A 249,075-nucleotide genomic window follows, 5' to 3' on the forward strand; every position below is an offset into this window, starting at 1 on the left:
CTTTAAAAAGTAAAATAAGATGATTTTTGACAGATAGCCTACTTAAGGAACTGCAGTCCATATAATGTAAAATATGGATAGCTGCCTGGTCTTATGGTATGCGCCTCGGACTGTCGTTACGATGGTTCGTGTTTGAACCCTTCCGCCGTACAGTAAATTTGACTATGGTGTAATTATTTCTGAAAAAAAATAAAAAAATCCGAAACTCGAAAGACAAAAAAGAAATTACAGTTTCTCCTATTGTTGTGTTTTGGACTTTGATTATATACCAGTAGGCTACAATACTAAAAAAAAAAAGTAATCGGATGGACTCTCTAAAATGAACACACAATGAACATTAAAAGCAGACCTAATTGATTTGATAAAATGTTACTTACAAGTTGATAGCAAAATCACTGAACCCAGAAAGGTCTTCATTTTCCAAATCATTTGCTGCTCTTATAGTCCTAAATGTGATAATGCGAAATAGGCTTGTAGACTTTCTTTCACGATATAAAGCTTAATATTTTCCAATACAGTAGAGTGCCTTTACGAAAGTTTTATTGCAATTTTCTGCTCAAAACTGATATTAAATTAGAAACTAGACAGTTTGTAGTTGCGTCCTTTGAAAAAGAAAAAAGGAATGTCCCAAAAGAAAACAAAATAGAATCGTCAATTTCACACATTAAAATTCACGTAAGCTGCTTCCGAGATTCTTTTGTTTGGTAATCCTATGCAAATCAGATTAAAGAACCTATTTTTTATATTCGCCACAGCACCCGTGCGACAAAAGTCAAAGGTCAGTATGATGAAGATGATCACTATGAGCTTGATGGTGAAATAAGACTTCGACAGAACTTTTCAATAAATCCCTATACTAATGACAAAATGAAAGCATATCAGTGTTACAAAACAAAGTCACGAAACTGTCACTAAAGAATATATAAAGCAATACAGTGGATTCTCTGCGATCACATCGAATGCAAGTTCCGTGAGTGCCCTCGTTTTTGTCACTGCTTTTTTTTTTGTCACCTGCCTGGCGCACGCTGAACAGTGCGAGTAGACCTAATTAAATCACAAATTGGTCGTCATTTAATGCAGTGAATCCCTGTCTCTCCCCCCCCCCCTTTCTCTCTCTCTCTCTCTCTTTAGATAGATAGATAGATAGATAGATAGATAGATAGATAGATAGATAGATAGATAGATAGATAGATAGATATAGATAGAAATAGGAAGATAGATAGATAGATAGATAGATAGATAGATAGATAGATAGATAGATAGATAGATAGATAGATATAGATATAGATAGATAGATAGATAGATAGATAGATAGATAGATAGATAGATAGATAGATAGATAGATAGATAGATAGATAGATAGATAGATAGATAGATAGCATGAGGCCTCGAAATGATAAGGCCCAATGTTTGTCTTCCTAGAAGTGAACAAAATCTGCTGTTCAACCAGTAACTGGCGTTCAACTAGTAACTCTGACGTTTAACCAGTAACTGCGTTCAACTAGTAACTCTGACGTTTAACTAGTAACTGCGTTCAACTAGTAACTCTGACGTTTAACTAGTAACTGGCGTACTGTTAATCCACAGCAAGACAGTGCGACGCAGGGAGTCCAGAGTGAAGTCAGTAAGGGCGTGACTTCCGTGACCCCTACATCGAAAGGTGTCGGTCCGGGACAGTCGAGACAGAGTCCAGTTCAAGTTGAGTACAACGGTAAAGGGTTAATTGTACAGTATTTGGTTGTAATATATTACATTCGTTAGAGCATAAAGCTATAGTATTAAAGTAGCCCCTTATTTGGAAATGGACCTCATTCACTAATCGTAAAGAAACAACATTTAGCCTCTCTATCTCTTCTATACAAATTACCCAATCCATAAAGGCTGTCATGTGATACGTTTTTTTTTTCCATTGTTTTATCAATATTATCACGTTGCTAAATGTTGTTTGTTTACGATTGGTGAATGAGGTCCAATGGAGTTGTCAAGTTCTTGAATTGTTTATGTCGGGTTAAGCACATGTGTTAAGCAAACGTGATGTCAAGTGATGGTTCAAACAAACACCATAGAGACTTTTCTAGCTTTAGTTTTCCCACGCGTTACTAAAAAAAAATAGAGAGCTAGATCGGGGACTACACAAGCCAACAGTCTTTGATTGAAAGAATAATATGCAATGCAGTGGCGTAGCAAGCGTGGGTCCGGGTTGAAGAACACGTTTGTGGGCCTCCACACAGAAATAAAAGTGTGTGACAAAGAAATCGAGTAGTCTGTATGTATGAGTACATTGAACAAAAGACATTCTAATACTAGTAATGCAACAATTTTGTAAGTAATTATTTTAAAGCCATGTATTTACTTTAGTTAGGACTTCGTGCAAGTAATAATGTCTTTAAAACTAAAAAAAATTGTGTAGACCTTCTTAACGTATCAATCGACTAAAAATGTTTTCAATTAACAAGAACAAGTTTTCGGCTGTTACGTCCGCCCCCTCCCCCATTCTACAAGTTTAATAACAATGTCCATGTCTTCTATTCCAAAGATTAAGGATGAGTCCAGTGTTTCACATGACTACGCAAATTCAGTTGCGACCTACATGTTTCTCCGCATCTCGTGCAGACAAAGCCGTTGTCCGCCGGCGGTCTATTTAAGCTTTCTTTCCGTCTTCTGCGCATCTCTTCAATAAGGGCTTTCTTTTGGGTCTCACATATGAATCCCGCATCCTTTGTGGGAGCTCTCCGTCTCTCACAGAGGCCATCTGCTGCCAGCTACTTTCCTCTATGCCATTGAGGGCGAAATGGCGCCTGAGTTGATCTTTATAGTGCTCAAGTCACCTTTTTTACGCAATCTTCCATTAAAATCACCAACGAAGATTCGGTACTCGGGGTGATTCGAGACCTCGAGACACACTACAAGGCATCCAGCCTGCACTGTCTATTTATAGTGGAATATGGAGTGCACAGATCAAAACCCATTCTTTATGTCAAATGTCGACCACAGTGGCTCAGTAGTCTGAGATAGCTGTAGACATCAAAAGGCTGTAGGCTTTATTTTAGAGTTTCTATCTCCTAGACTGGCTGCCGACCTAAAGCCCAGTCCGCCCCTCGACGCAAATCTAATCTACTCTCTTCATCGCCTTTGGCATGCGGTCGTCTGCGTTGCAATGGTTTCACAAGGAAGAAAAAATTTTTTTACAAATCTCCCAACCAGACCTATTATTTATTTATATTATATTAGACACGACTCCATCAGTGTTAATGAGTGGCTGACAGGTCAGATGTGCCACAGTGTGGACTATATGCAAAGCCTGGCCTATATTGCTGATCTAATGAGTCATTGGACTTTGTTGATAGTTTCAAAGCATCTCAGTTGTTAATGTCTGAATGTTGACTGTACAGCACGAAGAACAACATTTTGTTTTTATTTACATCCTAGCATAAACATCCAACGGGACTGTGGGGTTGGAGGTGGGTAGGGTTCGAACCTTGACCATCGAGGCGACAGTTTAAAGAGAATACCACATGACCAAGCAGACAACCAATACGAACAATTTCTGGCATTTCTTCCGTCCCTTTGACTATCGACGTAGGGTTGGACATGTCACTTCACCTAATCCCTTCCACTTCCCCGGATGTTCTTAGCACGATGTCAAGGCCGTTTACATAGTCCTGCCAACTTTTCTTTGGACGACCCGTTCTTTGTGCTCCCTTCAGTGTACCTTGAAGGATGACTTTTGACAGCCAACTACAATTGGATGGCTGCCTGGTCGTGCGGTTTGCGTGCTGGACTGTCGTTCGGATTTATCGACGGTCGAGGGTTCAAACTCTGCCCGCTTCCATCCCCCGTCGTCCTGCGGGAGGTTTGGACTAGGAAGTAAACTATCTTCAACTCTGAAGGAACATCCGAAACATGTAAAACAACAAACATTGAACCGAACTTGCTCAGCTTTCGTCTATTCACAGTATTGAGAAGTTCATCCTTTTTGCCAGCCAGACTAGTTAAAAAAACAAACTCATTTACTCTCAAAAGTTTGAACTCTTCTTTCGGCCTCAGCGTTCAGTGTCCAACTTTCACCACCATATGGGAGTACATAGATTACCATTTATATGTAACAATATATTACTGACCGGAGATGTCCAAACTACTAGTCATATCCAGCTCGTGACGTCATATCCAGCTCGTGACGTCATATCTGGCTCGTGACATGGTGCTATTCATCCTCTTGAAACGAATGTTACAATGTGTGTTGAAGACTCAATAAATTTTGTTGCTCATCCGGCCCATGACATGTGTTAGAAATTTACAAGACCTTCAAAAACTGGGCGTCACTTGTTACAATTAATCCGTCTTTAGCAGCAGTCGTTTTTATTTTGAGAGAACGAAGGTTTACCATTAAAAAAAAAAAAAACAGTACCGGTATCAATAACATTTTTAAAAAGGATATTTTGTTACAAATATTTTCTGAATTTAGAACAAATTTAAAGATGGTCAAATCTTGACTACACTGTTTTCTGTATTAGTTTTTATTACTTTTAGGACGCGTAGGATGTAATCATCTTCTTTTTTGGAGTAACGTCTGTATTATATAAGATAAGATTTACATACCTCTTCTTTATTCAAAGTTGTAACAAATTAAACTTACAGTTATCTGATAAATAACGTAGATACCAATAAGTATTTTAGCGGTTGTGTAGATTTGCTTGTATAAAAATGAGGTGTATTAACACAAGTGGAATCAAACGTTAAATGATAAAGGAAAACATATACTGGCCTTTAATTAGTATTGTACATTCATGTCGTACACATATTTTGTTTCATTAAATGTTGCGTAACATCATGTTTTATCATTACATTTTAAACTTTTTTTTCCTCTGCAGTCCACCTTTTATTATTGTAATTCTAAAAAAAAAGAAATTTAATGTCCAAAGACTATTATCTTATAGTACCAATGCACTAAGCCAAGAACTTGGAAAATGTAATAGGTCTTCAGGTAGCCAAAGTGTCACTAGTCTACTGAAAAGACATGCTTCAATTAAGAATCAAATATACAACTTTGTGTCATATTTCAATATTTTCTTTATTCTATATACTAAGTGTTCCAACAATAGTCTAACAGTAGGCTTTCTAAATAAATTTGTTTTAGAAGTATCATATTGTTACAAATGACAGTGATAGGTAGAGGTCAACGTATGACCCCGGCGAGATGACACAGCAGCGAGTGTTCTCTGGAATATACATGTACAAACAAAGACAGGATGTGACGTGCCCTCAAGTGTTGTTCCAGGGGACGAACTGATCTACGAAGGGGGGCAGTGTTACAAATGAACAGTGACAGTTAGAGGTCACTACGTGTGACCTCGGCGAGATGACACTGCAGCAGGTATTCTCTGGAATCGACATGTATAAACAACGACAGGATGTGATGTTTCCTCCCGTGTTGTTCCAGAGGATGCTAGCAGTGTTTTTGCAACTATGGACAAGCGATTAGGGACTCTATATAAGCCAGAGAGTTAATGTGAAAGTCAGTCGTATGGAGTCGTGAGTGAGCCGTTACAGTCGATACAGACGATGTAAGACTTGTGCGACTCTGTGGAAGAGAAATGTGTACGACTCGATGCAAGTTAACTAGGGTAGAGTTAACTGGAGTGGACTACTGTCGTTAAAGTCTATACAACGAACTACAGTGGACTTGAGCCGTTACAGTCGATACAGTCGATGTAAGACGTGTGCGGCTCTGATTCGGTAGACTTGAGTACGACTTGGTTCAGCTTTAGGAGACCTGGAGCGACACTGGGAAGTGTGTCGTTGGTCTGTTCTGCGGAATACGGCTCGATGCAAGTTAAGAAGAGATGAATTGCAACGAAGTATAGCTAACTGTAAACTGACAGATATTGTACAGTCTTCTCCGCTACATGTTACAGTAACGAATTGTTAGAGTTAATAGTCATTAAAGTTATATGAAACTGAAAGTTTAGTCGTCAAGTTCTTTGCTGTGTTTTTATTTGTGTGCCAACTAATACATCTAGCCAGAAGATTCAGAAATACGTAACAATATGTTCCTCCAGTAATCAACATTATAATGTCCTATCACATATTACAAAGCATTTACAAGCCACAGGGGAGGGAAGTGGACAGTGATGACAGTGCAAAGCATCTGCAAGCCACAGGGGAGGAAAGTGGGCAGTGATGACAGTGCAAAGCATTTACAAAACACAGGGAGGGAAGTGGGCAGTGATGACAGTGCAAAGCATTTACAAGCCACAGGGGAGGGAAGTGGACAGTGATGACAGTGCAAAGTATTTACAAGCCACAGGGGAGGGAAGTGGGCAGTGATGACAGTGCAAAGCATTTACAAGACACAGGGGAGGGAAGTGGGCAGTGATGACAGTGCAAAGCATTTACAAGCCACAGGGGAGGGAAGTGGACAGTGATGACAGTGTAAAGCATTTACAAGCCACAGGGGAGGGAAATGGGCAGTGATGACAGTGCAAAGCATCTGCAAGCCACAGGGGAGGGAAGTGGGCAGTGATGACAGTGCAAAGCATCTGCAAGCCACAGGGGAGGGAAGTGGGCAGTGATGACAGTGCAAAGTATTTACAAGACACAGGGGAGGGAAGTGGGCAGTGATGACAGTGCAAAGTATTTACAAGACACAGGGGAGGGAAGTGGGCAGTGATGACAGTGCAAAGCATTTACAAGACACAGAGGAGGGAAGTGGGCAGTGATGACAGTGCAAAGCATTTACAAGACACGGGGATTCAAGTGGGCAGTGATGACAGTGCAAAGCATTTACAAGACACGGGGATTCAAGTGGGCAGTGATGACAGTGCAAAGTATTTACAAGACACGGGGGAGGGAAGTGGACAGTGATGACAGTGTAAAGCATTTACAAGCCACAGGGGAGGGAAGTGGGCAGTGATGACAGTGCAAAGCATCTGCAAGCCACAGGGGAGGGAAGTGGGCAGTGATGACAGTGCAAAGCATCTGCAAGCCACAGGGGAGGGAAGTGGGCAGTGATGACAGTGCAAAGTATTTACAAGACACAGGGGAGGGAAGTGGGCAGTGATGACAGTGCAAAGCATTTACAAGACACAGGGGAGGGAAGTGGGCAGTGATGACAGTGCAAAGCATTTACAAGACACAGGGGAGGGAAGTGGGCAGTGATGACAGTGCAAAGCATTTACAAGACACAGGGAGGGAAGTGGGCAGTGATGACAGTGCAAAGCATTTACAAGCCACAGGGGAGGGAAGTGGACAGTGATGACAGTGCAAAGTATTTACAAGCCACAGGGGAGGGAAGTGGGCAGTGATGACAGTGCAAAGCATTTACAATACACAGGGGAGGGAAGTGGGCAGTGATGACAGTGCAAAGCATTTACAAGCCACAGGGGAGGGAAGTGGACAGTGATGACAGTGTAAAGCATTTACAAGCCACAGGGGAGGGAAATGGGCAGTGATGACAGTGCAAAGCATCTGCAAGCCACAGGGGAGGGAAGTGGGCAGTGATGACAGTGCAAAGCATCTGCAAGCCACAGGGGAGGGAAGTGGGCAGTGATGACAGTGCAAAGTATTTACAAGACACAGGGGAGGGAAGTGGGCAGTGATGACAGTGCAAAGCATTTACAAGACACAGGGAGGGAAGTGGGCAGTGATGACAGTGCAAAGCATTTACAAGCCACAGGGGAGGGAAGTGGACAGTGATGACAGTGCAAAGTATTTACAAGCCACAGGGGAGGGAAGTGGGCAGTGATGACAGTGCAAAGCATTTACAATACACAGGGGAGGGAAGTGGGCAGTGATGACAGTGCAAAGCATTTACAAGCCACGGGGGAGGGAAGTGGACAGTGATGACAGTGTAAAGCATTTACAAGCCACAGGGGAGGGAAATGGGCAGTGATGACAGTGCAAAGCATCTGCAAGCCACAGGGGAGGGAAGTGGGCAGTGATGACAGTGCAAAGCATCTGCAAGCCACAGGGGAGGGAAGTGGGCAGTGATGACAGTGCAAAGTATTTACAAGACACAGGGGAGGGAAGTGGGCAGTGATGACAGTGCAAAGCATTTACAAGACACAGGGGAGGCAAGTGGGCAGTGATGACAGTGCAAAGCATTTACAAGACACAGAGGAGGGAAGTGGGCAGTGATGACAGTGCAAAGTATTTACAAGCCACAGGGGAGGGAAGTGGGCAGTGATGACAGTGCAAAGCATTTACAAGACACGGGGGAGGGAAGTGGACAGTGATGACAGTGTAAAGCATTTACAAGCCACAGGGGAGGGAAGTGGGCAGTGATGACAGTGCAAAGCATCTGCAAGCCACAGGGGAGGGAAGTGGGCAGTGATGACAGTGCAAAGCATCTGCAAGCCACAGGGGAGGGAAGTGGGCAGTGATGACAGTGCAAAGCATCTGCAAGCCACAGGGGAGGGAAGTGGGCAGTGATGACAGTGCAAAGTATTTACAAGACACAGGGGAGGGAAGTGGGCAGTGATGACAGTGCAAAGCATTTACTAGACACAGGGGAGGCAAGTGGGCAGTGATGACAGTGCAAAGCATTTACAAGACACGGGGGAGGGAAGTGGGCAGTGATGACAGTGCAAAGCATTTACAAGCCACAGGGGAGGGAAGTGGGCAGTGATGACAGTGCAAAGCATTTACTAGACACAGGGGAGGCAAGTGGGCAGTGATGACAGTGCAAAGCATTTACAAGACACGGGGGAGGGAAGTGGGCAGTGATGACAGTGCAAAGCATTTACAAGCCACAGGGGAGGGAAGTGGGCAGTGATGACAGTGCAAAGCATCTGCAAGCCACAGGGGAGGGAAGTGGGCAGTGATGACAGTGCAAGGCATCTGCAAGCCACAAATTTCCTTAAGGATAATAAAGATTATTATTATTATTATTATTATATGAGTTAGGAAAAAGTAAAGGCGGCTGGTTATTGTGCTGACAACATGGCACCCTTGTTAACCACCATTACTGATGTCATCTCAGTTATAAGCATTCTTGGCTACCAAGTGAAATACATTTTGACACTAATAATGTTGCCAACCAATGTTCTAATATTCCTTACATGTTTCAAAAGGAATAAAAATTAAAATCCTCAAGTTTCTTTCTTTAGATCAGTAAAAAAAATCATACATATAAGCATAACACATTATATAAACTTCCATTTATTAATTTATAAAAACCACAAAACAAAAACAATTTACTGAATGACTCAATACTAAACCTAACAGTATACCATACATTCAAAACCTTGAATAAATACTTGTGTCGTTATGTGGCTTTCAGAAGAAAAAAAAAATATATAAGAATTACAAAATTAATTCAATTTGTTTTCTCAAAAGGGTCAAAGTTATCTTTAATCCTTTAAAGCAGCTTCTTTTTATGAATTGAGTATTCTTGATACATGTAGTTAACATAATTAAGTATTCATACATAAATCTGATTAAAAGTTTTACCAAAAAAATGTCACAGACTGTAAAGCTTGGTGAGGAGTTGAGCTAAAGTCACGCTTTATATATTGTCAAAACAGAGCTGAAAGAATAAATATTTGTTGATCAGATAATGTATAAATGCTAAGTCATAAACTGAATAAGTAAATTCTAAGCTATAAACTGAATGTATAAATGCTTAGCTATAGACTGAATGTATAAAGGCTAAGCTATAAACTGAATAAATAAATTATAAGCTATAAACAGAGCTGAAAGAATACATATTTGGTGATCAGATAATGTATAAATGTTAAGCTATAGACTGAATGTATAAAGGCTGAGCTATAAACTGAATAAATAAATTATAAGCTATAAACAGAGCTGAAAGAATAAATATTTGGTGATAAGATAATGTATAAATGTTAAGCTATAGACTGAATGTATAAAGGCTAAGCTATAAACTGAGTAAATAAATTCTAAGCCATAAACTGAATAAGTAAATTCTAAGCTATAAACTGAATGTATAAATGCTAAGCTATTAAATAAATGTATAAAGGCTTAGCTATAAACTGAATGTATAAATGCTTAGCTATAAAATAAATGTATAAAAGCTAAGCTTTAAACCAAATAAATAAATGCTAAGCTATAAACTGAATGTATAAATGCTAAGCTATAAACTGCTTGACTATCTAAGTGAGGAGAGCTTAAATTGAAATCACAATGTAAACTAGGTATTTTTAATGGATTTGATTTGCTTGCTGAGAGCCTAAAGGAAGGACTCACAGATATCCTCCCCCCCCCCACTTATGTTTACAAAAGATATTGACCCAGAATGCACTGTGCTTGCTATAGGAGCATGGAAGTTGTGCTTGCTAAGAACCTAAAGGAAGGACTCACAGATATCCTCCATATCCCCTCATATGTCAACAAAAGATATTGACCCAGAATGCACTGTGCTTGCTATAGGAGCATGGAAGTTGTGCTTGCTAAGAACCTAAAGGAAGGACTCACAGATATCCTCCCTCCCCCCCTCATATGTCAACAAAAGATATTGACCCAGAATGCACTGTGCTTGCTATAGGAGCATGGAAGTTATGCTAATCAAAAGCAATAATAATACCATCAATAATAAACAGCATGACTACTGGCCAGAGATGAAGGCTTCAATTCAGCTTTTATCACCAAATTTTGAAAAGCATGAACTAAAAATGTAAGTCATTCAGTGTTCACAGACATAAGCACTGTAATGAACATCTTCACAATCACTTGTTCCATAAGTTTGATGGATCACTGGGTCAACAAAGATGCTGCCCATCAAAGCTTTTCTGCTTTTCTCTTAGTGATAAATCTGAAATGTTGACAAATTACCTTTCTATGTTTCTCTGCTGGCTCAAAACCAAGGACTTTACCAAAAAAATAAAACTCTTCATCTAATGAGGTTTGTATGGTCTCTGCTTTTCGATAGCCATGTTGCTTCCCTAAAAATTCAAAATATTAAAAATTTCTTTAGAAAATGTTATGTTCTCTTGTTTTCACTATTTTTGTCTAACATATGCAATTAAAAGTAGCCTATAGCATAACTGACACGACCAGAGCGACAATTTAAAGTCAAAACTAGGAAAGTTTATATCATACAAAGCAAGATAGAAAAAGGTTGGTCATGGTCCACTAGCAGGTTACTAGAGACAGTTATCTATTTTAGAAATAATTTTTTTAGAGTGATTATATGTGTAACAAAAAAAATTTAAAAAAATATGTTTCATATCACATTAACAAACAGTTTGTGACACTGTTATGCATCAATGAAGTTGCAAGCATAAAAAAAGATACTTCTTCTATAATATACTAGCATTACCCTTGGTTCTTCCCCCTGATTTGTTCTCAGGCTATACATTGTTTATTTTGGCTAAAAACTTTTTTTTTTCTGCACTTCCAATAAAATTTCCTGCATTTTATTTTCAGCCCAAAAAGCCTAGTATCAATTACATTGAATTCATAAAGACACATACTTTTGGTGTTTGAATTCTAAGATCCCTTTTCTCCCCATCCTCAAACAAACAAAAATGGTACATACAATCTTCTTTCTTCTTCCTTGAGGAAAATCAGGGACAGTGACCCTTAGGTTTCACTTAGGAAGAATCTGCAATGCTGTTGATCACAAACTGTATCAGCATCTGACATTCCTTTAGACACATCATTTTCTTGAGATTATCTATAGATGATTCATGATTGAAGGCTATACTAAAGATATAATACAAAAATGTGTGATAAGTGTGATTTTCTTGACCATACTTTACTTCCATGGTTACCATAATACTCTGATTTTCAAAGGAACTTAACATACTTAAAAATGGTTCTCACAACAGAACATCTCAGTTATGGTTATATCATTGCACACATAATGATGCATAAAGCCAGAATGTGACAGATGAAACAAATGTCAATATGACTAAATAATGAAAGAGCTATTGGTTGCTTACATGCTACATCCTTTGATTTACATTTGATCTATTTATATCTATACAAATTTCCTTACGGACAATAAAGATTATTATTATTATTATCATATATCATAGGAATACTGTTTGTAATATAGAGTTACTCAGTAGATCTATACTGTGATGAAAGGAGATAAGCTGTAAAAAGGAACTTCACTGAATAAAAATGTTATAGTCATGAATATGTTTTAATGATTTTTTTTTAAGTTATCCAAGAAATAGTTGCCAACCAGGCAATTGATTTAACAATTTATATGAACAATTTTAACTGCCTCTGGTCTAACCCTAACACTAGGTATCTACTTTTGGCAATCCATGAAAACACTAGTCATTAAGTGTATATGTGTGTGAGGTAGAACTTACATGTTACATCTAGTCTTCTTGTGTCCCTTGCAATATAATTAGCAAGTATTATAGACCATATACTTGGGTCTTGCCTGAACCACTGTTCACCATAAGAAGTACCTAAAAAAACAAACATAAAAGTATCTATTTCAGTCACAGCAAATAAAAATCTTGTGAAAAGCAAGACTTAAGAAGAGATCCATGCAGAAGAATTTCAAGAATGGATGGCTAACACTGCAGGGGAGCCTTAAGATGGCAGGAGTATCAAAGAAATGAATAGAACTACTAAGCAGATCACTTGTGGTTATTAACAAACTACAAAATAAGTTTAGGTTTTGGCCAACTCATTTTTTCTCATTACAGTTAAAAAACAGTTCCTGGTCATTTCATCCCCTGGTCATTTCATCCCATTATTTTCATCATCTGACTATTTTATCTAACAAATAGTAATTGTAAAAATCATGAAATGAGCAATATTTATTTTTTATTTAAATGACAAAAAGTGTAGCACATTAGATAAGAATAAAATTAAACTTAAATGCCATTATATACTATAAAAATTCAACATGTATAAATATAGAGGTTATGTAAAAAAGTGTCGTCTTGATATGGGTGAAGTCCGCCTTTATTAGAAAAAAAAAATATTTCAAGGCTAAAAATGATGCGCCCAATTTCAAGAAAGAGAGATTGAAAAATAAAATAAAGTGAAACATGGTCGTACTTCCACCACACCTAGGCCTTTGATGATAAGTTATCAGTGGCTTGATCATAATTATTCTAATTGCACTTCTATCTCTCAAATGATTTTCACTACTTCCACCAAACCTTGGCCTTTGATCATTACATCATGTGCAGGATAATATTATAATATTACATCCCCCACATCCAAAAGAAGCACTATAGCTAAGTACACACCCAGATTTACAATATATTATAAGATTTCTCATCAAGAATGCAAAGTGGAAGAGGAAACACTATAAAAGCATTAGTAACTTGTCAAAAAATATAAAAAAGCATTCTGCATAATTATATTTATATATTAGATGAAATCAGGGCTTAAAGTCAAAGCCTTAACAGCACAATTAAACAATGAAAAAAGAAAAATATTTAATTGGGGATGAAATGACCGGGGGATGAAGTGACCAGGGGATGAAATGACCAGTCACCTAAACAACACACACAAAAAAGAATTTTTTTTTATTATTTTTACAAACAACAAAACAAACACTCCTGATCCCCATCATTTTTGCCATTGTAGATATTCTAATGAAATGGCTGTCCTCGAATTCTAAAAAAACATATTACATGTGCTACACTACTGTTGAAATAGTTGCTATATGTGTATATCCCCTTCAACACTTTTGAATCCATCAATAACAAAAGCCTGCATAACAATGCTACCCCACAACTAACACAATTTTCTAGCCCTCGGATTTATAAGTCACCTTTATTTTTTGTCTCTTTCATCGTTCAACCGAATGGCCTGAAAACCAATATTATGGAATATGCACAAACTCTTCTTAGGTTTATCATTAGTCGTCTTATTTACCTACATTCCAATGCCCCCAAACACACACACATTTAATATTTTTAAAGAAACTCCCTTTCCCTTAGCAATACACTTTTTGGCTTTTGTATATTCAGTGGAACAGCCAGTATTACAAAACTTTCTTTATTCACAACTTAGCCAACTCTTTACTTATTGATTTTTATTTTGTCAGTCACAACTTTAGAATAACCCATCTTTACAAACTGTCCTATATCCTCATCCTCCAAACACACACACACACACTTTTAATATATTCACTGTGGCAACTTTTAGGACTTTTAATTTTTGCTTTAGAATAAAGGATTACTTCTAGATCTAAATCTAGTCATTAAAAAATTGTGTTACACACACACATGCTTTCAAGAAAGTTATGTCAGCTCTCAAATAGATAAATTTGTACAAATTGCAACAATTAATTTAAAAAAATCATTTTTGGTAAATATAACTGCTGCTATTTCGATCTTGAAAATAGCTTAGTTGTCCTAGGCTTCAGTTTAGAAAGAATAGGTTAAAATCAGTTAAATATTTGTATTTTATTATCTACGGTAAGTGTGAGAATTGATGATTATGAGTGAATGCAAGAGTGGTCAGGACCATGAATTTTATATTGTAGACTGTAGATATATACCAAATACCACTTACTGACTCAAAACTAACTCATGAATTATAAAAACAAAATGAAATGTATGTAGTCCATTGTAGGGCTTTATATTTTTGTTACAGGTGGAGGTATGGGATACTAAAATTCATGGGCTGGGGAGGGGAGTATTAGGATGTATGGCAAGACATAAAAAAAAGGTTCTGAAAGAATCTATAAAATTGTTCAAGATATAAAGAATATTAGGCTTTGTGGGCCAAAAGTGGAGATTCCAAGCAAAAAAGCATTAAATATAGCCTATCAACTATTTCAAAATCAGTATCAGAAATATTATAATTAGCATAATTCACTATGCCAGAAAAGAATCTGGGACAATATATTTTATATTATATATTATATGGTGGTAAGATACAATCAATGCCCAATTCCAATCGACCATTGGATGAGTAAGTACTAGTAGGGTGCCAGGGCTTCAGCACTCAAATCACAGTACACACCTTGTATACATTTTTTACATGTTTCGGATGTTACTTGAGAGTTGAAGATAATTTACGTCCTATTACAAACCTCTCGCAGGTCGATTGTGGATAGAAGCGGGCACGGTATGAATTATTGAATGGCAATACGGTACTATAAATACTTAAAATAGGAATCCGAGACCATCTAGTTCATCTAGAAGTCCAGTCGACCAGTGTTATGAAGACTCTTTATTGCCTAGCCAAATACCGGTAGGCCTACATCAAAATCTAAAGGGTTGACTTCCACTAGAATCTTACCAGATGGATTGCACTGGTGTGCATGTAAGCGCGATATGAAGCTATTACTAGGTTCTAGATCTAACACTAACTAGTAACTAGACTCTAGATCTACTAACTAGATCTAGATCTAGACTAGTCAAGTGATCTTTTTGAAAAGAGACGCCTAAAGAATTATTTTGAAAGGGATTCGTCATTCAAATAAAAAATTGGGAGGTGTAATTGTTTATTATTTAATTGTTCACGTGAATGACCGCTAATTTCATTGTTGTTGTTTTTTTCTATTTCTACATATTTAATACTAAAATACTCAGAAAGATAAATGTACAAAAAGGACAAATATGTACAAATACTCCTTCTTCCCGAGTGCTATTAGAGCATGGAATGGGTTGCCTGAGCCAGTCAGGGAAAACAGTGACTTGGCAGAATTTAAGTCATTGGTTAACAAGCATGACTAGATGCATGACACATAGGACGTAATCATCTTCTTTTATGAAGTAACGTATATATTAAATAAGATAAGAAGATAATGAATCAGTCATTTTATAAAATCAAACGGGAGTTGTAACTATTTTCATAACATTTCGTAAGATCTCTAGATTAATTTTACGTTTTTTAAATGTAATATCAATATATTAAACCTTTTCAGACCTTGCGACCTATAGGACAAATGATCAAAAAGTCATCTGTTTCTGTGACTGACAGTTAATGAACTAGGATGTCATGTGGTCAGCACAACGACCAACTGCCTTTACTTTACCCATCTACTTTAAGTATCACATAATTCTAAATCATTTTTCATTGAGATTCGAACCCGATACCCCTCGGTTCAGAAATCAAGCGCTTTACTACTTGGCCACATCCACCCTAACCCCAACCCTTTATATCAATATATCTAAATTAAAATCTACTTAGTTAGGCCTATCTAATAATAGTTGTGATTAATTTAAGGTCTTATTTTAAAAAAGCAATAATTAAAAACCTTTATGCCCATTATGGCAATGAATTTGTCAAGGATGAATCATTTATTTAAAAAAAAACGAGAGTTAATCGCTTTCCCGGGAAGCATGCTACGAACCATCCCAAATATATGCCAATGAATGCTTATAGTTCAACGGCTACAATGGGCAATGCATATATTATCTTGTATATTACAGAAGTTAACTTTAAAAAAAAAAGAAGATAATTATATCCTACGCATCTCTTGTGTCAATCTAGTCATGCATGTTAATCAATGACTTAAACTCTGCCAAGTCGTTGGTTTTCCTGGCTGATTCAGGTAACCCATTCTATTCTTCAATGGCACAAGGAAAGAAGGAGCACTTTTACAAATTTGTTCTAGCATACGGAATAAGAAATGTGCCTCTATCTTTGTGTCTTTTTCTTTTCTATGTGTAAGTTCTGGTTTAGTGTTTTATGTATTATAGATACTTTACGTTTTATTCTTCTGTCCTGAAGTGTCCCTAAGTTTAGTGATTTTACTAATGGTGTTACTCTAATCAAACTAGAAGGGACGCAATACCAACTCATTCTCAAGGATGACCATTATGTGTAATCCGTTTTTGGTGGTCGGTGTTGATAGGTTGTCTGCTGTACAGGAGAAATTCAGAGGAATACTAGAGGTTAATCTCAGAAAGCTCCAGTACGATGATTCATTTAGTAACGGAAGCCAGCTAAAAATAATACCCCAGGACGTGACAGCCAAACCCAATAGAGACTGGTTTGATGAGAACAAGGTGGAAATTCAAGAGCTGCTAAAGAAAGAGCACAACTGCTATCGTTCTGTTCTTGCAAACCCTAATGACAATGCAGCCAGATCTCTCTATAAAGCTTCTTGTAACACTCTGCAGTTAAAGGTCCGGGAACTATAAAGTAAACCATTGCTTGAAGTTGTACTCTCTTCAAGCGTGCAGGGTTATGCTAACACTGGTGATACACGCTCTTTCTACGAGTCGCTTCTATGTGCCTATAGCTTCAAGACTACGTCTTGGTTAAAATCTTCCTTATGATTCCACTCTTATCTTATACATTGCAGACGTTTCGCTTACTACGCCTCTGACTTCCTCCAACATACTCCCATTGATATCTGTGTTTCTCGTGTCATGTTGCAGACATCTCTGTAGGTTAATCTTGGGTGGCCCTTGGGTCTGACTCCCTCCACATATATATCCATATATATCCCTCTTTTAGACCTTGCGATATATGTCGCATATATATATATGTCAAATAATAAAAAGGTCATCTGTTTTCCATGTCTGACGATTATCGAGGATGTCATGTTGCCAGCACAATGACCAACCGCTTTTACTTTACCAAACTTATGTAACTTATGTCAAGTACCATTTAGAGTTGAATGGACTTGGAAGTGACCTAAAAATCTTGACTTTTAAAATTCCTGTCTCCCCCGAGATGCAAACCCAAGACCATTTGTTATCTATGCAAATCATTTTACCACTCAGCCTTCCAACAAAAAAAAAACATATCAATTTATACTTTTAAAGTAATCTGAAATAATCATGCTCGAAATAACAGAACTCGTAGTCAAATACAGATTGATATTAAAGCCAAATAGACTGTAGTACAGATTTTGAGTCAGTGACCACAACAATCTGTGTTGCCTTTTTACTTTTCCTAACTAATTTTAAGCACCCATTACGGTTATGTAGACTCAGGGGCGTCCAAAGAATCCACGTAAAATGCATTTTTTTTCTGCTCTCTAAATGGTGTGTGTAGTTCTGATTATCTCCATCTCCCATTCAATTCATTACTCGTGAGTGAGTTTGTGTGATTAAAGCAGAAGATGACGGTATAATTTGGCTTTGTAGAATACAACAATTGAGATCCGGACATTTTCACATTTTAGACTAATGCTTGTCGGGCGAAGGACACGACCTGACGTCTTCTAACCATAACCATTATAAATCCCTGTGCCTGTTTCATGTCAGAGTGACCCATGGAGAAACGTAGAAAAAAAAGTTGCTGACAAGATTTGAATATATAGAAAGAGCTGCACATGTACAAGACCAAAATTTATTTTGTAGCTTGGAATATCAATACATCGTAGGCCTACTATATATAAAAAAATGCATAAAGTAAAATTTTAAAAAGTGGGGTACCCCTTTAAAAACTTGCGAATTTGAAATTATTTTAGAATAGATATCTTCTTCAATAACAGTGAAAGTAAATTTCCACTTTCAGACTTAGCGATCTATGTGGCAGATGATGTAAAAGTAATTTGTTTCTGTGACCCACGGTTAACGAGGGTGTCATATGGCAAGAACAATGACCAACTGCCTTTAATTTTCCCAAACTAACGTTAGAGCTGGACTCAGAGGCGCCCTCAATATCCTAAGACCTAAGTTAAAAATGAAATTCTTCAAAAGGATTGAAACGCTTTAACAATCAGCCACCGCGCCTATTTACTAGTAAAATATTTAAACTATTAACTCTTTCTCTCCTGACCGACGATACCAACGTTGATTGCATCAGAATGTGGTAAATAATTACGGAGAGAAAGAGTTAAACAACGGTGAAACATTTAAATAGCTGCAAAACATTCAAAATATCTGATAACAGTGAAACATTTCAATTAACTAATATAAGGCCAAATCATAAAACCTAATATTGAACCAAAACATTCAAAACCTAATAGCACTAATACAGTATGTGTAGCACTGATACAGCCTGACTGTATGAAGCTGATTCGATACAGTCTCACAGAGTAGTGCTGATACAGTCTAACATAGTAGCACTGATTCATTCTCAAAGAGTGCTGATGCAGTCTCACAGAGTACTGATACATTCTCACAGAATAGTGCTGATACAGTCTCACAGAGTACTGATACAGTCTCACAGAGTAGCATTGATACAGTCTCACAGAGTGCTGATACAGTCTCACAAAGTAGCGCTGAAACAGTCTCACAGAATAGCACTGATACATTCTCACAGAGTGCTGATACATTCTCACAGAGTGCTGATACAGTCTCACAGAGTGCTGATACAGTCTCACAGAGTGCTGATACAGTCTCACAGAGTGCTGATACAGTCTCACAGAGTGCTGATACAGTCTCACAGAGTGCTGATACAGTCTCACAGAGTGCTGATACAGTCTCACAGAGTAGTGCTGATACAGTCTCACAGAGTGCTGATACAGTCTCACAGAGTGCTGATACAGTCTCACAGAGTGCTGATACAGTCTCACAGAGTAGTGCTGATACAGTCTCACAGAGTAGTGCTGATACAGTCTCACAGAGTTCTGATACAGTCTCACAGAGTGCTGATACAGTCTCACAGAGTAGTGCTGATACAGTCTCACAGAGTGCTGATACAGTCTCACAGAGTGCTGATACAGTCTCACAGAGTAGTGCTGATACAGTCTCACAGAGTGTTGATACAGTCTCACAGAGTAGTGCTGATACAGTCTCACAGAGTGCTGATACAGTCTCACAGAGTTCTGATACAGTCTCACAGAGTGCTGATACAGTCTCACAGAGTAGTGCTGATACAGTCTCACAGAGTGCTGATACAGTCTCACAGAGTGCTGATACAGTCTCACAGAGTAGTGCTGATACAGTCTCACAGAGTAGCACTGATACAGTCTCACAGAGTAGTGCTGATACAGTCTCACAGAGTAGTGCTGATACAGTCTCACAGAGTAGCACTGATACAGTCTCACAGAGTAGTGCTGATACAGTCTCACAGAGTGCTGATACAGTCTCACAGAGTGTTGATACAGTCTCACAGAGTAGTGCTGATACAGTCTCACAGAGTGCTGATACAGTCTCACAGAGTAGTGCTGATACAGTCTCACAGAGTAGTGCTGATACAGTCTCACAGAGTGTTGATACAGTCTCACAGAGTAGTGCTGATACAGTCTCACAGAGTGTTGATACAGTCTCACAGAGTAGTGCTGATACAGTCTCTCAGAGTAGTGCTGATACAGTCTCACAGAGTAGTGCTGATAGAGTCTCACAGATTGCTGATACAGTCTCACAGAGTAGTGCTTATACAGTCTCACAGAGTAGTGCTGATACAGCCTCACAGAGTGCTGATACAGTCTCACAGAGTAGTGCTGATACAGTCTCACAGAGTAGAGCTGATACAGTCTCACAGAGTAGTGCTGATACAGTCTCACAGAGTAGCGGTGATACAGTCTCACAGAGTAGTGCTGATACAGTCTCACAGAGTAGAGCTGATACAGTCTCACAGAGTAGTGCTGATACAGTCTCACAGAGTGCTGATACAGTCTCACAGAGTAGTGCTGATACAGTCTCACAGAGTAGTGCTGATACAGTCTCACAGAGTAGTGCTGATACAGTCTCACAGAGTGCTGATACAGTCTCACAGAGTAGTGCTGATACAGTCTCACAGAGTGCTGATACAGTCTCACAGAGTAGAGCTGATACAGTCTCACAGAGTAGTGCTGACAGTCTCACAGAGTTCTGATACAGTCTCAAAGAGTGCTGATACAGTCTTCACAGCTATGAGGAGCATGCATGGGACCACCACTAGCAAAGTCCTGTCAATGAAGTTTCAACCATCACAGAGAATCTTTCTTTTAAATTGCTTGGGAGAATTAGTGGGAGTGACCACTGACGGTGCAACAGGTATGGTTGACAGCAAGAGTTATTAGCAAAGTTGTTTAGTAAAGTTCATTAAAGTTTCTGTGTATTGATCAAGTTGTTTAATTGTTTAATTCGATAATTACAGCGGAACATCAGAACACCTAGACGCCTCGAGAAGGTAGTTGTCAAAGAGTTATAATTAATATATAACAGGAAAGCTGTAACATATTTTGGGAATGTGATTGTTACTCAGATACGTGGCAGATTTCACGGACAGACACCCAGTCGCTTATGCCAGGTCTAACTTCAAGTGCAAACGACAAAGAGTTAGACTCCCTATAGTTCTAATGACCAGAATGAGGGTCATTTGATCTCTATGGTGAATGAAATTCTTTGAACAGGCGGTGGCCCAACGCATACTCCTCTGCCAGCTGTTCATCAATAGTAGCAGTAACGAACGGAAGGCGCGGTGGCTGAGCGGTAAAGTATTGGCTTCGGAACTGTGGGTCCCGGATCTTTGGGCGCCTCTGAGTCCACCCAGCTCTAATGGGTACCTGACATTAGTCGGGGAAAAGTAAAGGCGGTTGGTCGTTGTGCTGGCCACATGACACCTTCGTTAGCAGTTAGCCACAGAAACAGATGCCCTTTAAATTATCTGCCCCATAGATCGCGAAAGGGGAACTTAGATGCTATTGTATATGATGGTGAGCATAAAACATTTCCCTATCATGGGAAATTATTATGAGATAGGTCCCTATTGTTGTAGACGGTCGTTGACTTGTATCACCAAACTGCCAGTAGACAACTAAACCGTTGTTGTCGAATTTTATTTTAACTTGTAAAGCTTTAAATAACTTGAATAACTTCTTTTGTGGACTTTTGTTTTTAGAACTTTTACTACCATAAAAACAAATTGAACTCGAAATGTTGAAATGCATTAAATATATTAGACTCGAGTAATAATATACAATGATATTCTGAACAAAATTGAACTCACTACTCTTCCTTTCAGTGTTGCGTTCTGGAGTTGTCTGTGGCCACCCAAGACAGTTGACGACAATACTGCGCCTTATCTTGAATCATTCACCACTGCATAGCTAACCTCTTCCCACTGTCACCATAAAACACACACACACACATACATACACATACAGTACACATACAGTACACATACAGTACACATATAACAGGTATGACAGTGCCCGTACTGAAACTCCCATGTCATGTATTATCTTATATAATCCAGACGTTACTTCAAAAAAGAAGATGATTACGTCCTACGCGTCATGCATTTAGTCATGCATATTAACCAATGACTTAAATTCTGCCAAGTCACTGGTTTTCCTGGCTGGTTAAGGCAACCCATTCCATGCTCTAATAGCACTAGGGGAAAAGGAGCATTTGTACATGTTTCAGGGGTACCCCAATACGCTCTACTAAGCCTCAACGATTACCGTGAAAGTACACCACTCAACGTAGTTGACCACTTTACACATCACATTTCTGGGAAGCACGTTATTCAGTTTCAAGAGAAGTTGATGACCGTCTTCTTAAGGCTAGTAGCCTTTTGGACGCCTCCAAGCAGGGCCGGTCCTAACAATTGCGGGGCCCTATGCGAAACTGATTGCGAAACTGATTGCGCGGGGCCTAGTCTGGGTGGGAATAAGGATAATAAGTGAAAATTTTGTATAAGAAAAAAAAACGACTTTGAATTATATTCATTCTTTACTAAGTACAAAATTGCGATCAAATTAACTTTACTTTACAAACCTTGCAACCTATGACATATTTATATGCCAGTGACTATAAAAGTAAATAAAGTATTGGACCTTCCGATTAAGGTGAACATTCGCCCGATTATTACACGAAAGCTAACAATGCCTTTTTCTTTTAGCACGCGTAGGATTGGCGTTTTCCGCAATGAATGACACCCACACATGACAATTTTGTCTATTTTTCACGAAATTTTTATGAGTTTTAATGAGATTTTAATAAATTTAGGAGATTTCCAGGAATTTTTCGTATATATTTTGCAATTTAATAATTACACATAGAATTAGCGCTGGGCCTATGAAAGCGCGGGGCCCACTGCCACCGCATAGGTTGCAGTGGCCTAAGACCGGCCCTGCCTCCCAGCCAGAGTGAAGCGCAATAAATCGCTCCAGCTGCCTACAAAAATCAATGTTTACCAAACAGTGATTTTCAAATTTTTGTATTCTTCTGAGACCTGGGTGCTCTATGGAGGGCATCTAAAGATCGTTGAACGCTTCCACAAACTGTGCCTCCGCTTCAGAATGGGCATACGCTGACAGGACCACCTTACAAATAACTATGTTCTGCTGGAGGCTGGTGTGGACAGTACAGAATCACTATTTACACTTCGACAGCTGCGCTGGCTCGGATACATAACCCGCATGGAGGAAGACCGCATGACAAAAGTAACAGAGGTGACCCACGTAAGCGCTATAAAGGTCAACTAGGGCAGGGGTTCTCAACTTGTGGGTCGCGACCCACTTGGGGGTCGATTGACGATTTGCCAGGGGTCACCTAAGACCATCATAAATAAGGATTGTTATTGTCTATTCTTCTATTGCTGTGTGTGTCTATTGGGGGGGGGGGTCGCGGCAGATTGGTATATTGTAAAAAGGGGTCGCCGAGCTTAAAAGGTTGAGAACCGCTGAACTAGGACATCATTTTGCCTTAAACTGGCATAGACAGATGAAAGTAGCTGGCAGCAAATGGCCTCTGCAAGAGATGGAGAGCGCCCACGAAGGCCGCGGGACGCACAATTGAGACGCAGAGGAAAACCTTTGTAGAAGATAGGCGCATCAGTTGTAAAGAAAACTTAAATAGACCCCGGCAGACAACGGATGATTTTATGTGTGTTTACAAGAATATTAAACCAGAAGAACAGAAATACGTAATCTATTTATAAACAAACAAGTATAATGCCTTCTTACAGACAAGAATTAGGGAAAAACAATCCCTTTAATATTTTAAAAAAGTATTTGATTAACAAAAAGTTTTTTTTTTTTTTTTTTGGCTTTTATATAATTCAAACATATTTTAAAACAAGATTTAGGGGTAGGCAGTGTTAAGTTGTTTTTTACTAGTGCTGTACTGTGTACAGTTGTTTAAAGCTCCTTTAGACCCTTGGCCAAAGGAAACTGCTTCTTCCATAGGCCTTGTGTTAATAGAATAAAGAGCCTACATTCAGAGTAAAACAATAAGTGTAAGATTACACATTTATAACATTGAACGACCACATACACTTATGCACCTCAACATCCCATTTTCTTTTTTAAAAAAAAAACACAGATAAACATAAACAGCAAATCACACGATGAACATACAAACACAAAGAATGTGAAATGTGTGACATTTAAAAACAAACATAAAAGAGTTCAGTTGGGAACATGGTCACTGAATTTTATTTTCTAATTTATTGATCCAACAGAAACAGTCGAAAATAATTTAATTTCACATCGAGTCTACTTTTCTCCAAATGAATCTGTTCAAAATAGTGTTATTCTGTTTTTACAGTTCAAAGTCTGATCAAAATTGTTGCTGACTTGAGAGAGACACAAAATCTCTCCATGAATGGTTTGGGTTCTGTTTCCTTGACCTTTCAATATCTCGAATCAATTTGTCTGTGCTCCTGTAGGTCCACGAGCTGTTGTTTGTCCACCATTTTGAATTGATCCAGTGTGGATACTGACCTGTATAAGATGGATACTTTAGAGCTGTTGGAGACATATATAATGGTGACGTCTTTAACGATCTGTAATATTGCAAGGAAAAAAAACAAAGATTATGAAGCTGATTTAAACCATATTTTGAGAAAACATTTCAGTTTGTGGTCATCACTGTAATGTGTGATTAAACGCAGACAAAAGATTGGATACACCTAGTCCTAGAAGAAACGAGATATTTATTTAATAAACTATTGCCAGGGAAACGAATGTCTTGGTAGAATTTAAGATTGACCTGGGGACGCGCATGACTTTTTTTTTGAAGTAACGACTGTATTTTATAAGATAAGATGAGAAAATAGCATTACCCACCGGCTACGCCGAGTTATTTGTTCAGATATGTGACGTGGCAACGAGCTATTGGTCTAGACTTCCCACAGGGCAGGTCAATGTTCTGGCCTTCTCTAATGATTAGTCTTGTTTCATACCCTGCCAGCTGAAGTTGTGGAGTTGTCATGGATGAATGTGTGTATGTATGTATAATCTATTTTTACAATCTGCGCGAATGTGTGTTGTTTGTTAGAGAGAGACTAGCGTGTGTGATATGCAGTAAAGCTGATTAAAGTTTATGTGTTTGATCTAGTGGTTTCATTGTTTTATTTCGTTAACTAGAACAGAACCAGGGACACCTAGACGTATCGAGACCTAAGGTAGATTCTATCGAGTCATTATTATAAATATAATAGGAAAGCTGTGACAGTAGTGCTGCAGTGCATCCTGTATTAGGCAGTTTTTCGAAGAGCCTTTGTAGGTCTTAACTAAAGGTGGTCGTACCTACACAATTATACGAGGTAGTGCCACAAGATTTTGGGAAACTTTAAAATACTCGAGATTTATAAAAAAAAAAAAATCAAGCACCATCGAATGATTATTTCCAGTAGCATACATTAGAGCAGGGGTTCTCAACCTGTGGGTCGCGACCCCCTTGGGGGTCGATTGACGATTTGCCAGGGGTCGCCTAAGACCATCGAAAATATGGATTGTTATTGTCCATTTTTCTATTGCTGTAAGTGTGTGTGGAGGGGGGTCGCGTCAGAGTGGGGGATTGTAAAAAAGGGGTCGCCGAGCTTAAAAGGTTGAGAACCGCTGCATTAGAACGTACCTGACTTTGTGGGAGCACAGTTTGAACATTACAATCACCATTAAACTGACACATACAAATGCAAATACCAACGCAAGTGTGATTAAGATTATTGAGTTGTCTTCCATGTATGTTGATGAATTGGATACTAAAAAAAAAAAACAATAATAAATAAAAGTAAGACTATATCCTCCGTGTATAAACTAGAAACTAAAAATATCTTCATTAACACAAACACACACACACACACACACAATAAGATTGACGCCAACGCCTATAGCAGAGCAAGAGCTTTTCTATAGAGAAATATCTGCAGTTAATTCATTACTATAGTTTAGTGATGTATGGAATAAAATCGACATTAAGACGTTAGATTACACTTTTTTTAAATTGTAACTTAGATCTATATAGTAAGACCAAAGATGGGATGTGCTAGACCAGTGATGCCCAACATAAATCGACCTGCGGGCCATTTTAATTTCCGACACTGATGTCGCGGGCCAGGTAAAAGAAAAGTTAAAAAAACGAAATGAAATTGACCTGAAACTTTTTTTTTTATTAGAAACCAGTGGATCTAGTACTTTCATTAATGGGATATTATTATCTTTTTTTTTTTTCGTGCGTCAGAAAACGACTTCATTTCTTTACTAAAAATATGAGCAACAGTGTAAGCTAGCTTTACCAACGACTCATTTCCTTGTCTCTTTTTGGTAAATATTAACATTAATCTTCCAATCTCTAGACTTTATTTAACAATCTTTTTATTCGAAAGACGTCAAATTTGTTTTATAATGCCGTTTATGTGCGTTTCTTTTTTTTTTTTAAACAGCCACACTTTATTTACAACTCAAATATATTAGCTTATCATCATGTTCTACCAAAAAGTAAAGGTCCTTTCACTTTTTTTCTGGGGGGGGGGGGGGGTAAATTCTACATGAAGAGTCCAATTTCATAAACGCACAAATGTCAATGATAACAATCAATCGGAGAAAAATTGAGGCCACTAACGTAGGTAAATGACATTTTTTCAACCTTTTCTTTATGAGGGGGAAGTAGCGAATTTTCTACACTTCGTGCCGACATTTCGGCGGGCCGGATGGAACCCCTTCGCGGGCCAGATCTGGCCCGCGGGCCGGATTTTGGGCATCACTGTGCTAGACTAGATCTAGAGCAACGTCAGGTTAGGAAAATGTATTATAAGAAAAAAAACAACAAAGTGTCGGCTAACAATAGAATTTTTTTTTTACTGTGAAATCAAAACAGACATTTTCTCTACACCAGGGCCGGACTTAAGCATAGGCTAACTAGGCAGCCGCCTCAGACCTCTGATTGGTGGGGGCTCCGCACAGGAATGTGACAGGATTCTTTATGATCCTTTCGAGAGAAGAAATAGTGACACCTGTATCAATTTTATTGTTGGAGTACACTTTATCTTACCTTTACCTATTCCTTAGTTTGTTGGACCGTTGGGGCACCAGGCAAGATTTGTCGACCGTCTTTCTCCATTCCTCCCTTTTTTTTTTTTTGCCTTGTTTAGAACCTCTCTCAATGGCAGTACACTAGGCTTTTAATAAATTGCTCACTTTTATTCTTTTTTTTTCGCTATTTTTTTATTTTTTCTATTTCATTTGGGGCCACCAAATTCAATTTTCCTAGGGCCTCCAATCTTCTAAGGCCGGCCCTGTCTACACATATGTGTATTACTTTAATCAAGAAAAATTATCAAAATTGGAATGATAGTGTGTGTGAATGAGTTATCATTGCTCGCGTCAAATAGATTTACTTAAATTAGTCGGATGATTGAAAAAAAAAATTACTAATTGGTCATTTTAAATGTTTAGATAAGAAAATGGCAATGAAACTTGCCTAGGCTATAAGGCAGTGGTTCTCAACCTTTTAGGCTCGGCGACCCCTTTTTACACCCCCCCCAACACTCTGCCGCGACCCCCCCCCCCACCCTTTTCCGTATACACACACAGCAATAGAAGAATGGAGAGAAACAATTCATTTTTTCGATGGTCTTAGGCGACCCCTGGCAAATCGTCAATCGACCCCCAAAGGGGTCGCGACCCACAGGTTGAGAACCCCTGCTATAAGGACATCAAGGATGTACCATAAACGATGACTCATGTCTAAAGTAGTATTTTGGCTGATCTATCTGCTGTCATTTATCTATGTGAATATCTCGGGACTAAATCAAGTCTTGAAGTATCGCCTACAAGAACAATTAATTATTTTTAATATTTAAGATAAGAAGAAGACGGTATTTTGAAAAATGCATTTCCTATCAAAGTTTGTGGGCCACACGTATAGATATGCTTATAATAAATCTACGTTTCTAACAAGAAATAAAACTAAAAAATACTTTAAAAAAAAAAAAAAGCTTATACGAAATGTAATGATATCAATTAGGTTGGATCAGCCCTGTAATTAAATTTGTAATAGACCTAGAGTCTAGACTAACAACAATTAATTTGTGCGAATAATACTATTTTTACCAATTGTTTTTGTTTAGCGCTATTTCAAGCTTTTAGCTTTCTCAATACACTATGACCCTATCACTTGTCTGGACCAGTTGGGAAAATGGAGGGGCGGGGAGAGAAAGAAAATGATATCTGGGAAGAAAGACTTGAATTCGAACTCGCCTTCTCGGGCAGACGTACTAACCACTCTGCTAATGAGGTACTTATGATCAGAGAAGGCTGTATAGTTTTTTTATACATTGTTTATTACATTTTAGAGCGGCGACCTATAAAGGTAACTAACTCAACTTAATTAGTTAATTCACTAATTGGTAATTTTTTTTTAAATTGATTCTTGTGTTGTCAGGTAAAAGAAATAAGTATGCAAAATTTCAGCTTGATCCGAGATTGGATGTGGGAGAAATAATGTGAACAAACTTTTTACCAGACAGACAGACAGACTGAGTTGATATAAGCTTTGTAAAAATATATACATATGAAAAAAAAAGTACGTTTTAAAACAACCTGTAGTTATATCAGTCGTTTGAGAATCACTGACACACACTGGGACTTCTGGAAGCCATTTGCCATTGACACACGTCACCTGAGAGAAGTTTGAAACATATTGAGATTATAAATGTTATTACACAGCATGGAATATATTTATTTTACATCAAAAAGCTTACTCCTACGTAGTACATTAACATTTTAACATAGCTGAGTAACAACATTGGTAAGCGTGGGAAGCGTGGTCGAGAGGCTAAGTGCGCTTGAACTTGGCTTGTCTCGGCTACCTAGAATGAGATTCGACACCCGACTCGGGCAGAGTTGCGTTTACTGAGCGCCTGAAGGCAGCACGGAAAACCAACTCCTAGATACCCCCCCCCCAACTGGTCCACAAATGAGATTGTACCAAAGCGCTCTGAGTATGCTATAAGCATGAAAGTAGCGCTATATAAAAGCTATAATAATATAATAATAACTCACTCATCCTAGAGACTATTCAGGACAAAGTCTTAAAAAGTATAGTAGCAATAATACATAAAACAATAAGTCATAAGTAACACATACTAAATCATAATACACCTTTAAAGGCACATTCCTCGTCCCATTTGCTAGGACAAATTTTTACAAATACTCCTTCTTCCCTAGTGCTATTAGAGCATGGAATGGGTTGCCTGAGCTAGCCAGGAAAACCAGTGACTTGGCAGAATTTAAGTCATTGGTTAATATGCATGACGCGTAGGACGTAATCATCTTCTTTTTTAAATAAATAATAATAAATAATAAATAATGACACAATGACAGCTGTAAAGATATAGTATGTGCTTGTATTTTAGTGTATAGGATACACAGAAATGAAATCTTGAATCTTTCAATATCTTCTTATCTTATATAATACAGACGTTACTTCAAAAAAAGAAGATGATTACGTCCTACGCGTCATGCATATTAACCAATGACTTAAATTCAGCCAAGTCACTGGTTTTCCTGGCTAGCTCAGGCAACCCATTCCATGCTCTAATAGCGCTAGGGAAGAAGGAGTATTTGTACAAATTTGTCCTAGCATATGGGATGAGGAATGTGCCTTTATCTTTGTGTCTTTCAGAGTATTTTATTAAATGTCAACAATATTTAGATCCAAAACGTCCGTTGAAAAAAAAAAATAAGGACCACCATGTGAAAACGGCGTCACCAAAACGTCCTGCTTCGATTAACGTATCCCGAATCTCGCGACAACTAGCATAGGACACAAGAAAAACTGGTCGCTCCAGTCATCGATATGTGGATGCAATCAAGTGTAACCTCAAAGCAGTGGGCATCGGTGTTGTCGATGTCGACTACGAGGAAGGCATAGCCCTAGACCGCACTATGTCGAGACAGATGTTAATAAAGAACACAACGGGCATGAAAAAGCATAGGCCTCAGCTCTGAATGAAAAGTGAGCCAAACGAAACATGTGTTCATCTACCAGCAAAACAAATGCGACCTTTACCTGGCACTGTATTTGAATGCGAGTGTCTCTCCAAAAACCTGGCTATCAAGATAAAATGTCGAAATAACCATTTCCAACATAAGCCACTGTTTCGTCTTATCATCATGAGTAGCCTACGTAAAAAAGAAAAATGGTAGCAGTACTCCACAGGTTGAGAACCACGCAAATGTAAACTATTTACATGGCCAAGGGACTCTTTTCAGTGTTAACGCGTTTAGGAAAATTGGGCCGAAACGATGTGAGTTGTCTCCACAAAATCAATTTAGTCAATTTCAAAAAAACAATTCCAGACTCACGAGGAAATTATTTATAAACATTTTTGAAATGTGAATGTGTTGCGAGCCTGTGTGAGATTTCAACTTTAGGTTATTCCTTGAATCCCTTGTGTACATGGCCAGTGGTTAAGCGGTCAGTGTGTTAGTGTGTATGAGAGGGTAGAGACTTGGAGGTAGAGAGAGACAGAGAGGAGTTTTTGTTGTTAGAGACCCTCTAAAGCAGCGGTTCTCAACCTTTTATGCCTGGCGACCCCTTTCTACAATCCCCCACTCTGCCGCGACCCCCCCACCCCCAACACACACACATACAGCAATAGAAGAGTAGACAATAACAATCCATGTTTTCGATGGTCTTAGGCGACCCCTGGCAAATCGTCACTCGACCCCTAAGGGGGTCGCGACCCACAGGTTGAGAAACCCTGCTCTAAAGGTTGAATAAATTAATTCGTTGTTTAAAGACTACGACGCGTTAAACTGCAGTGGTTGTATGTTATGGAGTGTGTGTGTGTGTGTGTTTCTATGGTGACGGTGGGAAGAGGTTAACGATTGGTTGTGAATGATGCAAGATAAACGGCGTCGTCGTCAGCGGTCTTAGATATGACAGACGACTCTTGAACGCCAGACTGAAAAGGCGTGTGACTGTAGTGAGTTAGATTTTGTTCAGAATATCATTTTAGATTATGACTAAAGTCTACTATAGTTATTGCATTTCATCTCAAGTTGACTTTGTTTATATTGTAACTTTTGTTCCCCTGGCAATCAAATCATTAAATAAGAACAATCTGGTATAAACTTTGTCACATGTAAATTATGAGTGAGTCTGGTGTGAATGTACACTTTGGTTTCTTATAGTTATAATGTTTTTTGTTTGGTGTAATGCACAAATTGTAAGACAAATTTCATTACGGATAATAAAGATTATTATTAGTATTATTATTATTAATAATAAAAGTTATATTTAGGTATGTTCACAATGAAGTTATTCAAGTGGTTAAGTTGTCTACCAGCAGTTTGGTGCTACAAATCGACCATCCACACCTTTGTACCTTTGCGATCTATAGGGCAGATGATGTAAAGGGCATCTGTTTCTGTTGCCCAAGGCTAATGAGGGTGTCATGTGGCCAGCACAAAGACCAACCGCCTGTACTTTTCTCAAACTAATGCCAGGTACCCATTAGAGCTGGGTGGACTCAGATGTGCCCTAAAATTCCAAACGTGAATTTCCCCAGTCTTCACCAGGATTCGAACCCGGGGTCCCAGGTTCGGAAGCCAAGCGCTAAACCACTCAGCCTTCGCGCCGTTATTTAGGCCTAGTTTACAATAAATAAAGTAGTGTTGTAACCCTGCCTTGCACCAGTGCTTGAGGTGCGCGCTAGTGCGCACTAGTGAACGTAAACAGGAAGAGACTAGAATGGAGAGAAGAACAGTGCATCAGGGATTGTGAAGAGTCTGAATGTTTGGGAAACTAAGAGGCCAGCTTTTGTGCTTCCTGAAGGTTGTAGTAGGGACCTGGAGCGAAGCGGGGAAGGCTGTCGTTGGCCCACATTCGGGTTAAGTTGCAAAGGACTGGTATACTTAGTAGCAAGACTCTGAGGAAGCTGAAGGATGAATCGTCATGTTATGTGTTTACCCTAGTGAATAAACACAACTATTATTTCCTGTTAAACTGTGTTGAGTTGCATGCCTATTCGTTGAGTGCCTAGCCGAGAGTTGCAACAGTATATTTCTTTAGAAATAAACATATTTACCTTTGAAGGACCTTTTATTGTGTAACCTTTTGAATAACAAATAAGCGTGACCACTGTCCCCTCTTTGGTATCATACGTACTGGGAACTAACGAGTTCACATTTTCAGCTGTGACGATGTCCAACTGTTGTGAAGCCAACACAGAACACATCAATAGCGACTATATGAAAACAACACAACTCATCTGTGGAACATGTTTGTAGTTATTATAAAATACGCCGAGGTTAAGAATTTGTACGATAAACATACTGTCGATAAAGTAGAGCGTATATCACATATTCAATCTACTTCTCTGTGTCATAGAAGTTGATCTTGTTATTCATGTATCGATCAAAAATACAACCATCTGTTACATTTGTCTATTGAGTGATTTTCCTACTGTAAACATACTCAAAATTTGTTATCTTTAAATGAATGTTTTGATTGAATATTAACTTCGTGATAACATTAGTATTAGGGGAATACCCCATGGATCGGTTTCAATGATTTTCAGTTCCCTCTTACAGCGGTCTGAATCAGTGTAACAGTCGCAAGAGTGAGCACATGTGTAGTAAAGAATAAACTCAAAACAAGTACATGACTGAGGTCATTAAAATTGACATTTGGAACAATATGAACATGGAGAGTGTAGATTAACTTATCACCAACTGCCAAATTCCCCTTGTCCATTTAGTACGTAATCTTATAGAAATAACTCTAGTGTCTCTGTCTTTTGACTCAAAGGGTGTCTGTCTGCTGTGCAGACAGCTTAGGTTAAATTTGACCATGTTTGACTATGGAGTCAAGAAGCTTGCTGTAGCATTCTTACTCTCCCGCCTCGACTCCTACAATTTTGTGCCGGTGGGCACACCAGGTGGCGAATTCCAGCTACCCGTCGCCTCAGCGTGGCCCTCCGGTGGAAACGTCTAGTGGGTGGAAACTAGATAGACTTCCCTGGGTGAGCTGTTGTTGTTTTTTTTTCTCTCACTCGGGGTTGGGATGGAAAGAACGCCCGGAACCCAGTCCAAAAAGTCCGCCACGCCGTTCATCAGACCCGTGGCTGGAGTGGCTTTCCTTGCACGGAATTGTGGCGGTTACAGTATAGGAATATGAGACAAGCTCCCCGCAGTTAGCACTGTTCTCGGCCACTTGTAGCGAGTGGACCCAGGACCGGGGACGGTGCGCTGTGTACAGTCACGGCACAGTCAACCGATATGGCCGTCTACCGTTGGGAGCCCTCAGACAGGACAGGGGTGAAGAGCCCCATGTCCAGGCCTGGTGGTTGGATAAAAGCCTTTCTAACCATCAAAGGGATAATGGCGCCTACTGGACTTCACTGAAGGTTGCGAAGTCTCTAAGTTGTTCGGATTTAGAGATCAACAAATCTAGACGCTTCTATGTGAGTGTAAGAGAATCGATCCACACTTTTTAAAATCAGGGAATCTATAACAATCAAATGTGATAGTAATTTAGTGCACTGATCACGTCATATGTGTCTCAGGGGACTCTACTCTTCATAAACTTAGCACTTATGGTTGGGCCGAGTTTTTCTATCAAAAAAAAGACTGCGGCCCATTTCAGCACAAGGACTATGGATTGAAACTCGTTCCCCATTGAGCTCAGAAAACTTTCAGTCTTCAGTAAATTCAAGAATGATATAAAGACCCACATATTCAAAACTAATTTAGATTACTTTGCCATTTAAAAACTTTTTTTTTTATTTCTGCTATGTTCTCATTGGGTCTGGAGCCTATATTATGTTTGTTAACAGCACTTTATTATTAAATTATTTTATATACATCGATGTGCGAATTTATTTTAAAAAAGACACACACAAACATATATTTTTAAAAAAAATTATAGACTTTCCTTCATAAAAGAAAATTACGGTCTTTGCGTATCAAAGTGTTCATCTTGTGGTGCCATGCTAGAGACAAACTCTGCTAACCCTGTGAATAGAGTCTATGTAAAGAAAGTAGTTTCTTATACCACCCACAAACACAAAGCGCCAATATCAACTGAAGCTTAAAGAATTGTTTATTTAGTGATTACGTCAGAATCTCACGTGTTCAAGATCACGTGACAATGTATCTTTTGCTATTAATAGGTCTGGGTCTGAACTTTATTTGAGAACAATACTTGATTTCATATTCGTTCATTGTTTACTAATTGTTTTAAAGTTGTTGGCCTCCTTCAGTCGTAGAACGACTATGGTTCATCTCGAACACTTTTTCATGTGGCTGTGACACCCCCGTCTACAAATATCGCAGGTTAAGTCGGCTTTCACTTTGGTAATAGAGGAGCTGGCCTTTTTCCCTATGGCACGCTTTTCTTCAACAGCTGAGGCCCATTTTTTTTCGCCGTCCGTAACTTTCTTGGTCACTGTCTCTCTCCATCTAGTGCGGTCTAGAGCTATGTCCTCCCAATGGTCAGCATCGATGTTCACTGATTTGAGGTCCCGCTTTACTACATCCACGTAACGGAGGTGGGGGCGACCAGTTTTTCTAGAGCCAGTCGCGAGTTGTCCGTAGAGAATGACTTTCGGGATGATTTTAAAGTTATAGTTAGCCAATGGTTGCGTTTGATCGGTAGTGACTTTAGTCTGTTTACCACTGACCTCTAGTGTCTATTGGTCGCTAGCTGTTATTGTCTAATTGCCAATTGGTTTAGAGGTGGGTAACTTAGTTTAGTTTGAATTGTTTCGGTACTATTTGTGTGATCGTATACCTGCAGTAATGCCCAACGTAATTCCACCAGCGGGCCATTTTCGTTTCCGACACTCGTGTCGCGGGCCACATGACCGAAAATGTACCAAAAAAAAAAAAAACGAAATGAACTTGACCTGAAACAATTATATTGGATCTCTTTAATGGATATTTGAAGTTGATCTTTGGTTTTACGCGTCGGAAAATGGCTTCCCGTCTCTACTTCATATGTGAATATCAATTATCATTGTAGCTATTTTCCACCGTCTCATTTTCTGGTCTCTTTCTGGTAAATACTCCCATCGATCCTACAATCTCTAGGCGTAGCTTAACAATCTTTTATTCGCGGCTCAAAGCAAGAATGGCGTCATATTTGTTTATATAGCCGTATATAGGTTTACTTTTTTTTAAAACAACCACACTTTCTTTACAAATCAAATATTTAGGATTATTATCATTATTATCATGGCGGGCCGAATAGAACCACGTCGCGGGCCGGATCTGGCCCACGGGCCGTATTTTGAGCATCACTGGTATACCTTATAGTTCGTTCCGCAACTATTTAAACGCATGTATTCCATCAATTTATATTCTACAAATCTGTTAAGAGCTTAGAAAAAATATAGTAGAACTGAAGGAAAGGATATTTTCTCGTTTGAAAAGAAAGAAAATAAACTCAAAACAAGTGTTAGGCTTCAAACTGTATTCACGTATCAGATTATTTAATAAAAAAAAACCCAGTACAAATATTAAAAGTGTTCAAATACATATAGGTAAGTGAGAGTCAGTGTTGGTCAACGTTTAAGGGAGATCATTTTCATGTCAGACACACAGGAAATACAAAAGTTTCAAACAAAACTCATTCTAAAAGTTGTGTTTATATTATAGCATGGCTGTAGATATTATAGATGTATGTAGATAGAAAAAAACATGTACAAATGTAAACAGATTAGATCTGCTATTTACAATGAAAAAACAAAATATATTTTAAAGAATGGGAAAGTGATTAATAAAATAAAAAGTCGAATTGAAGAGTGCCAGGGTCAAAGTTTATAACGCTGGAGTGGATGTCATACAAACAACAGTGCAGCCCTTAATGAAATCCTGAAGATCACCAACACTGACTACTTCAAGTCACAGTGATGCACCAACAAGGAGTGCTGGAAGTCCTAGATCTACAATGAGCTTGGATTGGCTTGGGTCGTATTGGCCGCTGACTGATTGATATATTGCAGAAGTAAAATCCTAGCCGGCACCAGACGATCTTCTGGAATCTGACACCTGCTTCTTAAAACCTAGATTAATGGACACAATATAAACATTTCAAATATGATGAATCGATACTTTCTATCATGTTAAACCTAGGAAATCATTACAATAAAACATAGGAAATCATTACAATAAAACATAGGAAATCTTTACAATAAAACCTAGGACGTCCTAGGAAAGCATTAATATAAAAGCTAGGAAATCATAAGGCCTACAATAAAACATGTTAAAAGTAATCGACACAGCTACTATTGATCAGCTGTTAAAGTAATCAATTAGTTTAAAGAATTAGTTGTAGACGGCTTTAAAAAATAGTTGTTCAATTTTAATTAATTGTATATACTTTCGATCTCATTATCAACTAGGGCAGTACGAGTAGTGTCGTGAATTTGTTTATTTTGATTGTCACCCCTAGTGTTTGTTTACATTTGTTAGATTGTGTACTGACCTTTACTATGTGTGTAGTTATTTTCGTCATTCAGTGTAATAAAGCTTAAGATGTAACATGTTTTGTGTGTGTCTTATGTTAAAGTACGACAAGTATCCAATAATGTTAAATAATGTTAAAACGAAAACTTAAGGTTCCTTGACATTCCTAACATTAGCAGCCATCTTTATTTCGTTTGGAGGCGCTGTGGCTGAACGGTAAAGCGCTTGACTTCCGAACCTAAGTCACAGGTTCGAATCCCGGTGAAGACCATGATTTTTAATTCAGGATCTTTGGACGCCTCTGAATCCACCCAGCTCTAATGGGTACCTGACATTAGTTGGGGAAAAGTAAAGGCGGTTGGTCGTTGTGTTGGCCACATGATATCTTCGTTAACCGTGGGCCAAAAAAAAACAGATGACCTCTACATCATCTGCCCTATAGATCGCAAGGTCTGAAAGGGGAACTACTTTTTTTCGTTTCAAAGGCAATGTTTGTAAAATGTTTTACATGTTTCGGATGTTCCTTCAGAGTTGAAGATAGTTTACTTCCTAGTCCAAACCTCCCGCAGGACAACGGGGGATGGGAGCGGGCAGGGTTTGAACCCGTGACCATCGATAAATCCAAACAACAGTCCAGCGCGCAAACCGCACGACCAGGCAGCCATCCAAGGTCTCACCAGCCACATGTGTGTGTATGTGTGTGTGCATCTTTACACGCATGTGTGTTTTGTAAAGTGTGGTCAATAATTAATTTTGTACCTACGCGTATTGATACTGGATATATTATCTATAAATAGAAAAGTGGAGCTAACCTGAAGAACACTGTCAATGGTAACCATTCTGTTGTCTCCCTGAGGCAAAACAATTCTTCCCGTGTATCTGTTATAGATAGATCCAACATACAGCAGCCCTTCATTCTCGACTGCTTCAGTTACAGAATGGAAGACAGAACCTATGAACGAAGAAAATAGTAGAGTGTATTTCATAAATGAATTACTTCCCTCATTTACTGTAAGATTAACTCGGCCACAGTCTGCATAGTATTTGAGTCCATTGTTTTTAAGTCTCTATTAACCCTTTAAACGCGTGTGGTAGATTAGCCTCTACACATCAGAATTGTAATTCCATTTTGTATGCACTCATAGTTAAAACAGCTCATCACTTTAAGGGTTAAGGTGACCAGATATTTGGGGAGCGAAAGCGGGACAAATGTTGATCAAGGGACGTAAAAAAGAACAGGCTAAGATTTTGAGTAATATTTCAACAACATATAGAGACGTTATTGCAACACATCACAATGTACACACACACATTTTACACACAATGTAAGCCTTCTGCATGGAATATTGTTGCAATGCTGTGTAAAAACTGCAGTCACAATTCAGTTACACGGGTTTTCATAGAAGCTTTTGATTATGGTGGGGCACTCTCTTGTGAGAAGAGATACGATTTCAAAGCAGGATATAATTTAAATTTTAAATACTCTCTCCACCGAATGCTTCAGAACTAAACACTTGGTCTGTCCAAGACCTGAGTTCTGCTCTATTCTAAATCAAGTTTCATTTTTTTTTTTAAAGATTTCCAGCGTAGGGTGCCGCTAAGAATCGTATCAGGGGAAACAATTTCACTTTATTGTGAGCTCGAACGGCACCTTCGATATGGTCACGGCTCGGAGCATCTGCCAACGCTGTCAAAAACTGGACATCACTAACCTGCTTCTTTACTTTGTTCATTATATAGGGGCCAAACCTTTAGTATCGATTGCTTTACATTTGATTGAAAACTGTTATCATGGAAAACTGTAAGATAGACCGGCTGAGAATTGATCTATCTATTAAAGGGAAACTCCGATGGTCAAATTTGAGTTATTGACATATTTGAATTCTGCGTAAAAAAAATTGTAATAGTAAACATATTACCATTTTTTATTTAAATGCTTAGAAACATTTATATTTAATTAAATTAGACAGTAAATTCTTTATATCTCAAAAAAAAAAAACGGGGTGCTTTGAGATTTTGTTTTTAGGTTAGGCATACGTCACTTCCATCAACAATACTGAAAAGGAAACTAGATTTAAACCAATCGTATCGCTTCATTCTTACAGGCTCTTGGGCTTAGTGACGGCCTATTCAGAGCTATGGTACAGTTATAAATACATGTATAGGTAGATCTAAAGGCATTAGGATAACCAACTCGAGAAAAAAAGTAACATTTTCATCTAAGCCTCTCCTTTTCCCAAGAAGTAAATAGATCGAGTGTCTGACTGATTCGAACAAACTGGTCAGTGAAAGGCTAGTCGAGACTACGTGTAGTCGGTCATGACAAGACAACCAAGCGATAGTGTTTGTTGTGTGTTGAGTGGTCTGGCGAGAAAATACAGACTGCCGTGGTTAGTCAAGCATGTAGATCTACTTTAAACACGCATTTTTTTCTTTGATTACAAGATCCTAGATCTAACTGCATAAGACAAAAATATATTTCTTTTACGAGAATGTTAACTTTGCTGTATGGTCTCCCGTTATACAATAAATCAATATATTAAATTAGTAGGCTAGTGAGACGTCACACAGAAACCCGGTGAATGTCTGACTGTTTTGGATGCGCAGGAAAATTACGTCAGAAAAACATCAATTACAAAGTTATTATTGCAAATAAAAAAAAATATATTCATTATATGTAAATCAAAACACATATTATATCAAAAATTGTCAAAACTTTCGGAGTTTCCCTTTAAGTATTTAAATGTTGGAGAAGTACCTTAATGGAGGCTTATAAGATTAAGAAAGATTTTAAAACAAAAGCGTGACATAGAAATGAAACGAAAGTGAGACATTGGCTGTCCTGTCAGGACATTTTATGAAAAGCGTGACAGGACGCTTCAAAGCGGGAATGTCATGCCTAAGTTCGGGACGTTTGGTCACCTTATCTGTTCTATTTTTTATTAGACGTTTTAAAGTCTTTTATTTGTATTTGTTTCGTATTCAGGGGTTTTATTATTAGATGCTTTATTTTTAATTATTCTATCATTATTTGTTCCTGTCAGATGTTTATTGCTTACCATAGACATAAATAAATATAGACTGGCCGATTAAAGAGTTTTATGAAACGAAAATTTGTGACTTGCAATTTTGTGTACTTTATTATACAGCATTTATAAGCAGTATAAAAGTTAAGTATTTGTATCTATTTCAGCCACACACCTATATATATTGTAAATAAGGAGGCAGTGTAGTTTTGTTTAATCTCTAAGAATGAAGATCATGCAATTTTTCAGAATTCGGAAATCCGACAACAATAGATATACATGTTTTCAAGTTACATGAAGTTACTTCCTTCGGTCAGTCTATATTTATTTATGTCTATGTTGCTTACCTTATGTTTTTCATAAGATGTCTTAATGTCGGATGTTTTATTGTCTTATTTGTCTTCTCACCAAGCAGACTATTATAAAATATTTTCTAGCCTGTCATTTTTTTCGGAGTTAAATGACGTCTTACCTGTAGGATCATGCAGACTGCCGACAGGCTTCCCTTCACTATCGACTTCAATCGCCAAACCATATTTAGGGTAATAGGTCTTGATAGTGTTTTGATCAACTGACTTCAGACGAAAAAAAAACAGAAAACATGTCAATAATAAACACAAAATATTGCAAACAAAAATTAATTTCTGTGACGTTAGGGCGTAGCCATTTTGGCGCTAGAGGTTCTGGGGGTAATTTATAAAACAAATCTTTTTATAGTAAACATTGTTTTAAATATTTTTTTACTATTTCATGGACGCATATTGCCATGACTGGTCGTATAGAGTGAACTTGGGAAAGCCTCGATGGTCCCAGGCTCGATGGTCCCAGGCTCGATGGTCCCAGGCTCGATGGTCCCAGGCTCGATGGTCCCAGGCTCGATGGTCCCAGGCTCGGTGGTCCCAGGCTCGATGGTCCCAGCCTCGATGGTCCCAGGCTCGATGGTCCCAGGCTCGATGGTCCCAGCCTCGATGGTCCCAGGCTCGATGGTCCCAGCCTCGATGGTCCCAGCCTCGATGGTCCCAGGCTCGATGGTCCCAGCCTCGATGGTCCCAGGCTCGATGGTCCCAGCCTCGATGGTCCCAGCCTCGATGGTCCCAGCCTCGATGGTCCCAGGCTCGATGGTCCCAGGCTCGATGGTCCCAGCCTCGATGGTCCCAGCCTCGATGGTCCCAGGCTCGATGGTCCCAGGCTCGATGGTCCCAGCCTCGATGGTCCCAGCCTCGATGGTCCCAGGCTCGATGGTCCCAGGCTCGATGGTCCCAGGCTCGATGGTCCCAGGCTCGATGGTCCCAGCCTCGATGGTCCCAGCCTCGATGGTCCCAGCCTCGATGGTCCCAGGCTCGATGGTCCCAGCCTCGATGGTCCCAGGCTCGATGGTCCCAGGCTCGATGGTCCCAGGCTCGATGGTCCCAGCCTCGATGGTCCCAGGCTCGATGGTCCCAGGCTCGATGGTCCCAGCCTCGATGGTCCCAGCCTCGATGGTCCCAGGCTCGATGGTCCCAGGCTCGATGGTCCCAGGCTCGATGGTCCCAGGCTCGATGGTCCCAGCCTCGATGGTCCCAGGCTCGATGGTCCCAGGCTCGATGGTCCCAGGCTCGATGGTCCCAGGCTCGATGGTCCCAGCCTCGATGGTCCCAGCCTCGATGGTCCCAGGCTCGATGGTCCCAGGCTCGATGGTCCCAGGCTCGATGGTCCCAGGCTCGATGGTCCCAGCCTCGATGGTCCCAGGCTCGATGGTCCCAGGCTCGATGGTCCCAGCCTCGATGGTCCCAGGCTCGATGGTCCCAGGCTCGATGGTCCCAGGCTCGATGGTCCCAGCCTCGATGGTCCCAGGCTCGATGGTCCCAGGCTCGATGGTCCCAGCCTCGATGGTCCCAGCCTCGATGGTCCCAGGCTCGATGGTCCCAGGCTCGATGGTCCCAGGTTCGAGCTCTCAAGGCGAATTTATTTACCACATATACATCATAATGTTAGTAATATAACAACTCCACAACAAACGTAGAGATCAAATCTAATGGACAAACATAACTAGCGTTCTTTACATCAAATATGTTTAAACACAAACACACAAACCAAGATATTGTTGTAACTCTCTAAGGCAGGCACTCAACGAAAGACAGGTTGACAAGAGTAAATGATGTATTTATTTAGTATAACTAGATCTAGTATAAGCATCAACAAATAGTAATAGTTACTAGTTAGACTTGGACGTCTGTTATAAAGTCACAGGGAGTAATATGTCTTAAGTTCTAAGAGTCCTACTTCATACCAGGACACAGAACAGACCACCGACACACTTCCCAGTGTCGCTCCAGGTCTCCCACACAGTTTCCTAGCATCACACAGGACAGCACTCAGCACCAGACTGTTCAAACTCCCATGACTTCTAGCCGGCTCACAACAGTCCTTCTTCCTGTCTCTATATGTCTTTCACTAGTCGTGTTCAGTAGTGCTCAGATGCGCACCATTAGTGTAGCGCGGGAACGGGGTTACAACAATATGTATCATTCTTTGTCAGGATATAATAAAATCAACATGTATAATGTGACAAAGGCACTTGATGACGAAACAACAACGCCAAAACGTCCTTCGCAATATAAATGTACCTAAAAATTAATACGCATTTAACAAAGACTGCGATGCTTGATAAAGACAATAGCCATCAGAGATTAAATTATCTGTGACATGTATAAATAGATAGTTACGTCAAAGTTCAGATCACGACATTTTTATGACAACTGAAAGATTCTATAAATAGACTACCTTCTGTACGAGCTGACCTATTTTCTGAAAGTTTTAATTAAAAAGAAACAGGCATTTTGACCTCGAGGTGAATGTTTGCACAGAGTTTATAAAAGATATTCTGTTTTGAAGAATGGCTTCACACTTTCAATAAATATGATGGCCTATTGGCCTCTATAAACTTTTTAATGTTTTTTTTTTGTTATTGTAGAAATCTATTTCTTCGATCTTACATTTAGCATAGATTTAAACCCTAACTCTTACGCACGATAACTTGCTGAACACTGAAAATGAAAAGTTAAACTGTATGGCCACATCCAGTGGCGTAGCATCCATGGCGCGAAGGGGTTCAATGAACCCGGGTCCACGAGCAATAGGGGGCCCACAGATGTGGCGTAGCAACCATGGCGCGAAGGAGCTCATTACGCGTGGGCGTATGAATCAAGGCCAGTTGGAGCCCACATTAGAACTTGGGAAGAACATATGTTTGTTCATTTGAAACACTTTTAAGTAGTTTAACTCTGTTAAGAAGTTGTAAAAACATTGACTTTTAAGACACTATTAGCCTAACTTATATGGAGTCCTAACTGAATCAAACGTTATGACATAATTACTTTAAAAATAAAAGGTACGATCTTTACATTGCAATGTCTTTACATTTAGTTTACTCATTTTTTGTCACACACTAAATTTGTCTTATTGGCTGGAGAGGAGCCCATCAAGATGTTCTTGAACCCGGAGTGTGATATTTACTTGTGTAGCAGGCAGTGGTTACTTCCTATAATCCTCGCAGTACTGGTGTGATATTTACTTGTGTACCAGGCAGTGGTTACGTCCTATAGTCCTCGCAGTACTGGTGTGATATTTACTTGTGTACCAGACAGTGGTTACGTCCTATAGCCCTCGCAGTACTGGAGTGATATTTACTTGTGTAGCAGGTACTGGTTACGTCCTATAGTCATCGCAGTACTGGTGTGATATTTACTTGTGTAGCTGGTACTGGTTACATCCTATAGTCATCGCAGTAATGGTGTGATATTTACTTGTGTAGCAGGCAGTGGTTACGTCGTATACATCTACAGTCTCTGGCCATCACCTAAATTAAAATTTAACTTAACACAAATAGTCCAATATTTAAACTACATGCTTACATATTACTTCCTAATGTGTCTTAAAACGAATAGATATTAATTAATAATATCGTTTTATCCCGTGCTTTTAAGAATATGCGCTTAAATACTGTTTCTAATTCAGTCACAAGAAGCACTGGCACTTGATTTCCAACATCAATTCGGTCCAACACCAAGCCGTGTTTATGCCATCTCCCATTTAGCTCGAGCCTGTCACACAAGTCCTGGATTGGATCCCCATACTAAATGAAATATAGATGTTAAATGTTTTCTTGGAGGTTCAGCGAGTGCCTATTTAAATTATTCCGATAGCGGATTCCATGGTTGATTTTGAAACCAATACGATGCCAATGCCCCTACATTCTCATCGTATGACCTCAAAACCATCCATTCAAATTTAGTTTGTTTCTTTGTTTTCTTGCTGCGGTTGATTTTGAAACCAATACGATGCCAATGCCCCTACATTCTCATCGTATGACCTCAAAACCATCCATTCGAAGTTTGTTTGTTTCTTTGTTTTCTTGCGGTGGTTGATTTTGAAACCAATACGATTCAATGCCCACACATTCACATCGTATGACCTTAAAACCATCCATTCGCATAACTTATATATATATATATTTTAAAAAGTTACGATCTTTACATTGGAATGTCTTTGCATTTAGATTACTCGTTTTGTCTTATTGGCTGGTGGGGGCCCACCAAGATGTTCTTGAACCCTGGCCCACCAAAATGTTCTTGAACCCGGGCCCACGGGTACCTTGCTACGCCACTGGCCACATCACGAGTTTCTCAAGAGCTTCAAAGACCTTCAAGCTATAGACCTACCAGGAAAAAGAATAGCAGACGACATCATAGAATGAACGTGTCTGTCATTTAAAGGCAGAGAAATGGAGACAGACGATCGACACCTCACGTCGTGTCGTGCTCCAACAGACTAAGGGACATGTAAATGGTGAAGGTGAAAGATAGCTGCCTGGTGGTGCGGTATGCTCTCTGGACTGTCGTTCAGTTGTCTCGGTGGTCCAGGGTTCAAACCCTGCCCGCTACCATCCCCCGTCGTTCCGTGGGAGGTATGGATTAGGAAGCAGATTATCTTCAACATCCGAAACATGTAAAACATTTTTACAAACTAACCACGAAATTGGGCTGTTGCTGTTGGGGGTTGTTTTTTTTTTTTTGGGCTTATTTTGATAACAACTCTGTAAAATTCAGTTTTTCAAACTTGCTGTTAAAACGTGGTCTGGACTAGAACCCGTTCTTTTTTTATAGATGAAAATAATGTATATCTAGAAATAAAATCTTGATACAAGAATTATAATCTATAAAGTACTGATATTATAATATATTAATGTTCATTTAAATCTTGCACACATAGACACATACACATAAATAATAGTGGTTGTTTTTTTTATCCAAAAACTTACATAAGCAGTTCTGGCTCTAGCTGCTGGGTTCCCAGCATAAGTATCCATTGAATTTGGAATTCCCGAATGTCTGACATAAGAGATGCCAACCCAAAATGTGTTCCGGGAAGATCTTCGAATGTTTTCAGGTAAGCCAGGAAGGTTCTCGGAGAAGAGACTCAATTGTCGGAAAGTACTTGGCAAAAGACTTATTCTAAGGATGAAAAAAAAATCGAATTTTTTCTCACAGTGGCGTCACTAGGATGGGTGTCACCCGGTGCGGTAAGATAAGGGTGTCAAACCCCCCCCCCCCTGTTTGGTTGTTTTTGCGCTATAATACAGTTCGTTAATTGCTGTTACACAACATTAAAGTGTCGATATTATTTTCTAATTATTTTTTTTGTCTCTGACATTTCGTTAATTATTACATAGATCAACATCTAAGATTTTTAAATTAGAAGCAAATTAAACATCAACTGAACATGCTTTCTCTAGTAAACATTAAACAGCTCTTAATGGAAACCTTTTAACATTATAGTGGTAGTTTCCTGAGGTCGACTAATGAAAAAAATGCACTATATGCAAAGTATATTGATAGGTACAAAAACTTGAAATTTTTTTTATTTTTCTTAACATTTAAAAGTTTACAATAACCTTAGAAAATACAAATTTAAAGTTTCCTTTTCAGGATTTCAAATATTTTGTAAATTCGTTTTCAATGAAAAGAATTGCTTGATTTGAAATTCGTTTTTCAAAAGTGATTAGGCCTAATTGTTGTTAATTTTAGTTTTGAAAAGTTTCTTTCACATGACGCCATCTAGACACACCACGCATTAGGCGAGAAAAAGTTAAAGGCTTTAATCTAAGGCTGGTAAAGATTCGTTGACGTCCTTTAAAATGAACTTTACTGCCTGTAGATGTATTCTATGTACCGGTAGATATTGGTATGTTAGAGCGTTGTATAAATTTAGCTTGTACACTTTTGGTTAGCCAAATATTTCGTTAAGATATCAAATTATTATCATGTAAACGATTTTAAAAAAATATTTTTTAAACAAGGCTTATATTAAGTGTAACTTTAGCAATTAGTTTGGGATAATAATAGGCCAATAATAGAATATGCATCCTCCGTTTGGGACCCCTCAACTCAAGAAAACATTAAGAAACTGGAACAGACACAAAATAGAGCAGTGAGATTCATAACAAACGAATATTCACATTTGACTAGAGTAACACCTTTAGTAAAATCACTAAATTTAGAAAGGCATCAGGACAGAAGGCTCAAAAGTAAAGTAGCAATTATACATCAAACACTGAACCATAATCTTCAAATACAAAAACAAAATTTAATAAAATACTCTGAAAGACACAAAGGTAAAGGCACATTCCTCGTCCCATATGCTAGGACATGTAATTAGATTTGTAATAGATTTCAGCCGTGCAGGTATCCGCCATTGAAACGGCCGTTTGAGGAACGGCGTTTGATAGTGCCAAGTTTGATGGGGCTTTCTTCCATCCCCGCCAATGTAGTGGACTCGGTCTTTAGGCACCCCAGCGGGTGCAAAACCAAACAAAAGTATATATTACAAACAAACAAAAGTATATATTACAAACAAACAAAAGTATATATTACAAACAAACAAAAGTATATATTACAAACAAACAAAAGTATATATTACAAACAAACAAAAGTATATATTAAAAACAAACAAAAGTATACATGATTGAATTACCTGACTAGTCTAGCTCTGCCCATTTCAGAAACGAGAAGTTCTGTTTCATTCGCTGCTAGTTCCAAACCATTTGGATAAACGATACCGTCTTTAATGAATTCAGTGGTTTGCTTAGTATCAGGGCTGTACAATAGAATCCTGTAAATCGATATGCAATACTAATATGCAATAAACAACAGAGACATTTGTAAACCTGCTGAGACATTATGAGGTTTTATATATTTTACAGTTTAAACTAAAGGTGTGTTGTTTTTTTTTGTATTAAAATAGCTCAAATAGCTTTTTCTTTCGGTATGATTCAAAGTGAATAAATTGGCGTCGTTAACAGAGTTTTCTACATGTTTAAATACATGAGTATCTGTATCCTTAGAAGTTTTCCATGTGTTAAAAGACAAAGTTTTCCATGTGTTTAAAACAAGTTTTCCATGGTTTATAACTGTAGGACATTATTTTCCATAGTTTAGGACATAATTTTCCATCCATGGTCTTGGTTTAGGACAAAGTTTTAACAAGTGTTTAGGAAATATTTTTTTCGTGTGTTTAGGACATAGTTTTCCATATGTATAGAACATAGTTTTAAAATGTGTATAGAACATAGTTTTACATTTGTATAGACCAGCGGTTCTCAACCTTTTATGCTCGGCGACCCCTTTTTACAATCCCCAACTCTGCCCCGACCCCTCCCCCACCCCACACACACATGAAGAGTAGACAATTTTCAATGTCTTTAGGCGACCCCTGGCAAATCGTCATTCGACCCCCAAGGGGGTCGCGACCCACAGGTTGAGAACCCCTGGTATAGAATATAGTTTTACATGTGTATGGAACATAGTTTTACATGTTTCTAGAACACAGTTATCATGTGTATAGAACATAGTTTTTCATGAGTTTGGGACATATTTTCCATAGTTTAGGACATAGTTTTCCTTCCATGGTTTAGGACAAAGTTTTACGTCTGTTTAGGACATAGTTTTTTTTATGATTCAAGACATACTTTTCCATTGTTTAGGACATAGTTTTCCATGTTTTGGACATAGTTTACCATAGTTTAGGACATAGTTTTCCATAGTTTAGGACATAGTTTTCCATAGTTTAGGACATAGTTTTCCATAGTTTAGGACATAGTTTTCCATAGTTTAGGACATAGTTTTACATAGTTTAGGACATAGTTTTCCATGGTTTAGGACATAGTTTTTTATGATTCAAGACATAGTTTTCCATAGTTTAGGACATAGTTTTCTATGGTTTAGGACATAGTTTTCCATGGTTTGTGACATAGTTTTCCATAGTTTAGGACATAGTTTTCCATAGTTTAGGACATAGTTTTCCATAGTTTAAGACATAGTTTTCCATAGTTTAGGACATAGTTTTCCATAGTTTAGGACATAGTTTTCCATAGTTTAGGACATAGTTTTCCATAGTTTAGGACATAGTTTTCCATAGTTTAGGATATAGTTTTCCATAGTTTAGGACATAGTTTTCCATAGTTTAGGACATAGTTTTCCATAGTTTAGGACATAGTTTTCCATAGTTTAGGACATAGTTTTCCATAGTTTAGGACATAGTTTTACATAGTTTAGGACATAGTTTTCCATGGTTTAGGACATAGTTTTTTATGATTCAAGACATAGTTTTCCATAGTTTAGGACATAGTTTTCTATGGTTTAGGACATAGTTTTCCATGGTTTGTGACATAGTTTTCCATAGTTTAGGACATAGTTTTCCATAGTTTAGGACATAGTTTTCCATAGTTTAAGACATAGTTTTCCATAGTTTAGGACATAGTTTTCCATAGTTTAGGACATAGTTTTCCATAGTTTAGGACATAGTTTTCCATAGTTTAGGACATAGTTTTCCATAGTTTAGGATATAGTTTTCCATAGTTTAGGACATAGTTTTCCATAGTTTAGGACATAGTTTTCCATAGTTTAGGACATAGTTTTCCATAGTTTAGGACATAGTTTTCCATAGTTTAGGACATAGTTTTCCATAGTTTAGGACATAGTTTTCCATAGTTTAGGACATAGTTTTACATAGTTTAGGACATAGTTTTCCATGGTTTAGGACATAGTTTTCCATGGTTTAGGACATAGTTTTCCATAGTTTAGGACATAGTTTTCCATAGTTTAGGACATAGTTTTCCATAGTTTAGGACATAGTTTTCCATAGTTTAGGACATAGTTTTCCATAGTTTAGGACATAGTTTTCTATGGTTTAGGACATAGTTTTCCATAGTTTAGGACATAGTTTTCCATAGTTTAGGACATAGTTTTCTATGGTTTAGGACATAGTTTTCCATAGTTTAGGACATAGTTTTCCATAGTTTAGGACATAGTTTTCCATAGTTTAGGACATAGTTTTCCATAGTTTAGGACATAGTTTTCCATAGTTTAGGACATAGTTTTCCATGGTTTAGGACATAGTTTTCCATGGTTTAGGACATAGTTTTCCATTTGAAAGAAGTCGGTGTTCTTGTTTTTTTAAATAACAATATGATCGCTTTATTTTGTAATAACAATAAAAATGGCAATGTCTTCGATTCCGAAGATTTAGGTCAAGAGCAGTGTTTCTCGTGGGTACGCAAAACCCAGTAGCGACCTGCATATTTTTCCTACATCTAACGCAGGATTGCAGGATCAACTAAGTTTAAAAGTTCACAAAATAATTGACCTTTAGTAGGCCTATACCGGTATTGTATTCTTTCTCCAGCTCTTAAGACTAATTTTTTTTTTTTTGGGGAGGGGGTGTTTGAATTGAAATTTGTGTACCTATATGTTTAGTTCAAAGTATTACCTTCCACTCGGTCTTCCTTCCAAAATAATATACATGTCATTAGCTGCATCGTATTTATCACTTGAATCACTTATGAAAATGGTGCCGTCGGATTTGATAACAATATCGTTTAGATATTTTGGAGTGCGGCCACCAACTTGTACTGTGCTAGAGTATAATTGTTCTATGGCACCTGGAGGTTAGACAAACACAGAACTTAATAAACAACTTCATATATCATTGTGGGCCTATTGCTTAAATATAGTTACGGTTTTCTTATTCATGCAACAGTAAATGGCTGCATTCTTTTTACATACGCAGCCCATAAAATACAACCGGTGAATTGATAAAGATTTCCCCCATTATGAAATACTACATATTTTGCGGATGGACTTTATTCATTCCAGAGTATTAAAAAAAAGTATCAAGTTGATTGGGCTAGAAATTTTGTTGCTAGGGTTAGTGTTTATATATGTATATATATATAACGGAACCGTTGCCACAGACAGGAGCAGGGCAAAGGCGAGTAACTGGCGCCTAAAGCAGTAAGCTTCGGGCAGGAGGGGCTCGTTAGCCATGGCTGGCTACCCATCTAGGAGAAGGAAAACTCTGAATCCAAACCTCCGCTGCCCTGCGGCTATACCCAAACACGGGAAAGGCTTCGGGAGACAACCCTGAGGAAAAATCAGGAGCTGGTGACCCTTAGGCAGATTGTGGCACACCGTGCTACAGCCTGGCAGATCCTGCGGCGCTACTGATCCCAAACTGTATTGGATACTCCGTTCCTTTGATCACATCAGCTGCGCGGAGAGGGGGGAACTGCTGTGTGGGCGACATCGTTCCGACCATAAACAATGCCCAGGCTTTCATCTCACTTGCTCTGAGATGAACCATAGTCGTTCTACGACTGAAGGAGGCCAATGATGTATATACTATGGCTAGTCTTCGAGTCCGAAGATTAATGAGAAACGCAGTATTTCCCGTGGCTACGCAGCCCCAGCTGCTACTGGTGACTGAACATAATAACAACTAATGACCCAGGATAAACACATAAAGAGGTAATCCAATTTCCCAGGATGAAGAAAGAAGATACATATGCTATTCAATAATGCTATCAAGTAAACATCTTGATCTCACTCTGCAGATTATGATCTTGATTCAAATAAGAAAGCAAAAGCATTCCTTTTATTGAGTAAGTCTACCTCTACAGACATCCGCGTAGTTATCACCACAATTCTACATTATTTTAACTCTTTCTCTCCGTAATTATTTTTCCACGTTTCGAAGAAATTCTTCATTTTGCTCATTACTATTTCACTCACCTGTTATGATTGGGCTTCAATAACTTTTTCGTTTGTTATCAGAAAGTGTTTTAGTTGGACTAAAATTAAAGGGAATTGCATGCTCTTTTTTATACAACACAAAGTCAAGTTTATAAAATTAAACATGTTTATTTTAATGAGGTCAAAAACCAACGACGGTATCGTCTATCAGGAGAGAAAGAGTTAATGATCCTAGAAAATGATAATGCCTTTTGATTATTAGTAGGCCATTTTTTCTTGAAAATTATATTAGAGTGAGATGTGTGACCGAGAAGCTAAGTACGCTTGAACTTGGCCCTGGCTACCTATCTAGGTGGCTCGAGGTTAGACACCCGAATCGAGCAGAGGTGTGTTTACTGAGTGCCTAAAGGTAGCACGGAAAATATTCACCCAGATACTACCCTGCCCCCCCCCCCTCCCCCACTGGTCCACAAATAAGATTGGACCATAGCGTTCTGATAATGCAATTGCGCTTTATAGAAGCTATTAAAAATACTATACAGTTAATTAAGCCAGTTTTTTTTTTAAACGCAAATACTACAATGTAATGGAGTCAGTGTTTCTCATAGACTATATATTACAATATATAGTCTATGGTGTTTCTTTACTTAGTTGTTATTAGGCAAATAAAAAAGTCTGAAGTCAGAGAACACATCTAGACGGTACTTGTAACAATTTATAAATAGAACTGTTTACAAACAATGTCTCTATCCCTCGTTGTGAAGAACTCGGGGTCGTTTAATCCAGTCGGCCACACATTTTGAAATAATTAAAAAATGATTTGTCCAGCAGTTTATGATTAAAGTTTGCGAAGTTTTATCTCCAGACAAGACTATGTGAGGAATATTTATGTGATTTATTAACGGATTCAACAGTAGCCTACAGTGTAGCCTCGTTTTGTGTTACCACTGACTCGCTTCAGTTTCCTAGGGAAAACTCGAATTTGTTACAGGCAACGCAAATAAGAGAGACACACACACATTGCATAGAATAGACTAAAGTTATGTATAAATATCACAAATAAAAACACACACATCAAAAAGAACTGACTAAAGGTCTGAATAAAGATATATAAGGTAGACAAGCTTTTGAACTTTTACTGATCTCTAGTCAGTTAAGTTCCCAGCCTCAGAGCAATAGGACGAGAGACCATTGCCTTATATACATTTACCTAACAATTTTAATATGAACTACTGACCAGTCAGTGGGTCTACTCGGTAAAGTCCCTTGTATGCATCCAAGACTACTAGTTTACCATTGTTGTCTACCCGGATGCTTGTTAACATGCCACATTCAGCTATAGAACCTGCAAAGATAAACATAGCCCTTGATAAACTTATACTTTAACATTTACACCAATATTTAATCATATAATTCAAACATATGAGCTTATTCAACATACAGCTATGGATGTGGGCCAAACGGTCAAACTATTATAAATAATCTTCCTGATTGTTTCTTTATGCATCAAACTTTAATAGTTGCACGTGAAGAAAAAAAAGTAAAGTTCCCATTTCAGACCTTGCAATCTATAGGGCATATCTGTTTCTGTGGCCCACGGTTAACGAGGGTAGCATGTGTCCAGCACAAACGACCTACCGCCTTACTTTTACCCAACTAATGTCAGGTAGCCTACCCATTAGAGCTGGGTGGACCCAGAGGCACCCAAAGATCCCGATATTAAAATCCCAGTCTTCACCAGGATTCAAACCAGGACCCGGGTTCGGAAACCAAACGCCTTACCGCTTAGTCACCGCGCACGTGAAGAAAGTACATTCAAAAAAAAAATGTCATGGTATCCGTGTAAAGTGTGGCTGAGTGGCAAAAACCGCTTGGCTACCTATCAAGGGGGGCTCGACCTGAGTTTTGTTCGCTGAGCGCTGCCTAAACGCAGCAAGGAAACCTTCTCCCATATACCCACTTTCAATGGTCTACAAAGAGATTTCACCAAAGCGCACTGAGCATGTACATACATGTATATATATAATGACAATGTCTTCGATTCTAAGATTAAGGATGAGTGCAGTTTTTTACATGATAACACAAACCTAGTTGCAACCTGCAGATTTTTCTGCCTTTGATGCAGACAGAACCGTTATTACATTATATGTAGGCTATATACAATTCTGTTGATCCGCCTGTAGACTTTTTAGCCCTTCTATTCAATATCTTAATTTTATCTTTAAGAAACCTAGAAAAATATGAATTCCCTACGAAAGAAAAAAGAAGAATACGAAGCCTTGAATGATAATGATCTGTGGCAACCAAGATTTCGAATAACTTACTGATAATAAATTCATCAAATTGAACATCGACAGTAAGGTCACAACGTGTCAAAGTGACGAATCTTATATTGTAGCGGCTCATGTAGTACCAGCGGGTGTAGTTTGCACATCCCTACTAAAGATACTAGCTTTACATACACTCAATACTAGTCTTAACTAGGATACCAGTGTTCAGAATTAAAGATTGCTTATTTTATTTTTAAAAAATGCTTTTGAAAGTAGAAGCACTAACTGAACATTTACTTACGGCATCCCGATACAGCTAGAGTAGCAATCGTTGTTGGGTTACAGGTCGCTATGTTTACAATTCGTTTGTCAGCTGTTACTGTGTATACATTACCTAAAGATACAATCAATATTTATATATAGTCATATTACCTAAACACAAGATGCAATCAATCTGTACACATTACCTAAACACAAGATACAATCAATCTGTACACATTACCTAAACACAAGATACATTCAATCTGTACACATTGCCTAAACACAAGATACAATCAATCTTTACACCAAAATAAAAGATACCATCTTTCTTAAGGCCTACATATTACCTAAACACAAGATATAAGCAATCTTTACATATTAGACCTACCTAAACAAAAGATACTTTCAATCTTTACATATCTGGCCTATCTAAACACAAGATACAACCAATCTTTACATATTACTAAACACAAGATGCAAATCTTTACATATTAGGCCTACTTAAACACAAAATACAATCAATCTGTATACATGATCTAAACACGAGATACAATCTTTACACATGATCTAAACACGAGACACAATCAATCTTTACACATGATCTAAACATGAGATACAATCAATTTGTAAATCAACATTGTAAATGGGAAAAGAAATCTTTACGAATTTTTACCAAAAAAAATTTATAGGCCAGTTTCACAAGCTAGCAGGTAATATAGCACATAAATATAATAGTGCTTTTTTCTTTAATGTTTATTCAATGTAGTATCCATAAGATTCAATTTTAGTACAAGTTCCTCTACTCATGATTCTCAAGTGGCCGCATTAGTCACATTTTTAAGGTAATTCTTGCATGATGAACTTGTATGAACTTGTGTTTTTAAGTTCTTATTCCTGCTATGTATTTATTTCACATTATTTGGTATTCATTTGTCTAATCTCAAAGTAATTTATTTTTCATTTCTGTTTGAAAGTTTAAGAAATAACTAAACGAGTGTTTTCGTCTTAGCATTGAAAACCAATAATGATGGAAGGCTGCCCTAGTTCCAATACAGCCCGTTGTCATCCCATGCCGTACTGCAAAAGGTTTAGGCTGGGAGACGAGATGCTTCCTTTGTTGTAGTTATTATTGCAAAAAAAAATCATTAAAACCCTTAAAACGCGTGTGGTAGTTTAGCCTCTAAACATCAAAATAGTAATTCCATTTTGTATGCACTCATTCTAAAACAGCGCAGCACTTTAAGGGTTTAATGAGTTTCTGGGCTTCGGTGATTTGAACTTGATATTAAAATACACAAATAATTGTTATATCACTGGTATACCAAACTTTACATAAATATTGTACTGCAAGATTAAAATTTGTAATACAACTAGGTATCTGATAGTATTGTTTTATTACCATGTAGAAAAGCAAATGACGTAGGTCCTCTGATCTTACTGGGATGTAACTTCTCGGCGTTATACAGGGCGTAGTTGGGGGACAATGGTCCTATCAGTGAAGGTGGCGCGGGTAACCTGAAAAGTAAATACGTTGTATTAAAATGTGCGTTTTATATTAGCAACATTTGAGCCGAGAAATTCTTTTAGTGAGTTATATACACATTTTTTTATTATCAATAACTGAAAAAATATTGAGATGAGTCCTTCCAAAACATAGCTAATGTATTCGGAATAGACTGTCTTTAATAGCACATGCTCAGTCCTCTATGGACATTTGTGAGGTAAGGTAATTGTATCACTCTCTTTTTCTGTCTCTCTCTCTCTACCAACTCAAAGAACTTGACAACTCAGGGCTCAAAAATAACGTAACACTTTAATGTCCAATAAATCACAACCAATACTGTACAATTGGCAACACGTAAGACTGACTGTACAAATGCTTCACCAGTTGACAACCGTACCGCCGTATTAACTCTACTGGCCTCTCCGCCTTGTCCCGGTCTGTCCAGGAATGTCTTCGAAAATTGGGCTCGTTTGGTCGGACTTGATCGTAGATCAAGATGACTTCGTCTCTTACTCGCGAGGTATCCTGACCCTACTCCGCAAATAAACCGCCGTAATGCGCCGCTGAACCGCACTGAACCAAAACCAAGCCATCTTGACTGTGACACCTTCACTCTTTGTATAGGGCAAAGGGTCTCCGAAGGCCTCCCAGAAACCGACGGATCGTCGCTCGGCCATTCTGGTTGATCATGTGACGTGACTGACCCGAGCAGGCCTATTATTCACAACGCAGATTCTTCCCGAAACGTCTTCCGTCACTCGTCACGGTTGACCGCTCGTCTAGCGCTTAACTGTGTAATTTGTGTCATCTTGCTAGACACACACAATTACCCCTATCCGTATCACCACCAGAGTTGTATATATTAACAACTTACTAGCATTATTATCGTACGACTAAGCCTGTTGATTTGATCACAGGCTTTTTTTTTCCCATGGACCTCCCCCATCTTTTTTTTTTTCTTGCTTATAACTTTGCAAAATTCGAGGTTCACTTTCTCCCCAAACTCCGACTCTCCGCACTAACAAAAAGTCTAATGTACACTTTCTTTCTTCTGCTTTGGAAATCAAGACCAAGGTGGTCAAAGAAAAAGCTCTAGGGACACTATCAAAGCAGGAGGCGCGGTGGTTGAGCGGTAAAGCGCTTTGCTTCCGAACCCGGTTCTCTTCCGAACCGGGAACCGGGTTCGAATCCTGGTGAAGACAGGAATTTTTTATTTCGGGATTTTCGGGCACCTCAGAGTCCACCCAACTCAAATGGGTACGTGACATTAGTTGGGGAAAAGTAGAGAGGGTTGCTCGTTAATCGTAGGCCACAGAACCAGATGACCTTCCTTGTACCACGAGGATATCCCTTTTCGAACACTTCCTGTAGTCGCGTAGGACGTAATCATCTACTTTTTAGAAGTAACGTCTGTATTGTATAAGATTGCTCCTCATGATACAGAAAAAGAAAAAAAAATCGAATTGGATGACTTCAAAAACTAAACCAAATTATATAAAATTTCGTGTTTTAAATTCTTATTTATTTATTTTTACAGAATTTTTAAACTACATGACACAAATGAGTTGTTGTTTTTTTTTGTTTGTTTGTTTGTTTTTTAACTTATACAATTCTATTTATTTAGAATTCAAAGAACGGAGATCAAAGTTCTTAAGTAGCGCGGTGGCTGAGCGGTAAAGCGCTTGGCTTCCAAACCGGGGACCGGGGTTCGAATCCTGGTGAATTCGGGCGCCTCTGAGTCCACCCAGCTCTAATGGGTACCTGACATTAGTTAGGGAAAAGTAAAGGCGGTTGGTCGTTGTGCTGGCCACATGACACCCTTGTTAACCGTAGGCCACAGAAACAGATGACCTTTACATCATCTGCCCTATAGACCACAAGGTCTGAAAGGGGAACTAGTAAAGCCAGGTTCACATCTAACTTTACATTCACTTTCACCTATCCTTTGATCTGCGGGACCGTTGGGGCACTATACAAGATCTGTTAACATTCTTTCTCCATTCTTATCTCTCATTTGTCTTTGATATAATTTCATTCGGATGTTCTTTCTGAAAATATTGAAGCCTGCCTGGGTGGACCACTTCGGGGGCCGATTCTGAGTTTGTGTTTCAACACAAACTGTCTTTCATAGCCTTGTTTTTTTTTTAACTTGTACAATTCTATTTATTTAGAGTTCAAAGAACGGATATAAAAGTTCTTAAGTATTATTAATATTATATAATTATATATATATATATATATATATATATATATATATATATATATATATATATATATATATATATATATATATATATATAATATATAGCCTGTATATATACAACACTAACTCTTCGACGTAATGAAACAAACAAAAAACACATAATTAATGTGCCCGACTGCACGCAGACGTTTAGCTGTTGTGTCCCTTCTTCTTCCATTTAAATGTCAAGAATGTAAAATGGTGTAAATACAGTAACTACCTCCGTCTGCGCTAATAATAATAAAAAAAAATAGTACACACATAAAATGTGTTAAATCTTTCAGTATAAATTCTGTAGGCCTACAACTCTAGGATGGACCGCCTGGTCGTGCGGTTTGTGCGCTGGACTGTCGTTTGGATTTATCGATGGTCCCGGGTTCAAACCCTGCCCGCTCCCATCCCGCGACGTCCTACTGGAGGTTTGGACTAGGAAGTAAACTATCTTCAACTCTGAAGGAACATCCGAAACATGTAAAACAAACAGATTCGAACCCGGGACCTTCGGTTCTGAAGCCACCGCGCCTCATTTAACTCAAATTAAGTTAAACACATTTTATTTTAAATAATTTTAGTTCAGCCTAGGAGAGTTTTTGTATCTTTAGTTTTTTTTTTTTTCTACAACTGTTATGTGTAGGCCTTAGAAAGCAGATAGGAATAAAGAAACAAAATAGAAAAAAAGAACATTAAAAGATAAAAGTTGGTAAGAAGTGTCAAACATTACAGACAAACACATTCCAAAGAGGAATTTAAAAAAAAAGCGTCCAGCTTTCGACATCTATTGTTTCTTATATTCTTACATGGAATATATTAAAGTAAAGTTCCCCTTTCAGACCTTGTGGTGTAAAGGTCATCTGTTTTTTGTGGCCTACTATTAACTAGGGTCTCATGTGGCCAGCACAACTACCAACCGCCTTTACTTTTTACAGGTACCCACCAGAGCTGGAAGGCGCCCGAAGATCCCGAAATTTAAATTCTGTTTTTGTGGCCTACTGTTAATTAGGGTGTCATGTGGCCAGCACACAACGACCAACCGCCTTTACTTTTTACAGGTAGAGCTAGGTGGACTCAGAGGCGCCCGAAGATCCCGAAATTAAAAATCCCTGTCTTCACCAGGATTCGAAGCCAAACGCACTACCGCTCAGCCACCGCGCCTGATGCATGGAATATAGAATGTGAGCAAAACGCAAACGATGCAACAAATAATTGAAAAAAAGAAATCAATACGTTCTACAAATATCATTTGCACCAAGACTTGTTTTATTTATACATCTAGCATGTCATCATGACGTAAGATACGATACCTAAATGCGAAAGTGTTAGAAAAGTAAATGTCCCCTACCGAATATATGCACACACGATGTCTCAAAAAACAAACAATATGTGGATTAAAGTGTCATCCAATCAAAACATCAAAGAACAGAATGTTCCATTACAATGCTAGGACAAATTTGTACAAATACTCCTTCTTCCCTAGTGCTATTAGAGCATGGAATGGGTTGCCTGAGCCAGCCAGGAAAACCAGTGACAGCAGAATTTAAGTCATTGGTTAATATGCATGACTAAATGCATGGCGCGTAGGACGTAATCATCTTCTTTTTTTAAGAAACGTCTGTATTATATAAGATAAGATAAGATACAATGAACTTACGTGAAAGACACCGGAGTAAACTGTTGTCCAAAGACCAAAGTCTGAAGATGAACTAATAGTACGATCAACATTTGTTTCATTTTGAAATTGTTGCTCTAACAACTATTACGATCAGAGAGAAAGCGTACCGAGTCCTAAGTCGAACTGTTTCTTTGGTAACGTCATCAAAGTCCGAGATCAAGTTTTAGCTAATCGCTCTCTCTGTAGCGTGACTGACAACTTCATCAAGAAGTCTATTTTAAACTCTGGGACATTAAGGAAATGAGCACGCCACAGCTAGCCTGACTTTGTTTATTTTTAAAGAATGTACAAAAGTAAGATTGTTTGTGACCAAAAGTGAAATCTAAATTTGGGTCCGTGTCCAGGTAAAATTAAGACCGTGGGGGGAAGTGAAGGTACAGGGAGACAGATTCTACGTGGCCACAGACTGGTGTGTAGAAGATAAATTACATGCTGCTTTTTTTTTTTTTTACGCGCTTTAACTTTCTCATTGTTGTACGAAAATATCCTAATTGTTGATAGAAGATAAGATAATTTTTTATTGGTCCAATCAAATGGAAATTCAGTTTGACTACAATTTGACCACCTCATCGTAACTACTTAATTGATCTTAGTGCATCCATTACTTCATTATTTTATGTCTTTACTTCAGATTAATAAAGGATAAAAATTGAAAAAAGAAACATCAGAGGCCTTCATTAATAGTTTTTGGATGTATGTATATGATTGTGTGTGTGCAAAATATGTAGGTCACAGCTGGGGCTGCGCAGCCACGGGAAATACTGCATTCCTCACTAATCTTCGGACTCGAAGACAAGCCTTATTATCATATGTGTGTTTGTATGCTGTCATGTAATCTTGGTAGAGAGGTTTGAGTTTAAAAAAAAATATTTTTTAGATGAAAGACTTTTAGCCGACAGGTAAAAATAAAAGGTGAGCTAAAACTGAGTTGACAAACAAACAAACAGACAGGAGATAATATACAGCCACACAGTTCGTAAGCGTATATATGATATCTTCAATGTCATTCTATTTTCTGTTACACATCTGGGCGCATCCATTGTCTTCCGAGACAGAAGGAGCCATATAGATATATATACAGAGAGAGAGGGGGGGGGAGAGACGGACGGATAGATAGATAGATAGATAGATAGATAGATAGATAGATAGATTAGATAGATAGATAGATAGATATTAGATAGATAGATTAGATAGATTAGATAGATTAGATAGATTAGAAGATTGATTGATTAGATAGATTAGATAGATTAGATAGATTAGATAGATTAGATAGATTAGATAGATTAGATAGATCAATAGATTAGATAGATTAGATAGATTAAATAGATAGATAGATTAGATAGATTAGATAGATAGATAGACAGACAGAGAGACAGATAGACAGATAGATAGATAGATAGATAGATAGATAGATAGATAGATAGATAGATAGATAGATAGATAGATAGATAGATAGATAGATAGATAGATAGATGGGTAGGTAGGTAGGTAGGTAGGTAGGTAGGTAGGTTGATACATAGATACATAAATAAATACATACATACATACATGTGTGAGAGAGACAGGCAAAGAGAAGGAGAGAGAGAATCATATGTACTGAAAAATAGAGAGATATGATTGAAAGGAAATAGACTGTTAAGTTTGGTGTAGATTTGGTTTTCTTGAAACTGAAACGCTTCAAATACCAGCTTAGGCATCAGCTTTCCTTGGCTGACATAGAAGAGAGCACCTGGCTGCATGCTGTCTCAGAACGAGACAGCTGGAGGTCACTCACAAAGGCCGCGGGATACACATCTGAAACGAAAAGAAAATCCGCTGCCAAGGACAAACGCAGACGGCGAAAAGAAAATCTATATCGACAATCTGCGGACAATGGTTTTGCTTGCCGTGCGTGTGGCAAAAATATGTAGGTCACAGCTGGGGCTGCGCAGCCACGGGAATACTGCATTCCTCACTAATCTTCGAACTCGAACACAAGCCTTATTACTAGATGCCACAATCTGAAGAATGTACCGTAGGCCCTATCAATAGTTTCTACTGTTATCTATTGAAACAAATGTAACAAAAAAACAAAAATTGATTGCTATTTTTGTTTCTCTAAAAAAAATTAATAGTCCTATCTGAGGCCCCCACCAATCAGAGGCCATAGAAGGCTGTCTAGTTCGCCTATGCCTAAGGCCGTTCCTGGTGTGACATTAGAGCATAAGTAATGTGATCATGTGTTATTTTAATTTCCGTGATCATTAATTTGTCTTTCACAGAAACAAAATTTATTTACAAGTTTGGATGCCGGCAGTATATTTCTTTTCCCTCTCAATTTCTACGTTCATGTTTTTTTATAATTCTCTTGTTGACTAAATCTTGACTGGAAGATTTTCATTCACACCAACAGCGGACAGTAGCTGTGGCTCTAACACTTACTGTGAACGAGTCACATTCATTGTGCCGTCTGTTAAAAAGGGCTGGCCATTTAAACAACAAGCTTAGACTATGTGTGCTTAGAATAGCACTCGAAATGTGTGCGTACAATGGCTACATATTTAGCTATCCATCATAACCAGGCTCTGACATCTAGCGTCATCTAGTGACATGAATTTAGTCTAGAGAGATTCTACCAAGTGACACTGACAAATTGGAAGCGCTGTATAAAAAGACCCCTGAATTATATATATATAATATAATATATGGGTGTGTGCATTTTTATCACCAGTATCTCGATTTTATCATTACAGCTATATTATGAGTCTCTTTCAGCCGAGAAGAGACTATAGATTATGTCATGGAAATGAGATGGATGCCTGGCCATTAGCTGTGGTCTGTACGATGTCAACAAATTAGATACCGTACTACACAATATAAGCCAACTAAAAGTAGACATTTTCAATAACTTTAGAGGTGTATCAAACTAAATGGTGCAAAAGGAAACATAAGAAAAATTAAATTTTTTGAGGATTATATAAAATCTAAACTAGTGGGCTTTTATCAGTAATCATTGGGATTTGGTTAAGAGCAGTAATGTAAATGTTCGTAGCTAGAATCAGGGGCGTAGCTAGCCACGAGCGGGTGGTGCGGGCCGCACGGGGCATCAGGGTGTGAGGGGCATCAAACTTTACCTCTGTATGTATTAATTTATTAAGTTCCTATTCCCTTGAGCTTTTCGGTTAAAAAAAAACAACAACACAGGATAATATACTGTAGATCAGGGGTTCTCAACCTGTGGGTCGCGACCCCCTTGGGGGGGTCGATTGACGATTTGCCAGGGGTCGCCTAAGACCATGAAAAATAAGGATTGTTATTGTCTATTCTTCTATTGCTCTGTGTGTCTATGGGAGGGGGGGGGGTCGCGGCATGGTGGGAGATTGTAAAAAGGGGTCGCCGAGCTTAAAAGGTTGAGAACCGCTGCTGTAGATCTTACGACTTTTGGAGAAAGACATGAAGATTTTTCCCGATGATGTTCGAGTACTAACACTTTTGATAGCAAGAAAGCACGTACGATTTATTTGTTATATCTTTTTTGTCTAGTTGCTTTTATGCGTACTAGCAATACTCTAATAATGGATACATGTTATTTTTGAAAAAAAAAAAAGTCTTTTTGAAGTTTTATTTCGATTTTTGTTCGGAGGGCATCATGTGGACCTACCGCACCGGGCATCACATGCCCTAGCTACGCCACTGGCTAGAATAAATTAACAATATTATTTATTAGTTTGAATTAATAATTAAGCACTGTTTTAATCGAAAATTCGTCAAAAAGAAAAATGTAATTATGTCCTATGTGTACTTTGAGCATGTTGTTTATGTCGCAACACATCTACAGCTGTAAGTTATTTTTAGGTACGGTACTATGTTGTTTACCAGCTCTGACGTAGTTCTTCTGCCGAGATAGAAAATAAACAAAAATTGTGGGAGAAGGAAAGAAATTCCAAGTTTGTTTGTTTTCGATTATTATCTTCGTATTTCATACCCCAGAAGGGTACTGACTAACGATAATTAAGAGAAATGCTCTTCTTTTTTTTTTTTGTTTTTTGGACTTTCGAAATGATATGGTTGATTGAATTCTACTTTCTTGTCCCAGTATAATGAGATTGTTGATGGACGAGTAACTCTTGCTCCGAGTATTTGTAGTAAGTAGGTTTTTATCTATCAAATTATTGGTGAAGTCCCAATGGTCGATTCATTTAACAGCTTACCTGTGGCTGATCCAGAAAATCCAATTCCGGCAAATGTATACATTCTGTCTGTATATATTAATATATCAGCAACCTGATTCTCTCTCAATTCTGACACCAGTCAGCTACATCATACAATGGACCTCATTCACCAATCGTAAACAAACAACATTTAACCACGTGGTGCTCTATCTCTTCTATGTAATTTACGATCTCATGTTTAATTCATGATGGTTGTCACGTGACTGTTTTTTTCCCCATTGTTTTATCAATAAGATCACGTGACTAAATGTTGTTTGTTTACGATTGGTGAATGAGGTCCATTGAGAGTTTTTTTTTACTGTTATTATCCTTAAATAAGTTGTACGCTGTATCTCACGCGGCCAAGTCTGGACTTGTAAAAATGTTTTACATATTTCGGATGTTCCTTCAGAGTTGAAGATAGTTTACTTCCTAGTCCAAACCTCCCGCAGGACGACGGGGGATGGGAGCGGGAAGGGTTTGAACCCTCGACCGTCGATAAATCCGAACGACAGTCCAGCGCGCAAACCGCACGACCAGGCAGCCAACTTTTATTCGTTCTAACATTTACAAGTTGGGGAACTCCCAATCGCTTGAGAACCACTGATTCGTCACCCCGTGTTGCTCTCCCTAACACTTCTACGTCGATCATTTCCGGTGATAGTGACGTCACTTGGACAAGCAGACGACTTACCAGACTTTTTCATCGCGTGGAGCTGGAACTCTTTATTAATCAAGATACTTATATCTTAGACTTTGACTTGTTCGCCCAACCATCGATAGAGTTCTACATCTGCCGAAGTATTACAGTACTTAGCCTATACAGTTATAGATTGCCTTGATTTTCTGTGTTTAATTCTCGTTTGTCTGTGTGCTTCCTTGAGGTATTGAATTAATCGATACTCGTGTTGCGATATTGATAAATCTTTTTTTGTGTATTTTGAAATCAGCTGTGTAGATGCAGAACTGCATTCCTCACTCATCTTCGGACGCGAATACAAGCCTTATTATTATTATTACGATAGATGCAGATGTTCATCAGATGAGAAGCTTGAGAACTTGAGAACCTATCAGAAGTAGGAATTCGTATCGAGTACGCCAAGACCTAACTTGTGGAGTAGCCTAGTTCTACGCTTGGAGTAACAGTATCGAACCTATCTGTAATCGGGTCAACCTCACTGGATTATGTTACGCTGGACGGAGTATGTTTGCGTCAAGTGACAATGGACTTTCTGATTGGTTGTTTTTGTGTAGTGTGTAGTATTTATTTTATAGCTGACATATGTTGTTATTTGGTAGTAGTATACACACACGCACTTGTTTGCCTAGGCCAGTGGTCGTCATCCAAAAGAGCCCAATTTTAACAATTTCAGGATTAAAGTTTATTCAGAGTTCGTGTTTTTTTTAGTTGAGACATTTTTAATGGAAATAATTGGAATTAAAATTACAAATTTCGAGTACCATCTACTATATATATTTACGAAACAAATCTGACTCATTGATCACGAAATCTCTTAAACTGTCGCACGTATCCGCATGAAATTGCATACACAGGTTCATTTTTACCTCCTAGACGCTCACTAAGAACGGTTTTTCCAGATTCGCAACTTGAGGATCGCTATTCGCGAAAAAAACACAATCTTTCAATCAAACATTCGTATTTTATTTTCAATATTTCCCCCAAAGTTTGATTAGAAAGAATTTAAAAAAAAAAAAACAGGCATTCCTCGTATTTTTAAAGCAATATTTTTATTTTCCCCAAAGTTTACTTATTTTTAATATACCTAACGTAATTTCCATTACTTTTAAGAAGCGTTTTTGGCCTAAATTTTAAAAAATCCTAATAGCATTAATGAGATATGTCTAAAGTCTTTTTTTTTTTTTCGAGACTGTCAAAAAAAAAATCCCAATAGCATTGAAAAAGATAAATCTAGATCTATTATCATTTCGCTACATTCAAAAGGCGTCAAAGGATTACATTTAGTAAAACCAAATTGATAATTTTTTTTTTATTTAGAGAACAAAAATACAATGTAGAATGTGTACGAGGGACTAACTTTTTGTTTTTGGATGGGGTGAGGGTGGTAGAAGAGATATGTAAAAAAAAAAAAAAATGCTACTAAAATTAACGGACCCAAAGTATAACAGCGTTTGTGGTGTTGGCGGGTCTTTCCTAATCAAGTCAAAAGTCAATATGGGAGATACGACGATGCGCAAGTAAAAAACAATTTAAAAAAAAAGGGGGGGGGGTCCAGAGAGAGAGAGAGAGAGAGAAGGAAGGAAAGAGAGAGCGAGCTGTAAAATGTCCTAGTAACAGTTAGGCCTACACTAATTCACGGGCTAACAAAAAGTATGCTAGGCTAATCGTTAAATCATAAACCGTTTATTTAAAAAAAAAAATCATTAAAAAAAAAAAAAATTCGGGTTGTCAGGAAAGAGAAAGCTGGACGTGAAATTTCATTATTAGACATATAGGCCTAACAATGCACGGTTGTCGCTCATTTCGATTGTCGCCCCTAGTGTTTGTTTACATTTGTGAAATCACGTGAGATTGCGTAGGCCTACTGACCACATTCCGAGTCTTGACCTTTACTATATGTGTGTAGTTAGTTTCGTCATTCAGTGTAATAAAGCTTTAGATGTTTTTTTTTTTTTTTCATTATATTAAAGTACGACAACTTGCTAAAAAGTATATTATGTATATCGTTACAATGAGACCCGTTTATTAAAATAAAAAAAGATGGGGGTGATCGGGCCATAATAAACATAAAACCTAGGAACAAATCAACGTACGTAGCTGGTGTCTTCTAGTAGTTATATCTAGATAATATTTATTTACAAATACAAGTTAAACAATGTAAAAGATATCCTTTAAAACAGCGGTTCTCAACCTTTTAAGATCGGCGACCCCTGTTTATAATCCCCCACTCTGTCGCGACCCCCCAGCCGACACACATACAGCAATAGAAGGGTAGGCAATAATAATCCATATTTTCGATGGTCTTAGGCGACCCCTGGCAAATGGTCAATCGACCCCCAAGGGGGTCGCGACCCACAGGTTGAGAACCCCTGCTTTAAAACAATAGAACAAATACTTTTCTAACGTAAACAATAGCCTTACATTTCTTTGGAAAGTTGGGTTTGTTTGTTGTGTTTGTTTGTTTTATTTTAAGCACGATTACAGTTTCTCATGTTTACTGTAGACTTCATGCTTGAAAAATGATTGTTCGCATGTAAGTGTAAACCAAAATGAGGCACTGACCGAGAAAGTAGTAAGAATGTTCAACCAAGCATGAAGCCGTGATGAAGATCAAGTCCAGTGGCTAGGCTTCTGTTGTGAACGATTGCAGGTCAAATTGTGTGTCTATTAGGGGTCATCCCAAATGGACGTCTATTAGGATAGTTTGGGGTGGTTCACATGTAGCGCCCAACTGAGATATAGTAGAAGAAAAGTTTGACTATGTTAATGGACCCAAAGGTGTGTAGTAGTACTCACACAGAGCCTGTTGAATATGACAGGGCCGGCTCGGGGACTGCCCATTATTTCTAAAAGGGATTTAGCTAGAGTACGATCCTCTAATTAGAATGGAATGGTAAAGGTAGTCTCTCATACTGAAGCGCCTATGCATGACTTAATGCATGACGCATAGGGCTTAATCATCTTATTGATTTAATTTGATTTTGATTTTAGGCACATCGGCACAATTTAGGCCATGTCGTGCCTGCAGTCCCTTAAGGACTATTCTCTCTCTACACATCAAGGGCTAAATTCTATACAGTTAAATCATTAAAATCAAGGTCTATCCACAGTTAAAATAGTAAAGGTAGTAAAAATTTAATAATTTGATAACGTCTGTATCATATAAGATAAGATGGTGCATAGTTCGAAGAGGGAGCTGAGAAGCTAACCATGGCTCTTCTTCAAACTGACGGAAAATATAGAAACACAAGGAACACTCCCCATTGATCTCAGACAGACAATATGCTACACTATTATTATTATTATAGCTTTTATATAGCGCTTCATTCATGCTCAGAGCGCTTTTGGTCCAATCTCATTTGTGGACCAGTGGGGGGGGGGGGTATCTAGAAGTTGGTTTTCCGTGCTGCCTTAAGGTGCTCAGTAAACACAACTCTGCCCGAGTCGGGTGTCGAACCTACCTGATTACAACTTTTTTAGATTAGACCTTCTAGGTAGCCAAGCCAAGCCAAGTGCACTTAGCCTCTCGACCACGGTTCCCACTACATTCAAGAAGAACATTAAGACCTACCTGATTACAACTTTTTTTAGATTAGTTTGTCATTTTAGTTCTCGTGTTTATGTTTCTAATGTTATCACAGCACCTTGAGCCTACATTATGTTTGTTAATAGCGCTCTATAAATAAAATTAATATTACGGTAATTATTATTATTCAAGGGAAGTAGTGTGCGTAGAGATTGCTAGAGTAGTGGCCCGTGGTATGGAAAAGAGAGTAGGCGGCTATGGAGCCTATAATAACGCCTCCTAGTCCACCCGCCGGCACGGACCCAGATCAGTTTTTTTTTTTACAAGCTTAAAGGCCTGTCCCATCCTGAGAGAGAGAGAGAGAGAGAGAGAGAGAGAGGATGGCTAACTGGGGAATAGAGAGATTTGTTATCAAGAATGGTTTGTTGTATTTTGGTTTGTTAGTTGGTGGACAAACAGGGTCATGTCTTTACTCAACTAGAAGTACTAGAATGTCGGGGTGAAAGGTCATGAGGCTATGTTTGGTGGGCGTTTGGGAACTAAGAAAACAATAGACATGGTAACTTAACTTACCTTACCTTACTCTAAGACATGGTAACTTACCTTACCTATCCCTTACTCTTAGACATGGTAACTTAACTTACCTTACTCTTAGTCTAAGACATGGTAACTTAACTTACCTTACTCTTAGTCTAAGACATGGTAACTTAACTTACCTTACTCTTAGTCTAAGACATGGTAACTTACCTTACCTTACTCTTAGTCTAAGACATGGTAACTTAACTTACCTATCCCTTAGTCTAAGACATGGTAACTTACCTTACCTTACTCTTAGTCTAAGACATGGTAACTTAACTTACCTTACTCTTAGTCTAAGACAAGGTAACTTACCTTACCTTACTCTTAGACATGGTAACTTAACTTACCTATCCCTTAGTCTAAGACATGGTAACTTAACTTACCTTACTCTTAGTCTAAGACATGGTAACTTACCTTACCTTACTCTTAGTCTAAGACATGGTAACTTAACTTACCTATCCCTTAGTCTAAGACATGGTAACTTACCTTACCTATCCCTTAGTCTAAGACATGGTAACTTACCTTACCTTACTCTTAATCTAAGACATGGTAACTTAACTCACCTTACTCTTAGTCTAAGACATGGTAACTTAACTCACCTTACTCTTAGTCTAAGACATGGTAACTTCTTACCTTACCTTACTCTTAGTCTAAGACATGGTAACTTAACTCACCTTACTCTTAGTCTAAGACATGGTAACTTAACTCACCTTACTCTTAGTCTAAGACATGGTAACTTACCTTACCTTACTCTTAGTCTAAGACATGGTAACTTACCTTACCTTACTCTTAGTCTAAGACATGGTAACTTACCTTACCTTACTCTTAGTCTAAGACATGGTAACTTACCTTACCTATCCTTTAGTCTAAGACATGGTAACTAAGGAGTTTAATAGACAGGCATGACGACTGATGTTTAGAAGTTTTGTTCTTCGTGTGGGCTGTGTGACCACTGTGTCAGCGTACGGCACCAGACAGTAATGTAAACCTGTTACACCATAAATTCTAATGTCTTTAATAGACATCCCTGTATCTAGAGTAGACAAGGATACTGCTGAGAGAGAGATGTTACTAGAGGGACAAGGAGGGAGACTGCATCCTATTCGTATAGACCTTGGAGAAGAAAGAAGTGGGGTTTTAGAGATTAATTTGGTAAGCTCTTACTTTTTTTTAATAGCTGGAAAATGTTTGCTAAGTCTAGTTTATTTTAGTACGGTTGTATTTAACTATGAGTGGGAGCAAGTGTGTTAAGTCACTGCCCAGTATAGAATAGCTTTGCTATTTGGTAACATGACTGTTACATTACTAGCCTTGTTTAAGTGAAACGGTTTTTTTTTTGTTCAGACCTTGCGATCTATATGGATGGTTGCCTGGTCGTGCGGTTTGCGCGCTGGACTGTCGTTCACATTTATCGATGATCGAGGGTTCAAACCCTGCCCGCTCCCATCCCCCGTCGTCCTACGGGAGGTTTGGACTAGGAAGTAATTATCTTCAACTCTGAAGGAACATCCGAAACATGTAAAACATTTTATATCTATCATCTGTTTCTTTGACTAACCGTCGTCGAGCAGGGTGTCATGTGGCCAGAACAACGACCGACCGCCTTTACTTTACCCATCTAAAGTCAGGTATCCATGAGAGTTGAGTGGACATAGGGGCGCCCTAAAAATCCCGAAATTCAAAAATCCCAGTCTTTACCGAGATTCGAACCCAGGACCCAAGGTTTGGAAGCCAAGTGCTAAACCACTCAGCCACCGCGCCCTCGAAACGTAATTACAGTATTTGTCTTGTCTTGTCAGTGTGAAAGATTGTCTTTTATTTTATTATAACATAAGTTTCTATTGCAGGTAAAGTTAATTTAGATGTAATTAAGAAAGATTTAGTTTTCATATTAAATTGTTATATAAAGAGGGAGTCTCTGACACTTGCCTTTTGTACTTGCGTATTGTATGAACTCTTTTGGGTTCTATTCAATGGCTTTACATGACCTAGATCAGTGATGCCCAACCTAATTCGACCTGCGGGCCGGATAGAACCACGTCGCGGGACGGATCTGGCCCGCGGGCCGTATTTTGGGCATCACTGACCTTGATCATTGATAGTCACACACTAGGCTGTGATATTAGTATTACACATGAGAGAAATGTGTTTTCAACGTCTTTGTATATTGTAATTTTGTATTCCTACCTTCAGACGTTTGGGGAAGCATAAACGGTGTTTATGAGGAGGAAATGTATTTATCTTATATAATACAGACGTTACTTCAAAAAAAGAAGATGATTATTTTATTTTATCTTGTAAGAGTTTCTTTTTGGAGTGTCTTCTGAGGGAGCGGGTACATTGTTTCTTATGTGTATGTATCATGGCTAGTTCGATAGCCTTGTCGATGTAATATTTTGTCTGTATTTACTGAGAGTACAAACTTATTGATTTGTCACTGAGTTTGTCTGAAGGATACCACCCTTCCTTTCTTTGGTTCATGTGTGTAACCACGATGGTTTATATTTTGAGATAGTATGATGTGTGAAGTGAGTGTTAACACTAAGATCGCTAATTTAACCCTTTTGAGCGGGATGGGGGGCGGTCTGTGGCATTTTACGACTCGAGAGACCGTGTTTGTTAACCCTTAAAGTGCTGAACTGTTTTACAATGAGTGCATACACAAGTCTGATGTTTAGAGGCTAAACTACCACACGCGTTTTAAGGGTTAATGGACCTCATTCACCAATCGTAAACAAACAATATTTTGCCAAGTGGTTCTCTATCTCTTCTATACAAATTACGATCTAATTTTAATACATAGTGGCAGTCACGTGACAGTTTTTTTCCCCCGTTGTTTTATCAATATGATCACGTGACTAAATGTTGTTTGTTTACGATTGGTGAATGAGGTCCATTGTAATGGTAGGGCTACATTTATAGTTTTGCTCTACCATGGCTTGCACGAGATGGTGAGATTCTGGTCAACAGGTCCACGTGAATGTGTGTAGGGGTAGACGAGATGTGTGATTTGGAAGTGTTGTAAAGACGTTTTAGTCAATGTTTGCCACCAAAACCGCTGTTGCTTTGTAGGTAATGTTAGTGATTTTATAAAAGCTTTCCCCACTGGTAGTCTAAATTTGAAACAAATCTTACGCACACCTTTACCCCCCCCCCCTCCTACACACACTTTTCCATAAGAACCTGCCATGATGTAACCCCCCCCCCCCGAACTATCCATGGACAATTGTCTCAGTCGCCTAGAGTACAATAAGGCCAACATTTTCAGGGGATCTAAAATGTTTAGCCCTCAGTCACAAACATGATTTGTGATAATGCCGGTATTATGTTAGCGAAATACACGAAATTACACTCTAATCACAAACATCAATGTAGAGCAGAGTGACACAAACTGTTTCCTTAACGGAACACTTCGCACACTCAGCGGAACACTTTGCTTGTTTTTAGAGAGATAAATTCACGTGGTGGGCTAATAGTTATTCTATTTGGAAAACACTGAGGTAGAGGAATTCTAGCTACTTATTTGTTCAGTAAATCTAGATCTAGCAGAGGTCTGATTCCAACAATATCTCCTCTAACATTTCATTCATATTGTTTGGAATTCTGTGGACTATTTGAACACAATGAAATGTTGAATCACTTCTTTCTATTTAGCTTTAACATTGATACCCACTAAATCTAAATAACAACAAAGACTCTCAAGTTGTAGTTTAAAGGTTTTTATTTTTCCAATGAAAAGAGTTTCAGAAGGTGGCAGCATAACAGTGGAGGTGCACTATGTCAATACAAAGACAAATCACAATATCCCGAGCCAAGAGCTGGGACAATGACACAGAACGTACAGACTACACGGTGTGTTTAAGAGTTCTCTTCTCTTTGCTAACTTTGGACCAAGTATTTACACTATTCAGTTTTCTTCTTCGGAGCTAAAATTGCACAACTCACTAAAGTCTTTTTGCTCTTGAGTATAAATGAAGAGGTTGGGGGGGGGGGGGGTATATTGGAAGACTTGGTGTGTTCCATTCGATCTGGTTAATGAGGAAAGCAGCAGTATTTACACGGATTGGCGACTAATGCTCTAAGACGTGACAACACACAGACTCGGTGCTGTGACAGTCTATGACAACACACAGACTCAGTGCTGTGACAGTCTATGTCAACACACAGACTCAGTGCTGTTTATATATATATATATATATATATATATATATATATATATATATATATATATATATATATATATATATATATATATATATATATATATATATATGCGTGTGTGTGTGTGTTGCTTCTTTGTCCCTTGCCCCTCCCTTAATTAATTTAGAATAAATCCTTCTAGAAATTAAACATTGCCGAGTCTTTGTCAAACCGGGATGACATTTGATTGGTCACTTCCGCATATGATTGTATATATAAAAAAAAAAAAAAGGATTCAATGTTACATCGGCAAGCATTTAAGAATTTTACAAAATGGGTAGCAGAACTCTTTGACATTGAAAAATACTATTAGTACCGGTACGAAATTTTGGTCCAACAGAAACTAACAAACACGATACCGGTACAATTCTATTTTATATTTTATAATTGCTGCATTTTTTGTGCCTTTTAAAATTCTATTTTCTGTCCTTCTGTTCTAGTCGCGCACAAGCTGCTAGATATCTTTACATATCCAAGTCATGACGTTTCTACTGCCAGTCAAAAGTCAATGCACAATAAAGATTTACAACTATGAAATGAGATTGTTGTATTAGTATAGCATGCTAGGTGAAGTCTCTACAAGGAACTCAAGACTACGAGGAGTGAATGTGACCACAAAACAAAAAAAAAACAACTTGTTTATTTATTACATTTCATCAGTGCCAGATATAACCCCTAGACCTGGAGGTCATGGCTTCATAGTTCGAAACATTTGATTGGTTATTTCCACGGGACTAAGAAAGTCATGGCTTTATAGTTCTAAATATTTGATTGGTTACTCGGTAAAAAATGCATTTTAAAATTCAATCAAAACAAAAAAAAGTATTCTATGATTACATTTTCTTCATTTCAATACTTCTGCCAACTAAATCACATAGGTAACATACGCATAAAAAAAAAGTGCAAATGATATAACCTATGTACTATATGAATCCGAGCAAAAGGTTCAATTAGTGAATTATTATTTGAAACTTCTTATGTTGGAGAGCGGTACTCTGAGGATCACAACCTATACATCAAAAGGGTGCATTGTAATAAAAAAAAGAGTGGAAGTTCAAACTGTGCAGGGTGGGGGCGCTGTCAGAATCTCCTTCATGGAGACACAGCCACCAAAAAGAATTTGTAAATTTTATCAAAATAACACTGAAATATGGAAACAAATGTACCGAAGAAAATGAAAGCGATTTAGTGAGATTAAACAAAAAAAAAAGTATATGTGATATATGCTAGTTTAATCATTGTCTATGTGCACTGGCTCATTGAGTCTATCTGCAAGCTAATAAAAAAAAAAAAAAAAAAGTAAAGTAAATGTCTGGTACTCAGAGCTGGATAAATCTCAGAGGTTCAGAGGTGCCCTAAGGATCCCAAAATTAAAAATCCCAGTCTTAACCATTATTCGGACCTGGGACCCCCTCCCGGTTTGAAAGCTCTTTACCACTCAGCCCCTGCGCCATCTTCTGTAAGCTAGGGTCAAACTGACATAAAGCTAGGGTCAAACTTACATACTTCATTAAGAGGCTAAGGTATGGCATGAGTACTTCAGAATGTTCACATCAATTTGGAACTTTCTTGCTGTGTGTTGGTATTAATGTTATATTGAGTGTGGAAGCACTGAACAAAATATGTTTATCAGGCCTATAGTAGATTGGTTGCTTTTCATTTCTTCTCTGCTACATTACACTGTGCTGCCTTTGACAGCAAGAAAAAAAGTCATTTGACAGTGTCGCATGTCAGGCTCTTACAACAGTCATCAATCACAAGTTGCCAAAGTGAAACAAGCTAACTATGCAGGAGCCACAACTCTAGTTGGTTTGGGGAAATGCTGTGGCCAGATTAGTCTGCTCTTAAGAGTATCATCAACCAGAAAGCTTATAAAATCATTATGTTGTTTTGCCCAAAATAGATGCAGTAGCGAAAATAAAAAAAAAGGGGGGGGGGTGTTGTAAATTCATAAGGGCTCTATTATTCTTACTAATGACACAGTAACTGACATTTGACTTGGTCTCTTGAGTTCACTATTACATAACAAAATCCTAATCAAAATATGTGTATGAATAATTATGCAACATCTTATAGAATGTCTAATGACATCAATGTTTCGGTGACATCAATGTTTCGGTGACATCAATGCTTCTGTGACATCAATGCTTCCGGCAGTACTAAAGGATATGTATGAAATTGACATGATAATATGTGTGCGTATCAATAGAATATATCTCATGATAATGCGAGCCCCCCCCCCTAAAATATGTAACATGATAGAGTCTCAATAAGCTAAGGATGTTTCTCTAATGATAAAACTATGTGTGTCATAAACTAAACATGCATGTGAATTGGTGTCTCTCGTGAGAAAATCTTATCTCATGATAATACACAAGTCTAAAAAAAAAATTATGGGATGTCTCATGATAATATGTAAAGTGTATCTCATGATAATATGTGCACATGGCTCCTACTTTATTCATTTTAACACAAAATTATATAAAAAGAGCTTTATAATATAATTGCAAATCTAAAGTGTTGAGATTATTATCATAAAAACATTGTCCATCAGAATATTTGAGCTAAATGGCATTTCAATAGAAGAATTAGTCTGAATACATATCTAATTTAAAAAAAAATAATAAAAAACAGAAATGCGAGTGAGTGAAATTTTTTTTTAAACTCATATTTTTAAGGATAAAACAATGAAGAAGAGGCTGGAGTTTTCATGACCTCGCAGATTCCGAAGGGTTAAATCTGGCACTGGAGCCAGCATTATAAAAAAAGTATCAGTAGTTTAAGATACAATTGTAAGCTACAAACAGTAGGCTATGTACAGCAGAAGTAAGAATATATTTGATGCTATGTACAGGATGGGTACAAGATACAGGCAGCTCACACATCATCACAGTTTATATTATCAGCTTGATATACCCAGTTCTTTCCTTAAGTTGTTCAGTTACTTGTTTAATTAGTACTAATACAGACCATACCCAAGACTTCTTCAGAATAATAAAAAACAAACAATTTTGCTGTGTTATGTTCAATAGTAAGCTGTGGGTAAAAGTAAAAGACAGTACTGAAAAGGAATGTAGGTCAAAGTTTAAAGACTAGAGTTTAGAGGTCAGTATGAAAATGTTTGTATAGTAAGTAAATAGAAACACATTCAAGACAGAAATTCCCAGTGCACTGCTAATAAACCTCAAGTGCCATCAGAAATGCAAGGATTACTCCAAAGTGATCTTTTATTGTTAGAAAAAAGGCTATAAGAACTATCTAGCTAAAAACCACCAAAAGAGCTCAGCAGTGAGTAGAACCAAGGAGTCCACAGTCAAATCTTTTCCTGGGGTACACAGTTCAATCCCTTGACTATTGTGTCAACGCTTGCAAGGGCAAAATAATGGTCACCTATAATTTGCATAACAGACTGGCGTGTCTCTAACACAAGCATGTTCAACACATTGTTCAGCATAAAACCGAGCCACACTTTTTAGACCAAATGGGTGGCTGCTGATGTAAGCTATTCAGGTAATCAAGTTCTTACAACTCAGTTGTATACTATACGATTTAAAATACATATTTGTTAGCAAATATCTCAGATCTGTAGCCATCATTCCAAGACACAAAATGTGTTTCATCACAAGAGATACGAAACTAGACAGATACATACAAGAAAATGGTTAATCATTTATACATACAGATGGACAGATATTCAAGTGCACATACAGATGATGATCACCTAACGCACACAACTGGATTGATACACAAATATACATATGAATGATGATAATTTGATGTACACACATCTGGATAGATATAAAAAAATGTACTTTCAGAAGATTGTCAACAGATGCACGCACAACTAACCAAAGGTATATATGGCAAGTCTTGACCAGACTTATCTACATCTGGAGGCTAACAAGGAGGGGACCTTTCCAAATAGAGCTGTTGACCAGACTTATCTACATCTGGAGGCTAACAAGGAGGGGACCTTTCCAAATAGAGCTGTTGACCAGACTTATCTACATCTGGAGGCTAACAAGGAGGGGACCTTTCCAAATAGAGCTGTTGACCAGACTTATCTACATCTGGAGGCTAACAAGGAGGGGACCTTTCCAAATAGAGCTGTTGACCAGACTTATCTACATCTGGAGGCTAACAAGGAGGAGACCTTTCCAAATAGAGCTGTTGACCAGACTTATCTACATCTGGAGGCTAACAAGGAGAAGACCTTTCCAAATAGAGCTGTTGACCAGACTTATCAACATCTGGAGGCAAACATAGAGAAGACCTTTCCAAATAGAGCTGAAGGCCTACACAGAGATAATTATTTTTTTCAAACTAGAAGACCTTAATAACAACACAGAGAGAACTTGTTCCCTAATGCCTACAATTAATTTGTTGTTTTTTAAATTTACATGACTAATTAAAAAAAAACAACTGCATGTCAACTTTTGTTTTTAACAATTGAAATATCAACATTTCAACATTAATTACAGTTACAAGTGTTACTTCTATCATTTAGTAGCGCGAGTAGCTCAACTGCATGCCAACTTTGAAAATTACATAAACATCTATATGTGAGCCATAACTTCACTATAACACATACATACAACTTGACTTGAGCCATGTATTAAAATACACATACATACAGCTTGACTTGAGCCATGACTTGATATATATATAACTATATATATATAAAGTACATGATATATATGTCAACATATAATGTTGGAACATAAAGTGAATACAATAGTCTAGAGAAGAAATATCCGTCTATAAAAAAGACCCTATACCTCCTGCAGTGTTGTCGCAGAACCAAACTATCAGTCAGAATCCCCCCAGTCGTCTTCACTCTCCTCTCCTCCACTATCACTTATTTCAATGACTTTCCTCCTCATCTCAATAGCCTTGTCCATAATAGCTTGCACGTCCAGAACGCCTGGAGCTGAAGGCAGTTGTTTCTTTTGGTCTCTCGCTTCTACTTTACGCAAACGTTTATTGGCTGGAAAAAAAAAGAACAAAATAGTAATCACATAACATTTTTTTTCTTGGTGACTGGTGAGGCCAACTCTAAATAACAGATTGGTGAGGCCAACTCAAATAACAGGGCTAACTAAATAATAATGGAGTGGGTACCGAGTCACATAGGTGTGACTGGCAACACTATTGCAGACTCCTTGGCCCACCAGGGAGGGCAAATTCCACCCACCAAACAGGCTGTAAGTTTTCATCATGCTCTAGCTATAATTCAAAAAAACAGAAAAGGAAAAGTGGTTTGAGTGCTGGGACAAGTCCCAAAAAGCCTGTGGAGTCTGGGAGCACATGAGGCGCCCTGACTGCACTTCCCCGCAGTGGAGGCTGTCCAGGCCTAAGCAAGCTATTATAGCACAGTGCAGGACAGGCCACTGTCCTGTTGGCTCATATTTCTCATGGCTATGGCCTAATTTCGACTCACGGTGCCCCTGCTGAGGGTAAGAAGAGGAAACTGTGCCTCATATTCTGTTTGACTGCCCCAGACGCTGATCTCCGTCTCGACAGGTCTGGGAAACCATAAATTCTTGACCTGTATTTTGACATGTATGCACTACGCAAGACAGCAGGGTTTCTGTCCAGGGCTTTTGCAAGAGAGGATTTGAGCCTCTCAAGCCCTCACTCAAACGGAGTTTTGATGATGATGAAATAACAGATTGATGAGGCCAACTCTAAACAACAGACAGATGAGGCCCACACTAAACAACAGACTGATGAGGCCCACACTAAACAACAGACTGATGAGGCCCACACTAAACAACAGATTGGTGAGGCCCACACTAAACGACAGATTGGTGAGGCCCACACTAAACGACAGATTGGTGAGGCCCACTCTGAATGTTCATACATAATCTATCTCATAAATTTAACATCTCTTTAATATGTTAAAAGTATTTTGATTTCAAAAATAAACATTTTTACCATCAGCTTGAATAATTTCTTTCATCAAAGCACTCCTATCTGCACTTAATGGTGGCCTGGCAGGACCAGATGGTCCCTGAGTACCAGATGGTCCCTGAGTACCAGATATATTATTCCCATTTACTGCCATTGGTGGTGGGGGTGGGGGTGGTGGAGGAGGAGGCGGGGGTGGGGACTGGTGGACATTCTCATTGGGTGTTGGTGACAAGGGCGGTGGTGGAGGAGGGGGCACAGAACTCTGAATTTGATTGTTTGGTTGATATTTAAATGGAGGTGAGGGTGGAGGTGGGGGTAGATCATTTTCATTTCTGTGGAATGTTAAGTGACATAAATAAAAGACATGGACTAAAGTAATAGATAGACTCTATTAATGTAATATTTTTGCATTTTTTACTTTAGTATTATGAGACATCTATATTAATGTAAGATTTCTGCATTTTTTACTATTATTTACAATGAGACATCTATATTAGTGTAATATTTCTGCATTTTTTTCTTTACTATTATTTATATGAGACATCTATATTAATGTAATATAAATAATGAGACATTAACTTAATTGAAAATATGTAAATGAGACACACTAATCAGTAAATGTAAACTGAAATAACAATGCGGCATATCTACGAATTTTATTTTCTTAAAACTTGTGTGTAGGATGATTAAGACTTACGGAGGAAACTTGTGTCTCGGTGAGTCTCTGATAGAGTCTCCTCTGCCCATTTTATTGGTCATCTGAGTGACAGGTGGAAAATTGTTTGCGTAGGGATCAGAAGGTGGCGGAGATGGAGGCGGCGGCAGGCTGTCCCTGTTTGTTTGAGGTACTGGCGGGGGCGCAGGTGGCGGAGCTAATGGCCTATCGTCATAACGATGTCTATTTTTTCCTGCTCGCAGTACACCATTCGCAAGTCCATCAGGTGACTGCTGACAAGTAAAATGTAAAACTAATAATTATGTTTAAAAAAAAAACAACTTCAGATGCAATAAAGTTCAGAAATAAGTCATGGGTGGAGAAAAAAAAAAAAAGACTTCAAGTTACATGCATTTCCCTAATATGTTATCTGTAACATGTCAGACCATAGAATAATGTTTCTTTAACAAGCTAAATATAACATGCCCAACCAAAAAATCATTTGTATAGAATCTATCTGATTAATAATCTCTTATTTATGCAAATCTATTATTTTTTTAGATGTTCTCAAGGATTAAGTAAAATTCACTAGTGTCATTTATTTATAAGTTTTAAGGTAAAAAAAAATTCAGAATCTGTAGAGTCTAAAAGCAAAAAAAAAAAAAAAAAAAAAATGAACTTGAAATAAATCCTATTGGAATTACTATTCACACACCACCTCTCATAATAGAAAGTGCATAAGGATCTCTGAATTCTAGTTTCCATTAAAATAAACCTGATGCTAACCAATAAACATTGGAGACCCTGTGGCTGAATGGTAAAGTGGTTGGCTTCTGAAAGCGGGGGTCCCAGGTTCATATCCTGGTGAAGGTTGGGATTTTTACTTTTGGGATCTTTAGGGCGGCTCTGAGTCCACCACGGGTATCTGGTATTAGTAAAAATGGTTGGTCATTGTGCTGGCTACACGACACCCTCATAAACCATGGGCCACAGCAACAGATGACCTTTACATCATCTGCCCCAGTGATCACACGGTCTTTAAGGGGAACTTCGCTTTTTTTTTAAACTAATAAACTTTACCACAAGTATAGATCAAAATTGTTTTGAATAAAACTGAATTTACAGTTGCTTTAGATAAAGTTTTATAAGAAAAAAAACTCACTTCAAGACATTAATTCTTTAACTGTATAAACTAAAAGTAAAAAGCCAGCTTAAAGACTTACAGAATGTTGTATATTGCTGACATGATTTGCAGAATACACATCACTAGCGTCATTATAATCACTATAAGGGACAGGCGCAGGCAGTGGCTCGTCTAGATTCTGTCTATACTGGTTCTGTTGTTGTTGGAACTGATGCTCTGGCCAATGTTGTTGTTGCTGTTCATGTTCCTCTGGCCTTGGTAAATCTTGATGTTCTATTCTTTCATTCTCTGCCTGTCTCACAGAACTGGGACTTTTAGGCTTCACATTTCTTAGATCCTGGGAAGGAATAAATTACTACATTCTTAGCAAACTACTATTTTAGGTCAGTGTCCTGTTGATAGGAACATCACTAAGATATATATATATATATATATATATATATATATATATATATATATATATATATATATATATATATATATATATATATATATATATATATATTCAACAAAATAAACTTAGAACAAGACAAGTTGTATAATCTAAACAAGTTTCTCCTAATAAATTCAGCTTCATAAAATAAAATTGAAGAACCTTTACATCAAAATTTACTAATTGTTTAACCAAAATTCATTTTGTCTCCCTTTGTTATGCTAGCATCATCTGGGAAGCTCAAACTTTGGAAATGAATAAGAAAATGTGTTAATCCTATATTTATCCACCCAGCAATAACCCACATTAGATCTTATATTTCAATACTTAAACCAAAAGTTATTTTATTACAATTCACCATTTTAATCCCATGTGGACAGTGATTAAATAAGGATCTAGTTCTACTTTCAATCATTCATTCAATTTTTGGTCAAGGGTTAAATTAATATTCTGCAACAGATTTAGCTTCAATTTTATTTCAGTCTTTGTAGTCAGCATTTTATAAAAAAAATTGGTTTAGGTTCTGATATTGTTATAGTAATAAGTAGTAGTAGTGTTTTTTTTTTTATTCCAGCTGATCTAGAAAACAGTTGATAGGTCTCAGAACTAACTGTTCATTATTTAGAAAAGAAAAGTCACCAAACATGGTTATCATATTTAAAACATTATTCAAAATTATTTGTATTATTATTACTTGCACAAAAATGTACATATTTTAAAAAAATACAAAACATTAGAAAAGAAGCTAGCTTTTGGTTGTTTGTTTGTTTGTTTAAAGAGACACCAGTAACCAAAGTATTACATTGAGCTTCAACATTTTTGAACTTCAAAGACTTCAAGTCTTACTAGTTTACTAGGTGTACACATCTGCTGACTGAATTGAACCACAAAATAAAATAAGTTTACCTGATGGTCTGAGACTAAGTCTACACCATCTGCCAAATGTTTGTATTTTTCTTTTCTATTTGGCTTTGCTTCCTTGATCTGATGGGTTTTCTTAGTTCTTGTTGCCTGGAGACAAAATTGATTATCTTCTTATCTTAGCTTATATAATACAGACGTTACTTCAAAAAAGAAGGTGATTTTGTCCTACGCGTCATGCATTTAGTCATGCATATTAACCAATGACTTAAATTCTGCCAAGTCACTGGTTTTCCTGGCTAGCTCAGGCAACCCATTCCATGCTCTAATAGCACTAGGGAAGAAGGAGTATTTGTACAAATTTGTCCTAGCATATGGGACGAGGAATGTGCCTTTATCTTTGTGTCTTTCAGAGTATTTTATTAAATTTTGTTTTTGTATTTGAAGATTATGGTTCAGTGTTTTATGTATAATTGCTACTTTACTTTTGAGTCTTCTGTCCTGAAGGCTTTCTAAATTTAGTGATTTTACTAAAGGTGTTACTCTAGTCAAATGTGAATATTTGTTTGTTATGAATCTCACTGCTCTATTTTGTGTCTGTTCCAGTTTCTTAATGTTTTCTTGAGTTGAGAGGGGTCCCAAACGGAGGATGCATATTCTATTATTGGCCTAACCAAGGTTAAATAACATTTTAGTTTTATGTTCTTATTTGATTTATAGAAATTTCTTTTAATAAACCCTAATGTTTTGTTTGATTTTTTTTATAGTTTCATCAATGTGTGGATTCCATGACAGTTTTTCATTTATTTTAACACCTAGGTATTTTGCGTTTTTAGTCTGTGTTACTGGTTTGCCATGAATAAGATAAGTGGAATTAATTTGTTTCAGTTTTTTTGTTACTCTTAACAACTGACATTTTTCTGGGTGGAAAGACATGCTCCAATTTGATTACCATTTCTGTAATTCATCTAATTCTCTTTGTAAAATATCTGTGTCTTGTGTTGTTTTTATTGTTCTATATATTATGCAATCGTCTGCAAATAATCTGACTTTTGTTCCTGAAGTAATGCAATTTGGTAAATCATTTATGTAAATTAAAAATAGTAGTGCACCCAAGACTGTTCCTTGGGGTACACCTGAGTTTACTGTTATTGGTGTTGATTTAGAGCCATTTATTTTTACAGTTTGTTCTCTCCCTATCAGAAACTCTTTTAATCCACTGATGCAGTGGACCATTAATGCCAAAATATTTTAATTTTTTAAGCAAACTATGGTGGTGAACTTTGTCAAAAGCCTTGGAAAAATCTAGTAAGATAGCATCTATTTGTTCACTATTATCTAAACCTTTTGAAAAATCATCAATTAGTCCTATTAGTTGTGTTTCACATGATCTATATTTTCTAAAGCTATGTTGGTATGGGGTGAGGACATTATGTTTGTCTTAGTGGTTTATGATGTTGCTACATATTATGTGTTCTAGGATTTTACATGTGATGCTGGTAAGTGATACTGGTCTGTAGTTTCCTGGGTCAGATTTTTCTCCTTTTTTAAATAGGGGGGTGACATTAGCTTCTTTCCAGTCCTTTGGTACTCTGCCCTGGTTAAGCGATGCCTGAAAGAGTATTTTGAACACTGGGGCTAGCTCATTGCTTAGTTCTTTGAGTAATCTAGCTGGAATACCATCAGGTCCAGATGCTTTATTTGGTTTGGTGTTGGCTAATACTTTTTTAATTCCATTTTCTTGTACTACTAAATCTTCTATGTTGTCTACTTGGTTCAAATTAAGTAATATGTCTTTGTATCCTGGGGCTGAGAATGCTGATGCAAAGTATTTGTTTAGGATGTTTGCTTTAGTTTCATTATCATTATGTATTATGTTATGTTCATCTTTTAATGACGCTATGCCTGTTGTTTCCATTTTCTTATAATGTATGACCATAGTTTTTTGTTGTTATCTTTAGATATTACATTGTTTATGTATTCACTCTGCAGTTCTCTGCTTACTTTTTGGGTTAGGTGTTTAATTTTTATATACTTTTTGTAAACTCTTTCTGCCTTAGTTTCTTTAAATTTTCTATATAGGTTTTCCTTCTGTTTACAAAGCTTCTTTAGTCTAATATTAAACCAGCATTTATTTATTTTGTTTGATGTGTATTTAGTAGGTATATGATTTTCTATAATGCTTTTAAGATGGTTTTTAATGAAATTCCAGAGGTCATCAACTGGTTCGTTAAAGTCTTTTTCTAATAAGAATGTTTGTTGAAAGTTTAATGCAGCTTGGTGTAGTTGTGTTAGGTTACATTTATTCCAGAGTAAGATTTTTCTTTTGTGTTTTGTGTTGGCTACTGCTTTTATCTGACTGTGTATTTTTATGATCTCATGGTCTGATAGACCAGGGATAATATCATAATCATAACTACTAATCCAGGTCTGTTGGTTAAGAAGAGATCTAATGTGTTGTTTAATCTAGTTGGCTTTTTAATGATTTGATCTAAACTTAGGTTATGATTATGATATTATTTCTTATTACATTCTTATTAGAAAAAGACTTTAACCAACCAGTCGATGACCTCTGGATTTTCATTAAAAACCATCTTAAAAGCATTATAGAAAATCATATACCTACTAAATACACATCAAACAAAATAAATAAATGCTGGTTTAATATTAGACTAAAGAAGCTTTGTAAACAGAAGGAAAACCTATATAGAAAATTTAAAGAAACTAAGGCAGAAAGAGTTTACAAAAAGTACATAAAAATTAAACACTTAACCCAAAAAGTAAGCAGACAGCTGCAGAGTGAATACATAAACAATGTTATATCTTAAGATAACAAAAAAAAACTATGGTCATACATTAAGTCTAAGAAAATGGAATCAACAGGCATAGCGCCATTAAAAGATGAACATAACATAATACATAATGATAATGAAACTAAAGCAAACATCCTAAAAAAATACTTTGCATCAGCATTCTCAGCCCCAGGAGACAAAGACATATTACTTAATTTGAACCAAGTAGACAACATAGAAGATATAGTAGTACAAGAAAACGGAATTAAAAAACTATTAGCCAACACCAAACCAAATAAAGCGTCTGGACCTGATGGTATTCCAGCTAGATTACTCAAAGAACTAAGCAATGAGCTAGCCCCAGTGTTTAAAATACTCTTTCAGGCATCGCTTAACAAGGGCAGAGTACCAAAGGACTGGAAAGAAGCTAATGTCACCCCCCTATTTAAAAAAGGAGAAAAATCTGACCCAGGAAACTACAGACCAGTATCACTTACCAGCATCACATGTAAAATCCTAGAACACATAATATGTAGCAACATCATAAACCACTTAGACAAACATAATGTCCTCACCCCATACCAACATGGCTTTAGAAAATATAGATCATGTGAAACACAACTAATAGGACTAATTGATGATTTTTCAAAAGGTTTAGATAATAGTGAACAAATAGATGCTATCTTACTAGATTTTTCCAAGGCTTTTGACAAAGTTCACCACCATAGATTGCTTAAAAAATTAAAATATTTCGGCATTAATGGTCCACTGCACCAGTGGATTAAAGAGTTTCTGATAGGGAGAGAACAAACTGTAAAAATAAATGGCTCTAAATCAACACCAATAACAGTAAACTCAGGTGTACCCCAAGGAACAGTCTTGAGTGCACTACTATTTTTAATTTACATAAATGATTTACCAAATTGCATTACTTCAGGAACAAAAGTCAGATTATTTGCAGACGATTGCATAATATATAGAACAATAAAAACAACACAAGACACAGATATTTTACAAAGAGAATTAGATGAATTACAGAAATGGGAATCAAATTGGAGCATGTCTTTCCACCCAGAAAAATGTCAGTTGTTAAGAGTAACAAAAAAACTAAAACAAATTAATTCCACTTATCTTATTCATGTCAAACCAGTAACACAGACTAAAAACGCAAAATACCTAGGTGTTAAAATAAATGAAAAACTGTCATGGAATCCACACATTGATGAAACTATAAAAAAATCAAACAAAACATTAGGGTTTATTAAAAGAAATGTCTATAAATCAAATAAGAACATAAAACTAAAATGTTATTTAACCTTGGTTAGGCCAATAATAGAATATGCATCCTCCGTTTGGGACCCCTCAACTCAAGAAAACATTAAGAAACTGGAACAGATACAAAATAGAGCTGTGAGATTCATAACAAACGAATATTCACATTTGACTAGAGTAACACCTTTAGTAAAATCACTAAATTTAGAAAGCCTTCAGGACAGAAGACTCAAAAGTAAAGTAGCAATTATACATAAAACACTGAACCATAATCTTCAAATACAAAAACAAAATTTAATAAAATACTCTGAAAGACACAAAGATAAAGGCACATTCCTCATCCCATATGCTAGGACAAATTTGTACAAATACTCCTTCTTCCCTAGTGCTATTAGAGCATGGAATGGGTTGCCTGAGCTAGCCAGGAAAACCAGTGACTTGGCAGAATTTAAGTCATTGGTTAATATGCATGACTAAATGCATGAGGCGTAGGACGTAATCATCTTCTTTTTTGAAGTAACGTCTGTATTATATAAGGTAAGATAAGATAAGATAGGTTGTGTAAAGTTTCTATGAAAAGCTCATTTATGTATATATACAAACCCAATCCCCACAAAACCCTAAGTAAGATAATGGGTAGACTTCCCACCAAAAAAAGCCCCACAAAGTTTTTTATAGCACAATGACAGAACACAGACAGTCCTGTCATTGTGCCCAATGTTTTCATGTTTTTTTACGTCAACTATATTTTTGCACTAAGCAATAATTGCAAATGACGTGAAATTAAACTTAATGTTTCACTCAATGTTAAGTTTTACAGGTTTGAGGGATAGTTAAATACCATTTTTAAAAATAGCCTCTGGCAACTAGTCCAACTCCTGGCCTTCACATGTGGCTCAGATAATGAGTATGGTGGAACTGTTTTCACTAACAGGCGAAGAGGCAAAGGTGAGTACCTAAAAAATGTAAGCTTCTGGCAGGAGGGGCTCTTTAGCCATGGCTGGCTACCTATCTAGCTGAAGGAAAACTCTGAATTCAAATTTCTGCTGCCAGCTATACCTATCATGGGAAAGGCTTCAAGAGTCAACCCTTAGGAAAAATCAGGAGCTGGCGACCCTTAGACAGTCTGCAGCACTCAGTGCTACACCCTGGCAAAGCCTAACACCACTTACACCACTTAACCCAAACTGTATCGGCACTTGCCATTCCTTTGGATACATCAGCTGTGTGAAGTGGGAGGGGGAACTGATGTGTGGGCAACATCATTCCAACCATAGCTAATGCTTAGCCATTCATCTCAATCCATGAGATGATCCATTGTCACTTTGCGACTTAAGGCGGCCATAACAGAAAAAAAAAAAAAAAGGTAAGTAAGATAAGAATTTGTTGGGCCTTTTAATTGGGGATATTTGCATGAATTTAATTTTAAAAATCTTTGTTATATTGCAGTCTTCTTTTGAGTTTTTTTTACATTGATACAAACCAACAGTCATGCAGTGTCCACCATTTCTGGTAAAAGGCAGCTGCTGTACTGTGTCTACTACTTCTAAAAGGAGATAATTAATATGAAATTCTGTCACTTCAAGAAGGGGGCAATAGTTATTTTATGTAGCGTCTATTATTTCTAGTAAGAAGTAATTGCTTTCTAGTAAGAGAGAATTCTTATAAAATGTCTACCACTTCTAGAAGGAGGTAATTGATATGTAGCGTCTCAAGTCTGAAAAAGGTTATTACTCAAGTGATACACACCTACACAAAGTGCTGGGTAAGACAATGTGAATATATATCCCCATTCCAAGAGTCAAAAATATGTGATTTAGTACACTCCCTGAACAACATAAGGGAGACAATGGAGACACATTTACAAAATAAATAGAGAGAGATATGATACTTCCCCCATACAGCCCTAGAAAAGAGAATCAGTAGATTCTTCAATTATCTCTAGGATAGTTTGACACGGCTAAAACTAGTTGACCAAGAAAGTACTTAAATACACTTGTAATACTTAAGCCTCAGGCACTTACCTCTCCCCGTTTTCTCTTCTGGTCATGTAACTTTTTATTCTCCTGTATCTGTTTCCCCATCTCAATGGCCCAGAGTTCTGCAAAGTAGCTGGGGTCTGTATAGAACTTCATACTGCTCTTACCATCTTCTCTGTAGGATCATAATAGACAAAGGCTTTAAGACAGTTACTTAACCCTTTGAACTCTCAGTTCCCTGCCCTAATTTTCCTGTTCCCCCAGGCTCCTGAGGAAAAATTACACTTAACACAAACATGCACAAAAACAAACTACTGGTATTGAAAATTTAAAGAGAAATATTTTATTTTGAGAAAAATATATTAGTATGTTTATCTCCAATATTCTTTCTTGGTATGCCAGTCTTCCCAGCATGTAGACCCCTCCTTTATACACAAGTACATTTGGCAAAGTTTGCACCAAAATTTAGTTTTGATTTTCTAGACAGGCCTGCTATTATAATCCATGTCTGGAAATTGCTTTACATGTTTATTGAATTTGTAAGCACAAACTACACATAAATTATTTCCAGTAGCTGTTGGGGACAATTGAGGATGGTGTAACCCAACATTTTGTAGTCTCACATGTGTGTCAAGAGGGAGTAGAGACTTTCTTGCTTCAACTCTTGTATCCCCAATAAGTGACAAACAAATGTCATCCATGAACATTGAGAATGTTCTATATCTTTTGCCTGGTTGTTTGTGGGGACTGAATTGTTTCCATAAGAATGTATGCATTGTTGCAAGCCCACAAAAAAAATTTACAATTAGACGCCAAGGCCAGCGGTAATGACGACGTGTTTTGTTGAGGCGACATACCTGGTGGTTAACATCCCAACCACCCATGGTGTAGTCAATGCAGAGCTGTGGTGTTGGCACATCCACAGTTGTCCCATCCTTATTTCTTCTTTTCAGGGTGCCCTGGCGTGTTGGATTGTGATATGAAGAAATAAAATGAATGGGTCTTTGGTCCATCCAAACTAGGCATGTAATATTTCCATGACAGATTAATTCAGACTGACCTCTCTGCATTTTCTTCATCTTTGTCAGTTCTTTGGGGTAAAATTTTCTATTTGTCATAGCAGTTCCAACATCAAATGTTCCATAAACATTGTATAAAATATCAAACAGTGTGACACTGTTGTAAAACCTGTCCATATATACAATATGGTTTTTATTTGTCAAGTGGCCTGTTGCTAAAAGTCGTACAACAATGCTGCCGACGACACCAAGCTCTGGAATGACATTGTCAGTTTTGCCGGTGTAAATTTCCAAGTTCATTATATAGCCTGTGTTCGAGTCACAAGCCATATAGGCTTTGATTCCCCATTTGATGGGTTTTGATTTTATGTACTGCTTGATAGAAAGTCGGCCTTTGCAAGGGATCATTCCTTCGTCCAAGCTGTGACATTGGGATGGTGAATAAAAGTGCTGAAATTTTGTAAGCTTCATGTTCAGCATTGGTCTTACTTTGTAGATTTTGTCTGTTTTATCTACAGTAGGATTCAGCTCATTAACAAAATGAAGATGGTGAATAAAAGTGCTGACATTTTGTAAGCAGCATGTCCAGCATTGGTCTTACTTTGTAGATTTTGTCTGTTTTATCTACAGTAGGATTCAGCTCATTAACAAAATGAAGATGAGTCCATATAGAAAGAAAGCGATCTCTCTGCATGACACTACGGAAACCAGGCGTTTCAGTCACAAATGATTTGCTGGAACTAGACCAGTAGTCTTCGTACCTGGGTTTTATGCACTGCTCCATTTGAAGTCGCAATCCAAAAAAAGCCTTGAGTTCTGGGACAGTTAATGGGATGAAGTTCCTTAGCATAATAACTGTTTGGCTTTTGTTGTTTTACCTGAGAAGCACGTCTGTTTGTTTCCTCACAAAATGTTTCCCAAAAATTGTCATCTAGAAACAGGTCTAGAAAATCAATAGCTGTGCTTTGAGCTGAAATATGCCTAGGCATGTTTTTAGCACCAGCTATTTCTGTGAATGTTTCAATTCTGACCAGCCAGAATCAAATTTAGATGTAGAAGAAACATTTTTGGGGCAACGCCCCTTTCCACGCCCACTTTCCTTCGATGGACCTGGTGCTGGTACAGGTGTAGATGATGTAGATCTAGTGTCTTCATTTATTACTGTACTTGTACTAATTTCGTCTAGATCTAGATCTAGATGATCGTCGGAGTCAATCTCCATTTAACTGTCATTGTAATCATTTTCTAGATCTAGTTCATCGTCCTCAGAATCATTGAGGATATAGTTCACTGCTTCATGCAGTTGCGATTACCTGAATCAAGAGACTGTCTTTTCATTTTGCAAATCAGTTTAATACTTAAAAAACAACAACACTCATGGACGCAGCCATTACTGTCATTTACCATAAGTCGAATAGTCCTACGTGACGTGTTTTTTTTCTTCGCATTTTTAATTACAGACTGTTGGTTTAAGGTAAGGTGCGCGAGACCGATATATCGGTCTGGCGGGGCATGGATTTCTTACGCGCAGACCGATAAATCGGGCTGGCGGGTTCAAAAGGTTAAGAAGGTGTGTATCTCTTTTTTAAATTAAAACTTAAAGGCAGTATATAAAATTTTTAAAAATTTAAGGCAGTATTTCTAAAACTGTGGGGCATGATGCCCTCAAGGTTGTGGTCTTTTCTGTTGTATTTGGAGTTATTTATTGTAGATATAAACCCATATTTGAGTATTAATCATTTAAATAACATAATTACCAATTTTATCAAAAATTTTTATACAGTTTTTGGGCAACAAGATAGATTCAAAATGTTCTTTTAGGGAAAACATTTCAAAGCATCTTTGTCATTGGCATTCCAAAGTCTATTAGTCATTGTAACATCATAACAGTCTACTTCTGTTGATGACTTGCATGAATAAAAACAGGCCCACTGCAATACCTCTTGCTGAACTGAAGGATAATTTTACAATGCTTAAGTCCATTACTGCCCCACTACTTCAACATGTCTGCAACATTTCAAGACATGTCCTTCCAGCTCTTTTCTTAATACTATCTCTTTCTAGAATAAATAGTGCAGTGCCCATGTAACGAGAAATCATTCTTAAGCTCAGGATGCAGGAAAATGCTTGGCTCTGAGCAGAACTAGCCCCACCGGCTGCGGGGAGCGCCAATGTTCTTTTTTTTTTTTTTTTGGTCATTTGGGAAGGGGATGGGGGTCACAAGGAAACGTTTGTGAAGCGATGATCTAAGGGGAATAACTACCAGTATTTTATGATCACATTCAAGTTGAAAAAATTTAGATCAATATATATAAAATTAACCCACAAACTCTAAGTGTGGAAGAATGGTGTGTTTATAATAGAACTCAAGACGACACCAGCAGTTTTGTTTTATTTACATATATTAAGAAGATGCTAGAAAAAGAGCTATTCAAGAGTACAAAGTATAACCCTAACCCTTGACCTGTATTGTTCAAAATTTATAGAGAAGGAAATTTACCATATTTTGCTTATCCCCATGGTTAGGGTTTAAGAAAAAAATGTATACCTGAACCTATCCAGCTTGTCTAGAGCGGGAGGTGCATCACACCTTTCATACCACTCAACTATGGCTTTAGGCACAGTGACTTTAGACAGCACACCTTGTTCTTTTTTATTTGAGCTTTTAAAAGGCTTTTGAAGATGAATGTCTTGAAGGTTTACTGAAAGTAGAAACATCCCAGTAAGCTGCCCTTGTTTACTATAAAGTATTTAGTTAATTTACCTTTACTATCAGTGTATAAATGTGTGCATATAAAATAAAATACATGTATCTAGTGTAAATTGCAGAAATCAATAAGATGTTACAGAAATTTATAGAAAACATTCAGACAAATTAACAGATTGAATGTCTTGAAGGTTTACTGAAAGTAGAAACATCCCAGTAAGCTGCCCATGTTTACTATAAAGTATTTAGTTAATTTACCTTTACTATCAGTGTATAAATGGGTGCATATAAAATAAAATACACGTATCTAGTGTAAACATGTGAGCTTAATATATATATAAATTACAGAAATCAATGAGATGTTACAGAAATTTACAGAAAAAAATTCAGACAAACTTACAGACTAAGCAAGTAATTACAAAGTCAATCAACCAAAAGACTTTTATGATTGAGATGAGTGAATATAGATTTGTTCTGATCAGCATTAACGAGATGCAGAGATAAAAAAAACTTGATGTAAGAAAAGAAATATTTGTAATACAGATTTTATTTTTCTATAGTGATAACAGTGATGCACCCTAAGGCCACAGAATGTGAACGCACAAAGATGATGACATCGATTGAAACCAAGACTCTAGATAGTTTTAGTTGATCATAAGCTATCATAGAGTAAACATCTTTATTAGAGTAACTGAGACTAAACTGTTCCAAAGAACAAAGAATTTTTTGTATATAAATGATACATTCTTAATGTTGTTATCCCACAAAATTGATTCTTTTCTGAAACTTGCTCTTATTCTGTTAAACATTTTTTTTTTCTCTTTTTAAAGTGAATGTATCAAGAAAATAAGAATAACTAGTGGATACCTTGTTAATACACTCAAGTTAATGATTTCAAATTGGTTCAACTTACAGACATCAACATTGGGGTTGAGTTGAGTGACTTTATCTCTAACATCTTCTATTCGACGTTGTAAGTTCACTCCTCGATGGAACACATCGCTTGTCTCCTTTGAGAGTTCTCTAAAAAGGTCTTCAGCATGCCGACTAAGTGAGCTTAGCTCTCTGATTATATTAGCCAGTGTGCTGTTGGTGATACATTCCAGGTCATCTCTGACACCCGGTTTAACCGGTTGTCTACTCACCAGCACTGGTTCTATCAGCCGCTTTATGTGCGGCATTTCCTCAGAGGCTCACACTAAGGCTCAAACTGAAACAGAAAAAAAAAAAGCTTATTGCATTACTTCACAAAACAATATATATTATATATATAAAAAAATCTCAGCTGAATTTTTTTTTTTAAATATTATATTACAACTAATTTCGAAATTGTTCATTTTTAATTATTTAATTATGTTAGTTCAAATAATGTAGATTAATTTAATTTACGCAAACTAAGTCATCTTTTAATTAATGGCAACCCCCATATGTAAAAAATTTATTCGCCAACTCTGCCCAGGCATTTTCCTTAGTTCTAAGCATCAGAAATTCTTTATTTGGCGTCAACAACGCCTTTCTTTACATTAAGAAAAGCACATGTGTAAAAAGTGTTTTCTTGAAATCAGAAAGCAATATATATCCTAGTCTAATGGTCTAGTAAAGAAGTCAGCACTAGCCTTAAGTAAAACATATTGCTGGTGACATTTGTATTTTCTGTCACACAAATGTACAACACTCAGTAGTATTTCAACCATTCTGACACATGAAAGTCAACAAGGACATTTAAAAAAAACTTTATTTGTGTAAGACTGTTGCAGGAAGTTCAAGATAGATTTTACTGTGTTTACACTATTCATGAATGAATGATTTTATACTTCCTGATTGTGACCAGAAGTGAAAAGAGTTTTTATTCCAATTAAACAGGAGCCAATGACAGGAAACTAGTTATTAAAGAGGAAATCATATGCACCACAGATGCATTTGTATCAAGGTTGTGGGGCTGGCCTAAAATTAATTGTTTTACATGTTTTTAACTACAAACTCAATGCGCTACATTTTTAAACAGATGATAATGTAATACATATGTACATTTTTTTAAAAATAATAACACACAAATGCAATGATTCGCACAATATGACCCTCTATTAATCTCTATCTAACCCCCCTTCCTGATTCTTTCTCTTCTGTCGCTGTAGTGAGAACAATATTGAGGTTAAAGGGGGAGGAGCCAACTATTGATCGACCAGGTAAGGTATCAATGGTCAAGGTGTGAATAAAGTCATAAACACTCAACTGTGTGCTAAATAGGTAGAGTCATGCACTTTTTCAGGGTCACAAACACTGAGCGTGCTAGATACGAATAGTTGCGGCAAATTATTTTTTTTGGTCAACCTGGTAAACTGCTGTGTCCTGCAATGGCTTGGGTAGGGCCGGATTTATCTATAGACAAGTTGACAACACAGAAATATTTTGCACTGACATATATCTAGACTTGGGCCCTTTATAAAACTAAAAACTCAAAATTTATTATAATAAATGAAAAACTGTCATGGAATCCCCATATTGATGAAACTATTAAAAAAATCAAACAAAGCATTAGGGTTTATTAGAATAAATTTCTATAAATCAAATAAGAACATAAAACTAAAATGCTATTTAACCTTGGTTAGGCCAATAATAGAATATATGCATCCTATGTTTGGGACCCCTCCACTCAAGAAAACATTAAGAAACTGGAACAGACACAAAATAGAGCAGTGAGATTCATAACAAACGAATATTCACATTTGACTAGAGTAACACCTAAATTTAGAAATACAGACGTTACTTCAAAAAAGAAGATGATTACGTCCTACGCATCATGCATGTTAACCAATGACTTAAATTCTGCCAAGTCACTGGTTTTCCTGGCTGGCTCAGGCAAGTCTACTCCAACTACTGTCACTAATTTTTTGTTCTTGTTGAAATACATTTTTACATAGAGTCTAGATCTAGATTCTAGTCCTATACTAGATGTATATATATATGTATATTTTATATAGAGAGATCATAAATCTTATTACAGACATTACTTCAAAAACGAAGATAATTACATCCTACCGCCTACGCATTTCATGTGTCTATCTAGTCAAGCATGTTAATCAGTGACTTCTCTGCTAAGGCTAAGTCATTGATTTTCCTGGACTCTTGATTAGTCTAATAAACTCTAATAGCAATAGGGAAGAAGGAGCATTTGTACAAATTTGTCTTAGCATTATCACATAGGGAGGTGAAATTCCAGAACTTCCGGTGTCCAAAAAAAGACGTAAAAACTTGAGACAAGAGTTTTCCTTACTGCTACATAGGTCTTTGTTTGAAATCGATTATGTTCACTATATATAAAGATATCATTGCTAAAAAGAGTGAATTCGATTACTTTTGATGATGGAGAACATTTTTGTCTTTGACAATTTTTTGAAAATTTGCATTGAAAGTATATACATTTTTATTTTTGCTGATACTCATCACAGAAAAGTCGTACCCTGTTGATTTTTTTCCTTGCTAATAGTTCATGTGTCTGGCTATATTCCTACCAATTTTCAGATCGATCTATTGTCAACATCGCACAAACTTGAAAAAAAACAAAACATTGACCTCAATGGACTTTTCAAGTTTTAATTTTTTTTTATAGAAGATATTGTTTGTCACCAACAAATGAAATTATAATCTTGTAGCAGATATTATTAGCTACAGATCTAGATACTTTTAAAAGATTTTTTAAATTTCAATTTTTTTAAAAACGCATTTTTAAAAAATTGTTTCAGGTGATTTTGATCCCAATTTTTAAATATTTTGTTATTTTTCTGCCATCACAACGCCGCCATTTTGTCCCCGCCTCTCTGACATTTTTTGTAGATCTAGACCCAATAATTTGTTTATTTCATCAATATTTACATTTTAAACATCTGAAGTTCATAAATATAAATGAAATCAGATTTGTGAGCTAGAAATATACTACGAATACTAGATCTACTATTAATTTCTTATTTAATAAGTAGATCTATCGTTCACGAAACTCAATTCCAACTTTTTAACTTTTGACCTTGGGGGTGTGTCTTGCTGGCTGAGCCAGCGACAAGCTCTCATCACTTTTTCCATGTCAACCAATGTTAGGTCAAAACGGCACAAAAAAAATCTAAACTTTCTTACTGTTAAACATACAGTCATAATTTAAACAACATTAGAAAGTTCTTTTAAAGTATTTTAATGATGTACTAACGAAAAATTATTTTTTCAAAGATAATTTTGTTTTTTCGCCTCCCTATATCATAATCAATGATATTATTATCATAGTATAAGAATGTTCCTTTGCCTTTATCTTTCAATACTTTCATTCTTTATAATTTCAGTTTGTGTCTTTCTGAATCTGACTATTTATTTGGTTTTGTTTTTGTATTTGAAGATTATGAATTATGCTTATGGCTCAGTGTTTTAAGTATAATAAAATAATTGCTACTTTAACTTTACTTTTTAATAGTCTTCTATCCTGATGGCTTTCTTTTTCTAACTTTTAAGTGATTTTAATAAAAATAAAGGTGTTACTCTCATTACTCTATCAAATGTGATTATTCGTTTGTTATGAATCTCAGTTGACTCAAGACTCTGACTTGACTCAAGTGTTTCACACTGTTTCTTATCACATTCACAGGACAGTGTTAGTTTATTAAAGTTAGTTCACTCAGTCTCAGTCAGTCAGTGACAGTGTAAACTGAAATGAGTGTAAAGTAAAAGTAAAGTCAGAGTGACTAGTGTCACTAGTAACTAGAATTACTAGATCTAGTCTAGTCACTAGTTCACTAGTCCAAGTCTAGACTACTTCTAGTCTACTAGATCTAGATAGTAACTTAAGTAACTATAGTATAGTCTATAGTCAATAGTCACTGTCTATAGAGACAATAGAGTTCTAGGTCATCTATGATATCATATTCTATCTCACATCTACTAGTGAGAACTACTCACCAGAATCTATACTATAATATAGTCACTATAGAGTCAAGAGAGTCTAGTAGTAGAGTCTAGAGTCTAGATCTAGTAGTACTCTAAAATTATTTTCAATTAAGAATAATCATTATTGATTCATTATAATCTAGACCTAGATCTAGATTAGTCTAGACTCTACTCTCTAGACTCTAGTCTGTCTAGATTTATTAGATTAGATCTATTCTAGGCTTTAATGTGGACAAAATAATTGGCAATAATTAGCCACCTTAAAGTATATTTTACTTTTAGCTACACTTTACTACTCACCAGCAGTAGATCTAACTTAGTAACTAAACAAAGTCATGTTATAGAAATGGGAATGTAAATAAACAACTGGGGCTACTGAAATAGGAAGTGTGTTTGCAGAAAAAAAAATGGCGACAAATCTCGGACCCCGAACGTAAATAGACGAGAATACAAAAAAGAGTATATATAATATAGGTTACCGGCAAAGTGCGAAATGCAGGCATGGCATTTTCGAGCTAAAGTGCGAAATGATTATCGATTTCCAACTTTCTAGTCATTCTAACTCATGCTTTAGGCAAGAAATAAAAAAAAACATAATTTCTATACTAGGAGTAGGCTACAAAGGAATAAGACATTAAATGGCATTGTGAATTGCATTTAATTTGCTTTTACAAAAAGGCATTTTTACTTTGGCACTTTGTCTTGCACATATAGGCCCGGGCTTGCTGCCCTGCCTCATCGTGGCGCCCGTGTGGAAAGGGTCGTGAGAGGGGACGACTTCTTATATAATACAGACGTTACTTCAAAAAAGAAGATGATTACGTCCTACGCGTCATGCGACTAGGCCAAATGGGTGGCGAAACAAGGCTCCCGCCGGAGTGCCTAAGAGGATTGCGAGAGTATCCTCATTGCACTGTGAGTGGATGAAATAGAGCTCCCGCAGCGATCTGTCAAAGTCCTGGCACCGTCCCCCAAGAGGCCTGGCATAAATGGCTTGTCCCGCACGGTTAGCCTGGAATAGTATAGGAAAACGACGGGGGTCCCAAGTGTCCGCGTCCATTGGAAGTGAACGCAAAATCAAACTCCGAGTTTAACCCCGAGTCTCACCCCCCCCCCCCCCCCCCGTCGGACAGGGTGGCGAGAAGTAGGAACTCGCAGCCCAATTCAGGCTGGTGAAAGGGAGCTTTTGTTTGCTTTTGCTGGCCTTCGTGTTCCAAGTGCGACGCACAACACTACGAGACAATTTCAAATGCACATATAGGCTGTCTAAAAAGCATTGGCCACTTCCAGTGTATTGAGCAGCAGCAGAAGAGGAATTTGGTTGTCAGGAACAACAACAATGAGCAAGCTTTTTATTTATCTTTAATACCGGTATAATTGGTTTAAAACTCCTTTTGCCGTCCCAAGTCGGTAAAAGCCGTCTTCTGTTAAATTCGTAAAAAGTTCCAACAGATTTCGAGGATCTTCATCTCCTTTACTTAGACTTAGGTCCTCCCGCGCCGTTGGGCGCATTGGGCGGCAAGCTGTCTCCATAATGATCTGTCACTGGCAATGTCTGAAGCCTCCTCCCACCTGGTGTCCACTGTTCTGAGGTCCTCCATGAAGGTGTGTCGCCAGGTAATACGAGGACGTCCCTGTTTGCGCTTTCCTCGTTTTGGCTTCCATGTTATCGCAACTCTTGGTGTGCGTAATTCGTTTTGACGTAGAACATGTCCCGCAAACCTCATGCGACGCTCAGTCATAACCTCACTAAGTGTTCGACTTCCATCCCTGTTTGAGATCCGGTCTGTGTAACTGACTCCCAAAATCCGTCTCAGCCATCTCTGTTGAGCCACATTTAGTCTTTTCTCAATTTTGACAGATGACTTCCACGTCTCACATGCATATGTAGCACAGTAGCAGTTGGAATGACGATTGTGTTGAGAAGGTGTATTTTTGTCTCGAGTCCAATGGCTTGGCTAGTCCAAATAGGCTGCAGCCTTTGGAAAATGCTCCCTGCCTTTCCTATTCGGCACGCTACATCATGGTAAGCATCTCCATCATTTGTTATGATGCTGCCAAGCCAGCCAAGGTACGTGAACTTGTCCAGCTCTTCAAGCTTTGACTCGCCAAGTCTGACGAAGACAAACTTTGCCTTATATCCCACTCGCATAATTTTAGTCTTATCCAAGTTTATGCGGAGGCCAATTTTGGGTGCCTCTCTGTCTAGGCTCTCCGTCATTTCTTGAATGCATTTATTTGTAGCCCCTAACCCTCACCTCCTTTGTCTACGTTAAAAAATAGGAACTCTCGCGGAATCTCCCGAGGATGCATGAGAATTATTTTTAGTCAGTGTTTATATATATACTCAGAAAGACACAAAGATAAAGGCACATTCCTCGTTCCATATGCTAGGACAAATTTGTACAAGCGCTCCTTCTTCCCTAGTGCTATTAGAGCATGGAATGGGATGCCTGAGCTAGCCAGGAAAACCAGTGACTTGGCAGAATTTAAGACATTGGTTAATATGCATGACTAAATGCATGACGCTTATTACGTAATCATCTTCTTTTTTGAAGTAACGTGTGTATTATATAAGCTAAGATAAAATGGAGTTATCTTTTTGGGAAACAAAAAGTAGTTTGATGTTTTTCTTGTTTGAAGTCTGGATCTAGATCATATCACCAATCTAAAACTGTGTACAATAATAAGGCTTGTTTTCGAGTCCGAAGATTAGTGAGGAATGCAGTAGGCTATTCCCCGTGGCTGCGCAGTCCCAGCTGTGATCTACATATTCTGCCACATCCAGGGCAAGCAAAACCATTGTCAGCAGGTGTTAGATTTATATTTTCTTTTCGCCGTCTGCGTCTGTCCTCGGCAGTGGATTTTCTTGTGGTCTCAAATGTGTATCCCGCGGCCTTTGTGAGTGACCTCCAGCTGTCTCGTTCTGAGACCGCATGCAACCATGTGCTCTCTTTTATGTCAGCTAAGGCAAGTTGACGCCTAAGCTGGTCTTTAAAGCGTTTCCGCGGGGCACCTGTCATGTCAATCACCAAAACAGACTGCCTTTGGCATACGTTCGTCTCCCATACGGGATACGTGCCCTGCCCAGTGTAACTATAATATATTGGACCATAAGAAGTTCCTCTGTCCATACAGGCGTTCGCAAGGACATCACTGTTTGTAGTGCGGTCTTAAAAATTGTACACGGTGTGTACATATGTACACATGACTTATTACATATAGGCCTATATATATACACAAGGAATTTTTTTCGGTGGTGGGGTGGGATTGGAACAGGGTAATTTTTCCCCCCTCTTTATCTATTAAGAGCAAAGAAATAAATCTAACAAAAAAGTTATCAGCTTCATATAAGGGAAATAGCCTTAAATAAAAACACACTTTTTTTTCTGTTACTTGTTTGTTTCGATGTTCAGCTTTTCCATTTGTACAGAACAGCTAGTTGAGTTAAAATCTCTAGATCTAGCTTTAAAAAGCCAGCTTGATTTTTAGTTTCGATGTTCAGGTATACCTTTTAGTACAGAGAAGCTATGGCAATGCAACATTGTAGACACAGATTTGAGAGAAAATCTCTAGCTTCAACAAACCTGTTGGAATCAATCTGTGTGACATCTCGCCGCGCATGCGTGAATTATTTTGCTACTCACAACGCCATTTTATTTAGCCTACAACGACTTCGAGGTTTGTGACTCGTTTTCAACTTACAAGTCTCATTGTGATCCGTTTTTACTTTAGATCAAGCGCCTACTTTCGTTTTGAATATGGCATGATAGACTCTAGAAGACTTAAGATTCTTATAAAGCATTAGACACGAGATCTAGATCTACTTAGGATACAAATTTATTTTTAATAACTAATCTGGATATAATAACATAAAATAATAGAACTAGAATCTAGTCCGTAGTCTCAGAGGCTAGGTCTGCTGCTGAGTGTACAACTACTAACAACAAAATTAATGAATGAGGAATGACAGAGTCGAATGGTCGGATTGAATGAATGCTCTAGTCTAACTCCAGTAGATACGAGAGCTCAGAATTAGATCCATTCTATTATTTCTACGTAGACTGAGTTTCTAGAATATTTTCTAGACTCTAGAGATCTAGAATTTAAAGACATTTTTATATATCTACTTTTACAAGTCAACACCGGCTGGCCCAAAAAAAAGGAGGGGGGGGGGAACACCTGATTAGAACTGGTTCTGTCATTTTGTTATAGATCTTATAGATCTAGACCCCCAGAGTCCAGATTATTTAGTAAGACATGATTCACTATCTGAAATAAAATCGTCATTCAAGGTACCAGTACACTGTAGGAAGCAAGAAATAAATTTAAGGTCCAAAGAAAACCTGGCTGGACAATGATGAGAAAGAATGGACAGATCTCTCTTGATATTCTTCAAAGGTGGACAGTTGATGTTGTTCAGAAAAGAGGTTTTGGCAACTTCTGGTTATTACAGGGTCACAGCATCCATACTTTTCCCTACTTTCCATAAAAGGCAATGGACTGATGATGATTAAAGCTACCCGGTACTAGAAAAAAAACTTACCGGTAGTTGAATTAAAAATTGTTTGTAAAATGTTTTCCATGTTTCGGATGTTCCTTCAGGATGACTGGGGATGGGCGCGGGCAGGGTTTGAAACCGGGATCATTGATAAGTCCGAACAACAGTCCAGTGCGCAAGTAAATCTAGATTTTAACAGAAGCTAAATTTATTTGAAGCTAGATTAAATAGTTTAAATAAAGTTAGAGGTCTTCTAGAGTCTAGATTCCAAATTGCTCTATAGATCATAAACTCAGAAAAACTTTCAACAAGTATTCAGAGATTAATCAATTTTTAGGCTAGGCCTTCTAAAATTCAATGAATTAAAAACATTCTTTGATTCTAAATTTACTGAGTTAGATCTCACACTAACTTCCCTTGACATAGATTATGGATATGCATAACCATAGACCATAGAACATATTTGAACATAATTATCTTTTTTGAAAGAACTTGTGTAATTTTAAGATGTTCTCTCAAATAAGATGTTAACTTGACTTGTTCTTGGCTTATCCTAGATGTACATGTATAGAATGCTGGTATGTACAGTAAAGAGGGACTGTTTATATGCTGGGCAGGGCATATGGGGAATGACAGTATGCCAAAGGCAATCTTACATCTTTTTTGGTGAGATAAATGTGGTCGGCGTAACAGAGGTTCCCCCCGTAAATTCTTTAGACCAATTTAGGCGCCAACTTGCTTTAATTGACACAGAAGAAAGCACCTGGCAGCAGTTGGCTTCCAAACAAGACTGCTGGAGGTTTCTTACAAAGGTGGCGGGATACACACTTGAGACCAAACGAGAAGCCACTGCTGATGACAAGTAGACACATCAAACAGAAAACCTAAAGCAACCACCAGTGGACAACGGTTATGTTTGTGCTGGATGTGGCAAAATATGTAGGTCACAGCTGGGATTGCATAGCCTCCTAAATACTTTACTTGTCATTAATCTTTGGACTTGAAGAAAAGCTTTATTATTTTATAGAATTTCACATAGAGCCATTAATAAGACATAACATACTCATTTAAATCAATTAATCAAGGAGTCACTCAGTGTACATCCTGCATACATTATATTATCAGAAGCCAGTGATGATAAAATAGAACATTGTATACACACTAACTCGCTTAACAATGAAAAAACAGACTCTAATCAGACTAAAAGACTCAAAAGCAATGTATGTAGACAAAATTGATGAGTTTATTTAAAATAATTGAACTTGCATTTATAAGATTCTCTAGACCAGTGGTCTTCAACCTTTTGTGGCCTACCGCCCCCTTTTTGTATTTTTTCCTTTAAAAAATCCGCCAGCGCCCCCTCCTGTAAGAAAAACACTTATAAATAAAGAAGCGTGGGAAGGCAATTTTGAACAAAATGTCATTTCTTTATTTATTAATTTTATGCTATCAAATAACACTTATCCCACATAGGAGACGGCCGCATGCCAAAGGCGATCTTTGGCGAGCTTAGAGGAGGACAATGTTAGAGAGGTGCCCCCCCCTTAAGAGCACAAAATAGGGGGAAATATGCAGGTCGCAACTGGGTTTGCATAGTTATGTGAAACACTGCATTTAGTTTGCCAGCTTTAATGTTGAAAATTTTTTTATTTGTTTTGTTTAAGTGCGCCTTTAGTTTCTTCTTGCCCCTTGTATGCCCAGCACTCCCCTACCGCCCTTTGGCTCCAGCGCCCCCCAATTTTACGAAAATGCCCCCCAGGGGGCGATAGCGCCCACGTTGAAGACCACTGCTCTAGACCAATCTAGTTTTTAGAATTATTTTTTTTTCTACATTTTCTTTTAGCCATGTCTGTGATGTAACATTTGTGACTCTAAGATCTAACGTGAACTTTAAGTCTAAATGGAGAAAACTTAAAAAAAAAATAAATAAAAAAAAAATTGCTTGTTTAAAGATTTAGTAAATTCTTAAAACACATTTGAAAAATTTAAACTTTGCATTGTAAATGAGTGAACTTTTTTTGAACTTTTTTTTTTAAGCTTTAATCTAGACTAGCTAATGATTGTATTTTTCTACAAAGCTTATATCAACTCTCTCTGTCTGTTAAAAAGTTTGTACACATTATTTTTCTGGCCCAGATAAATGATAGGATCATAGCCTATTGAGAAAGCTAAAAGCATGAAATAGTGCTAATGAAAAACAATTGGGACAAATATTAATCGCACATATTTATTGTTGTTGGTCTAGCTAGATCTATTACAAATTTAATTATCTGACCAATCAAAACTAATTGATACAATTACACTTCGAAACTAATTGATACAATTACACTTAGTGTAAGCTTTTTTTTTTTAAAAGTATTTTATATGTTTTTCTTGTTAAAATGAATGAATTGTTTTTAGTAGGTGGAAATTTATTATTGCAATATTATTATCCTGTAGCTAATCCTTTTATTTGTTTTATTGTAGACTGAAGCTAATAATGACCAGAGATGGAGAAAGTGTCTGTGAAGAAACTCATATGACATCCGATAACTGTATTTTAATGAGTTTACCATTGATGGAGGGGTCAGAGGTCAGCATGTCTGGAATGAAGAGCTTAGACGATGAAGACTTAGAAGATATGGTGAAGGTTGAAGATGACGATGATGATGTGAACCAAATGTTATCTGTTGTCAATGGAGGAGGTAAGCTTAGATCTATACAATATATAATATATATCATACATAATACAGTTAAAGGGTTTACACATTAGTATTATATTGTTTACATTGAAATATGAAATGAATTTAAATCTTCTTAAATTTGTATGGAAACGTAAAGCTGTGAGAATATTTAGCCATTCAAAAGACAACTTTCTTAACTGTTATACTAGTCTCATTGATATTTATATCTTGAATGAACATTACCTCTTACTAACTTATAAATGTATTTGATCATCTTCTATGTAGATGTTATCCAAAACAACCACTCTACACTGCAGTCCTTGCTGTCTACACCAGTCTCTAGTGGCTTCACAGCACCAGAGGGCATGCAGGTGGTCACAGCACAAGAATTTTTAAACTTGGGACTTGCCACTGAAGGGGGTGAAGGCCTGGTTCACATTGTACCTACAAACACTAGTCTAGGCACTAAGTATATTGGATTGATTGCTATCGCTAATCCAAGTCTATTAGCTAATGGCAAGCAATTAGGTAAACAATTATTTTCTTTTTTTTTCTTAATGCCTTTGCTCATTACTTATGATATAAATAAATCAATCATATTGTCTTATTCTGTTTGACATGTAAAGCATACTTACTTACTTACTTAATCCTGTGTACTCCCAGGGGAGGATAGGGCCGCAACCACACCTCTCCACCGAACTCTGTTCTGAGCAGCTTTCTTCATCTGCTCCCATGTCATTCCAGTACCCTATCCAGCTCCATTTTCGTTTTGTGATGTCTTGAGCAATGGGCTTTTATCTAGTTCTCTCCCACAAATCGATAGTAGTTATCTTTTCTATGCTATATTAAAGCATAAACGAACTAGAACTATTAGACCTTCTCAAACTATATAGATCACTTAGCTGTTAGACCTTCTCAAACCACATAGAACACTTAGCTGTTAGACCTTTTAAAACCACATAGATCACTTAGCTGTTAGACCTTCTCAAACCACATATAACTCATAGCAGTTAGACCTCAAACCACATAGATCACTTAGCAGTTAGACCTCAAACCACATAGATCACTTAGCTGTTAGACCTTTTAAAACCACATAGATCACGTAGCTGTTAGACCTTTTAAAACCACATAGATCACTTAGCTGTTAGACCTTCTCTAACCACATAGATCACTTAGCTGTTAGACCTTCTCTAACCACATAGATCACCTAGCTGTTAGACCTTTTAAAACCACATAGATCACTTAGCTGTTAGACCTTCTCTAACCACATAGATCACTTAGCTGTTAGACCTTTTAAAACCACATAGATCACGTAGCTGTTAGACCTTTTAAAACCACATAGATCACTTAGCTGTTAGACCTTTTAAAACCACATAGATCACATAGCTGTTAGACCTTTTAAAACCACATAGATCACGTAGCTGTTAGACCTTTTAAAACCACATAGATCACTTAGCTGTTAGACCTTTTAAAACCACATAGAACACTTAGCTGTTAGACCTTTTAAAACCACATAGATCACTTAGCTGTTAGACCTTTTAAAACCACATAGATCACGTAGCTGTTAGACCTTTTAAAACCACATAGATCACTTAGCTGTTAGACCTTTTAAAACCACATAGATCACTTAGCTGTTAGACCTTTTAAAACCACATAGATCACGTAGCTGTTAGACCTTTTAAAACCACATAGATCACTTAGCTGTTAGACCTTTTAAAACCACATAGAACACTTAGCTGTTAGACCTTTTAAAACCACATAGATCACTTAGCTGTTAGACCTTTTAAAACCACATAGATCACATAGCTGTTAGACCTTTTAAAACCACATAGATCACGTAGCTGTTAGACCTTTTAAAACCACATAGATCACGTGTCTGTTAGACCTTTTAAAACCACATAGATCACGTAGCTGTTAGACCTTTTAAAACCACATAGAACACTTAGCTGTTAGACCTTTTAAAACCACATAGATCACTTAGCTGTTAGACCTTCTCTAACCACATAGATCACGTAGCTGTTAGACCTTCTCTAACCACATAGATCACGTAGCTGTTAGACCTTTTAAAACCACATAGATCACGTAGCTGTTAGATCTTTTAAATGAGTTGAGTTGAATTATATATTTCATTTATTAGACAGTTTTCAACCTATTTCTTTGGTTTAGTTTGAAATGAAACTTTCATGATGCACAGAGTTTACAATGTGAAATGTCTGTAATAATTTATTAATAATATTAACAAGTTATGTGGGCAACAGGCAAATAGGCAATAGAAAGAGATTTGTCTGTTTCATTGGGAATATTCATTAAGAAAGGGTGAGAGCTGAAATTCTACAATGGAATAATCGACTGGAAATAAATTGATGAACATTGAAAGAACATGAATTGCTTTTGCATTAGGAACAAAGATCTTGATCATTCTTAAGTTTTGTTTTATGCCCTCTTCTTTCAGGTTTTTCAGGATTTGAGACAGCTGATTCCTCAGATCTCCATTCTGCTACTGTGGAGGGCATGGCAGCTATATTGATGCCACCCCCACAAGAAGTGCTGCCTGTAAATTGTCCAGCCTGGGCCATGAGACTGAAAAAATGTGAGGTAAGAATGAATCTATTTTTCTCTTCAATAAGGGGGAGGGGATTCTGTCATGTTAAATACTTTTTTAAATTTAGTAATTAGATTATACTATACTACTAGTGATAACTTTTATTTACATAATATTCAGTATATATCATTATGACTTAAAATCCTTTAATAACAGATTATTTTTACAAAGCTTAAATCAACTCACTCTTGTCTGTTTGGTACAATTTGTACACGTTATTTCTTCCACACTCTTTCTAGGATCAAGTTGATACTTTACGTTACGATTTTTTTTAAAGTAACCAAAAAAATGAAGAACAGATTTTATACACATATTTTGCTTGTTTATACGTCTGAAACAAGCTAGAGCTTTCCAAACTGCCTGCTTTATTTTGCTCCTTGCTTATCACATCCCTAACAGAAGAACACTCATCTATACTCATGCTGGAATGATATGTGTCTTCATTTAGACTGGAATGAGTTAGGAATATATTCAACTGGAATAAAATATGGCCTATATTTAGACTTGAATTCTTTATACTTAATGTTTTTTTTTTTGTTTTTTTCAATAACTTGTGATAGAAAATTGGTGATTCTTACCGTGGCTATGTTGAGACTGAGACAGAACTGGACATGGTGTTGACTCAGCACAAACAACAGACCAGTAGCTTCTGGGGCACACGCCAGTCTCCTAGTCCTGCTAAAACCTCCACAAGATTAATGTGGAAATCTCAGTATGTTCCATTTGATGGGATTCCGTTTGTCAACACAGGTTCGTTGTAGCAGTTCAATTAATTCATGCAAATTAATGTCCATTTGATAAACACAAGAACAGCAGTCATGTATCATAATCTAATCAAAATAATGGAATGTCCATTTACAGGCAGTCGAGCTGTTGTAATGGAATGTCAATTTGGTCCTCGCAGACGAGGAACTCTAGGAAAACGAGGATCATCACAAAATTCATCTGGTGAATTTAAGCAAACTTGTCCAGCTCGGTAATTATTTTTCTCACTTTTTTTTCTTCGTACTCAAATGTAACTTGGATGAGGGAAACAAACATGATTGACAAATGAAACTTTTTGTGTTTGGATAGTGAAGATTGAAATAATTTGAGCCTTAGCAGCAAGTTACTAGCTGAATCTAATTGAGCTTTGAAAGAAGGCATTGGAACTTGGCCACTAAAATGTTAACTTGGTGTAAATGAAAGTTATATGGTGTAACATTGCAGAATGCGAATGTCGTGTAATGCTGGGTTCTTGTTTCCTGAAGTACTCTTGACACGTGGCAATACAAATACTTATAAACTGACCGAAGTCCGTTTCAGCAGACAAATATAAAGTTTATTTTACAACACAATAATAATAATACTGCACTCCTTGTTAGCGCTACAAGTCAAGACATAATAAACAATCCTATCCGCATAACAGCGGTATCAAATGTATCCAATATATGTTAATTACAAATCACGTCCGCATCTCAGCGGGTAACACTGTGCAGAAATATAGATCAACTAATACGTCTCAAAAAGACCACTGGCAACAACTGCCCACAAGTTACTTTCTAACTGAAATTACTACAGACTTTTCTAAGTCGTTACTTGTCCGTTGCGGACTAAAATATTACTTGACCACCCGGTCCAAAAAATACCATTTGACTTCTCTAACTTGACTTTACTTGACTTGACTGACTGCCCTCAAAGTCAACTTTATTCATTCTACTTCCTGTTTTCTACATCAGGAATTTCACGTGTCTTTTAACTCTTAACATGCCGTGAACTTTAGATCATGCAATGTCAACTGAGACTGTGACACTTGGTTTGAACACTGTTATAACATAAGCAAGTACAATAGTTTTTGAGTAAAGTAAGTAAGACCTTGCAATCTATAGAGCAGATGATGTTAAGATTATCTGTTTCTGAGTACTCTTCTAATTTATATATATATATATGAAACTCCACACATTGGCCGAGTGCTTAGTCATTCAAGATACTTAACCTAAATTATTTTATTTTCTTCAAACTAAAATTAATTTTCTTCAAACCTAAATTTGCTCTTTGGTTTCAACAAAGCTAAACAACCTGTTTTATCAAGGTTCTCTTCAACCTGTCTTATCAAGGTTTTCTTCAGCCTGTCTTATCAAGGTTCTCTTAAACCTGTCTTATCAAGGTTTTCTTCAACCTGTCTTATCAAGGTTTTCTTCAGCCTGTCTTATCAAGGTTCTCTTAAACCTGTCTTATCAAGGTTTTCTTCAACCTGTCTTATCAAGGTTTTCTTCAACCTGTCTTATCAAGGTTCTCTTAAACCTGTCTTATCAAGGTTTTCTTCAGCCTGTCTTATCAAGGTTCTCTTAAATCTGTCTTATCAAGGTTTTCTTCAACCTGTCTTATCAAGGTTCTCTTCAACCTGTCTTATCAAGGTTTTCTTCAACCTGTCTTATCAAGGTTTTCTTCAACCTGTTTTATCAAGGTTCTCTTCAACCTGTCTTATCAAGGTTCTTTTCAACCTGTTTTATCAATGTTCTCTTCAACCTGTCTTATCAAGGTTCTCTTCAACCTGTCTTATCAAGGTTCTTTTCAACCTGTCTTATCAAGGTTCTCTTCAACCTGTCTTATCAAGGTTCTTTTCAACCTGTTTTATCAATGTTCTCTTCAACCTGTCTTATCAAGGTTCTTTTCAACCTGTCTTATCAAGGTTCTCTTCAACCTGTTTTATCAAGGTTTTCTTCAACCTGTCTTATCAAGGTTCTCTTCAACCTGTCTTATCAAGGTTTTCTTCAACCTGTCTTATCAAGGTTTTCTTCAACCTGTTTTATCAAGGTTCTCTTCAACCTGTCTTATCAAGGTTCTTTTCAACCTGTTTTATCAATGTTCTCTTCAACCTGTCTTATCAAGGTTCTCTTCAACCTGTCTTATCAAGGTTCTTTTCAACCTGTCTTATCAAGGTTCTCTTCAACCTGTCTTATCAAGGTTCTTTTCAACCTGTTTTATCAATGTTCTCTTCAACCTGTCTTATCAAGGTTCTTTTCAACCTGTCTTATCAAGGTTCTCTTCAACCTGTTTTATCAAGGTTCTCTTCAACCTGTCTTATCAAGGTTCTTTTCAACCTGTCTTATCAAGGTTCTCTTCAACCTGTCTTATCAAGGTGATCTTGAATTTGTTGTATGGGAATTTTTAGTGCTTTTTTTTAAAGTTTGTTGCATAGGAGAACACTACAAGGCAATGCTGTTGGGACATCTTATATTGAACATGACTAATATGAATGTTACTTTAAGGAATGTTTGGTGATGCATATGATATTTCTTATTATACCTGACCAAAAGGATGAGCGTTTGTTAGATCCAAAGGAATAGTTGTGAGTAGCAGTTAACATATTTTTAATTACCAAATAATTGATGGTTTTTATTTCAGTATCTACATAAAAAAAGTTCGCAAATTTCCATCTCACTCTGTGAATCTAAATTTAGACAAAAAGAGCATTCGTCTAGCAATGGACAAAGCATTTCATGAACTACGTGAACAAGGTTTAGATAGGTGGGGAGAAGAAAGGTATGTCTTGAACATTACTTGTTTAGTTAAAAGTTGTTAAATATTTTCAACCATTTTCTGTTTGAGAAATGTAAGTGTAGATATTTACTGCATTATGTTTTCCTTTTGTTCAGTGTAGCTCAAACTTCACATCTATATTTCAATATACCATCTATACTTATTTTGATACGTGTCTGAACAGTTTCTGCCGCTGCATTGCAGGTATTATGTTCAGTTGCCAACTTTAAAAGCTCATGATTACCACGAATGTAAACAGGACAGCAGTTCATCTCTAATTTTGGAGGAAACTATGAATGTTGGCGATGAGCAAAACCTTGGTGCTCGAATACACCCATCGGTCTTGGAGAAACTTAGACAAATGGTGGCTGGAGGAGAGACTCGGCTTTATTATATCAGAAAACAGTTGCGGTGAGTTTTTCTTTTTTGAGTCTTTTATCATCATCATCACTCCTTTGAGTTCCTCATGGAACATAGGGCCTTGACAAACACACGCCACTCTCCATGGTCTCTTGCTAGTTTTTTTATGGTTTCCCAGCTCTTCCTGGTCTTCTCTGCTTCTTCAAATACACTGCGTCGCCATGTTCTTTTTGGTCTTCCTCTGCGTCTTGTTCCCTGAGGGTTCCACTCTAAGGACTCTGTTGCTGGTATCTAAGGGTGTGACCAATCCATCTCCACTTCCTCTCTAAGATCTGCACTTCTATATTTTTCTGTCCACTCATCTCCCACAGTTTGTCAAGACTTTTTTAGTGCCTGATAACTGTTAATCCTATGCAGGGTATGTTGGGCTCCATGGTTGTGGTGTATAAACTTTGAACTGTCATCAGTCATGATAGTACCATGTTTAAACTTTGCCTTCATCTCATAATCTTCATTTCTGAAGAAAAGTTCAAAACCTCAAAAAAAAAAAAAAAAAGTATAATAATAAAACTATATTTTTAAGGCTTCACAAGGTTAGGTTAAATATAAAACTTACTAAATTAAAACACTTTAGAAAGCCCACTGAGTCTACAAGTAGATTAACTTATCTCCAAATTATCTAATCTTGATTTGATTAAAATACATTGCCAACTAATAGTCCAAAGAATTAAGAAAGGAAAAAAAAAGTTCATATCCAATATTGTGTCTTATTTATATCCCAAAAGGAAACATTTAGAATGTCTTGTGTTGTTTCTTGTAGGAGATTTGTTTTAAAAGAACTGTTCCAGTGTCCTGGCTCTGTCCCAGAACGTCATGATCTAACTATGTTTCCTACAGTCAATGACTTGAAGAATCACATTCATCAAGCTATGAAGGATATAGAGAGTGGGTTGCTGCCCCTTACAACTTGTGTGGTTGGTTTTATTTATTTTTTTCAGAATAATCTTAATCTTTAAATCATACTGCATGGTTACTGAGTTGAACTAGTGTTTATACTGCATGGTTACTGAGTTGAACTAGGGTTGATACTGCATGGTTACTGAGTTGAACTAGGGTTGATTCTGCATGGTTACTGAGTTGAACTAGGGTTGATACTGCATGGTTACTGAGTTGAACTAGGGTTGATTCTGCATTATCTATTATCTTCCATTATCCTTAGGTTAATGGAAGATGGCCTTGATGGTTAAGAAGTTATTGTAAGCTTTGGGGGAAGAACTACTAACCCTAACCCACTTAGTGGATGACATAGATGGTCCAGCAGGGACAGAAGAACTAGTTGACTTGGTGATGTGCGTAGACAAGACTTCCTTATGAAAATAAACGCTGAAAAAAAACTCTAATTATGACCAGTAGCAAAAAGGGCTTTAAAAGGGAAATCAGTATTGGAGGTGAAAAGCTGACAAATTTTGGTAGTTTTAAATTAAGTTTTAAATGAAGGAACCAAACCTAACTAGTGGCCAGAATTGCACAGCCTGCAGCAGCAATAGCAAAACTCAAAACAATATGGAAAGACAAAGGCTTAGCCCTCAACACCAACCAGACTGATGCGCTCCCTGGTCATGGCCACATTTTTATATGCTTGCAAATCTTGGACACTGACTGCGGAACTAGAGAGGAGGATCCTAGCAATAGGATGCTACAGAAAGATCTATACTGCTTTAGGCATAAGAATAGATTCTTATCATTATATAGTTTTTAGCTCCACATGAAAAGAATTGAAGTATCTCCCTGGTTCTCACTAAAGTTTGATAAAAAGTTTGTGTCCTAGATTAAAAAAACTCCCTTTGTGCATAAGATAGATAAGACTAACATTGTTAATACATTTTTTTTTCCACTTTGAGATTGCAATATTTTCATTTACTTGTGTGTCTTTGTATTTTCAAATTTTGCTTGTTGTCAAGTCTGAAACTCACTTGCTACCTTTATAGCCTACAGTTTTTGCCCTCTGGTTAGGGAAGTGATATGGGCTCTCTGATAGCAATAATGTTAGCTCAGCTGGGTATACAGTAATTTAGATCTCACTGCAATGGTTGAGTTTCCTGAAATGTTAACTCTCTATTAGTCACTCAGACAAAATGGTAGAACAACTAGGTGATTAGAGGTTTAACAATAAAAAAAATATTTACTAGCAAACATGAACATTTAGAGTTGGCATGTGCTTGTCTTTAATACACTTAAATAACGTGAATATTTGGTTGAACAGCTAAAAACTTTTATTACACATTTTACTGCTACAAATGCCATCTATAGAATAGAATTTTATAGTTTGTGTAAATTCATTTTCAATTTCTTATTTCTATCGGAAATAACATTTTTTTTTTCTAAACAGAGCCACATTAACTAATAATCTAGAAAGTACAAATGTAAAAAATAATAATACATCAATAAAATCTGAATGACACACTGATGTCTTTCTCTCTCTTGCTCGTTCTCTCTCTGCAGCTGTGTGTGTGTAGGGAAAAGGAGACGGTTTTAATTTTATGTTTTATTGTTTTTTGTTCTTTAAGGCAAGTGTTGAAAGTATGCAGGTCAGTGAGTCAAATGCCGAAGATCAAGATTCATCTGATAATAAACATGAGTTATGTTCCCTTTGGGCCAATGGCAGTTTGTCTTCTGGAGCCATGCCTGAGACTGTCACTGTAACTCTTACACAAAACCCTGAACAAGGTGATGGTTGTTTTTTTTTTTAAATTACATATTTGTATGTGTCATTTAGTTTCATATTGGTTGATGTTGTTTTTTTTGTTTTTTTTTTAATTACATATTTGTATGTGTCATTTAGTTTCATATTTTGATGGTCTCTTAGTCCTGTATTAAATTTCTAGAGTTGATTAGTTTTGTTAAGTTACTGTAGATCTAAATGGTCATTTAGTTGTGTATTATAGAGTCAATTAGCTTTGTTCACTTAAATTTAGATGCTCATTTGTTGTTATAAATTTAGATGGTCATCACATTATTTCTCGAATTGAAACTCATCTGAGTGATGGTACCACCCAGGTCAGCACAACCTTAACACCAGAAACCGCTCAGCTTTTGTCTAGATTACATCCTGGTCTATTTCCTGCTGGAAGTTTGTTACAGGTAATAAACAGCTAATAATAAACTAGGTCCCAAGTATTTTTTTTATAGGTTTCTTTTACTACTACAAAAAGAATTACAAAAATAGGAATCAATTATTAAGAATAACAAAAAAAGAAAACAAATAAAAACATCTTATTCAAAGTATACCAGTTACAAACTAAAAACTTAAAATATTTAAGTGTTATAATAAATGAAAAATTATCATAGAATCCCCATATTTATGAAAAAAAAAATCAAAGCACTAGGGTTTATTAAAAGAAATTTTTACAAATCAAACTAGATCTTAGCTAAAATGCTATTTAAGCTTGGTTAGGCCAGTACTAAAGGCACATTCCTCGTCCCATATGCTAGGATAAATTTGTACAAACACTCCTTCTTCCCTAGTGCTATTAGAGCATGGAATGGGTTGCCTGAGCTAGCCAGGAAAACCAGTGACTTGGCTGAATTTAAGTCATTGGTTAATATGCATGACTAAATGCATGACGCGTAGGACGTAATCATCTTCTTTTTTGAAGTAACGTCTGTATTATATAAGATAAGATAAGATACTAATATATTCATCCTGTTTGGGACCTCTCAGCTCAAGACAACATAAAAAACTAGAACATGCAAAATATAACAAATGAATGTTTGCATTTGATTAAAGTAACACGATTACTAAAATCACTAAATTGAGATACCCTTTAGGGCAGAAGACTAAAAAGTAAAGTAGCAATTATACATAAAATGCTGAACGATATTTTAAAAATAGAAAAAAAAACAACCTGATTAAATACTAAGAAAGACACAAAGCTAAAGGCACATTTCTTATTCTATGTGCTAGGATAATTTCATACAAGTGCTCCTTCCATTGTTCCGTTAGAGCATGGAATGGGTTGCCTGAATCAGTAAAACCAACTAATCAGAGTTTCTGAACGATATTTTAAAAATAGAAAAAAAAAAAACCTGATTAAATACTAAGAAAGACACAAAGCTAAAGGCACATTTCTTATTCTATGTGCTAGGATAATTTCATACAAGTGCTCCTTCCATTGTTCCGTTAGAGCATGGAATGGGTTGCCTGAATCAGTAAAACCAACTAATCAGAGTTTAAGTCACAGATTAATATGCATAAATAGATTGACACAATGATACACGCAGGACCTAATTTTGAAGTAACGTCTGTAATCTATTAGAAAAGATCTTAAGTATTTAATTAGAGATGATTGACTCATGTGACAATAATCTAGGTCTATTGTATTAAATGTTTGAAATGGATTTGGTTGACAAAGATAACAACTGGAAATGAAATATAAAGGTGTATTAGAGGATGGGATGAAGATGAAGGTGTGAAAACAACTGGGGGGGCGGGGGGTGGAAGTTGAGTATTCAAGATCTGTATGATTCTATGACTTCTTTGTTATTGTCAAATTTCATGCAAAATGATTTGCTGATTATAATTTACTTTTATGTTCAAACAGTTTCATCTGGTTAGACTAAAGAATGATCAACTCCATTTAGAAATATAATGCAATTCAACATATTCATTCTGAAAAAAAAAAAAAATCTATACAACTTTTCTATCTTACCACTATTTATTCTGGCCTTTTTGAGTCTAGGCTTATGAATAAAAAATATTCTAGCTTCTAAATGGAGTCTTTCTCTTAACTTTTCTTTTTGTTTTCCTCAATTTGTCAAAGTATTCAAAAATACCCAAGCCATTGTAGCACTGTCTGTTATTTACTTGTTATTGAAATGATGTTGGGAAAACACAACAACACTCAAACTGCTTTTCCATTTATTTTGACAAAAACATCTTTTGACAATGATAAAAATATAATAAAAAGATAAAAGATAAGACCAGGGCTTAACAGACTGCGATGAAACCTGGCTAAGTAAACTTAACACAAGACTAGTAGTTATTATTATAGCTTTTTTTTATATAGCGCTACTTTCATGCTTATAGTATGCTCAGAGCGCTTTTGGTCCAATCTCATTTGTGGACCGGTGGGGGGGAGGGGGTATCTAGGAATTGGTTTTCCGTGCTGCCTTTTGGCGCTCAGTAAACACAACTCTGCCCGAGTCGGGTGTCGAACCTCGAGCCCCCTTCTAGGTAGCCAAGCCAAGTTCAAGTCGCAAGGCTAATAGCATATGTCTATGATCCCTGTGTATTTTATATGCAATGCTTTAAATATATTGACTTGTATATCTTTTATATTTCAGATTGACACATGTAATAACTCCAGTGCAAATGGTGCTGCTGATTCAATTCAAGAAAACCCTGTGAGTGATGTCAGCAGTGACTTGGTAGATGGAGATGGTACTCACACTATATTAGACTCGTTGGATTCTAGTCAAAACATTTCAGGTCTCATAGACACTGACCCAACAGACCTGTCCAGTATAGTTCACTCACAACCTGACTTAAATACACTTACTGGTGCAAGTCTCTCTGTACTTAGATCTGTGCATACTGCGACCATCTCTGAACTGGTTTCTTCAGGAGCTGCTGGTATTAGCATAGTGACAGGATTGCCAAATACTTTGGCAATAGTTACCTGTAAATCAGACACTGCAGGCACTATGGCTTTTGATTCTTCTGACAGTGATAGCAACCAACTGACTTTAGTTGAAAATGATGATCATCATGGCAAGTTAACAGGTACAGTACATCTGTCGTAGACCCACTAATAGAGTATTATGAACCCAACTTTAGGACATAATTGATTAATGCTTTTAGGCTCCAATGTATATCTGTTTGCCTATTCATAATCAAATTCATTGTTTTTGTTGGCTGAAAGCTGGGCATTATTAGCTATGACTCAGTAAGAATGCAGTAAAACCCATGCTGTATTTTTTGTTTGGGGTACTGAGAAACTTGGACTTCATGACTTTGAGTGGACAGTGTTACTGTTTTAAAGAGACACATCAATAGTGGACCCAACTTTTGTGACTCTAGCTAGTATCTCCACCTTTTTCAAAATTAAAAAAATGTTTAGAGACTTGCAGGCCCACCACCCTAAAATATTTTAGCCCCAGACAACTGGGTACATGTGGGCCTCACCTGCATTCCACCTCAAATATGTTTTCTTGATGCATAAAAAAAGCATATAGGGACCACCCTTCATTTAGGGCTTTGCACTAGAGTTCTGTTTGTCTCTCCCCCTTGTGATGGGCCTTGGACTTTTCATGACATTTGTAGCGAAGAAAAGGTTGATTTCTGGTTGTTTTAGTCAGATTACATGTTCTTAAAAAAATCAGGTTATTAAATATCACCTTCCAATATATCAGAATCAGTTTATATCACTTGCCAATATATAAGAATCAGGTTATATCTGCCAAGAGACTGCGAGGTGCCCAAGGGCCCTTTAATAATTTACTCTTTGAAAGGCCTCTGTTCATATCAATTACAGACTTTGATTTAGAAAGATGTCCTACACCTATCCATTTGTAAGCAGAGTCATAGATTGTTACTTAGTCATATAAATTTGCAGGCAAATTCTCTCTCTCTTATCTTTCAAATGTCCTTTGGCTTTTGTTGTATGGGTGCGGTGTTCTTAGCAGGTATCAAAAGAGAGGCCGGTCCATTCTTTTACATTGTCCAGCCAGGTTTTCTTTGGAGGAACCTTTCTTCATGCTTCCTCCATTGTACCATTAAAGAATGACTTAAGAGAGTGAGTCATGTTTTACAATATGAACAAACCAGCTCAGCTTTTGTCTCTTCACAGTATTGAAGAGTTCCTTCTTTTTGCCAGTCAGAGTGTTGACTTGTAAAAGTACAAACTCATTTTTCTGCTTTTCCTGGTATCTGATACCCAACATTTTTCTGGGCTATCATGATATGGGAAAGGAAATTTTAATAAAATGATAATTATTCTCAACTATACTTGTATATACAAATTGTGAGACAACAGAGCATGTCTTTCCACCTAGATGTCAATTATAAAAAGTGACAATAGAAATTATAACCATTTACTGAGACCACAAACTTAAGTACCTATGTGTTATTATAAATTTATGAAATAACTAAGTAACCAAAGCACTAAAGTTAATTAAATAAAATAGTACAAATTAATTAATTTTTAATTGATTAGACCAGTATTAGAATCTCAAGGAAAAGAAACTAGAACAGATGAAGAATAGAGGCATGAGGTTTATGTACATCAAATTTGACTAGAGTAACACCTTTAGTAACATAACTAATTGTAGAGACATTCCAAGACAGACGACTGAAAAGTAAAGTAGTACTAATACATAATACACAAACAGATCAGTCAAAGCTAAAGTAGTTATAAAAAAAAAAGCAGCTAAGTCTTATATCATGATTAATTTATGTTCCATATGGTTTTATTTTTTTTTTTTTATTTCAGAACAAGAGCTTGGAATGGCAAGATTAGAACATCGTGTATCTGATTTATGATCAGTTGAATCAGTCTATTTATTGCATTGACCGAATCAATAGACAATCTCTCTTTGTGATCATTTGGAGTTGTAAATTCTGCCACGTGGGATCATTCTATAGTTTCTATTTGTGGCTAAAGAAATATACATTTTTACAATATAGATCTACAAGTTTACCAAGAGATTGTTAGATTTTTAATGAATGTTAAAGTGACTCTTATCACTAAAGGTAACTTATCTGTCCGATTATAGCATACAGTTATTTTTTTTTTTGTGAAAACTTTCAAACACATGAAGAAGCTTTGAGTGTTTAAGTGGAATACTAGTGTTCAGAAGTTTACAAGTTTTGACCTCATTTTTGTAACAAATTAATTTTAAGATGCTAGTTAATTTTTGTTCATCAGTTAATTTATGTTGATCAAATATGTACGTACTATACAGTTCAATTACCCATGCAATTATATAATTATAATAATAGTAAATTACTTTGTGAGACTTTATCTGTTTACTTTTTCTTGTGTAGATCCAAGTGTTACATTGAATTTCTTGGCATTATGTCTGCTGTATATTCTGTAAATATATTTATAGTCTGTAATTATGTATATAAGTAGTATTTGTTGAAGATGGTTATGCTTACCAGTAATTCATACAAGTATTTATTAGTGACCTATTGTTGTGACAATGTGATGTCACTTAAGTTTTTTTTTACCATTGACACTAGACCTTGACCTAGTTAGTAATTGAGGCAATTCAATAAAATTTTGTCATTCAGTGTTTCTTTTTTCTAGTTTTTATTTCTAAAAAATCTTATTTAACCAGAACCAATTTGTTTGATGCTAACTTAACAATTAAAATACTTGTTGAATCCAAACCTGAGGCCAGGAAATTCAAATCATGACATTGATCAGATGCTTATTGAGTAGGTAACTTAAAAATAGAAACAGTTCTGTTCCACAAGAAGAGGATGCTGAAAATCCTTGACCTTTAAACTAACACCTGTGTATCAGGGTCACCTCCAATTACACATTTATTTAATCACTCAGGTATTTTGAGTGTCTTCTAACTGGTTTACCTCAAAGAAATTACTTTAATATATTAATATATAGTTCAGGATCTTTGGGCACCTCAGCCCACTCAGCTCTAATGGATACCTAACATTAGTTGGGAAAAATTAAAGGTGGTTGGTCATTGTGCTGGCTACGACACCCTCGTAAACTGTAGGCCAAAGAAACAGATGACTTTTACATTATCTGCCTTATAGACCACAAGGTCTGAAAAGGGAACTTTACTTTATATTGTTATAACCTAGTGGCGGACTGAAAGGGTTAATATGTGTACTGACACACACGACTCAGGCCAATCACACGGGTCAACGGCTGTCGACAGACAAGGGACAGTACTGCTAGTTCACGCAAATATGACCCATGTTGTGGTCATGTGATCCAGAGACAGAGCGTGTTAGAAAGGAGACAGTAGAGTCCAGAACAGCAAGCAGTAAGGACTGTGTGCTACGAAGCGAGTCCTCGAAAATGTAGCTGTACGAGCTAAAGAGACTTGTAGTGATTAGTTCGGCAGTTCAGTTGTGTAGCAAAGCATTTGAAGTTAATGTAGCCAATTGTGTTTATTGGCTGTTGTTGATGTAATTGTAAATAAACCGCCACCTTGTTTATTGAAGCTCTTGTTGTGTTAGATGTTCTGGGTGTGTTGTGTTTAGCAGAGTTTGCAGAAGGCCTGATTCGAAGAGAACGTAACAATATATATAGTTCGTCCATCATGGTTCGATGACAACCACTTTCGTCTTCTAGAAGGCTGAGGGCTTTGCACTTCTGTTTTGAGCGTCCTCATGTGGCTGGTGAGATAGATCTGTCAGCCCAGAATGTTTGGCTGCACATTGGGCAGGTTACTCCAGCTGGAGCTTGAGTCAGTTGCCTTAATTTTTTTTTCTCTTCTTTTCTTCTGCCAGTGCTTATATATGTTGTTATAACCCTATTGGCGGCACAAAAGGGTTAATGTATGTGCGGCCTACTGACACACACGACTCAGGCCAAGCACACAGGTCAAGGGCTGTCAATAGAAAAAGGACAGTACTGGTATGAACTTTGCACGCAAATATGACAAGTATTATGGTCATCTGATCATAGGCCTGCGAAGACCAGAGACACAGTGTGTAAGAAAGTGGCAGTTCAAGACTGGATAACTAAAACAAATTAATTCCACTTATCTTATTCATGGCAAACCAGTAACACAGACTAAAAACGCAAAATACCTAGGTGTTATAATAAATGAAAAACTGTCATGGAATCCACGTATTGATGAAACTACAAAAAAAAAATCAAACAAAGCATTAGGATTTAATAAAAGAAATTTCTATAAATCAAATAAGAACATAAAACTAAAATGTTATTTAACCTTGGTTAGGCCAATAATAGAATATGCATCCTCTGTTTGGGACCCCTCAACTCAAGAAAACATTAAGAAACTGGAACAGACACAAAATAGAGCAGTGCGATTCATAACAAACGAATATTCACATTTGACTAGTGTAACACCTTTAGTAAAATCACTAAATTTAGAAAGCCTTCAGGACAGAAGGCTCAAAAGTAGGCCTAAAGTAGCAATCATACATAAAACACTGAACCATAATCTTCAAATACAAAATTTAATAAAATACTCTGAAAGACACAAAGATAAAGGCACATTCCTCGTCCCATATGCTAGGACAAATTTGTACAAATACTCCTTCTTCCCTAGTGCTATTAGAGCATGGAATGGGTTGCCTGAGCTAGCCAGGAAAACCAGTGACTTGGCAGAATTTAAGTCATTGGTTAATATGCATGACTAAATGCATGACGCGTAGGACGTAATCATCTTCTTTTTTGAAGTAACGTCTGTATTATATAAGATAAGATAAGAAGATAAGGATACCAGGACTGTTAGTCAGCCATGAAGTCGGTCCTGGTTGAGTCCTCAAGTGTTATGTACGAGTCCAGGAAGAGATAGAGACAGTAGAGTTTTGTACGGTGATGTACAATGTAACATTTAAGTTGTTGATGTGTTGCCAATAGTCTAGTATTGGCTGTTATCTACTTATTCACTTATTATTAAAGTACCACATTAACCAGAGCTCTTGTTGTCAAGTTCTTGATGTGTTAGATGGGCTGTGTTGTGTTTAGCAGTGTTTACAGAAGGCCTGAGTAGGAGAGAGAGAAACGTAACACTGGGGTCTTGAAGTGGGATTTCCTATGGCTTCTGTAAAACTGCTAGATGAACTGAATCTGAAAGAACTGAAACAAGAGCTGAAATGGCGAGTACTCAAGTACTACGAAAGGAACAACGAAACTCTTAAAAGAACGTCTCCGGCAAGCCCTAGTGGATGAAGAGGAAGATCCGAACACGTACCTCTTTGAAATCAAACCCGATGTGGTAGAGCTCTTGATCACCTTTCAAGAACAGATGTTGGCTGGCTTTCAGAATGTGATCATGGGTGACTCGCATCTCATTTAGATAATCTATAGTCATTTGGCAACTGAACCAGTGCATTGTATAATATGGTGCAAATAATGATATTTTTATTGAACTACACTAAGACATTTTGTTTGTTTTTACATAAAGAAATGTAACAAGAAGACCATCCATATCACTCATTAAAATTTCTCTTTATTAAATCAACAATCACCACTTGACAAAAAAACAAAGAAAAGCAAAGTACATTAGATCTAAGAACAAATCTTTATACATGTAGAACTTGAATCATTGAAAGAACTGGTTCTAAACTCAGTCACAACCACAAGTCTGGTGCATGGAATGCATGGGAGATGTCTTCAGTGTGTCTCTTTTAGGTGGAGTGAAACTGCTCCCACTAAATGGGTCGTCATATATAAATTACCCCCTCCCCCAGCGATTGCTGTCTGTGATAGTGTGAACTTAATCCAAAGTGAACCTTTAGATTGAAGAGTCTCTGCTTCATTTCTGGATGATGGAAGAAATCTTTCTCAATGCCCCAGGGGGGTTCTCAGGGTCCAGGTAAAGGCTTCAACCCTCGACGCACTTCATCTCAGTGCATGGAATGTTATAGAAGTCTGGCTAACTGATAGAAGATATACACAACTACAGCCTGACCTTCACCCTGACCAAAACTGGCAGTTACAAAATAAATATAAAACATCAGTTTCACACAATTGTGAATAAATAAATAGATCAATGTTATATCTGTAAAAAAAAAACAATGGTCAAAATTATATCTATAAATAGAATGATCAATGTAAGATCTATGAAAAAACAAAAAACAAAGCACTAAAATGCCTTAGTGTCTAGAAAACAAAAAAAGTATCTTGACTTTTAAAAGTTCATTTTAATGGACAGAATGGATTATGAAGCATATATATATAAAAGTTACATTTTTTTCTGTAGGTAAATATGTTGTATGTAACAGTGTCACTACATTCATAGAATGGTAATCTAACAGTATATATGTGAAACCTAACATTTGCTAATTATGCAGTTACAGCTACTTTAAAACTGTGTCAAAACTATGACCAACAAAAAAAAAAAAAAAAAACAGACTGTAGAGTCACTAACATAAAAGTACCAAAACCATCAAGTTCACATATGATAAAAATGAAGAGTCTCAATGCTGAATGAAAACAGTTTAACATGTAAGAAATAAATCCAGGGCTGAAAGCACAACTTTTGACATGAACACAAAACATTTTTTATCAATCACTGCCCTATACACTGTGCACCAACAGAAATGGTGCATTAGATGTTAGTCATTCAATATTGGAACATACATTTTAAATAACATGAAATAGACATGGTATGAAATATATAATATATATATATATACATAAAGTCTACAGGTCACTGTACAATACTTGATTGGTTAATTATCTACATGATCACAAAAATCCACTGAAACAGCCAATCAACAAGAAGTGGATGAAGGCAAAGTAAATCCAGATAATGGTTCTCAATCCTGGCCTCAGGCGCATCACTCTAGTCAGCTGTCGACTGGAAAATGAGAAGTAGTCCCTGTTAGATGGACAGATGTAGTGTACATCATGCAAGCACATTACAGAACACTCAGACAAAACCCACACTAACAGATTACTGTACCATCACATAAGCCAGACAAACACATCTGCCAAACATAACTCACACTAGCAGACAGCTGCAGCTGACAATACTGACATATCACTCAGAAAACACACTAAAACATTAAGGTTCCCTGTCATGTTATCTTTGTGTCTAAACGATACTAAAAGAAAACAAGACAATATCAATACATTGAACAGATATGTCTAGAAAGAGGAACTTACTTTTTCACTTTAAGCCAACTGTGAACACGACTACAGTAGCCCATGCCATGGCGAGCTGAAATAAGAGGCGAATACAATCACTAAACATACAGTTGACAACAATGACTAATTTAAGATACAGGTGACTACAATGACTAATTTAAGATACAGGTGACTACAATGACTAATTAAGATACAGGTGACTACAATGACTAGTTTAAGGTACAGGTGACTACAATGATAAATTTAAGATACATGTGACTACAATAACTTACTTAACATAGTGGAAGTTTCCCTGATTCTCATCTCATTGTCTTCCTCTAACTGAAGATAAACCTAGAAATTAAAGATAAACATAGATAATAATAATTTAAAAATAATTTTATTTATAAAGCGCTGTTAACAAACAAAATGTAGGCTCAAACACAAACACGACAGCTAAAATGACAGTTAATCTAAAAAAGTTTTAAACAGATGGGTCTTAATGTTCTTCTTAAAAGTGGTGTAGCATGTTGTCTGTCTGATATAAAAGATAAACCTAGAAATAAAAGATAAACCTAAAAATAAAGGAACAGGTCAACATGATCATCAAGTCAGAATGAATAATAATAATAATAATAATAATTTTATTTATAAAGCGCTGTTAACAAACAAAATGTAGGCTCAAGGCGCTGTAACAACATTACAAACAAAAACACGAGAGCTAAAATGACAGTTAATCTAAAAAAGTTTTAAACAGATGGGTCTTAATGTTCTTCTTAAAAGTGGTGTAGCATGTTGTCTGTCTGATATAAAAGATAAACCTAGAAATAAAGGAACAGGTCAACATGATCATCAAGTCAGAATGAATGTGTGTAATGTCTGGGTATGCATATATGAACTACTGCCATTTTTCATTAAGCTTTGGAATCTAATATGCCTTTTATTATTATATGCCATGACCTACATTACATTAAAGTGTCACTTCTAAAGAAAGGAATGGATAAGTGTCTGGGTCCTACGATTTTTTAAATAGTATTTTTGGTAATTGGTGGGTGTGGTGGTTGACTGTCTTCTGAAATGAGGAGTCTCAGGTTAGAATCTCAGTGAAGACTGGGATTTGGAATTTTCAAGAGGCTCTTGAGTCCACCCAGCTCACTGGGAGCCTGAGGTCAGTTGGGCAAAATAAAGGTGGACAAGTTTTGATTTTTTTTTTACTGCTTTGTCAAAAAAAATGAAACTTCATTTAATTCCAAGATTTGGAAGGGAGGAAAATATTGGAGAAACCATTTAATAGCTGTGTTTTATTTACATAAAATATAATACATTTTGCTTGCTAAAATCACTAAGCTATTTTGTTGCCAAAACAATTATGTAAAAAAAAAAGTTATTTTTTTTTAACTTTCATATTTATGAATAAGAAACAGTTCCACATAGTGGAGTTTTTTCATTGGTATTGGTTTCTCAATAATGAACTATTGTCTAGAGTAAATGACCAGTATTCACCTCTCTGTTTTCTCCAGCTGCTAAAAGTTTGATTTGTTCTTGAGCTTCCCCAAGCTCCCTTTCAAGTTGTTCCCTCAATGTTCTTTCTCTGATCAGACTGGTACTTAGTGCGGAGTGAGACTCTTCTAAGTTAGAATACATAGACTGGAGCTCTTCAATCCTGAAAATACATTAAGTTTAGTAAAATAGGCAGTGACTTGTGGGAAATAATTCAATTAACTATGCTTCAAAGACACAATGCTAACTTGCACTCATGCTTTTTTTTTATTCATGAAGACAGTTATACAAGGATAAAAAAATAACTTTCTTGAATGTATATCAACCAGCTTTTTATTGAGTCACAAATATACAACAAATACTTCACATTCTTTAATGTTTGACTGTTAATTAGTGTTAGCATCCCTAGTGCTATTAGAGGATAGAATTTAAGTCATTGGTTAACATGCATGACGAGTAGAACATAATCATCTTTTTTGAAGTAACTTCTGTATCATATAAGATAGGGTTAGCATGTAATATTTTTTAAAATGATGTCTAGAAATAGTTACTACCAGCACAAACAACTGAAGTCATACAATTGAGGTCATCTCTAATCTAATCAAATAAAGAGATTCAATGCAAGACAGTTACACAACGGATCAAATTGTTTACCTTTTTAAGGCTTGGTCTGTTTGACCTTTAACCTGATCAGCTTCTGCTGCTGTCTCCTCTTCTTCCAACTCCTTCTGAACAGAATCTAAAGCGATCCTTCTTTCTAATTCAGCAGTCTGCAATAAATAAACATTGTCTAGAGTAATACATTTGGTAAATGTTTCTATAGTATCTCACAGAATGTCTAACTTAATGATTAAACTTGCTGGTCAGCCTCCCGAAAACAATTTATGACCTGTCTTCAAGATATCCTAGGTTGAGAACCACTGTGAGTCACATCTCCATATCTACCTAATAGACTTGGTCAAGACATAAACATATTTGGATTAAGTCCAAAATTAAAAGTTATCAAATTCTTATGTAGTTTGCATAGCCACATGGTTGTAAGTTGTTGACAAGTAATGGACAAGTATATTTAAAACAATGGCTTTTTTCATTATCTTTAAAAATAGTTTGGATGATGCTAGAGGGGGCAAGGGGTAGTATTTAAAGATTTGCATATTCAGAGATGCGACTAGAATAAAAGAAATTAAATTGAATTGTTCTTTATGTAGTGTGTATATTGTTAAAGTGATTCCAAGTTCCAGAATAAAAGATTTGTATTTATTTAAAGAAGATTTCGGTTTTGAGTTTACACTTTGAAGTAGTATCCTTGGCATCACAAGATTGTTTTGAGAATTCTGATATTGTGTAATAGAGAGGCATATAAAAAATTAGAACATGAGAAATGCATGTCATCTGGCACTCAAATATATCATCACATTTAGACCATTTAGAAAACTTGTCTTATTTGGGGGTGTTTTTGTGTTGTGCGTTTGGTGTGCTAAGTCTTGCAATGTTACTTACTAATAAAATTACTAGCTACATTTCATACATTCCAAAGTACTAGATTCAGGATCTAACCTTTGACTGAACAGCTATGTAGGCTTGATATAATTCGCCATACTGCTGTCTAATGGCTATCCATTCTTGTTCTTTTTCTCTCAGAGACTTGGAAATGTTGGCCAGTTGGCTATTTAGATAACCTCTGTCTTCAGCCAGTTGGCTTACCTGTACGACAAATTTATATTTTATAGCAAAAAAAAAAAAAAAAAAAAAAAACAACGAAACAGCAAATTATTATTTTTGTTCTCTTAATGATTAGATAAACTTTCGGATGTAAATAGGTTTTCTTTCGCTCTTTTTTTTTTTTTGGATTTGGGGAGGGGGTGGGGAACAATTGAAAAAAAATTTTTTTTTAAAAATGAGAAAAAGCTGTGTACCAATCAGTTGTTTCTAAATGATACTCTCGAGAACTGACGACTTTGAGCACAACTCACCAAATACAAATATAAAACAAACAAAATATAAATATACTTTGTAAAGACAAAGCTTACATTGAGAGAAGAGAGAGCTCCGTTCAAACAATGGCATAGCTCTCAATATTGCAAGTTTTATCTCCCCATTGTCTTTATAAAACAAAATTATTAATTGCCACCAATTGATAAACTAATTGGTTATTTGTTCAAATTGATTCATGTGTCATCATCGAGAAGGAATAATAGTGTAAACGTTCATTTATCCGAGAATGGGAAGTTGGAGAAGAAAAAAAGTGTAAAAGAATCCCCCCCACCCCCCCATTCCGACAGTTATTATAATTATAAGCTTCGTTTCAAACTCAATCTCAAATGTTCTTATATCAAGCATAGAAAAAGATTGTAGTCGTTAAGTGAAGAGTCCATGGGTATTAAAAGTGCATTGTAAGACTACCTGCATTGCCAACTGCTGACACCTTGCCTCTCTTTGTTTGAGTCTATGTTCTGCGTCGTTCAGTTGGATCATTATTCTATTCCTCTCCTCCACCACCTCGGAGAACTGAGCCTGAACTTTGCCGAGTGAGCCACCGACTCCACTGTCTTGATGACTGCTCAGTGATTCTTTAACAAACTCAGCTTGCTGTAGCACTGCCCTCAGCTGAACACAAAATATTCATTTAAGTCAACAATTTTTTAGTTACACAGATGGAGAATTCAAAAGACAATTATTACTATTATTACTATAGCTTTTATATAGCGCTACTTTCATGCTTATAGCATGCTCAGAGCGCTTTTGGTCCAATCTCATTTGTGGACCTGTGGGGGGGGGAGGGGGTATCTAGGAGTTGGTTTTCCGTGCTGCCTTTAGGCGCTCAGTAAACACAACTCTGCCAGAGTCGGGTGTCGAACCTCGAGCCCCCTTCTAGGTAGCCAAGCCAAGCCAAGCCAAGTTCAAGCGCACTTGGCCTCTCGACCACGCTTCCCACCAATGGGATATAAAGCTGGGGGCGGGGGAGGAAAAAAACAACAAAAAGTGGCTTTTTATTAGAGTGCATCTGTGTTTTGAGTTAGTGGACTCCAGTATTGCAGGCCTTTGTTTTATGTAGATATGGCTTTTACTCTTACTCTTTGGTATCAGGTGTAGGTGTTGCATTGCATGGTGGTATTATGTAGTAAACTGGCTATTCTAGGACACATTCAACAGAGGGCATTGTCAAATATTTATTTCAAATCAAATAACAGCTCAAAGTGTCCAAGAAAAAAGTTGGGAAATATAATCTAGTCAAGAAAATATAATAAAATACTACTACACAGTTTTAGTTTAATTACTTCCCCTGCTGATGTGCACGTGTAGGAAAAGTTCTAGTGCCGTTTGAGCTGCATGTTAAAGTAGCATGGAAGGTAGTTCTTAAGGGAGATATTTCCCAAAGGCAGTAGTGGCAGATAAATTTTATTGTTCCAATCAAATGGAAATTCAGTTTGACTACAACCCTAACCCCACCTCAGCGTAACTACTGTAACAATTACTATACATGCAAATAAGAGCAACATTCACACACGAAACACAATTACACTGACAACCAGCGCTTTAGGAATTAAAGACTTCTCTGTACTGCTCGATGACCTTGTAACACTGACCGTAAGTGGGATAAATGAGTTTTTTTTTTAGTCCTAATGGAAAGGAGACAACCACTTTGTCCAGATCTGATGTAATAAGTGGCTTAATGGGTGCAGGTTGTCTTTCAGAATCGTATGTGTTTTGGAAAGACATCTTTCATGAAAAAAATTCTTTATACTAATTATTAGTTCTAATATCTAAAGTTGAGCAGGAAGCGTTAAATGCAAAATACCTGCACAAATGGGGAGTGGTTGTGGGAAATAGTGTTTGGTAAATGAGGTTTCAGGCTGGGGAAGTAATTGGATCAGGTGGAGTGACTGAGTAATACTACAAGTTTTGTGTGTATGGGAGGACTAATTCAACATTACTAAGGGGGGTTACTTGTCTGTATAGACAAAATATGGTTTCATTAGCAAATCTTGACATTTTCCATTCTATTCTAACACCATCACAAGCAACAGTTTAGAATCAAAGGACTTACTCTGTCCACCTCTTGTTTCATCCTGGCATTCTCTAGCAGGAAACTGCCTTCAGTAGTTTCAAGTTCCACAACTCTTCTCTGCAGAGCTTCTTTTTCCCTGAGTACATGCTCCTGTTGCTCTTGGTTGAATGTCACTTCTTGCTGCTGAGTCATAAGTTGCCCAATCTTGTTATGAAGATCTTCAATCTCCTTAGCCATGTCTCTCTTCTCTTCTAGAACTGTATTAAAGTCCACATTTAAAGAATCAAAGTCCGCTTCAAGAGACTTGACAGTGTCTAGTTTGAGATTAAAATGCTCAAGTCTTTTCGTAAGTTCCCTGTCAGCGGACTTTAGCTCAGCTGTCAATGAGCTGTTTTTGAGTTCCAGCTCTTTCAAATTCATCTGAAGGAATAAAACTTCTTTTTGCAACTTTGAAATCTGCTCCTCTTTCTCTGCAATAATACCTTCCCTTAGTTCAATTTCTTTTAATCCAGTCAAAACTTGTTTAGATTGATCATCTAGCAATGACTGGATTTGGCTAATCTCAGCATCTTTAGCAGCCAGAAACTGCAGTACTTCCTCACTTGCTGACCTCTGAACTTTAGTCGGTCGACCATCACCGGAACCTTTGCGATCCTGACCGTCAACAATTTCACTGAGTCTCTCTACTTCCTTCATCAGCAGATGTTTGTCTGTCTGCAGGGCAGACATCTCACCTCTGACCTCCTCAAGGTCGTGACTTAGAATTTTCTTTTCCATGTTCGATGAAGAGAGCTCTGTCTGAAGGTCTTCAACTTCTTGTTCTAAATTACAGGCTTCCTCCAGCTTCCAATTCAGTCCACTGACAGTAGCTTTCAGTTGATGATTTTCTTTTAATGCCGCAGACAGTTCTTCTTTTAGGTCGGAAAGTTTACTTTCTATCCCCTCTGTCTCTGTGATGTTGACCCCTTGACCCAGAGGTAACACACGCTCCACTTTCACATTGTCTTCAATGTTCAAAGGAGTTTGGGCTGAGCGAAGAGATTCCAGATTGACAATTTTGTCTGTCAACTGTTGGACAGTAGTGGTCAATTCACTCAATTGTTGTGTCAGAGAAACTTTCTCTCTTCTCAGCTCAACTAGCTCTTCCCTGACTCCTTCAAATTCTTCCCGTAACTCATCCCTCTCCTGTTCCATCTCAGTCAGCAACTGTCTTAGTCTGTCTGTCTCCTGCACAGATTGACTATCTTTTGACTTAAACCTGAGTTGTTCACATTCTTGTTTTAATGCAGCATTGCTGCTAGTCAGAGAGGTAACCAGAGCCTGGTAGCTGTCATTGTCATGAGATAAAGTAGTATATTGTAACTGAAGGGTTTCCAGCTGACTCTTTAGAGATGTAAGCTCAGTATGCTCCACTGCTGCCTGACCTTCAACCCTGACCTGACGGACTCTTTCTTCTTCCAGCAACTCGTCTTTCATCTTCAGCACCCGAGTCTCAGATTCGAGAGCTTTCACTTCAGCAATCTCTAGCTGGGCGTTCAGTTTGGATATTTCTTCCTTTAAATTAGACAGCTCAGATTTCAAAGTGATCACATTTTTTTGTTCAGTGTTTCTCTCTTCTTCAGCATGTGCACAGTCAGACCTGCTGGCTTCCAGTGCATTTTGTAGACTTGATATTTCCACATTCAAAGTCTCTTTCACTTTAGCAACTTCTGCTGTCATGGCAAACTGTGCTTCTCTTCTGGAATTATCAAGCGCTTCAGACAATCTACTCATCTCTTGTGAAAACACAGCCTTTCCCAGTTCTTCCTCTTTCTTCAACTCTGCCATCTCCTCATCATGTTTTGATGTCAGGTCCATGATCTGTGTATTGAAGTTAAGGGCTGAGTCTGACAACTCTTTCTTTAATTCAACAATCTGTCTCTCTAATGCCTCACATTGGGCCCTAGACAGTTCAAGGTCACTTTTGTAAGAATGTTCAGATTCCTGTTCTTTTTTTAGCTGAGTTTTAATGGAGGCATTTTCAAAAATAAGTTGCCCATTGTAAGTTTCAATCTGTCGCAGTTTGTTGTTAAGGGAGATAACTTGTTCCTCCAGTCGGCGACGTTCTTCTCTAAGACTGGAATCTCTTTGCGGAGAGTTTCCAGCCAGTTGTTGTTGTAGTTCATCCACCTAGAAGACAACATGAAAAATTAGTAGAAGAAAAACAAGACAATATGACAAGTTAGTAGAAGAAACACAAGACAAAATTACAAGTTAGTAGAAGAAACACAAGACAATATGACAAGTTATGAGAAGAAACACAAGACAATATGACAAGTCAGTAGAAGAAACAAGACAATATGACAAGTTATGAGAAGAAACATAAGACAATATGACAAGTCAGTAGAAGAAACACAAGACAATATGACAAGTTAGTAGAAGAAACACAAGACAATATGACAAGTTATGAGAAGAAACACAAGACAATATGACAAGTCAGTAGAAGAAACAAGACAATATGACAAGTTATGAGAAGAAACATAAGACAATATGACAAGTCAGTAGAAGAAACACAAGACAATATGACAAGTTAGTAGAAGAAACACAAGACAATATGACAAGTCAGTAGAAGAAACACAAGACAATATGACAAGTCAGTAGAAGAAACACAAGACAATATGAAAAGTTATGAGAAGAAACATAAGACAATATGACAAGTCAGTAGAAGAAACACAAGACAATATGAAAAGTTATGAGAAGAAACACAAGACAATATGACAAGTTAGTAGAAGAAAAACAAGACAATATGACAAGTTAGTAGAAGAAACACAAGACATTATGACAAGTTATGAGAAGAAACACAAGACAATATGACAAGTCAGTAGAAGAAACAAGACAATATGACAAGTTATGAGAAGAAAGATAAGACAATATGACAAGTCAGTAGAAGAAACACAAGACAATATGACAAGTTAGTAGAAGAAACACAAGACAATATGACAAGTCAGTAGAAGAAACACAAGACAATATGACAAGTCAGTAGAAGAAACACAAGACAATATGAAAAGTTATGAGAAGAAACATAAGACAATATGACAAGTCAGTAGAAGAAACACAAGACAATATGAAAAGTTATGAGAAGAAACACAAGACAATATGACAAGTTATGAGAAGAAACACAAGACAATATGACAAGTCAGTAGAAGAAACACAAGACAATATGAAAAGTTATGAGAAGAAACATAAGACAATATGACAAGTCAGTAGAAGAAACACAAGACAATATGAAAAGTTATGAGAAGAAACACAAGACAATATGACAAGTTATGAGAAGAAACACAAGACAATATGACAAGTTATGAGAAGAAACACAAGACAATATGACAAGTTATGAGAAGAAACACAAGACAATATGACAAGTTATGAGAAGAAACACAAGACAATATGACAAGTTATGAGAAGAAACACAAGACAATATGACAAGTTATGAGAAGAAACACAAGACAATATGACAAGTTATGAGAAGAAACACAAGACAATATGACAAGTCAGTAGAAGAAACACAAGACAATATGACAAGTTAGTAGAAGAAACACCAGACAATATGACAAGTCAGTAGAAGAAACACAAGACAATATGACAAGTTAGTAGAAGAAACACAAGACAATATGACAAGTCAGTAGAAGAAACACAAGACAATATGACAAGTTATGAGAAGAAACACAAGACAATATGACAAGTTATGAGAAGAAACACAAAGCAATATGAAAAGTTAGTAGAAGAAACACAAGACAATATGACAAGTTATGAGAAGAAACACAAGACAATATGACAAGTCAGTAGAAGAAACACAAGACAATATGACAAGTCAGTAGAAGAAACACAAGACAATATGACAAGTCAGTAGAAGAAACACAAGACAATATGACAAGTTATGAGAAGAAACAAAAGACAATATGACAAGTTATGAGAAGAAACACAAGACAATATGACAAGTCAGTAGAAGAAACACAAGACAATATGACAAGTCAGTAGAAGAAACACAAGACAATATGACAAGTTAGTAGAAGAAACACCAGACAATATGACAAGTCAGTAGAAGAAACACAAGACAATATGACAAGTTAGTAGAAGAAACACAAGACAATATGACAAGTTATGAGAAGAAACACAAGACAATATGACAAGTTATGAGAAGAAACACAAGACAATATGACAAGTCAGTAGAAGAAACACAAGACAATATGACAAGTCAGTAGAAGAAACACAAGACAATATGACAAGTCAGTAGAAGAAACACAAGACAATATGACAAGTTATGAGAAGAAACACAAGACAATATGACAAGTCAGTAGAAGAAACACAAGACAATATGACAAGTTAGTAGAAGAAACACAAGACAATATGACAAGTTAGTAGAAGAAACACAAGACAATATGACAAGTCAGTAGAAGAAACACAAGACAATATGACAAGTCAGTAGAAGAAACACAAGACAATATGACAAGTTAGTAGAAGAAACACAAGACAATATGACAAGTCAGTAGAAGAAACACAAGACAATATGAAAAGTTATGAGAAGAAACACAAGACAATATGACAAGTTATGAGAAGAAACACAAGACAATATGACAAGTTAGTAGAAGAAACACAAGACAATATGACAAGTCAGTAGAAGAAACACAAGACAATATGACAAGTTAGTAGAAGAAACACAAGACAATATGACAAGTTAGTAGAAGAAACACAAGACAATATGACAAGTCAGTAGAAGAAACACAAGACAATATGACAAGTCAGTAGAAGAAACACAAGACAATATGACAAGTTAGTAGAAGAAACACAAGACACTATGACAAGTCAGTAGAAGAAACACAAGACACTATGACAAGTCAGTAGAAGAAACACAAGACAATATGACAAGTCAGTAGAAGAAACACAAGACAATATGACAAGTCAGTAGAAGAAACACAAGACAATATGACAAGTCAGTAGAAGAAACACAAGGCTTGTTTAGTCAATACTATTAATACATTTTAGTCTACCTTTTTTTTTACAAGAAGAAAAAAATGTCATAGTGTTGGTGAGATGTAAAACAATGTACAGGATAAATAGACAATTATACAAATAGTAATTGACAAAGGTCAAACCAATGTATTATATAGTCATACAGTCATAATGTAAATACTTCTATATTAAAATAGAAATCCGTAGACACACACATACAAACATCAATAGACACACTTACAAACATGGCTATACACTTAAACAGCGTACCTGAATCTGCAGCTTGTCATTTTTGTCTTTGAAAGCTTTCAACTTGACTAACATTTTCTCACATTTCACTTCCGCCACTTGGAGCTGGCTTTTTGTCTTCTCATAAGCTGCTTCACATGCTCTTAGTTTGGAAGCAATAGCTGGAGGTTCTTTACCAGCACTAGGTGACCTCTGCAGGTCATCTCTCTGTGTGCCCTCGCTCGCCAAGTGTTGCACTGTTTCCTTTTCTAGAGCTTGTTTAGCTTTCAACTTGTCCAATTCCAACTTCAACTGGTCTCTCTCTAACTGAAGTTTTAGCACTTTCTCCTGTGCTGTTGACTCTGACAACCGACTCTCAGCAATCATCTGTTCTAGTCCCTCTATTTCTCCTCTCATACTGTCTATACTGGCCACCAGATGATCTCTCTCACTGGACAAGCGATTAAAATCTGACTCCAGTTTTTCATAAGCTGACTGAATGTGTTCAACTTGGGAGAGTTTGTCTGAAACTATTCCTTGCATCTTCTTAGCAATATCCAACTGACCACTCAGTTCTGACTTCAAACGAACGTGTTCCTCTTCGAGAGTTAACTTTTCCTTTAAAACAAGGTCATAATTACTTTCTAGAGCTTCTTGTTGTGTCTTCAAAGAATGAATGTCTTGATTTAAATTATCAATGATAGTTTGGGAGTTAATGCTGTTGTGATCGTTCACCTGGTCACCAGATACTAACAAGTCTATCTGAACTCTCTGATCCTCAACTTGATGCTGAAACTCAGCTAGTGCAGCCTGCAGAGATTTAAGCTCTTCATCTTTGTCTTCTCCGGCCTTTAATTCTTGGACTCTGAAGGAATCTATCATTTGGTTCAATTCAGAGATCTCTGTCTGTTGATGGTCAATTCTTTTTTGTAAATTATCAGCATGGCTTACAGCCTGGTCTCTGGCTAACTGAGTTTTGTCTAGCAAGGCGGTCATTTCTACCAATTGATGTTTATGGTCTTCTATCTGGTGATCCAGAAAACTGATTTGAGACAAAAGACTTTGTTCTTTTAATTCAAAGTCTGTCGTTTGCTGCGTGATACTTTCTCGAAGCTGACTAAGTTCCTCGTTTTTATCTTCTAATGCCCTTTCAGACAAAGTCAACCTGTCCTGTTCTTCACTAAGCAGTGTTCTCAATTGGTCAGATGTGTTTAACTCTTTAGATAAAACTTCTTTCTTGGACTCCAGTTCTGACAACAGACTAGATAACTCTTCTTCTTTTCCTTCTAGACTTAGTTTGAATTGTGTGTTCTCCAAATAGACGTTATGAAGCTGATGCAATTCTTCATTCATTTGTTGAATTCTGTTGTCTTTCGCTTGAAGCTCCTGCTCTAAATTCTTAATAAAAGACTTCCATTGACCAGCCTGTTCTTCAAGAATGACACATCGCTGCTCCATTGCTTCTTTGGTAGCAATGTGATCAGCTTGTGCCTTCTCTAGTTCTTGTTGAAGCTGTAAATAGGATGCTTCCACTTCTGAAACAGTCATTTTCAAACCTTCCTTCACGCCCTCCAACTGTTCCAGGTCTCTCTGATATTTCTTTACCTTGGCATCGCTGTCAAACACATTGTCAGTAAGTGACTGCACTTGTTGCTGTAACTGGACACAGTACTCTCTGTATGTTGACACTTCCTCCTGGAGACTCATCACCTCTGTAGGTACACTCTCATTGGGCTGACTGACTAACTCTGGTAATGTTTCAGCTCTCGTTTGCTCGTCATTGCTAGTGTGAGTCTCTTTCACTTGACTATCTACTGCATCCCTAGATTTATCTAGTGTAAGCTGATCCTCTTTCTCTCTACTCAACTTATCAATGGTCACTTTAGCCTCTTCCAGTTGTTTGTTGGCTTGAGTGAACTGAAACTTTAATTTTTTGGCGGTGGCCAAGGCTTTTTTGGCAATCATTTCTTTGTCCTGAAAGGCTTTCTCTTTGCTGATTAACTCTTGTTTGACTTGATCTAACTCTGAACTATGTCTTTCTACCAGGGACTGATTCTGTTCTTCTAACTGAATTAAGCGTCCTTCCATTTCTTGCATATTCTCCAAAAGAAATGTAATTTTCGAATCTTTTTCTGTAACAATCTTGGTCAGCATCTGATGGCATGAGGGAAAAAAAATCTTACATATTATCTTTATTAAATGTACAACAGAACAGAATACTTAACTCTAGCAGATATTTTCTCCCGGTGAGGGTGACCGGTCACTTCATCCCCGGTCATTTCATCCCCTGGTCATTTCATCCCCCGGTCACTTCATCCCCTGGTCAGTTCATCCCCCGGTCACTTAATCCCTGGTCATTTCATCCCCCGGTCACTTCATCCCCTGGTCAGTTCATCCCCCGGTCATTTCATCCCCTGATATTTTCATCATCTGATCATTTTATCTAACAAATTGTAATTTTAAAAAGCATTAAATGAGCAATATTTAATGTATTCCTTGTATGTATATATAAAACATTAAATTGGGGATGAAGTGACCGGGGGATGAAGTGACCAGGGGATGAAATGACCAGGAGATGAAATAACCGGGGATGAAGTGACTGGGGATGAAGTGACCAGGGATGAAGTGACTGGGAACCTTTCTCCCCCTACCCTCCCATGATAAAAAAATATTTTGATAATTTAAGATCTGAATCCTGGGTAACTTTAGTTTGAGGGTTATAATTTTTCAAAGTATCAAAATAAATTAATTTAAATTTGGCTAGAGAACTAGGAAATATTTATCTTGACTGGACTGTAAGTCTTCGGCTATTTCCACATGTAGGTATTATATTATTCAAGAGTTTAATAAATTACTGTTCAGAAACATTTAGCCCATCATCTTCTAGGTCTAGATCTAAAGGTCTATCAGTAGAATATTATAAAGTGTAGTAGATTTATACATTCGCTTAACAAGGATTTCTCTTTAAGAGTGGGGATGGGGAGTAAAAAAATTAATAAAAACTTATCTACCAAGCATGTCAAATTAAATAACTTATATTGATGGTTGGCTACTAGACATTAAGATAAGAGTCATGTGAATGAGCTAAAAATAGCATACTATTATTGGTCTCACCTCTTGGGTTAAGCTTTGAATGTCTTCACTTTGAGTCAATGGGTGTGATTCCTTTGTTAGCAGCTCAGAGTCTTTCTGTGAGATGGTTTCTGACAAGTTTGGAGATGACTCTAATTTTTGTATAGCAACCAGTTGATCTTGCAATCTTTGATGGTCTTCATTAAACTTGGCATGTTCATTTTGTAGAGAGCTATACAAATCATTAAGTTTGACATGTTCATTTTGTAGAGTGCTATACGAATCATTTAGTTTGACATGTTCATTTTGTAGAGTGCTATACAAATCATTTAGTTTGACATGTTCATTTTGTAGAGAGCTATACAAATCATTTAGCTTGACATGTTCATTTTGTAGAGAGCTATACAAATCATTTAGTTTGACATGTTCATTTTGTAGAGAGCTATACGAATCATTGAGCTTGACATGTTCATTTTGTAGAGAGCTATACGAATCATTTAGTTTGACATGTTCATTTTGTAGAGTGCTATACGAATCATTTAGTTTGACATGTTCATTTTGTAGAGAGCTATACGAATCATTAAGCTTGACATGTTCATTTTGTAGAGTGCTATACAAATCATTTAGTTTGACATGTTCATTTTGTAGAGAGCTATACGAATCATTAAGCTTGACATGTTCATTTTGTAGAGTGCTATACAAATCATTAAGCTTGACATGTTCATTTTGTAGAGAGCTATACCTTTCTTCAACTTCTCGTTTCTGTTTCTCTAATTGAGAAAAGGTTTCTTGAAGTCGTTCAAACTCCTCCGTTCGTTTTTTAAGATTGGAACAAAGTCTTTCATTCTCACTCTGTTCATCTTCTCTTGCTTGAAATTCTGACAAGCGTTGCAGTCCATCCTTCTTTTCTTCTTCCAGTGAACTTAGTTTGTGATTCAAGTCTACCATTTGCTCAGTGAGGTATTGTTTTTCTGCGATCATTGTGGTCAGTGTGCTGGCGAGTGCATTCCAACAGTCATTCAATGTACACTCTTCAAGTCCAAGAGTGGCATGGAGGAAATCTCTCACTTGGTCAAAGTGCTGCTCTAGCTCTGTTTTAGTCTGAGAGTACAGTTGTTCTGACAAGACAATGTCACTTTTTATTTTGTCAAGTTCCATTAAGGATTCCTTCAATTCACTTTTGACTTTGTCTTGTTCAATTAAGGAAGCCTCCAATTCACTTTTGACTTTGTCTTGTTCAATTGAGGAAGCCTCCAATTCACTTTTGACCTTGCCTTGTTCAATTAATGAAGCCTCTAAGTCACTTTTGACCTTGGCTTGTTCAATTAATGAAGCCTCTAAGTCACTTTTGACCTTGTCCTGTTCCTTTAAGGACACCTCCAACTGTCGCTGAAGGACTAAAATTTCTTCTGACTTAGAGAATAATTCATTCATTGTTTCTTGCTCTTTTTGAGAAGAAGAGTTTTGCATTGTCTGCACTATATTATTGGCTAATTGGGCCTGCTGCCTGGCATTAGTGAGTTCAGTCATTAACTCTGTTATCTGGTGCTCATAATCAGATTTCAACTGATTTGCTTTCCCTTCCAATTCTTTCTTTTCCTTTTCATTCTGAGCAAGAATGTTGACCTTGGCCTGGACTTCTTCTTCCAACTGCCGTTGAACATTTTGAAGCGATTCTGTGAAATCGGATTCTCGAGTCCTCAGAGTCTCTTCTAGAATTGATTTGCTCAAACTCGCAGCCTGCAAAGAATCCTGGCATTCTAACAGTTTCTGCTGAAGAGAGATGAGTTCAATTTGTAATTCAGACATTTTTAGCTCTTGGACTTTATAATCATCCTGTAGGCTTACAAGTTTTTTATTCAGCTCATCGGAAGACGTCTCATAGTTTTGGGTCATTTCAGCAAGGCTTTGAGTCAAGGAGGAAACCTAAACAGCAAACAAAAGAACACATTTCAATGTTAATCAAAATGAGTTGCAATCAAAGCTCGGTTGTTATATAAAGGAATAGACGTATGTGGACACAGGGGGTGAAGGAAGGCAACAGAGAAATAGTTGCACATTAGATCTCTTAGATCATTGACCATACATTCATTGACTTTCTCTAATTTTTTGTTTTACTTCTAAAAGAGACTATGAAACAATTTTTAATTAAACCACTTAGTTAATACAATCAACATTCACTACATACTTTACAAAAAATAAATGTTTTCACAGCATCAAAGAGGATTCCCTTAAATACTAACACTCAATCAATTTTGAGTTTAGGCACATCGGCACAATTTAGGCCATGTTGTGCCCGTAATCCTTTAAGGATCACTCTCCCTATATATAACAAGGGCTAAATTCTATACAGTTAAATCATTAAAAAAAAGGTCTATTCACAGTTAAAATAGTATAGGTAATAAAAATTTAATAATTTGGTAAAAATCTTAAGTAAATATTAAATGTTCACAATTCATAAATCAGATCTTCGTAGACAAGCCCCACCTCCCAGACAAAGCCCAGTACCTTCCCAGGGTCAACATTGTCGAAGTGTTTTTAAGTTGTGTGCTCTAAAAAATTTCTCCCTGACATCCTGGTATCTGGGGCAATCAATGAGGATATGTTAGTTCTACACACCCACACACAGAGGAAAAGTAAATAAGAAGACTTAAGAACAATGACACAATCAAGAGAATTATATGTTAGTTATGTAGCAATACTTTATAGTTATATAGCAATATTGTATGAATGAATCTTGCACTAGATGCTATTTAGATCTCTACTCTACTGCCAATCATTATTTTAATGTTAGTATGTTTCAACACATTACTAGCTCACATGTTCCCAATAGATTATCTATATTAGGCTAAAGCAATATGAACAGTCTAGATAGATATAACAATTTCAATACAAGTTAACTTCCAGAAACAAGGGGTGGAAATAATGTTACCTAAAGACAAAAATTATATATACAAAATATGCTTGAGCAAACGGCCTAGCAGCCATCCAATCATGATTCATTATAGTCACAGATAAGTTATACTTATATTCACCATATTAAATCTATATAATATTCTAATTGAATTCTAGTAAACCCTTTACTAAAGCATTGGATGTTGAGAAGAGAGAGAGAGAGAAAAAAAAAATTCTTGAGACCTGAAATCTTGAAAAAAGGTTTTTGAATGATCTCCTAACTAAAATAAGGTCAAAGTGAGGTAGAAAGTCTTCAATATTTAGTGAGTAAAACCAGAAAAATGTTACCCAAAATACTCCCGATTAATGTCTGTAAAAGCCACTTGTTAGTAATGCTATCCTATTCACTAGTGCAGCATAGTGAGGTCAAGGGGAATTCCCAATTCTACTACAATAAAAGCACACAATTGAAAAGTTTATTCTCCATCAAAATGTTTGAATAGGATAAACAAATCTCCTAACAAGAGGTATCTTCTAACATTTACTGTCCAGAACAATGAATAAGCTAACCATTCCCAGAATAGGCAATTAAACAAAGAGGCAGAAGACTCTCAGATGGTTAAAGAGGAAATAGAAGGGACATTTAAATTATTAAATGTTCAGGCCATATTTCATCCAGCTTATCTATGTGTATAAACCATGACTGACTCAATCACTCAGATCTAACTTTCCCACTTAGGGAGGATTAGAAAGATACCACGTCCTTTTATGTAATTGTAGAGTAAGCCCGCTCTAGAAGACAAATGAATATTTCCTTATCTCAAAACTTCTAAATGGATATCTGAACATGTGTGTTTGACTAAATGACAAGAGTGAAAGGAAATGTCTGTTGTATTGGAAAATGCAAAGAAAAGTATTTTCTTAAGGATAGATAATTATCCTGATCTAAGTCAAAGAATTGTCAGCATGTATATAATATATAACAAGCATGCTATTAGAGCATGGAATGGGTTGCCTGAGCTAGCCAGGAAAATCAGTGACTTGGCAGAATTTAAGTCATTGGCTAATATGCATGACTGAATGCATGACGCATAGGACGTAATCATCTTCTTTTTTGAAGTAACGTCTGTATTATATAAGATAAGTTAAGATGTACTTTGTTGTTCTTGTTGTCGTTGTTTTTTTTTGGGGGGGGAGGGAGGCAATATGATTTTGAGTTCTATACCATGCACATATAATGTGCTTTATTTTAAGTCTAGAACTATAAATTGAAGAGCCAAAAATAGTCAAGTTTATGAGAGAGACTAAAATAAGGGACAAGTCCACGAGAGAAGCAAAACAAAAGTGTTTCTTCTTTAAGGGCGACTAGAATTTACAGACCACAAGGTGGGGAGGGAATCTGTTATAATGGGGGGAGACACTCGGGATACATATAGTAGACAATTATCTTTTTTTCGGCCAAAGAGAACTGTGTTTAAGGTGGGAAGGACTTAATTGAGGAATAATATATTCTTTCCAAACTTTCATGGGAGAACAAAAATCAAACGTTTAATTCTTAGGGGCTTCTAAGATTCACAAGTGAAATAAGATGTGTATGTGTATGGGTTAGGGTATGTGTATGTGTGTGAGGGGTTGTAATGCAAGGTGTTCATGGGAGGATGTAAAAAAAAATTCTTGCAAAAATAAACAAAAGATTTTTAAAAATTTTAATGTGGCAAAGCTAAGGTACAAGCTAGCTAAATATATATATATATATGTTAATAAATGGAAGGCTTTAGCATCCCCAACCTGTAGCAACTACTTTACATGGTATAAGAAATAATAGAATGTGATGATTTAGACGTAGCAACTACTTTACATGGTATAAGAAATAATAGAATGTGATGATTTAGACGTAGCAACTACTTTACATGGTATAAGAAATAATTTAATGTGATGATTAGACTACATGCTCCATTATGTAGCATTGTGAGTATCATTGCAATAGTACTATTAGTTGGAGGGATGGCACTAAATATGTACTGTATAGATACTGGTATGCTACAGAATATTTGATTAGTTAGTCAACAATGGCTTTGCTTCTTTGTTTATGTCTGACGAGAAAGTGAACCATGGAAACATTTGGCTTACAAATGTCAACAACTACAAATTTAATTTTGAAATATCAACTTTAAAAAAAAAATTAAACAAATTCAAAAAAGCATATATATAACTGAAAAAAAAAATCAAAACCAAAAATTAAATATAACAAAATTTGTCAGAAAGCCAAAACAATTCCAACAAAGTGTGGTCCACCTTAAGGTATTAGTACTACAATAGTGCAAGAGGTGAAAGCCACTTTGTTGCTTACTTGAAGTGAACTCGTCTCCAACTCATCTTCCAGCACTTTGTATTTCGCCTCTAGGTCTAGGCTGGTTGAGACATCCTCCTGTATGACTATCTGGTGAGGCAGTTTGTTAAATGCTTCCTTCCAACTTTCAATTTCCATTTGAGCCTGGTGCAGAGAGGCTTGAGATGTAGACAGTTCTTGCTGGAGATAGTTTACCCAAGACTGAAGTCTGTATACCTCAGAGTCAATAGAGCTTTGGTCTGGGTAACAGCTAGATACTTCTGTTTGAGTCTCAGAGTTGAAAGACCTTTGGTCTAGGGTACAATATGATACTTCTGTTTGAGTCTCACAGTCAATAGAGCTTTGGTCTGGGGCACAGCTAGATACTTCTTTTTGAGTCTCCGTGTTGATAGAGCTTTGGTCTAGGGTAAAACTGGATATTTCTGTTTGAGTCTCAGAGTCGTTTTTGGTCATGGAGGTAACAGGATGAAGTGAGGTGTCAGAAGTCTGAGGTGACTGGAGAGCCCTGGAAGTTATCTCCCCCTTTTTTAACTGCTCTAACTGTTTCCTCAAGGATACAACTTTGGCATCTTTCTTTTTTAACATTTTTTGTAGTGATGTGATTTGTTTTTTAAGCTCATCTAGATCTAGACTTGTGTCCTTTGTAAACTGATCAAGTGATGTGTCTTGTCTTTGTTCAACAGGATCTGACAAACTTTCTTGACTCAGAGAATCTTCAACTTGTATCTCTTTGTCCTGGCTTCCAGGGACTTCACTTCTAAAAGAGGACTCATCTATTAGGAGCTGCAATTGTAGATTATGACTTTCTAAATTACTACATTTGTCACTACTGTGTTGGAGTTCTTCAGAGAGATCTGACACTCTGTGCTTGAAATGATTTATCTCATTAGACAATAGACTGATAATATCATCTTTCTCTTGAAGCTTCGACTCTAGTTGGGCAACATGTTGGGATAAATTGGATGAGTTTTTCTGTTCCAAGGCCAGTAATGCTGTCATGTCTTGGTTTGTGTTACTTAGTTCAGTCTGGAGTAGTTGGACTTGACCTTCCAATTGCTGCACTTTGCTTTGGTACTCTTTTATCTCAGACTCACAGCTTGTAACTTTTATTTGACTTTCACTCAACAAAGTCTCAAGAAGCTCAATTTGTTGCTTGCTATCTGTCTGAAGTTTGTTTTTTTCCTCCAGAACTAGCTTATGGTCAACTTGTAAAGCATTGAACTCTTGTTGGATGCGATGAAACTGTTCTTCCAAATGACTCTTTGAGAGTAACACATTTTCTTTCAATGATAATTCCTGCCTTAGTTCTTGGATTTCCGTTTCTAGCCGGAGAATACATTCAGCCGATGATGAGTGAAAACTTTTCACATTATCTTCTAGGACTCTGATTGTTTCACACTTGTCAATAGTTTCTTGCCCTAACACTGCAACTTTATCTTCCAGAGATTTACTATGTGAGGCTTTAGTTAAAAGAATATTAATTTCCTGAGTGAGGTCAGAGAATGTTGAAGGACTTTGGCCAGTCAATGTTGAATGACTTAAGTCAGTGAGACCTAGTAGTGCACACAATGAACTGAATTGTTCCTGGTGATCAGATATCGTTTGTTGAAGCTGACTCACTTGACTGGAAGATATTTGTAACTGAAATTCTAAGTCAGCTTTGACCTGAGTAGCCAGTTCTAACTGCTCGTTAAGATTATTGTTTTCATTCACTAACTGAAGGTTATGTGAGTGCTGCTGTTCTCTAAGTGTCTGCAATTCAAACTGCCCAACACTCATCTGTTCTTTAAGACTTGCATTCTCTTTAGCAAAGTAAGTCACATTATCTTTCAGCTTTTGAATGTCCACCTCAAGCTGTTCTATCACAAGTGTCTTGTGATGAAGTTGTTCCTTCAGCAAGCCACTGTCATGGTCAGATTTCAAATGTTGATTCTGAAGTTTCTCATACTGAATAGCCAGCTCATCGTGTTGAGTCGTGAGGGACAAAAGTTTGGCTTCTTTGTTCTTCAGCATAGTTCTAAGTTCACTGACTTTGGTTTCATGTTCAGACAACAGACTAGCCACGTGAGAGCCAGTCTTTGCTTCCACTGACACAAGCAAGTCCTCCAGGTATTGAATTCTAGACTGTAACTCACCATTAGCTTCAAGTTGCCTGTGTAGACTCTCCTGGACTGATATTACTTCCTGTTTTAAATTGCTCTTGTGCTCTACTTCATATTGAAGATGTGTTTGTAAGTCTTTCAATTGACCTTGAAACCTATCTTCTGTTTCTGTCAACTTTTGCTGCAGTTCAGAAATCAAAATTTGAGAAGCAGATTGTTCAGTCTTGAAGTTTTCTAGCTCTGTGGAAAGCATCTCTTTTTCGGTATTCACTTTGGTGAACTCTTCTGATAGTTGAAATAATTCTTTCCTCAAATCAGATATTTGTGTCTGCGAATCAGTAGAGCTCAGTTGTAACATTTGTTTCAATGAGACTAGTTCACTTTCTAGTGCAGCGCTAGACTCCAAACTTTTCTCTAATTTCTCTCTCATTCCCATTAGACTGCCATTGGCTGCTGTCAGTTCTCGTTGTAAACTTTCAATGTGAGACTTTGATTCCAACCATTCTTTGTCTTCCTTCACACCATCTTGTTCTAGCCTGCTGACCCAAGCCTGAAGATCTAAATTATCTCTGTCGGCTTTGTATTTTTCTTCAACTAATAGTCTCACAGCTTCTGCCGTTGTGTACAACAGATCATCGCCAGCATATTGCTCCACGGCCTCAGAATTGACCAAGTCTCGAATATCGAAAATGCAATTCTCTAGAGATCTTTTGTCTCTTAAAACGAGGTGGAGCTCGTCCTGAAGATCCTCATGATCATGGCGCAGGTTCAGGATTTCATCTTTAGCGTTATCTAAGTCAACCTCAAGCTGGCGTAGTTGAAGCTCTAAAGTCTCCTTCTCGGCTTGACTTTGTTTCAGTCTTTCATGCAGCTCTGCAACATCCCCAATGTCGAGACTAGATAAAACAGAAACTCTTCCAGACATGTCCCCCACAGACTCCATACTTGTGCCTGAAGATAACCTCCCTTGATCGGTCTGCAGCACTTGCAGCTTTTTGTTCAAAGACATTAACTGAGCATCTTTCCTTTTAACTAGTTTCCTGAAAGATGTTATTTCAGATTTTAACATCTCCAGCTCTTGTTGACTTTTCATTTCGTCTTCCAATGTAGAGGTGAGGGGATCGAGAGGAGGACTGGGCACTGGGGTTTTAGAATCTTCCAAGTTTTCTTGAACCTCTTCTGGTAGAAGCAACTGAACTTTCTTTGGAGTTGACGATGTGATCCTTTTAGTTAGGGCTACAATTTTGGCTTCTTTCTTTTTCAGAGTTTTGCCCAGAGCTTCTTTGTCAGATTGTAACAAGGCCAAACTTTTTTTAGTCTCCTCAAGATCGTTTGTCAGCTGGACCAAAGACGTGTTAGCTTCATCTTGTTTACCATACATTTCTTTGAGCAATGACTCCATCACATTAATCTTTTCATCTTTCTCTCCGAGGACTAGCTCAAGTTGGACAACTTTCTTTTGTTCTGATTCTAACAAAGTCTCCAATTCCTGGCATCGGCCTGAGAAAAAATCAACATGGCTGTTTCTTCCTTCACATTCTAATTCATAAACTTTAATGCATTCTTTAAGATTGTTGGTTTGGGATTCCAAGTTTCTAATTTGAAACTGCAACCTTTCTATTTCACCATGACCAGCCTTTTGGATTATGCTCAATTCTTTCTCTTTAGATTCTAAAAGAGTTTCTTTAGTGCTTGTATCTTCTTGAAGTTTGGATACTTCTAATGTTTGCTGTTCAACCTTGTGTTTTAGAGATTCTATCTGTTCTTTATATTTATAATTCTCCTCAAGACAACTCTCTAGTTTCACCTGCAGGTCTGTCAACAACTCAGATTCTGAAGAGCTACATTTTCTTGTCTCCTCCAACAAGTGTGATGTAGACATTAACTCTGATGTTGTCAGCTTTAACTCCTCCTCCAACTTGTGCTCTTTCTCTAACAATGTATTAGCAATAGTTCCTTCCCGTTGGAGTTTAGTCAAGAGCACACTAGATTCATCTTGATAGCGTTTTTCTACATCTTTTAGCAACAGTTCCGCATCATAACATTGAGCCTGTAGTCTTATGATTTCAGCATCTTTCTCACCAATCATTTCTTTGAGTGCGTCTCTCTCAATACAAATTTTCTGGTATTGAGATAAGAGCAACTGAAAGTTTCGTTGTTCTTCGCTCATACCGGATAGATCTTGGGAAGATTGGGACCAAGACAAGGCTAAGAAGACATCTTCTACTGGTTTCAAATCTGACTGCTCTGACGGCTTTGTTTGCTTCTCCGCAGGTCTGGAGCATTTCTTTAATTTAATATGTAAGCCTTGAATTATTTTGTCTTTCTTTGTCACTGTTTTCTCTAGTTCTAGCCTGGTGCCCTGTTCCTTCTGTAGTTGCTCTTCAAGTGAGACCAAAATAGACTCGTTCTGCACCAACGTGGACTTCAAGTTGATCAGTTCACTTTCCAGAGGATTGTTTTCTATTTCAACATCACCACAAGCAGTTCTTAACTCACTCTGTAAATTTGGAACATCAGTAGCTGGTACCTGAGGATTGAATACCTGTATGGACTGAAGCTCATTATAACCATTCCCAGAATAGGCAATAAAATGGGATGAACTGAGAGATTCAGAAGAGGATGAAGAGGAAACCATCAGGTGAGGGGGAACAGGGGGAGACTCTACTACAGTATTGGAGTGTAAGGAAACTACCTGAGTTTGAAGTTCTGCAATGCAAGTCTCTTTGTGTGCTAGAGCTAGGACTAGTTCATTGATCTTAGTACGAAGACTGGATAGTTCCACATCTTTTTCTGAAACTATTTCTTGTAAGTACTTCACAACATTATTTTGCTCTGATAACTGATCCTGACAAAGTGTTTTTTCGGAACTAATCAGACCTAGTTCTTGCATGACCTCTAATTTTTCTTGCACAGTTTTGTCTAATGTCTCTTGAAGTCTTGTGTTAACGTCTTTTGCTGAAGCTAGTTCCTCACCAAGATTACTGAGCTGTTCTTCGTGCGTAGCACCGAGTGAATCTAGCTGTTGTTTTAAGAGTTCAACTTGAGCACTCAGCTTTAAGCTTTCAGATTCAGAAGCTGACAGTGTCTCTTTAAGTTGAACACATTCCTTTTCCAGATTCTGATGCTCAGACTCAGCCTGAGACAAGACCAGACTTAGTGCTTTGACATCCTTGTCTTTCTGTTTTTCTAAACTCTCCAAATCAAGTTGTACATTTCTTTTTTCTTCCTCTAAGATTTCAACATGTTCTTGGAGCTCTTCATTGTGGGCAGAAAGATTGCTCAGATCAGATTTCAAATCATTTAAACTTTGCTTCAGGAGATTACATTCAGTTTCCAAGTCTTGGCAATGGCGTTCATATTCATTGTGTCTCTTCTGGAAATGGTGTATTTCTTTGATGGACTTCATCTTGAAATTACTCAGTTCCGACTCCAGGCTCAAGTTCCTCTCTTCACACACTTCCAGGACGTCGGCTAACAATTCTTTCTCTTTCCTCTCCAGGAATATTTGCTCAGTTAAGACATTTAAACTAGATTTCAGCTCCTCAACATCATGCCTGAATGTTTCTTTGACTTGACTCATCAACTCAGCACTGATCTCTTTCTCATGAAGAACACTTTGAAGCCGTTGTAGTTCTTGACTCATCTCCAGCATCTCTTCTCGCAAACAGTCACAGCTAGATTTGGTTTCCTGTAAGTTCGACTCAGTTTTTTCTCTTTCAGCAATAGCTTCATCCAATAAACTGATTAATTTCTTTTGATCTTTTTCTAAGGCAGCTTTATCAGATAGCAAAGTGTTGAGACCTTTCTTGAGCTGACCAAATTTGTGTTTCAACTGCGTTTTCATAGTTTCTAGATCAGCCAGAGGTTCAGCAATGGTAGGGAGACTCTCATCCAACTCAGCGGCATTCCCAGAAACTGTAAGAGACTGAATGTCACTAGATGACTCTTGAGATTCTTGGCTTAAAATGTTCACAAAAACATCCACCATGTCTAAACATTCTCTAACTAAACTTGTTAGTGCTTCTTCTGCGCCAATTTTAGACAGCTCCATGTGATACTTATCTGTTGAAAGTTTGGACAACATAGAACACTGAGAATGATAACTTTCTCTAAGTGCACTTAATTCATTGCTGAGAAGTTCCACTTGTCCAGTTTCCTGTCTATACTGGTTCACTTCATTTTCCAACATTTGCAGTTGGACTTTGAGAATTTCTTCAGAGTCTCTTCTATTGTCCTGTTCTTGCTGTAGGTCATGAATGACTGATTGGCACTCATTGATTTGATGAACATAGGAAGTATTCATCTCTCGTAAGTTCAATAGTTCCTGATCTTTGACCTCACAAAGTTTAATTAAGTCTTTGGTGCCATCTTGATGTTCTGCTAGTAGTCTGTCGTTAGTTTCCTGCTTAGATGCCACCAGGCTCAAGTATTCTAGTTCTTTAGCTTTCAACTCTGCTTCAAGTTTTCCAGATTTTCCTATTTCCTTTTCTAAAAGTGTTTTGGCTTGAGATAATTCTTGACATGTTTGAGTGTACCTCTCCACCTGCTGTGTGTATAATGATTGTGCAGTGTCTAGTTCAGCAGACAACAGTAGCTTGACATTCTCACATCTCTCTAGTTGTTGATGGACTTCATCTCTTTCAGCCAGCAGTTTCTTCACTTCGCATTGTGTCGCTTCTTGTTCCAGTTTGATCTCACTCAGACACTGCTGGCTCACGCTAAACTCCACAAATAACTTGTCTAGAGCTAATTTATTTTCCAATTCACTGGACTCTACAGACTTGGTTAACAATACAAGTGTGGCTTCTACTTCCTCTAACTGGTGTTCCAGAGCGGCTTTAATGAGCAACATGCTTGACAGTTCATCTTTCAACAGTTTTGACTCAGCTGAAGCGCTCCATTGTTCCTTCAATAACAACTTGATGGTGTGTTCTGAGGCTGTTATTTTGTCTTGACAGAGTTCCAATGAGGCCATTGCAATATTTCTCTGCTGTCGTAATTCATCAAGTTCTAAATTGGATTGGTCCAAGCAACATTTTAATTCATCCTTTTCGTTCTCTCTTTCCAACAAAATCCTTTCTAGTTGACATAATTTGGACATAGCATCAGCAGTTTTTGTAAGTTCCTCTTCTAGTCTGGCTATTTTAGATATTGATTCTTCATAGGAACACCTGGCTTCTTTAAGCTGGTTTCCAATTTCTGTTAATAAGTCTTTATCTGTAACATTTTCTATGCGCAGCTCTTCTAGTTCTAGGCCAGAAGACTCGACTCTTTCTTTCAGAAGGCCATTCTCTTTTTTCAAATATTCTATTTCTATACCCACAGACTCTACTCTTTCTTTCAATAAGCTATTTTCTTTTTTCCACTCTTCTATTTCCAAGCTGGTAGACTCTATTCTTTCTCTCAGTAAACTATTTTCTTCCATAGTTTGAAGCTTTTCTTTTTCTAAATGAGTATTTTTTTGTTTTTCTGCTTCTAAGTTTTCTCCAACAAGTGCACAAGAGTTTTCAAGATTTTCTTTTTCTAGAGTACACTGAAGCATGTGGCTAGAATGATGAGAAGATAGTGTGTTCAGTTCAATATTCAGTTGTTCACAGACAGCAGCCTGTTGTGTCAGCTTGACATCATTCTCAGAGACAAGGGTCAAAGCTTGTGTCAGCTGTGACCTAACACTGGTTACGTCCTCCTGTAGTCTGTGTTGTGTCTGAAGACTTTCCTTCAACTCATTGGATAACTTTAAACACTTTTCAGATTCACTTTGGAAATCTTCTTTCGATGTCTGTACTATACTTTCCAAACGTTTCAAAGACATGAACAATTCATCCAAAGCTTTTCTTAGACTTTGGTTTTCCTCCACTTGGCCATTCAACATGAGCTGTAGAGCAGATAACATCTCATGAGACTGTTTGGAAGAGCTTTGCATTGTTTGAATATCTTCTTTGGTACTCTCTAGGGTGGACTTGGTAACAACATTCTCCTCTAGTAACTGAGACAAATGGAGCTTAGTGTCGCAGAACTCGACCAGCTTCTCTTCCAGTTTTTCTTTAGTCTCCTGCAGACTTGCTTTAGCCTCTTTCTCCTCACTCAAGTAAGTGGCCAACAAGGTGTGAACATTGTCTTGAGTTGTCTTACATTTCCCAAGGCTGGAAGTCACTTCCTCCAGCTCTGACTTTCTCTTGGCACTGGCAATGTGAAGACTTTCGGCTTTTTTGGACAAGTTCTCTTCCACTTGTTGTCTTTCCTTCATGAGCTTGTGCATCGTAGTTTTGATCTCTCTCATGCCTTTCTGGAGTTTTCCATTTTTGGTCCTCTCTTCAAACAAAGCCGTGTTGACCTTCTCAAGGTTGCGACTCAATGTCTGGTCATTTTTTTGTTTCTCTTCCTTCAATATGTCCACCATCATTTGTAATTCTCTGTTATTTTCCTTCAAAAGGCTCATTTCATTTTCCATTGCCTCTTTGGCTTTAACTTGCACTTCAATATGGGACTCCAGATCTCTAATGATGATGCCCTTACGCGTGATTTCTGAGATGGAGTCGCCCAGTTCGCTCTGTACAGCTTCAACGTGCTGGTGGGAGGACCTCAGCTGAGCACACAACTCTCTAACCAGACAATCTTTCTCTTGGTGTTTATTCTCAAGCACAGAGATCAGCTTCTCAGAGTCCACATCAGACAATTTGTGTTGATGGACAATGTCTTTCAGATCTCTCAGCTCAGTACTAAGTTCAAGGAACGATGTATTTAAATCGTTATGTTTCTTATACACACAGCTCAGTTCATCCACTTTGTCTGTTAGTTGGGTCTTCACGTCTGCTAGCTCTTCATTCCATTTCCTCTGTTCTAACAGTAATTCATTATGATCTTCTTCACACAGTTTCATCTTCTTCTCCATTTCAGCAAGAGTGTTTTGGTCAACAGTCCTTTGTTTAAACAACTGTCGCTCTAGGAGCAGATTGCTGGTTTCTGCAGAAAAGAGTTTCTCGTTAAGCTCTTCAATCAATGAGGCCAACAGATTATGTTGTAATTGCAGTTTGGCTATTTCCTCAGCTTTGTCTTCCAGAGATTGCTTCAATTTGGAAACTTCTAAAGCAAACTGCTGGACAGTTTCTTGAGACATTTTGATCTCTTCAGCCAGTTTATTGAGTTTTTCCTGATTCTCGTCTTCAACTTGTTTACAGTCTGACTTGACACCTTCAAGCAACAACTGGGATTGTTTCAATTCTTGCTGGCAGGAAGACAAATCTGCATGTAACTTAAATGATTCTTGAAGTTTTGTTTCAATTTCAAGATGCAAGCTAGAAATTTCTGATTTATTAATTTCATTTTCTAGAATCGACTGTTCAAGCTTACTGCTAGCTATCCTCAAGTCTTGTTCCAAATGAGCGATGCGTTCTTGTGATTCCATCAGCTGTTTCTCAAACTCTTTGACATTGGTTGCTAACGATAGCTCCAGCTGAGTACATTTCTCTTCAAGTTCAACTAAATCTTTCTGTAATGATGCCTTTGTGCTTTCTTCTAGTCTCAACTCTTTATCTCGATCTAAATTTAACTGATCAAAATCTTCTTTAAGACTTGTCAATTTTTCAGTGACCTCAGTTAAATGATCATCTCTTTCTTTCAACATTTCCAGTTTAGAATGAAGTTCAGCTTGTAGAGCTCTGAACAGTTCTTCTTTTTCCACCAACTTTTTTTCCGACTTATCATAAGCTTCATATAACTCACTTATGGAATCTTCAAGTTCCTTTTTAATTCTGGACTTTTCTTCAGCAACTATCTGGACCATTTCCTTAGCTTCAGCTAACTGGAGCTCTAAAGATTGGTTTTCACTGTAAAAAAATGAGCTGTGTTGTTTTAACATTTCCAATTCTTGGCTTAAAGAATTAAGACTTTTCCTACCTTCTAGTATAACTTTGTTAGAAGATGCTGCAATGGCCAGCAGTGAATGTTCTGTGTCTTGCTGTTTCATTGAGTCTTCCTGTAAGACTGTAATGATAGCACTCTGTTCAGTTACAAAAGACCTAAGCTGAGTAATTGTATCTTGAAGATGAGAAGTCACTTGTTTGAGTTTCACTGAAGACATGGTTAACTTGTCATTCAGTTCACTACATGTCGCTTCTAACTCTTGTATTTTACTCTCATGTTGATTAAGTTCCTCTGATAACAGTTTATTTTTATCTTCCACTTGAGCTTTGGTTGTTTGCAGCTCCTGTAACTTGGTCATTGATTCTTCTTTGGTTTCTTCCAGTTGTACAGCGAGTTCAGACACAGTTTGGTTTAAAGCTGTAACCTGAGTTTGTAAGGAAGTATTGTCATGTCTGAGGGTTTGTAGGACTGTTTGACTTTCTAACTGAAGTTTCTCTTTGTCTTCACTGACACTTTCAAGTTGGTATCTCAACACCAAGGCAGCATTCTGCATGGACTCTGAGATCACTCTCTTCTCATCTTCAACCTGTTTCTTCTCCTCAGACAGTGCACTGACCTGAGACTGAAGGGCATTCAGAGATACAGTCAGCTCTTGATTCTCTTGAGTTAAATGTTCAACTTCACACTCTTTCAAATCTAGCTGAGAGCTCAATAAATCTAATCTAGAAGTTAATTCTCCAGTTTCAATTGCTTCTTCATCGGACTTTTTATCTTTTTCAGCAAGAAGTGACTGGATTCTTTCCTCTTGAGACAAACATTGCTGTGATATCATATCCTTTTCAGTCAACAATGACTGGATTCTTTCCTCTTGAGACAAACATTGCTGTGATATTGTATCCTTTTCAGCCAACAATGACTGGATTCTTTCCTCTTGAGACAAACATTGCTGTGATATTATATCCTTTTCAGCCAACAATGACTGGATTCTTTCCTCTTGAGACAAACATTGCTGTGATATTGTATCCTTTTCAGCCAACAATGACTGGATTCTTTCCTCTTGAGACAAACATTGCTGTGATATGATATCCTTTTCAGCAAGAAGCAACTGGATTCTTTCCTCAGAAGACAATTTTATTTTTTCCAATTCAGACAACCTTTCAGTTTCATAATTTAATTGAGTTTTGAGTGTTTCCAAACTGACCTGACGCTGGTCACAGCTAGACTTAAGACAATCTCTCTCTGTGTTTAAGGTCTGCTGCTTGTCATGTAAGTCAGCCACTTGTTCCAACAGCTGGACTAATCTAGACTCAGTGTCTATACACTTGACAACTAGTAAATTCTTTTCTTCCAATGTTTTCTCAAGCTCCTGGTGTAATTCTTTCATTCTGCTTTCATTCTCTGATTCCTTATTGATGTATTTGTCTAGTGAAGTTTTGGATTCTAAAAGTTCTGACTCAAGCCTCTTCATATTAGCATTGGAATGTTCTGTGTTTTGCTGGTATGCTGTCTCTAGGGAGATTAAACTCTCCTGTTTCCTTTCTAGTTCCACCTGTGTATTTTTCAGCTGCAGTTCTAGTTGCTGAACTTGTTGAAAAAGATTTTCATTGACTTGTTGACTTTGCAATGTAATATTTTCATTGTGTGACCTCATCTCATCAACGTGTGCTTCTAGCAACATAATCTTGGTTTGGTACTCTTGTTTGGCTATGTGCTCTTCTTCTACTTTGTTCTCCAGCTGAGTAAGCAGACTATGCTTCTCTTCAAGCTGGGTTTCCAGTTCTTTTATTACAGTCATCTTAACACTTAGCTGGGTTTCCAATGCAGAGATTTGCTGAGTTTTGTCTGCACTATTCAGCTGAAGGGATTCCACTGTTTCTTTCATCTCTTGTTGAAACTTATCCAACATTGTCTGTAAGTGGTCCAGATATCTCTGCTGCTGAGCATTGTCAGATTCTAGACTGTAGATAGTTTTGTTTGCTGCCTCTAGAGCTTCTTCAAAGCCTGCAGTTTCAGCATTGGCAAGTGTCAGGCTTGCTCTAAGTTCAGAGATGACTTCCTGTTGTTTAGCGTTTGATGCAGTCAGGTCTGCAGTAGCAGTCTTGCTAAGCTCAAGGTCTGATTGAAGACATTCTATTTGATGACACAAATGTTTTCTGTCCGATAGAGATCCTTGCAAATCTTCTTCTAATTTTGTCAGCTTTTGTGCTAGAGACATTTGTTCCTTTTCTAGATTTAACTTTTGGCTAGTGACAGCATCCAGCTGGTGTGCTGTGTCTTCTAGTGTGGACTCCGTCTGACTTAGCCTTAAAGCCAATTCTTCCTTCTGGGCTTTTTCTTCCTTCAAAGTGGAGTTTAACTCACTCATTATTGAGGTTAGTTCTGTAATTTGATGTCCACACTCTGTTAATTGATTCTTATAGTGGTCGGCTGTGCTTGCTAGCTGCTGGACCTCTTCGTGGCTGGATGATGAGATGCTAAGTAATTTTTCCTGCAAAGATTGTATCTCCCCGTCTTTCTTCTTTAAAAGTTCCAGAGACTTGTCCAATTCAAACTGTAACCCAGCCATCTCCTCAACACTGGCAGCTCTGTCAATATTGACAGTCTCCTTTACCTCATTCAATTCTGTCTTCAGCTGATCTATCTCTTGTTCTTTTAAGTGGTCATCAGATTTCAGTTTGTCTATTTGCCGCCTAAATGTAGAAACGATGTGCTGAAGGGATGAGAGTATATCCTGTGAAGTGTTTGAAGTCACTCGCGGAAGGGATGAGAGTATATCCTGTGAAGTGTTTGAAGTCACTTGAGTACTTACTGTTTGCACTACTGACTGTATTGACACAGTCTCATCACAACTCATCTGCAAGGCACAGAGCTCCTGCTCCCATGTCCTGGCTGTATACTGAATCTCCTCAACTTGATTCACTACTAATCTGTGTTCCTGTTCCAAGGCTTTATATTTCTCTGACAACAGATTCAAGTCTTGACTATTATTTCTATACTGAGCCTGGCAAGAAGTAATCTCCTTCTGTTGAGCTAAGTTGTCCTCTTGAAGACACTTGACTTGACTATTAAGTTCTGATACACGACTCTGCAAACTCAGTAACTCTTCACTCTTGTCATCCAGCAATTGCCCAAGATGATCTTTCTCTTCTTTCAGCAAGCCATTGGCCTCAACTAAATCTTTCAACTCTATTTCTAAACACTCAACTCTACTGACTAGATTCTTCACTCTGACTTCCATTTCTTCCTTTAAGGACACTGACAACTGTAATTCCTGGGCTTGATTATTGCACTGTGTGACTAGATCCTTCACTTCCTCATTCACTTTCATGCACTGCTCTTTCCAATGTTCTTCACCTAGTAATAACGTGTTTCTCATTTGATTCAGTTCTTTCAGTTCAATCTCTTTCTCTAGTAGGATTGCTTGAGTTGAATTCATTTCATTTTTATAACTTTCAGTTAAAGTTAAAAGATTGTTCTCTAAAGAAGAGTTACTGTCCTTGAGGGCCTGCATTTGTTGTTCATGGGAACTGGTGAGTTCAACTAATGAAGACTGAAGATCTCCAACTTTGACTTGCCATAGATGTATCTCATCACAATAGTTTTGTATACAGACATCTTTGTCTTGAAGACTGGACTGATAACTATCAATTTGCTGACTTAGCTCCACAATTGTCTCTTTGAGATTATTACTCTGGTGCACACTGTCATGTTTAAAACAGGATAAAACACTGAGCACTGAAGCTAATTCATTCTGAAGCATTAAAAGCTGTGAAGAATTCTCCTGCAAAGCTACACACAATAAAGTCATTTCGTCCTTCTTTGACAACAGTTCTCTGCGGGTTTGGTTCAATTCAGCGCTCAAATTCTGAAACAGGTCGTTTACCTTAGCCACTACAGTCTGGAATGTTGACTCAAGACTAGAAGAGTCTGTACTAATTATTACATCATCTGATACAGCTAAAAGGGCGCTACACTTGTCTTTCATTTCTAAATATACTCTGACTAAATCTTCAAACTGTTCATTAAATGTCTTCACATGACTTTCTTGTTCCTCCACTGATCTCTTCAATTCATTGATATATTTGTTTTTCAGATCCAGTTCTTGTTGAGTCTCTTGAAGCTGTTGAGAAATACCATCAAACAGTTCAGTTTGTTCTTGAACAAGTGTGTTGTTAGTATGGAGCTCCTGAGTCAATGCAGTATGTTGAGAAGTCATCTCATGTTTCTCTGTACAAACCTTTTCCAACTGACAGACTAGCTGGCTGACTTCTAGACTTTTTTCTTCAAGCAAAGTTTTTAAAGAGTCCACAGAATGTTGAGACTTTTCCAACTGACAGACTAGCTGGCTGACTTCTAGACTTTTTTCTTCAAGTAAAGTTTTTAAAGAGTCCACAGAATGTTGAGACTTTTCCAATTCAGTTTTGTTCTCTTGGAGAGATAAAGTCAATACAAGCAGGTCAGAATTCACAGTTTCATACTGCTGTGTAGCCTTGTCTAGACTTGAGGACAGCTGGAGGACATGTTCTTCACTGTGCTGTAATTTCTCTTGTAATCTACACAATTCCAGCCTTAGTTCTTCTAGTTCTTGATTTTTATTGGCCAGATCATTAGTCAACTCTGTCATTCGATTGGTCTGTTCTGTCAGATTAGAGGTCAAGGCAAGAATTTGATCATTGAGTTCTTCTACTTTTGAATTAGAATTTTGCTTATCAGATTGTAAGTGTTGTAAAGTATCTTGTAACTCAACTAACTCCATTTTGTTTTGGACCAGCTCTAGTTCAAGAGACTTGCATCGCTCCTGGGCTGAAATAAAATGGTTGTGCTCTTCTTCTAATTGATTCTCCACATCTTTACGGACACACTCTAATGACTGCAAGCTCGCACTTTGTTCACTACATAACATTTGCAAGTGTTCACACTGGGAGGACAATGCAACCTCTTTATGCTGGAGACAGACTAGAGTTTGGGACATGTCACTTTCAGATTTCTCCAACATGCTGCACTTATCTAACAGAGATTGGATATGCAAAGACTGTTGAGTGGAAGATGCTGTTAGAGAGTCTATAGAAGATTGAAGTGCATGCTTTTCAGTATGTATAGAGTCAAGTGATGTCTGTAGGCAAGAAACATCTTGTAATGCAAGCTGATTACTCTCAACTAATGCCCTCACCTGCTTCTCCAGTAGGGTCTTGTCTGTTTGGACTTTATGTAGAGCCGTCACTAGCCCATCTGCTTTAGTCTCTTCATCAGTCGCAGCTGCAGCCAACAGTGCTATCTGCTTATTCCTCTCAGCGACAGCGCTACGAGCAGCAGACAGCTCTGCCTCAAGGCTCACCAGCTGACGTTGTAACGAGGTCACAAGCTGTTCAGAAATGTCTTTTTCATCTTGAAGTGTTTGAATCAAGCTCACAGACTGCTTTGTATCTGTCTCTAGAGACTGTGTTAGTGTGGCCAGATTGTCTTGGTAAGAAGATAACTGTCCTCTTAAAGTGTCATTGACTGATTTAAACTCGAACAGCTGATTAGAGGAGGAATCTAAATCCAGAGATAAACATTTCACTTTGTGTTGTAGCTCCTCAGATGTCTGTCTGAGATGAGTTAATTCAATGTCTCTCTCATGTAACGCTGATTGTAGCTCAACTAGTGTTTCGTTGGCAGAGGAAAGTTGTGTTTGTACAGAGACGAGCTCTAGCTTGATAGAGTCCCTCTCTTCTTGAAGTTCTTGTCTCTCCTGAACCAATTGATTGTATTGGTCTTTAATCTTTTGCCCCTGTTCAAGCAAAGATTCCTTGGAGGCAGTCACTTCATCCAATTTTGTCTGAAGTGAACTTAATTCTTTCTTACTAGTAGATAACTCCTCTTGTGCTTGCTGCAATGAAAGCAGACCTTGCTGAGAAAGTAGTAGGCTAGATTCTAGCCCAGTTAACTTTTCCTGTTGTTGTGAGATAACTGTGTTTCTGTTGGCTAACTCTGCCTCTAGTTCTGACACTTGATTCAATAAGTTCAGTGTTCTTTCATCCACAATTTTATTTTGTTCACTTGCTTCATCTTTCACCAATTCTAGCTCTTTGCTTAACTGTTCAACTTGAAATTCAAAGTCAGTGCATCTGAGTTTTAAACTTTGGATTTCATCCGTTAATTCACACATTTCTGAGGTGGCTTTTTCAAGTGCCAAAGTTTTGTCAGATAGCTCCTGGTTCAGATTCAGATAGATCTGACTTGTCAGCTCAACATTTTCTTCCTGAGTTCTCTCCTGACTTATTCCAGTGCTGCAAGAGTCTAGTTCTGCTGCGCACTTAGATTGTGTAGAGTCTAGTTCACATCCCAACCCAACCTGAAATAAAAATATTCTTCCTACATCCCATTGTCAAATACAAATTTAAAGTAGAATAGTGGATTTAAAATTAAATGCAGAGTAGAGATTTCAACTATGATTTAAAAAAATAAAACTTGAGCAATTGATCCTCATCAAAATGTTGAGGAAATTGCAAGTTTTAGAGTGTTAGACATATGCCTAAAGTCTAGATATAATTGTTTAGTTGATATATTCTTACCTAGAAAAAAAAAACACTTTGATATTCTAATTTAAAATTAAGTTCACTTTTTTCTTCACTTTCAACTCAAACTCCCTAATGCTGAACAACTAAATAATAAATGTTAAGCTGTACATCAAAGTTTTAAGAATCAAACTTTTATTCAGATGTAATTTTATCTTGTAAAAAAAAAAATTATTATTCTAGCAATAAAGAAAAAAAAATGAAATGCAATATCTAATGTTAAAATATAATTTTAAACTGGTTTAAGAAGAATGTAAACCAAGCATCTATATGTCTATGTCATATAAACTAATCACTAAGTCATGTTGTATCTTAAAAATTCAAGTAATTTCTTTTTTTTTTTAAAGTCTTCATTGAATTTTTCAACCTTGAATCTATAGAAACCTGAAAACATTTGACAAATTATAATCTTTGCATTTGTCCTCAAGACTTTGATAAAATCATTATACCCCCAATAGAGGTAAAAGTAAAGTTGTAAACTCTCTTTTTCAGACCATGCCATCTCTAGGGCAGAAGTTATAAAGGTCATCTGTTTCAATGGCTGGCGGTTAACCAGGGTGTCATGTGGCCAGCACAACAAACAAACACTTTACCCAACTAATGTCAGATGCCCAATAGAGTTGGGATGAATCATGGGTGACTTAAAAGTCCCAAAATAAAAAATCCCAGTCTTTAGCAAGTTTTGAGCCCAGAACCCCTTGGTTCAGAAGCCAAGCCCTTTACCACAACCCATAATGATCTGCATAACATTAAATTTATTATTAAATTCTAGAATACTAGTCTATAAATTGTGTGTGTGAAAATGTCTGCACACTGCCAGATTAACACTTGAGAGGACTCTCAGTCCATAAACTTCAAAACAGCTCTTGGAAAAAAAATATTTTCTATATAAAATGTATTAATTCAATTCAATTCTCCTTATCCCAAAAAATGTATCCATCCATCCATCCCAGTGGCGCTACAGCCCATGGAGGGCTCTGGCCTGCTTTAACACATCCTTCCATTCAGATCTCTCCTGGGCCTTTCGTCTCCAGGCCCTAACCCCAAGCTGCTTCAGATCTGCTTCCACGTCATCTATCCATCGCATTCGGGGTCTGCCTTTGGGTCGCCTGCCTTTTGGTTTTTGCCTGTACACGACTTTCGCCCCTCTGTTGTCTGACATTCTTTCAAGGTGACCTGCCCAACGTAGTCTGTTCTTTTTTATTTCGTTCACTATTGGTGGGTCTTCATATAATTGATATAACTCATGGTTAGTACGTGTCCTCCACCCTGTTTCATCATGTATAGTTTGCTTCAATAATCTTCATATTTAATTAAGTTTTATATGGTTTGACAGTTCATTTAATGGAAAGAGTAGTTATTATGAATTATTATGCAATATTTATATCTTCAAGAAATGTTTTATTTTACTTTGCAACTGTTTTTATCTGTTTTAAACAGAATATTAAGAAATATGCTTTAGAGAATGCTTTGAGTCACTTGAAGGCATGACAAAAAGTCATCTTGAATCATAAAAGTAAGTGTATTTCAGAATAACTCTTTTATAACCCTATGAGGTGCCATTTTGCTTTATGTGGCTATCAAGTGAGTCTTATTACACTTGGCAGCACAGAAGAAAATATGTTTTGTTTTAGCTATTGTGGAAAAACCTTAAGGACTGAATCAAGAGAGTACATTCCTAACCTGAGATTTGAAAGGTTTGAATTGTAAAAATAAGGAACTTTGTATTTGCTAATGCTAATATTTTTCCTTTTCATAAAACAAGCAGTAATCCACCATGTTGGAATTTCAGTAGCTATGATATCTGTTCTCCAATGCAAAAATATCTTTATGAAACTTTCAACCCTGTTCAGCATCTACATCTCCCAAATTTAAAGAATAGAAGAATGGAAAAGTACAGGTTGCATTTGTTCAAGACTACTTCAGCATAGTATTCAGCTAGTCTGTTCCCAAAAAATTTAGCACTCCTAGCACAAAGGCATCCATAATATCAAGTTTCAGAAATGGGAAATTTGTTCTGTATCAATAAGTCATCCCACATTAGGTACTTAAGTTGCAAACAATATAAAGTCCAGCCTTTATTTTACTAATTTTTAGCCTCACTTTTCAATGACCACACATTTTCCTGTATGTCCAGAGCATTGACATATCATTTTCAAATCATTTTCATTAAGTTAACTCCATTAAAACTTGGGTCTCTTTTATTCCAACAGCATCATCATCATCATCATCATCACTCCTTTGAGTTCCTCATGGAACATAGGGCCTCAACAAAAACATGCCACTCTCCACGGTCTCTTGCTAGCTCTTCCCTATCTTCTCTGCTTCTTCAAGTACACTGTGTCGCCATGTTCTTTTTGGTCTTCCTCTGCGTCTTGTTCCCTGGGGGTTCCACTCTAAGGCCTGCCTAGCTCTGTTGCTGGTATCTTTCCAACAGCATGAGCTAATGGAAAACATGGTGCTGTTGTTTTGTTACCATTATGCAATAAGACTAGACAGCTTGAAAATGTCATCTTGCCATAATCTATGAGCAGCCTCTGTTCATCAGGATTAATTACCGTTGACTACGCCTTAAGACCATTTACATCAGTGCAGTAAGAGACATAACATTCATTAATGCCTAAACTTGTGTGCCAATAGACCAAATCCAGAAAAACCCAGGCATGTCAATATTTACAATATAATTTAATAATATAATGAGTTCCAGATGTGCCATGCAAAGTGAGTTCAGCACATTCTACTTAGTTAAAATCATCTCTCTCAAGTAGAAAGATCATTGTTGCTTAGAGTTATTTCTCTTACTACAGTTGAAAGATAAACACATTTCAATATAAGCAGCTGTCTTAGCTTATTAAAGTTAGACTATTTGGTTTAAAATTTTATCCTTCACCTAGAGTCTTTTCAAAGTTGTGTTTGTTAATTGATAAAAACTCCATTGTATACATTGCATATAGCTGAGATAACAGGTGCAGATAAGTCCCCTTAACGAACATTAATTACCCTGATTCATCAAAGTGTTGCTGTACCTCAGGACCCTCAAACTCACTATTATCTTGAAGCTCTGACCATTAGCCTAATCTCTTTAACAAGCAATATTTTGAGCAGCTGTTTTGTATGTTATGATTGGCTGCCAACTTGTCCTAACATTTGAACTCATTGACTATCTAGGCATCTTATTCAAGAATATTGTTGTTGGGTAAGCTCTTGTTATAGTTTATTGCTACTTTTTTAGCCTTTAGCATTCACACACTTTGACTGCTCCTGCATGTTTAAATCCTAACAAATTCTCATTTAAACATTTTCTGTCCTCACACAAGTTAATTAATGTACAGTGCAATTTGCACACGTGTACAGGAGCACTATCAAAACTAATAAGTTTGTTCACAGGCAATGAAATGTCTTAACAGAATCCTTAGTAAGCAATGCTGACATGTAAGTCCTAATATTGCGAATCAACTGCACTATGGGCATCAAATAGCCAACTTGAAATTGTTTAAATTCAATATTCATGAATAATTAAGGGTTCATGAAAATGTCAATTAGGTAAATTCATTTCTATGGTCAAAATGTCAAAAAAGACTTGGACTTGGTTGACTAGTATATACATTTGCTAACCGCCTATAAACATAAATTTCAAAGGATTGGATTGTAATATTAATTTGTAAAGTAAAATCTTTATTTTTCCATGTAATTTTATAGCAATCAACATGTAGCCCCATCATGTTTTGGTTTTAAATCTAAAACCACTTTTGTGTAATTATATGATCTATAAAGACTTTAATGGAAAAAAAAAATTAAAATGCAAGACATGAATATCACTAAATCTCAAAATTTCTAGAAAATATTCAATTCTAGTAAGCATATTGCTAGTCTTTGTACTACTTGATTGCTTCAAGAGTTATTTTTTGTAAGCTAGTAGTATAAAGCCCTAAACAAAGACAAAAAGTGTGTGTTAATATTGCAGTACATATCAATAGAATGCTAGTTCAGGCAACCAATCCAAAGCTAGTTTAGAAAATACTGTTCTACTCACTTGTATTTCTTCAGCAGGGAGAGCCTTGACCTGGTCTTCAAGGTTAGACACTTTGCCCACAAGTGCAGTGATTTCCTCTTTCTGTGTAAGACTAAGGTTTTGCTGTGAAGACAACATGTCTGACAGTTCATCAATCTGTAAGACAAAAAGAATACATTCACTCTTAGCTGGAACATACATAATACAATTTTTTATTTAAAAAAAATAGCTTGTTCTGTTCTTCTTTACAAATGTATTATGTTCATGCCTGATGATTTAAACCTTGAACCACAATTGTTTTGTTTTGATCATTTCTGCTTCAACATTCTCAAACTACAGCCTATGAGAACACATCTCAGCAAACACCAATAGAACAAGAAATCAAATGATGCTAATGAGGCTGGATTGGGTGCACAATACAAAGAACAGCAGACAACATTGCAAGACAGTTTCTAGACTGGAACCTAAAGGGGAAGAGAAAGGCTGGGAGACCAAATCAAATATGCAGGAGGTTGGTAGACCAAGAAGTCAAGATGACATGATGGGCATGGACACAACTTAAGGGAATAGCTCGGAGCAGAGTCTGATGGCAAAGTACTGTTGTGGCCCTATGCTCCACTAGGAGTCATTAAGAGATTTATTCATAACTCTAACATGCTTTTTTTTATATAGTTCATAAATTTTAAAAAAAAAGGCATGTGCTGATAAAATGTTTGTTTTTTTTTCATTTTACATTTCCTTTTCTACTTCTTCTGTGTTCTCATTATGAATTGTATAAAATAAATGCTTTATTACAAAAATCCAAATTTTACTTAAGTAGACATAACTTTGTATAATTCCACAACTAATCCTCTTCATCCATAAGCTAATAAACTAGTTGGTTTAGGAGATGACACACATCATGGGAGAATCAAATCAATAAGCTTCCAGAATACATACTTTATGTTTCAGATCTAAGTTTTCTCTCTCAATGTCTTTCTTGGTCTCTGCTTCAATAGTCTTGTCATCTATCACTTTCATGAGGTGACTTTGTTCACTTTCTAAAGCTAGGAAATAAAAGATGGCAGATAATACAAGTATAGGAACAATAGGGAAACAGATTAGTTCCTTATAGACCAATAGATCTTACACAAGAAAACAACTTTACCTTTAACCTTCTCTTCTAAAATTGAGACTTTTTCCTCATAAGTCATGCAATCATTTTCAAGCTTTACTAGTTTTGTACTTTCTCTGTCTAGTTCAGATGTCAGTTTAGACACTAGCTGTTGGTGCTCCTCCTGAAATAAGTTTCAGTTTGGTGTGATTCATGAAAAAATGTGAAAAATCTTCAAAGACAATTCAGTTAAAGTGACATCTATTATTCTTTGGTGCCATTAGTTTTATCATTTCTGGACATTGTTTAGATTAAATTTTTTAAATGACATAAAACAAATGTATGGTTCAAAAAGAATTTCAGCTAACAGACAGTTAAAATGATTTAAATATATGCAAATTTTTTAATTATTCTGTTTGATGTGATTGGAACTAAACCAGTTATAGATTTTGAGGTTTGTATCTTTTCCCCTCATGCCAGAATATATACAGCTACTAATTCTAATTGATTTTAAGAGTCTTGAGATGCACTAACTCTTAGATGGATACCTATACCATGAACTGACATAATTATAATGACTGAATTAAGTCCATACCAATATTTGATCCTTTTCTTTTTTTTTTTTGTATCTTTTCCCCTCATGTCAGAATATATACAGCTACTAATTCTAATTGATTATTGAGACTTGAGATGCACTAACTCTTAGATGGATAACTATACCATGAACTGACATAATTATAATGATTGAATTAAGTCCATACCAATATTTGATCCTTTTCTTTTTTCTCTGTATCTTTTTGTATTTTCAACTCTTCTATTTCTTGCATCAGTGTTTCCACTTGCCTCAATGTTGCTTCCGCCCTCTTTTTGTCAGCCTGGAAATGTTAATAGAAACCTTCATGACCATAAGGTAGTGGTTCTAGAAAGAGGAGAGTAGACTAGATGACACTAAAGAAGACTAAGGTAGATAGAACAACACTACAGCACTTTAGATAACACATGGGTAGACAGGACTACACAACAACATACTTGGCAAACTTTTGTACTAAAGCAAACTTTCTACAAGCTAAAAAAAAACAATCAGTGTGAGCAACATTATGGCAAATTGACCTGTTATGGTCTAGATACAGCAGGCAAGACAATACAGCAAACTGGACATTGTTTATTTCAATTTGGATAAGATTACATTAAACTAGTTCAACTTCTAAAGAATTCAACTAATAAAATCTAAAACTACCCAGATTCAAGTAGTTCAACTTTTAAATGTGTCTGTTAATAAAATCTGAAACTACCCACATTCAACTAGTTCAACTTCTAAAGAATTCAACTAATAAAATCTAAAACTACCCAGATTCAACTAGTAAAGGATTCAACTAATAAAATCTAAAACTACCCACATTCAACTAGTTCAACTTGTAAAGGATTCAACTAATAAAATCTAAAACTACCCAGATTCAACTAGTTCAACTTGTAAAGGATTCAACTAATAAAATCTGAAACTACCCAGATTCAACTAGTTCAACTTTTAAAGAAATCAACTAATAAAATCTAAAACTACCCAGATTCAAGTAGTTCAACTTTTAAATGAGTCTGTTAATAAAATCTGAAACTACCCACATTCAACTAGTTCAACTTCTAAAGAATTCAACTAATAAAATCTAAAACTACCCAGATTCAACTAGTTCAACTAGTAAAGGATTCAACTAATAAAATCTAAAACTACCCACATTCAACTAGTTCAACTTTTAAAGAAATCAACTAATCAAATCTAAAACTACCCACTAAGTCAACACTTGACTGTAGCTGTTTCACTTGTTCTTCAAGTTGTTTGTTCTCTACTTGAACTACTGTCAGTTGTTCTTGTAACTGTGCTTTCTGGTCATGTAACATCTCAATCACAGTCTGGAGTTCATCTATTTGAGCTTTCAGTTCATCTAGAGAATGTAGAAATCATTAAATTATTGCATAATAGAGTTTTCAGTTCATCTAGAGAATGTAGAAATTATTAAATCATTGAATAATTGAGCTTTCAGTTCATCTAGAGAATGTAGAAATCATTAAATTATTGAATAATTGAGTTTCAGTTCATCTAGAGAATGTAGAAATTATTAAATCATTGAATAATTGAGCTTTCAGTTCATCTAGAGAATGTAGAAATCATTAAATCATTGAATAATTGAGTTTCAGTTCATCTAGAGCAGCGGTTCTCAACCTTTTATGTTCAGTGACCCCTTTTTACACCCCCCACTCTGTTGCGACCCCTTCCACACACACACACATGCAGCAATAGAAGAATAGACAATAATAATCCATATTTTCAATGGTCTTAGGCGACCCCTGGTAAATCGTCAATCAACCCCCAAGGGGATCGCGAACCACAGGTTGAGAACCCCCGATCTAGAGAATGTAGAAATCATTAAATTATTGAATAGTTGAGCTTCCAGATGTACAAACAGTTGACACAATACACTTTGAAACTGTTTAATAAAAAAAATATTTTTTGATAAGCTTTATATTAAATTTTCGAGAGGTTAAATTACCTAATGTCTCCTATTCTATGCAATTACACTATTACAAGTTGTAGAAATGCTTGGAGAGACCTGATTAAAACCAGCAGAGTAATAACCAAACATAATTGTAAATACATTAATTGAATGATTCTCGTTTATTACTGTAATGTATTATTAACAAATGTACCTAGTGTAGACACCTGCTCCTCTGCTTCAACAAGTTTCTGTTGTATTAATTTGTTCTCTTCTGTCAATTCTTGGACTCTGTTCTTCAAACTTTCTACTTCATTGGATGAAGTGCTACTCTGTAACACATATCAGTATACACACATGAACATTTTTCTACATTTGAAACATGTTAAAAAAACATGTAAAGTCTTGCTTTATTGTTTACTTAATTAAAACTTGAATTTATTTGTTACTTTTTTTTGGATTATAATTAAAAATTGGTGATTCAAATTTTGGTGACATATCTTATTTTTATGTTATATTGGTCAAACTTTTTTTTAAGTTTCTATTAACCTACAGAACTAAAGATGTTATTGTCATGTATCAGTTTTAGAACCCCTGTAATATTTGGTGACTAGTAGTCACTGAATGATTCCGTGCTAACACCACAAGATTTTGTCTGCTGGTCGGGGACTGACCACGAGGTGGACACAACAGTTGTTTTATGCCTCTTGTAGATGGAGGAGCGTTATTATCTCCTTAAGGTATATTGTATGAGCACTGAGTAATTATTATGTAGTATGCTGTTCTTCTCATTGGATTATTGTTGACCATAGTTTGTGATGGCTTATGATGCCAATATCATTTGTGATTTATCTTATATGTAATAAATTCATGTCTGCTACCAGTGTGTTTATTAGTAATTCTAAATGTTGTCGTTGGAGACTTTAGTATACAACTGTGTTGTTACGCACTTGCAAATCTAGTGCGTCTAATAAAGTATCTAGTTAAGAAGAACATTACAGACGTACCAGAAGAGGTACCTACAACATACACGACATTCGCGTCATCACGCCTTGGACAACAATAATCCAATGAGAAGAACTGATACATGACAGTTATTGATAAGTTAGAAAAAGTTGTCATGCTAAAACAATTCAGTGGAACTCTTGAGCTGACAATTATTGATGTCAAATGAATCGATTTTCATATTCATTGCCTAATAGTAAGTCCTCGATCTGATGATGCAGTGGACTAAACATGCCAAGACTAACGAGCTCTCTTGCCTGAAGCTTACTGATTTATGTGACAGCTACTCGCCTTTACCCCTTCACCTGTCAGAGATAACATTTCTGTTGGACCCAATATCTGAGCCACATGTGAAGGTCATAAGTTGGACTGGTTGTCAGAGGCCATTTGATATCCATGCCATTGGAAGCATTTTATAGGTAATGTAGTGCTTATATCTAAGACCACTTTCAGCAATAACAACCTAATGGAATCATGAAGTAGATAAAATAAAACTAACCTTGAGTTCTGCTAACTGTTTCTCCAGAGCTTTCACTTTAGTTGTCATCTGAGCTTTTACTTTGAGTAGTTTACTGTCAGTTGGACCTGCACTTTCTTCCCCTGATGATCTAGATTGAAGTTCTTTCACCTGATAGTAAAACAGTATACTGTTATCTTATCTTGAAAACTTCTAATGTGTAAATTAATTTAGCACAAAAACCTTTTCATTTAGCACAACAGTAAAGGTATTATACTGCATTTAATAGCTATTTTTATTTACATTTACTTTCTAGGTTATAGTAGCTATATTACCAGCGTCTATTATGTATTAAACATTCCACATCTAATGCCTATGTTACATCCAATAATTATTTGTGATTCTGATAACTGCTGTCTAAAGATATGCATTTTTTTTTCATTTGTTAAAATTCTATTTCTCTATTTGCTTTACCAACAATGCTCATCAATGATATAGTAGTATATATTTTGTAATAGGTAAACTCATTTTACAAACTTCCATAGTTAATTGTATTTAGGAAACATACAAAACATTTCTATTACCTGCTGCCTTAACTTCTCAATAGTAACTTTGTATTCTTCTATTTGTTGATTCAGGCTGCTGGTCATTTCTTCCCTTACTGCTACTGAATCACTTGACTGGATCATTAGAAACAGTAAGGTCAATAAACATTTTATGTATGCTACTAGCTGTAGTTTTAATCTATAAATCTGTTCTGAACTACATATATGGGCTATTTTTTTTTATTTCTTTTTAGGGATATCACTTATTAGTAAGGCTTATTTTAAAGTAAATTGTGGTTAGATGACAACAAACAAATAAATTAAAAAGAAACCTCCATTAACATTTTCAAAAGTGCCCCTCCAGAAAAGTAGGAACTAGTTAACTTTTCTTTCCAGTTCCAGAACAAAAATTAATAAAATATGAAGTAAGCAAAAAAAAAAAAAAAAAAAGTAGTGATGACCTAACTTTACCTAAGACTTAGAACCTAGACTAAAATCAAACTCAATCAAAGATTTAGAACCAAACTATGACACTAAAACCTAAGTTTACCAAATATTAGAAAAACCTAGCTCTGAGACTAAAATCTTACAATCTTACTTTCCCAAAAACTTAAAACCTAACTTTGAGACTGAAACCTAACTAAAACCTATGTAGGATGGCTGCCTGGTCATGCGGTTTGCATGCTGGACTGTCGTTCAGATTTATCGATGGTGCAGGGTTCAAACCCTGCCCGCCCCCATCCCCCGTCATCCTGCGGGAGGTTTGGACTAGGAAGTAATTATCTTCAACTCTGAAGGAACATCCAAAACATGTAAAACATTTTACAAACATTTTGACCTGAGAATAAAACCTAACCTGTTCTCTTTCTTTTCCAGCTACAGATAAGTTGTAGTGTTCTTGCAGACGTCTGTATTCTTCTGTAGCCTGGCTGTATGCTGCTTCAAAATGTGATAATCTAGAGTGGAGGCTTTCAAGTTGCACTGCTTTTTCTGATAACTGGGAAGGCAAATATTACTATGATAACCAGAAATGTTTTTAATTTAACTGCAATGCTATAATAAGGTGTCATTATAAGATCATTCAATTTACTAAATACTTAAATAATCTACACACCACACATTGAATGAAGCTTATAACAGGTACTAAGTAGCTTAAGTTCAATTACTAGTATTGTAGACTGTTTCCCATTATCTACATTGTGTTTATGTTATCAAAATACAACACACCCCCAAAAGCCTTGATAGCTATGTAGTGTTTGACTATTTCATTGCCATGATATTCCAATTTTCATGAATGCTTTTTAACCACCACAATATCTAGACATTTATTTTTTTTATAAGATATATCTGTATTATTTTTTTTTGTAAGTAAGCAAAAGGTGAATCAGAAATAATCTTTTTACAAGTTTATTTAATAATTAATTTTTTAAAATCCTTTTGTATAGGGCATCTTTCATGATACCGCAGGGTCAGTGCACAATGGTTCAATTTAGTTTTTTTACCAATGGGGAGGGGGTATCTGGAAGTAGGTTTCTGTGCTGCCTTTAGCTCGAGCCCCACTTGATAGGTATATAAGCGGCTTAAGCCACACCCCACTTGGTAAAATGTTTTATTACAGATAAAGAATTTGATAATTTTTCAAAAATAAAAGAAATGCACAGATTTAAAAATCCTCACACTAAAAGCTTAATCTTAATTTGAATGCATAAATTCAACAACTTATTTGTAACAGCTGTTAAAGTAAATGTAGTACTTATTTAACACCTATTAGTCATAGACTGCCTAACACGTGAAAAAAAAATCCTTTCAATTGAAAATGTGTATCACCATAATTATTTTCACTGGTATTGATTGACACATAATTACACATTAGATCACAATACTCTGATATATTTCAAAAACATTAAATCTTGTTGGAAGCGTGGTCGAGAGGCTAAGTGCGCTTGAACTTGGCTTGTCTTGGCTACCTAGAAGGGGGCTCGAGGTTCGACACCCGACTCGGGCAGAGTTGCGTTTACTGAGCGCCTAAAGGCAGCACGGAAAACCAACTCCTAGATACCCCCTCCAGCCCACTGGTCCACAAATGAGATTGGACCAAAAGCGCTCTGAGCATGCTATAAGCATGAAAGTAGCGCTATATAAAAGCTATAATAATATAATAAGAATAATTTACAAAGACATATCTGGATACATTAGCTTGATTTACACAAAGCCAATAAACACATTACCTCAACTTCATGCTTCTCAACAACATCTTTTAATTTTGTCTGGTATCTTAGTTTCTCTTCCTTCCACTGCGTTTCTGTCTCGACAAAGTTGGCCTGAAGTAAAAGAACTTGTTCTGAAGTAACCTGAAGCTTTTCTTTGAGGAAACGTTGAGCTTCTCTAGACTCCGACAGCTGTCTGTCTTTTTCTGCATTCTCAGCTTGAAGAATGGAAATAACTTTCAGCTGAAATTAGACAGTGTACTATGTAGTAGTTCAAGAATAAAGTCATCACTTAAATGTTTACAAGTCTTATAGTCAAAGAGGATGGCTGCCTGGTCGTGCGGTTTGTGCGCTGGACTGTCGTTCGGATTTATCGACGGTCGAGGGTTCAAACCCTGCCCGCTCCCATCCCCCGTCGTCCTGCGGGAGGTTTGGGCTAGGAAGTAAACTATCTTCAACCCTGAAGGAACATCCGAAACATGTAAAACATTTTACAAACAAGTTGAATCATTAATATAATCTAGTAATGGGCTCACCTTTGCTTCTAGAACCTCATTGATATCTTTGAGTTTAGTTTCCATCATGTGTAAAGCATGATCTTGTAAATTGACATTTTCTTTCTTCAATATAGCTTCTAAATCTTTTTCGTGTTTGCCTATCAACTGCACCAAATCATTTTCTCTGAGAGATAACTCAAGGTTTTTCTCATTTATCACACCCTGCAACCTGTGGATTTGTATTCATATAAAATTAGCTTTATATTGTATTTATTCTTCAATCTAACAGTCTTATGCCTTAAAAAGATTAAAACTATTGATAAGTTAAAATGTATATCAGTTGAAGTCACAGCCTTACAAGTTATTTTGTGAGACTTACAAGGTTCTCTTTCAACAAAGATTTTGTAAACAAGAGTTAAAAATTCTAATTTCACTCATAATTACTCTTACACTAGGTGACATCAAGACTTAAGTTGTTATGTGCTGCTCTGAAGAGATAATGTGTACTGAATGATACCTCAAAATGTATGTGAACGTGAAGCTACCCCTGTAACAAGTGTAATCAGGAGTAGCAAGAGTAAGTGTATTCAGATTTGAAAATAAATGATCTACCTCTTTGTTTCAGCATCCATCTCACTTAGCATTTCTTCAAAATACTTTTGTGATTCTGTCAACTTGATGTGGAATTTTTCAGTTTCAGATTTTAGTTCTTGCTCTTTCAGCCTCATCTGTTCAGTCAAAAGATCTAGTTTCTCATTGGTACTCTCTACCCTAGAAGTTAGTTTAGTGATCAACAAGGCTTGATCCTGTACAGTTTGGTCCTTCTCTCTGATGTCATTCTGCAAGACCTGGACCACTTTATCCCGGCCACGAATCACTTCATCTTTTTCTCCAGCAAACTCTTGCAAGTCCATCACCCGTTTATCTTGCTCTAAAAGTTTGTTGTTGAGCTCCATTATTCTCCTGTCTTTGTAAACCATCTGAGCATACATCTGACTCTACAACAATAAAAAAAAAAAGATTTATTTCATCTTACCAATGTTACATTATTCAAACATAATGATAAAAGTACACACAACTTGGCACAAACTTTTTTGTCCCATCAACCCTTATTTGTATTCATGTTGATCATAGACTTCAGTAATTTACTCCCTGCTAACACAATCATATGTAGTGTTTGTATTTTTAAAACAGAATTATAATTTAAACAACTTTACTAAAAAAATATTTGGTTAATACTTTTCTCACAGAGATTTTAATAATGTTATTACATTTATTTATTTTGTCTGAGCAATGTGAATACATATGTATCTATAAATATTTTCTTCAAATTTCAAGCCCTAAAACATTTTTAAAACTTCATTTAAATTTAAAGCAATTTTCTAACTAAGAAGGTGATTTCTCTGAATGAAATTAAAAAAATGTTGTCATGGCATGCCTGTTATACAAATATAGTTTTAAATCAGGTCTAAAAAAATATATATATTTTATGATAATGAACATTTCTGAATTCAAAGAAAAGAAAAGCTATATATGTCAAGTCAATCATGGACAACAGTCTTTCAATACAAAGTGCAGCCAACAAAACCCATCAAATATCAATAGATACAATCTCAAATCAAGCCTTATTTGTGGTATGAGAACAACATCTACAGTAGCCTGTGACTCCAATATTGAATCTCTAAGGTTAAGGTATAACAGAGCAGCATTGGTGGCTATTGAAAGATACAAAAGCTTGGAACCATCCTAACAAACAACTGATACAAAGAAATAGGAAAACAAAATCAAAAGAAGCAAAGAACTATGTTTCAAATTACATATAAACTAGCGATAAACCACCATCTACCAAACAATAGAACAATGGAGAAAAAATTGGCAGATTCTCATCCATAGCTCCTGGACAAAATCTCAACCAACAATGAGAACAAAATTATTAAACAATAACCTAACAAAGGAAACTAGAACTCAAAGTAGGTAGCCTACACAAATACAAAGTTATTCATAAACAGCTGTCCACGGCACACTCCTTGGCACAGACTACTAAAGAGCTTAATTATATACCTAATATAACATGTCCTGATTACACACAAAAAAGTTATTGAAGTTTAATCAAAACAGGGTAGTGAAACACAAATGAACACAATGAATAATTCCATTGGAACCTGGAAAATAATTACGGAGAGAAAGAGTTAACTGTCAGTTTTCTTCTTATTTTTTTCTTGCAACTTGTATAGGAGAAAAAAGAAACCTACATTAAAAAGTTGTAATAGTTTCTCTGCAAAGATTCAAAGTACAAATTATTCTGGAAACATTTCAGCGAAACTGAAGCAGCAGAGAAGTAAAACAAAAATATGTTCAACTGCCACTATGTCCACCAAATCCACATAGTAGTGCGTAACATAATATTTATCTCAACATACATGATAAAGAAACACCTGATATGTTAAAGAAATAGCGATTTTACTTATGAAACAAATGAATCAATTGTGTGGTCATGAAATATTATCTTTGTTAGTTTTTGCATTTGATTAATGATACAGACCTGCCTACCAAAAAAAGTCCAAATGCGTAACGCTGATGGTCAAAATGCGTATTTTGGCACCAGAATGCGTAACACTTAAGCGATCCACTATTTTGATATATATATATATATATATATATATATATATATATATATATATATATATATATATATATATATATATATAATATTAGATCTAGATGTCATGATTAGATCTACAATCTAAATCTAGATCAATAGAATATAATATTATAATCTACTCTAGATCTGGGCTCAAAAGTGTTACCGATGCCGTGGATCCGCTACAAACGTAGGTCTACTCCAAACTTTCGTAGGCCTACCTTCATCCTTGATCTATTCTATACCAAGACTAAGAATCTAGTCTAGATATAGACTAGATGGTAGTAGATGTTATCGATCTAGATCTAGTCAATCTAAATCATGCTACAACTAAATTGGATCCAGAGTGTAGAGTAATGAAATGTAATAGAACCATGACATTTATTTTTTATCATTTAAAGTAATGACTAGCTAGACTAGATTCTAGTTAGATCTATTCCTGTATAACAAGTTATCTAGATTCTAGATCTAGAATCCAGATCTAGATTAGATATCTACAATGTCACTCAATGTGTTTTGAATAGATAGCACTTCGATATTTTTTTCTATACAAATGAATCAGGGATTCAACGTAGATCTAATTAATTTCTACTAATGAACTTACAAAAAAAAAAAAAAAAAGTCACGTTGGTGTATCAGCTGAGTGATACCAACCTGGTACCAACCCGCCACTCCCTCACTCTCGCGTTCTTCATTTCTAGACTAAATCTAATTGCTGTTAAGAACCAATCAACGTATAGATCTGGACACAATGTGTTCCCCCACCTTTTCTGTCCCCCCCCCCAACAGGACGGCTTAGCGTGACCTCCGTGACCGCTCGTAAGCTAGTCAAGAGAGGGAAAAAAAAAAAGGATACGAAATGCGTAACGCGACGGGTTAAATGCGTATTCGCGTACTGACGGTCATTTTTGGGAGATTTTGCGTAACGAATACGCATTTTGCGTAACGGTAGGCAGGTCTGATGATAGAATGTTTGCTGGCTATTTATGTTCTTTTACGATTACAAATTCAAATAAAAGACATACATTTAAGCTTACCACTTCATCCCCTGAACCCCCTCCAAATGCTTGTTGTAAAGTTTCCATTGCTCTTGTTTTTTCCTCTAATTGGTTTGTCATGTCATGGAGTAAAGCATCACGTTCGGCCATCACTCTCTCCTTAGCTTCCAATTGGTTCTCTCTCACACGTATCAGTTCATCTTTCTCGGCGACAGTTCGACTCTTATCCTCTAGTTTACGTTTCAGAAGAAGTACTTCTGCACGATTCACATGTTGAGATGGAGTGTCACTGTCTTCAACTATCTCCTTAGTCACAGATCAAGTAAAAATACCAAAGTTAATATAGCACAAAAATTTTGTAAATAAGACAATAAACATTCATAAACAGAGATTATTTGTTTCAGTAAAAGAAAAGTCATTGATGGGTAATTTTAAGGTATTTAACAATTTCAAAAGCTGCTTAAAGAATTGAAGTCTTAGAGCTATGGACTATGACGGCAGACTCCTTCTGAAACCTGATTTCCCAAAATTTTACATTTTTTTTGTGTCAGCTTAGGGACTTTAGGAATTTAAAGCCCTCTCCCCATTACTAAATGGTTAGTTTTCACAGAGTGTACTATTCAGTCTCCATCATATTGACAAAAAAGAAAATTTAAAAAAAGGTTCACAAAATAAAGGGCTCCTTCAAAAAGGACCTCTACAAATGATATAATGATATTCAACATCTACTAATATATTTTCTTAATAGTTAAAAATAATGCAACTGATTTAGAGATTTGAATTGTACAAAGGCACATTGCTTATTAAAAGCACATTTCTTATTCCATATATGCTAAGATCATACAAGTGCTGCTTTTTTCCTAGTGCGTTTAGAGCATGGTAGCTTGAATTAGCCAGGAAAACCAATGAATTGGCAGAGTTCAAGTCACTGATTAGCATGCTTGATTAGTTTTACACATGAGATGCATAGGACATAATTATTTTCTCTTTTGAAGTAACGTCTTTAATTTATAAGATAAGATATATTTTTTTAAACTATGTTACAGAAAGACATTCTTCTTCTTCTTCTTCTAGCCAGCTTTATTGCTGCTGAGCTGTGAGCTCTTTTGCAGACTGTGCCAAGGAAAAAAAGTGTGCTGTTTTCTTCAGTTGTTCAGCACTGCCGTACAGGGTGTTGGTTATGTTGGGCTGTAGTGGAAGTAGGGTCTGCCTAAGGTGGATTAGGGAGGGGCATTCAAAGAGGATATGGTTTACGGTTTCAAAGGGGTGGGCGCAATTTCTGCAAAGGGGTAGTTGTGTGGAGTTTATTTTGTTCAGGTGGTAATTTAATAGTGGTGTGTGTCCTGTTCTTAGTTGGAAGATTGTAGATTGTTCTTTGCGGGGGAGGAAGTTAACACTGTCCAGTTTGTTAGGCGTAGTCATTTCTCTGTACATGGCTCTGCCTGTGTTTCCTGATGCCCATTGGTTGAGCCACTCCTCTTTGTGATTGTTGACTAACATTGACCTTAGGGTGAGGTAGTTAACAGGTCTATCTGGTTGTTCCATAGATGAACCTGCCTTTGATAGCTTATCTGCCTTTTCATTTCCCATGATGCCAATGTGTCCAGGGATCCACTGTAGTGTAATATTGATATTTAATTTTGATATCATCTGGTGGATTATCACAATGAGTGTTGTCAACTCTCTTGGGCTGTTTGAAGTGCTGCTGTTAAGTGCTTGCAGAGTAGATTGGGAGTCTGTAAAGACAACAATATCTGATGGTGGTTGCACTCCTTCATATAATTTTTTTCCACTGTCTGGAGTGCTAAATGCATAAATGACACCTTTCTTCATTCATACTTATAAAAATATGAAGAATGCACTTTTTCTACCTAGCTTTTATTCCAGGCTTAAAATACATTCAAATTTAAAATTTTGGGTTTAATGTACAGATCTTAAGACCAAAACTGCTATCATATTTCTGAAAAGTCTTTATCAGTGACTTACTTGTACATCATGACCTTTCTTAGCATCCACACTTTTTTTCACAGCTTTAGCTTTGGCTTGCAACCTCAACTTTGAATTTTTGGCATTAGCCTCCTGGGAAGTTAGAAAAAAAAAGATATACGCCAACAATTTTTAAACTGACTCAACAATAACAACAGATATGCCTCACTGTGCAATTTTATTTTTTAATTGAAATTCAACAATTCATCAGACTACTGCTAACAATTTGAACCAGTAAAAAAATTAATAGAATTAAAATCTTTAATTATATAACAAAGATATAAACATGGGTCAGATAAAACAAGCATCTTTTTTTTTTTTATTTCAATTATAAATATAAGAGAAGTTTAAAAAATCTTGAGTTATTTTGACTAGTGTAAGAAATGTATTTGAAATAAAAGTTTTATTTTCTTTAGAAAAAGTTTTATATGGCAGTTTAAAAAATCCCAGCCAAGATCCCTAAAAGAGATCATGCACCATGGCCAGGTAGACAAACTAGAAGAGGATCAAATGGCAACAGAACATTTTTTCCTTACCTGGAGTTCTTTATCTTTATGTTGTAAAATTTCATCTTTTTCTCTGATCATTGACTTCAGCTGTTGGATCTGAAGTTGCAGAAGTTCCATTTCATTCTCAATTCCAGACATTTTTTTACAATCTCAGAAGATAGTTTACACAAATGACATGCTATTTACAGTTAGCTGTGTGAAAAAAAAGAAATGAAAACTTTAGTTCTGGTAGAATAGAAATACACAGCACCACTGGTGAATCAAAGTTCAGACTTAAGTAATGGTACATAGAAACTATTCTTTCTCCAGTCATGCAGAGATTACAAAGCATTTTAATTATTAAAATTTGTTCTTTTATTTTAGCTGTCATCAAAGTAAACTGATTTTAAAATAATAGTTTCAATATAAAACTCAGCAAAATTGAACTATTTTGGCTAGTACAGAAAGTGGCAATCTTGCAGTGTACAAGTAAGTTAATGGACTCTGGACTAGGGTTGCACCAGATAAACTTTTAATATCCGACCAGAGCCGGATATGGCCACATTGTAGAGCCGAATACCTACATGTCTTGTAAGTAGCTTGTGTTATGGAACATTTTGCACAAATGCTAAAAAACATACATATATCAATATTCATCATATTTAAGAACAAAGGTGACAGAAGCGACTGCAGGAGGGGAACCTCTTTATTATAGGCAAAGTCTTTGCTCGAATGATACTTCCCAGGCTACATAAACTTGCTGATCGAGTCTATCCAGAATCACAGTGTGCCTTTTGCTCAGGGGGATCCACAATTGACATGATTTTCTCCATCCGTCAACTTCAGGAAAAGTGCAGAGAGCAAAGGATGAATTTTTACATTGCATTCATTGACCTGACAGGCCTTTGAACTAGTCAGCAGAGAAGGCCTCTTTAACATCTTACAGATAATAGGCTGTCCACCCAAGACCCAAGTCCAAGCTGCTAAATATTATTGTCTCTTTCCACCAAAATATGATGGGTACTGTGCAGTTCAACAGCGCCTGCTACAAAAGTTTCAGTATTATTCTATAGATTTAGTTATTAAATTTAAGTTATAATACAGTGTATGAGAGTATATCTACTATATGTACATTGTATACTTTTTAATAGTAGGCCTATACCCTATAGATCTAAAGACTACTACACATGGACACTGTCACACACACTGACAGAAGACACCAACTGAGTGACTCAGACAGAGACACTCAGACAGATGACAGTGTCACTGGTGAGTGTGGCCTGTGACTCAGTGACACTGACAGTCAACAGTGAGAGTAGACAGGTCACAGTATGAGTAGACTAGATCTAGACTGTCTAGTGTCTAGGGCCACTAGGTAGGGAGTACTGCGACTAGAGTTGACTAGCGTTAGAGATTAACACATTAGTCTTAGTTAATAGTTACATAGTAGAGTCATACTAGAGTGTAGTACTGTCACACTCACACTGTGATGAATGTGAGTGTGACTGTGTTAGTAGACTTAATAATAAGACTTGTTTAACTTCAAACTTGTTAAAGTTGTTTGGCACTATAGTATTGTAGACTCGCTAGACTCTAGACTTGTTCTAACTTCTATTTATATTATATCTAGAATCTAGATTTCTAATCTATATCATCATGTGCAGACAAGAGGAAGTTGCAAAGAATTCGCTTTTATATTTTTCTATACCTCGATCTAGAGTCAATACCGTGTAAAATTTTGGTTAACTATTTTCATAAACCTAGTCTAGTTACGTCTGCAATTTGTAAACTTATGTTGTTGTTCCTCCATCTTGCGACACTTGGCAATCACGTGACCGGAATCTCAACACATTGGAGTTGTGGTTACTGTTTCACATACAAACTTTCTATAACTTACTATCTAATATATAGATTTACACTTTGAACAGTTTGAACCATATAAAGATTATAGTGTCAAGCACAACAAAAAAATAAGTGAAGACAGTTTTTATAAAAAGTAACTTAATTTTGTCTTAATTAGCGATCAATTCAGTTGTAACTAAACTTCTAATTTCTATGCCGTATATGGTGTAGACTTACTAAAATCCTCCTGCACCCTTCTGCGCATTGGGCAGCAAGCTTATCTTATTTTATCTATTAGCCTACAGACGATACTTCAAAGAAGAAAATAATTACGTCCTACGCATTTCGTGTGTAAATCTAGTCATGCATGTTAATCAATGGCTTAAATTTTGCTTCAGTCGTTTGTTTTCCTGGCTGATTCAGGCAATCCATATTCCATTTTCTAAGGCTAAGGCACTCTAGGTCACTAGGGAAGGAGCACTTGTACGAATCTGTTCTAGCGTATGGAATAAGAAATGTACCTTTATCTTTCTGAGTAGGCCTATTTCATTAGGTTTTGTTTTTCGATTTGCAAGTTATGGTTTAGTGTTTTTTGTATTATAGCTATAATAGCTACTTTACTTATTCTTCTTCTCTCATGAAGTGTCTCTAATTTTAGGGATTTTATTAATGGCCCGGTGTTACTCTAATCAAATTAGAACAAATAACACTGCTCTATTTAGTATTTGTTCTATAGTTTCTCCGTGTTATTTTGAGTTGAGGGATCCCAAACAGAGGATGCATGTTCTAGTATTGGCTTATAAATGTTAAATAGTATTTTAATTGTATGTTTTTGTTTGATTTGTAAAAATTTATTTTAATAAACCATAGGCCTAAGTGTAGAATATTTGTGTTACACAAATAACAAACTAGTGTTTAAGAGGGAAGACATATTAGGAACTCATTTATAACGTAAACACAAGCGGTGTTCCACTGACGCGCTAGTGTGCAAATGTACATAAAATACCAATATGTTACATCTCTCTTCTTTAATTCAGAAAATCTATCTATCAGAATAACTAACAAACTAGTCAACTAAAAAGTCAAATCAGTTCATCACAAATCAAGTCTCTTGGGTTTGTTAACTATTCTGCCTGAGAGTGTTACGTAAGGTTCATGTGGTCTAGCGGTGTTAGAAGAAGCAGTGTGTAGTGGCGGCTCAAAATCTAGTGTAGTATGTAATCTTGGACGCTCTAGATCAGGGGTTCTCAACCTGTGGGTCGCGACCCCTTTGGGGGTCGATTGACGATTTGCCAGAGGTCGCCTAAGACCATCGAAAATATGGATTGTTATTGTCTACTCTTCTATTGCTGTGTGTGTGTAAGGGGGAGGGGTCGCGGCAAAGTGAGGAATTGTAAAAAGGGGTCGCCGAGCTTAAAAGGCTGAGAACCGCTGCTCTAGATCTAGTGGTTCTGGTTGTTCTGAGATGTAGACGTAGAGGGGAAAAAGAAAATCTAAATCAACCACCGGCGGACAATGGTTATGCCTGCGCTAGATATGGCAAAATATGTAGGTCGCAGCTGAGGATGCGTAAACACGAGAATTACTATATTCCTTATTTATCTTCGGACTCGAAGACAAGCCTTATTATTATTATATGTAACTACCTAGAAGATGAAATAGAAATAAACTTGTTCTTTTTACATGTAAGCCTATCATTTCTATTTAGTTACTTGACAGTTTGGCGTGTCACAGCTTGCTTCTCTGCAGTAATTTCTTCCATCAGATTTATGGTTTGTCTCTAGGAAGGGGATTTTTTTCTAATTTGCGATTGTTATTGTTTTACCGCTTGATATCCCTTCAAGATAAACAAATTCATCACTACAAAAGAGCCAACACATGTAGACCTACAATAATCACAGGGGAGGGGCGGAGTGGCTGAATGGTAAAGCACTTCGATTTTGAACCTGAGGTCCTGAGTTCAAATCTCGGTGAAGTCTGAGATTTTGAATTTTTGGGATTTTTAGGGCGCCCCATGAGTCCTCCCAACTCTAATGGGTACCTGGCTTTAGTTGGGTAAAGTAAAGGCGGTTGTTCGTTGTGCTGGCCACATGACACCCTGCTCATTAACCATTGGCCAAGTAAACAGATGACTTTTACATCATCTGACCTATTGATCGCAAGGTCTGAAAGGGGAACTTTTTTTTTTACTTTACAAGAATCACAGTGCGGTAGTTTGAAAATGCAAAGTTTATGTTGATACCGAAATAGCATCGAAGAACCACCTAAGAAAATTATGACTGCCGGATCAAGTTGCAATTATTTTGTAATGGGGTTGTATTACGAAAAAACTTTTTGCCATAGGAACCCGATCTAGCGAGACCCGGGTCTATCTATCTGGTGGTCAATAAGAGTGAGTTCCCTTGTACACGTGATATAGCTCTGTTCAAATTCTCGCGAGACTCTCAGTCGTTTTAGGCCTACTTTAAAAAAAAAAAATTCTTATTAAGTAAAGCCATAGACTATATATTACATGGACTGCCAACACTAAGGAAACTAAGCATAAGTTCCTTTCACCGAGGCGTCCTTGGTTGCGTGGTAAATTGACTTCCGGTAGAATTTGTTACTATATAAAGAAACTATTCCCGAAGATTTTTACCATCAATTTTACAGCAAATCATAAATGGAAACTTAATTGTCATATACGATGTTACAGAGGTAAGTGTGCACAAATCAATTTGTGACTTAGATCTATGACTATAAAGCTTTGTAACTGATTTTCTTAGCCAATATAGATAATTAGCCAAGCCTGTATTTCGTGTATTCTTGTTTACGACATTAATTGTCTGCTAATTGGTGCTACCAGTTTGGATTATTTGTTTTTCTTTTTTTTTTTTTTTCATCACATTTGATAATTATTATCATTATTTTTACAATGTATATTTTAAATGTGATAAGCGATTTACTGAAAGAGTCAATACATTTCTGAGAGTGTCATTTATTAATTTTGTATATAATGGGTGATACAGGCCTAAGTTAAGTCTGTGAATGAGTCAGTCTAAATAAATTAACAATATAGTGAGTCAATAATTTTAAGCCTACAATCTTACATCTTTACCAACTTTTGTTCAGATCTACAAATATTTTTTTTATTCAATTTGATTTTAATTTCAAGATAATGTGCATTTTTATCTATAGTAATGGAAAATCAACCATAAAAAAAAAAAAATCAACGACGTATGTATGACTAACTGAAAAATCTGCATAAAAATTTCGGCCTTCAAGTTTTTAGTGTTGTTTTTTTTAACTAACTAGAATCCCAAATAACATCCAATTCTTCTAAAAGCTATAAAAAGATCTGATATTGTTTCGAATATATTCGCCCAATAAAATTTTAGAATCATTTAGGCTCTACTTCACTAGAAAGTGATTGTACACATAAACATGTAGACTTTCACCCAGATGTAGTGACCTATGGCTATAAACTTTATCTACAAATACGAACTTACACACAACACACTACTACTACTACACTACTATATATATATATATATATATATATATATATATACATACATTTATATATATATATATATAATAGAACACTAAACACTATTTATGTAAATGCCCATTTTTAAGTTTGTAAAATAATAATTTGTTTTTATAAAAAATCTGGCTATGCCTATAGTACTTTAAACAAAATTATGACTAAAAATATTATGAACGTCGAGTCTCTAGATTCATCATCTTTGTGTGTCTGATAAACCCAGAGAATGAAGATATAGAATCTATATAGGCCCCCTATTATATAGAATCTAGCTTTAGTTGACTCTAGACTAGATCTAGGATAATTTCCAAGTCTTGATGTTCAGCTTCATCTTACCTTGATCATGATGATTAATTTTAATCTGACTTCCTGACTTGTTAACTTAAACTTCGTCTTACTTAGCCCTTAGGCGCCTTAGCCTTAGCTTCTTCATATGTGAATCATGAATGGAAGTGCTTGGCTCACAGTGTCACAGATCGTTCTTTAAACTATTTGAAGATCTACTTTATCTTTACTAACGACTCTAATCTATATCTAGTTTATGTCTATATTTTATATGATAATAATAGACATAGACTCTTATAATAAAGACAAAGTTATAAGATCTAGAATCTGTATCTAGATCTATTCCCATTTGTGATTTATACACTACAGATTTAATGTTTCTGATGAGCAATACTACTATCTACAGCCATGCCCATTAACATAGGCCCTACTCATGTACTAGATCTAGCTCTTTTGATCACAACTCATATCTTGCCTAGATATAAACAAATGTACTAGATTGGACTAGACATTCTAATCGGTTCTATTTTCGTTTTTCATTATTCTCACATATTCTAATAGGCAATAGGTACCAAATTGTGCTATTTATTCACTGTAGATCTAGATCTTAACTTTTCTCTTAACTACCAAAGAAGTACACAAAGGATGTTGAAAGGTACCCAAAGGGCTCTTATTGCTACCATTCAATGTGTGGAATCAAGTATTTACCCAGATACTGTCACAATATGCTCTTATTGTTTTCAAAGGAGTTTTCACACAGTGCCAGAAGCTGTATAAATACATTTAACAGTAAGTTTTTAAGTAATTAATCATTTATTTTTAAACGTTATGTAAGTCTATTTTAATTGTAAGAATCCATGTGCTATTTTATTTAAAGCTAATTTTCACGGAGAATATTTACACAATATTGTTGTTATGTTGTAAATAAAACATATTATATTCCCTCCAGCCTGTGCAGGGTATTTCTAAAGTGATAATTTTCTCATGCAGGCCAATACCACTCTTTTGTTATCTAAGGTGTTTTCCTTCAAATTAAATATATTCTCAATTAGAAATACAGATTAACCAGTTATCTTGGTGGAAAAGGATGTCAGATGAGTTGAGAAAATGCTTAAAGAAAGTCTTTACATAATTCTTTGAACTAAGTCACTATAAATATTTGGAGATTTTTAAAATTTAATTAGAATTTTATTATTGCTCACATTAAAAGCAATTGTTCTTTTCCTTTCCGCAGATGTATATTTCAAGAAGAAATGATGCTTTCTTATTTCTAAGAGTTTATCAATAGGATGAATGCCACAAAACTCACTTGTTATGCCAGAAACTCTTCCTACGAAACTTCCAGTAAGTAAAAAAAAAAAGTAAAGTTTCCCTTTCAGACCCTGTGATCGATATGGCAGATGATGTAAAGATCATCTGTTTCTGACCATTCTGTTGCCTACGGTTAACGAGGGTGTCATGTGGCCAGCACAGTGACCAACCGCCATTACTTTCCCCAACTAATGTCAGGTACCCATTAGAGCTGAGTGGACTCAGACTCAAATTAAAAATTCCAGTCTACACCAGGATTTGAACCCCGGTCCCCGGTTCGGAAGCCAAGCGCTTTACCGCTAAGCCACCAGGCCTCCTTTCAGTAAGTAGGGTGTCACGAGTCGAGTCTGTGACCTATTTCGACCAGTTTCTAGAAGCTCGAGTTCAAACCAGTGCAAGTGTCCAGCGTAAACAAGTTAATTTTAGGTATCCAATCAAAGAAAGGGGTTAAGGAAAAAAATAGCACACGTCAGCTTCTAGAAGGTCAAAGTTACTAAAATAATTATCTGAGAAGGTTCCATGATTCTGGAACGTACGATCAAAGAAAGTATAAATAAGGGGAAAGTCAGTTAGACGGGGTCCTCGCATAGTAGTAGTTCTTGTAGAGCGATGGTCCTCGCTCAGTTCTTGATTAGTAATAAGTTTTGTGATATTAGCGGGTCCATTAAGTAAAGTTTTAGTAGTTGAAGTTGAAGTTATACTAAGTGAAGTTTTATGTATCTTTAAGTTTTATTTATGAAGTGTCAAGTTGTTATTGAATTAAGAAGTTAATTTGATGTGAAAGTTGAAGAAGTTATTAAAGAAGTTTGAAGAAAATACAGAGAGATGTTTCTTTCTTCATTTCATTGAATTGTCAAGTATTAATCATATAATCCCCGGCAAGTGTGATCGTCATTTCATATGAATTCATCAACTTATAATACAATCCTTCGGCCAGTTCATCACATAGGGCAGCTTAAAATTTAATACTTTTATCTTAGTGCAAAAAGAATAAAAGCTGTCTTCAAATTCTCCCTTTAAATTTGCAAAGATATGTTTATAATTTAATGTATGCAGTAAAAAATTATGTTTCAAACACTCAGTACAATATTCAATGACTCTCTTTATTTGGGTTACCTCAGCATGCTTGTGCAGAAAATTTCCTGAATTTTTTAAAAAATCTGTTCCCTTCACTTTGAAGTGCATTTAATCATTCATTAAATTTTCATAATATTACTGAATATAATGTCAAAGATTAAATATTGTTATTATTATACTATTCCTTTTTTTTGTAATATTTTAGTTTCATAATATGTTCCCATAGCATTTTTTGTGTAAAACCTCTAATATACTTTACTATACTCCTAATATACTTTTTAAGGAACTGTTTTGTTAGATGTTTTCAGAATTGATTTTATCCGTAAAGGACTTGAACATATGGAAGTTTGGTACTATATGAAACTAAGATTGAATTGGTGACTTGTTATGAATTTAATGTATGTTGTTTCTATTCCATCAACAGTACTAGAATTTGTCCAGTGCCTGTGATCCTCTGAGTTGAAGGAGAATGTGCTCCATAATACCTACTAGGAGCTTGCTGATAGCTGGAAGTTCATGAATACTATGTTGTCCTTGATTTGATGATTCTGAAAACTACCATTTCTGAAGACTTGAGCATTATTTCTATAATTTAAAAAAATCTTTTCAGGAAATATTGTGTTTATAATATTAAGAAAGGGAAGATAATATTGTTCTTACTAATATTATTGACTTATTAAAATAGAAAGCACATCATTACCAATATTCACTTGTCAATAAATGTTAGCATTATTCAATTTTTAGTTACATGTTCAAACTATTAAATTTTATTATTTAAATTATAGCAACTTTCTCTTTCAGTCCAGCTTAAGATACATTCCTGTAAAAAGTCTATAATAATAAGTTAATGTCGATGTAGTATTATTCAGACACTTACAAGTTTAATCATCTATACTTCACAAAAAAAAAGTGTTTGAATGGTTTTCATTTGTTTGTACATCAAATATGTATTAATATAATTATCATTTTTAGATGAAACATTAAATACTGAAGATGACCATCTCAATTTCTGATGTAGGCCTATTCTCATTTCATGAAATAAACAAAATATTATCTGAAATTTCATCCCTTCATGGTAACTGTAACTGGCTTCATAAAAAAATGGAGTGATGACTGGGTTGACTATACATTTTTGTATAAATAATGCATCAATGAATGTAGCTTATACTGTTCTTTTCCTCATCTTGAAATGTGTGGACTGATAATTAGCTGTTGCATGATACTCTAAATGACAAATATCTTCTACTCATTACAATAGCATATTTCCATGCTGTTTGGCTAAGTGGAAGCAGATAAAATTTGTTCCTCTATTAGCTGTAAAATCTTGAAATTCATGAGCAGCTGAGAAAAAAAGAAAAGAAATTCAAACTAGTTTAGACATGTTATAAATATATATATTTGCTAATTAAAAAATGTAAGACTACTTTATGTTACAACAATGGACAGCATCTTTAAAGTTGATTTCAATGCAATCACAAGAAATAATTTTTTCTCTACAATTAGGCCTGCTTTAATGATTTTTTTTTATGTAAATAAATTTTATGCATAGGATTAAATATAACATGTACTTAAGGAGATTTTTTACCTATTATTTCACAATTACAAGTAATTTAAAGTGATACATGTATTGATAACAGAATGTTATTGGAGAAAGTAAAAAAAAAATCTCACTTGTAGTAGATCCCTTTCAATTTGAAAGTTAGTGACAATCAAATCAGGTTTGTGGAAGTAGTATGCTCCTTAAGTAAAAAAAAAACAAAAACAACGAAAAATGCATTATAAAAAGTTTTCGCTTTAAATAAAATTTCTCTTGGGTGACTTGAGTAGAAAGTAATAGAAATATGAACTTCATTTAGCAATATGCTCACACTAAGCAGAAGTGGTTTTTACTAGTGAAAATTGTCTGTCCAAATAAGCTATTGAAACTACTGTTAGCTTCACATGATATGAACTGTAAAGTTTGACAGTTCTTCATCTAAGACTTTTAGGTACCGGTATTATCTATCAAGAGCAGGGTAAAACAAGGATGGGTTTTGGCCATCAACACTATTCGGAATGGTTTCGTCTGTACTCTCATAGCGCCTTGGAAGATGGAGTAGGCCCTATATATCTACAGTAGATCGGATGGAAGGCTTCTTAAACTGGCTTGGCCAAAACGAGGAAACTACATAACCTGATTAGGGAACTGATGTTTGACGACGATGCTGCTCTCACTACCTTTCGCAGTAATTATTACAAAGGCTAGTCAATACTTCGACAGCTGCAGATCAATAGTTCAGTCTTACAATAACTCTCACCAAGACAGAAAAAGGGCATAAAAAGTCAACATCATCAAACTCCATTTGAGTGAGGGCTTGAGAGGCTCAAATCTTCTCTTGCAAAAGCCCTGGACAGAAACCCTGCTGTATTGCGTAGTGCATACATGTCACCATACAGATTGAGAATTTTTTGTTCTGACCTGTTGAGACGGAGATCAGCAAGTCTGGGGCAGTCAAACAGAAAATGAGGCACGGGGGCACCAGGATTCGAAATTTGGCCATAGCCGTGAGAAACATGAGGCAACAGGACAGTGGCCTGTCCTGCACCGTGTTATAATAACTTGCCATAAAACATCACAGAATGTACTTTTTCTATTTTATCAACGACAGCATCTAAATGCCAAACATACTTTTCTTACATTTTTCAACTCGGAGAAAACTTTACATCTAGATTTATTACTTTTACTTTAGGCCTACACATAATATAGGACTTTTTTACAACTTATAAACGAAAGGTCATTTTAGCCTATTATAGTAAGAGCATATAGATCTAAATTTACCGGGTTATCCTTCTGAATAAGTCTTACTATTTGGTTTATATATATATATATAGGCTATGCTCTCACAAGAACTTCAATTCAATCAATGTCGTAAACAAGAAAATACACGAAATACAGGCTTGTCTAATTAGTCTATACTGGCTAAGAAAATCAGTTATAAAGCTTTACAGTTATAGATCTAAGTCAGAAATTGATTTGTGCACACTTACCTCTGTAACATCTTCTTTAACAATTCAGTTTCCATTCATGATTTGCTGTAAAAGTGGTGGTAAAAATCTTCGGGAATGGTTTCTTTATACGTAAAAAAAATCTACCGGAAGTCAATTTACCACGCTACTAAGGACGCCTCCGTGAACGGGACTTGTTTATTGAAAAATATAGGCTTAGTGCGTAGAGTTGGCAGTCCATGTAATATATAGTCTATGGTAAAGCTAATGAGTTTAACATCACTTTAACATCTTCATTATAGTGATTGTAATGACTTTTTCTTCAAAAGAACACGGGCAAAAATTAAAAATTCATTGACTGTGGTCTGAACTAAATTATAATATCTAAATAACTATTTAAAAAAAAAATAAATTTGCACCATTTTTAACTCTTACAGTGCGGCGTAAATCCCGGAAAGCTTCATTTTTTTCTATCAAAATAATTCGCACTGAAAGAGTTAATCAGTGACACAGTGCGTATTGTAATGGGCAGTCAGCTTTCTCTGAAGTTATAAGAACTATGTGTGATGCGCAAATCTCTGTCTCAATGGTTGCAAGAAGTTCGCCAGCTGTTACGCAATAGATGTCTGTCTATTCTGCTGCAAGTGTCTACCAAAATAGTAGGCCTACATTTTAAATAACAAGTTTTGTAATGTTCATGCATCTCGTCTCTCTCTCTCTCTCTCTCGCTTGCTCTCTCTAATAACCGCCACGCCCACACACAGCTGACCAGTGCTCGGCAAATCCCCTGCAGCTTGGTAGGGTCATTTTGACCACACCCTGGTTCAATCAGCTCTGGATGGTCCTGTCCACTCGAGGCTAATAGACTACCTTGCACACTGCTGGTCATCACGGTCCATTCAGTAGGTGTCCACTGTTGAGCAACTGTCCCTTTGTCCCAGATTTTCATTCTTGTCTGTTCATCCAGCGGAAGTTGGCCAGAAAATTAGCTCCTTATTACTTTCGGACAATATTTGACATTTTTTTTTCATTACTCTTTTTTTTCTTTAACAAATTTCTTTTTGCGCAGGTCATGAAAATAAAGATTAATTAGTAGACATTGTTCCATTCAAAGTTTTTTCTCTAAACGCAGCTTTTGTTACTTATTAGCAGCTTTCAGTGCAGTTTAGTGGTTGTCCTTTTTTTTATGAACTTATGGCAACCCAAAGCTTGACATTTTGTTGTAGTTCTTTTGGTTTAGAAGCATACAACTTTCTCAAAAATAAAGCTTCTCACTAGATCTAGATTTTTAGATTTTTCGTTTAAAGTAAGCATCTACAATTAAAAGCGATGTTGAGAACTTGGCCAATGGGCCGGATTTTAGGGAGGGGGACTACACAAGAAAGGGCCCCCACAATACAGAAAAAAAAAATGTTTTGATGGGTCAGCTACTTTAGGCCTACGTTTTATTCGCATTGGCAACTGTCGTGGTTTAAAAGTGTAAGCTTATAGTGTGCCCGAAATAGACAACAATAGCTCCTCCTTGACTACATTGCGTGAACCCTAAACATTAACATATTATATTACTAAAATATACATATTAAATAGTTTGATTTTTTTTTTTTTAGATGAGAACAAATCTTATCTTATCAACAAATATTTACTAGTACTCTCTTTTATAATTTGTCGCGTTCTTTTAGATATAGGTATTTTTATGAAAAAGTAGATTTTTATTAAAGCTTTCGAAAAAGTGAAAGGGCCTCCACAAAAATGCTGCCCCGGGACCTTCACATGCTTAAATCGCTCGGACATATTACATAAATACTTCCGTGGAAATCATAAACAAAAAAAAATATATTGAGTGCAAAGAATTTACAGCGCCTTGTTGTTTTTTGTGTGTGTATAAGTTACACTGTAAGAATGCATGATCTTTGAATAAATGAAAAACTGTCATGGAATCCACATATTGATGAAACTACAAAAAAATCAAACAAAGCATTAGGATTTATTAAAAGAAATTTCTATAAATCAAATAAGAAAATAAAACTAAAATGTTATTTAACCTTGGTTAGGCCAATAATAGAATATGCATCCTCTGTTTGGGACCCCTCAACTCAAGAAAACATTAAGAAACTAGAACAGACACAAAATAGAGCAGTGCGATTCATAACAAACGAATATTCACATTTGACTAGAGTAACACCTTTAGTAAAATCACTAAATTTAGAAAGCCTTCAGGACAGAAGGCTCAAAAGTAAAGTAGCAACTATACATAAAACACTGAACCATAATCTTCAAATACAAAAACAAAATTTAATAAAATACTCTGAAAGACACAAAGATAAAAGGCACATTCCTCGTCCCATATGCTAGGACAAATTTGTACGAATACTCCTTCTTCCCTAGTGCTATTAGAGCATGGAATGGGTTGCCTGAGCTAGCCAGGAAAACCAGTTCTTCTTCTTCTTCATCGTTCTCATTGTTATGTTGGAGTGTTCATATGACTAGACCAATACATGAGATGAACTGCGCAGTGGTTTCCAAATCAGGGAGCTCTCCATATAGTTTTCTTTCTATTGGGGTGATTTGGGGCCAATGTCTTATACGGGCCTCTTGGTAGAGAGAGCAGTTTTGGAGGACGTGGTCGGCATTTTCTTGGAGTGTTGGCCAGTAGTATTTACTTTCTTGTCCCTGCTCCTGGCTCCACAGGCAGAGATAGAAGAACCACCAGCTCGCTTGTGTGGGCTCCTTCGAGGCGGAGAGCCCGGTCCCCTACCTGCGCGGCGGGATTCCACAGGCAGGACGCCACATCTATTAGAATCGTTACTGAACTCCAACATAGATGAGGTTGCGTGTCAATGTGTTATGCGCCAGGAGGCCCATTGACTCCGACTTCAGCCTGCTTTTCTTTCTGGGTGTGCTCCCATAGCCTTTGATCATCCAAGATCATCTGCAAGGCAGCAGGTGTTTATTTTCGGAGTTTTCTCTCCTAGATGAACTGCTATCCCTAGCTAACGGGTTTCATCTACCCGGGTTTAGAGTTAGAGCGCCCTATACTCGCTTTTTGCAATCATTTCCCTGGATTTCTGAGATGTTTTTAGTAAATATTCTAACCACTGGAATACTTCACCTCATCCTCCATGACTGCAAACCAGTTGGTCCGCGGCTGTTTATTTGCTATTCACAGCTAACCCTTATATCTAAGGGTCTTTCCCCTATCCGCCACCTGGGGACGCGCTTGGTAGAAGGTGGTAGCTCCCCCAAGAGGAAAACCAGTGACTTGGCAGAATTTAGGTCATTGGTTAATATGCATGACTAAATGCATGACGCGTAGGACGTAATCATCTTCTTTTTTGAAGTAACGTCTGTATTATATAAGATAAGAAGATAAGATAAGTGTCAGTTATGTGTTAAAAAAAAGAGGATCAAATGTTTTGAGTGAAGATCGAATTGACCGAATCTTTAACAATCATCGACGCCATTGTTTTGTTGTTTACTATTGTTATGGAGAGTATGTGTGTGTTTTTGGAAGTAACCATGAGAAAAGTTTGACGGTTGGGTTGGTTGTGTATGCTGGATAGATTATTGTGTAATCACTGGATGGTCTGTCGTAGTTGAAGTTAAAGGGAAACAACTCCGATGTTGTTGTTTTTTTTCAGATTTGAGTTATTAACATATTTAAATTCTGCGTAGGCCTACACAAAGATAAAGGCACATTCCTCGTTTCATATGCCAGGACAAATTTGTACAAAAGCTCCTTCTTTCCTAGTGCTATTGGAGCATGGAATGGGTTGCCTGAGCTAGCCAGGAAAACCAGTGACTTGGCAGAATTTAGGTCATTGGTTAATATGCATGATTAAATGCATGACGCGTAGGACGTAATCATCTTCTTTTTTGAAGTAACGTCTGCATTATATAAAATAAGATAATAATAATAATACTTTTATTTATAAAGCGCTATTAACAAACAAAATGTAGGCTCTAGGTGCTGTAATAACATTACAAACACAAACACAAGAGCTAAAATAGCAAACTAATTTTTAAAAGTTTTAAACAGGTAGGTCTTAATGTTCTTCTTGAAAGTAGTGTAGTGTTTACCATTGTTTATTTTAAATGCTAAGAAGCATTTATTTTAATCAATTAAACAGTGATTTTTTTTTACATCTAAAAAAAAAAAACAGTGCTCTCCAACACTGAACCATAATCTTCAAATACAAAAACAAAATTTAATAAAATACTCTGAAAGACACAAAGATAAAGGCACATTCCTCGTCCCATATGCTAGGACAAATTTGTACAAATACTCCTTCTTCCCTAGTGCTATTAGAGCATGGAATGGGTTGCCTGAGCTAGCCAGGAAAACCAGTGACTTGGCAGAATTTAAGTCATTGGTTAATATGCATGACTAAATGCATGACGCGAAGGACGTAATCATCTTCTTTTTTGAAGTAACGTCTGTATTATATAAGATAAGATAAGATAAGATAAGATTTTGTTTTTAGTTTCGGCATACGTCACTTCCCTCAACAATAATGAAAGCGATTTTAGATCTTACCAGGGCCGGATTTACAGCACTGAGACCTCCACAAGAAAGAGGCCCCCACACAAAAATAAAAATATATCGGAATTACGAAGTATCAGAAACTTTAAAATATTTTTTTCTCATTTTTAACGCTAGCACTTTAAATCTTACGTCGGGTGGCAACAATGTCGTGATTAAGAAGTGTCCGCTTGTAATTGTAGCATGCTTGGAATATGCAAATACTGGCACAGCTCTGGATTTACGACAGTTCGTCTACCAAGGGCCTTACCCTCCACAAACTGAAACACTCAAACATAAACACTTTTTAAAAATAAAATATGCATATTAATTATTTTTTTTTAAAAAGGGAAAGTGAGATTAAATTTACAAGTACTTCTATTTCTATCTTCTAAAATATGGCATGCTTTTAGATATATGTATTTTTATTCATTAGTGGAGGACAAGCGCATCCCGAAAGTCATCCTCTATGGACGGTCAACTCGCGACTGGCACAAAAAAAACTGGTCGCCCCCACCTCCGTTAAATAGATGTAATAAAACGTGACCTCAAATCAGTGAACATCAATACTGACAATTGGGAAGACATAGCTCTAGACCGCAACAGATGGAGAGAGACAGTGACCAAGAAAGCTATGGACAGTGAAAGTACATGGGTCTCAGCCCAGGAAGAAAAACGCACAATCCGAAAAACGGCCAGCTCCTCTACCACCGAAGCAAAAGCCACCTTAACCTGCGCTATCTGTGGACGGGAGTGTCTCTCCAAAATAGGGCTCCACAGCCACATGAGGAAGTGTGCTCTGAGATGAACCATAGTCGTTCTACGACTGAAGGAGGCCAATGAGTGGATCTTTATTAAAGCTTCGAAAGTGTGTAGGGGCCTCAACAAAAATTTCCACATAGCCTACTTAAATCCTGGATCTAACCAGTCGTATAACTTCATTCTTAAAGTGGCTTAGTGACCGCCTAGTCCATAGCTATGATAGTCTCTGGGTACAGTAATATATAGATCTAAAAAGCATTAAGATAACCAACTCGAGAAAAAAAAAGTAACATTTCATCTACACCCCTCCTTGTCCAAAAAAATTAAATAGATTTAGATCGTGCCCGACTGATTCTAACAAACTGGTCAGTGTAAGGCTAGCCTAGAACTTTACTTGGCTACGTGTCATGACAAGACGACCACGCGACAGTGTTGTTGTATGTTGAGTGGTCAGGCGAGAAAATACACACTGCCATGGTTAGTCAAGCAAGTAGGTATATTCTCAGGGCCGGCCCTAGCATTTGCGGGGCCCTATGCGAAACGGATCGCGTGGGCCTAGTCTGGGTAGGGATAAGCATAATGTCAAAATTATTTTTTTTAATAGAAAATAGGCCTACTTTCGTCTTTGCAATAAATTTTTATCAAATGAAAGCGCGCAATGCCACTTTTTATTTATTGGCACCCCAAAATGTCAATTTCGTCTATTCTTCAGGAGATTTGAATAAATTCAAACAAAGTTCAGGACTTTATCGCATATTTTGCCTTTTAATGAGATTTCCTGGAGGCCCTGGAAAATCAGGAGGTCGCGAAAACCCTTTTATTTTATATACGTTATAATTGTTTAATTTCATAATGTACACTTAGAATTAGCGCGGGGCCTATGAAAGCGCGGGGCCCACTGAGGCCGCATAGGCTGCAGTGGCCTAAGGCCGGCCCTGTATATTCTTAACACGTATTTTTTTCTTTGCTTACAAGAGCTAGATCCAACTGCATAGACCAAGAGATTGTAAACTTTACTGTATGGTTTTCCGTTATAGACCTACAGTTAGTCAATAAAAACACAAAACGAAGGTAGACACTTTTCTGACGATTTTAATCGAAAGGGGCAAAAATAAACGCGTATGAATACATCAATTTTTATTGTACAACAATGTTAGTAGCACACACCTTTCATAGATATGTGGTGCCGAAACGTGTAATAGATACTGTCATGCCAGTCCTATCCTCTTATCTTATAAAATACAGACGTTACTTCAAACAAGAAGATGATCATGTACTGGCGCGTGTTCCTATGTTAATCTAGTCATGCATGTTAATCAGTGACTTAAATTCTACCAAGTCATTGGTTTTCCTATAAGCTATCCCGACAAGACCAACGTCTAATCTTTCGACTCAGGACCGGACACAACAGAATGCGACAACACATGCACCGGAAGCTCAAAATTGGAACCAGTGAAATCTGCCTATGTGGAGTATCACCAGAAAATGCCGACCACGTCCTCCAAAACTGCTCTCTTTACCAAGAGGCCCGTATAAGACATTGGTCCCAAATCACCCCAATAGAAAGAAAACTATTCGGAGAGCTCCCTGATTTGGAAAACACTGCGCAGTTCATCTCGTGTATTGGTCTAGTCATATGAACACTCCAACATAACAATGAGAACGATGAAGAAGAATTGGTTTTCCTGGTTGGCTTAGACAATCCATTCCATGCTCTAAGGAAGAAGGAGCATTTGTACAAATTTGTGCGAGCATATGGAACGAGGATTTGTGCCTTCATCTGTATGTCTTTCTGAGTAGCCTATTTTATTACATTTTTTTTTTGTCTTTGAAGATTATGGTTCAGTGTTGTATGTATAATTGCTGCTTTGCTTTAAAGTCTTCTATCCTGAAGGCTTTCTAAATTTAGTGATTTTACTAAAGGTGTTACTCTAGTCTATTTCTTCTATAATACAGCCGTTATTAAAAAAAAAAAAGATGATTACGTCCTACGCTTCAAGCATTTAGTCATGCAATATTAACCAACGACATAAATTCTGCTTAGTCGTTGGTTTTCCTGGCTAGCCCAGGCAACCCATTCCATGCTCTTATAGCACTAGGGAAGAAGGAGCATTTGTACAAATTTGTCCAAGCATATGGAACGATGAATGTGCCTTTATCTTTGTGATGTGAATATTCGTTTGTCATGAATCTCACTGCTCTATTTTGTGTCTATTCCAGTTTTCTTGAGTTGAGGGATACCAAACAGAGGATGCATATTCTTTTATTGGGTACTTTATCAGTAGTACTTGGCGCATTTATCTGTTTTATAATTTATTTAAAAGTGTCTCCGAGTCTCTGTTGTAAAATCCTTTGACTTTCTTAATTCATTGTTTTATATACTTTGTTCATATTAAATTACTCTAAACTAGTCAGCCCAGGTAACATCTCCTTCGTTCATACGTAATATCTGTCACGATTACTGTTTTCTTTTTGTGCCTAATTTGTGTTGATTTTATATTTATGATTGTGTTTAAAATGCTGTTATAACTCCAGTGGCGGATTGATAGGGTTAATGAGTGTTTGACCTACTAACACGCGAGAACTAAGGTGAATCATACAGGTCAACGGCTGTTGAACACAGGACATTACTGCTAGTGCACGCAAATATGACCAGTCATGTGATCGAAAGCCTTTACGGTCGAGAGACAATGTGTAAAAAAGGACAGGAGAGTCCAAAGACAGAAAGAAACATTAAGAAACTGGAACAGACACAAAAATAGAGCAGTGAGATTCATAACAAACGAATATTCACATTTGACTAGAGTAACACCTTTAGTAAAATCACCAAATTTAGAAAGCCTTAAGGATAGAAGACTTAAAATAGCACTTATACATAAAACACTGAACCATATTCTTTAAATACAAAAACAAAACCTAATAAAATAATCAGAAAGACACAAAGATAAAGGCACATTCCTCGTCCCATATGCTAGGACAGATTTGTACAAATGCTCCTTCTTCCCTAGTGCTATTAAGAGCATGGAATGGGTTGCCTGAGGTAGCCAGGAAAACCAGTGACTTGGCAGAATTTAAGCCATTGGTTAACATGCATGACGCGTAATTAGATCATTATACCAACATTTGTTGTACAAGATGAACAGGAAGCAACTCAAACGCAATAGGCGCCAGTGGGTTAATTAAAGTTACAACAATCCTACGATAGGTAGGGCTACACTATAGATATGATAACCCTTTGAGTCCTACATCTCCTGTGACAGCCATGACTGGTAGTGATGTGCTTAATGTAAATATCGGGGCCCCTGCCAGGCAAGGGGCCAAATTGGAGCAATCGGAAGAAGGCCGGCTCTGTCAACAGGCTTAGACATACCCAATGATCTAATAATAAGAAATAATAATAAGAAATGTACACACATTCTCACTAAGACTAAGACTAAGACTGCTTTATTGATCCTTACGGAAATTTGTTGTGATTACAAGGACTCGTTTCTCATATAAAGACAACACAACAGAAAAATACACATAAATACAACAGACAACATAAAGAGTTCATTCAGCGACTACACACATGTATCTTGGTGCATTTCATGTTCCCTGATCAATGAGTGGCGGTGATAGAATCTGACCGAGTGAGGCGGCTCTGTCAACAGGCTTAGACATACCCAATGGTCTAATAATAAGAAATAATAATAAGAAATGTACACACATTCTTTCTAAGACTAAGACTGCTTTATTGATCCTTACGGAAATTTGTTGTGATTACAAGGACTCTTTTCTCATATAAAGACAACACAACAGAAAAATACACATAAATACAACAGACAACATAAAGAGTTCATTCAGCGACTACACACATGTATCTTGGTGCATTTCATGTTCCCTGATCAATGAGTGGCGGTGATAGAGTCTGACCGAGTGAGGTACGAACGAGTTTTTGTACCGCTCCGTTCTTGTTTTGATTGACAGCAGTCGCCCACTTCGCGACGACCTGACGTAGTTCTGATGGAGCGGGTGGCCGTTGTCTTCCATGATTTTTTCGATTTTTCGTAGGCACTTTTGTTCAAAAAGTTTCTTTAAATGTGGTAATGTTGTGAGTGTAATTTTTGATGCTTCTTTAATGATGTTTTCTAGACGTCGCAACAGTTTAGATGAGGCGTTGCCTTGCCAACAAGTTATTCCGTATGTTAGCAGATTTTGTATGGTCGCGCCGTAAAAAGTCTCACATCTTACACACCCCTGCACCTGACACTGCACATAGTTATAAATAAATGTTACATTCCGTTTTGTCTTTCAAGATGTTTGTTTGTGTTGTTTTTTTTTCAAATTTCTACATAAAGAATTTAATACCCCTACATTGGTTTAATTGTAGCCTACAAGCTGTTAGGAACTACAATCCAGCGATAGAATATAAACAAAACAACTATTAATTTAGATAGCATAATAAATTGAGAGAAAATAAATAGTCTCATTGGCCACTCTAGCTTTCGACGCATATGATTTGAGCATTGAAATCACCCCCCCCCCCTTCCCTCAGCTTTGAGTGTCCTCTTTTTGAGCTTGAGTAGTTCCCCTTATCTGTAAATGTGATTTTGACTCTGGGAAATACACACCAAGCCCCCCTCAGGGCGAACATCTTAAAGCCTATAATTTTAACAATGCCCTTACCTCCCCCGAAGACTTGTAAGGACAAACCGTTTAGAAAACAAAATACAACATGAAAATCTCGTTTCGGAAACGGGTCAATTAGTTTTGTATCCAAAAGTAATGAAAAGACGAAACTCTCCAAGACAGATTGCTTTTGGAAACGTTTTGAATTCGAGGCTTAACACCAAACTTGAAGTCAAGCTGTGCACGTGGACGCCTCCTTTTAAAACATATTTTCACCCTGTGATAACGTTCTAGCCCTAACCTCGAGCCCAAAACGCCGCTGTGGAGTAGGAAGGGGCGTCGCCCGACAGGAAACGACATAGAAAAATACTGGGCAAACAAATGTTCTAATTGTGGTCGTTGAGGTTAAATCACTTTCACCTTAAGGTTAAAGATCACTCCTTTTGGGCAAATCATTTGGTTTTCAAAGGGAAAGGGCGGATCCATAATTTTTGAGCTGGGTGGAGGAGTTTGAATTATTTGTGCATATATATGACTATATGTGGTCATCCCCCCGCAAATGAAGCTTCAAGCATGTTTCTTTAACTCTTTCTCTCCGTAATTATTTTCCTCGCTCCGATATAATTATTCATTTTGCTCATTTGTATTTCAGTATACTGTTATGATTAAACTTCAATAACTTTTGTGTTTGATATCAGAAAATGTTATATTTGGTATCGAATTATAGGGAAATGCATTCTCTTTTTACACAACTATTTGTCATTGTCAATTAGGAGAGAAAGAGTTAATTTGAAAAAGTTGTTGAAAAAACTGCGTTAAAAACTTTTATAAATAGAACTATATGCATTTATGAAGTAGTGTAAAGATAAGTATAGTAAATGAATTATAGTCCAATTGTAGGAAACTCAGAGGTCTGCGTCATGCCCTCAGATTTAAATTTAAAAAAAAATACATTTTAGGTAATCCCAATAACAGAATCGAATTTGCGTTTTTAATGTAGGCCTATTGCTATGGAAAAAGTTGAGATTGAAAAAAAAAAAACTGTTTTTATTTAGGAATCATTTCCTTATGATTGGATCAAAGCACTTGTTTCTTTGAAATATGACACCTACATGGCTACAAACTACTTACATATGACGAAGAAAAACCCTACCGGCTTATTGTGTCACACAGGTTCAATATTAAAAGCGAGAAGTGGGGAGACGGTGGTTGCTTGCCCTGACTGCACGCTTTAAGTATTTACTTTTTTTTAGATGATCGAGAAAGTAGGGGGGTGGGTGGTACATAACTACTTTTGTATTTACACACATAAAAAAAAAAAGATTTCTTCCCATAAAGAAGGTAGAATTTAAAGTCACAGAGGCAGGTCGTTTCAAGTGCTTCACAGACATAATTTGATGTGCAATAAAAAGAAAATAAAAGTGTGAAGCTACAGGATATGTTTGCCATTCTTTCAGGAAAAAATTAGCACAACATAATCAAAGTCTGGACTCAATTTTTAACGGCCCCCGAAAGGGGAAAAACCGCTATTAGTTTTGTGCGAAATGTCTGTCCGTCTGTCCGTCCGTCCCGTTTAGATCTCGTAAACTAGAAAAGATATTGAAAATTCGACATCACAATATTTTATACCACTCAAAGTTCTGATGCAACGGCTACTTTTTTTTTTCCTGAAAGCGAAAAATCTAATTTTTAAAATTAGTTACGCAAGCAGTTTTTTAAAGAGAAAAAGCTAATTAGTATGCATTATAAGTTAGACCTAATTTAGAACGAATAGTAATCTTGTAAACTCCATTTTCTTAAACATTTTTTTAAATTATATATAGTGTATTAAATTCGAATTAAAGATGTTGCATTTTCAAAACAAGTACATTACATGAAGACCAGGAGAGGCTCGGTAAAGCGCTTAGCTTCCGAACCGAGGGTCCCGGGTTCGAATCCTGGTGAAGACTGGGATTTAACTTCGGAATCCTTGGGCGCCTCTGAGTCTACCCAGCTCTAATGGCTACCTGACATTAGTTGGGGAAAAGTAAAGGCGGTTGGTCGTTGTGCTGGCTACATGACATCCTCGTTAACCGTAGGCCACAAAAACAGATGAACTTTACATCTGCCCTATAGACCACAAGGTCTGAAGGGGGAACTAATTAGGCCAGGTTCACATCTAACTTTGCATTCACTTGCACCTATCCTTTGATCTGCAGCACCACTGGGGCACTACACAAGATCTGTCAACCTTCTTTCTCCATTCTTATCTCTCATTTGTCTTTGATATAATTTCATTTGGATGTTCTTTCTGAAAATATTGAAGCCTGCCTGGGTGGACCACTTCGGGGGCCGATTTTAAGTTTGTGTTTCCACACAAACTGTCTTTGTAACCTTGTTGATATTGATTTAGCCACACGAAACTCTGTTGATTTTTTACCCCATTCTATGTGTCAACTTAACGGTACTTAACCCAGTGTGGTTAAACTTGTCGTATTTTTTTTTGGAGGGAGAGGGGGAGATTGTATAAGTGTATTGACAATACGAAAGCCTTAGTCTACCGGTCCTGTGTGATGAGCACTCGGCTATGAAACATGGTCAACCTATCCATGACAGGGGAAAAAAATAACTTTCAATGCTTAAGGCGGATCTTTAAAATAAAGTGGCAAGATAAAATAGTCAACGAGGACATGATGCGAAGAGCAGGGTGCCAGGGCGTCCGTGATGTTATCAGCAGCAAACGCCTTGGCTCGCTTGGTCACGTTAATCGAATGCCATAAGGTCGACTTCCACAAGACATTCTATATGGTGATCTAACGCTGGTCGTCCACTTTTAAGGTATACTGATGTATGCAAACGCCACATGAAGCTCTTGAAAATTGCCACTAACAGTTAGGAAAAAGTGGCACTGGATAGATTCAGATAGGGTGAAAGTACAACAGCGCCTGGTGATTACAGATGCCCAAATCTGTGACAGTAGCTGTGTATCAAGGATTGACCCCTTTAGTCACACAAGAAGTTGCTAAGGGAAAAAGATTATATCTCTAGAAATAAAATGCCACAGATAACTGAATCGGTTGTAAAATAAAGAGATCGGGTCTACTTTAATTGTTGTTATTGTTATTTGAGTGTATGTGTTGCAATATATAAAGTTTGGTGAGAATCTTTAGATTCTAAATGGACTTAATCCATCGAAAATACACAATGGACCTCATTCACCAATCGTAAACAAACAAAATTTAGTCACGTGATCATATTGATAAAACAACGGGGAAAAAAACTGTCACCTGACAACCATCATGAATTAAACATGAGATCGTAAATTATATAGAAGAGATAGAGGCTAAATGTTGTTTGTTTACGATTGGTGAATGAGGTCCATTGTAATTTCAAGTCTCACCTTCCCCTTATCCTGGTGCATTTTTTTTTTCAAAGTTGAAAGTTGAAATTTAAAAAAAAAGTCTCCAAAATACTATTAGCATCCATAGACTTTCGAAAAACAACAACTGGTTAGACAAGGAAGTGGGTCCTCTACGGGGTGCTCGGGATAATACCTCGCCTTGTGTTGACAGCGTATAACTAGTGGGATACATTTCAACTGGGTCTGTCTGATTGGTTAGTTGAGAGTTATTCTCTCAAAAGTGACATCTTCACCTTTTACTAACATTTAGTCACCAGGTTAAATGGGATTGGTCTCGAGTCTTTCCTTGGACGTGTTTGTGCAGAGCCAGTCATTCACATATTACAAATAAACCAGAAAAAAAAACACACTTTACGTTTCTGGTTCCATTAATGGTCAGAAGTCACAAACAATGACACTTGTATAGAACGGTCTCGAGTGTGACACTGGATAGCTGTTTCAAGCATGCGTCTCTGACTTCTCAAGCTGTGGCCTGAAGGTACAGACTTAGTGATCCTTAAAAAAAGAAACACTACAGACGCTTGCACGAGCAGACGTGGGTACACTACTTTAGCAGCACATTGCAATCTGCCCTTTTGGTGGTGTACAAAAGTTTCGAACTTCGTCCGCTGTGTTCACGAGGTCTCCACCTTGGACGCATGCTTGTCACGCCTGATTACATTTAGTAGTTCTGTGAAGGGAAAAAAAAAAGTTGGTCCAGCCAGTTTCAGAAAGCATAATGAGATTTCAACAGCCCCTCTCTTAAACTGACTTAGACAATTGGTGCTCGTGAAAACATTTCCGCAATCCAAAAAATATCAGACGAATTACTTATTTCTTCTATACAAATTACGATCTAATTTTAATACACAGTGGCTATCACGTGACAGTTTTTTTTCGATGTTTTGCTAAATATTATCACGTGACTAAATGTTGTTTGTTTACGATTACAATGCTATGATGTGGTACGAACTCTGAGCTCTGTGGACAAATGGACCTCATTCACCAACCGTAAACAAACAACATTTAGCCACGCGGTGCTCTATCTCTTCTATATAATTTACGATCTCATGTTTAATTCATGATGGTTGTCACGTGACAGTTTTTTCCATTGTTTTATCAATAAGATCACGTGACTAAATGTTGTTTGTTTACGATTGGTGAATGAGGTCCATTTAGATGAAGACCTGTACTGGTCATTTTATGGACATTTTGTTTAGGATGAAGTGTATTTTAACAGTACATAGCAGACGATATGGCGAACATGATCGTGTGAAATATTTTTGAGTGATGCTCATCTTACTTAATAATATTCCTTTATCTTCTTCTTATCTTATCAAATACAGACGTTACAACCAAAAAGAAGATGATTACGTCCTACGCGTGTTCCTAGGTTAATCTAGTCATGCATGTTAATCAATGACTTCAATTCTGTGAATAGATCTTGATTTTAATGATAGGACTGTATAGAATTTGTCCCTTGTTGTTTGTTGTTTAGAGAGAGAGTGGTCCTTGAGGGACTACGGGCACGACATGGCCTAAATTGTGCCGATGTGCCTAAAATCAAAATCAAATCAAATCAAATCAACCAAGTCATTGGTTTCCTTAAAAAACATGTACAAACTGTTTCGTCCTATCTAAGAGTCAATCTTGCCTTGAATGGCAATAAGATATTTTAAGTCATGGGAATATTTAGCTGATTCGAGCAACCCGTTACGTACTGGGTTAATCGATTAGCAAGTAAAATACGCAGGGCCGGAATTGGGGAAGGCAGGCGGGAATACTGACCCGGGAAATCCACAGGAGAGGGGTTTCCCACAATAGTGAGTTTTAAAATATCAAAATTTCGAAGTGTCAGCAACTTTAACGTGTTTTGTTTTTTATGAACATTTTTTTTTTGTTTTTATGAACATTTTTTTTTTTTGTTTTTATGAACATTTTTTTTTGTTTTTATGAACATTTTTTTTTTGTTTTTATGAACATTTTTTTTGTTTTTATGAACATTTTTTTTTGTTTTTATGAACATTTTTTTTTGTTTTTATGAACATTTTTTTTGTTTTTATGAACTTTTTTTTTTTGTTTTTATGAACGTTTTTTTTTGTTTTTATGAGCTTTTTTTTTTTTTTTTTTTTTTTTTTAATGAACTTTTTTTTTATGAACATTTTTTTTTTGTTTTTATGAACTTTTTTTTTTGTTTTTATGAACTTTTTTTTATGAACTTTTTTTTTTGTTTTTATGAACTTTTTTTTATGAACATTTTTTTTTGTTTTTATGAACTTTTTTTTTGTTTTTATGAACTTTTTTTTGGTTTTTATGAACATTTTTTATGAACATTTTTTTTTGTTTTTATGAACTTTTTTTTGTTTTTATGAACTTTTTTTTGGTTTTTATGAACATTTTTTATGAACATTTTTTTTTTGTTTTTATGAACATTTTTTTAAACATTTTTTTTGTTTTATGAACATTTTTTTTTGTTTTTATGAACATTTTTTTGTTTGTTTTTATGAACATTTTTTTTGTTTTTATGAACATTTTTTTTTGTTTTTATGAACTTTTTTTTTTTTGTTTTTATGAACTTTTTTTTATGAACTTTTTTTTTTGTTTTTATGAACTTTTTTTTATGAACATTTTTTTTTGTTTTTATGAACTTTTTTTTTGTTTTTATGAACTTTTTTTTGGTTTTTATGAACATTTTTTATGAACATTTTTTTTTTGTTTTTATGAACATTTTTTTAAACATTTTTTTTGTTTTATGAACATTTTTTTTTGTTTTTATGAACATTTTTTTGTTTGTTTTTATGAACATTTTTTTTGTTTTTATGAATTTTTTTTTTTGTTTTTATGAACTTTTTTTTTTGTTTTTATGAACATTTTTTTTTTTGTTTTTATGAACATTTTTTTTTTGTTTTTATGAACATTTTTTTTTGTTTTTATGAACATTTTTTTTTGTTTTTATGAACATTTTTTTTGTTTTTATGAACTTTTTTTTTTGTTTTTATGAACTTTTTTTTTTGTTTTTATGAGCTTTTTTTTTTTTTTGTTTTTTTTTTTTTTGTTTTTATGAACTTTTTTTTTATGAACATTTTTTTTTGTTTTTATGAACTTTTTTTTTTGTTTTTATGAACTTTTTTTTTATGAACTTTTTTTTTTGTTTTTATGAACTTTTTTTTATGAACATTTTTTTTTGTTTTTATGAACTTTTTTTTTGTTTTTATGAACTTTTTTTTTGGTTTTTATGAACATTTTTTATGAACATTTTTTTTTTGTTTTTATGAACATTTTTTTAAACATTTTTTTTGTTTTATGAACATTTTTTTTTGTTTTTATGAACATTTTTTTGTTTGTTTTTATGAACATTTTTTTTGTTTTTATGAACTTTTTTTTTTGTTTTTATGAACTTTTTTTTTTTTTTTTTTTTTAATATGAACATTTTTTTGTTTGTTTTTATGAACATTTTTTTTGTTTTTATGAAAAAAAATTTTTGTTTTTTATGAACATTTTTTTATGAACATTTTTTTTTGTTTTTATGAACATTTTTTTTTTGAACTTTTTTTTTTGTTTTATGAACATTTTTTTTTGTTTTTATGAACATTTTTTGTTTGTTTTTATGAACATTTTTTTTTTGTTTTTATGAACATTTTTTTTGAACTTTTTTTTTTGTTTTATGAACATTTTTTTTTGTTTTAATGAACATTTTTGTTTTTGTTTTTATGAACATTTTTTTTTTGTTTTTATGAACATTTTTTTTTTGCGCAGTTTCATCGACAATATTATAGTGTTTAATTTTATGTTTTTAATCATTACGATTGGCAACACTGTCGTGGGATGTGTCCCCGTGTAGCGTGTTCTTACTATATAAAGGCCTAAATAGCTAAATGCAGCTCCGCTATTACGTTGGTACGTCAAACCAGAACCTTACTTCCACAAACACAAAAATATAACTTTTGTTTTTGACTAAAAAATTTAACTTTTTGAAAGAAATATATTGCATTTACAAGTACTTAATTTATTTCTTTTTAAATTTGACATGGGTCACTGTCAAAAGTCAACCTTCAGGTTCAAGGTAAAGTGGCGGGAGGTCGTCCAAATAAAAGTTGGCTGGACAGTGTGAAAGAATGGACCTACTAAGAACAGCTGCTTACCTGGAAAACCTAGGGGTCTATAGAGCCGTCATCCTCCCTACATTGCTCTATGCCTCAGAAACATGGACAGTGTACAGTAAACATGCAAAGAAACTGAACCACTTCCACATGACATGTCTGAGAAAAATACTGAATGTCAAATGGCAAGACAAAATACCAGATACTGAGGTCCTTCGTAGAGCGTGTCTGCAAAGCATCCACACAATCCTGATGCAGTCCTAGCTGCGATGGGCAGGTCACGTCTGCAGAACGGAAGACCACCGCATCCCTAAACGACTCTTGTATGGCCAACTAAGCGAAGGAAAGCGCTCGCAAGGTGGTCAAAGAAAGCGCTCCAGGGACACCCTCAAAGCTTCTCTGAAGGCGTTCAGCATAGATCCAGCCACCTGGGAGACAGAGGCACATGACAGAGCATCATGGCGTCGCGCTGTGAAAAATGGCGCACAGGTTGCTGAGGGCAAAAGAACAACGCTGGCAGAAGAAAAACGCCAGAGAAACAAGGGAAATGACACTAGCTCCAGCTGGAATAACCTGCCAAGTGTGCGGCCGAACATTCCGGGCTCACATAGATCTCACCAGTCACATGAGGAGGCATAAAACCCCAGTGCAAAGCCCTCAGCCCCCTGGATGACAAAGTGGTCATCATCGAACCACGATGGACGAACTATATACCTGGAAAAATGAAAGATTAGGTTACGTGAACTGCCCCCTGAAACGAAGGGAAGATGAGACGGCATGTATTGCGTATCGAATACTACATCTACATGAGATCATATTAGATGTATTACGTATCGAATACAACATCTACATGAGATCATATTAGATGTATTACGTATCGAATACAACATCTACATGAGATCATAATAGATGTATTACGGATCGAATACTACATCTACATGAGATCATATTAGATGTATCACGTATCGAATACAACATCTACATGAGATCATAATAGATGTATCACGTATCGAATACTACATCTACATGAGATCATATTAGATGTAATTACGTATCGAATACTACATCTACATGAGATCATATTAGATGAATTACGTATTTAGTGAAAAACTCAATTATTTACATTTTAAAAGTTCAAATTTGTTTTAACAAGGTAGACTAAGTCAGAAGAAAGAATGTTTACTGGTCAAGGAAACAATTTGTATGTTGTAAATATAGTGAAACAATATCTTAGACAGATTAACATTGCCCCAGATTTGTCCATATGCAAGGAAACATTTTTACAAATGCTCCTTCTTCCCTAGTGCTATTAGAGCATGAAATGGGTTGCCTGAGTCAGCCAGGAATACCAGTGGCTTAGCAGAATGTAAGTCGTTGTTTAACATGCATGACTAGATGCATGACGCGTAGGACGTAATCATCTTTTTTTTTGAAGCAACGTCTGTATTATATAAGATAAGATTATGCCCTACACACAGTGCTGCATTTACCTATAGGCAAAATAAGCTAAAACCATTATATAGCTGGTCTGGGGGGGGGGGGGGCTCCCAAAAATTAATTTGAAGACTGCGTAAAACAATAAATGGCCTTATGATGATACCAGGGGGCCCCATGAGTCAAATTGCTTAGGGCCTTCTCAAGTCTAAATCCGGCTCCTGCCTGCACATTGTCAGTTATTTCTTCACAAGCTCCACTTTTCTTTTAAATGCAACATCTGGCTTCTGTCACCTTGAAGAAAGGGGCGTGTCCAAAAGGATGGCAACTCCCATTTCTCCTTTGTTGTTTTCAATTCCAAATGGACGTCGGACATTTTGAAACCTTGTCAGTTTTCAAGGCTGCTTGGTCCTTCCCATCATTCCTTTTCAACGCTGTCTTGGTCCTTCCCACCATTCCTTTTCAATGCTGTCTTGGTCCTTCCCACCATTCCTTTTCAATGCTATTCATGCTCAATAGAAATTGAAAGTAAAAAGGCCACTAGATGCTATGAAAACATTTGGTTGGTTTAGATTCTAGAGATCTGTTAAGATCACCTTTACCTGGACGAATATATGTTTTATTTTTATTTCTTTCATTTATTTATACAATTTTAACATTGAAAGATTAAATAATTAGCTTAAAGTAAAAATTAACTCCAGAAAGTGGAGATTTCGATTTTATATAGGCTACGTGCTGAATATTATATTATCATTAGTTTTCTGAGAGTAAAGGTAAGCTACTTGGATATTTTATAGAGTACACTATCTATAAGGTTTATAATTGCTTTATTGAAAACGTAATTAAAAGTAAAGATCCCCTTTCAGATCATGGGGTCTATGGGGTAGATGATGTAATGGTTTCTGTGGCCCATGGTTAATGAGGGTGTCATGTGGCCAGCACAACGACCAACCACCTTTACTTTTCGCCAACTTAAGTCAGGGTGGACTCGAAGGCACCCTCAAGATCCAGAAATTAAAAAGTCCAGTTTTTCCCAGGATTCGAACCCCGGGACCCTCCCAATCGCTTTACCACTCAGCCACAGTGCCTCCACTATATTGAATATGAATTTAATATGTATTCCGAAGCTTACAATAGGCTATGTATTATATTTGGTCAGAATATCGTAAGTTCTTATTACGAACCCTGCCAGTCTTGCAAGAGGATTTTGGCTGGGACGTTTAACTCTTTCTCTCTTAATTGATGATATTGATTTGACCTCATTTAATTACATTAATGTTTGATTTTTATAAACTTCACTTTTTGTTATATTTAAAGAGAATGCATTCCTCTTTAATTCTACACCAGAAATAAAACACTTTCTGATAACAAACGAAAAAATTATTGCGGCTTAATCACAACAGGGTAAAAAATACAACACTAATGAGCAAGATGAAGAATTCCGTAGGAAAGTGGAAACTAATTACGGAGAGAAAGAGTTAATTCTGAAGGGACAAATGAAACGTACACTTCAAATTAAACTCTAAGTTCAGAGAGCTAGACATCTTGATAGCCTAAAACCATAGACATAAATAAATATAGACTGGCCGATTAAAGAGTTTTATGAGACGAAAATTTGTGACTTGCAATTTTGTGTACTTATATACAGCATTTATGAGCAGTATAAAAGTTAAGTATTCTTATCTATTTGAGCCATACACCTATATATATTGTAAATAAGGAGGCAGTGTAGTTTTGTTTAGACTCAAAGAATGAAGATCATGTAATTTTTCATAATTCGGAAATCCGAATACAATAGATATACATGTTTTCAAGTTACATGAAGTTACTTCCTTCGGCCAGTCTATATTTATTTAGACTATGCCTAAAACTAAAAGGGTTAGTAATATTAAGGCCAGTGATCTTACATTCCGAAAGAATGGGCTGGTGAAAGGTGCAAAGATAAGTTACTTGACAGAAGTTGAAAGTCTTGTAGATATGGATCATTTAGAAAAATAAATTAGCATTTACACAGAAATGAAATATAGTGTTTGTAAGTGTAAGGCAGGGGCGGACTGGCTATATGGGCATTCGGGCAAATGCCCCGTGGGCCGGTACCCAAAATGGGCCGGTAGGGTCAGCTAGAATGCCACTAGAGAACGTTTTAAATTATTAAAGGTTTCATAATATTCTCTTGTAAAGGGGGCACTCTGAGCGTTGTGTTTAAAACAGTGTAATGTTAATTTAATGTAACACATTTTCCGAAATAATATAATAGTCTACATCGGTAGACAGTGCTACTAGTAGGCTTCATCCTATTTAGGGTCCACGCTTTTAGCGATAAATAGCAACATAAGGCCTACTATATTTCTTCAAAAGATACAGAGTTGTATGCATGCGTTCAGTTATGGATACATTATCAAACTTAACAGAATGATTTTGAGAACAGGTAGACCTAGAAATGGTTGTCCATCATATGATATACAATTAAAGGGCCGGAATGTATAGAGATGCCCGGGCCGATTTTAACACCCAGTCCGCCCCTGGTGTAAGGTACACTATCTTACCATGACAGTTACATTTTCATATTTAATAAACAAAATTAGTTAATAATGAAATAATTTTTAAAACTAGTTTTTACGAATTACTTGGTGACATACTAGTTGTAAAAATGAACTAATAAAATGTATCCCGAAACAAACAAAATTGTATCCACTGTTCATTTCAATAAATCTGTTGTTTCAGGACGACTGCTCAATGCACTTACCAATTTACCAGTTTACTATGCGTTTCGGGTAGACAAGAATAAATGTGAAATATTCTAACCAATAATTGAATTCAATTTGATCTAGTTTTAGGCCAAAATATCCCTCTCACTCCCGAAATGTTTGCATAGTCATTATAAAACGTAATTTTATTATTGAAATATCATAAAATTTACTCATAACCTAACAATACTAGAATATCTGGAGTAGATAAACTGATGTCCGAAATTCTTAACTCTTTAGCTCCGTAATTATTCCCCATGTTCTGACAGAATTGTTCATTTTTCACATTTGTACATTCTACCCTGTTATGATTAAACTTCAATAACATTTTTGTTTGTGATCAGAAAACATTAGTTTTGGTAGAGAATGGGAAGATGCATGCTCTTTTTATGTAACACAAATTAAAGTTTATAAAACCAAAAATTAATTTAATTTAATGCGTCAGAAGAATCAGGAGAGAAAGAGTTAACCAGTGCCCCATTAAATAGAGGTAGACTATTATTAAAATTAATAACTTACGGATAATAAAGATTATTATTATTATTATTATAAGTAGCTGTTCCCCTCCTCTGTAAGAAAACCTATCAGCTACCGTATTTCCTATAAGATGGCTGCCTGGTCGTGCGGTTTGCGCGCTGGACTGTCGTTCAGATTTATCGATGGTCCAGGGCTCAAACCCTGCCCGCTCCCATCCCCCGTCGTCCTGCGGGAGGTTTGGACTAGGAAGTAATATTATCTTCAACTCTGAAGGAACATCCGAAACATGTAAAACAAACAAACATAAAAAGCTTATTTTAGTAGTACTTTTTTTACAAAACTTATATCAACTCACTGTCTGGTAAATGTTTGTACACGTGTTATAGAGTGTGTGTGTGCGTGTGTGTATTTCTATGGTGACGGTGAGACGTGGCTGGCAATTGGTTGTGAATGACGCAAGATAAGCGTCAATGTCGTCAGCGTTCTTTATATTTTGCTTGTTTTTCTTTTCTCGTAGATTGAAATGTCTCAAACGGTCAGTCCAACACCTGACAGTCCCATATCGCCACTGCCATCCACTGCCACAGATGATGAGACCATTGACGTCACAGACGATGACAGTCAGCCATGGAGTAATGACATCTACACAGGTGTGGTCAACGCTAGAGTTTCCTGCTCTCGGGATGACGTCGAGCTGAGGCCAGCCCTAGATTCAGACGACGCGTCGTGCAGCTACAGTAACATTATGCAAAGTAAGTTTTCCTCACAGGAGCTGCGTGAATTAAGGTCAAAGATCAATAGCCGTGAACGGAAGAGGATGCACGACTTAAACTCTGCCATGGACTCACTCCGGGAAGTCATGCCTTACGCCGCGGGACCCTCTATGCGTAAATTGAGTAAAATCGCCACCCTGACTTTGGCTAAAAACTATATTTTAATGTTAAGCAAATCCGTGCAAGATTTAAAACAACTGCTGGACGAGCTACACAAGGGAGCTCACTCAATGTATCAACACCCTTATTTACATCGCAAGTCTCCAGATTTTCACCCGGCATGCTCTTTGACCGGATATTCCCAAACTGGACTGTTCACAAATAATCAACTTTCTCTTCATCCCAACTTTTTCCATCCAAACATAACTTACTCCGCTACAGCCTCGCACCTATCAAACATGAATGTGCCAGTCTCCACACAACTGTCTCACACCCAGGGAATCAACATGCCGTCTTATAGGAGCATGGCGTGCCCATGTACAGCCCCAAATGATTACGCCTCCTCCAGGCTACCAAGGTTGGCCTCACAGAGTTCGTTGGTTCTGCAAAGTAGTAGCGGTAAAATACAGCCTCCCCTTTAATAGGCTTGGACTGTCACTATGAAAACGTACTAAGGACAACTCGGGACTATTCCCTCTTAATAAACATTGTTTTCTAATTTTGGTCAGATATAGCCCAGATGTAGCAACACAAATAAAAGCTGGCCTATTTTGTTGGCTATAAGTTGTATCAATGAAAACTGAAATGTCCCAAGAAGAAGTTGGTGGTGAATCACTGTTTCGCACTCCTAGTAGCTAATCACCTGAGGAACTTATGCTATTGATGGAATCTTGCCTAGTAAAACCTGGGCTATGTTTCTATTATTTGTTCTGGAAGCTTTGTGAAAAGTACTCGACTTAATATAATAATGACTTTCAATACCAACTTCACAGACCTATATTGGTATAATATATATACCTGTCTGTGGTTATTTATATTTAAAAGATGTCTCTGTTAATTGATTCTTAAGTTTAATTGTCTACAATAATTTATTTATTTGTGGTAACAGAACAAGGGGCGCGGTGGCTGAGTGGTAAAGCGTTTGGCTTCTGAACCTGAGGATCCCGGTTTCAAAGCCTGAGATTTTTTATTTCGGGATCTTTAGGAAGCCTCTGAGTCCACCCTTAGTTGACTAAAAGTAAAGACGGTTGGTCATTGTGCTGGACACATGACACACTCATTAACCGTGGGCCACAGAAACAGATGACCTTCAGATCATCTGTCCTATCGATCGCATGGTCTGAAAGGGGAACTTTACTTTTAACAGAACAGAAGTAGTTAGCATTTAAAGCGCTGGTCTCAGACGCAACAGATCTAGATCTGATGTGCTAGTGCTAGTGTTTAAAGCACTGGTGTGAGATTGTGTTTTCTCAATTGCTGATAGTACATCACCTTTTAGATGTGTGCTTATGAAAACAGAAGGTTGTATAGTTATCTATTGTTGGTTTTAAATTTTAAAGCGGCGAACTGGTATAGAATTATGCTAAGACGTGCCTTCAAAATTATTTTTTTTTTCGTAATTTTCCTAAATGAGATATTTATTATCATTAGTGTCTTGAAAATTTATTTATTTGGTCAAAGGGATGTAACCAAAAGAAATTTCCACCTTGCATCTTCCAGTCCTAATTGTCTCTCTTGTTGAAAAAAAAAATTAATAGGTAATTTTTAAAGCAAATAAATAATGTATAAAATACATAGACATGCAAATTGGTTAATAGTTATCACTTATACAAACACACACACACAAATACATTCAACTTATTTTCTTCATTGTTTAAACAGATTGATATTTATGATACAAATGGAATTTTCCAATTCATTGAAAGAAAAAAAAAGGAATCCTTAAAAAAAACAACATATGACAATGGATCAAAATAAAATTACATTTGGGGTCAGCCTTTATAGTGTTCAATTTTAAAATCAAATATATTTCTGTATATTATATCCAAATCATTAGGATTAAAAACGACATTATGATACACAGCTTCAAGTCTTTTTAACATTTCAATAATTCATTAACTCTAAAGTACATTTTACTTTTTTTTTTAAATATAAATTTTGTTTAAAACTTTTCTATCCTAGATTGTATAATCCTTCTGTATATATGATTTACTTGAATTCTATTTAGGATTTTGTTGTCATAAGTAGCTTTTAAATACGTGTTCCATATAAGTATCTTATACTCTGCTAATAAAATCAAGTTCATATCTTTAAGTTTTTTACTTTTTGCTTTGGGTATTTTATTTTAAAATATTGCTAGGCCTATGTTGACCTTGACATGCCTGTTGGAATTTAAAATATTTGACTTCACAATAGTGAAGTTTGGACACTCCCCAAACAAATGTTTTCCTAGTTTGTTATTTTCCACCCCGCATAGTTTACAATGTGGCCTGCCCTGTCCTTACCCCTCTTCTTTATTGGGGTCATCCCATAAATTAGCCTGTAGGTCACCTCCCGTGCTTTCGGAGTTATGTTTTTATTGTGTAATTGCGTGAATGTGTCTGTGTGTGCATTAACAACTATTCCTAATTCCCTCCCCCCCCCCCCCCATTTTATTCTAAGCTCTAAATTTTCTCCAAGTTTATCTCTAAGTGCTGTGTAAATTTTTTTAGTTTTGTGGTGTATTAGATTGTTCATTGTTTTGTAGGTGTCTGGTTAGTGATCTGTTTAAATGTAAGTTTTAAAGAGCAACGTTTTAAGTAAGTCTCACCATACAGGTCTGTCTGCATGGAGTGAATGACAAGTGAAGAAAATATAAAGATTTTTCTAAGTTTCCCCTAAATCCATATTTAATACATAGCAGTCTAAGATAAATGATGTAAGCATCTTTTTCTAAGGCCAATGGTCACTGATAGTGACTTATTAACAGCACAACAAACAGCTGTTTATACTCTTTTCCCAACTTGTACATTTACTAAATAAAAGCTGAGCGGATTATGCTCCCTACCTCCCTCCCCCACCCCAAATACGTTTTTTTAATTGTTTCAAAATGGTTACTTTCAAAGTGGAATAAAAGTTTTTTTTTAAATTTTATTTTAACATTGCAAATGATTATAAAACTTGTTTGTGCCTATCAGTCATCAATTCTAGAGAGTAAATTTGTGTTTTGTCTACATTTTGTTTTCTAAATGTCCAATAAATTGTTGATATTGCAACTGCATGCATTAGATTTAGTATTTGTTTAAATTTACTATAATTTAGCGCAGTTGAAAAAAAAAACTACACTTACAGGCCTACATTGAGCACATAAAACGACTAGAGATGTAAAACCGTGGGAAAAAAAACAACACTATTGTTATGTCAGCCGTCGAGTAGATCACTGCAGGCATCACTGATGGGACCCTAAATGTAAACCTACCAATGAAGATTCTGGTTGCCATTTAAAGAGCTCACTACTTAACACGCCTTATAAAACGATATATGAATTTTTTTTATATATTTAGACTTTTGTAGCATTTACATAACAAAAGAAAAAACAACAACATGGGATTAATTCTACAAGGACGCAATCTATGCCTCCCTTTGACCGATGTTCATATAGACTCGCAGACATTGTGCTATTTTGACTTGTCTTCATAACCGAATAGAATGGAGGATCGATGTTTGTTTAGACCTAGCTATGACCTACATATATTTCCCCTTCTAATTCCATTTGTGTATTCTTGAGAAGATTCCCCCCCCCCCTGGAGACACAGGCTGACACAAACTAAAAACGCAAAATACCTAGGTGTTATAATAAAGGAAAAACTGTCATGGAATCTACACATTGATGAAACTATCAAAAAATCAAACAAAGCATTAGGGCATAGATTTATACATACTACTCAAGTCTATGCTTTAGGGTTTCTTAAAAGAAATTTCTACAAATCAAATAAGAACATAAAACTAAAATGTTATTTAACCTTGGTTAGGCCAATAATAGAATATGCATCCTCTGTTTGGGACCCCCAAGCAAACATTTAGAAATTGGAAAGTAAAGTAGCAATTATACATAAAGCACTGAACCATAATCTTCAAATACATATTTTACCATCACAAAAGAGATACAAGACACCGATAGCAAAGACAAACAGACACAAACACTCTTTTGTTCCCCTGGCAATCAAATCATTAAATAAGAACAATCTGGTATAAACTTTGTCACATGTAAATTATGAGTGAGTCTGGTGTGAATGTACACTTTGGTTTCTTATAGTTATAATGTTTTTTTGTTTGGTGTAATGCACAAATTGTAAGACAAATTTCCATACGGACAATAAAAGATTATTATTATTATTATATTTATGCTAGGACAAATGTATAAAATGCTACTTCTTACCTAGCGCTATTAGACTAATTAGAGTATGGAGTGGGTTGCCTGAGTCAGCCAGGAAAACCAGTGACTTGGCATAATTTATTTTTGGTCTGTAGCCTGTGACTGTGGATGCGTATTGGCCTCTTATCTTATCATATCTTATTAATTTCAGACATTCCTGTAAAAGAGAAGATAATTAGCCTACATCCTGCGCGTAGGTGGATCTATATAGAAGTCTCACTCGAGATGCTTGTTGATTTAACCTCTGCTAAGTCATAGGTTTTGGTAGCAAAAGATTCAGGCATTCCATTACATGCTCTAATAGTCCTAAGGGGGAAAAAGTATTGGTATTTTATCCTAGCATACTTATAGGATGTAATTATCTTCTTCTTTGAAAGAAAGTCTGTAATTTTTATAAGATAAGAAATAAAAAGAAATCGACTACACATAGATCTACATACACGGTTGTTTCCCTTTTATTAGCAGAAGATAAAAATGGAGTTTGACGTTCTTAGGAGATACACTGGTAGGCCTAGAATAAATCTAGATCTATTTATATTTTCTTCCAGATTTAGATCTAGATCTAGTCTAGTCTAGATTTTATTTACCCCTTCTTTTTCCTTTTTTTTTTTAAATCTACATCTTAAATTCGCCTGGCCTATTTTACTGTTTTACGATTTAGTCTAGATCCTAGAATTTTATTTAATTTTTTTTATATACTAATAGAGTCTATGGTTTCTTAGATATTCTAATCTAGATATTGCTCAAAACTAAATCTATCTATATCTAGATAGATCCAGTAGCTCTTTCAAGATCCTAGATCTACCACCTAGATCTAGAATCAATTAGTAGTAAAAAAAAAGGCATAGATCTTCAGGCATTCCATTACATGCTCTAATAATAGTAATAGTCCTAACCTAAGGTGAAAAAAAGAGTAGGCCTTATCTTATCTTATATAATACAGACGTTACTTCAAAAAAAGAAGATGATTACGTCCTACGCGTCATGCATTTAGTCATGCATATTAACCAATGACTTAAATTCTGCCAAGTCACTGGTTTTCCTGGTTAGCCCAGGCAACCCATTGCATGCTCTAATAACACTAGGCCACTAGGCTATTGGTATTTTATCCAAGCATACGCGTAGGACGTAAACATCTTCTTTTTTTAAAGTAACGTCTGCATTATATAAGATCTAGTCTAGATCTAGTTCTAGATCGAGTAGCCTAGATAAAGTAGATATTACGACTTATATAGAATACGCAAAAAGGGAGGGGGAGGGGGGCATAGGGCCAATTAAAAATGTTTTTTTTTTTTTTTTAAAGTTTCGGATGTTTCTTCGGAGTTGAAGTTAATCTACGTACTTGTCCAAACCTCCTGCAGAACGAATGGGGGTGGGGAGATGAGAGTGGGCAAGGCATGAATTAGCGGCCATCGAGACCACCAAACGACAATCCAGTGGGTATAGGCATACTGCACCACAAGGAAACGTATTTTCAGTGTATTTTAAAATCCATGTTTGATTATTAAGGTAAAGTAAAGTTTCCCCTTTCAGACCTTGGGATCTATGGGGAAGATGATGTAAGATTATCTGCTTATATGGATAATATGGCCCGTGGTTAACGAGGGTGTCATGTGGCCAGCACAACGACCAACCGCCTTTACTTTCCCCCTACTTATGTCAGGTACCCATTAGAGCTGGGTGGACTCAGAGGCGCCCGAAGATCACGCAATTAAAAATATCAGTCTTCACTAGAATTCGAACCCTGGACCCCTCGTTTGGAAGCCAATATTATACCACTCATTATATACCAAGTAAATTACATTAATTATTAGGTCTACCAATGTTTAACAGACTTAATTTCATCTTCTAATATAAAGCTTGTCTTTGAGTCCGAAAATTTAAAAAGAAGTGCAGTATGCCAAGTTTATACGACGCCCCAGCTGCGACCTACATATTTTGCCACACGCAGTGCAGACAGTACCATTGTCCGCGCGGTCGATTTAGTTTCTCTTTTCGCTGTCTGCGCCTGTCCTCGGCAGTGGATTTTCTTTTGGTATTAAATGTGGTTCCCTACGCCTTTGTAAGTGATCTCCAACTGTCTCGTTTTAAAGCCGCCTGCAGACAGGCGCTCTTTTCTTATGCCAATTAAAGCAAGAGGCATCAATAACGAAATCGGTGTGGTGAAATAGTTGATATTTGTTTATGATTTTGTAACGTCGTGAGAATGTGTTCACAACATTGATTTAGTGTGCTACTGTCCAAGTCTCTTTCGTCGGTTCATGTGTCGTTCTAGTTTAATAATGCCTTGTTTTAGGTTACTCCACAGTGCTACCATAATTCTTATTAATAAAAACTATAAACTTTTTTGAAGAAGGCATTTCAAAACGTCTCCGCTAACGTGATTCTTCTCGATGGTCATAATTCCCCAGACTGTTGAATATCGTTATGTTGACAACTTTTGTGTGAAAAAAAAAATCTCAGTGGGAAGACGTCTTACTTGATACAAAGATGATCTAATGACGATCACGCCCATTACGGACATACCTGCACTATATGTAACTCTGATGTTCTCCCTTAATAGTATTGGCCAGTGCTATCTTCTTTGTTAGAGTAGAATAAACACTGGACATTGTACCACCAAAATGAATGCACTATATGTAACTCTGATGTTCTCCCTTAATAGTATTGACCAGTGCTATCTTCTTTGTTAGAGTAGAATAAACACTGGACATTGTACCACCAAAATGAATGCACTATATGTAACTCTGGTGTTCTCCCTTAATAGTATTGACCAGTGCTATCTTCTTTGTTAGAGTAGAATAAACACTGGACATTGTACCACAAAAATGAATGCCACTTATACCTGCGATACATGTGGGCGGGAATGTCTCTCGAGACTAGGGCTCAACAGTCACAAGTGTTCTACGAGATGAACCATAGTCGTTCTACCACTGAAGGAGGACAGCACAAAATATTTCATAGCGAAATCTAAATCTAAAGCTATATTAACTCTTTCTCTCCGTAATTATTTACCAGATTCTGGTGGAATCAACGCTGGTATCGTCAGTCAGGAGAGAAAGAGTTTAAAAAGTAAAAAGTAACATTAAAAAGTAATGTAAAGGTCGTCTGCTTCTTTGGCCGACGGTTAGCGAGGGTGTCACGTGAGCAGCACATCGACTGACACCCTTTACTTTCCAAGACTAGTGTCACTAGGTACCTATTAGAGTTGGATAAACTCACTAGCGTTCTAAAAAAAAAACCACTCAGTCTTTACCGAGATTCGAGCCCGAGACTCGTCGATTCGGAAGCTAAGCGCTTTACCACTCAGCCATCAAGCCCTAAGATCTATAAAGGCTTTTGTTTAACTGTTAAATGGAAATCGATTTTATATAATAATTAATAATAAGAAAAATATTGTCAAAATGTCAACACTAAGCCTTTTTTTTATGTAGGCCTAAGTTGTTTCTATCTACTCTAGTAGCCTACTCATTAAATTGTTTTCATTTTATCATTTCAGATGCTATTGCTTGGTAAGTTGTGTGTTGAAAAGCTGAAGTCTTGATCACTTTTAAATGCAAAGCCGCCTGACTATTTAGTTCCCATTTTGGATATAAAACACAATTAATTAATTACCACAAATGAATTAACTAATTGTTTTTTTAATTGATTCATGTATTGTCATCAGCAATGAATAATTGTGCAGTTTCTTGATCCGAGAATTGGAAGCAGGGGCGTAGCTAGGAATTTCTATCGACTGGAAATCGGGGTGGGGGGCTTGACCTCTTTGGGGGCCCCTGCATTTCGCGTAATATTTAATTTTTAATGTAAAAACACTAATATTGGGGGCCCCCTCATTTTGGGGCCGGGAGGGTCCAATTCTTCCCCCTCCTCCCCCATCCTAGCTACGCCACTGATTGGGAGGAAAAAAAACGTGTAAAAGAATCCTGCTAGACTGCTAGACAGATGAATTGCGTTAATATAAGCTTTGTAAAAAAAAATCTCCAATGAACTGGTGAATTAATAATAATAATAAGGCATGTCTTCGAGTCCGAATGCAGTATTTCCCGTGGATACGCAGCCCCAGATGTGACCTACATATTTCGCCACAACCAGGGCAAGCATAACCATTGTCCGCCCATGGTCGATTAAGATGTTCTTGTCGCCGTCTGCGTCTGTCCTCGGCAGCGGATTTTCTTTAGGTCTCAAATGTGTATCCCGCGGCCTTTGTGAGTAACCTCCAGCTGTCTCCAACTGGTGAACTAATGTATAAACAATTGTTTTTACAAAGCAAACAGAGGTAACTCATAACCAGGTCAAATCACAGCGATCTGCTAAAAATAGATTATACGGTTAACTAGTAGGTTAAGATGTTCATTCTCTGGTAGCTTGGTAAATCACAAAGCGACCAACGCTAAGTTATAGAGTTTTTGTGAGAACAAAGAATCGTGTTGGAGAAATTTTTGAATGTCAGCCTCGTTTTCATTGCAGTAGCCTACTAAAAGCTGTGTCCATTTTAACAAAGTTTTGTTCAGAATAGCCGGGAGCGGCTATTGTATTGAACAACTTATTCATTGAAGTTGTAGCTAAAACTTTGCTCAAGTTTGTTTCTTCCTGTGTAAAGTGTTGTGTGATACACCATGCCGTATTTAGACTTCAAAGGCTATTAGCCATTTGAGATATGAGGTGCTTTTGGGGCCCATTATATGTCAAGATATTATGTCAGTTATAAATAATTTCTTGGGGACCCTACTATTATTTCCCGTCTTCACTCTCACATGACCCTCAACACTGATGCTTTCCGTACTTCCATTAGAATAATGCTGAAGGAATTAAGACTTGTATTTAAAAAAAAAAAAGACCTTGTCATCAGATAATGCTGAAAGAGTTCATACTTGTATTTAAAAAAAAAAGACCTTGTCATAAGATAATGCTGAAAGAATTAAGACTTGTATTTAAAAAAAAAAGACCTTGTCATAAGATAATGCTGAAAGAATTAAGACTTGTATTTTTAAAAAAAAGACCTTGTCATAAGATAATGCTGAAAGAATTAAGACTTGTATTTAAAAAAAAAAGACCTTGTCATCAGATAATGCTGAAAGAGTTCAGACTTGTATGTAAAAAAAGACATTGTCATCAGATAATGCTGAAAGAGTTAAGACTTGTATTTTAAAAAAGACCTTGTCATCAGATAATGCTGAAAGAGTAAAGACTTTAAAAAAATACCCTGTCATCAGATAATGCTGAAAGAGTTCAGACTTGTATGTAAAAAAAATACCCTGTCATCAGATAATGCTGAAAGAGTTCAGACTTGTATGTAAAAAAAAGACCCTGTCATCAGATAATGCTGAAAGAGTTCAGACTTGTATGTAAAAAAAAAATACCCTGTCATCAGATAATGCTGAAAGAGTTAAGACTTAAAAAAAGGACCTTGTCATCAGATAGCTTGTTTATAATTTTAGATTGTTTTTTTATTGTTTTACCTTCAGTCTTCGTCAGACATTAAATGAAGGTAGTAAATACAGCAGTGTTGACCTTCACCTTATGTTGACCAATGTGCAACATTGTCAAGCCATTGTCCAGCAACTCATTGTGTCTGAAACTGATATTTTCTTTTCAGTAAGCTGTTTTGTATTTTATTATTTTTGTAAGTGCGTGTGTGTATGTGTAAAAAAGGGGGAGGATAATATTTATATTTTTTTTTACAATTTGAATATGGAAAATTGTCCATTACATTGAACTGAATGTTTGTAAATACTTCAGTTCAATAAAGCAAATATAATAATGACAATGTCTTCGATTCCGAAGATTAAGGATGAGTGCAGTGTACTGTCACTGGTCACGGTTGATCGCTCGTCTAGCGCTGGACTGGGGCGATTTGCGTAGGTTAAAAACACACACAGCCTACGACCATCTGTGTCACCACGGGTTTCTTTACCTTTACCTTTACCTTAGTCTGTTGGACCGTTGGGGCACCAGGCAAGATTTGTCGACCGTCTTTATCCATTCCTCTCTTTTTTTTTTGCCTTGTTTAGAACCTCTCTCAATGGCAGGCCCGTCCATTCTTTAATGTTGTCCTCCCATCTCTTTTTCTGTCTGCCTCTTCTTCTTTTCCTGGCACTGTTCCCTGAAGGAAGGTCTTTGCGAGCCCCGTAGATCTTGTAATGTGGCCAAAGGTTTTAAGTTTTCGTCTTTTTACAATAGTTAGCAGGTCGTCATGGGCTCCGATCGCTACAGTAACCCTGTCTCTGATTTCTTGGTTTGTGATGCGGTCTTTGAATGTGATGCCTAGGATCCTTCTGTAGCATCTCAATTCCATTGCTAGGATCCTCCTCTCAAGCTCTGCATTCAACGTCCACGACTCGCAATCATATAAATAAGCATATAATCCCAAACGGATTAGAAAGGGAATGAAAGAAGCGAAGAAAAAGTGGATAGAGAATAAGTGTCAAGAAATTGAACAGGGACTTAATAGGAACAACAGCAAAAAAGCGTACCAATTAGTAAAGGACCTCACTACCTCAAAGCATGGAAGAACCAACACAATTCAAGACAAAAACAACAAATGCTTAACCGAGGACAAAGATGTGTTGAAAATGTTCAGAGTTGTAGAACTTTGAAATCTCAGGAGATCCAGAGATACTAAATGTCCCGGCAGTCTCCAACATTGACGACTATCCGATTCTTCGCTCGGAAGTAGCAGCAGCAGTTAAAGCCCTGAAAAGGGGAAAATCGGCCGGAATTGACAATATTCCTGGTGAACTTCTTCAGGCGGGAGGAGAAACTATGATAAACGCACTCTATATGATTTGCAACACGGGTTTGTAACAGTATTAAAAGTTCATCTTTACGATATAAATGTTCAGCTTTTAGCCACACGCATGTTTGTGTTCTAATGATTTGCCCCTTCATATCCTTATAGAATACACTGTCCAGCTTGTCTGAAAGTTTGTCTGTCCACTCCAGTATCTTGACCAAGAAAATTTACCAGATTGATGACAAAAATATTTCCAAACCAACACTTCATGACAACTTCAATGGTCAGTTCACGGCTTCGTGTAGGTCATCTACAAGTAGGTTTTTAGTGAAATGTTCAATTAATGTATTTGCACACTATAGAACTCAACGATATGTATATATAAAGAAATAAAATTGATAGCCTACATATGTTTTAATGATGTAACGGTCTGTATGACATAAAAGGATTGCTATGGCTACACTGTGCCTGTTGCTTTGTCCCCATCAGTAACAGAAGTTGAATGATAAGTTACCGGTACTTAGTCGTACAGGTTAGTTAGACAGTAGGCCTATATTGAATGTAGAAGGTCTGATAGTGTCTGTGTTAGTATATTATCTTATCTTATATAATACAGACGTTACTTCAAAAAAGAAGATGATTACGTCCTACGCGTCATGCATTTAGTCATGCATATTAACCAATGACTTAAATTCTGCCAAGTCACTGGTTTTCCTGGCTAGCTCAGGCAACCCATTCCATGCTCTAATAGCACTAGTGAAGAAGGAGTATTTGTACAAATTTCTCCTAGCATATGGGACGAGGAATGTGCCTTTATCTTTGTGTCTTTCAGAGTATTTTATTAAATTTTGTTTTTGTATTTGAAGATTATGGTTCAGTGTTTTATGTATGATTGCTACTTTACTTTTGAGCCTTCTGTCCTGAAGGCTTTCTAAATTTAGTGATTTTACTAAGTGATTTTTATACAGATATTGACTATATATTTTTAGTATATTTTTTTGTTCATATATTGACTTTATAGTGTAGGGTTCGGGTAAGACAAAACATACATCCTTCATAATTTTCTGATTGTAGTTGACTCCAGAACTGACCATGGGAATACAGCTGAGTTGGAGGGTCAGCATGTCAAAGGTCGTCGGAGTATCATTGAGTCGACTGTAATGATCGCTGGACAAATTCGTTTTGGAGATGTCGTTGGTCTAACAGAAGCGAAACGTTCTTTACAGGATTCAATAGTCCTGCCTTCCATTTTCCCGCATCTGTTTACAGGTAACACTTTGTAGTCATCAACCCCACAGCCCCGGCTTTGAAATGTTAACCCCACCTACCTCCCACCCACCTTCCTAGTTATTTTAGAATTATTTTTTTATTATTTTTTTTTTACAATAGTTATTTTTGTTTCTACTCTAAATTAATTAATTGTTTCTAATATATTTTATTTAATTGAATTCTATTTATTTTATTATTGGGAAGGGAAAAACTACCTATATATTTTTTCTAGTTATTTTTATTGTCAAATGGCCAGGTGATATGGTCTCGAAAGTGGCAGGATGACCTGGGTACTTTCGGGACAAAGCGGTAGTTGTCGTGTTACCGCGGAGGGTTGCATTCACCGTTTCTGCTTTTGTAGTATTTTATAATTGATATTTACATTTAAGAATATTTTACACGATTCTAAAGCTTAAGACAGAACATTTATTTGTTTAAATTCATTTGGATCTCTTTTTTTTTATTGTCATGATGTATATTATTTTGAATGTCAGATTATTTGCAGACGATTGCATAATATATAGAACAATAAAAACAACACAGGACACAGATATTTTACAAAGAGAATTAGATGAATTACAGAAATGGGAATCAAATTGGAGCATGTCTTTCCACCCAGAAAAATGTCAGTTGTTAAGAGTAACAAAAAAACTAAAACAAATTAATTCCACTTATCTTATTCATGGCAAACCAGTATCACAGACTAAAAACGCAAAATACCTAGGTGTTATAATAAATGAAAAACTATCATGGAATCCACATATTGATGAAACTACAAAAAAATCAAACAAAGCATTAGGATTTATTAAAAGAAATTTCTATAAATCAAATAAGAACATAAAACTAAAATGTTACTTAACCTTGGTTAGGCCAATAATAGAATATGCATCCTCCGTTTGGGACCCCTCAACTCAAGAAAACATTAAGAAACTGGAACAGACACAAAATAGAGCAGTGAGATTCATAACAAACGAATATTCACATTTGACTAGAGTAACACCTTTAGTAAAATCACTAAATTTAGAAAGCCTTCAGGACAGAAGGTTCAAAAGTAAAGTAGCAATCATACATAAAACACTGAACCATAATCTTCAAATACAAAAACAAAATTTAATAAAATACTCTGAAAGACACAAAGATAAAGGCACATTCCTCGTCCCATATGCTAGGACAAATTTGTACAAATACTCCTTCTTCCCTAGTGCTATTAGAGCATGGAATGGGTTGCCTGAGCTAGCCAGGAAAACCAGTGACTTGGCAGAATTTAAGTCATTGGTTAATATGCATGACTAAATGCATGACGCGTAGGACGTAATCATCTTCTTTTTTGAAGTAACGTCTGTATTATATAAGATAAGATAAGAATGATTCAAGAAGGTTTAATAAATTTCCAGGTTACGTATTTTAAATAACATTCGGGTGTCCTGTTATATATATATGTGTACGAGATTAAAGGGAAACTCCCATGGTTTTTCATTTACACCCTCCTTATCCCAAAAAGTAAATAGATCGTGTGTCTGACTGATTCTAACAAACTGGTCAGTGTAAGACTAGCCTAGGCTACGTGTAGTCGGTCATCGTGTCACGACAAGTCAACCAAGTGATAGTGCTTGTAGTGTGTTGAGTGGTCAGGTGAGAAAAAATATACTGCCAATTGCCAATGGTCAGTCAAGCATGTAGATCTACTCTTAACACGTATTTTGTTTCTTTGCTTACAAGATCTGAGTTTTTTTTTAAATTTTTTATCGTAAACTTTACTGTATGGTTTTCCGTTATACAAAAAGTCAATAGATTAAATTAATAGGTTTGTGTGACGACACATAGAAACCATGTGAAAATTAGTCCGTTTTGAATGCGCAGAAAAATAACGCCAGAAAAACATCAATTACTAAGTTATTATTGAAAATAAAATAAAAAGAATAGTAGGCCTATATTCATTTTCTGTAAATCAAAACACATATTATATTAAAAATTTTCAAAACCTTCGGAGTTTCCCTTCATATATAGATATATACATGTACAACCAAAGCTACAAATAGAGCTGTAAATTGCGACAGGGCTAGGTCACTATAGATCGGCACCTTCGATATGGTCACGGAGGTCACGCACAGGTCGACACAGTTTCAGCATCAACAGTCGGGCCTCCAGCGACCAGTTGAAGCAGGCGCCAGCCCACCAGCACACTGCTCACGTCTTGTGACACATGTTCGTGTGATCGTATAAATTACGTTTCTTCAAAAAAGAAAATAATTCCTTTCTGCGTTTATTTTTAGGTAACTTTGGGTTAAAGGTTAAGTTTTATGCTCCAAGATAAACTAAAGTCACTCTGAAAAATGCAGGAAAATTTTTTTTACATCGGCTGGACTTTTTTTTTATTGAGTGACTTTTGTTACCTCCATGTTCCGCTATCTGGGAAAGAGCCAATATTCTTATAGCCTATAGATCTTCTAATAAAAACATTTTAGATTAGAACATGGGTTAACATATGTACCGGAAGCTCAAAATTGGAACCAGTGAAATCTGCCCATGTGGAGTGTCACTAGAGAATGCCGACCATGTCCTCCAAAACTGCTCTCTTTACCAAGAGTCCCGTACAAGACACCGGCCCCAAAACACCCAGATAGAAAGAAAACTATATGGAGAGCTCCCTAATTTGGAAACCACTGCGCAGTTCATGTCATGTATTGGTCTAGTCATCTGAACACTCCAACATAAAAATGAGAACGAAGAAGAAGAACATGGGTTTAGTTTCGTATTCTACTGGCGTTTTCTATCTATTTGCAAGTATATATCATATCTGGGAAGCGTTCAAATATCTATTTGGAATGAGACCGTCCAAAATTCCACATTTTAATACAACATAAGCCTAACATAAACAACAACTCTCTTGTATGTCTGTATAAGCGTGTGTGGTGTCAGCACAAGTCCATGTTTAATTTTTACTTTACCTTTAGGTGGTAGGAAACCCTGGAGAAGAATTTTGCTTTATGGACCACCTGGGACCGGAAAGTCTCGCTTGGCTCAAGCTGTCTCCACCGAGGTCACAGCCACCTTTTACTCAGTGTCCAGTACTGACCTCTTGTCCAGTTGGGTCGGAGAAAGTGAAAAGTAGGACAGTAGTTGGTAACTATAAGTTAACACAGATCAGGGCAGACGAATGAGTGGACAGACAAATAATAGAAAGACAATAAAGAGAAGTCCAAAAACATAGAGGAACAGCATATAATCTGGGTGCATTTGTACAATAAAACACCACAATACTTGTTCAAAATCTTTTTTTAAAAATACATAATACACTGTTTTCTCGCGCCAAAAACAAACAAAAAATTCGTTATATAATATTAAGGTCAATAAAAAAAAGAGGTTTTGACTAACTACTGGCTCGCTTCGATTATTTGATGGTTAAAAAAGTAGTTTATGATCAATAAATCCAGAGACCATGATTTACTTTTTTGAAATAACACATTTAGAGGAGTGCACAAAAAAAAAAAAAAGGAAAATCCAAGCTGTACAATTGTTAGGCCTGTTAATTCAATAAAAATGTGAAGCAATGAAGCAATGAGTTCCTGCGCGGTGGCTAATGGGTAAAGCGATTGGCTTCCAAACTGAGGGCCCCGGGTTTGAATCTTGATTAATCTCGGGATCTTTAGGGCACCTCTGAGTCCACCCAAAAAAATGGGTCCCTGACATTAGTTGTGGTTGGTCGTTGTGCTGACCACAATAAACCGTTAACCATAGATACAGATGATCTTAATTACATCATCTGCCCTCTAGATCGCAAGGTCTGAACGAGAGAACTTTTAACTGAGTTCGCAACCAAGGATTTATGTTCCCTTTTTTTTTTTTTACTTTACTCAAATAAAAGTTTGTTTTTAAACATTTTTTTTTAAAATCTAACTGTTACTAAAGTAAATTTTGTCTATCGGTAGGTTGATCAAAGAACTTTTTACAGTCGCAGGCTGTCAGTCCAATCAGTCAGTGAGTTTAATCATTTATATAGTCTTCTTTTAAAAGTGATTTCAGCGTCCCTCTGAGATGATGTTTACTGTATGGTCCTAGACCACTATTTCATGAACTATTTATGTTCAGATTATTTACAATGTAGGGGGCGCGGTGGCTGAGTGTTCAAGCGCTCGGCTTCCGAACCTGGGGTCCTGGGATCGAATCTCGGTGAAGACTGGGATTTTGAATTTCGGGATTTTTAGGGCGCTCTTGAGTCCACCCAACTTTAATGGGTACATGACTTTAGTTGGGGAAAGTAAAGGCGGTTGGTCGTTGTGCTGGCCACATAACACCCTGCTTGTTAACCGTTGGCCACAGAAACAGATGACCTTGACATCATATGCCCCATAGGTCGCAAGATCTGAAACGGAAACTTTACATTTACTTTACTATTTACAATGTGTGTCCTGTTTGTGTATGACTCGGGTAATAGGCCTATTCATTGATGAACTATTTATGTTCAGATTATTTACAATGTGTGTCCTGTTTGTGTATGACTCAGGTAATAGGCCTATTCATTGATGAACTATTTATGTTCAGATTATTTACAATGTGTGTCCTGCTTGTGTATGACTCAGGTAATAGGCCTATTCATTGATGAACTATTTATGTTCAGATTATTTACAATGTGTGTCCTGCTGGTGTATGACTCGGGTAATAGGCCTATTCATTGATGAACTATTTATGTTCAGATTATTTACAATGTGTGTCCTGCTGGTGTATGACTCGGGTAATAGGCCTATTCATTGATGAACTATTTATGTTCAGATTATTTACAATGTGTGTCCTGCTGGTGTATGACTCAGGTAATAGGCCTATTCATTGATGAACTATTTATGTTCAGATTATTTACAATGTGTGTCCTGCTTGTGTATGACTCAGGTAATAGGCCTATTCATTGATGAACTATTTATGTTCAGATTATTTACAATGTGTGTCCTGTTTGTGTATGACTCAGGTAATAGGCTTATTCATTGATGAACTATTTATGTTCAGATTATTTACAATGTGTGTCCTGTTTGTGTATGACTCGGGTAATAGGCCTATTCATTGATGAACTATTTATGTTCAGATTATTTACAATGTGTGTCCTGCCGGTGTATGACTCAGGTAATAGGCCTATTCATTGATGAACTATTTATGTTCAGATTATTTACAATGTGTGTCCTGCTGGTGTATGACTCAGGTAATAGGCCTATTCATTGATGAACTATTTATGTTCAGATTATTTACAATGTGTGTCCTGCTTGTGTATGACTCAGGTAATAGGCCTATTCATTGATGAACTATTTATGTTCAGATTATTTACAATGTGTGTCCTGTTTGTGTATGACTCAGGTAATAGGCTTATTCATTGATGAACTATTTATGTTCAGATTATTTACAATGTGTGTCCTGTTTGTGTATGACTCGGGTAATAGGCCTATTCATTGATGAACTATTTATGTTCAGATTATTTACAATGTGTGTCCTGCCGGTGTATGACTCAGGTAATAGGCCTATTCATTGATGAACTATTTATGTTCAGATTATTTACAATGTGTGTCCTGCCGGTGTATGACTCAGGTAATATTCATTGATGAAATAGACAGCCTGTGTCGTCAACGTAGTTCTCGAGAAGATGAAAGCAGTAGGCGGGTCAAGACTGAGCTACTGCTCCAGATGGGTGGACCTACTGAAGACAAGGTCTTCTTACTGTGTGCTACCAACTGTCCCTGGGAACTGGACACAGCTTTCTTGAGACGGTTTCAGAAGAGAATCTACATCCCTTTGCCAGACTTGTAAGTGTTGGTCTAGCTACTGTAGCCATAAGTTTCTAAGAGTAGTCAGGTATGACATTTTAACAGTGTATCTCTTACCATCGACAGGTTCTTTTTTTTTTTTTTAAGTAGTAGGGTCACTTCGTATACGTCTTCTATTTCTAGTCCTTCATTTATTGGATACGCTTGAAGTTACATTTGGGCTTTGGTAATTTCTCTTCGCTGTATGCATTTTTCAAATGACCTAATCTAAAACATTAATTAGATATCTTTTTAACCAGAGCAACACCAGAAAATGTATGGGCATATAGAAAGAAAAGATCCGTGAAATGCTATGTAGCGTGTCTACGTAATGCAAGGGAATGCCTGTAATGAGAAGGAACGTGTCATCAAAACAATAATATCTCTTAAATAAAATAAAAACCTAACTTTTCTCATTTTTTAGACATTTTTTTTGTTTGGGGGGGGGGGGGGATATCATTAACCGTTCTCTCAGGATATAAAAAAGCATAGGTGTAATACTGAGATAGTTGCTTGAACGAGTCTTCCCGGCATCCTTACAATTTTACAATCCTCGGACAACGCCGTCTGCGCTGGCTTGGTTATGTTCGCGGGATAGAGAAAATGGCATCCTGAAAGTAATCCTTTGAGGGTAACTCGCAACAGGTTCAAGAAAAACTGCTCGTCCCCACCTCCGATATGTGGATTTAATCAAACAGATTACTGGAAAGACATAGCCCTAGAGTCTAGACCGCACTATGTGTACAGGGGTGGTGACCAAGATAGCTAAGGACAGCTCTGGAAAAAAAAAAGCTTGCCTAACGAAAAATGACCGGCTCCTCTAGCACCAAAGCGAAGGCCAGTTATTGCCACCTTTATGTGTGGACGGGAATGGACAAGAATAGGCAACGGATCTGGTCCGGTCAACCAACGCATCCCTAAAAAAGATATAATTCACTTGTTAATACAATACTATTATAGGCATTTATAATATGTGTACGGTCCTTCTAGCATATCGACGATATAGTAAAATTGGATCTTTTTTTTTTTTAAATCTTTTCAATAATCTTAGAATCTAGGTATTAGGCCTACAATGGTAGCCCATCAAATAAGATAGATGCTACTGACTATAACTATTTTTCCCTCTCTCTCTCTCTCTCTCTGTCTCTGTTTCCAGCACGTCTCGCATAGAGATAATGAAGTTGCACTGTAAAGGTAATAAAGTGAATATGACCGAGTCTGACTGGACGCATCTTTCTTTACTGACGGAGGGTTATTCTGGCAGTGACCTGTCAACGTTGACCAATGGTGCTTTGTTTCAACCAATCCGAGATATGCAGACTGCGAATTACTGGCGGGAATCACCTGGTAAGTTATCCAGAGCACTAGGGTAGGTAGTTTATATGTTAACAAGAATTAGTATTCAGAACCTTTTATGCAAGCTAATTGACAATGTTAAAAATAAACTTCTTTCAGATGGGCGATGGGTGCCTTGTGATGTTAAAATGGAGAATGCTGTGTCTATGCATATAATGGATCTACCACCAAATCTGGCAAGACTTTATTAATATATATAAATTTGAAAAAAAAAATCATTCATAATAAATGTATCCACTAATGAATTAATTTCATTTTATGTTTGTTTTGAAGCTTTGACTCATTTTGTTTTGCTCAGGTTTGTCCACGAGATGTCCAGTTAGAAGATTTTGTACAGGCTCTACAGGTTCATAGACCTACTGTCTCTCAGCAAGAGTTAAACAAGTTTGATGACTTCACTGCCTCTTATGGTCAGAGTGGACAGTAAAACAGTTTTAGTCAACCAACGGTCATTAAAGCTCCTTAAAATAAAAATCACGAGTGTCATGGCGTTAATAAAAACTGTTGTTTTTTTTTACATTTTGGTCATGCTAGCCTACGGTTTGAGACTCTCCCACTGCTGCGCCATGGTTTTTTGATTGTTACTAGTACCATAGTTAAACAAACAAAAGTTATAGAGGTCTGTTGTACAATGAAAATTGAGAGGTGACAACGCCTTGATGATCCGATGACATAAAATCCACTGTATGCCGGGGAATCTTGTTTAGGAGAAATTGCTCTTTAAGAACAAATATTTGAATTCTCCAAACAGAAATCATGAAAAAAAAGTGACTTAACATGAAGCTTGAATCGAATATTGACTGGTTTTGCGTATTGTCTTCCCTTGTATTTAGGATCCTCTCTAAAATTAGCTTTTCTTGTTATACACATATTTAGTTAGCTTTGGCATTTAGCGTCTATTACGACAACATCGTTAGTGACAGAGACTAGACTGAGGCCAATTCTGTATTAAATCTGTTGAACTTTGAATGCTTGTGGACATAGTCTTTCAACGTTCATTTTGTGGTGTGTTCATGTTCATTATCAGTGAACTAAAACACACCAAGGGAAAAGTGACATCCTTAATACAAGAAAGAATGATAACTCTATTAGAAGGATCCCTGGGTTTTTTTTTTTTTTTTACTCTCTTTGGTATTTTTAGTACTATTGGACATTTACTGTTGTAAAATATTTGACAGGTTTCGGATGTTCCTTCAGAGTTGAAGATAATCTGATTCCTAATCCAAACATCCCGCAAGACGGCTGAGGATGGCAGCGGGCAGGATATGAACCCGGAACCACCGAGGAGTCCGAACGACAGTGCAGCGCGCATACCGCATGACTAGGCAGCCATCTGCTCGGCATTTAAACATGCTGGTTATTGTTTATACCATTAAAACAGCCTTGACCTTGACATTCATTATTTCGTGGCATACTTGAGCTGAGAGTTTCATAATTTTTTAAATTTTTTTTTATAAGTCATCATAAAGAGCATTATATTACAGCTGCCTTATACAACTATACCTGTTCCAAATATTGTCTTTTAAAACGCCAGGAGAATATATTTTTAAATTAACTGGTCATGCCGAACAGATAGAATAGACATTTAATTTTTAAAAACAGTTTCGTTACTATGGACACAAACATAGAATAAGCCTAAATCTAAGAAAAAAATACATTTTAAAACTGTAACAATCACAATTAGAAACGGTTGACTACAAGTAGTGAGAATGTTTGGAAGGCAGCAAATATAAGATTAGATAATTGTGTTGGTCAGGTAGAAATGGAAGTTCAGTTTGACTATTATTGATCACCTCATCATTAGGCCTACAACTATAACAACAATATAAATGCAAACACGAAAAACATTCACTCAGAAAACATTTACACACACGCACAACCAGCGCTTTCTATAGCTTTGAGATAAAGAACTTAAGAGAAATGTTTTTGCTTTTTCCCAATCTAGAGGCGCGGTGGCTGAGTGGTAAAGCGCTCGGCTTCGGGTTCGAATCCTGATGAAGACCGGAATTTTATATTGTTCTGCATCATTAGCGCGCCTCTGATTCCAACCTTGTAGGTACATGAGGAAATGTAAAGGTGGTTGTTCGTTGTGCTGGCCACATGACACCCTCGTTAACCGTGGGACACAGATTGCAAGAACTGAAACAGAGACTTTTCTTCTACACAACTTGTCTCTTTAACAGTCAGACTAAATTAAAAGTAAAGTATGCATGACATAAGATAATTTTTATTAATCCAATCAAAAGGAAATTCAGTTTGATTACAATTGACAATCTCATCGTGAATTGGTATAAACCGTCTCGAATAAAAGATATTGAAATCTATAAGATGATGAAATCATTGTAACATATGTCCAAGTCTCTCGCATAACATAAATGTTCAACAAATAAAGACGACCAAAACTCCCTCCCCCCCCGGCCATTTCAAACAAATATAATCATGCCTCAGTAACCACAGTCTCGTCCTCATGTATTATGTCCAACACACTTTTAGTAGCCCCACTCTGTGTCACCCGAAGGAAGTGTGCTAATATGTTTATATTGCGTCATTAGTTGTTGTGAATGTTGCCGTGAAAGATACTAGAAAGGATGTGACGTAATTTTAAATACTAAGACACTTCTGATACCAGCATACAAAAGATCCACATCTCGCTATGCTAGAGTATAGAAATAGCCTACTCCAATAAGCGAACTGACTTACTCACCATCACAACTGTTACTGAACAGAAGACTCGGGGACATTATTCCACCTGATCCTAACTGCTGAAACCATCGGTGCCTGAGAATGCAGAGACATTACTCGAGGAATGACAGATGACGATTCTCATGCAAGATTTCCTTCTTAAGACCTTTCTGTCCGAGAGAAACTGAGCGTTCGTAGGCTATAGGACAAACATGACAGAAACTAGCAAGTGTCGTTTAAAAAAAAAATGTGTTACCCAAGTCGTACGTCATAAAGACAAACAGAGAGGGTTGGTACTCGAAGTCAGTGGCGTAGCAAGATATCCGTGGGCCCGGGTTCAAGAATATCGTGCTGGGCCCCCTACCAACAATAAAGACAAATTTAGCGTGTAACAACAAAATCGAGTAGTGTGTATGTATAGGTAGTCTACAAAAGACATTCCAATGCAAAGAATGCATCTTACATTTTTGTAATGAATAAAGTTTTACGTTTGATTCAGTTAGGACTCCAAATAAGTAGGCCTACAATAATAGTGTCTTAAAAATCGATGTTTGTTCAGCTTCTAAACAGTATTAAACGATTATGCTATTCCTCCCTCATCCTTGTTTGACTCCGCTGTTTATACTAAAACTTTTCGGAGCAGGCGCCGTTGAACTGTACTGTACGTTACTGTCTGTACCCATCATATTTTGGTGGAAAGAGACAATAATATTTAGCAGCTTGGGTATTAAATGTAAGATTTTAAAGAGGCCTTCTCTGCTGACTAGAACAAAGGCCTTTGTCAGGTCGATGAATGCGATGTACAAAGACATTCTTATGGTCTCTGCACTTTTCCTGAAGTTGACGAATGGAGAAAATCATGTCAATTGTGGATCTCCCTGATTGAATCTATATTGATTCTGTAGCTTGCAAACAAAATCAATTGGTGTAGCCGATGGATAATGCTACTTACACCTGTATATTTTTATACATAATATAAACCCCTATATCTGTGGCATTTTCTGTCTCGAGAGACTATCTTTTCCCTTTGCAACTTCTTGTGTGAATAATATATATAGGTCTGTGATAATATATCTTCTTTTTTTAAGGAAAGTCTGTATGTTCCAATCCCAGACCTGTATATATTTCTATGGCTCCACTGAGTCATTCGATCACCCCGGAAATGTTCCTTTCAATGTTTCGAAATTTTACTTCGATCAGTATTCATATTTAGAATCTAGATCTAGATTCTAGATCTACAAATCTAGAAGTATTCTACATAGATCTAGTCACAAGTCTCTCCAAATACTCTCCATAAAAATAATAAAGTTCTACGATTCAATAATTTATTAGATCTAGGTCTAGAGTTGATTTTGTAAGTAGTGGATAGACTAAATAAATAGTTAAAATAGAAACTAAGAATAGATTATAATAGTTTAAATAGAAGATAGAGTCTAGATTGAATTTATTATTTAGAACTAAGGACCAGTCACCAAGACTAAGAAGTAATTTAGTTTAGTAAAGTCTTACTAAAGAAGCCTAAGATTAGAACTAAGAATAAGAAGGCTAAGAAGTTATTAAAATTTATCATATCGTCTTCTTTTTTGAAGTAACGTCTGTATATAACTTAATAATAAGATAAGATCTAGTTAGACTAGTTAGAGTTAGATAATCATAATGCGATGGTGCAGCGATAGCATTAGAATAGAATTAGATCTAGATCTATCTATATATAATTCTCTTTTTCCCTCAAGAGTTTGGACGAGAAGCAGATAGTCACCCCACGAAAAAACAAGAGTAGTGTTCACACAACAAATGGCTGCCTGCACGCTGGACTGTCATTTAAATTTATCAAACCCTGCCCGCTCCCATCCCCCTTTGTCCTGCGGAAGGTTTGGACTAGGAAGTAAACTATCTTTAGCTCTGAAGAAACATCCGAAACATTGTAAAACATTTTAAAAACAAACATTTTACAAACACTAAATAGCAGCCCCGGACTTAACCATTGTGACCAAGAAGTCATGGAAAGAGATTAATGTACTATGTATATATATGTAAATAGCAGTGCTGGACTTAACCATTGTGGGGCCCTATGTGAAATGGATTTCATGGGGGCCAAGTTTGGGTAAACTAAACCAGTGACTCATCTGGGTGTATCCATTGTCTTCCAAAACAGAAGGAGCCATATTATATTATAAAATCTTTTACAATGAAATACAAACTGCCATTCAAGGTACCCATTTGGTGGCCCCAGCCCAAATAGCCAATACGCCCCTGGTAAAATTACTAACTATTTCTGTGTCTTTAATAGCAGAGTTTGTGTTCAGATGGCTGCCAATCCATATGATCCAATTACAACGACAGATATTAGCCAATTGGCTGATGATGATTGGGGTCTGTCATTACCACCACTACGTTACAAGAACTATTCTAACTCAAGGTAATAGACAATTTACATTGAGAGGTTATTTTAAACACAGTCATATATCAAATGCATCACCTCAAGGAAATATTATATATATTTTACTTTAAGATATTTCTTTACTTACCATGTGTATTAAAATAAACAGCTACACCTCCTCAGTACAATAAACTTGGACTTTATAAAATGTTTAACTGGTCTCAATATTTTTGCTAACATAAAACAATTGCCTCTGTGTATAAATAAAATAATAGTAGCTGTGCTATCGTAACATATAGCTGATTAATTCTATGTCTAGATTTAAATAATACCTCACTGAACTTATTGTTATTGAAACTTAGGCTAAAGTACATCTGCAATGAACTTCGACAACATTCAAAGTGTGTGATAGTGACACTTTGTACAGTGTGTTTGATCATTCTAGTGTCTGTCATCATTGCTGTTGCTGCCAGTGGGAAGGAAGGAAGACATCCAACTGGCAAGGAGCCCCTCTGGGCAAATAAGCAAAGTCAGTCCTATATTTCTTCATAGTTATTTTGTCTTTCTTAACTGTCATTGTTTCATTTTTTAACTTAAAGTTTTTATTTTGTATGGCTGTGTAATAAGAAATAAAGAACACTGAAGATTAACCTAAAACAAGGCTTTATTAAACTAGAACGACACATGAACTGACGAAAGAGACTTGGACTGTAGCACACTAAATCAATGTTGTGAACACATTCTCACGACGTTACACAAACATAAACAAATAGCAACTATTTCACCACATTCACCCCGCCTAGAATTAAAATAGCAAGTATAGTAATATAGTAGGCCAATAGCATAAATAAAAGAGAATGCCAGTGCCTGTAATACAATAGATCAATAAATAGTGTCGAAATATTAATTTCTCTTGTAAACAATAGTGAATGGTGATGCAAAGAAACCTAAAAACCAGTATCTGTTGTATGACTTATAAACAATTACTAGTTTCTGTTTTAAATATTAACAAATAGTGTAGTAAGTAGACATGTACGTAAGTAAGTGAAAAGTAAACTCTAGTATCAGTAGCAAGAGATAAACAATGCCAGTTTATGTAGAACATATGTAGTGCAATAAAGGAACAACTCTAGACTCTATAGTTCGGTCTGGTTCTTCTCTCTCTCAAGTTGTAACGGGGTTGACTATCCTGTTCTACAGTTTGGGAGTCACTAGTGAGTTCCTGAGCGTCAAGTGGGGTATTTTCAAGAGGAAGCGCTCGGAGGTCCTCAGAGCCTACCAGGGGTTCTTTCCTTTCTTGTATCACCGTAGGGGTGTTGACTGGTACTTCCGTGTTTTGAGTTTCTGGAGGATATTCATTATCCTCACCCTGAGGGAAGAACGAAGGTTCACTTGTTGTTGTGGATGGGGAGGGGGTGGGAGCCAAGCGTCTTAGAGAGACCGTCTCCTCTTTACCGCTGGGCAACCGTACGACAGCATATTGGGGGTTGCACATCAGCAATTCGACTTCCTCCGTGAGAGGATCATACTTTGAAGATCGGTTCTCTCTTCTCAGCAACACTCTACCTGGGCTAGATAGCCAAGTGGGGATAGATATCCCGAAGGAGGATTTCCGGTTGAACCGGAAAACTCTCTCATGTGGAGTTTCGTTTGTTGCCGTAGATAGTAATGATCTAATCGAGTATAGGGCCTGGTTCAAGACAAGCTCCCATCTCGAGATCGGGAGATCGAGGTCTTTCAGTGCTAAAGTAACAGCGTTCCATAGAGTTTTGTTTAGTCGTTCAATTTGTCCGTTGCCTGAAGGATTAAAGGCGGTTGTTCTACTTGTAGCTATTCCCCTCTCGTGCAGAAAGGATTGCACCTCCCTCGACATAAAGGACGTACCTCTGTCAGAATGGACGTACTCTGGCATCCCAACAAAGGAAAACAGCTGATTTAAACACTTTATGACAGTGGATGAGGACATATCGGGACATGGGTAGGCAAATGGGAAGCGTGAGTACTCATCCACCATTGTTAATAAGTATTTATTGTGAGTAGCAGATGGGAGTGGCCCCTTAAAATCAATGCTTACTCTCTGAAATGGTTGGGTAGCTTTGATGAGGGTGCCTGAAAACTGTTTGAAGAATCTAGGCTTCAGTTCAGCGCAAGTTTTACATTGGTTTACCACTTTGCGGACGTCCTCGCAGGAAAAAGGTAAGTTCTTAGTCCGAACGAAATGGAGGAGTCTCTTGACCCCTGGGTGACAGAGGTTGTTGTGTAACAGTTTGAGGTCTTCTCCAGTCATTGCTGACGCAAAGTGGTTCCTTGAAAAGGTATCCGCCGCAGCGTTTTGTTTCCCGGGTCGATATACGACGTCATATTGGAAACAACTAAGCTCCAGTCGCCATCTTTGAATCTTTTCATTTTTGATCTTGCCCTTGTTCTGCTGGTCAAACATAAAAGACACTGAGCGTTGATCTGTAACCAATGTGAAGGGTCTACTGATAAGGTAATGTTGCCATTTTCTCAGGGCTTCTACGATAGCATATGCTTCCTTTTCCACTGCTGAGTGTCTGCGTTCACTATTAGTGAGTGTTCTTGAAAAGAAGGCGACAGGACTGCCGTCTTGATTAAGAGTGGCGGCAATCGCGATGTCAGAGGCATCTGTTTCGACTGTTAGTGGTCGATTGTAGTCTATCGTCGACACAGCAGCGTTTTCAAGTTCGTGTTTTAGCTGTTTAAAAGCTTGTTGTACTTGTTCAGGGGGAGGAAAGGCTTTGTTGTTCACCAATAAATGGATCTTGTTGGAGAAATTTGGGATCCATTGAGAATAATAGGACAGTAGTCCAATCACCCGCTTTTGTGATTTCATGTCTTGTGGTGGAGGTAGGTTTCTCAATGCTTGAAATCTTTCGGGGTCTGGTCTTAATTGCCCTTGTGAGATTTCGTAACCTAGGAGGCATACTTTATTAGTCGCAATAGCACTTTTATCATTGTTGAAGGTGATACCGTACTTTTTAGCGGCATTGAGAAATCTCTGTAGATTCTGGTCGTGGCTAATGGAGTCAAGTCCGCAGATGGTAACGTTATCCACGTAAGCGAACGTGTCCTGTAGCCCTGCCTCCTCAATTATTGTGTTGATCGTCCTTTGAAATGCGGCGACTCCGTTTGTCACTCCAAAAGGAATGCGGCAAAACTGATAAAGCTTTCCGCCAGCCTCGAACGCCGTGTACTGCTTTTCATCATCCCTGATAGGTATCTGGTGGTAAGCGCTTTTGAGGTCAAATGTACTGTACATTGAGTATTTAGATATTTACTGCACCAGTTCATCCACTTTTGGCACGGGATACGCGTCGAGGTAAGTGAATCGATTGATGGTTTGGCTATAGTCGATAACCATTCTCTTTTTGTGCCTTTCATTCGTTGTTACAATTATCTGGGCTCGCCACTGGGACGTGGAAGGCTCAATAATTTTGTCAGATAGAAGTCTCTTGATTTCAGTTTGAATGAATTTGGAGTCAGGCATAGAATATTTTCTAGATTTAGTGGCTATGGGATGGCAGTTAGGAGCCAGATTAGCGAAGAGGCGAGGGGCTTCAACTCGTGCAGCTTTCAGCGTACAGACCTGGAGAGTGCTTCGTTTTCCTTCAAATGGGATCATCAGTTTTTCGTGCTGGCTGATGAAATCTAGCCCTAAGATTACATCAGATACTAGTCCATCTAGTAGTGAGAGCTTAACACTTTCATATTGTTCATCTTTGTACTTTATTTTAGCGAAAATATGGCCGTGAGTAGTGCGAGAAAGATGTGTAGAGGCCATGTAGATTCTGTTTCTGGACGTTTCTAATTTCCATTTGTACCTTTTAGCAATTGAAGAAGATATATAGCTTTCACTGCTCCCCGTATCTACGAGAGCCTTCAATGGTACTCCATTGACGAGTATTGAAATAGTAGATTTAGTAAGACCGGACGCTGGTGTCGATGCCCAGGAAGATCCAACGGTTGTAGTCCGAGACGTGTCATCATCTGCTTTCACTATGGCTGAGGTTGTAGACTTAAGTGTCTGTCTGGTCGATTTACAGACTTTCTGGAAATGGCCCCTCTTACCGCACAAGTTGCATGTAGCGTCACGGGCCGGACATCTAAAGCGTTGATGTGGGCTGTTTCCACAAAAGAAACATCTTTTACTAGTCGCCGCACTCACCTCGTGTTCTACTTTTGTCATTGGAGAAAGGCTCTCCTCGTCGGCGCTAGCTCCACAGGGAGTTTCAGAGTGGATGTTATACGCCATGGCATGGTTATGGGCATATTCGAGTTGTCTTGCCTCTTCATAGGCGCACTGTAGAGTTAGAGTAGATTTCTCTAAGAGTCGCAGCCTTATGCTGTTTGAAGCCAGTCCAGTAATGAAGGCGTCTCTTACGAAGATATCTCTGTGTTCTTCAGCGGTGACAGCTTTGAAGTCACAGTCTTTGGCCATACTTTTAAGCTTAAGTAGGAAGGAGTCAACGGTTTGTCCGTTCTCTTGTCGACAAAGAGTTATCATGTGCCGTGCAAAAATTTCGCTTTTAGGCTTCACGTAGACATTTTGTAGAACTTTGATTGATTCTTCGAACGTTGTACACTCACTTATGTACTGAAATACGCTCAAAGAAACGTAGTTTTCTAGTAATTTCTTTTTGTCAATCTCGCAATGAGAGACTGAGGAGATGAAATTCTCAAATGTTCTCAGCCAGTGCAGCCACTTCTCGGCAGCCGATGGCGAGCTAGGCTCTATGTCTAGCTCTTTTGGCCTACATAGACGTTCCATTTGTATTACTACTTTTACTTACAGACTGAGAATAGTGTTGAACGAAAATCCAAAAAAGATACGTGAGGCACATAGATCCATGAAATTGAAAATTTCTAGTTTAATAAATTGTAATAAGAAATAAAGAACACTAAAGATTAACCTAAAACAAGGCTTTATTAAACTAGAACGACACATGAACTGACGAAAGAGACTTGGACTGTAGCACACTAAATCAATGTTGTGAACACATTCTCACGACGTTACACAAACATAAACAAATAGCAACTATTTCACCACAGGCTGTTTGATTCATACAGCATACATCTAGACTATCCATGTATTATAACCTGATATTTCAATATGTTTATCAGAAGAATAAATGGGGAGGCGTTGCAGAATTAACTGACATGATTTTCTTTTCCACCTTATTTCCATCATCTCAACATTAATCATATTAATAGTTATCTTCAATAAAACAAAAAAAAAACCTAGCTTGTTTGTTGTTGTTGTTTTTTTGTTCCAGGAGAAAAGGAAAAGACATTTTTTAAAGTACCATTTTCCATTCAACTCTAATCTAAAAGTCTCAGTTTCCTGTACTAGTTTAAAAATGTAGGGGAAGACAATTATAATATGAATAAGCTTTATTATGTGGAAGTAAATATCTTTTACATTTCAACATTACTTAATAAATAATAGGTCATTTACATGAAATACATTAATTTTATGATTAAAGTCAAATATTTCAAAATGGCAAATGCAGAAGATTGTATATTTAAAAATTTAATACCTATGGTAATGAAAGAATATTTATGTCTGTTGGTGACTTGTACTGGCTTTTTTGATAGTGAAAGAATAAAATGGCTGCTAACAGGATGCTTTGTAATGATTAAAATCATTTGAGTTTTCTTTGGGATGTTCTTTTTGAAGAGAAGTAAAAAGAAGCGTGTTTATTGCCAATGATTTTAGATTTTTGAACAATTTGTTTTTAGTTTAAATGAAACCTAATACCTCTGAAGATGTTGAAACACAAAATACTACAGGTGTCTATTTATAAAACCTCTACAAGATTTTTTTTTATACTCTTGAAATAATGATTTGCAAAAAATATTTATTGTAGTCAGTATTAGCACTGAAATTTATATAAAGTCTAAAACTCCAGAGGGGCTTAAAATTCTGAACTGCTTCTATATGCTCTTTTAGAAAAAAAATAATCTTGTTTTTTTTTTTCTTTACACTTGGCTTCTATTATAAGGATTATATACTATTAATTGCAAAGATAAGCACAATACCAGAGATGGTCACAGAGGCCAGACTTTGCTTTCTTACGTTAGGACATGGTTAAGGTCTAAGTTAACATGGTTGAGTCCCTTTGCCTTTTTGCACTGATAGATTTGTACTAAGAGGATCAACCCTGGGCTAATTATTTTCATTCACTTGAAGCTAGTTTCTAAGTAAAGTTCCCCTTTCAGACTTTGTGATCTATGGGGGAGATGATCTGTTTCTGTGGTGCACAGTTAATGAGGGTGTCATGTGACCAGCACAACAACCAACCACCTTTACTTTTCCCCAACTAATGTCAGGTTCTCATTGGAGCTGGGTGGACTCAGAGGTGCCCTAAAGATCCCAAAATTAAAAATCCTATTTTTCACCAGGATTTGAACCCAGGAGCACTGGGTTGGAAGCCAAGCAATATACCACTCAGCACTGCACTTTCTGAAGTTAGCTTAGTAATCTTTATTTCTAAATTTTGATATTCAAGTCTTCCCCTGTTGTTTTTTTAATTTTAAGAAATTAGTTATGGGTATCACAGGTTAGTTAATTTCAACCTAATATAATAGAAAGAACTTTTAACAGTCCAGTGAAAAAGTTTTTCGTTTTAATAATGCTACCCATAATGATTCTTATGTTCATTAAATTGCTGTCTGGCAAAAAATCTGAGTATATTGCAAGTCTTTTTATGATAAATTATAAACTCAATCTATTTATTGTAGCAATGGCCGCTGTTTGTTCTAGTAATGCTTATAATGTTTCAGCTGGCTTGGTGTTTTATCCAGTACCAGAAGATGGGACCATCGTCATAGCCTACAAGGAGGGAGAGTTAAAGTCAATCAATAAACTTTTACAGTCTCTTGACAACTCTACTAATGGTTAGTTATTATAACTATTTAGTTAGTACTGTATCTTAGTAATAGTAAAAACGTATGATGGAATGCCTGTAATTTATAATCTACTAAATATTGTCACTGTATATAACCATTCCAATTCATGATTTATACTTAAAAATAATAATAATAAATATAGCTTTTATATAGCTCTAGTTTCATGCTTATAGCATGCTTAGAGCGCTATGGCCTAATCTCATTTGTGGACCATTGGGGAGGAGCGGTTATCTGGGAGAAGGTTTTCCTTGCTCCCTTTAGGTGCTCAGTAAACACAACTCTGCCCGAGTCAGGTGTCGAACCTAAGCCCCTTTCATAGGTAGCCTAGTCAGGGCATGTTCGATTGTACTTTGCCTCTTGGCCATGCTTCCCACTTTCCAAAAGTACGTTTCTAAAGTCATCTCTTTAGGTTGAGGAGGAGTTGAGTTGTTTTCATGCCCACATTTTCTCAAATCTTATATAAAAAAACATTTAACTATATTTAATCATGAATTTCAACCCAGAATTTTCAGCAAGCACTTAAGCTGTTGAACCGTCACATTCTATCAGATACTTTATTGTCATAAGTCATTCTGATGCAATAAAACAAAACATTATTATTTAAATTGTAGAGAATTTAATCTTTTTTATTTAATTCTCTATTATTATGGAGGTGGTAATGTTTTTTGTTTTTTTTGTTTGGTCTAATCTTTTTGTTTCTTGTTCAGACTACAAATCTACCAACCAATTAAATGAAATCTTCATTAAATGTAATGCTACAAACCAACCCTACAACAGAACCTGCCATGTCTCAACTGTTGATTTCGGCGATCGGTGTACAAAACAAAATAAATATGGCTATGACTTTCCCCAGCCTTGTGTTTTTATACAGCTTAATCTGGTAGGTAATGCTTTATAATATTTGTTCAATAGCTGACTAGCTATGGCCATGTTTTCTCCACTTTTGTATAACTATTCTTTGAAAAACTAATAGTGAATAAAGTAAATGAGAAATGGATAAGCTCTCATCCGAATCACAAGATGATGAAGCCTATTATAAGCGATCCCGACAAGACCAACGTCTAATCTTTCGACTCAGGACCAGACACAACAGAATGAGACAACATATGTACCTGCCCAAAATTGGAACCAGTGAAATCTGCCCATGTGGAGTGTCACCAGAGAATGCTGACCATGACCTTCAAAACTGCACTACTTACCGAAAGGCTCCAACCAGACACTGGCCCCAAAACACCCCAATAGAAAGAAAACTATATGGAGACTTCTCAGATTTGGAAACCACTGCGCAGTTGATCTCATATATTGGTTTAGTCATCTTAACGCTCCAACATAACAATGAGAACGAAGAAGAAGAAGAAAAACATTTTTTACAGGATTTAAATAGGTTGCTAGGCTTAAACCTCCCCTTCCCCGATGATTTGTTATTGAAAACTCTAAACTTTGTAACTATTTTTTCCTCCTTTTTTTTTTCTTCAGCCAGAAAATAGAGTGATAGCTCCTTTAGATGAAAATTCACCGCTGTGGAAAAAAGCTAGTTCATCTATAAAGGATCTTCTTAAAGACCCAGCTCACATACCAGTGACATGCACAGGATCTGTAAGTATTAGTATATGTATATCAGAGGCTTAGTGAGGGGTGACAAGGGGGCACGATGCCCTGGGAGCCACATTCAGGGGGGGGGGGGGCCAAAAAAATAAAAATATTGTAGATTTTTCAGTCAGGTAATATATTCTAAGGTTATTTGTATTATATTATTATTAAATTATTATTAAATACTTTTTATTTATGAGCCTATATTTCATGGAAAAGGTCTCAAAGGTTGTCATGGCTAGGGGTGTCAATGGGGATAAGCCTCCATTGTCTATAAAATACTCCTAATGGCATGCGTCTCAAATAGCCTCGGACAAATAAGTCCAGCACCTGGCCTTCTCGTGTGAAGCCCGGCAAAACTGCTCTTACTAACAGGTGAAGGGTTGAAGGTGGATACCTGGCACCACAAAACCGGGAGCTTTGGGCAGATGAAGCTCCTCAGCCTAGTAAGGCAGTTCATCTAGGAGAGGGGTACTCTGACTTCAAACCCCCCGCTGCCTTGCGGTACTGAGGCTTCAGGAGACAACCTCGAGGAGAATTCAGGAGTGAAGCCCCTTAGGCGTTGGGAATAGCGACTATGACATTCCCTCCGGCAGCTTCTGAAACTGAGCTGGTGCCAAATGTAATGCGAAGCAAGGTCGAAAGAGGGATCATGACGCATGGGCCACCCATGACCCCCTTATCTAAGGCCCAGGAATGCGCCCCGGGAGGAAACTCTGGTGCTGCTGCAAAGCTGCTAAAACTAAATAGGAAACAACAGTCACCAAAACCAGTGACTCATCTGGGCGCATCCATTGCCTTCCGAGACAAAAAGGAGCCCTATCATGGAAAAAGGGGGGGGGCAATCAAGTTTATTACCCCATGCGCATGTTGTGCTCACTACGCCTCTGATGGAAGCATTAGTGTGGGCTAGAACAGTCCAAAAGGTGAAAGACTATTGTGGTGTTGTTTCTTGAGAGTTAAGTGTTTATATCTTTGTATTATTATCTCTCATTACAACAGCACTCTCTCACAAATGCGTTTAAAAATGCACTGAAGTGACGCCATATCAATATTAAGTTGATTGAAGTTCGATCTTTTCAAACTCATTCCAGAAAATGAATTTAGATTCAAAGGTCTATGAAAATACAGAGATAATTACAATATGACAAATAATTGACTGTATTAACTGAACAATAATGACCTTAATATCTGGCATCTTTTTTTTTTTTAGTCTTCAAAAACATTTTCTGAAACCTATTAATATTCTTTCCTGCCGTCCAGTGAATTTGTTTACAAAACAGCTGGTCAAGGTCTCAACTTGAACATTGGCTGGTCATCTATTACGTACATTTTTCCTTTCTAGCCTACCTTCTGGATTGAATGTGCTGTTGAGTATGACAGCAATATTTTCACTGTATTAAATTATTATAGAGTTACTAAAACAATTTGACTGGCTTATTTAAGTTGTTACATTCCAAGTTGACATTGTTTACTGTGACATTTTGAAAGTGACATTGAGTATGATGACATTGTTGACATTTTGTGCTCCACAGACACCAGAAGACGAGGAAATTCTGAATGAATCACCTACACTAGATAGGAATAAAGAAAGAATTTCCTATTTCCCAAAAGAGGGTCTTGCTTCTTACGTTTATCGCAATCGAAGCATGGAGCTGCCTTTCGTCAAGCCAGCTTTGATGGTGCAGTTTACTTCCCTTACTAAAGGCCATCTCGTTCATGTCACATGCACGGCCTGGGGTCAACTGTATGACTTCAACCACAACATTGTTGACCATGAACTCTTGACCACGGAGTTTGCTATTTATATCAAGTAAATGGAGGTAGACGTTTGTTGACTGTCCTGGAGCACATCGGTAAGGGAAAATATGTCAACAAAAACACACTGTCAAAGACTTTTGTTGGTAATGCTACAGTTTTAAAGGACAGACTTTTGTTTATATAAATACGCTTGCAAATGACAGAGTTTCTTCTATATATGCTATTTTCAAAGTGAACACTATGATAATATTCATACAATTATATAGGATATGTTTCTAATGATGTAAAATCACTACTGAAAATGTATTTAAACTTGGTATTTATGTAAAAATATTGGAACAATTTTTTTTTATGTTAACATGGTTGTAAAATAAATACAGCCCCCAACTCTTCACTAGCATCCTACACACATGTACATATCATTTTTCTCTCCTGAGATAAAGCTTAATGTAGCGCTTGATTGCATTAATTTTAAAAGTATGCCTTCATGTTTGGTAGTGTTGGTTATCCGTTTATTTTTTTAAAATAATTTTCAGCATGCTACCTGGTTGGGTGGCATGCGCTCTAGACTGTCAATCAATAGTCTTGATGTTCCCGGATTCAAACCCTGCCTACCACCATCCCCTGTTTGTCCTGTGGGAGGTTCGGACTAGTATGTAGTTATCTTCAAAATCTGAAGGAACATCCGAAACATGTAAAACAAAAAGAAGGACATAGCCAGGTAGTTTGACCTTACTAGGTAGTAGACTTTAGTTTGACCTTACTAGGTAGTAGACTTTAGTTTGAATTTCAACCCAGAATTTTCAGCAAGCAGTAGTAGACTTTAGTTTGACCTTACTAGGTAGTAGGCTAAAGTTAGCTAATCGAGTTAATTTAGAGCAGATAACTCTTTAAAAAAAAAGATCCAAATGGGGAGTGCCAGTATTGTCACTTCCAATACTCCTAAACTTTTTTTAACCAATAGTCTCACACCACTCCTCCCTCTCTCCTAATAGAAAATGTTTAATCTAAAAACTGAATGAATTTTAAAATTATTTTTTTTGTTTATTTAATGACCTGACATTTTTATTGACTGAAATCTTTTTTTTTTATTTCCTAAATATCTTTATTTTATTTATTTTTTTACTGACAATGAAAATGTAGATTTAACTTCTGTAATGATTACATTACCATTTAGTGAGTACATTTCTGCTTGGCATTATGCACATATACCTACATTTTATACACATTTTTTTTTTCTTTTTTTTTTTGTGTGTGCGGTTTGTGAAGAAATGTTTATCTTAAAAACAAATGTTTGTTTATGTAGTTGGTGAGATAATGTTTACTTGATGATCAGAGGGATGTTATCTGTGGCAGCTATAAATGATGAGAATCATCTATACAGCAACATTATTTTGAAAAAAATAATTCTAAATTAAATTTTAAAATGATATTTTTTTTTTTATGACTATTTAAAATACTATTTTTAAGGCAGCTTTGGCAAAGTCAGTGATGATCATAAAGTTTGACCAATTTTTAACATTTTTATTTTGCATCTTCTCTTTAGTTCACCTCAGGTGTTTAAAATAATATTGTTTCAGTTTTCATCTAAAATAGTGCAAGAATCTTGTTCAATATAGATTCAACTTTAGGACTGAATATTTTGTATGTGCTTGAAATATTGAAAATGTATTCACTCATTTTTTGTCTTTAATCTAACTACTAGATTTAGGTTTTTATTTTCCGCTTAGATTTATGCATGAATAGTTTTGGCTGGATCTCGTAGATTAGTTCTGTATCAGCTTTCAGATAAACTTGTATAACTAAAAATAGGCATTGTTTTCGATTCTGAACATAGTTAATGGCTTTGTCAACGGGATGCATACTTAAGTTGTCTTTTTTGTCGCCTGCATCTCTCTTTGGCAAGCGCCTTTCTTTGAGTCTTAAATGTGTTTCATGTGACCTTCGTAAGAGCTCTCCAGCTGTCTGCACCTTTCTTTGGCAAGGGCCTTTCTTTGAGTCTTAAATGTGTTTCATGTGACCTTCGTAAGAGCTCTCTAGCTGTCTGCCTTCTTCTATGCCAGTGAAAGTGAAATGACACCTGGTTTAATCTGTCTAGCACCTCCAGGGGCACTTCTGTTATGCTGCGCTCCTTTAAGCTCGTCAAAAAAAAAAAGATGGCATGCGACATTTCCCATGCGAGATAGATTGTAAGTAGCGTTTCTTCACTATCCACACCAGCCTCTAGCAGAGCATAGTTATTTGTGAGGTAGTCTTACCAGCTTAGAACTAGGGATCTATTGTTTCTCTATCTACTAATGTTAGTGAGATCCATTTAAACATATTGTTGTTTATCTTTATATTAATTTGGTTGTGAAGCAAAAGTTGTGATAAATTTGTTGACCGATTAATTTTTGAAAGACTTGAATGCTAATAATCACAAGTCATGTAAGTTTAAACCCCAGATTTTAAGATATTCAACCCCTGCTTAAGTTGTCATGTATATTTTATACACCCATCTAATTATCACTCTAGCTAAATAATTCTGACATAATTGTTAACTTGTAGTTAACATTCTGTGTTTGAATTAAAAATATACTCCCAGATTTTGAAAACTAAAAATCTTGGAACTTAATATGTACTATCTTAAGAGTAAACCAAATAAAAAATCTTTATACAATGTACCGGTGGGACCAAATATTAAGGCAGCCATAATGATTTTGATGCAAAGACACTATTGTAACATTTACTTAAGTAACATAATGGAACTGTACAGCTAGAATGCATTGTATTGTACATTTTAATTTACCATCTATGTTAGTGCAGAATTCAGTTCAGTCTATGCAGAGTAACTAAAAGATAGGAAATAAAACTCAAGCATTATTGCCAACTGTATTTCTGTCTAAACATCAAGCAAAAGTACAGACCATTGAGGTCTGCCACATAAATGTTCAATGCAAATTATTGCCTAAATTTCATTTCTGTGTTTGACTTTGGCTGAAATCTTCTAAACAATGAAAGACATTAACAGAAACATTTTTTTTGGGTCTCCAATTGCCTAGATATACAAATAATGAGAAACATCTAATAGAACTAAATTCTGGTTATCCTTTATAAAACTGAAGGCTCTTTAAAAAAAACTTCATTTAGTTTAAATACAGATAACGTTCTTTGAATACTTTATCTAATCCAACTATTGAACTTAATGCTGTAAAAAATAAAAAAAAACAGTTGAAAATATGTTTCACTTCACTTACTGACCTGAACAAATGTTCCAATCAGGATGTAAAACCTTTGTTGTTCAGAACCAGTGGTATAATTCAGAACCAGTGGTATAATTCAGAACCATTGGTTTAATTCAGAACCAGTGGTATAATATCTCTACTTAGTTTTTATTTTCTTGAAACTAAAACTTTGACCTTGCCATGTTGTTGGTTGTTTTGACTGACGTCTTTCTGTATTTGTTATTAAAATGTGTTGCTGTCAAATGTTTCCAACTTTTGAATGTTTGGTTAATGGAAAATAATGAATCACCCCGTGGACTTTTGTTATGCACTGAACTTCCTTATGTTATAACAACAAATAGAATAAAAGTATATAAATCTAGCATTTTCTTTGTTGACTCTTTGTATGTTGTTAAATCTACTTGTAAATAGGGCCCTATTGTCATAGTTGGGCCGAACACTTTTAATCATCGACACAGGACGCCATCTTAGGCAGGAAGGACATGTTCACAACAAAAGACGCATAACTCACAAAGACTAAGGGCTATAACTTGCATATCAAATATTAACATCCTTCCCTTTCTATTGACGAAAAATGTTCACTACAACATTCCAAAACGAACACATGGCATATTAACAGTGTATTGAATGCTTAGTGAGTTGATTTTTTTTCTTTTTGGCTACAAATTTTTTGAGATACAGTATACAAAACCACTTGGCTACCTTTGAAAGTTTGAATCATGACTTAAGTACCACTTGGCTACCTTTGAAAGTTTGAATCATGACTTAAGTACCACTTGGCTACCTTTGAAAGTTTGAATCATGACTTGAGTACCACTTGGCTACCTTTGAAAGTTTGAATCATGCCTTGAGTTTTGTTTACTGAGAGCCTAAAGGCAGTACAGAAAATTCTCCCAGATACCCCTAAACATTCATGTCAGAAAAAAGATTGGACCATGAGTGCACTGGACATTCTACAAGCATGAAAGATGTGCTATCGAAAAGCAATAAAAAAAAATTATATGTTAACAAGTACAAGCGATGTAAAGAGAGGGACTATTTCAATAAAAGAGTTATGAAAGAAAAAAATGTATGCTTAAAAATCGAGAGGTGGTTAAAAAAAATAGTTTCTTTTATTCTCCTTAAAGTTGCAGTGACAGAAATAGTTTCTATTATTCTCCTTGAAGTTGCAGTGACACAAAAACAATATCAAAAGCTATACTGTACTTTCAATACAATGTAAGTTGAGCTCAGAATAAAAACTTTTTAAAGACCTAACTTGTTAAGAGTTATTTTTTTAAAAAGACTGGCAGGCTGTTGGAAAGATGTGGAGAAATTAAAGAGAATGATTACCTAACTCACCAGTTCATTAAATACAAATTATAACTTGTTTCAAAAATATTTCTTCTAGATTATATTA

The 249,075-nt window shown here is 36.5% G+C and overlaps 11 protein-coding genes and 3 long non-coding RNA genes across 22 annotated transcripts; 6 read left to right on the top strand and 8 right to left on the bottom strand.

Moving 5' to 3' along the window:
* Positions 1-9,141: 9,141 nt before the first annotated feature.
* On the bottom strand, positions 9,142-15,312 carry LOC129926737 (uncharacterized). The gene is made up of 5 exons (XR_008778457.1): positions 15,190-15,312; positions 12,285-12,386; positions 11,498-11,635; positions 10,792-10,901; positions 9,142-9,526 (listed from the first exon to the last, which is right to left on the bottom strand). It is a non-coding gene; the product is annotated as an uncharacterized LOC129926737 (long non-coding RNA).
* Positions 15,313-17,968: 2,656 nt separating this feature from the next.
* Positions 17,969-20,613, top strand: LOC129926654 (serine-rich adhesin for platelets-like). Its single transcript, XM_056032072.1, has 3 exons — positions 17,969-17,974; positions 18,937-19,740; positions 19,822-20,613. The coding sequence occupies exons 1-3, from the start codon at positions 17,969-17,971 to the stop codon at positions 20,611-20,613; spliced, it is 1,602 nt and encodes a 533-aa protein (XP_055888047.1).
* Positions 20,614-24,140: 3,527 nt separating this feature from the next.
* On the bottom strand, positions 24,141-32,353 carry LOC106058795 (uncharacterized). The gene is made up of 4 exons (XM_056032476.1): positions 32,047-32,353; positions 28,553-28,631; positions 25,587-25,713; positions 24,141-24,513 (listed from the first exon to the last, which is right to left on the bottom strand). Exons 1-4 carry the CDS (start codon positions 32,194-32,196, stop codon positions 24,288-24,290), a joined length of 582 nt encoding a protein of 193 aa, XP_055888451.1. The 5' UTR covers positions 32,197-32,353; the 3' UTR covers positions 24,141-24,287.
* A 3,064-nt stretch (positions 32,354-35,417) lies between these two features.
* LOC106052468 (adipocyte plasma membrane-associated protein-like) lies at positions 35,418-58,800 on the bottom strand. Its single transcript, XM_056032455.1, has 10 exons — positions 58,445-58,800; positions 54,450-54,565; positions 53,091-53,183; positions 51,757-51,864; positions 49,258-49,429; positions 46,465-46,602; positions 44,753-44,945; positions 39,926-40,028; positions 37,240-37,379; positions 35,418-36,024 (listed from the first exon to the last, which is right to left on the bottom strand). Exons 1-10 carry the CDS (start codon positions 58,522-58,524, stop codon positions 35,905-35,907), a joined length of 1,263 nt encoding a protein of 420 aa, XP_055888430.1. The 5' UTR covers positions 58,525-58,800; the 3' UTR covers positions 35,418-35,904.
* A 12,363-nt stretch (positions 58,801-71,163) lies between these two features.
* Positions 71,164-95,791, bottom strand: LOC106068105 (actin-binding protein WASF2-like). Of its 2 annotated transcripts, none has more exons than XM_056032452.1 (9): positions 95,662-95,791; positions 91,349-91,645; positions 90,277-90,430; positions 86,755-86,884; positions 80,712-80,816; positions 79,452-79,709; positions 78,271-78,518; positions 77,598-77,905; positions 71,164-76,647 (listed from the first exon to the last, which is right to left on the bottom strand). In XM_056032452.1, exons 2-9 carry the CDS (start codon positions 91,614-91,616, stop codon positions 76,469-76,471), a joined length of 1,650 nt encoding a protein of 549 aa, XP_055888427.1. In that variant the 5' UTR covers positions 91,617-91,645; positions 95,662-95,791; the 3' UTR covers positions 71,164-76,468. The 2 variants fall into 2 exon arrangements, with proteins under 2 accessions (XP_055888427.1, XP_055888426.1); XM_056032451.1 differs by having other exon boundaries at positions 78,271-78,521.
* A 3,167-nt stretch (positions 95,792-98,958) lies between these two features.
* On the top strand, positions 98,959-117,304 carry LOC106068106 (calcium-responsive transcription factor-like). Of its 4 annotated transcripts, XM_056032446.1 has the most exons (14): positions 99,061-100,173; positions 100,420-100,801; positions 102,329-102,546; positions 102,811-103,053; positions 104,978-105,120; positions 105,688-105,877; positions 105,989-106,103; positions 108,515-108,652; positions 108,854-109,060; positions 109,830-109,983; positions 111,577-111,736; positions 112,011-112,150; positions 114,353-114,791; positions 116,500-117,304. In XM_056032446.1, the coding sequence occupies exons 2-14, from the start codon at positions 100,788-100,790 to the stop codon at positions 116,547-116,549; spliced, it is 2,211 nt and encodes a 736-aa protein (XP_055888421.1). In that variant the 5' UTR covers positions 99,061-100,173; positions 100,420-100,787; the 3' UTR covers positions 116,550-117,304. The 4 variants fall into 4 exon arrangements, with proteins under 4 accessions (XP_055888422.1, XP_055888421.1, XP_055888420.1 ...); XM_056032447.1 differs by lacking the exons at positions 99,061-100,173; positions 100,420-100,801 and adding an exon at positions 98,959-99,042; XM_056032445.1 differs by having other exon boundaries at positions 99,061-100,801.
* Positions 117,305-120,165: 2,861 nt separating this feature from the next.
* On the bottom strand, positions 120,166-155,945 carry LOC106068108 (golgin subfamily B member 1-like). Of its 2 annotated transcripts, none has more exons than XM_056032442.1 (11): positions 145,647-155,945; positions 135,647-137,530; positions 132,575-134,686; positions 127,358-129,487; positions 125,713-125,916; positions 124,867-125,013; positions 123,964-124,079; positions 123,313-123,472; positions 122,103-122,163; positions 121,849-121,903; positions 120,166-121,561 (listed from the first exon to the last, which is right to left on the bottom strand). In XM_056032442.1, exons 1-11 carry the CDS (start codon positions 155,811-155,813, stop codon positions 121,429-121,431), a joined length of 17,169 nt encoding a protein of 5,722 aa, XP_055888417.1. In that variant the 5' UTR covers positions 155,814-155,945; the 3' UTR covers positions 120,166-121,428. The 2 variants fall into 2 exon arrangements, with proteins under 2 accessions (XP_055888417.1, XP_055888416.1); XM_056032441.1 differs by having other exon boundaries at positions 120,166-121,540; positions 140,850-155,945.
* On the bottom strand, positions 155,870-164,369 carry LOC106070309 (putative leucine-rich repeat-containing protein DDB_G0290503). The gene is made up of 7 exons (XM_056032073.1): positions 164,262-164,369; positions 163,241-163,354; positions 162,534-162,663; positions 162,326-162,432; positions 161,408-161,542; positions 155,988-157,151; positions 155,870-155,878 (listed from the first exon to the last, which is right to left on the bottom strand). Exons 1-7 carry the CDS (start codon positions 164,367-164,369, stop codon positions 155,870-155,872), a joined length of 1,767 nt encoding a protein of 588 aa, XP_055888048.1.
* Positions 164,370-164,564: 195 nt separating this feature from the next.
* On the bottom strand, positions 164,565-177,610 carry LOC106050813 (kinectin-like). The gene is made up of 12 exons (XM_056032074.1): positions 177,495-177,610; positions 175,835-175,999; positions 175,299-175,391; positions 173,352-173,618; positions 170,286-170,671; positions 169,713-169,902; positions 169,198-169,419; positions 167,826-167,966; positions 167,009-167,104; positions 166,467-166,595; positions 165,177-165,294; positions 164,565-164,620 (listed from the first exon to the last, which is right to left on the bottom strand). Exons 2-12 carry the CDS (start codon positions 175,943-175,945, stop codon positions 164,565-164,567), a joined length of 1,809 nt encoding a protein of 602 aa, XP_055888049.1. The 5' UTR covers positions 175,946-175,999; positions 177,495-177,610.
* Positions 177,611-180,134: 2,524 nt separating this feature from the next.
* LOC129926732 (uncharacterized) lies at positions 180,135-184,987 on the top strand. 3 transcript variants are annotated; one of them, XR_008778450.1, is made up of 4 exons: positions 180,135-180,325; positions 182,038-182,228; positions 182,674-182,783; positions 184,252-184,987. It is a non-coding gene; the product is annotated as an uncharacterized LOC129926732 (long non-coding RNA). The 3 variants fall into 3 exon arrangements; XR_008778451.1 differs by having other exon boundaries at positions 180,136-180,325; positions 182,072-182,228; XR_008778449.1 differs by lacking the exon at positions 180,135-180,325 and having other exon boundaries at positions 181,453-182,228.
* LOC106078436 (uncharacterized) lies at positions 184,687-187,064 on the bottom strand. The gene is made up of 3 exons (XR_008778454.1): positions 186,855-187,064; positions 185,499-185,566; positions 184,687-185,168 (listed from the first exon to the last, which is right to left on the bottom strand). It is a non-coding gene; the product is annotated as an uncharacterized LOC106078436 (long non-coding RNA).
* Positions 187,065-209,361: 22,297 nt separating this feature from the next.
* LOC106071793 (oligodendrocyte transcription factor 3-like) lies at positions 209,362-210,192 on the top strand. Its single transcript, XM_013231975.2, has one exon. It carries the CDS (start codon positions 209,362-209,364, stop codon positions 210,190-210,192), a length of 831 nt encoding a protein of 276 aa, XP_013087429.2.
* A 9,216-nt stretch (positions 210,193-219,408) lies between these two features.
* Positions 219,409-229,577, top strand: LOC106052905 (uncharacterized). Its single transcript, XM_056031447.1, has 9 exons — positions 219,409-219,563; positions 220,867-221,017; positions 221,776-221,970; positions 224,925-225,078; positions 225,900-225,948; positions 227,539-227,753; positions 228,910-229,100; positions 229,209-229,285; positions 229,408-229,577. The coding sequence occupies exons 1-9, from the start codon at positions 219,489-219,491 to the stop codon at positions 229,534-229,536; spliced, it is 1,236 nt and encodes a 411-aa protein (XP_055887422.1). The 5' UTR covers positions 219,409-219,488; the 3' UTR covers positions 229,537-229,577.
* A 3,342-nt stretch (positions 229,578-232,919) lies between these two features.
* LOC129926681 (sodium/potassium-transporting ATPase subunit beta-1-like) lies at positions 232,920-248,040 on the top strand. Of its 2 annotated transcripts, none has more exons than XM_056032199.1 (7): positions 232,920-233,145; positions 234,082-234,210; positions 234,534-234,700; positions 240,976-241,089; positions 241,809-241,981; positions 242,578-242,697; positions 244,227-248,040. In XM_056032199.1, the coding sequence occupies exons 2-7, from the start codon at positions 234,098-234,100 to the stop codon at positions 244,506-244,508; spliced, it is 969 nt and encodes a 322-aa protein (XP_055888174.1). In that variant the 5' UTR covers positions 232,920-233,145; positions 234,082-234,097; the 3' UTR covers positions 244,509-248,040. The 2 variants fall into 2 exon arrangements, with proteins under 2 accessions (XP_055888174.1, XP_055888175.1); XM_056032200.1 differs by having other exon boundaries at positions 234,085-234,210.
* Positions 248,041-249,075: the final 1,035 nt, after the last annotated feature.

This window comes from Biomphalaria glabrata, chromosome 6 (genome assembly GCF_947242115.1).
Source record: "Biomphalaria glabrata chromosome 6, xgBioGlab47.1, whole genome shotgun sequence".
Classification (NCBI taxonomy): Eukaryota; Metazoa; Mollusca; class Gastropoda; family Planorbidae; genus Biomphalaria; species Biomphalaria glabrata.

Coding starts and splice junctions, on each gene's coding strand:
- LOC129926654 (XM_056032072.1), top strand. Junction 19,741..19,821: donor CACAGAGTAGTGCTGATACA/GTCTCACAGAGT, acceptor ACAGTCTCACAG/AGTAGCACTGATACAGTCTC.
- LOC106058795 (XM_056032476.1), bottom strand. CDS start 32,196: ATGTGTTCTGTGTTGGCTTCACAACAGTTGGACATCGTCACAGCTGAA. Junction 25,714..28,552: donor AACGACTGATATAACTACAG/GTTGTTTTAAAA, acceptor TTTTTTTTTTAG/TATCCAATTCATCAACATAC. Junction 24,514..25,586: donor CTGTGCTCCCACAAAGTCAG/GTACGTTCTAAT, acceptor GCAATATTACAG/ATCGTTAAAGACGTCACCAT.
- LOC106052468 (XM_056032455.1), bottom strand. CDS start 58,524: ATGAAACAAATGTTGATCGTACTATTAGTTCATCTTCAGACTTTGGTC. Junction 40,029..44,752: donor CTAGAGCCAGAACTGCTTAT/GTAAGTTTTTGG, acceptor TTTCGTCTGAAG/TCAGTTGATCAAAACACTAT. Junction 36,025..37,239: donor CCATTGACAGTGTTCTTCAG/GTTAGCTCCACT, acceptor CCATTAATCTAG/GTTTTAAGAAGCAGGTGTCA.
- LOC106068105 (XM_056032451.1), bottom strand. CDS start 91,616: ATGCCGCACATAAAGCGGCTGATAGAACCAGTGCTGGTGAGTAGACAA. Junction 78,522..79,451: donor TCAGCAATATACAACATTCT/GTAAGTCTTTAA, acceptor TTTACTTGTCAG/CAGTCACCTGATGGACTTGC. Junction 77,906..78,270: donor CCGAGACACAAGTTTCCTCC/GTAAGTCTTAAT, acceptor AACATTCCACAG/AAATGAAAATGATCTACCCC.
- LOC106068106 (XM_056032444.1), top strand. CDS start 101,039: ATGAAAAAACAGACTCTAATCAGACTAAAAGACTCAAAAGCAAT. Junction 108,653..108,853: donor GATAGGTGGGGAGAAGAAAG/GTATGTCTTGAA, acceptor GCTGCATTGCAG/GTATTATGTTCAGTTGCCAA. Junction 112,151..114,352: donor CTGCTGGAAGTTTGTTACAG/GTAATAAACAGC, acceptor TTTATATTTCAG/ATTGACACATGTAATAACTC.
- LOC106068108 (XM_056032441.1), bottom strand. CDS start 155,813: ATGTTGGAGAAATCTGAAAGTGACATGTCCCAAACTCTAGTCTGTCTC. Junction 123,473..123,963: donor ACAGACCAAGCCTTAAAAAG/GTAAACAATTTG, acceptor ATGTATTTTCAG/GATTGAAGAGCTCCAGTCTA. Junction 122,164..123,312: donor CAGCTGGAGAAAACAGAGAG/GTGAATACTGGT, acceptor TTTAATTTCTAG/GTTTATCTTCAGTTAGAGGA.
- LOC106070309 (XM_056032073.1), bottom strand. CDS start 164,369: ATGTTACATGACCAGAAAGCACAGTTACAAGAACAACTGACAGTAGTT. Junction 163,355..164,261: donor TACAGTCAAGTGTTGACTTA/GTGGGTAGTTTT, acceptor TAACATTTCCAG/GCTGACAAAAAGAGGGCGGA. Junction 162,664..163,240: donor AAGAAAAGGATCAAATATTG/GTATGGACTTAA, acceptor AACTTATTTCAG/GAGGAGCACCAACAGCTAGT.
- LOC106050813 (XM_056032074.1), bottom strand. CDS start 175,945: ATGTCTGGAATTGAGAATGAAATGGAACTTCTGCAACTTCAGATCCAA. Junction 175,392..175,834: donor ATAAAGATAAAGAACTCCAG/GTAAGGAAAAAA, acceptor CTAACTTCCCAG/GAGGCTAATGCCAAAAATTC. Junction 169,903..170,285: donor ATGGATGCTGAAACAAAGAG/GTAGATCATTTA, acceptor ACAAATCCACAG/GTTGCAGGGTGTGATAAATG.
- LOC106071793 (XM_013231975.2), top strand. CDS start 209,362: ATGTCTCAAACGGTCAGTCCAACACCTGACAGTCCCATATCGCCACTG.
- LOC106052905 (XM_056031447.1), top strand. CDS start 219,489: ATGTTGACCAATGTGCAACATTGTCAAGCCATTGTCCAGCAACTCATT. Junction 221,971..224,924: donor TTTCCCGCATCTGTTTACAG/GTAACACTTTGT, acceptor CTTTACCTTTAG/GTGGTAGGAAACCCTGGAGA. Junction 229,286..229,407: donor TGGATCTACCACCAAATCTG/GCAAGACTTTAT, acceptor TGTTTTGCTCAG/GTTTGTCCACGAGATGTCCA.
- LOC129926681 (XM_056032199.1), top strand. CDS start 234,098: ATGGCTGCCAATCCATATGATCCAATTACAACGACAGATATTAGCCAA. Junction 234,701..240,975: donor CCTCTGGGCAAATAAGCAAA/GTCAGTCCTATA, acceptor ATAATGTTTCAG/CTGGCTTGGTGTTTTATCCA. Junction 241,090..241,808: donor TCTTGACAACTCTACTAATG/GTTAGTTATTAT, acceptor TTTCTTGTTCAG/ACTACAAATCTACCAACCAA.